The 288,358-nt window shown below is 44.3% G+C and overlaps 1 long non-coding RNA gene across 1 annotated transcript; it reads right to left on the bottom strand.

The window, feature by feature from the left end:
• Positions 1 to 121,470: 121,470 nt before the first annotated feature.
• On the bottom strand, positions 121,471 to 254,237 carry LOC146019529 (uncharacterized). The gene is made up of 4 exons (XR_014450583.1): positions 254,134 to 254,237; positions 163,190 to 163,366; positions 124,159 to 124,325; positions 121,471 to 121,590 (listed from the first exon to the last, which is right to left on the bottom strand). It is a non-coding gene; the product is annotated as an uncharacterized LOC146019529 (long non-coding RNA).
• Positions 254,238 to 288,358: the final 34,121 nt, after the last annotated feature.

The raw sequence follows: 288,358 nt of genomic DNA, 5'->3' as shown, positions 1-288,358 counted from the left end.
ATTGCTGCTTTGAAGTTGGATATCCCCAGTTCCCTAGGGCCGATTTTCAAAATTCTGGTATCCCTGGAAAAAGGGGATCCTCAGCTTAGGGCCCTTATATACCTGGGGCCCCTGGGCAAGTGCCCATTAAGCCCATACGAAAAGACGTCCCTGGCGTTGCCATCAGTGACAACAGTGGCAAAATGTAATAGCCTCGAGTTAGGCTGTTGTGGACCACCTCAAACACTGTATAAATGGCTTAATGTAACAATAATTCCAATGTGCATATAAAGCCCCTGTTTTTGAACACTACTTTATACGTTGAGTAAAAATCAGTACATTATTCCCTACTGATATCAGTTAACCTTCATTTCTCTTCTACTTCAACTCCACTATCCTTGCATGTTGGTAGTTCTGAAGCAGCTGCTACCTGTCATCAGTACAGGAGAGTTGTGACAGGCCTAACCAGAGTCTGCTGGTGTGCATAGCCAGTGCTAGTGCAGTGTCAGTAATATTATTTAAACAGTGATATATGCCCTACAGTCACCTATAATTCTCTATCAGGATCCTTTTAATGTATAGACTAATTTACTCTACTGAATAGGATTAATCACGGTGCACATTTGCATTAGAGGCCACTTGAAAAGTTGCTATATTGAATAACATTTTTCATTTTTTCATTACAGCAAATCATTTTACATGTCCAGAATTGATTCATGCTAGTTTACATTAAAGACATTAATACTGATTTTCTCAGTTATTGTCCCTCATTTGCATATTGGAATGCACCCAGCATAAGGCAGCTTGCAGAATATATGACTCAAGTGGAAACAGACCTGTCACATCTATTACCCAGCCTGGAACAAGTATACGGAACAAAGACTTTGTCTCTGGCAAGATGGACTCCGGGGAGAACACAAGCTATATGCAGTCTCAAACTGTTAATACATCAAAGTAAGGAACCTGTCAGCATTTTTAGTCATCGCTATGGATTAAAAATCATGAAGTCTTTTGGGGCAATGCATTACTGGCTTTGTATACAGCCCTCAGGACTTGTGTGTGGTTTGTCTACTACCAGGAGCTGAGTTGGGAAACCCCGGCCTGCCTCACTTATTCGCACTGTAATTGTAAGAGGCACCTTGGCTCAGGAAAAGCCACCTGGCACATTTATTAATGGCCATGCTTGCTGTAAGCTCTGCATATTGGCTTGGAGAATACTATAACATATGCTGGTAAAAATGGGTACTCAGATCTGGAGCAAGTCCAGGCTTCAATATACTGGTATAAACATGTGCTGGGCTGCACAGGTCGGGACTCAGGCTCATTTCAGGTGCTGTCCATATTTCATAGCACAATAACTAAGGAAGCATACAGTATGTGATACAACAGATGTAAAATAAATAGCAGTTTGGCACTGAGCTAAAAGAATTATGGTAATGTTGGTGCACTTGCGGTACAGTACTTGAAGTGTAGGTGATCTGGGCTAGTGACAGGAAGATTGCACCATAATGTATACTTTACTTGATTCCTTGCAGACAATCGCACAGTCTATGCAGGGTTTGTTCCAATGGAAAAATAGTGTTGCCGCATTAATGGACTGGGGGCCTAATTCAGCTAACTATCGACAGTGGCAACAGGCAAATCCGCCACGCTCGCCAGCTTTCTATCTGTGATGTGCCCGCAAAATTATGATGGCACATAGCTAAAGTCTGAGCGCTTCACTAAAAAGCTAGACTGCAAAGCCAGATGCAGTCCGGCCATGTTTTAGGTTGCAGGGGCTGCATGTGCTGCCCTCCCCCAAGCAGTCCGAACACACCACTGCCCCATGACTCTTAAAGTGGAGGGAGGATAACGATTTACGCACTTCAGCGTAGTAAGCTGATTTGGGCCACAATCTGGAGATCGGAAGAATTTTGGGGTATCTTTGCACTTTGGGAAAACCATGTTGAACTACAGGTGGGACAGTTTAAAACTGTAGAGATTTAAAATGTATATTGCAATAAAAATGAAATCTGACCAGCATTTGAGGGCTTCATGCAAAAATAGCCAGTATTTACCATGCATGCTAATTATTTTTTAAATATTTGCACTACCAGTTGCATTGGAGCATAGTTTGTCCACATGCAAAATTGATCTTTTCTGAAGGAGACCTGCAAAAAGTGCATCAGCAACATAAAGCACCAGGTCAAGGTAAAGATTGTAAAGGAAGCCGAGGTGGCGAAAAAGACAGGCAGTGGCTCCTGTTACATGTTATCAGGTGGACATACGTCACTGAGGAAGGCAGCCCAGCACATGATGCGCCCAGGAAGGCTGGTAAGTATAGATGTCTTTTTCTTTGTTATCATTTTTTTGTGCGTGGTTTTTTTTAATTGCAATTTTTATTTTCTATACATTGGCTCCTAATGTCATGCACTGTTATCAGTGTGCACTTGCACAGAATGTTTTTCTTTTTAAAACCTTGTTTTGGGATCAAATTTATTGGATACATACTGTAATGTGGAGCTTCATGACTTTTGTGCTGTTTGCATTAAAATTTTGTATATGGTGTTTTTTAGTTAGATTTTTGGATGTTTGTTGGCTCTTTTACTTAAAGTGCTCACACCCTACTGAGCATGCATGGATCTCTGGTAAAATGGTGCGGTGGCCATTTTTCCAGCGTTTATTTATTCACTGATGCTGGCATTGTGGAGTCTGATCACTAAAGCGCTCAGACTCCACTGCGCATGCACAGGTCACCGGAAAATTGACACCACTCCATTTTTTTCGACAGTTCGAATTTCAACAGCACTCTTGTCTCCGCCGCTGGACTCCGGAGGGTAAGCATAAAAAAAATGGGTACAGCTTGTGCAATGTGGGCTCCCCTGGGACTTAGGGGCCTGTGTGCACTACACCCATTTTAAATATGCTATTGCTACTAAGAGAATAACCTAGATCACCAGCAGGATGCAGAAGCTAGCCCTGAAAGGCAACCAACATTCACTTTACATCAGGCTTGCATACCCTCCTGCATTAAGCGGGAGACTCACGATTTTTGCATGAGCCTCCCGCTGCCCCAGAAACCTCCTCATACCTCAGTTTTTGGGATTCCTCCACTGAAATTTGCAGGTCTGAAACTGTGCCTGTATGGGGAAGTCACAGCCGGCCACCATGGGGTTGTGGGTAGCAGTGGCCAAGCTGCTGTGCACACAGATCGGTCTGCTCATCGGGAGCAGAAAGCTGGCAGCCAAGGCTTCCCTGAGGCTGGCCCTGCCCCCATTCTCAGAGTGGGCTCCATGCATCAGGCCAGCTCTTCCTGCTCCTCTGCTTGTGCTGTACTGCACTGCATCCACCCACCCACCACACGGCTGGCTCCCTGCAAGTTCCTTGAGTGAGCAACACAGCCAGGTGAGTGTTATGTGCACTTAGGGAATGGGGGCATAGGCGAATCTAGGGGGTGGTCCGGGGGTGCACAGGACCACCCATTAGCCCCTTTTGTAGCTGAGGGATGGAGCTTTCCAACGAGCCCAGGCCAGTGTCTCTACCCCCCTGGGAACCTGAGATACGACCAGGCAAAGTTGGAACATTTTCCCTATAGGATAACATGGGACCCGCTAATTCCGACCCCCACCCAGTTCAACGGCTGCCAGTTCCCCCTTCAGCATCACTGAAGATCGAGGTTGATCTCAGTCAAACCCAAATTGCTGGGCCTTCAATCTGATACCAGGCTGGATCCATATGTTGGATCCATAGTTCATCCCTTAATTAAATGAATACCCTCGGATGAATCCCATCTGGCCCTGGTGATTTATTTGTTTTGAGTTTGCTTAGCCTCAGTACTATTTCCTTTGGCGTGAAATCCACAATGAGATCTGGCTTATTTGTCCCGTTTGTGGTAAATGTTCGTTCCACAGTCTGCTCTCCCTTAGTAAATACTGATGAGAAGAAATCATTTAACAGTTTTGCTTTTGCCTTGTCCTCACTAGTTCCACTACTATCAGTTAGTGGGCCTACGTTTTCCTTAATTAAACGTTTACTATTTATGTATTTAAAAAACTTCTTTGGGTTGGTTTTGCCTTCAGTGGCTATGCGCTCTTCATATAATCTTTTAGCTGTTTTGATTACCCCTTTACAAGTTTTGTTTGATTCTTTGTATTTTGCGAACGCCTCCTCATTCAAGTTATTTTTATAGAATTTAAATGCTCTTGTTTTATTGTTAATAGCTGACCTTACTTTTTTGTCCAACCATGGTGGCTTTTTTTTATTGAATTTACCTTTATTTACTTTAGGAATGTATTCAATAGTTAGTGAATCAAGCACCTTTTTTAGAGTATCCCACATTTCCTCTGCATTTTTTCCCTCCATAACCGTTTCCCACCCAATTCCTGTTAGGGCTTCCCTGAATAATTCAAAGTTCGCTTTTCTGAAGTTTAGTATTTTTGCAGATCCTTTTTGATGTAATTTACTGAAGTTGATTTCCAGTGAAACCATATTGTGATCACTGTTCCCTAATTGTTCAATTACTTTTGTGTTTGAAACTAAGTCTGTGTTATTTGTTAATACTAAGTCCAAGAGTGCCTCATCACGAGTTGGAGTTTCTACCGTTTGTGTAATAAACTGGTCTTTATGTAAGCTTAAGAAACCATTGCTTCTTGCTGATTTACCTGTTTCGTTTTCCCAATCAATGGCCCTTATTCTGATTGACGCGGACTTTACCGCGTACTTACGGATCGCGTCTTTACGGCGTCTGCGCATGCGTGGAGAACGCTACGCGCATGTGCCACGCCTTGACTCGGTACCAGTTCGGGCAAATCCCGTCCAAAACTGTTCACCGCTATCAGTCGGGAAATAGGGGCGTATTATGGGCGTCATGCGGAATGACACATGGGCGTAGTTTCAAAGTGGGCAAAACGGGGCGGAAACATGGGCGGACACGGGGGAGTACACTTATGTTGGGGGGCGTACATTCGGAAACCACTCCGAATGCACGCGATCAAAAAGGGCAGAAATGTGCGGTGTCCACAAGTGTACTATTGCTTTGCGGACACCACTCGTTCATGCGGTAGGCGAACGTACGCCTAATGACTACAACCATTAACACCTGAACCCAATAGAATCTACTCCTTTACTCATTACTCACTAATAGGCCGCTTGTCAGTGCTTTAATTGAAACCATTGCTGCTTCAAGGAAACCTTACTAGTCCCCCACATATGCTGTACTTGTCAGACACTTTCAAACTGCTAACAATGGACATGACAGAATATTAATACTAGCAATACACATGTGTATTTGACATGTACTCATGAAACCACACATTTTGGGTAAAGTAAACACATTTATTTATATTCATGTCACAGTTAATGCCAGTGTGATGCAATGACCATAAAATAATACATACAAACAATAAACAACATGGCAGGAATGCAGCAAAATAAATAATAATACAAAACAAATATAATTGCACACAGATGGACTCCAGCACCTCCTATGTGTTTGTTATGTGTTTGTATGTGGTTGTTTGGCGTAAATACTCCGCTTACGTGCGGTAGCACCGCTTGGCTCCCGTTCGGATGCGGTATTCCCGAGCATACTCTGTAATACTCTGTAATACCGTGCCGAATCGGAGTGTTTCTCCCGCACACGCATGGTTTGTATGTCGTCCGTAAACACGCCCTGTTCTTAAAGAGTGAGTCCGTCCGAATGCGGAGGACACGTGGGCGTTTCTACGGACGATGGCCGCATGCGGCAAAACACCGTGGCGTGCGGACCGCTCCGTAAGAATGCGGGAATATCCGCACAGATCAGAATAAGGGCCCATGTCGGGTAAATTAAAATCCCCCATAATTAATACCTGACCCTGATTTGATGATTGTTTGATTTGGTTTAAAAGAAGAGACTCTTCCCTTTCGTTTATATTTGGTGGTCTATAGCATACCCCTATTATAATTATTGTTTTTTTTTTATTATTGTCGGTTATCTCTGCCCACACTGTCTCCGAGTTGTCTTCTTGTAGGTCTGTGCTCATATTTTTCTCACATGATGTTAAGTTGTTATTTACATATAGGCACACACCCCCACCCCTTCTATTTCCCCTGTATTTCCTGTAGAGTGTATATCCCTCCATTTTTAATGCCCAGTTATGCGACTCATTACACCATGTTTCTGTAATACCAATGATGTCGTAGTCATCTCTACTGATCACCGTTTCTAGCTCCCCGATTTTACTCACTAAGCTTCTTGCATTAGCCAGTAAGCATTTTAATGTATGTTTATTTTTAGATATGGCTCTAATATTGTGATTAGTTTCACCCCAGGACCCATTTGAATTCTTTACTAGCTTCCTCTTTCCCCTCTCACCTTCAGTAGACTCTCTACAGCCCTCCCCACCATGCACACTGCCTGCCCTATTTATAGTTTTCGGAATTCTTCCTCTGTCCTTCACTCCTTCCCGTATACTAAGATCATTTGTACCTAAGAACTGTAATGAGGTAATGTGACTGTTACAACATAACATTTTATTACATGACATTCCTGATGCACCCTGAGTGTTACCCCCGATTATACCCTTGTTATGTCCCAGGACTTTGTCTGTGTCTCTGTCTCTGTCCCCCCCCCCCCCCCCATCTCCTTCCCCATATGATTCCTGATCCCAGTCCGGCTTCTCTCCCTGATGGTCCCATAATGTCTTGCTGCCCCCACCCCCACCCCCCCGTTGCCTAGTTTAAAATCTCCTCCAACCCTCTAACCATCCTTCCCCCTAGCACCGCAGCCCCCTCCTCATTCAGGTGCAATCCATCACGGCAAAAAAGATGACGCCTGACCGAGAAGTCCGCCCAGTGTTCCATGAACACGAATCCCTCTTTCCTACACCAGTCCTTAAGCCACACATTTACCTCCCTGATCTCCCTCTGCCTCCCTGAGCTAACGCGTGGCACTGGTAATATTTCCGAGACAATTACCCTAGATGTCCTCGCCTTTAATTTCTTACCTAATTCACTATACTCTTTCTTGCGGACATCCCACCTACCATTGACTTTGTCGTTGGTGCCGATGTGCACCAAGACAGCCGGGTTGCTCCCAGCCCCTCCCAACAATCTGTCAACTCGGTCCGCGATGTGCCGTACTCGAGCACCCGGGAGGCAACAGACCATGTGGCGATCGCGGTCCCGATAGCAGATTGCCCTGTCTGTTCTCCTAATGATGGAATCCCCTACCACCACTATCTGCCTTGGTACCTCACTAACTGTCATCCCATTTGAGCTAGAGGGACCGCTCCTCTGGTTGCTAGAGGGAGCAGTCTCTCCCAGCTCCGTCATTTCGTCTCTATCCTCCCCCAAAACTTTGTCCAACCGGGCAAATTTGTTCGGGTGTGATAAATCCGAGATGTCGTTCCTGTCCCTCCTGTCCCTCTTGTTTCCCCTTCTAACCGTGACCCAGCTGGCTGCCTGATCCTCCTCCTCTACCAGTGACCCCAACTGCAACTCCTCCACCATTCTATCTAGGCTTTGCTCAAGATTGTAAATGTCTCTCAGTCGCTGAACGACCCACTCTAGATCAGTGACCTGGGCTTCCAGGGCGGACATTCGCTCACATCTCGTGCAGATGTATTCAAACTGGGACTCTTGCTCCAGGTGCGCATACATCTTGCACGACATGCATGAGTGAGATTCTCAATCTGGGCCCCACCCATTTTATCTACCTCCCTGCGACTAACCCCCTAGTATACAATAGAAAGTTAAATTACAATGCAATTACACTCTACAAGTTAATTTCTATAGAAATATAAGAAAGTTGACACTTATCTGTTCCTGCAGCTGTGTCACACTCCTGGTGTCCTCACACATGATGGGGGAAATTTACTAAAGGAAATTTGTAAAAAAATAGGTGTATTTGTATCCAGAAATACACTTATTTTTGACATTTACTATCCCGAAAATACGGCAATTCGTATTCGTATTGATAGCACATCAATACGAATACGAATTGCCGTATTTTCGGGATAATAAATGTCAAAAATAAGTGTATTTCTAAATACAAATACACCTATTTTTTACAAATTTCCTTTAGTAAATTTCCCCCGATGTGTCTGCAGCAGCGACAGTAGGGCTCTTATCTTGTCCTCTGGTCTCCTGCTGATACTGGCTGTCTTGCAGTCTGCTGACACACCACTCTGTATCTGTCCGCTTCCTCTGTAATTTCTTCCAGTTGCACGTTTTCCTCAGTGGCCCACTCTCAGATCATGCAGCACACTTTACCTGCACTTTTTGGACCCTTTAACAGGTCAGGCACCTGGGCTTCAAGCAAAGAGGAAAAAAAAAAATAACAGAAACAGAAAGGACAGAAGCCTCCTGCAACCTGGTTTAACCCCTTCCTGGATGTAACTCCTTCTTGGATATAACTCTGCACTTATTAAAATGGCACTTGCAAAAATGGCAGTTCAAATTCACAAGTTCAATGTGAAGGGAGGAAAGCAGAACGCAGCTGTCTCCCACCCCACGGGTGGTCATTTCAGATATAGCACCAGCTGAAGAGCCAATCGGAGTTTGCAGCCCAGCAGCCAAGCAATGTGCTCTGATTGGCTGGTGTCTGGTGCTGCATTTGAAATGATCCTCTGATTATGCATCTCATTTCCTGGTTTGTGCAGCAATGACACTGCCAACAAGGGACTCCAGAGAAGTTCGTATTGAACAACATGAGTACAATGTGTGTATGCATGGTCCCAGGTGCCCAGGTAAACTGCACATCTTGCTCCCATCGAGTTGAGTAAAGGAGACTGGTGTTTAGAATGCAGTTGGTCACCGCCTCGCTGTTTGGGGGGAATCCTCACTATCCTGTGACAGCGAGGATTCCCTCGGAATGTTGAATACAGATAGCGGCCGGCGCAGGGGATAAAAAGTGAGGATTGCTGGTTTTCTGCATTCCACACCGTTTATCCCCCGAGGCTGGCCGCTCGCATTGAATACTGCCCAAACAGCGAACATGCGCAAAAATTATGAACATCGGTATTGGCCTGGCAAAAACTCTCTAATGGATGCCCTTTAGCCTACCCCATGCCAGGAATCCAAACACTCAGGGCCCTTTTTTATTTTTCATTTGGGCATCTGGTGGGGCCTCTAAGGCAAGTAGGGCCCTAGGTAAATACGGCCCTACTTAAATTGCTCTTTCATTCGGAAGACCAGCACTGAAAAATGTAGATTTCCAGAGCTTGATGAATAACACAATCACAATGCCTCCAAATCGGGTGTGGAATTAAAAGTCGATATGCAGAATATCAACCAAGGGCTGTATCCTATTATCCGTGATAAAATATCAAGATTGAAAAAAAAAAGTTTTTTCAGACTGTTCCATTAAGATCTGGAGATGAAGAGCAAAAGCTCTCTTGAAAACACACAGGTTCAGTGAAAACTGTATGCTGTGATGATGGATGCATCTGGCCATTCCTGAATGTCAGCATCCTAGATGTATATCACCATAAACTGCATGGAGACAGCAGTATGCACTTTTTCTGTCATTATAACAGGATACATTATTGTGTCGAGAAGGATAAGTGTGAAAACAATCATATGTAACCTATAAATATTATTTAGCCTGATTAATAGGCCTCTTAATGTTCAGGTCCAGAGGTATGTACTAACTACTTACTGGTATATATATATAGATTCAAAATTATTCCAAAATTACTTACCACTAACTGAGGTTCCCGGCGTTGCCCGAGTTTGGTTGTGCAATTAGCATTACTTGAACTTTATCCTTCTTTTGTTTTAAGCTTAACCGCTCACCATGCCCATGGTCTGACCGGCATACACCTGTCTGTGGTGGGCTCTCGAATCTGAGCAAAGTTTTTTTTCCTTAAACCCAATGTCCTCTTCCCCCATGTATATTATGCAACTCTGCCATATCTTGCATCCTTGACCCACTTTGTATTGTCCGGACATCTGTTTGGGCCCCCAGAACCCTGACAATGGCCCTTATTCTGATTGGTGCGGCCGGAGCTGCATATGCGGCTCTGACCGCACCAGGCGAATCCCCGCCTTCCATACGGATCACCACGGCCGTCCGTACGCGGCCATGTGGCGATCCGCATGAATGTGTACGGGGATACGCCTCCTCCATGGTGGGAGCAGCCCCTGCATTCGATGGTCGCCGAACATCGAATGCAGGGCCGCACGCTCCACCAGGTCCCGCAACACAAGACCACACGGACACTTGTCCGTGTGAAATCTTGTATTGGGGCGGGCAGCTGACATCCGGCGATGTCAGATGCCCGCCCTGTACCCACGCGTCATAGCCTCATTAGCATGCGTACGCCCCGCGTTTGCATGGGAACGCCCATGAAACGCGGGGCGTATGCATATGCAAATGAGGCTTCGTAGCCCCTCACGCCCCTATCCACCCCCTTTGCGGCGGACAAAATACGTGTACAGCGATTTCGGCTGCACATGCGCAGAGTGGCCTCTGCACATGCGCAGACCGAAAACATCGGCGGAACGGCCGCATGCGGCCGTTACCGCTTCAATCAGAATAAGGGCCAATGTCATGATTACGGGTATTAGTGGCTGTGTACTTAATGTGGACCCAATCAGTGTCCTCTACCCCCTCTATGTTATGCAACTTTGCAATATTTTGCTTCCCTGACTCACTTTCTTTAGTGGGTGGAACACTTTTTGGCACCTCGGGACCCCCATGTGGGTTCTAGGTGTGTCTTACCACCAGAGTATTTTTTTCCAGATTGTATGTCATATCTGTACCAAGTTTGGTATACATTGCTCCAGGTATTCAAGAGTTACTGAATGCTGAATATCTTGTTTCCCTGATCCACTTTGTCTAGTGGCCAGACCTCTTTTTGGGCCCCCAGGAACCCCATGGGTAGGGTAGGGGTGTCTAACCCCCACAGTATTTTTTTCTAGATTGTAAGTCATATGTGTACCAAGTTTGGTCACGGTGTACATTGCTCCAGGCATTCCAGATCCATATCCTTACCTCAGCTACAAGTGACAGCACAGGACACATTTCAAGTTTTTAAGTGCTAAATCACATATGAAGAATTTTTGTCAACGGACACCTTACTGAAAAATCTGCATAGCGATCCTGCAGTTGCTTGGACTAAAGCTCTGACCATTGATATCGTCTTTCCACATTTACATAAACTAAACATCCCAGAGACCCGGGACCATCAACCACAGCTGCGGCCAAAAACCTCACATCTGACATCAAAGTTCTTTTAGCATCAAAGTAAGTACACACAGCAAAATGTTAGTATTTTGATGCATCATAGGCTTTCTGTTTAGAATTTAATAAAAGCAATACAGTAATAGTGTATTGATCAAAGCATCTGGCTGTGCAGCCGTGCAAAGAATGAGACTGTTTGTTAAACATAAGGCAGAAAAAAAATTAATTCAGCTTGGAGACTGAAAGCTCCCATGATTCCATGGGGCACAGAGGACATTAAAACTTCTGCCAGTCAAGGCTATTTCTTTTTTAGAGGCCCAATTGGTTCCAATTCTACAGATACATTTGTTTGGTAGTTCTTAAGTTTATAATTAGCAATAGATATAACATTTGTGGTAGCAGAGTCCTTTATACAGTAGGTACAGATGAGATGTTACAACAAGGGGAATGGGGAGTTGGAAAAATACCAGCGCACAAGCCTCTCGCACAGTTACAAGGAAGTTACAATAATGGTTGCAGTTTGTCAATCCACAGTAATGATTATCTGGTACCTCAGTATCTATTATTAAGGAGTAGAAGTGCTCCCCAGAGAGTAAGAATTATTAGTACAATTGCAAAGAAAAGGAAAAACATGAGATGTTTCAGTTTTCTGAAACCAATCCCACTTGAACTTCTCAGTGTCAGATCTTATGGGTTTTCGATTCAATATAAGTCTCTGCAGTGGTGATCTGATTCAGATACCATTTCTCTCAGGACCGCTGGGGAGCTGTGTGCTGATAGGGTCTGTGCAGTGCTGAGCTGGACTATCTGTCCAGTGCTGCCTGAGCTGACCTTTCTGCCCACTCCAGTGCTAAGCTGAACTATAGGTCCAGTGCTGACTAAGCTTACCTATCTAATAGTAGACCAAGGGGGCATAGATGTAGCATATCTGGTATTTAGTAATACATTTGACACTGTCCTACTCTGCAGACTGCTAAATAAAATCAAAAGCATGGGCTTGGCCTTGGACTATAAAACAGTTAAATGGATAATAATCTGGTTGCAGGATAGAAAACAAATATTTGTAGTAAATAAAGTGCATTCTGTTGAGGAACTTTACCAGTTAAGTACCCAGGGATCTGTACTTGGACCACTGCTCTCCAATATGTTGGTTACATTGCAAATGGTATTGAAGGGAACGTATGCCTTTTTGCAGCTGACACAAAGATATGTAACATAGTAGATACAACAGGAAGGGTTACAAATGAATTATGATCTAGGTAGACTAGAGGAATACCGGTAATCAAGAACATGGTAGCTAGCACATCCCTCGCATCACTCCCCCCATGTTGTATACCTGCCCCCCTGCCTCCACTGCGACTGTCCCTTGCCAGCATCATGCCCCACTGCCCCGCTTGGGAAGTTGGGGACCACTCAGGAGCCTTCGGGTGTTCATGTATTCCTGAATAGAAGAGCACCTGAACACCCAAGCACACCCGACCCCTCCATCGCTCACCTCCCCGGCAGATCACCAGGCTCCGCCAGAACCAGGGGAGCAGGGACTGCTGCAGAAGGCAGTGGCTGCAGCGGTGCACCTTCTGTGGTCAGTATTACTGGGTATTACTAGGGCAGGACAAACCCACCACTGAAGGGGTTGAGGGTACTATAATGCAAACTACTGAGGAGGAAAGGGATTTAAAAGTCACTATTTCAAGTGACTTAAAGGCAGGAAAGCAATTCAACAAAGAAATGAGAAAGGTAAGACAGATGCTTGGTTGCATAGGGAGGGCAATCAATAGCAGAAACAATGTAATAATAATGCGACTGTATAGATAAAGCCTTATCTTGAACTTTGTCCAGTTTTGGAGGCCTTGTCAAGATGTAATAGGGTGCAATTTTTTTAGACAGCTAAAACAAATCGAACCATATGGCCAGGGACGTGCGGTGAGGTTAGTGGTTGGTGAGGCACTGGCTTGCTTGGACCCAGCGCCAATGGGCTCTGTGAGGAGCGCTGAGTCCGAGTTGCTTCTGCGCTGACAGGCAAGTGTGGGAGCTGCCGCCTGCATAAGCAGCAGCGACTGACAGAGCGGCTCCTGTCTGTCAGTGCAGAAGCAACCCAGACCCAGCGCTCTTCACAAAGCAACCAGATTGAACTTAATATGCGATCTACTGTATCATAATTAGGCCCCATGGTGTCACAGCTATGTTTTCCTACAGGGTCTCCCAGCACATACCCTGAGCCAGCCCCGCCAAGTCTACTGCAGGCAGCAGTAGACCGCCCACAGGCAGCATCTGAGTGATGCCCGGCACAGAGTGGCTGCTACAAGTGTGAATTACTAAATAGCAGAGCCTGGTGGCCACTATGACAGGTAGAAAGGAGATGGCATGGATGGATGGAATCCTGGCAGGCTGCCAGGGGTGACTGTCAGCAGGGATTCTAATTAGCAATGTGGGTGCAGGCTGACTCTGTACTGAGCATGCTAGTGACACTGTGGAATAGGCTGTCATTGTCTGCTTGAAGGGGTACATTGAGGCAGTCTTCTGTCCCTGCTGTGCTATAACCTAATGGCCACATTCTGGAACAGGGTACCTGTCTTAAGTTGCCAGCTCCAGCTGGTCGCCTCTCTCCTTGTGGCTCCTTGTCACAATGCCTGTCCCCTCACTCACCAGAGGTTTTATGTGCAGCTCCACCACCTCCACGGTGTGTTGTTTGCTGCTCCCGCCATCTCCCTCATGGTGGCTGTGTCTGCTCCCCATCCCAGCTGCTCCCCTCTGGTCCCAAGCTCTCTGCCCGCTGGTTTCTCCCAGCAGCGCTCCTCTCTGTCCAAACCAAAAACCCGGCTGCGGCTGCTCCGCTCGCTCCCCTTGTTTCCGGCTCTGTCTTCTCCTCTGGAGCTGAGTGGGGAGGAGGCCACAGGCAGCGACATGAACAATGGCTCCAGCGGGCAATTGCCACGAGAAGAAAGCAGGCAGAGAGGAACCAGCGGGTGGCAGTTTAACTGGTGCCCGGCAACTTGAGCAATTAGCAGACCTCCGCCTGTAAAAACGGCACCTGTTGAGGTGCCTCAGTGTCAGCCATGGACGTGCTTTCTGCCTATATGAATGCACATCCCTGTCACTGAGGCAGATGTGTTTGTCCAATCACATCTGCCTCAGTGACAGGGGCGTACTTTCATATAGGCAGAAAGCACAACCCTGTCACTGAGGAACCTCAACAGGTGCCGTTTCTACAGCTTTTTTGAATGGGCTTTTGCAGTACAGCGCTCCGTCCCACCCGCTGTCCGCATGCTGCTGTTTTGGACCCTTAACATTGTCAGCAGGAGGCACCACTCTTGGTGCCTCCTAAGCCAGTAAAAAAAAAAGGGGGGAGGTAAAAATGTTAATAATTATAAAAAGCATACACTTATGACACATAATATGTGTCATAAGTATTTGTTTTGTAATATTTTATTATTTTGCTCATTAATGACAGGGGAGGCACTGCCTCCCCTGACTGCACGTCCCTGCATATCGCACATGTCACATTTGCAATTTTTTACCTGATAATTGCAAATATAATAAGGTGCAATTTTTTAGACAAAATCAGAATTCGCTTCCGATCTCTGGTGATTTTTTGTAACAGAAATGTGCAATTTTTTTGTTCACATAAATATAAGCATTAGGAAATCATAGTGCAAAGGCAGGAGACACCCGCCATCTTTTCAAGGGGCAGTGCCTACCAATGTCCATTTGGGCCACAAGTGACCACTGGACCGTGATGCTGTACCGCCTAAATTCTGAGAAATGGTAAATGCACTATAAATTACTATTAATTTGTATGCCGAAACGGTAAGGGAGGGTGGGTGGGACTGAAAGAACTTCTGCAAGAGGAAGTACTTCAAACTAAGGTTTGTTCATCTGGAGGCTTGCCACCTAGCAACAGCTAGTGGGAAGACTACCACATACCTTGTGATTGCTCTAAGGAATTGTATTATTTGGGTATTGGAAGATCTCCAATCCTGCTTCACAAAGGTCTGAGAGGATGACCAGGGTGCTGACTGCATAATGGCCTGCAAGGGAAGGCCTCTGGCTGCCGCCGAAGTAACAGCAGCACCTCAAAGGGAGTTACCTTTGAATAGGGACGTGTCAATTCCTGAACTGTGCATGGCAGATACTGTCCAACCCCTTATAGTGGAAGGTCTGGCAGGATGGTAAGGTTTCCGGCATGTGATAAATAAATTTGAAATGTCAGATCTCAACATAGAGGTAAGTGTTAGATAATGAGTTAGGCAAGTGACCAGGCAGAGATCTGGGTCTTCCTGAAGGTGTCTGGATCTTCTCCAAGGTAGTAGGAATTGAACTTGTTTTAGTGTAACTCCTTAAAACTATGTGAAAACCTGCTGGTGTTATGGTCATCCATGGTTTGGAAATGTGGATTAAGCAGAGCTCTGCTCCCCTGGCTGCGAAGGCGAGGGCCAGTAACGCAGCTAGCTTTTTGGAAATACCAAATATATCCATTGGAGATGATATTGTGGCAAGGAAGTCTAGGAAGGGCTTAATGTCCCAAGTTGTGGTAGATCTTGGGCATGGGGGCCTAGACAGGAAAATACCTTTCAGAAGCCTAAGGTATAATTTGTTCTCTGTAAACCTTTTGAATTTAGTGGCCAAAAAGACTAGGGCTCAATTGGATTAGGAATGGGCGCCTGATGACAAATGTGTAGTATGCCAGGAAAGGAACTCCTTGATTATGGCCTGATATCTTGATCTAGGACAGGGCCATACTGGGTGTACTAGGACTATTTGGGGTACCTTGTCCTTTCTTGTTTTTGTAAAGAACTTGTAGTAACATGGCTGGTGGAGGAAAAGCGTAAGGTAATGATAGGTCTTTCCACGAGATGGACATTGCGTCCAGGTGGACGGCTCCCTGCATCCAAATTCTGGACACAAAGGTTGGGACTTGTTTGTTGGATGGTGTCGCAAACAGGTCTATTTGGGGTGTCCCAAAGTTCTCTATGATGGAGAGAAATTTCTCCGGCCTGAGGGCTGCCCGATCCAGGGTGAGTTTGTTCCTTGACAAGGAGTCGGCTAGCTCGTTGAGCTCTCCCGAGAACGTATGTTGCGGACAGAAGGATGGAACGTTCTGTCGCCTAGTTACATATGTCTAGTGCTTCCTGAGATAAGATACAGGAGTGAGTCCACCCCATATCTTAGTGATGTAGACAGCAGTTCTGTTGTCCAAACAGAGTTGTATGGTTATGTGTCTGGATTGTATAGGGACTATAGAGGTTAGAGCTAGTTTTGCGGCTCTCAGTTCTAGGAGATTTATGTGTGCTGGCAAATCTCGATTGGACCATCCCCCCTCATTGCTTTCTCTTGGGTGAATGCCCCCCATCCCGATAGAGATGTGTCTGATATAATCACCACATCTATTTTGGGGTTTAGGAGAGACCTGGGGGGAGGAAGAGATGTCCAGCCACGGATCTCTTTCCGAGCCACTGGTGGCAGAACTATTTTGTCTGTCCATGTCAGACCTTGTCAAAGGAGAGAAGACAGAAGGTTCTGGTATTGTCTGCATAGCAGTTGACCATGAAGAAATCCTGGATCCAGCGCTCTCATCTTCCCTATTATTCTGGCTAAGTCCCTCAGAGTTAGTTGGTGTGACAGGGCATGGGTCACGTATGTATGTAAGGGGTTCCATTTGTCCTGTGGAACGGCTATTGATAAAGAAATCTATTAGAATCCCAGGAAGGTGATGTAGTGGGAAGGGAACAACACTGATTTTTATAGATTTAGGGTAAAACCTATTCTCAAAAGGAGTGCCAGGACAGTATCCCTCTGGACTATGAGTGCCTCCTGTAAGGGATGCAGTACTAGGAGGTCATCCAAATAAATGATACAACGGAAACCTGACTGTCTCAGGTGTATAATTACCACCTTCATCAAGCAGGTAAAGGTATAGGGGCGTTGGATAGGCCAAAGACCATAACGGTCCATTGGTACGTCTGTGGTTGGGGTGGATTTGTATTGTGTGGAAGGCCTCTTTTAAGTCAATTGTAATGTAGTAGTCCTCCTGGGATAGTACAAATGGGATGTCTGCTAGACCCTCCAAGGATAGCAGACGTATATCCTTGTTTAGGGATTTTACATTTAAAACCAGCTCGTAGGAACCATCTTGTTTCTGTACGGGAAAAAGATGACTGACCCAACCTCTTTGGGAAATGTCTGCGGGCTCTATTTTCCCTTGTTAAAGGGCCCAGGATTACACTGTGTCTAAGAGGGGACTAATGTCTATTGTACAGGGATGTACTTGGTGAGGGAATTGCAGAAGAGGAAGAGAAAGACCTTTACCACTTTTAAAAACCACCCGTCTGTGGCAATCTTTTCCCAGGAGGGTAGGGCATGGGAAAAACAAGGAGGAGGTAAAATGACGTCTGGTGGCATGAGACTCACCATATCTTCTGTCTTTTTTAGGACGGAAGCATTGAAAGGACCTGGGCCTCTCGCAACTCACCCTTAAGATCTGAAAAATTATTTTCTGTCCTTATAGCGGAGCTTGACTTTGTCTATAAAGTCAGGGCCAAAAAGGTCTGAGTCAACCAGATTAGGGACATCTACCAGTTTGGGCGCTATGTATGTTAAACCCATGGTCGCTAGACAGCGAGTCCTGTGGGCGTTTGATATGAAATGAAGTAGAATTTTTTCCCTATCATGAGTGTGGACCTGCTGACCGACTTTAATAGGGCCAATATTTAGGCTAATAGGGAGTCTAGGGACCCTGCCGTTAAACCCCTCTTACTCTGCTTTGTCTAAAACAAATAGCAAAGGGCCAGCTGCATCTGCTACCTTAAACTGCACTGAGCTGGGGACTTTGTCCTGAGCTGACTAGTCCCTGTGTGTGCACGGTACTGTGCATGCTGCCTGTCAGGGGCAGGGAATAATTGCCGGCCATGGGCAGGTGAGTGTGTTCTAGACAGGACCTCCAAGGTATTCCTAGCACAGGCAATACCTGGAATGGAGACTTTATTGCCTGAACAGGCATCTCTGTGTGAAACATTGTGTTTCTTATTGTTGGCACATTTTACTCATTATCTTGCAGGAGGAGAAGGAGACTCTGGCTCTGGACTGTGACTGCATTCCCTCAGTGTATGCCCTGTTGCCATCCTACCTGGCAGGGCTAATGTGCCATTTCTTCCTTAACATTATTTCCTCCTCAGATGAGGAGGAGTCATTAATAACTTCAGCTCTCTTATATTAAGAGGGCTGCTTCCCCGGGCTGGGAGAAGGGGACTGCATAAGAGTGTCTGTGGCTGAAACAGACACAGAGTCCTCCATCTCAGTGTTGAGGTAAAATCTGAGTGCAGGGAGGCGGTACCAAGTCTTTTATACTGTGCTCGCCCGTGCTCATGACCAGCATGCATGTGCGCGCGCCCGGGTGCGCGCCTACACAGTGCTTATGGAGCCTGCTGGCCTGTCCCCTGCTCCCTGGCTGTGTAAAGGTACAGTATGTGAAATTCTTCACAGCGAAAGATGGGAGGCTTGCACCTAACCCACTAGCTGTTGCTAGGTGGCAAGTCTCCCGACAAACAAAAACTGTGGCAAGACATTCTGGGATGTTTAGTTTTGCAATAGCTGGAGATCCATAGTTTGGCCGGGCCAGCTGTACGCCATTGCCTGGCAGAGGAAGAGCATCAGCACTATGATGACATAGTTTGGTAGGCTGTCTGTGAGACTTCTCCACATGATAGACATAAAGACAATTAACAGATGAAAGAATTTACTGTGGGGCATCTGTGTTAAAGAAGGTGCAGCTAAGGGCCAGACAAAAGAAAGATCTTTTCAAGATGTTACTGTGATTTGCAACTCTGCCTGATTCAGGAAAATTAAAATGACAGAACAAAATCTGACATTTAATGAAAAGAGCTAGGTGCGATGGAGTATGATAACGTTCCTCTCCACCTTTTATATCTATTTTATGTCCATGGTCCATTTTTTGGAGTGCGGTAATTCTACATTGTACTCATAAATCACTTTTCTGCCTGTATGTGGAATGCAATCTTGTTTCCATTTAGCAATATTGTACATCAGATGGTCAGGTTTTTGTAAATTCAATTTTTACTGTAATATCTTTGTTATCTGCTAGTGCTGATGGTGAAAGCATAAATAGGATCTGTCTACCAATTGGAAAGCCATTGTACATTCTGTGTTCATTTCTGATTGATGCATTGAAAGCAATTGTTCATTATAAGTTTAAAGTTGCAGTTCTGAATGTGCCATCTTTTTTAGCATTGAATTCCTCACCTTTAAACACACTCAGGTAAGGGGAATGCGTAATCCCAGTAAATTTTTATTAATCCAATCCACCTTTTATTCTATGATGATTATTAACCCTCTGCACAGTTGACAGAAAAGGGACTTTTATTCTCAATATTAAAATAACGACTGACTTCCATTCTAATGTTACTATGTTATGGGATCTTATAATAATCTAACTGGACTAATTTGCTTTAAACTGTAGTTTATCTTATTTTTTAAATTCCTTTTTTCCAATAGACAGGGATGAATTTCTCACTAGGCCAGTGAGCCACGGGCCTAGCGGCGGCACCTATTATGGGCGGCAGGCTTCCTGTGACCATGGTCAAGCAGCGCGGTTCCCTGTGCCCATTTTCCCTGTGTCTCATCCCCTTGACCTGCTGCTGCCGCCAATGGAGACCCAGCCAGCAGCCGGGCCACTGCAATGCCAATGAGTAGATTAAAATTTTGTGCATATGGGTGGCCTGATTTCTTGAGCAGCTCTCACCACTGTTTTCCTGCCAATAGATTGTAAGTTGTGACCAGAACCATCTTACTTCTGTCTGTCTGTCTGTTGATATGGAGGTGCTAAATACTGTAAATTAAGTAATAAAATAAAGATAATTGTGGAGTCTACTCACAGCTGGTACAACCACTTGAGGAATATATGTGATTTGCATGGTACCAGGGTTTTGGGGGATCCAAGAACATTGAATTAATGGTAATAATGGGCCTGATTCAGACCTGAGTGCGGGGCTGTTAAAAGGCAGAGCCCTATGATCACTTAGTCGCCGCCCATGTGCAAGGTCTGCGAGTGTCATCACCCACCTCGCAAAAATCAGCAAATCCATTAGCAGTCACTCACCATCGAGAGATTGCCCCAGTGTGTGCAGTCGCTGAGTAGCCAGATACTTACAGTGATGAAACTGGCTGATCGGGGCCAGAGATGACATCAGAGGTCCTCCCTGAAAATGGCTGGGTCGTCTACATTTTTCATCGACACTCCGTTCAAACTACCGGGTGCCACCCCCTGTCGTCAATCACCCTGCATATGGACATCGCAAGGAGTACTCGTGCATGTGCACTCTGAACTGTGCGCATGCGTACTAGTTCAATAATCAATCGTGATGCATATTTGCAGCAGAGCATGAGGGTCTGATTGAGCCCATTGTCCCCACACTGAGCAAAAGCCAACTATTGTTCTTCCATATTGGCGATGACCTGGGAGTGTGGTGCTGGGCTATTCATTTATTATTATGCTCAATGCCACCCCCGGCAGGCCTTGTTACCTGGGGACCACATCTTCCTTTAGGTATTAGGTTAAATGAAACATTATACAGATGTCGCCACATTTATTGTTGCCACGTCAAACTCTACGTGCGATAAAATTCACTCCTGTGGCTCATAAAAAAGCATTTAGTGGCGATCTTACAGCGTGGGGATATTGTGCGGCAGATGCGATTTTGGTGTGCCAAACAAGCATGAACAACTGTATTACAGCAACAATAAACGCGGCAACATCTGTATATATATATATATATATATATATATATATATATATATATATTTGTTGCATTATACTGCACAGGACAATGGTGTAATTTCTACAGTGAATTGCTGTTAATACTCTGGTACATTATCATGCATGCACTAGAAGTGTTTTCTATATACTGTATTTATGAAGGCGCCCAGCCCATGTACTCTAGCCGCTATGCATTGGCCCCTACCACTGCATTCAACTGGTGGGCCCTTACTGCCCCAGTCTGACACCACACACAAGGACGAGTAATGGTATCCCAATAGGACTGACCAGTATCACTGAATACAAATTGATTTCAGTAGACATTTTGCCATAGTATTAGCATAAGTGGGAAGTATTCACAATCATAAGCAGCTTGCAATTGTTATACAGTAATCATCTGTTTGCATTTTGCATCAGGGTTGGATTGCCTTATTCCCTACTATGCCCAAAACAGTAGTAGTGCCCAGTACACCCCATTATGCCTCAAGCAGTAATAGTACCCATTGCACCCAAGATTATGCCCCATAAACCAGACAAAAATACATTTTTAATCAAACCTTGAGATTTTCTTGGTACCCAAAAAAGTTTGCTAGAACAAAAAAGAGAACTGCACAGTTCAGAAATGTCATGGTGCTGCCAGCCCATGCTCCTGGGCACACACTCATCTGCCACCTGTTGTAGCAGCACTCAGGTCAATAGGGAGGAGCTTTGCATGACACCTAGCACACCTGCGGACAGCCAGATCAGCCTTATAGGCTATTTGCCCTTTTGGTAAAAGCCAGCCAAATGTGAGGCTATGGAGCAGTGTCTCTGTGTGTGAGGCTATGGAGCAGTGTTCTGTGTGTGAGGCTATGGAGCAGTGTCTCTGTGTGTGAGGCTATGGAGCATTGTATCTGTGTGTGAGGCTATGGAGCATTGTATCTGTGTGTGAGGCTATGGAGCAGTGTCTCTGTGTGTGAGGCTATGGAGCAGTGTCTCTGTGTGTGAGGCTATGAAGCATTGTATCTGTGTGTGAGGCTATGGAGCAGTGTCTCTGTGTGTGAGGCTATGGAGCAGTGTCTCTGTGTGTGAGGCTATGGAGCAGTGTCTCATGTGTGAGGCTATGGAGCAGTGTCTCTGTGTGTGAGGCTATGGAGCAGTGTATCTGAGTGTGAGGCTATGGAGCAGTGTCTCTGTGTGTGAGGCTATGGAGCAGTGTCTCTGTGTGTGAGGCTATGGAGCAGTGTATCTGTGTGTGAGGCTATCGAGCAGTGTCTCTGTGTGTGAGGCTATGGAGCATTGTATCTGTGTGTGAGGCTATGGAGCAGTGTCTCTGTGTGTGAGGCTATGGAGCAGTGTCTCTGTGTGTGAGGCTATGGAGCATTGTATCTGTGTGTGAGGCTATGGAGCATTGTATCTGTGTGTGAGGCTATGGAGCAGTGTCTCTGTGTGTGAGGCTATGGAGCAGTGTCTCTGTGTGTGAGGCTATGAAGCATTGTATCTGTGTGTGAGGCTATGGAGCAGTGTCTCTGTGTGTGAGGCTATGGAGCAGTGTCTCTGTGTGTGAGGCTATGGAGCAGTGTCTCATGTGTGAGGCTATGGAGCAGTGTCTCTGTGTGTGAGGCTATGGAGCAGTGTATCTGAGTGTGAGGCTATGGAGCAGTGTCTCTGTGTGTGAGGCTATGGAGCAGTGTCTCTGTGTGTGAGGCTATGGAGCAGTGTATCTGTGTGTGAGGCTATCGAGCAGTGTCTCTGTGTGTGAGGCTATGGAGCATTGTATCTGTGTGTGAGGCTATGGAGCAGTGTCTCTGTGTGTGAGGCTATGGAGCAGTGTCTCTGTGTGTGAGGCTATGGAGCAGTGTCTCTGTGTGTGAGGCTATGGAGCAGTGTCTCTGTGTGTGAGGCTATGGAGCAGTGTTCTGTGTGTGAGGCTATGGAGCAGTGTCTCTGTGTGTGAGGCTATGGAGCATTGTATCTGTGTGTGAGGCTATGGAGCATTGTATCTGTGTGTGAGGCTATGGAGCAGTGTCTCTGTGTGTGAGGCTATGGAGCAGTGTCTCTGTGTGTGAGGCTATGAAGCATTGTATCTGTGTGTGAGGCTATGGAGCAGTGTCTCTGTGTGTGAGGCTATGGAGCAGTGTCTCTGTGTGTGAGGCTATGGAGCAGTGTCTCATGTGTGAGGCTATGGAGCAGTGTCTCTGTGTGTGAGGCTATGGAGCAGTGTATCTGAGTGTGAGGCTATGGAGCAGTGTCTCTGTGTGTGAGGCTATGGAGCAGTGTCTCTGTGTGTGAGGCTATGGAGCAGTGTATCTGTGTGTGAGGCTATCGAGCAGTGTCTCTGTGTGTGAGGCTATGGAGCATTGTATCTGTGTGTGAGGCTATGGAGCAGTGTCTCTGTGTGTGAGGCTATGGAGCAGTGTCTCTGTGTGTGAGGCTATGGAGCAGTGTCTCTGTGTGTGAGGCTATGGAGCAGTGTATCTGAGTGTGAGGCTATGGAGCAGTGTCTCATGTGTGAGGCTATGGAGCAGTGTCTCTGTGTTTGAGGCTATGGAGCAGTGTATCTGAGTGTGAGGCTATGGAGCAGTGTCTCTGTGTGTGAGGCTATAATGGCAAAGAGAGTTTCAAGGGTGAAACAGTAAATTAAATTATTGCTCGGATTATAACTGCCCTGGTCCTTAGTGTTATGATACCCAATGATTTCCTTACTTGTATTTTTTGAATAGTATGTGGCAGTTCAAGTTATCCATAAGCACTTCTTGGAGCATAGCCCAATGTGAAACCATGGGCACATAAGGTATTATGGTAAGTAAAACGTTACTTAGTTTTTGTTTGTATCTCTGTACATAAAACAATGCATTAATCAAGAGTATACTGTGGAGATGAAGAAGAAGAAAATGAATCACCCTCAAAGAATGTATGACCAGAACCTTGCACCAAAGCAAAACATCTTGCTCTGGTACCTTACACATTTTTTTTCCTTCAAAATAAAGAATACAGTATATGGTATATTCTTAATCATTTTCAAACTCCCATGATTAACCTGCTCCAAGAGGTCTCTCTTTTTAGCACCTATTTTACATTCATGTTTCTCAATTACATAAGTAAATCAGGTAACTTCCAACTGGCACTTTACCACATTTTTAAGCTTCAGGGATATCTGAAAAAAAATCAATGCCCTCAGCAATTTTGAGTAATAATGTATTATTGACTAAGGTTTAGCTACATTGTTCTAATAACGTTTTATTGATATTTGTGGTTGAGATATTGTTGTTTTTCACATTTTACACGTCTGTTCGGGGATTTTGTAATCAAGAAAATTCAATACACCTGTGATATGTTTCATAAAATAGTACTTTTGTGGCAAATGAAGCACAAAATTGGATTTTCTCTCCCATATGTGGTTAATGTGTGTTTATTAATGATGTCTTTCTCATGGAGTTAAGTGAACTTTGCCTATATTCTTGCAATGATACCTGTGAATTTAGTAGTAGAAAGAATTTTAATATTATCAGTGACCTTCATTTGAACACAGCTCCGGCACAGTCACTAAACTGCCACGTAAACAATGTTTGGTCAAATTTCTCAAACATTGAATATTTTTACCAAAATAGCTCAGTAATAAATATCTAGCAACATGCCACAATGAAGGTATATTTGCATTGATGAACGTGTGAGGATTACTAACGAGACGGAAAAAAAATTATGCCTCTACATAACCTGACCCTCTCCAGGAGGGACATAATGCTCTGTTCCTGGACTTTCCTCTTAATTTTGAATTGCTATCCCCTGTTTTGAACAGGTGAATTTATAAGACAGGTTTTTCACCACAGGTGACCAGAAATGAAGAGGGAAGTCCAGGAACAGCGCAGTGTGTCCCTCTTGGAGAGGTTCATGTTGGGAGGTATGCCTCTAAAGTGGCCTTAGACAGAGACATATATACAGTAGGAGATATAATGGAAGTACATTGCTCTAAAGAAACATGCACTGACAAAATAGGCAAATTTGCCTATACTATACTTTGCTATGGACCATCATCATCATCATCATCAGTGTGCAACAAATAAATCTCAAAACGGTTTGCAGTTAAAATCCCGGCGGTCGGGATCCTGGCGTTCAGAATCCCGACGCCGGAATCCCGACCGCCGAAATCCTGACACATTCTCCCTCCACGACACCCCTGGAGGGAGAATAAATTAGTGTGCCAAGCGTAGTGAGGCACCGGGTCCGCTGCGTGGCGAGCGCAGCGAGCCCGCAAGGGGGGGCGATTCACGTTCCCCCCTTGTCAGCATTTCGGCTGTCGGATTCCGGCGTCGGGATTCTGAACGCCGGGATCCCGACCGCCGGGATTCAGTACTGAATCCCTCAAAACAGGTGTATTCCCAATAACTTCCAGCGCTGTATGACCTGCATTTCTATGAATATAGCAGTAATATAAATCACATTGTAGGCATGTATGCTCTGTTGTAAATTAGATGAAAAGCATAACATTTCAAAGTAGTGCTTTGCAAAGTAGTGATAGCAGGCTGCATATAGACCTGATGATAATCACCTTCCAAAATGAAATCATTGCTCACATCAGAGGCTCTGTGTAGATGACAACATATGTGTTCACTGTTCCGTTAATGTAGACACCTGTGGCCAAGTCCCAGTCTGAAACCCAATTCCCTATGTGGACCCTGCAGCCACCAATGAGGAATGATCAGGACCACGGCAGGAAAAGGTGGTTATCCCCCAATGCGGAGGACAGTTCATCAGGGAAGTGTACAGGTTAAAAAATGAATACAATACAATAAAGGTACTGTAATGCAGTAATCATCTGTGAGGGTTGAGTATATATGTATATAAAATACCCACTGAGCAGTTCCAGACATATGAACAGATGTTTCATACACAGAGCTTTAAAAGAAACATTTTTATTTTATTTACTCTTAACCTCTCTTAAACTAAATAGCTATTATATGTTTTAGGACTTTTTGCTTTATGTGCAGGTTTTATTATATTTGATATCAACAGTCTTAAGACATTAAGTGAAAAAGAGAATTAGCAACGTCCTAATTGCAATAACATAATTACAGCTATAGATTACTACAGAGTAAGTGGATATTGATACTAATCAGCCTTTAATTAGGAGCAGGATGCCTAAGAGAGATATAGTATTCAGCACCTGCTATATCATTCTCAATAACAATTAGCAAACTGTTTCCATTTTATCACCATTTCTTTCCTCGCTGCCAGCTTTCCATGCATGACTGTTCTTTATGATTAATAACGTTATGGGGTTTTAAGTAAATGTTGAGTTACTCATCTTACTTGCATCTATCTATCATTGGTCTATGATTTATAATCACACTAAAATCTCTCTGGATCATTTTTGTTATTTTACTGATGGCTGCTGACAGTGAGAAAAGGATGTGGCACCATGTGAATGCTGTTACGGTACTTGTGTATTATTAGGGTGCCCATTACGTAGTTTACGTAGTGGTGTATTGAGAATACCAATACAGCACTATGCTGGCTGCGTAAACTACGTAAGTGGCTCTGAAGCCCTAAAAATACACAATGCTTAATATCCCCACTATCCACGTCATACCCCCATTATCCACGTCATACCCCCATTATCCACGTCGGCATGGAGTTGATTTTATAAAGTGTTGCAAGCGCAATGAGCCACTGAGCCCGAAGCGAGCCATGTTTCGGGCTCGGAGGCTCGCTGTGCTCGCCACGCTTTATAAAATCAACTCAACGCTGACGTGGATACTGGGGGTATGACGTGGATAGTGGGGGTATGACATGGATAGTAGGGGTACTCTATACTTACCCTCCTCCGGCCCGGGCACCACGTCGATCCCCGCTGACTCCCCACGATCCACGGTGACTCCCAGGGAGTCGCATTCAGTCCCCCTGCTTCGGCACTCGCCATGGACGCTGTGAGTAATTATTGTAGTGCTGCTGGGGGAGCAGGGAAACCATGTGATGCCCTGCCAGCTGCACTACGCTGAATTACGTACAGCGTACGCTGCGAATGCCGGAGCAGGGGGACTAAATGCGACTGCCGAGGAGTGAACGTGGATCGCGGGGAGTCAGCGGGGATCGATGCGGTGCCCCGGGCAGGAGGAGAGTAGTATATACCACACCACCCTCCTGGCTCCTGTATTATCACGGCGCTGGCTACGCTGACAATGTAGCTTAGCCTATGTTGAAAATGTATGCGTAGCCTGGCACACTGATAATACACAAGTACCGCTGTTACTAATGCACTGTCATAAGTACATATGCAGAGCAGGGTATCGGTCATTGGGTCGACCAAAATTAGGTCAACATGCATTGGGTTAACCACTGAAGGTCGACATGGCTTAGGTTGACTCATGAAATTGGTCAAAATCGACATGGATGGAAGGTCAACATCAGAATTAGGCTGACAGTGGCTAGGTCGACAGTCAAAATGTCGATATGGGGTTTTCATTGAGGGGGGGCTTGAATGTCGACATAGACACCGGCTATGCTCGGCACACTATTCCATTCTCGCTCCACACCCTATTGGATGGAAGGGGAAGAAATGCCTCTTGTCGGCACATGCCATATAAAAAAAAAGTCCAGTTGCTGTTGGCTATCACACAGTCTGACAAGCAGCAGCATCGGTAGCTAGAAGCTCCTCTCGCTCTTCTGTTATAGCGTCAGCGAGCATGGCCAGCAAAGGGTTTTATTGCTGGGACATCAGCTAGTCACTTATTACCAGGCTTATATAAAATCAGGCTACCAACTGAATTTTAATTGTTCAGTCATTTTTATTTTTTTATTTTTCTTACAATTGTTTATTTGAATTTATTATATATTCCAATTTTTATTTGAATTTATTATATATTCCAATTTTTGTTGTTTAATCACCTATAACAGTTTTTAATATTTACAAGTGCATAATCTTTTTATTATATAAAATACATCCATTCTCAAAGCGTGTCCTGTATTATTGTGGTCAACGTGGTATAGGACTATTTACCAACCATTTGACAGCGCAGTGTACTGTATACCATTCTTTTTACAATGTTTTGTCTCACGGAGCCCAGCAAGCTCTTTACACTTGCAGCAGCCAATTGGGTTACCATTATGATTACATTTTATTGTTATCAGCTATTTAAACAGTGCCAGGTTTCCTAAGAGTGTGATATCACCACCCAAATAGAGTTTGTGTTTTTTTATCATGAGGAAATGCCTTCTATTCTTAAGACCACATCCCCTTCACAGGAACATGGGTGGCTGGGCCACCCGGGAGTCCCTCGGATGCAAACCTCAATGTTGGAAGTTATGCACATTAAGTATGTGGAACATAGTTACATAGTTACATGGTTACATAGTAGTTACATACCTGTAGTAGGTGAGGCTGAATAAAGACTTGCATCCATCTAGTTCAACCTATGTTTATAGTAGCTTATCCCTTGTTGTATAGTATGTTCTGATATTTTAAAGACAGGTTACTGTATGTTACTTATTCGTACCCATGGATGTTTTTAACCAATAAATGTTTATCCAACCTTATTTTAAATGTATATTTATAGTGTTTGCCAACACCACTTCTCCAGGAAGAGAGTTCCAAAGTTTGTCTGCTCTGACTGTAAAGAAACTTTTTCTTCTAGACGAACAAAATCTTTTTTCTTCATTACTTCTTCATTACAGGCATTACTTATTTCAAAATGTAATGTGATTGCTTGCTAAGAGCTATATTTCTACTCAAGTTTACCCTAAAACTAGGTCATGCAGCCAGCACAAGGTCTGACCACTAAGAGAGACGAGAAAAAGAATATCTTCAGTGGAAACAGGAGATAAAATACAGTATATAGGGTAAAATTGTTTATAAATTTAAATTCTACCTATATAATAGTACATTATATATGATAACCTGTCTCTGAGGGCTACCTTATATAGGTAAGACCAAGAGTCCAGTGAAAACCTGCATGTTAGGACATACAGTATGAGAAATATCAAGATAAGGCTGCTAACCATAGTGATGCAAGTGCTCTTAAATGTATGGGGTTAGAACGTGTTTGTCTTTATAAAAGGGGGGGGGAGGGACAAACGACCAATCAAGAGAGAAACCTACTGGATCATTACCCTAGATCAGTGGTTCCCAAATTGTGTGCCTTGGATCCCTGGGGTGCCATGGAGCACTTGCAGGGGTATCTTGGTTTGGTGGTCCAGAATCCATTCATATTCTTTATTGTCAATGTAAAAGGCGAAATCAGTGCTTGTGGCTTCCAATTATAAAATATGTGGATAAACAGAAATTAATCCTGTTCCTCACAATATAACTGGACCAAAAGAGGACAAATAAGCACAACTTAATGTTTTCTGAAATTGTTTTCTAATATTGTTTTCTGAAATTCTCGGGAACAAACTTTGCACCTGGGGTGTCGTGAAAAATATTCTGATATTTTAGGGTGCCATGATTCAAAAATGTTTGGGAACCACTGCCTTAGATACTTTGATTCTAAAGGGGTTTAATGTAAAATATGAATTCACTGCATTTATATATGATGCTTAGATATTTTCCTCCTGTAATTAACACGATCAACTATTTTTGGGTAAGAGAGATCCCTGTTTAGTAACAAGTTTTTTTATAGACAATCATTTTTGCTAATAATTTGCATAATTAGTTAGATCACCTCTACCTCTGTATTAATAAGGTTTCCATCATGTAAAGGGTTTAGGGTCAGATGTATCAAGCTTCAAAAAGTGGAGAGTGATAAACAATTATCCAATCAGCTCCTACAGTACCTGTCATTTTTAAACCCAGCCTGTAACATGGCAGTTAGGAGTTGATTGGCTGGCTGCTTATCACTCTCCACTTTATCACTTTTTGAAGCTTGATACATCTGGCCCTTGGAAACAGCTGTAATACTTCAGAGTACAGAGAAGCGTGCAGATGCGTGCCCCTATATAATTTATTATACACAGTATAGAACAGGTGCAGAGCCAGCATTAATACTGCAGAGTACAGTGCAGTGGATAAACGACTTAAACATTCTTGACGTACACGCGGTCGTCAACTCGTATCTCTGCTGCTGTAGATACTGCAGGATACGAGTTGACGACTGCGTGTACGTCCAGAACGCTTAAGTCGTTTATCCGGGAGAACCTAAGAAGAGACTGTGGGTCCCGTGAGTGTATCTACGTATGCAGTTTGCCAGTGGTTTATATCTATATCTTGTTCTAACCAGCCCACACCAGAGGATCACCTCGGTACGGGCACTACCGTTTGCAAAAGCTTTTTAAAAATCTAAATACACGATTTTAATAAAACAATATTACACTATCCTGCGCCCCCTCTATTATTGTTGTAGATGTATATATATATTTCTTGAGGCGGCACTCTAACGGCAAGGTTTCGAAAACAAGTTATTCAGTGAAATGACTCTGGTGCCTTCCATACAAGCAGGTTTGGATACTCTGCTAATAGAAAAAACAGCACCAAAGGCTGATGTATTATCCAACATTTCAAGGCTGTCCGGCCTTTTTATCTTGTGTTTAGTTATTTCTAGATCAGATCTGGAATAACCATGTTCAATGCACTTCAAAACCATGATATCAAGAGCTTTCTCCAACTCGCTCGGCTCACTAGTTATTGTGTATGCCCGCAGCATCTGCAAGAATGGAAGACCATTTTTCAGTGGTGTAGGATGATTACTCATAGCCAGCAACATATTGTTGCGGTCTGTTGCTTTAGAATAAAGAGATGTCAAGAAATGACTGTCAACAATTTTGATATCCACATCAAGGTATTGAACCTGTATGGAATGAATTGAGAAAGTCAATTTAACAGGGGACACTGAATCATTATGCCTATTAATGAGATCCGTTAATGTCTGGGACCCTCCTGACCAACAAATGAGGAGGTCATCAATATATCTGGTGTATAAAATTAACGATCAGCAAAAAATTATTATTTCTCTATAATAAACATAAAAGCATTTGCTAGCGACGGGGCCACAGAGGGACCCCATCGCACAACCATGCAGTTGTAAATAATATTTCCCATTGAAAAGAAAATAATTGCGTTTTAAAATGAGATTAAGTAACTGTAGGAAGAATTGGAGGTACTTATGTATTATCTGGGCTCCCATGTTAAATGCACCCCATTTTTTCATACCCCTACTATCCAACTACGCATGGAGTTGATTTTATATAGTGTGGCGAGCGTATCGAGCCACCGTGCCCGAAGCGTGGCGAGCGGACGCGGTCTCATAAGACAAACGGGAGCCCAGATATTACATAAGTACCGAATTGGATATCTGGACCCTGTAATGACGGACTGTACAGCTGCTATACCTGCATCATGAGGGATGCAGGTATATAAACTAGTCACATCTATAGTACCCAGGACGCAGTCTGTGGGCACTGTTGATATCGTTGACAGTTTAGCTAGTAAGGAGTTGTTGTCTTTGAGATAAGTACTCTCTGCTTGGATGCAAGGCTGCAAAAAAAAGTCTAGATAAATAGAAACACACTGGTATAATGACCCTCGTGCCGATATATTCGGCCGTCCTGGGGGTTTTGTGGAATTTTTATGAATCTTAGGCAAAGAGTTTAATAATGGAGTTATCGGGTGTTGTGTAGAAAGAACATCTTTGGTAAGAATATCAATAATGGAGGAAGAACATGCAGTATGTAAGATTTTATCCAATTAAATTTTGTATTGTACAGTAGGGTCTTTTGGTAACAAAGCATAAGTCTCAGTGACACCAAGCTGCTGATCCAATTCGGCGACATATTCACTTGTATTCAAAATGACTATGCCGCCGCCTTTATCAGCTGGACGCATAACGATACTAGGATCGTCACTAAGGGCCTTATTCGAGTTCAATCTTTCTGACAAAATCCTTCTTAGATGGACAAAACCATGTGCACTGCAGGGGGGCAGATGTAACTTGTGCAGATCTAATTAGATTTGGGTGGGGTTTTACTTTAAAGTGAGATCTATATTGCAGTGTAAAAATAAAGCAGTCAGTATTTACCCTGCACAGAAACAAAATAACTCACCCAAATCTATTTCTATCTGCACATGTTACATCTGCCCCCCTGCAGTGCACATGGTTTTGTCCATCTAAGAAGGATTTTGTCAGAAAGAGTGAACTCGAATAAGGCCCTAAGTGTTTTAACGGCTTTCCACTTGGAAGCACTAAAGTTAGAATGTCCAGTTGACGGTTGAGATAATGTATTATTAATGTCCTGTACCAAGAGTCTGCCAAACGTTTTTATAGACGGATTGAGTGATATTGGGTCGAACTTAGATTTTATTCTCAATTTGTCTGGAAACATTGGAGATTGTGTCAACACTTGTCTGTTTGTCTTGGAAATATTCCTGTAGTTTGAGTTGACGTATAAGTCTAAGCTGCTCCACTTTAACCATAAACGTATCAGGCTTGTTCGTGGGCACAAATTTTAACCCTTTAGATAGGTCTTGGACCTCAAACTTATTATGATTTCTGGAAGAAAGATTAAACACTACTTCCTTTGTTGGCGGATGGGCTGGTAGTGGGTCTTTACCCCTCGCCCTCTTGTTCTGCCCCTCTGCCTCATATACTTTCTCCGGAATTCACAGAATGGTCTCAGGCACCTGCTCCTAAAGGGAGTGATTGCTGGGTACCCAGTTCAGATTCCCTTTCACAGGCAGATGATACTTCAGCACCCGATGACTCAGTGTCCAAACATATTCTATTGAACCGTGTTCGGGGACGTCTCCTAAATGGACGTATATTGGATTGTTCACCCCCGGTCAACCAAGGACATACTAAATGTTTTTCGTAATCTAAGTTGACACTTATTTTTCTTGTAAATCACAAGATGTTTTTTATACTTATCAACCTGTGAAGCCAATTTCTCCAACAAATTGGTAGACAAATCTGACACTAGAGTTGTTTATGAGTTTGTTCAAACTCAGAGAGTTTGTTGCGTACAGAGGAAATTTCCCTGGTGACGTCCTCAAAGACGGCCACCTTGAAGTCAAAAGAACATTTATTAAGAATGGACGTCCAGGTCTTACTAAAAGGGATGTTGTAGTGACCTATCGTTGGTACATTTTTTTACCCTAAATCCCCTAGGGATTTTTTCTCACTTACATAGTCGGAGAGGGTGACACCATGATAATATAGATCAGTCTCTTTTCTTTTTAAATTAGCCCATTCATGGTACAGTTGTATGTGGCCCGGTGCCAAATGTGCAGCAACGTCCTCCTTCAATAAGACTCTCTCGTAATCTGTGTCAGAGTAGCTGAATATAGAGCCTAAAGTAAGCTCAACTCGTGTTTGCGATGTCATAACAGCATCCACATGTGATGACTCATTAAGCATGTGTACTGGGCCTCACAGGCGGATCTTGCCTCTGATGTATGCATGTTCCCACAAGCTGGGGAGGTTAGGTGGCTAGGAGTACGGGGCATGAGGTGGTGTGCGCTGCAGGCTCAGCTGATGCGGGCCGTGAAGCAGTTTGGGTTCCCGGAGGTCATTATATTCCACTTAGGCGGGAATGACCTTGGCGAGGATCCACTCTGGAGCTGCGCTCCGTGATTATCAGGGACCTCCACATCATTGCCCAATTTTTGCAATCTTGATCGTTAGTGTGGTCCTCCATGATCTCAAGGAGAGTTTGGAGGAACGCTAGATTGCGCCCCCGCCTGGAGCGTTCACATAAGAAGGTGAACGCTGCAGTTGAGAGATACCTGCTAGGTAAGGCGGGGGTGTCATTCACCATGACGCCATCGACTTCCAGTGTCCAGAGCTGTACAGGAGCGATGGCATTCATTTGAGCACAGAGGGTGTGGCTCTGTTTTTAGGCGACATTTTTTCATGTTTATCTTCAAGGTGCTGAGCGTTATTAGTGGTGGCGGTGGCTGCGGCCTAGGGCCTGGCTGTGGCGATAAAGAACGGTCATTCTTTAAGAACTCTGTGTGTAGGTAGTGGGGTGCACTCTCCCTCGACATCGATTGTCATGGGCCATGCTTCTGTCCGGGGGATGGCCGTCACCACCAGGCCGGGTGGCTGACCAGGGAGAGTGATCACCAGCGATGTATGTATGCATAGTGATCTTTAACCCCACCTTTCCTATAGTGACCGTTCTTTAGTGCCGCCACCATTTATAGTCATAGTTTTAGTTGTCAAAATAAATTTGACATTCTTTTGAAACGCCAGCACTTTGTGTCCGTGTCTTATTTTAGGTTAAGTTATTTAAGTTTAGAGTTAAGGTTGTGTTTAGGTTTGTCAACAGACAAGGTGTAAACCAGGAGGATACCCAATGGTGAGTTTAAGAAACACAGAGGGCTGATTAAGCCTGAAGGGGCATAAACTACTGAGGGTTCTTCACAGGTTACACAGTGCTGTTGGTCACATGTATATTAATGAGGATGGGCACAAGGCCTATCAGAGCAGGGGGAGGGTTCTAGACAGGGTAGGAAGGGATCACGAGTTATAGTGACAAACTCTCTGTCTGAAGAAGCCCCACCCACCCTGCCCTCTTTCTCTTCTTCTCCTGCAGCGGTAAAGAACGGTCATTCTTTAAGAACTCTGTGTGTGTGTAGGTAGTGGGGTGCACTCTCCCTCGACATCGATTGTCATGGGCCATGCTTCTGTCCGGGGAATGGCCGTCACCACCAGGCCGGGTGGCTGACCAGGGAGAGTGATCTGCAGCGATGTGTGTATGTATGCATAGTGATCTTTAACCCCACCTTTCCTATAGTGACCGTTCTTTAGTGCCGCCACCATTTATAGTCATAGTTTTAGTTGTCAAAATAAATTTGACATTCTTTTGAAACGCCAGCACTTTGTGTCCGTGTCTTATTTTAGGTTAAGTTATTTAAGTTTAGAGTTAAGGTTGTGTTTAGGTTTGTCAACAGACAAGGTGTAAACCGGGAGGATACCCGATGGTGAGTTTATAGATGTTTACAGACATAATGTATTTCCGCAGGCAATGGAATTAGGACAGTTGTCAGAATGTCCATGCCTGCCTCAAAACTGGAATTAATAAGAATTAGTTGTCTGTCATGCAAACTAGCTGGTGGTTGTAATGGTAACAATAGTATTTTAATTCAAGTCATTTGTCTAGGAAGAAACAAGCATTAGGATAATGTGTCACTGTCAACACAAACAATACATATACTGCATATACATCTTTTAGTGTATTTTAATTGGTTTACATTTTCTTTCAGCCTCGGAATTAAAAAGCAATGAAACATAAAAAGTGACACATTATTTTACAACACAGCCTAATACCATTAGCTGTTTCATATTTTGGTGTTTTCTGATCATTAACCCTTTTGCTGCCTGTACCCTTAGCCAAGTTATACTCTTAATGAAAAAAACAAACTGTCTCCCACCCAAAACCATGTCTCCTATCACCTGACAAATGTCTTGGTTTCTGGTGCAGGAATCATCTGCCAAAGCTCACTCTACATTCAGCAAAGTGTGGCCCCTGAGCCCCTTTATCAGCGGCCCGGACTTGATGGGTCATGTGCCACTGATAAGGGGATTTGGGAGCAGTCCTGTGTACTGTATGCAGAGTAAGCATTGGCAGCAACTGTTCCATATGACGGCTAGAAACCGCAACGACTTATACCCGATTTACTTAAATTTTGCTGGCATTACCCTATCGAAGCTTATGGGCTTCTTTCCACATTCTGCCTTAAGAGGGATCCAATTGTTTCCCACCCAGCACCAGCCACGGCTGCTGTGTCTTCGTAGAAGGACTCCCAGGCCAAAACACACAATTGCTGTGATTGCAAAGACAGCTCTTATCAGGAAAGCGTTCCTGTTTGTTACTAGTTGCATATGTAAGTACATATATGTACTACACTTGCTATACAAGGTATTGTGTTAGACACCGTGAATTCCCAGCAGCCTCGCCATCTGATCAAGAGGTAAGGAGCAGGTCACATGACCAGTGTGTTTCACGGAGAGGACAGTAAAAGTGGGAAGGGTGTGGCAGTTAGTCGGTACAGAGCTACACAGGGCCCAATTTATACTAGGCATGGAGAAGACAGTAGGAGGATGAGGTTGGGGCTCTTTTGGCTGTCTGGATGCATCAGGACAGGCCTGGCCGGAATGGTGCAATGTAGTGGAGAAAAACAAATAATGTTGTTTCTAAGGTCAACCAGACCCTAAATCCCCCTCCGCATGTCCCCTCTGTATAGACCTGCACATTGTAGCATTACAACACAAGACAGCAGAGGGGTTTCTGGGTACTTAGAAAGCTTTGAGTGTGCACCACTATTGGAAGATTCCCTAATTTGTCATAGTTCTTTAATATCTTAAAGAAAAAAACCAGGAAATTATTAAATTGTCCCATTGAGATGACAATGTTTAAGATAGATCATTCAGAAGTTCAGAATTATGTCCATATGCTTTTGTAGAACTCATTCTATGACATAACATGTAATGGTTTTTTTGCACAAAAATTGGTGCATTTTTAAAATTTGATCAGCTTATTAAAAAAATAAACTGTTAACTGGATGCATTGACTGGTACAATATACTAGGATAAGTGGCTTCGGCAGAAGAACTTGCTGCTTCCATCCCTCTTTGTTTGACATTGGCCTTTCTGAGCTTAGGACAATAATTCATTCACTGACGAGGCTCTAATTAATGATATTGGAGGATTTGCTTCAACAGCTTTTGTTGTGGAGATAAAAAATAGATGGCTTTACCTGCAGGTGGCAGAATGATGGTTTTAAAATTACCTTTTTTATGATATGCTGTTTTTTTCACTTAGTGAAATAATTGACCAGTCGTTGATAAAACAGAACAAAGCATTTGAACTAAAGACTTGCCTAACGGGCATTCTCTTTTGCCAGCCAAGGTTGGTGCAATTCATGTACATCTTTTCACTAAAGAATAAGGGCAGACTGGTAATGAGACACTAAAAACTTTTAAAGGGCTTATTAATTCAGACTTTTAAGTACTCAAAAGATAATTTAATATTCCACTCAATTGTTTCTTTTCAAATGCTGTAGAGACAGTTTGAGCTGCTAATTCATCTTCATTATGGAATATTTGGACAGCTAAAACAAAAGTTCTTTGTTAGTTTTTTGTCGGCACGGAACAAATCAGTACGCCTTGTAGAATCTCCAAGAAGAAAAATATAATTGGTTTGTCGAGCTTAACAAAGAAACAGATCAACAAAGCTATTTCATATTTTGCGCACGAGTTTTGTAGTGCATCATATCTCCTATTACCTTATGCACGATCACAGCGACCGGAGTGGCCTTATCTTTTTCAAGGTTCTTATAAAAATCACATTATGGGTGGGCTTTTCTTGGATCAATCATAAAATATTTTCTTGACTTGTTGTCTTTTGTCATTAGTCTATGACTTGAGGAATATCTTAAAAACAAATAAGAAAATAAGGTTCATGATATGAAAGAAAAAATAGATGATGTAGAAAATGATTTCACTGAAGTTTCACCGAAACTCAGTCCCACCAAAAAACGTAGTCAGTAGGTCAGGGGGTCATATTTCCCTATATAGGCATACTTGACCACTTCCTGGCAAATAGTGTGTGCGTGTATTTGTGTTCATGTGTTTGCCTTTAATTTGCTTTCCCTTTGCTTGATCTTTATCAACTGTCTATTATTCCTTTTTAACAATAAGGGAGAATTACTGTAGACATATAACAGCAGACCTTCTATCCGTCCTTATTTTTGGGGGGACAGTACCACTTATTGGCTCCGTCCTGCTATGCCATCAATGGGCAAGTGTGTCTTATTGGGAGTGGGAGGAGTAGAGGGCTGAGTGCAAGGTTGAGAAATCTCCCTCTCACCTGATTTGCATGCATTTGTAAACTAGAAAGAGGGACTGGGGCCCGCTCAGCAGCTTGGTAAGTGCTTAGCATAACCCCAGCATGGCAAAAAATGTCATGATGAAAGGCTAAGCCCCCCCCCCATACTGTGAGGCCACACCCACAGACCACAAAGTCATGCCCCTCTTTTGTTTGGGTCTCTGGAATCTCCCCAAGCCTCATCGCATACCTCCCAACTCTCACACTTTTGTGTTATAGTCCCGTTTGTCTTGTGGTGGGAGGGGAAATTGGATATGCATGCATGGGAGAGTGTCTTTCCAAAAGCGCCACCAGTAGTTGTCTTTCACCAAATAGCCAAGTAATAAATTTCATTTATAAACTTTCCATGAGATATATATTATGAATCCTTCTCCAATAATATATAACTTTAAGGTACTTATGTAATATCTGGGCTCCCGTTTTTCTTGTGAGACCGCGTCCCCTCGCGGGGCTCGCTGCGCTCGCCACGCTTCGGGCACGGTGGCTCGCTGCGCTCGCCACACTATATAAAATCAACTCCATGCGTAGTTGGATAGTAGGGGTATGAAAAAATGGGGTGCATTTAACATGGGAGCCCAGATAATACATAAGTACCAACTTTAATTCTGAAAATAACTCCAAAGAAAGAGATAATAGTGAAACATTGTTTAGACACCATAAATCTTTTTATATTTTCAATTTTCCACTCACATTTCCTCTAGAAAAGTAAAGCATAAAGATCCACTTTAAAAATGTATAACCTTGATTTTTCTTCCCTTTAGAGCAGGGGTGTCAAATTCAAATTCATCGGGGGCCGCATCAGCAGTTTGGTCACCCTCAAAGGGTCGGTTGTATCTGTAGGACTATGTGTCCACTCTTTATTATCATAAATTATTGTCACTGCATTCAATTATTACTGTTTTTTGTAATAATGTAAGTAATAACTAGCAGGGAGATTGGCTGGGGGCCTGGGACAGGGCACAGTGACGTGACGTCAGATCGCCCAGCAGGTGACCTGGGCCTCTGGGTTCGCAGGACTCTCGCTAGAGTTCTGGACTGGTGGTGACAGTGGGACAGATAATGATAATGACCCTGGACACAGGCAGCCGCACTGCAGATTTGTGGGCTCAGGCTGCGGCTGTGTGCTGCTGGCCTGGCTCTCTGCCTGCCCGGCCACGGACTCTGGACTGGACAGACTGGTCTGGACAACAAGAGACAATACAACTGTGCCCACCCCACTGCCGAACTTACAGTAAATATACTGAACCAACTGATGCCACTGCTGCGCAGCGCGGCACCACAGGCAGGAGGAAGCTCACCGCCGGGCTGAAGTCTAAGTCCGACAGGCAGCCGCAGCAGCATGCACGTCACGGTGTCAGTGGCACTACTGTCAGGCGGGCGTGTGTCACACATGGCAGCGCCGTAGCCGCTGCCCGCAGGAGGAGCCGGGGAGGAGTCGGGCACGTTACACAGTGACACTAACAAGTCTGTGTCCACTGTCCTGCCTCCCTCCTACTCCCAGCGAGCGCCGCGGCAGAGTGACTATGTCACCTGGCTTCCTCACGTTGTTAGGTATGTCTCTCAGTCTCAAGTCGTCATGTGAGTGTCACTGAATGTGATGTGACACTCACACTGTGATGGCTTCCCGCAGTAATGTAATCGGCGCCAGGCGGGGGTGGGTGGCGGCAGCTGCGCGGGCCACATGACGAGGTCTGGCGGGCCGGATTTGGCCCACGGGCCTTGTGTTTGACACCCATGCTTTAGAGGATCAGCATATGTCAGGGCACTAGAAAGAGCTCAAACATAAAAGGACATAGTGCAATATTGTTTGCAAATAAAAAACAAATTTATTCCAAGAATGCACTCACATGAAATAAAACATTAAAAGCATATCACCAAATTTTTTTGGTAAAGAAGATGCCCAAGAGGTATCCACCACGCTGGACCGATATCCTAGGTTGTTATTGAGGCAGTAAGTCAGGTTTCAGTCCCGGAAACTATCCCCTGTAGTTATGCCTGGTTCGGAATACCCACCGCAGTTAGAGTCCTCAAAAACGGACTAGTAGCTTAAGCGCTTTTGGTCTCTAAAAGATCTTTATCAGAAGCATAAGTCCTTGCCTCCAGAGCAGGCTTTATATACCCTATTGATGAGGTCCAAATTCCCGCCAAAAAAGGCGGAACTCACTTCAAAAAGGAAGTGTGTCTCCTAATTCATCTGCCCCTTCCGCCAGAAATCCAAGTGCTGGCGGAAGTCTTCAGCGTACCTTCCACATGCGTTGTTCATGTCTGGAGCTGATGAACGGAAGTTGGTAAATATTCCTCATGAGTCCCGAGATGCCGGAGACTCGTTCAACCGGAAGTCGTCAGCCGCCAGGAAGTGACTAGTAGCCGGAACATGAAGATGTCTAAGCTTGCGTGTCACTCCGGACTTGTGTGTCGCTGAGCAGGAAGTGGGACATTATATGCGTTCCACGATACAGAGCTTCGTGCATATACACATGACATAGAAAATACACATAAAAAACATATGTTATAGAAAAGGAGGGGAAATTGGAGTCCACTGCCTGTTTCTGCTCTGCTTAACACAATATCTGTTACTAGACTAGACTAGAGGGACAGGGGGCATGGCCAGTAGCTCACCGGGTGCTGGCCATGCCCCCAGAGGTGAAACGGGAAAAGGGGGCATTGTGATTGCAGCCATTCCCGTGTAGCCACACTCTTTTTTTCCTGACTGACTCTTTTTTCATGACTGAGCAGCCTGTCCAAAAGTTGGTAAGTATGCTCATAGGCCCTAAATATGATACATACCTAAAGGTGCCCATACACGTACCAATTACCCGGTACTTTTTGTGCTAAAATAGCATCGTTGTGCATATGTTGTGCATGGGATGCGATGCTATTTTAGCACAAAAAGTACCGGGTAATTGGTACGTTTAGAGTACGTGTAAATACTGTATTCTGTAACAAAAACAGTCTACATTCATAAGTACAGCATGTACAGTTTGTTTTTTGAGATACATCCAACTCAAAATGCTGCATTGTTTCTGTGTAGGTGTGTAGTGCATACACGCTGCTATGAGGGCATGCTTTCCGTGCTGTACTAGCACGGATCACATTGCATTGCATTGCATGTGCATCCGTTGTGCATGCAATGTGATGCAATTTGATGAAACCTAAGTACAAAAAGTATGCGCAAGCACATACTTTTTGTACTTAGGTTTCATCAAATTGCATCGCATTGCATGCACAACGGATGCACATGCAATGCAATGCAATGTGATCCGTGCTAGTACAGCACGCCCTCATAGCAGCGTGTATGGGCTGCTTTACCCTATCAGTTGTGGCTTGTACCTTATTGTGCGAGGGGGACTGCCTCTGGCCACAGTGGGGGTACTGCGATTCAGGCACCCCCTCCCCCTGTCGCCGCTGCCGCTGCTTCCTCTTGTCCCGTCCCCTGCGCCTGTGCTGTGATGACAGGCGTTGGGACTGTATAAACATGTGTACTGCGCATGCAGCCAGCATCTATAGGTGGTGTGGGCAACAGCCCATAGAAGCAATCTTGGTCCTGGCACCTGTTCAATGCAAATAACAGGAACCGGGACCAGCGTGTGCACAGTGCCGATCAGAGCCGGCCCTAGCCTAAATGACACCATAGGCAAGATTTTGGCTGGTGCCCCCTAGCACCGCCACTAGTTCCGCCTCTGACCCTGCTCCCCTTTCCCAGCACCATCAACCCTCATCATAGCAGTCATCATTGTGGTGTTCCTACCCACAATATTTTAACAGTGCACACATTTGGTACGCAGCCCAAACAGGGGTGCGTTCTTGCTGCGAAGGGGCATGGCCACACAATACTACTCCCAATTCAAATTATGCCACACAGTAGTGCAACTTTATTCACATTATATCATGCAATGGTGTCCCTTATTCACGTTACATCACACAGTAGTACCACTTTACCTTATGTACATTACTCCTGACATTATTCACATTATACCCTTAGAAAAAAATCCTGAGAAAATATTGTATTTTAAGCGCCTCCATGGCCACAATCCAGCACAAAGCAGTGTGTGCTGGGCAGAGGAGAAGAGCTGCAGCTGCTGCTGTCACTTAAGGGGAGGGGGCCCGGGGCCCCCACTGGGCCCTTCCATCAGACTTTGGCCTGGGTAATTTGTACCCCCTACCAGTGGCGTAACTATGGAGGGTGCAGCTGCTATGGGGCCCGGCCACTGGGGGGCCCCAAAGCCCAGTCCCCCACTGCACCGCACTTCCATAGTTGCGCCAGTAGTTATAGGGGATAATAAGAGGGAGGGGGTATCGCCGGGACCCTGAACAGGCTGAACTCACTGTGACTGTGCCCAGCCGGAGCCTAGTGGAGACAGGACAGGGGACGGGAGACACTCGTGAGAGGATGGTGACATCATCATCTCACGACAGCAGGAATCTATGCAGCGGCGGCCGCGCGGGAGCAGCAGCAGAGAGATCCCTGCTTCAAGTGCCTGCTCTCAGCACCCACTCCTTGCGTGCCTCTCCCCAGCTTAGCCGGTCCTGTAATCCAGCGGAGGTCCCCCTGACTGCGGCTCAGGGGAAGGTGCATGCACCCCCGGCACTCACCTGCACTGCAAGGACCCAGGACCTGCTGACGCCAGTCCCGGCCACAGAACAAGAAATCCGATAAAGCAGTGAGTAAATTAAAGAACGAAAAATGCAACACTGTTACAGCCAGCGTTTCACCTCTGTTCTCACCATCTTGTCCCTGCCCTCTCTGTAGTTACTCCTGCCCTCCATCCTGACCCCACGGAGCTGTCATGTCCCCTCTGTCCTGTTCTTGCTGACATGTCCCTGTCCCATCTGACCTCATGCTGTCACTCCTCTCTCTCCTGTTTTTATCCTTTCTGTCCCTTTCCTGTCCCCCCTGTCCTGGTGCTGTCACTCATTTCTCCTGTCCTTATCCTCTCTGTACTTTCCTGTCACCACTGTACTGTCTTCTCTGTCCCTGTCCTGTCCCCTCTGTCCTGGTGCTGTCACTCATTTCTCCTGTCCTTATCCTCTCTGTACTTTCCTGTCACCACTGTAGTGTTCCTGACACTCCTCTCTCCTGTTCCCTTGATCCTTTATCTTCTCCTTCTGTCCTGGTCTTGACACCTCTGTTGTAGCCCTGTTATGTGTTACAGGATACATATAATAACCCAGTGATGGTTGGCAGGGCTCCGTAACTGCCATAACCCTATCCCCCTTACCCTAATCCCTGCCCCTGCAGCCTGACCATATCCCTCCCTAATAGTGCCTTAACCTAACCCCATCACCCCCTAGCCTAACACACACCCCACCTTCCCACAGCCTAACACTAACTTCCCCCTCCATAGCCTAACCCTGTCCTGCCTTGTCTTTTGTCCTGTCACCAATGTCATGTCCCTGCCACCCCTGTTCATTACAGTATGTCCTGGTCCAGTCATATCTGTCCTTACCTTCTCCCTGTCAGCTCTATCCTGACTCTGTCACATCTGTCCTGACAATTTCACTTCTTTCCTGCTGTCCCCTCTCTCCTGTTCCCACTGTCATTTCCCTGTCCTGTCACCCATCTCTCTTGCCTTCCTGTTCTGTGGTGTCCCTGTCACCTCTGTCTGGTTTTGTCACCTCTGTGTTGGCCCTTTCCTTTTCACCTCTTTCCTGGTTCTGTTACATTTTATTCCTACGAGTCCCAATCTGTGTGTAATTATTTTTCAACACTGAGTGCCAATGAGGAGGGGGGGCCCATTCAAGATTTTGCTATGGGGCCCACTAAGTTCTAGTTACGCCCCTGCCCCCTACCCCTTTCTCTCGGCACCCCTGATAATACCACACAGTAATGCCCCTTACACATGACCCACATTATTAATGCCCTTATAACCATAATGCCCCTTACACATTGTGCCAACCTTTATTAATGCCCTTCATACACATAATGACACACATAATGCCCCTTACACATATGTTGCACATTATTAATGCTCTTATACACAGGACACACATAATGCCTGTTACACATGTCGCGCATTATTAATGCATTCATACACGGCACACATAATGCCCCTTACACATATGCTGCACATTATTAATGCCCTTGTACACATGACACACATAATGCCCATTACACATATGTCACATTATTAATGCATTTATACATGACACACATAATGCCTGTTACACATATCGCACATTATTAATGCATTCATACACGGCACACATATGCCCCTTACACATATGCCGAACACTATTGCACAACCAACCCACCCGCAGACAGCACTCGCACAGCCGCTAACACTGTGACCTCTGCCTCTGCTTGGATACAGATGTTTCCTCATACATCTTGCCTCAATAGGCCATGCAGCTCCTGGCCAGTTCTGCTAACGTTGGGTGCCTTTTTTGCTGAAAATTCATCTCATTTGCATTGTTATGTGACCGTGACACACAAGGAGCTTCCACTTATTAAAATGATATGTAGCATGCCTATATTCTGTGTGCGACTGTGGCTGTACCTGCATACGGAATGCTATGTTACAGTGATTTCCATGAATACACTATTTCATATGCAGATACAGCCTCACTCACACACAGAATATAGGCATGCTGCATATCATTTTAATCAGCAGAGGCTGCTGGTGCCCCTAGGCATTCCAAATGCACTAGGCAGTTGCCTAGTTTGCCTATGCCTAAGGCCGGCTCTGGTGCCGATATAGGTACTGCGCAAGCGCAATCGCCGTTTTTGCACGGCAGCCCGCACAAAGACATCCCGGAGGGAAGTAACACCTCCCAATGAGACTGCCTTTGTGACTGGGAGATCGGACTTCCAATTGGAAGTCACTGGCAGTCACAGTGAAGCCAGTGCCGTCTCACAGACTGCATCTGGCTTCACTACAGTGGCAGATTTTACCTGGGGGGGGGGGGCTGTACATGATACAAACATAATGAAATGTAATACAGGGGGAGAGTGATTCAAAGCTTGGAGAGAGGTTAAATGCAGAAAGATACAGTATCAACCAATCAGCTTCTGACTGGAGCTTTATCTGTCTTCATTTTACTTCTCTCCAAGGTTTGAGAAATCTTCTCCATAATAAAAAGAGAATAGTGTAATAATAATAACAGGGTTATTAAACAATGCAAAAGTCTTATTTCCATGCACGTAAGAAGTACAAACATCTCATACTGTGTTGGAATAAGGGGAAAAGTTAATATCGTAAAGGATATTTTAGTTAGTATGCACAATCCACAATTCCTTTGAGATACATCTAATGCTGAATAGCTGTCATGGAGGTGTACCCATGAGAGTAAGAATTATGTTTGGAACAGAAGAGAAAAAAAGCACTCTCTTTTTCCTGGGGCACTCTTATATGGAAAAAAAATGTATAAAAAGTAATCTAATCTATACACATTCGGGCACAAAACATGGCAGATTCTTAAATAGTTTGTCAGGTACCGGGGACAGATCGCTTTAGTGAGTTGTATTAATTCTTAACTTTTAATCTTATTTGTTAACAAACCTGTCCGACAAAGTAACCTTGACAAGTGGTGGGCAGGCTTATACTATTGGCCAATACTATGCCAAGAACCTCATATATTATATACAGATGGATCCAGCGCAGGGAATCGGCAGATTCCCTTAGCTGGCGCAGGCTGGCAGAAAGGCACTCCATCTGATGGGGAAGCGTGCCCCCTTCAGCATGGCGGTTCGGAGTGCTTTACCTGCCCACCTCAGCTTCAGGGAGGCGGGTAGGGATCGAGAGGGAGGGTTCGTGTGAGCTGGGGGCAGCTTGGGGGGGGGGGGCAGTGGAGGAACTGCAGAGGACGGCGGAGGGCTCAGATGGAACATGCGCGCGAGCATCTCCTGCGTGCATGCCCACTTCCTTCAGCTGGCTCCATCTATGTAAAAATGCAAATGGTGTATGGTGCACCTGCTATGATGTTCCTATGTATATGTAAATATACAAGGCGCATGTACTGTAATTTCCGTTGACAGGCACAAAAAAATTATGCCTACAAATGACAGACAAAGATCTATAAAGTTTCCATGAACAACTCTTCATTACTTTGTTACTTATATGTACAGTAACTGACAATGGTTATGGTATAGCGGATCAATGCTGTCTAGATTGACCATTTTATGGTCGACCACCCTTAGTCGCAGCTGGGTATGTCGACATAGGTTGACGTGGACACTGTATAAGTCTACAGTGTCTAAGTCTATGTCCTTTTGGATAGTAAAGTATAAACCAGGTCGGCCTGCACCAAAAAAGTGAAAAACTCTTGTTGACCATGTGACCGTCAATCATGCTCCCATCGATCTAATGCTTGCATCTTTCGTTACTTTTGATGAGGTCAACTATCTTTAAGCATCTAGACGTGTTTGACTAAGCATGGTCGAACAAAACATGGTCGATCTAGACATCGTAGACCCGTCGACCGGATTTGACTGACTATAACCATTTGCATTATTTATTTTAACACCCCAGAAAGAAAAGGGCCTGTGTGAACTGGATGACCTGAATTATTATGTGCGGATAATACTACAGTTCATCCAGTTCAATTTACTTTTAATATCAGTCCATTACCTCAATGTACAAGTCAGTTTAGAATGTGGATTCCTTACCACAGAACTTTACTGCAAGCCTAATGACTGTAATACGGTCTTACTGTACATACAGCCAGCTTTCATCCTGCCAAGCTAAAATTTTCTCTTCCCTACTCACAGTTTCTGCGAGCCATCAGGGTATGTTCCAGCAGAGACATGGCGATTCAGCATATTGATAGAATGCTTGAGAATTTTGCACAGCGAGGTTATGACATGACCCAATTAACATTGGCAAAATCCAGGGCATTATGCTCTACGAGGGAACCCCATGAAAAAGAAGACCCTTTCCAAACACATACCATGGGATAACCACTATAATGTGGCCAGTAGCCAGATTAATTCTATCTCTAAACAATTATGGCCCATTGTGAGTACAGACCCTGATCTTAACCTCACTAATACCATGGCGATGCCTTGTTACAGTCGAGGCAGAAACATCAGGGATATGGTTGTTAAAACCGATATCACTGGTATGCGTTCAGCTCAGTCAGAGCAAAACATCTTCTTACAATTACAGAAAGGTTGTTTTCGGTGTATGAACTGTGTGGTATGCTGTGCATTAACAACAGGGAAAGATTTCCCCCATCCACATACGGGACAGAGGATCCCCATTAAACCAGGTGACATGTACGACCAAATTCATCGTATATCTCATCACATGCCCGTGTGGACTGGGTTATGTGGGAAAAACTGACCGCACACTTAGGGAATGCATAGCGGGCCTCAAATCAGCCATTCGTGCTGGGGTGGCCAGATGCCACAGTGACCAACCAGTGGCAAGTAATTTTTTGCTCAAGGGTCACGGCATCTCTATGCTGAAATACATTATAATTGACCATGAACCAGCACGGTTACGCAGAGGTGACCGGTCACTATGACTTCTCCAAACAGAGACACACTGGATTCATAGACTGGGGACACTGGCCCCTAAAGGCCTTAATGAAACAGTTTTTTGTAATTTTATATGTATTTGGTAGTGTCATTTCAGATATGCTTGCCATCCCATCTTGTTAATGCAGGGGCCCTTATAATCTGACTAAGGCTAATTATTTGTATATATCATGACCTTTATTGCAAGGAGTGTTAATTACATTGTTTTGCATTATTTCTCTATATGTTTTAGCAATATTGACTATGTGCAGCAATTTTTCAGCGATCACAAGCTTTAGCCGCATTGCCACTCTGTAATAGCATTTATGTTCATAGAGTGTATAGCGCAGTGTGCCACATTGTACTTTTGCTATTGCGAGCTCTGTCTCCCTTCGAACTTTGTATATACTTCATTTGTTTATGTCTGTCTCCACAGTAACCGACAGCTGATGATGTCAGTTCCTGTCCGGAGGCTGGTGGGCGGACGCACATGGTGATGGTGGTGTTAAAGGTATGTCTGTTTGTTTTATTTATTGTTCTGATGACAATGTGATAATATATATTGAAAACGTTTGATACTGAACTGCGTTCTTGACTATTTATTTATCCGAGTGCTGCTGTGACCTGTCATGGGTCTCTCAGAGGGCACCCGAGCCAGAATTTGCTCTAAATGTGTGCTGCCCTCTGGACTACATTATATACACCAAACATAGAGAACGAAGAAGGACACTCAACAATTTGTAGCATAGAAAATGTCTTTAGAGACACATGTGGACTTGGTTACAAACTGTATAGAAAAGATACAGACAGGAACACGCTCCTTTTTGCGACTAGCCATCACTTGGAGAAGTTGAAGGAGGGCCTGCCAATTTCACAATTATTGTGGGTTTTGCGAAATAATTCTGACGTTGAATCAGCAAATCAACAAATTGTGGAGATGACCAACCGTTTCCTTGAGCGAGGCTAACAGAAATCGGTGGTAAACAGATGTCTAGAGAAGGCGAGACTTTGCTACAGTGAAAATACGATACAAGCCCCATTTGATCGCTCACGTATGATTTACACCACGACGTATAATGTAGCCTCACATAGGCTACAACAGTCGGTGAAACGCCATTGGCCTCTGATCACGAGAGATCCAGTGTTGGATTCAATCAGTAAGACTCCACCAATGATCTTGTATAAATGGGGTCCTAATTTAAAACAGCTCTTAATGAGGCGGACTTTACAACCTACAAAATCTATTGGCACTTGGATGCCCACAGCACGGAAAGGATGTTTCCGGAGCACTGATTGCATCACGTGCCGCTCAATGATGGTGGGATCAAGCTTTGCTCATCCACACACTGGTCGGATGATACCAATACGCCACACTATCGTGTTTGTCTAAATAAATACATCATATACCTGTTGATATGTCCATGTAGTCTCTACTACATAGGGCTGACTAAAATAACTTTTCGTGAAAGATTGGCTAACCAGCGGTATTCTATACGGGAGGCCTTCGATAATAACACATCTGATAAACCGGTACCACGCCCTTTTTTTGTACATGGCCATTCCATCGCAAGTCTCAAAAGCATGATCATATACCGGTACCGGAAAGGAGTGGGGACAGAGAGAAACTCCTGAAACAGAGGGAGTTAAAATGGATACAACAATTGGACACTTGTTCCCCGAGGGGACTCAATGAACATGCATCCTTCCATGTTTTTCTATAGACGGTTGTTTGGCTATCTAAATGGTTCACAAAAAACTTTTTTTTCCTTTTTTGGAAGAGCAGACAAAAGGAAGCTGGTTTCCCTTAATTTAAATGATTTTTTTCTATGCACTGTTTGTTGTATTTGTATTTTAGTTTATTATATTCTGGGTTGATCTAGACATATAAAGTCCGCTGGTATCCAGCCGGCATAGGGGCACCCCATGACACAGGGTCACATTTCCGATACCAATTATCTTCCTATAGTATTAGTTTGACAGCATTGCGTTCCAGCTCTATGGAACGCAAGCTTTAGGTATCAGTGACCGGACCGGAAGGTGATCAGTGTCAGTTACGGGCTTGCGGACACTGCAGGATGGGAGACAGGGCGCCATGGGAGTGCCGGAATACACGCCCCTGGTTGTGAGTATGACTCGGGCTCGCTGAATGGATGAAACTTGTCTATTTCTGTGCCTCATTTGCCTACTGATGTAGGATAGTCCGTGTTTTAGTCTCCAGTGAGGGTTTGGAACGTACGCCAGACTTTGTTATAAAGTGTATATAGGGGCATTATTACTTGTTCCCGATTTCTGCATTAATGGTGGTTTTGAATAAATCACATTTTTATGAGCATTTGAGAGTACTTTTAATAGAATTGCATTATGTGATCCCTCATTGGTTTACGCAGTGTGCTTCCTGTGCTTGCTGGTATATATAGCAGACCATGGACCATTTGGGATTAGGTCTCTAGAGGAGTAGGATCTCATTTGTATGACCTGATGTCTTGAAAAAGGTCTGATTTCCAGACCGAAACGTCGACAACCTGCAATATGTTACAATACATTTTTTAATTTTCTATGCTACAAATTGGCAAGTGCCCTCCTTCGTTCTCTCTCTCTCTCTCTCTCTCTCTCTCTCTCTCTCTCTCTCTCTCTCTCTCTCTCTCTCTCTCTCTCTCTCTCTCTATATATATATATATATATATATATATATATATATAGATACAGAAGTACCACCACACTCGCCATTCCTAGGAATGGGGTGCAAACAGCACCCACATCCCAGGGTGGGGTGCGGTGGCCTGTGACCACACACTAGTAAATACAAACACAGGGGGCCCAGCACTCACTACAACAAACTAACTCACCTTAACGTTCAAATAATCAATAAATAAATAATGGGGTTTTAGTTCATGAATTGATCAATGCATTTAAGCTTGCAGCCCATCGCCAAGGGACCCCATTTCACTGCAAGTCCTACACTAACTGGTTTTCTTGGGAACCTGGCACCTGCTTGCACATCATAGCTAAAATGAACATGTTTTTTTTTTTTTTTCTCTGGGTTAATGCTCAACTGCCAAGTAACATGGCTTTTATAAGGTGAGACAATCCCAAACACAGCACCTGAATTAGTATTAAAGGGGCAGCTGTCACAGGTTTCAGGTAAATGAGCTTATCAAGGGTGCATGAGAAAGCTATGATCACAGTAACAGAGGTTAATTAAAAATCAACCCAAATATATAGATACAGAAGTACCACCACACTCGCCATTCCTAGGAATGGGGTGCAAACAGCACCCACATCCCAGGGTGGGGTGCGGTGGCCTGTGACCACACACTAGTAAATACAAACACAGGGGGCCCAGCACTCACTACAACAAACTAACTCACCTTAACATTCAAATAATCAATAAATAAATAATGGGGTTTTAGTTCATGAATTGATCAATGCATTTAAGCTTGCAGCCCATCGCCAAGGGACCCCATTTCACTGCAAGTCCTACACTAACTGGTTTTCTTGGGAACCTGGCTCCTGCTTGCACATCATATATATATATATATATATATATATATATATATATATCTTTTGCTCCACAACCAAGTCCGAAAAATTGGAAGAACCAGCACCAGACTGTAATTTTATAATCCAAGTATAGAAGAAAAACTTTATGCAAAGATCTTCATAACAGTGGCAACAAAGCAGTTTATCAGCACTATTTTAGTCCACACACCTGGTCACTGACCACACGCCTGGTCACTGTGGCGAGAGCAGCCGGCCACCAAGCCCGAAGCGTGGCGAGCGCAGCGAGCCCCGCGAGGGGGACGCGGAATACATGTAAAGTAATACACGTACCCTTGTGGTGCTCGCCACGCTTGCTACGCTCGCCACGCTTAAGGCTCAGTGGCTCACTGTCCTTGTCACACTATTTAAAAACATCTCCACGCCGACGTGGATAGTGGGGGTATGAAAAGGTCAGAGGACGTGTTCCGCCGCCGCTCGCCACGCTTCGGGGTGATGTGGAGAGTGGTGCTGTTTTAGGTGTTTTACCATATGAACTACTGAGATCGCATCTCACATCTCATCTCACATGCGATGTGCGATGCGATTTCACTCAGGGTGCAGTGAATAAATTAACTAAATTAACTACTGAGATCGCATCACACACATCGCAAGGCACAAAAAGCCATGTGATGCGATGTGCGTTGCGATTTCACTACGCAGAATAGCCCACTAAGCAAATAGCTTAGTGGGCATCCTTCTAGGAAACAAGTACCTTACTTTCATTGCCCAGGGGGCATTTTACGTTCATTGCCCAGGGGGCATTTTATGTTCATTGCCCAGGGGGATTTTACGTTCATTGCCCAGCGTGTCTGCGCACGGGGGAGTAGATGTGGCTGGAATAGCTGACACGCTGCTCTGAGTTGAGCAGCCACATCCAGTCCCCTGCCAAACAGACACCTCTTCTGTTGAGAGCGGCTGTCATATTAGCATCCTGTCCCCCACCTGCTTTTAGCAGCAGACTGACACTGGACTTACACAGCGGCAGGATGACATGCAGCTTTTGAAATAATACAAACCACTAGTGAATGGCTGCCTGGTGGCCACTGGGTCCCCGTGGCCGGCCCAGGGATGTGCGATGAGGTAAATGGATGAGGTGTCCCTGGCAAGTACCAGAGTCAGATTTGTACATAATTTATGAGCCATAGGGTACATGCCGGTATAATATACATGATCAGCAGTATACACTGCTGGAGATTCACTGAGTTTTGATAAGAGATGTGCAGTAAAGGTAGCCAGGTGAGGCACTGCCTCACCTGCCATAGACTTTTTACTCCAGAGTTTTGACTATAAAAATGATTAGAATAATAAAAATAAGATTTTTTTTATAAATTATTTGTATTTTTGACATACTTTATCAATTCGAAATGTCAGCATATACACTAGTATGACAGGAAAGGCTCTGCCTCACCTGCCTCACCCCACTGCACGCCACTTGTGGTCACTACAGTGATTGTCTCACAGCCGGCAGCACAGCACATCGTTGCCAGTGTGAATGTACATTAATGGGGACAATTTGTTGGTACATGTAGCTCCCGCTGCATACCGACACTGACATGAGCCGGTGCTGCTGTGGAAGGCATCTTCCAGCCTTCCACAGCAGCACCGGCCCATGTCAGTGTGTGTAAGCGGTGGCCGGGAGCCTTCCGCAGTCAGTGAGTGTAGTGTGTGTAAGCGGTGCCTGTGGGATTTGCGTGTCCCAGCTCCTGACTGTCTGTCCCCAGGCAGCTCCCTGCACTGAAGTAAGAGGCCCCCCAATCCAGAGTCCCTGCGGCGCCATGGCCACAAAAATTCTTGTTTGGGGGGAGGGGTAATTAATTGCCAGCTGCCCGCAGCAATCGATTGCCAGGCGGCTGGGTGCAGGGATGAGTGGCCCGGCGGATGAGTGGGGCTGACTTTGGGGCCCCTCTGATCGTCAGGGCCCGAGTCAGTTGTCCCCTTTGACCCCCCCCCGTCGCCGGTCCTGAATGCAGTGTCACATGGATAAAGGTATTTTTGGTTCCCAGATATTCAATTTGAACATATAAGTGGGAATAATTTCAAAGTAAAAAAATAAATGACAGTTAAAAATTTTTTTTTTTTTATTACAAAGTCCGGATAGTGTTATATTATATGGGTGCATGGAGCTTACCTTTCCCAAACAATGAAGAAGAAGCAACTATATTCTCATCTTTATTTATTTTTCGACTATGTATGACTCACTAGATTAGATGGTTAAGGCCACGTCTGGAAATTCTGTATATGTCAGAGCCCAGGAGAATTAAAGGATTCGGTTTTAGACAAATTTGCATATTCTGCATAACATTGTTCATATTTGCATGTCAATTGTTGACACAGACATTTGCACTCCTTCGCTTCTTGCATTTACAAAGTGAATTCTGGTTATCACCTACCATTTCTGGCGCAGTTAACCCACTTTTCATTGCTGGATTGTCACCTCTTTCTTGTACAAACATGAGCTGCGCACATTGTATAATTATGAGAAATAGTCTATACAGCTTGTTCGGAGGTATCGCTTCATGCTGCTTCATCAACTAATTGCTGTTTTGCATTTCCTCACAGCTGGATTGGGGAAAGATTTTAAATTCTCATACATATTATTAGATGGATGCAGATTTCATTATAAAGTTGGAATGAAACTTATAATAAAAATAATAGACAATTTATTGGGTGAGCATGACCTAAAAGCATTTTTTAGTGTTAGATATCTATCTGTGCATATGTGGTCGGGCTAGCTGCTGTACCAAACGGTTGAACCACCCGTAATGGATATTGTAATACTGTATTAGGTGTAGGTAATGAGCTCCATCATATGTTAATGTTAACTCACTTTACTTGGTTTGTACAGATAATTTACACTAATCTGCTACAAACATAAATATATTTGGGTATCAACATAAAGCATAAAACCTTATATGATATATGGGGGTCCTGGAGGCGTAAGGTATTCCTCAGTAGTCCGTAACTAAGGAGTGTCTCAGTTCGTTAGTCCAGCAAAAGGGTCCTGCTTTGCAAGTTTGTGAGGCTGAGTACCGTAGGTGAAATGGATTAAACAGAATGCGGCATCCCACATGTCTGTGACTCTCTGGGTGTACTTGATAATTCCAATAAAAGAGTGGGAATAGTTCCTGAATGGCTGGGTTTGGTTAAACAGATGGCAAGAGTATAGTTCGCGGGAATCCGGACCTCCCTGTTTTTTGCCGGCACTATCACTGTGGTGCTCCTGGTTTGCGCCCCAAGCCTCATGACAGTTGCACTGTCACAGGCAGTCTGGTGATGTTGGTGTGTAGAGCATGTGGCTTGAGCCCGATTATTAATTTATTTATTAACAGTTTCTTATATAGCACACACATATTCCGGTCACTGTCCACCACACGCTCTCCCACCTACGGATCCCACTTTACTTACCCACCTTGACCTGTTCTGTCTCCCCATGCGGCTTTGATCTCTCCTTCCCGTCAAGCTTCGGCTGCAGCCTCCTCCTGATCGTCCAAGCTTCCGGGTCACGTGTCCATGGTGTCATCTGGTCTGGGGTCTTTTTTGTGCTTATCACTTTGAGCTGTGAATTCTTTTATTATGAGCAGGTAAATAATGGTACAATTTCCAAATCCAGAACAAGGTCGAAAGTCATCATTTCACTGTTGGATTCTCACAAGACTCGATCTCTATATACTGTTAGTCCTGGTGGTCGTGCCATCTTTATTCTGGCTGTGTCTGTGTTGTCTCTGCAAATGGAGACAGAATATGTGACGCAAATGTACAGTAGGTGAAAACCTGGGATCCAGTAACCATCAAGCAGTGTAGTTCAGAATGAAGACAGAGACCGACTCATCACACACAAAAACAAAGGTGTTAGATTTTAGGAAGGCTGATTTTTTAGAGATGGAAAACTCTGTAAGAGATTCTTTAGCAGATTGGAGGAACTTCAAATGAGTGCAGGAGAAGTGGGAAAAATGAAAAAGTGCAATGCAAAAAGCAACAGAACTCTGGCCCTTATTCTGATCGTTTCGGAAACGGCCGCATGCGGCCGTTCCGCCGATGTTTTCGCTCTGGCATGTGCAGAGGGCACTCTGCGCATGTGCAGGCGAAATCGCCGCACACTTCTTTTGACCGCCGCAAAGGGGGCGGATAGGGGCGTGAGGGGCTACTTAGCCTCATTTCCCTATGCATACGCCCCGCGTTTCATGGGCGTTCCCATGCAAACGCGGGGCGTATGCATGGTAATGAGGCCATGACGCGCGTGTAGGGGGCGGGCAGCTGACATCGCCGGATGTCAGCTGCCCGCCCCAATACAAGATTTCACACGGACAAGTGTCCGTGTGGTCTTGTGTTGCGGGACCTGGTGGAGCGTGCGGCCCTGCATTCGATGTTCGGCGACCATCGAATGCAGGGGCAGCTCCCAAGGTGGAGGAGGCGTATCCCCGTCCACTTTCATACGGATCGCCACATATCCGCGTACGGACGGAGGTGGCGATCCGTACGCAAGGCGGGGATTCGTCTGTGCGGTCGGAGCCGCATATGCGGCTCCGGCCGCACCGATCAGAATAAGGGCCTTTGTGTCAAAATAGTTAGGAAAAACACAAGGAAAAGGAAGCGAGTGTGGTTTCCTACAGATGTAGCAAGCAATGCGAAAGCAAAAAGTTGGCCTTTAGTAAATATAAGCAGATGCAGCATAATGAAGACAAAGACGTATACAGTATCTAGTTAGATAAAAGGAGGCTAAGAAGGTAATCAGATGTGCAAAAGCACAAGCTGGGGAGAAAATGGCCCAGTCAGTGGGTAAAGGGGGGGGACGACTTTTTTAGATATATCAGTGAAAGAAGGAAAAACAAAAAGTGGAATAATAGGACTAAAGACAGAGAGTGGAATTCTTCTTGAGGGAGTAATAGCATATCATATAATAATTATTTCTGCTCAGAAATAGGCGGAAGGGGCCACAGAGGGGAAAGGGGCCACAGTTAAGTTGCAAGTATATTCTGAAAAATGAGGAGAAACAAGTACATTTACAGAGGAGAAAGTCCTAACAGAACTTTCAAAACTGAAAGTGGATAAATCAATGGGGCCAGATGGGATACCTCCAAAGATACTAAAAGAGCTTAAATGGGATCTGATAAAACCATTATCAGAATTATTCACTAGATACTGGAGGACTGGAAAATAGCAAATATAGCACAAAAGTGGAAGCAAAGAAGAGGTAAGCAACTACCAACCAGTGAGCCTTACATCAGAAGTAGGGAAATTGATGGAAACACTCTTAAAACAAAGAGTTGTAGAATATCTCAAAACCAGCAACTTACAGGATCCTAAACAGCATGGGTTTACTGGCAGAGATCATGTCAAACAAATCTTATTGACTTTTTTGAGAGGGAGACTAAAGTATATAAATGAAGGGGGGCTGTAGATGTAGCTTATCTAAACTTAGGTAAGGCTTTTGATACTGTCCCACATTGCAGTCTGCTTTGGGGTAACATGTTTATAAAAGGGGCAGACTAGATGGGCCAAGTGGTTCTTATCTGCCGTCAAATTCTATGTTTCTATGCTGTGGGGCCTACTGTGACAAGAGGCTGCTGTGACAAGGGTCAGTATGACAAGGGTCTGCTGTGACAAGGGGCGGTGTGACAAGTGGCTTCTGGCAAGGGGCTCACGAGGGCCTGCTTTCTTTTAATTATACTGCCAAGTGTGCCGTATAATTCATGGGATGCTGCCAAGTGTGCCATCAAATTAATGGGGTGCTGCCAAGTGTGTCGTATAATTAATGGGGTGCTGCCAATTGTTCCATAAGATTAATGAGGTGCTCTCAAGTGTGCTGTATAATTCATATGGTGCTGCCAATACTTGGCAGCCAAGTGTACCTTATAATTCATGAGGTGCTGCTAAGTGTCCCGTCAGTGGCGGAACTAGCGAGTCCTGGGCCCAGGTGCAAAAAAATGCTTTGGGCCCCCTCCCCAAACACACAAAAATGCACTATATATATATATATATCTATATATATATATACACATACACATACACACACCACATCACATCACTGTACAGAGTAATAATGGCTTTATTTACTATATAAAATATATAACTATATTCCTGTGCCCCCTCTCATATTACTGCTTACTGTGTGGGGGGGGGTAGCTAGGGACTTGTGGCTATGACTTGAGGTGGGGTGGTGCGGCAGTGGGCATCGTGGGGAATAGCAGCAGTGACTTGGGGAGTGGAAGCGGGCAGCAGGGGACGCGGTTGTGCCCTGTGTGACGGGGGCCCGTGGGCTGGCGGCAGCAAGTGACCCGTGGGTTACCTGCTGTAACCGTGCGTTCAGTTTTCCTCCTCAGCAGTGTCACTGTCCGATGCCTCTTCCTGCTGCGTGCTGCTGAATAGTGGCTACTGGCTATGTTACACGCAGCAGCAGCCAGTTCGGGGGCGGGGTGGAGGGAGGCGGCGGTCGGCTGTGTCCGTGTACTGGGGTGAGCGCCCGGAGTAGACCAATCCCGGGCAGGAATGGATGCACACGTGCAGACAGGGTGCTGCTGCAGCTGCATCCATTCCATGTATGCCCCAGTGTCCAGACAGTTCACTATACCACGCCATCGACAACCCTGCACCGCCCGCTCACCCTCCTTCCCCCACACACGGTGACGGAGCACAAGTGAAAAAAAAAAAAGTTCACATCATGTCATGCCGGGCAGACGGCGGCATCGGGCCCCTTTAACCTCTCTGGCCCCGGTGCACTGCACCGTCTGCACCGGCGGTAGTTCCGCCCCTGTGTCCCGTATAATTCACGGGGTGCTTCCTAGTATGCCGAAAAATTCATGGGGTGCTGCCAATTGTACAGTATAATTTCATGTGTGCCGTATCATTCCACACATTGATGTGGGTGAGGAAACGTGCCTACAGTGTATGTAGAGCCTGTTTGTGTAGCGTGAGATCATTGGCAGCTTGTCCCAAACAAACCAATCATTTCAGCCACAAGTGTGGCAGCCCCTGTCACTGAAATAATTGTGCATGTCCTGTTTATACCAAATAAGAGTGGGTGGTAGGATAATTCCATCTTACAAGTCTTTTTTTTGCATTACAGTATGTCCACTTTGGAGCATTTTGTTTACGGAATTTAGCTGATCCTGTCTGCCACTGCAGTGCCACTTCTAGATGTGCCACGTGTTTGCTCTGAGGTGTTCAGAATAGGCTGAAAATGACTGTAAATTAATGTTATTGAGTTTAATAATACTGTAGGAACAAAAAAGATCCCCACCTACTGTGATTTTAGCTATTTTAATGATTTAAAAAAATACAGATCCAAAACTAAAACTCGAAACCCAAAAAGTTTCCGGTGGACAACTCTTCCTGGAACACATAAAAGCCTGAGCTACACTGAGTTGCTCATTTTATTGTACTTTTATTGCAGTTCTTTTAGCTATTATGTCTTTTATTACTTGGTAAAAGGTTAAATACAATACAGGAATCTCATTAAACAACCCTAAAATCATTGCACATTGACATTATAATAGTCATGTAAACATATGATTTTCGTCAATAAGATAATCTTATAAAAAGGTCATTAATTCCGAGAGCTTGCAATAAGCTTATAATAATCCTTTCTAAATTAAATTAATAAAGTCAATAATAAATGATGGGCATTAGAAATTAAATTATATTACTTGAAACAGGTGTTTTTCTGAAGCCTACTCAGTTGTGCTGAACTGGTACAGTATACAGTAGAGCACAGACCCCAGTTGAGTTACAATAGTACACCAAATTACTGTACCTGTATACTTATTTTACTTTACTTTTTTTTAAAAATAGGGGGAAAACTGTTTAGAGTTTTAGGGTTCCCCCTTTTTTCCAAAAATCAGCCCCAGATGTAACCAGCTTGTTGAGAAGAGGGGGTGGGGTTATGATGCCATAGCAGGGAGAAACCCAGCTTGGGAACAAGCCCCAAACTGGTCAGCCCAGGGATGGAATTCTCCCCTCAAAAGGAACTTGCTGCTTACGCAAGATCACGGCAGTTTATAATTTTGATATCCATTTCATGCTACATGGAATGAAGAGGATCTAATCCCAGCATTTTATAAGTAATATATTGGCAAGCGAAAGATGTGTGAGGGTGTGTTTATTTACAAAGGGGAAATATGGGCCTTTATTCTGGTTGACATGCAAAGTTGCAAAATTTGCAGCTTTACGTGCCATTTATGCACCGCCCGCAAAAACGCTCTCCCCGCTCGCACCCTGAATTGAGGTTTATGCGCATGCGCAATTGCGAAACATCACTCCCCTGTGCAAAGGGGAGCGATGCAATCAGAATAACCCCATGGTGTGTTACGTGCATGTGTATTATGTATATTTGTATTGTGTATTATGTATATTTTTCCCTACTAGTATGTCTTCTGTTTTGTATTTGATTGTCCTGATGTGTATTATCCCTTTATTTTTGCCTTCATGATTTACTAATAGCTATGTTTTATTATTTATTAATACGTTTTGTACTCCCGTCAAGTAAAGACTTTCCTTTTTTTGCTGCTTAACATACACCACATAGAAAGCATCGCCTAGGTAGGAAAGCTTGTTATTATCTTTCTATACATATTTAGGGGTGATTCTGATTTACTTGCAATAATGCGTGTTCGGCCATGTCCCAATGTTTTGGGGACTGCGTATGAGCATGGTCTATTATGCGCATGTGCAGCTCCATTTTGTGATTGACTTCGGCGACTTGCATAGTCTTTAAGCCATTCGCAAGAATCTGGGTGGGCTGGGAGTGGATGGCGGCCGGGACGGGAATCACCCATGGGAATGTCCAGCATTTTATGGGCATTCCCATGGGTATGTGGGTGGGCTGATGCCTGCCGGGGGTGAGCCACTGATGTCCCAGAATGTCAGCCCCCCCCACCCCTTCCTCGTCCCGGCGCTCATAAATAAAAGTCAGTTTCCACTTTTAATGTCTCAATTTAGTGCCATCATCCAGTTCAGGGTTGCCGGTACTTGTAGGCCACCTTTAAAAGGAGGCGGGCTAAATTATGCAAATCACATGATTTACTATTACTACCCCCTCCACGAAGAGCCATGAATCACGGCATTTACAGGAATGGGGAGGGGCTTAATTGGGGGTAATAAAGACAGCAAAGCTGCAGAGAATCTCCTCTACGGTTCTTTTTCTTTATTTTGTAAATGCAGCACTAGATGGCCAGAAACTCCTGTAATGCACAAACAGTTACTGAATAAGTGCCCACTATCAAATCTCATGGTGGCTTACAGCCAGGAAGCTGTCTGGATTGCCAAGCTCAGGGAATGCTGGTGGCACAGAGGTTAACATTGCAAAACCTCCAAAAAAGGTACAGTTTGCGGGTATGGTATTGCTGCCCCCCACAGTCCTACTTGTAGGATATGAGTTTGTACTGTAGAGTGTAAGTTCCACTAGGGCAGGGGCTCATGTGAATGACAAATAAATCAATGCACAGTCCTGTTTAGTATGTGTGAATTAATAAAGTGTAAAAAAAAAAAGGCAATCCGGTGCAGTTGTGTTCTGTCAAAATTAATGATTAAAATAAAAAAAAATTCAGATCCAAAACCAAATCCCGCAAGTGTGGTTTTGGCAAAACCAAACCAATCTTGGAAATAACATTCATTTATGTTTCAAATATGATGGTGTGCATTTTGTAAGTTGTAAGTTATTAACTCAAAAGTGATATTGGGATGTTTGAGTATTGCAGTCCACAGGTAAAAGTTATAACAAATAGCGTACATGATGTTTCATCACAAATTGATACATTAATCATGTTTTATAATATAATTAGAAATAAGGAAAAACACAAGGGGTGACATTCTATGGGATGCGGTAAAATCCGCATGTTTTTTATCGCACCTATTCGCACTTTTGAAAATCGCAAGATTGGGCCGTTTTTCGCATATTTAATGAGATGCGAAAAACAGGCCAAATAGTGCGAATAGGTGCTATTTGATGCGATATCTTTAGTCCTGAAAATGTGCGATTTTCAGGTCTGAAAATCACATATTTGCAGGAAATCGCAAGTTAAAAAAAAAAAAAAAACCTGCGCGGGTTCCCCCGCCAGAGCATAACCAGCCCCGGGCTCATTGAGCCGGTGCTGGTGACATAAAATCACGGTCCCCGACAAATAGTGGTCCCCTTCATTTAATGAAACCAGCACCAGGCTCAAGTTCCGGCGCTGGTTCCCAAAATACGGGGGACAAAATGACTAGGGGTCCCCCGCATTTCAAGAACCAGCACCAGACCCAACCAGCCAGCAGGGTAATGCCACAGCCAGGGGACACTTATTATATAAGGTCCCGCGGCCAAAGCATTATCCCCCTGGCTGGTCAGCATGGGCAGGGGTCCTGGGGAAGTGGGGACCCACCCAAAGAAGGGGTCCCCCCCCTCCAGGACTTACCAGCCCATGCTGAAAGTCCGGGGCTGTCCCCGATGCCCCTGGGCGGTGGGCATCGGGCTGATGAAAAGTGTAAAAAAAATAATAAAAACTATTGTCTTATACTGTAGAACTATGAGTCCCAGCAAGCCTACCCCGCATGCTGGGACTTGGAGAACCACAAGTCCCAGCATGCGGGGCATTAAAAGGCCCGCTGGCACTTGTAGTTCCACAGTACAAGAAATAGTTAAATAAAACACACACTGACACCCAGAAAAACAAACGTTTAATACATCCACAGCCCACACATACTGATACTTACCTACCTTGAGCCCGTGGGTCGGTCCCTGGATCTGAGGTCCGGGGCTTCAGGGCAGAAGAGTCCGGTTCCGGGGCCTTGGTCCTGGTTCTGGGGCTCCAGGGCAGAAGAGTCCGGTTCCGGGGCCTTGGTCCTGGTTCCGGGGCTCCTGGGCTGAAGATTCCGGGGTCCTGGATCCGTAGTAATCCTAAGGGGTACCTGAGGAAGGAAATCCTACTCACCTGGTCCCCGGCGACTGCCCCGGCATCTTCAGCTCCAGACGCGCTGCTCCCGGCTGGTACACACTCACGGACTGGAGAGACGCAAAGATGTTCATCTTCCACGCCTCTCCTCAGACTGATTCTATTGGCCGCCTAGCGGCCAATCAGGAGCCGACTTTCTCCATGTACTAATTGGTAAGATTCTGATGACCAATGGAAACTCAGAGATGAATGTTTAAGGCAAGAATGATCTTTCTGCTTAATGAAATGGAAGGGCCATGGTAAATACTGTATCTGAAATATCTGCTGTGTTCCCTCCTTGTTACATCCTCAATTTCAGTAAATCATGTGTTTTCAGGGGATATCGCGAACATGTTCTTTAATATCTTCCTGATGGAGGAAAAAAGAGGATCAGAAAATAAGTAGTATGTAACAATAAAATGATAAACCTGTTCCACACCCAAATGTTAAAGCTAAATAGAAGTCAAAACTTTCTCTTTGATTATACAATATTTACATTTGAAAAATACCCAACAGAGTTATTTAGCATGTAATCCTCTCCTGATTGAGCTCAGCGGTGTTCCTGAGTATAATTAATGCCTTAAGCAATACTGAATGACTTTGAAAAATTGCTTTACTAGTGAAGTAGGAGAGAAAGAAGTGATCCGGACCCAATATCCTGAGGTTTGTGCTTTTCTCCCACTGGCCTTGTGGTGACAGTACAGTCAATACACCATGTGGAAAGGCTCTGTCAAAGATATTATTAGCTGACTGATATTGAAATTTATTTTTTCTAGTATAAGTAATAACATACTGCTTTTATTATTTTTTTTTTTCAAAATGCCTTTGCAGAAATAAAAATAGAAAATTACATTATAATAGTAATCATCTCTATGAAAATGTAACCATTCTAGTTGTGATAGAGAAAGTATTAGTTAAGAATAGTGTAAGGGTCAGAATAAGCAGCTCCTATAATCTGTTCCCATGGTATTTGTTAAAATCAGTAAAAGAAGATCAACCTAACAGAAATAAAGACCTTCACATGATCATACAGCTATAAAGACTTAATCCAGCTTTTGATGCTGCTTCAGAGTCTCCTTGCACTTGCAGTCTTTGGATATATTTAAGGCTGATGCATTTCCTTTATCACAGTTCCACAAATCACCTCTTGATCTGCATATTGAGGCTTTGTGTCCCACTTTGCGACATTTGTAGTACTTACTGTGTACTTGGATCTCTTTGGTTTTGTATCTTTGGTAATTAAGGCAGAACTTCCATCAGTTGTCTCCAGAGTTATGGCCTTCCAGATCTGCAGCAGTTGGGTCCAGACAATTTAGTTCAAGATTAAAGCAAATTCTAGAAAGTCAAATTATAAAGTCATGTTCTTCAGCATTGCCATAGTAATCTCATCATAATCATTGTGAAATTGCCATTTTTTTAATATAATTAGTTACATAGTTACATAGTTGATGAAGTTGAATAAGGACACCAGTCCATCATTTTCAACCTATATCTGCTGCGGTCCCTATGTTATATTTGTAAATTACACAGATTAAGCAACCCTCAATCTGTTTCACTCCAAAAACACCTCATGACCCAACATGGCAGTACTATTGCTCTCTGGGTCCACTACTACACATAACTACTACATAACAAATGTAGCACTACCCTTACTCAATTTTGTTCAATACAAAAAGCACTTCAAGTTAATCCTTCTCATTAGATCTTTAACTTCACAAAGTTTGTAAAGCTGTCTACATATCATGGCTTATAGAGAATACACGGTTATTTAAAGCAAAACTTATTGTTCAAATGGCTCATACAACATCATCTGCATTTGAGTTGTTGCCATTGTTCCCAGGATCAATTGTTACTTTCTATAATGTTTCAGTCTTTAGTTGCATCTCCATAGAAAACTTTAATGTTTTGGACTTAATTCATCATCGTGTTTTGGTTTTACGAAACACCCTCATTCTTTTGTTTTGGATCTGGATCTGGAAAAAAATTATGATAAAAACTGCTAGAATCATATAATTTGAGCCTGTTTTATACCTACAGTATTATTAACCTTAAAACAAGAATTTCCGGAAATATCAAGTCAGTTATGATCACTTAACAGCTGTGGGGCTTTAGCATCAAACGGGTAGGCACAGGTGAGGATTTGGCACAGACTTAGACAGTGACATCACGGCTTGGGTCCAAAACAGGGCTTGCCTGAGTTTTATTGCAGCACTCAGAGCAAGAAACTAGAAACAGCCTTTACACTTCAGGCAAAACAGAAAATAAAAACCTGCTCGTCTGAGCTCTAACTAAACAGAATAAACGTCCCTCTCTATACCAGGGCCACACTATGTGACACTGGACACACACAGCAGATATAGATCAAGTAATGCAGTACTTACAGCCTTGTCTCTCTCTAGCAGCAGCTTACTGCCTCCAACACCCAGGGAGAGAGAGAGAGCTCTATGGAGAGGGCTGACTCCTTTTTAAAGAATCAGGTGTTCTCCTGATTACCAGCCCAGGACAGAACACCCTTTGTAAGCCGGAGCTTACCACACAGATTGAAATAGCCTGCAGTCTATAGGCCATAAGACAGGATTCTAGGGGAAAAGTACCTGCCGTCTATGACTTTCCCTGCCACTGTCTTACATACCCTCCCCCTCTGTTCGAACCTGTGGGGTCGGACACTGTCTGCCAACTGGCAGTATGTTCGGGATAGGGCATCGGCATTACCCTGAAGCCTTCCTGCTCTGTGTTCCACTGTAAATTTGAAATTTTGCAAATTGAGAAACCATCTCATGACCCTTGCATTTCTCTCTTTGGCTTGGTACATCCATGTAAGTGGGGAGTGGTCAGTGATTAATCTAAAGGAGCGTCCTAAGAGATAGTACTTTAGGGATTCAAGGGCCCACTTGATTGCTAAGCACTCCCGCTCGACTATACTGTAGTTTCTCTCCGTAGGTGTGAGCTTCCTGCTCAAATATGTTACCGGGTGTTCCTCTCCACCAACTTCTTGGGAGAGGACAGCACCTAGTCCCACATCAGAAGCATCAGTCTGTACGACAAACTCTTTTTTAAAATCTGGAGTGATCAGGACTGGTTGATTACAAAGGGCCACTTTTAATTCTTGGAATGCCCTTTCAGCCTCTGGGTTCCAGCTGACCATAACTGCCCTACCTCCTTTGGTAAGATCGGTTAGGGGCGCTGCCATGGTTGCAAACTGGGGAATGAACCTACGGTAATACCCCAGAATTCCCAAAAAAGCCCTGACTTGTTTTTTTGTCGAAGGACGAGGCCAGTCTTGGATAGCCTCCACTTTATTTATTTGTGGCTTTATTATACCTCTCCCGATAACATACCCCAGGTCTAACATTTTCTGGACCTCCCCAGATATGGCCTGTCTACGCGCTTCTGGTACTCTATAGGGTTTTAAGCGTACCCGAACTCCAGGTTCGGTGACAATGTCATGTTTTATGGCTGTGGTGCGCCCTGGAAGTTCTGAGAACACATCATAATTCCTTTGTACTAACTCTTTAGTTTTCTGCTTCTGGGATTTGGACAGGGTCTCTGACACCCGCACCTCTGGGCTATCACTAGAGGGGGCACTTACAGCTGTCAGAGTCTCTCTGTCTTTCCAGGGTTTAATTAAGTTCACATGGTACAACTGTTCTGGCTTCCGTTTACCTGGTTGATACACTTTATAATTTACACTTCCCACTTTTTTATCTACCCGATACAGTAGATCCTGGTTAATGGCCATATATGGGAACTCTTTGTCAGCATTGGGGTATTGGGGCTCACCATTTATGACTTTAGGATTTTCCCTAGCTCTTAATAAGGTGGGATCTCTAAGTTGAGCAGTCCCAAAATTATCACGTGACATCTCTAGCTCAGGCATGTCACACGCTTCTTCCTGCTACTCAGCTTCACCTGCAAGAACAGCTAGGGGAAAACGGTCAGATTCAATAGTGGTCACCCCTACCGTTTGAACCTCAGTATCCTGATCAAAAGGCTCAGGACTAATCACAGGGCACACATTCTCATTATTAACAGCATTTCTAGTGCAGTGTACATTCTGTTTCCACAAGTCCCAGAACAATGGGAAGTCTCTTCCCAGGATCACACTATGCATCAGGGTCTCTACCACGCCCACTTCATGGGACACAGTTCCACAAGTACTCTTTAGCTGGACTAAAGCTGTGGGATACTCCTTGGTGTCCCCATGTATGCAGAAGACCCCTATGTAACGTCCTGTGAGTGTCCCAGGGTCTACCAAGCTGGCATGGATGAGAGTAACTAAACTCCCAGAGTCCAGTAGAGCCCTCCCGGGATAACCATCCACCTTTACATGACATATTTGCTGTCCAGTTTCTGACACAGTCTCAGCAGAGAAAACAGAACGTGCATATAAAGAGCTTCGCCAGGCTGTATCACACTCCATTGGCTCAGAAGTAAGGGGGCAATTGGCAGCAATATGCCCAGGTCCATGACAACGCCAACACTGTATGCGGCCCCAGTCTTTTTGCGACCCAGGTTTGGACCCTACTGTCCCTTGGGAACGCCTCTCCACTGTTTGTTCCCCATCTAGGCCACCTCCCTTTACAACATTATTCACCCCTCTAGTAAACGGAACAGTCTTACCAGATGATCCGGCCGCTTTGCTGTTCTTGAGGGTGGAATGTCCAGGAGGCACTTCTTGGAGTAGATTTTCAGTAGCTCTGTACCTCTCAACCAAGTTGACAAGCCCCTCGGCATCATTAGGGTCGCCCTGACCGACCCAGCGCTGAACCTTTGGAGGTAAGGAACAACGATACTTGTCCAGCACGACTCTCTCCACGATCTGCGCTGGTGTAGACTCCTCTGGCTGTAGCCATTTCCTTACCAGGTGGACCAGGTCATACATTTGGGACCGCGCAGGTAACTGTTCAGAAAAAGTCCAGTTATGCACCTTCCGGGCACGCACACTCATGTTTACGCCTAAGCGAGCAAGGATCTCTCCCTTGAGTTTCGCGTAGTCCTTAGCATCCTGCTCACTCAGATCAAAATACGCCTTTTGTGGTTCTCCAGTTATAAAAGGTGCTACCACACCTGCCCATTGATCCACGGGTAACTGTTCACGCTCTGCTACACGTTCAAACACCGCAAGAAAGGCCTCTACATCATCCGTGAGAGTCATCTTTTGCAGAGATTTCTGTACTGCAGCCCGTGTGGTTGGAAGCAAGGGTTGGGGTGTTTGCACACTCTGCGCCACACTCTTAGCCACATTCTGTATTTGCTCTTGTAATTGCAGATTAATTTGCTGCTGTTCCTTTAAGGCTAGTCTGTTGGATTCAAGCAGCAAAACATTGGTTTCAGCCTGGGCACGCATGGCCTCCTCATGCACCTTTTGCTGACATGCGTTTGCCTGCACCAAGTGTTTTAAAAGGTCCTCCATTTTAACAGTCTCCTGTTGCAGTGTTACAGCAGCCTTTAGCCAGGACATGCAAGTATCAGTGCACTCCAGACACTCACTTGTGGCTGGTTGCCTTTAGCAACAACTTCCAGCTTGCTGTAGCAAAAGTCCTATAGTTCGATGTATGTCTCTTTAAGTGAGATGCTTGCTCGCATTCTCCACCATATGTGGGGCTTTAGCATCAAACGGGTAGGCACAGGTGAGGATTTGGCACAGACTTAGACAGTGACATCACGGCTTGGGTCCAAAACAGGGCTTGCCTGAGTTTTATTGCAGCACTCAGAGCAAGAAACTAGAAACAGCCTTTACACTTCAGGCAAAACAGAAAATAAAAACCTGCTCGTCTGAGCTCTAACTAAACAGAATAAACGTCCCTCTCTATACCAGGGCCACACTATGTGACACTGGACACACACAGCAGATATAGATCAAGTAATGCAGTACTTACAGCCTTGTCTCTCTCTAGCAGCAGCTTACTGCCTCCAACACCCAGGGAGAGAGAGAGAGCTCTATGGAGAGGGCTGACTCCTTTTTAAAGAATCAGGTGTTCTCCTGATTACCAGCCCAGGACAGAACACCCTTTGTAAGCCGGAGCTTACCACACAGATTGAAATAGCCTGCAGTCTATAGGCCATAAGACAGGATTCTAGGGGAAAAGTACCTGCCGTCTATGACTTTCCCTGCCACTGTCTTACACAGCTCACAATATTGTTCACTCCTATTGGACAATGTATATCTAAACTAAGCAAAGGAGTTGTGGCACAAACACACTGTAGTTTAAAAGAATATACAGATGTGTCCTCTTACATCTATCGTCCAATCACCATGTAGTTCCTTACAAACTGCACTCTGTTGTGTCACTTCTTGGCATTTTAAGTTGCCTAATGCTTTTATTATAGCTGCTGATTGCCTGAAGGGACTTTTACTCTGATAAAACCAGCAATGTCCAGCAATAAACTCATTGTAGCACACAAGGAGTTAACCAAACACCAAAATCCAATTAGCAGGCTGCAGCACCCATCTGGTGGATAGCGTATAGTTATGGCAGGTGGCACTTTGACAGGACTTGCTTCATCCAGCAGCTGCTTGGGGTCCAGGATAGTCAATCCCATAATGAATACAACAAAAGAAAAAATGGGTAGCAGCACTAAAATAATTTATCCTTATAAAAACAGTTGGACTGATTTCACAATATAAACATTTAATAAAGAATATAAAAAATACATATAAGTGGCCAATGCATAAAACCACAATAGACCACAAATGTAGATATACTGTAAGTTAAAAACAGATATATTTGCCTAAATTGTTCTCTGTTTGTGAGAGTAGGACTGTCCATTTCTAAGAATGCCCCAGAGAATATATGTAGGTGACAAATTTGGTATGTTATGTTTCATTACCGTCCACCATATGTATGAACCGTTGCTCCCAGTTACCTCCTATTCCAGTTGTGCAGGCTATTTTGCAGACTTGACTTTGAGTCTTGATTACCATGGAGGGAACACTTTCAGCACAAGGGACCAAACAGGATGGTGGAGAATTCCTTTCCAGTTGGAATTGGAACTTTTGTAAATTGTGTCGTCTGGAGTTGGTTCGGGTCAGACCTGGGTCCAAACAAACTGTAGGCAGCAGGCTACTAATGCATTTTTAAATGGCTTTATCAAAGGTAGCTATACATATGTAGCGTCGCTCATTCAATCCTGGCGCCCGCCAGATCCCTTTCACTGTCGAGCACTGGCAAGAGGGACTGGGACGCGCGTGCATCTCACTCGCACGCAAGACCCAGTATCACGGCGGCTGGGCAGCATCTCCCTGCCCATCTCTGCTTCAGGGAGACGCTGCCCAGTTTGGGGGGTATAATTCTATGGGTGCCCCCATGTGTCCCGTATCAGTTCATGGGTGTCCGCTTGTGTGCTGTGCCCCCACGTGTCCCTTGTCAGTCCAGGGGTGCCCACATGTGTGCCGTATAAATCCATGGGAGCCCCCATGTGTCCCGTATCAGTCCAGGTGTGCCCACATGTGTGCCGTATAATACCATGGGTGCCCCCATGTGTCCGGTATCTGAAAAAAAAAATCAGAACCCAAAACCCATAAACCAAAACGTTGAGGGTGTGTTTTGGCAAAACCCAGAGGAACCCAAAACCTGAAGGTAATCAGAACCCAAAATGCAAAAAGTGGCTGGTGCACATCCCTATTAGAAACCAGCAGAAATAGGTTTTAAAGTGAGTCGAAATGTGTATAACATAATATCAAAAGGGAGGGAGGGAATTTGAGATGACCATTTGGTTAGTTCCAGTAATTAAGTCTCTGGATCTAGTTTTGGGCGAATATGGGCATAAATAATTAAAATAGAATAAATAGTAGTGCGGATGAGTGAATCAAAAGGATATACCAAACTTTGGTCTTGTAATTTGGAAATAACAGATTGTAAGTATTGTTTAGCTTGGAAAAATGAAAACCTATGTTGTGGCAGAAGTTTATATTTTGTCATTTAGACACAGATTTCCAGAGGAACGCCAAGCCACAGAGGGAGAGGAGGCTTTGCCTCCCTGAAAGTCTAAATTGCCGACCAGAGGGAGGGACAGGGAATGGAAATATGGTAAATTGAGGAATTTCCTCGCTATTCTCCAAACATGTATAGTTGAGGAAAGAAGCGGATTATTAAATTAGGTACTGTAGATGTTAAAGATGAAGATCGGCTATACAATAAAGCTATAGGGGAGTACAAAGTTGAGATTCTAATGCTACTGTACATCTGTATAGACACTAGTATTTCTTATCCAATCTATCACGAATCTGAGAATGCATGCTAGATTATAGTGCTTAATATTAGGCAGGTTAACTCCTCCACCTTGGGTTGTCTGCATAGCCTTTTATTATTCCAAATAGAGGTAGAAAGTGTAGAGTTGAATAGCGACAGATCCAATTTAGTGAGTATGAGTGGGGTCATCTCTAAGATACATAAACGTTTAAGGAAGCTAGCCATTTTATACAAATTACAGTGTCCCAATAAATTAAGTGATAAATGCCGCCAGTCTGAATTTTACGTATAACTAGGGTAATATTAAATTAATACAAATTAGAGGGATGAGGTGGAATAGCAATGCCTAAATAGATTATATAAGTATTGGCCCATTTAAAGGGAAAGGATCCATCCCATCCTGTTTTAACCTGCTCAAACACAGCTAAAGCTTCTGACATAAAAATTAATGGGGAAATCAGCAAAGGAAGAGAACTGGTTAATAGTGTAAATTAGAAAAGGGACAGAACAATGAGGATTAGATGTATAAAGAAGCAGATCATCGGCAAACGCTACAACATGTAGCTCCCGACTACCTATTTTAATACCCTGATATCCTCTTAGTAATATAATATAACGTATGAAGAGTTCCAGTGCCAGTTTGAATAATAAGGTGGAAAGGGGGCACTCCTGTCTAGTACCGCTTTAGAGAAGAAAGGAGGGGAAGGGACATTGTTTACAATGACTTGTGCAACCGGTTCAGTGTAGAGAGTATGTACTAAGTTGCGAAATGTTTCACCAAAATTTTGATAAGGGAGTACCTTGGTCAGGTGACTCATTGCAATCTTATCAAAGGCTTTTTCTGCATCCAAATTGATAAGAATATTGTTTTTGGCCTGGTAGACCGGGTCTGAGTTATCACAGCAATAACAGCCCTAATGCCCTGTACCGATTGTCTGCCTTTGACAAAGCCAAGCTGAGCAGGCGAAATCAAGTAGCTGCAACCTATTTGCCATCAGTTTGGTCAGGATTTAAAAGCCCTGATTAGAAAGCGATATTAGAGGGTATGATCCCACCATACAGGGATCTTTGCCAGCTTTTGCTAACACAATAACTTTGGCTTCATTAAACCGAAGTGTGAGGATTTTTTGGAGGTAAGTATATGATTATAAATTCTTGTCAGTGAGGATTAATTCAGTACCTAGCAATTTGTAAAATTCAGCACCATAGCCACCCAGACTTTTACCATTTGTCAAAGATTTAATACAGTAGTTATAAGTACCTCTTCTTCAGTAAAAGGAGCATCTAGTTTGTCCCTTTCCTCCTGTGTGAGTCAGGCAGGTGAGCTCTAGGAATGAGTTACCCTGCTCCACATTGTCGGAGCCTCCCGTGCATAAGGAGCTATAGAAGTGCATGAATTCTGGGCAAATGGCTGTAGGACTTGATATTATGGTATCAGAGTGCTGTTTGGGGTACTCTTTACCTATCACGGCGCCCATCGCGGGCATCGCGGGTACATTTATGTCTGGCCGCGACCGACGCGATGCCCGCGATTTCCCATTGAAACCCATGTTAAACATGGAAATCGCGTCGGTCGCGTCGCGGCCGGCCATAAATGTACCCGCGATGCCCGCGACGCGATGCACCCGATTTCTCATAGCAATCAATGTTAAATGGCCCGACCGACGCGATTTTACTATTAAATGCCTCAATGGACCCGATGTGGCCATAGGAAACAATGTTAAATGGGCCACAGAGGCCAAATAGGCAACCTTGACTGGGAAATGGCCCCCCCAATTGTTACCGCCACCCCACGATCAACGTCAACCCGAAGCGTGGCGAGCGCAGCGAGCCCGCGAGGGGCGGCGGTACGCGTCCTCCGACCTTTTCATGCCCTACTATCCACGTCGGCGTGGAGTTGAGAATAGAATAGTGTGGCGAGCGCAGCGAGCCACCGAGCCCGAAGCGTGGCGAGCGCAGAGAGCCCCGCGAGGGGACGCGGATACCTTCACAGGTAAACGCGTCCCCTCGCGGGCTTCACAGGTGTCCGCGTCGCCACGGACACCTGTGAAGCCCGCGAGGGGACGCGTATAACTGTGAAGGTATCCGCGTCCCCTCGCGGGGCTCGCTGCGCTCGCCACGCTTCGGGCTCGGTGGCTCGCTGCGCTCGCCACACTATTCTATTCTCAACTCCTCGCCGACGTGGATAGTAGGGCATGAAAAGGTCGGAGGACGCGTACCGCGTCCCCTCGCGGGGCTCGCTGCGCTCGCCACGCCATGAAAATCGTGTCCATCGGGCCTTTTAACATTGATTCCTATGGCAAATCGTGGGCATCGCGTCGCGGCCATCGTGTGCACATTTATGGCCGGCCGCGACGCGACCGACGCGATGTCCATGTTTAACATGGTTTTCAATGGGAAATCGTGGACATCGCGTCGGTCGCGTCGTGTCCGGGCATCTTTAGCCCGCATACGACGCGACCGACGCGATTTTTTACCTCACGATGCCCACGATCAAGATCGTGGGCGCCATGCTAGGTAAAGAGTACCCTGTTTGGCATTGACCCTGGGTTTGGGGGCCTCTAACAAGATTGGCTAATAATCTACCTGAGTTATTTCCCCTTCTATGAAACTTATTACGTTGGTAATCGTATCGTGTTTGATTATGTTCTGTGAGGAAAATATCATATACTTGTTTGGCAGATAGATAAGCCTCTCTGTGTGTTGGACTGTCATGGTGCTTGTAAGTATGGCAGGCTGATGTGAGTGAGCTACTCAATTCTTGTAAACGGGAGGTGAATTTTTTGCATTTAAAGTGTATATAGGATATAATATGGCCTATAAGCACAGTTTTGGAGGCAATCCAATAAAGTGGCAAATTGTCTTCCTGGTCAAAGATATCAGTGGTGTAATTACGCCATGTGTAGCAAAGATGGGAGAGAAAGTGGCTAAGATAGAACAGAAAGTGCCAAGTTTTAGTAAAATTTTTGGATTTGGTTAGTTGAATGGATAGAACTATAAGGGCATGATCAGAGATAATAATATTTTCGATCGAGGTGCAGATAATCTTGGGGAAAATAAATTTAGATATACAAAAATAGTCAATACAAGAGTAAGAAGAATGTGGGTGAGAATAAAAGGATGTGTTGGGTGAGTTAGGAGCATACAAATTAATAAAGGTACATGTAACATTGTCAATAAGTCTAGTAAGATATATCTCCCATCTGGATCTAAAAATTTCCTGCAAATATAATATCGAATGTTTTTATGAAAAAGTATGGCAACACCTCTAGTTTTGTTTTACACATTCTCCTATCCAAGGAGCCTTTAAACTAGATGTAAGGTCATCTACCTAATGGGTTTCCTGTAGGATAGTAATGTGAGGGGGTAAACTGTTGAGATCCAAAACTATTTTCTTTGGCTTAATAGGATGATTAAGGCCATCAATGTTCCAGGAGACTATATTAAAGGTGAGTAATGGAGTATCTCCCCTATTGTGTGTTTGAGAGGGAGTATGGTCAGTCATACTAACTAATTCCCAATGTTGGGATCAAATTCAATAGTACAAGTAGAGGACCCACCCCTGTCCCAGCAAGCAGGGGAAGAGTATCCCACAGTGGATTGAAGCTCCGGGTCCAGGGCCAGGCAAAAACTTACATAAAACTTACCATACAAGAAACTGAAACAATATGTGAACACAATTTATAGCATACATGTAAAATATGCTCAACAATCCCACAGTTTGAATTCAAGGGAAAGAAAAGAATGTCACTGTGTGGTGCACTTAGCAAGAGGTTTTAATAAAATGTAACTTTTATTTGAAAAACATAGTTAAAATGTAGCAAAGTATTGACATACATAAGGACAAACATATAAGACACAAACAATGTGAATTTAAAAAGGATATAAAATCCTCACACGGAAGGGCCTCACTGTGTTGCTTTCCCCTAAATGACAATACTAGTTTAATTAACCCTCAGTGGGAGCGTTATTCTATTGACTGTATGTTAACTAATTGTAAGGTTTAATTGTGCCTCAGCATTGTATGTTCTCCTTTGGTTCTGTGGACAATTTAATTCTCACTTGCATATTATACCCAATAATCCCGAACGTCGGGAACTCGTCCGGCACCCTTAATTCCAACCCAGTTCCGATGGCTGCCAGTTAGCCCACTGGCATCAAAGAAGCTTGTCGTTGATCTCATTCAATTCCAAATCACTGAGCCTTCAATATGATACCAGGCTGGTTCATATCGGTCAATTGGATTCCAGAGATATTGTGGATAAACCAATCTTTTTATTTTTTAAATGTAATTTCATGGCTGTTCAATTTATTTGAGGGCAGATTACTCTGGAACCAAACGTTCCAGTTTCACTGGACCAAAATCATTCAAAGCCCACTCAAAAGTTCTTCAATATGATACTTGTCTTATGTAAATGAGTCAGTTGGTTTCGAAGATATAACCGGTTAAAAAGATAACTGGTTAAATGGGGGGAGGGGTGGTTTTCTCTCCCCCTCACACCAGAAAATGCAGGGACTAGGCTAGTGTAAAAGGGGCCAACCTGGAAATGCTTTTTCTGGTGTGAAAGGGGTATTATTTCAAATAGCCGGGACCTGAAGTGCTTTGAATACAGCCAGGCTCTGCCACTGTCAGTGGCTATCACTTCTGCCTGGCGGCGGCTGTCCCCCATTTACCGTGAGCATGTATTCCCCCTTGGAAATGAGCATGCAATCCCACATGGCAACGAGCATGGAACCTCTGGCAATAAGCATGGAACCCTTGGCAATGAGCATGTAGATAAGCAGCACTTATGTAGCATAATTTTTAATAGGCATTATGGTGTAGTATAATGGGGTCTAGTATTTTGTTGCATAATGTGTAGAAGTTGTATATGGTGTGGTACACTACACTCAAGGACACGCCCCCTGTTGAGTGGCCACACCCCTTTTCCGGATCGCACCTTTGGCGCACATACAACTACACCCTTCACTTTTGTCGCCATGGTGGGCCTGCATACTTTAAATGTCAGGGCCTATTTTTAATTCCATTCCCACACTCTCTCTGCCGATCTCTTAGCATGTACACTGGCACCACCAACACCGCCCCTCCCCCTACCAACCCCTCTTTTATCATGGTGCCCCCCCCCATCATTTTATCCTGGATCCGCCCCTGGCTAATACAGATCAAAATACATTTTAATGGGGAAGGGAACAGGGGGGCCACACATTGTGTGTGTATCAATCAACTTATAGCATACATATAAAATATGCTCAACAATCCCACATTATGGCCCACAGTTGTAGAGATGAGACTAAACAACAGCAAATATCAGTAAAGTAGAGACAGTCAAATGTCTGGATGTGAGAAGTGGGTCATCGAAGAACAATAGCTTTCAATTCTCAAAAACTTGAAGCCAGGCTGGATATAGTAGAGAGAACTTGACCATTTTGAGCCCAACATGGGCTTCTTGAATACCCACCACCCGCAGGTATCCATACGCGTTTCGTCGAAGTGACTTCTTCAAGGGAAGTCACTTTGACGAAACGCGTTGGTCTACCTACCTCCTATCACTCCAAAAGTTAAGAATCTTTTTATATATATCTTTTTAGCATTTTTTTCTATATCTAACTTTTTTATATGCAAAACTTTTTATATATATATATAAAAAAAAAACTTTTTTTATATATATATCCTTACCCCATTTCCTACCTATACACTGTTTTTTACACCTGTATACCTCGAATACCAGTTTTTACCAGTTTTTACTGTGTAATTATATGTCCATTGGTATACAATTGTCTTTATACCTTTATATTGTTTTATTGTCATCCTATTAAATATTTCATTTTTTATCCAAATTATCTTATTTACAATAATTAGTCGCCGACATCTTTTTACATTTCTACCTATTAACCCGTGAGTGACATACCATCACTTACTTAAAGATTGGCTGACACCCTCTATATTATAAGGGAATATTATTGTTTGAACAATACACATCCAGCACAAGTGGCGCCCCCTATCCAAAACAAACAGATATATATATATCTATATATATATATATATATATATAGATATATATATATATCTATATATAAATATATATATATACAGAAAGTCTTGGATGAAAGCACACCTTTAAAAGTGGTTAGAGGCTCCGGTGCCTTCCAGTTCACCGCAAGGTGAATGTAATAGCAGAGGGATATATATATATATATATATATATATATATATATATATATAGAAGTCGGAAGAAGCAGGCAGCAGCACTTAATAGGGATTTTTCAGTAAATATATTGTGAAAAGCAATGTCACTAATCTCAGTGACACCCGTGTTTGACCTGTGCGACGGCGTCTCTCCGTGCTGTGTATCTCCGGCTCCCGGTACCCGTGATCCTGCGGCACATACCAGCATCTTCGGCTCTCTTGGTTTCTGGACTGCCTGAGGTCATCAGTGTAGCAGCTTGCCCCGTGTATTTATTTCACACCATGTGGTAACCAGCCCATAGTTTGTATATGGTACGAGCACTTGCTTTTAATTACTGTTTGGAGTACGTTTGTATGTCTCCATATTAAAACCCTTTTACCTGCACCATGGAGCGCACCTTTCTCCTTTTTGTTCCTAGATATTTTCATCCTGACCATGGATGTTTTAATTTGGAAAGGGAGCTGCAGTCTATCATATGTGACTTTGGTGTTTTATTTGCTATATAATAAAAGCCTCTCTTTTGGTTTGAAAGAGTACGGCAGGACTACCTCTTGGACTTACATCTGAGCTCTGTTCACACATACGGTTTTTACATATATATTTATATAGATATATATAGATCTATCTATCTATCTATCTATCTATCTATCTATCTATCTATCTATCTATCTATCTATCTATCTATCTATATATATAGATATATACATATATAAACACGCACATACATCCAATTGCTGGTTAAATGAAGATGTTCCAACTGAATCCAATGAGAAAGCTATCACCAATTGCTTGCCCTGTATTTAATGTTCATATAAAGGTTAATCCTCATTCATTGGCCAATAAAACATGATGACCTGGCTCTAGGAGCCATGAGGCATGGGTTGTAAAAGTCTCTGCATCTACCAGTATTGCGGGCTGATACACTGGCTGTATGGCACCAAATGTACTGCAAAGTGTGTGATAAACTATGAAAACCAAGTAATGTTAATTCCCTCAGCTGGTGATGGTTAGGATTCAATGTGTTTTTTTTTCTTTGAGTGCTACAAAGAAATAAAGATCATTTGACACTTGGGGTTTTCACAATCAATCTGATGCAATCAAGAACAACATATTCTCTATAGCTGTGTACACACGGTGCAATATTGCTGGCAATATGGTCGCTGAGCAACCATATTGCCAATGATTTGTTTGTGCTGCAGCAATAAATCCCCGGGTGCATGCTCCCACGTTCAGCCTCCTAATGGTCGCTGGTCGCAAAACATCCATTCACAGCCAGTGCTTGTGAACACATGCTGCGAACGGTGGGCTGGAGTACCACCATTCACAAGGCAGGGTTTGGTTGACTTGGAAGGATGCGAATTCGCATCCGAGCAAATCGACCAGAATAACCCCCTTTGTTCTCATAAAAGTCCATCTCCTTACTTGGCTCAATGATACTGGTCTGTTAACTTTCTAATTACTTTCAAAGGTAACACTTTGTATTCTACTGGAGAATTAAATCGAACTTACATGGCAACATAGGTAACTATATTTGAATGTTGTGTGTATTACATTTTTATTTAAATCAGTGTTTGTGTTTTATTGGGACATTGGTTCTGTTGTAGAGCTACAAGACCCAGCGTTCCCATTAATGCCCTGCATGCTAGGACTTGTGGTTCATCAAGTCCCTGCATGTGGGGGAAACTTGCTGGGACTTCTTGTTCGACAACAAAACCCAATGTTTATCGTTCAATTTTTACATTTTACTGGCATCAGCCCTGTGCCCACTGCCCAGGGGCATCGGGGACAGCCGCAGGCTGAACAGCCACATCTGTCATGTTTTGGCCAGGGGAGCTTGTGTCAAAACCACTGGCTGTTTGAGCACGGTGCTGGTTTACAAAGTACAGGGAACCTCTAGTCCTTTTGTCCCCCTTATTTAAGGAACCAGGGCCGGAACAAGCGCCCGGTGCTGGTTTAAGAAATACTGGGGGACCCCAGCTGTTTTTACCCTTTATTTCTGGAACCAGGACCGTCTCGAAGAGCCTGTTGCCAGTTATTGCCGGGCAGGGGAACGCACACAGTTTTCTCAAAATTGTTTATTTATTTCATTTTTTACACTGGAAAGCATTGCATGGATCTCACTGCCCCATGCAGGGTTCAGCCCAATACACCTGTAAAATGAGGAGTATTTTCCAGGCGTACTTTCTGCTGAATTACCATTTGTATACAACCTGATAAATTTGGATTCCCAATTGGAGTGTTATGGTGAAATATGTTGGTGTTCTTTCGATTCATAAACATAAATACAAATCTATATACCGATCATAAAACAGAAAACACAAACGTATTTCAGGCTACTGTAAGTAAAATAGCAAAAGCTAATGTAAGGCTGTATATGACATTGAATGCCTTCATACTCATTAGAGCTTAATAAATGTCCCCCGCTGTCATGCCTTAGTAGGGACAATTGGGGACCAATAAGTATTTTTACTGGAAACATGGGACACCTGTTTATTTTTTCCTGATTTTGATGAAATTCTATTTCTTTTCATTGGAAACCATACAGGGTTCACTGGGAACAATTACAGTATCTGTAGATGTTGTTTATTCTTATTGCTTCTTGATCGATCTGGAATTAGCCTGACTGAGAAAATATACCTGTAGTCACATGACCAGTTGGCAAGACAAGACAGCTTTGTTCCAATGAATGTTTGTCACTTACCATGTGTGGGGCCTTATGGCCCAAAGTCTAAAGATAATCTCTGACATCTTTGATAAAAAAGGACAGAGACATTTGTTTCTCAATATGGCCATCACATTGACCGAATGCCTGGAGTGCCAGACCCTTCTGGGACAATATATTCTGAGCCAGAGATTAACTTCAGAGGTTATGATCATTATGGTAAGATGCAAAGCACACAGCATACCGAGTCTCAGAGAGTCTGCCCCGCCACATGCTGAATCGCCCCCCCCCCCCCCCCTACACACACACACACTCACCGTGCCACATCCCCTTGCAACCATGATGAGAAACTTATTATAACCTCTGCCTATTTTACCAGTCCCTGGAGGGAAATCTGCATAGATTTCATTTTACAGCTGTGATGGGTATGTATTGCAGCATTTGTCTTGTCTGAGATTGGGTGCATGCACCTGAGAACAGGGCATAGCATTGCCATAATGCGTGTGCGTGTGCCTATGCGTACCTACATGCTCATTGCTAGGGGGTTCTTGCTTGATGCTGGGGCTTCATGCTCATTGCCAAGAAGGAATACATGATCATTGCCAAAGGGGAGTGAAATTGCTCATTGTTAAGGGGGAGGCAATTGCTCGTTGCTAAAGGGGAGGGAATTGCTCATTACCAAGGTGGAGAGACAATTTAAAGCAATGACAGTCGGGCAGAGAGAGCTGTGTGATACCCGGCTCTATAGTCAAAGCAAGTCTGCCGCTATTTTCAACTCTCCCGCTGGACCGCGAGCCAATAAGAGCTTGCAGTCCAGTGGGAGAGTTGAAAATAGCGGCGCTCCTGCAAAGGTGTGGGGTCATAACAATGACATGGGAAGGGGGTCACTAGGCAGGAGAAGAGGGTACTCTGGGCTTAATTAGAGTGGACACTGTGACTGGACTGGCTAGGGCTAGGGAGGGGGTCTTGCTGAGGGGGCAGTTAGCTGATTGTAGTAGGGAACTGGGAATAACCTGGGCAGGTAGGGTGGGAGACAGGGGGGGGGGGTGTCATTAAGATAGTCAGGGACACTGTAAATTGGGGGCACTGGGCGCATTATGCCGGCAGCAGTCACACACAGAGTAGACAGAGTGTCGTTGTTGTCAGTCTCACCCTCAGCACGGCAGTGAAAGAAGTGAGCAGCCGCGCAGGGTCCTTCACACAGCGGGTCACACAAGAACAGCGTGGCTCTCTGTCCACGGCGTCTACTCTCCCTGCTTCTGAGTTTCTCCTGCAACCGGTCTTCCCAGGGACTACAGCACCTGCGCAATCTGCCATACACACAGAGGGGCGGGATTACAATATCGCTTCTGGTGTGTGCAGAAGCAGCAGTCTAAGGGCGGGATGTACTAACGGGAAAATGCGGTAAACACCCGTTTTACCGCATTTCCCTATGTATTAAAACCCCGCCGCCCCGTAAACGCATTGTAGGGTATCGACCACATCACAGGTATCGCGGGGGTCTCAGTCACCGCAACCCAATGCTAGCTGCATATGTTAGTACATATGCGGCAGCATCGCGGCGGCTGCCAGGCGAAGGGCGGCAATGTGTATTAATACATCCCGCCCTAAGACTGGTGAAAGGGGGAAGATGGCAGTGTCCTCTGCCACCACAGCCGCTGCCCGGACAGTCGGCGCTGGAGAGCTGCTTTGCAGCTGGGACATGGGTGAGGCCAAGCGCAGAGTGTGGCAGCATCTTCGCCCACACACCCCCTCCCGGCAGCATCTCCGCCCCCCCTTCCAACAGCATCTAAACCAGCACCCCTCCCTCCAGCATCTCCCCCTGCACCCACCCCCCCTCCTGGCAGCTTCCCCACCCAGACCACTCCCTCCCGGCAGCATCACCGCACACACCCCCCCTACCGCCAGCATCTCCACCCCCCCAGCATCTCCACCCACACCCCCCCCCCCAGCATCTCCACCCGCACCCCCCTATATCCCACCAGCATCTCCGCACATACCCCCCGGCAGCATCTCCACCCTCAAACCCCCCCCCCCCACCATCTCCCGACAGCATCTCTGCCCACACCCCCACCCGCCATGTCTCCAGCCCAGCAGTTCCAGATCTGGTTCCACACCCATGTCCAGGTCACTGTGTTCCAAGGTGGAAGGGTCGCTGGGTTCTCTGTGTCTGCTGCTTACCTGCATGCTGCTGGGGCTGAGATCCAACTCTGGAAGTCAGCATGTAAACCCTGACAGAGCATGTACTGTAACTCCATGGCAACGAGCATGTTAACCCCTGGCAAAGCATGTAACCCATGGCAGAGCATATAACTCCATGGGAATGAGAATGTTACCCCTGGCAGAGAATGTTAACCCCTCGCAGAGCATGTAACTCCGGGCAGAGCATGTAATCCCATGGCAACAAGCATGTTAACCCCTGGCATAAAGCACGAAGCTCACAGCAACAATCATTTAGGTAAGCGGAACTTATGTGGCATAAAATATGTGGTATTATATGTAGTAGGCATTACAGTGTTTTGCATAATATTTTATGGTGCATGGAATAACATGTAATGGGCATTACGGTATGTGGTAAAATATGTAATAGGTATTACGGTGTATGGCATAATGTGTACTGGGCACTATGGTGTGTGGCATAACGTTTAATGGGCATTATGGTATGTAGTATAATATGTAATGGGTGTGTGACATGTGTAATAGGCTTTATGGCGTAAATTTTTGGTGCACGCTTTTGGCGAGCACTATCCCCGTCTTTTAGCAGTGGCAGAACAACAGGTCTGCAGATGTCGCAATGGCTTGGGGGAGGCAGCACTGGCAGAGTGTGCGGGGAGCTCTGTCCGTAGGGGCCCCGGGAAATTGTTTTACCAGGGCACATGATTTCTCTTGGTGGCTCTGGTCCCGGACTCCCACTCCCAGCGGCAGCATGAGATTACGAGATTACGATCCAGGAGCACGGGACATGTAGCACTGTGAATACAGCCAGGCAGCCCCCAGCTCTCTATCTGCCTGGCTGCATATTACAGTCCTTCCCGGCGGTGGCTCTTCATGTTAGGGTGGTGGTGGTGGTGGGGGGGGTGTCAGAAATGAGAGGGGGGATTTGAAATAGCCAGGAGTAGGGGACTGCAGCGCTGTGCATACAGCCGGGAAGCCTTTGGCTCTCTGCCCACTGTCAGTGCATACAGTTCTTCCCTGAGGCAGTCGCTGTCCCCCATCACTGGGAGCATACTGTATATTCCCCCTTGGCAACAAGCATTTTCCATGTGGCATTATGTGACTTTTGGCTCACTCTGTGTGGTATTATGTGAATTTGGGCTCATTCTGTTTGGCATCAGGTGTAAGGGGCAAGTATAATGGGGTCTACTATTTGGTTTCATAATGTGTAGAAAAGGTATATGGTGTGGTACACTACACTCAAGGACATGCCCCCTTTTGGTTAGCCACACCCCCAAAAGGGAGCGCTCACTGCTACATCCTTCACTTTTGAAACCAAGGTGGGCCTGTGTACTTTAAAGTCCAGGGTCTATGTATAATACAATCCCCCTTCTCTATGCTGTCCTCCACTCTCTCTCTCACTCTCTCTTTGAGCGGGCACACTGGCACCCCCCCATCCCCTCCCTCTCATGATGCCCCCCCCCCCCCCTGTCATTTTCTCCTGGATCCGCCCCTGTATAACCACCACTGTGTAGAGTAGAAGCTGACTAGGCATGAGGATAATAGGTACTTATGTAGTATCTGGGCGCCCGATTTAGAAATCGGGTCGGATCGGGCACATCGCATCGCATCGCATGCGACCAAATCGGATGCGATGCGATGCGATGGACCCGATTTTTCCATAGGATTTAATGTTAAAATGGTCAGAGTCCATTTTAACATAGAATTCAATGGGAAAAAGGGGTCCTGTTCCTTGCCCCACTATCCAAGTGGGAATGGAGTTGGATATAAACCTGTGGCGAGCGTAGCCCACCGAGCCCGAAGCGTGGCGAGCCCCGCGAGGGGACACAGAATACCGTTCGCTCGCCACGCTTCGGGCTCGGTGGCTCGCTACGCTCGCCACAGGTTTATATCCAACTCCATGCCCACTTGGATAGTAGGGGTATGAAAAAGACCCCTTTTTCCCATTGAATTCCATGTTAAAATGGACTCAGTCCATTTTAACATGGAATCCTATGGGAAAATCGGGTCATCGCATCGCATCGCATGCGATATGGTCGCATGCGATGCGATGCGATATCGCATCGCACTGATTGTATGCCTTAAGTTAAGGCATACAATCAAAAAATCGGGCGCCCAGATACTACATAAGTACCGGATAATATAGAATCTTGGTTGTTCCTGATTGGCTGTGTGTGACAGCCTTTGTTACTAGGCAGGTTAGATGTTCTTGGTTTGTTGTGTCAATCATTAATTTGAGCCAATTAGAGGCTCATGGCATGCAATTTGTTGTTTGAAGTATTTAAGTAGAAGCTTTTTTTTTTGGGGGGGGGGGTTTGTTGGTTGTCGGCAGACGCCGCCGCTGTGTAGGGTGACAGTGGTGACTGCAGTGGGTGTAGGGAGGGTATCGGCAGCAGCCAGCAAGGGGCTGGGGGGCGGCGGACATGGGCCCTTATTCTGATCGGTGCGGATATATCCACGTGCGTTCGGGCCGCCGATGTTTTGTGTCTGCGCATGTGCAGAGGCGTCTCTGCGCATGTGCGAGCGGGGCGTACGGCCAAATCCCGCATGATATGTGAACACTCCGAACAGGGGGTGGAGAGGGGCGTGAAGGGCTATTTGGGCTCATTACCATATGCATACGCCCCGCGTTTCATGGGAGTTCCCATGAAAACGCTGGGCGTACGTACAGTATGTTACTATGTACATCCTTGCTGGCGGGTCACCAGAACGTATGCGCTGGCGACCCGCCAGCAGCCTCGCCAGCGAGGAGACTGAGACGCACGTGCGTCTCACGCGCACGCGCGTCTCAGTCTCCGTCGCTAGCGCGACGGAAACCCTGTCCGTCTCCACCTCAGGGAGACGGACAGGGTTAGGGGGGGTTAGGGGGGGGTGCGGGCAGGCGGCGGGGACCCCGGGTTACCGCGGCAAGCCGGCGGGGACCCGGGGAACTGATGGAAGCGCCGTCGGAAGGGGACGCGCGCGCCCTCTCGTGCGCGTACGTCCCCTTCTCACCATCGCCATGGCGCTGGCGGGGGATGGCGGCTGGCGACGCCAGCGCCATCCCCTGCAAAGATGGGACCTGACCCATCTGTATGGTAATGCGGCCGTGACGCACGTGTAGGGGGAGGACATATGACATCGCCGGATGTCAGCTGCCCGCTCAGATCCCTGCTTTTGCATGGAAAAATGCCCGTGTGGTCTGAGGTTGCGGGTGCTGGTGGAGCACTCGGTCCTGCATTCGATGGTCTGCGACCATCGAATGATGGGGGAGGTTCCCTTAGATGGAGGAGGCGTATTCCGTGAAAAATACACGTGCGGTCCGTTCGGCCAGCTTCTTACCGCATACGGACGGAGTTGGCGATCCGTACGGAAGGCGGGGTTTCGCACGCACGGTCCTGGCCGCATAATCGGCTCTGGCCGCACCGATCAGAATAAGGGCCATGGTGACTGGCTGTGCCTCTCTGCACAGCCACCACCACGCGTCACTGCACAAGATCATTGTAGGAAACCAGGGCCGCCGACAGGGGGGTGCCCTGAGTACAGCTGTCCCAGGCCCCAGGCTCTGGAGGGGCCCTGGCAGCTGACCACAGCCCCCCGCACCCGTACCAAGCCTCCAGCCTCCCTCACCCGGTGCCGGCGGCCAGGCATGCACAATACACAGTGCAGCCTGCAGAGCGCCGAGCCTAGGACACAGAGGGGCTCGACGCTCTGCAGGCTGCACTGTGCAGTGTGCACTCCAGACCTGACAGGGGAAACTGAAGGAGCCGGAGGACGTTGCCGCGACATGATGGTAAGAAATGGGGATGGGGAAGTGGATGGCGGGGTGCTGGCAGGTGGGGGCGCGCGCGTGCGGTGTGTGTGCGGCCAGAGGTATGGCACTGTGCTGCTGGGGGCCCGGACTGTAGCCCAGTCCCGGGCCCCAATATTTCTAGTGGCGGCCCTGTAGGGCACATAGGGCAGGATGTAATAAACAAAAAATGCTGTTAAAACCCCATTGTATCAGGGCTTTGCTGCTGTAGTCGTGACGTATGTGAAGTGTGTAGAATCAATGTAGTATAGTTTTACAGGTTTCACCAGGAACATGCCAGTGTGTTTTCAACATAATACACTTATATCTCTGTATACTCTCAGTATTAACCTGAAAATCTTCTCTACCCAGAAATCTCAGCACTAATATGCCAACACAATGCTTCTTATCGTTGCTGCCACAGTTAAATTCTGCAATGAAATCTCAGGACCAACATGTGTTATGCAGGATCACAGCTCAGAGAGTGAATACCGAGCAATCAATAAGCACAGTACTGCATCAGGCAGCTGGTGTGATGGAAATCAATCAAATGTTCTGCATAAGGTCAACATACATTAGGTCGACCACTAAAGGTACAGTATACAGGGCTTAGGTTGACACATGAAATACTGTAGGTAGACAATGGGAAGGTCGACATCAAAAGGTGGACAGGAGTTTTTCAAATTTTACACATATTTGTAATCACTTCCAGTGGTATCAAGATGTTAACATTATAGGTAGAACTTGCCCAATAAACCCTAACCTATTGTATATATGCCATGTTTTACTGCTACACCAAGCAACCATACTCACAATACCACAAATAAATGGAAGGGAGGGTTGAAAAACTGGTACACAGGGGTAAATGTATGAAGCTTGGAGAAGTGGAAACTATCCCCATAAAGAAGGTTATGTGCAAGCTGATAATGCTCCAGCCAATTAGCTACTAACTGACAATTTACATATTGGAGCTGATTGGCTGGTGCATTATCACCTTGCACATAACATTCTTTATGGGGATACTTACCACTTCTCCAAGCTTCATACATTTACCCCCCAGATTCCAAACTGCTAGCTTTATCTTTTCATACTCCACACATCCTGGCATATCCAAACCCCTATGCCTATCAACTCCAATAGCTAACTACTGTAGTTTAACCCCTTCAGTGGTGGGTTTTTCTGGGGCAGGAGTACTTAAATAGGACAGGTTTTTCCTGTCCCAGAAAAACCATCCATTGATGGGTTAGAGGAGTCCCAGCGATCCCCTCCCCTCCTGTGACCCCCCCCCCAGCCCCTCCGCTGCAGCGGTCTTCAGCAGAGCTCCCCTGCCGCTGCGGCCACTGCCAATCATAGCAGCACACTAGCCGGTAGCAGGCTCAGGGAGGCTCGGGAGGACTCCTGTACACCCGAGCGGTCCTGAGTCCCCCGAGCTGTGCCGGACATCCCCGAGCCTGCCCCCATCTCTCCCAAAGTAATGGCGGCGGCAGGGGAGCTCCGGCAAACGATCGCCAGAACGAAGGTATGGGGGGGGGGGGGCACAACAGTGGAGGTGGGGAGGGAGCGGCCTAGTGGGGGTCGCTGCTGAGGCGATGCACTAGTGGTGCACACCTGCAGGCACCACTGGCGTACACCTGTAGATTTGTGGCATGCCCGGAAATTTTCCAGGAATGCCCGCTGCGACACCGCAGCTTCGCCTGGAAAATTTCCGGGACTGCCACGGAAGGGGTTAATGCCTTCACCACAATGATTGATGGCCTAGCCATGTATAACATAGCAAAATGATTAGGAATAGTACAAAATGCTTCTGGTGGTCAAGTGGTGACTTACCTGGTCCGAAAGGTCTGATAGCTCTGGTGGTGGCTTCCGGCTGCAATGGAGTGTTCTTGTAGTAAGTAACAGCCTTAAACCTAGCCCTTATCCTTTTCTTAAGTCCTTAACCCTAACGCTCCCCTCCGACAGCATAAAATTCCCTCCTGTCTTACAGCCTAACCCTTATTAGCTTTAGAACAGGTGCCGGGAACCTCAGGCCCAGAGGACGTATGCAGCCCCCGTAGCTGGTCTGAGTGGCCCGCCAAACCAGCCCAGCGGCTTTGCAGCGAGTCAGGTACAGGGGAATTCTCGCGAAAGGGTCAGTAGTTCTCGTGAGATTCCTCTTAATCAACAGCAGCTGGAGACTGTCAGTCCTATTCAGCGGCAGCTGCCGGAGCGTGGGATGACTGCAGCAGGACAATTTGTAAGAGAAATTTTTACATATGGCCCCTGAAGGATTTTTTCCCCATACAAAAGGCCCTTGGCACAAAAAAGGTCCCTCACCCCTGCTTTAGAATATGAAAAAGCCTTACTATACAGGTATGTACTCTTATTAGCTTTAGAATATGAGAAAGCCTAATACGGCCTACACACATGCCAATATTAAGACATTTTCTAAGCGATTTTGCTTAGTTTGGCAAAGTCGCTTAGCAAATGCCCTCACATCGGTGTATGTGTGGGGGCTATATCGGCATCCGTGCGCGTCCCCGCGCGTCTTTATCGCTGGCCGAGATTGATGGACAGTGTCCATCAATCTCGGCATCGGCAGTGTTCTCCCACCGGAGAACACTGGCGCTGTCTGCTCGCTTAGCATACAGAGCTGACAGCTCGCTCTGTGTGTGGGCTGTCAGCTCTGTGTGCTAGGCGATAGCGGCGCAGCACAGCCTGACCTAGCATAGCTAGGTAGCCTTACACACATCGGCATGTGTGTAGGGCCCATTACTATACAGTATGTACTCTTATTAGCTTTAGCATACTGCATGTGAAAATGAATGACAAATTTGAAGTGTTCATTAGTTTTGTTATAATGGTTTTGTATTGTTAGAATTAGTTGCAGAAACCACAGCAGCACAGACAATTGCATAAAATAATCTATTATTGGAAGATTTCTGTCAAAGAGAAATTGGCTCCCATGTAGATCATCTCCTTAGTTTTAGAAAAAAACATCACCAGGCATCTTGTAAGCCTGTGGATAGAACATCATTATCTTATTTGAGAGTTGCTCAAGTACAGGTATAATGCCAGCTGATGCATATATATAATGTATGTTATAACAAACCTCTGTCTCGGGCATTGAAATAAGCATGTGATGTCATACTGTAGATATTCTAGAGGAGACAGGCGGTATCTAGCAGGAGGTCTTCTAATTGGGAAGTCAAGCTCTATTTTAAAACCTGTCGGATATTTTTACTGTTGAATTTTTAAACACTCTGCTTAACATTATTTAATGACATTTTTCTTCAACAGTTTTGAAACTTATGGGTATATTTACTATTGTGCAGGTTTCCACATGTGGAGATCCGATTCAGCTATTATCTTCTAGAACAGGCATGTCCAAAGTCCGGCCCGGGGGCCAATTGCGGCCCGTGCTGTCACTTCAAGTGGCCCGCAGCCGCCAGCCTGAAGCTGGCAGAGCATCAGATGTGGAACGCACAGCACAGGACACTAAAGGTGGGTACCCGGCGAGCGGGTCCCCACCTTTAGTGCAGCAGTGAGGATGTGCTGGCCACCACATTTAGATGTGTTTTTTGCGTCTTTCGGGTGAGTATGCGTCCAACTCCTGCTGCTACAATCGTATATATATCACCCTCCTCCGCAATCAAAGTGACAGCAGTGTGCGGGGGGGGGGCAGCAAGGAGGAAGCTTGTTCCAGTAACATGTAGAGCGGAGGAGGGCGCAGGGGTACTTGTTTCCTAGCACGGTCACACCGATCTCCATCGGGGTGGTCGTGTCGGAAAAATTGCGTCGGTCGCATCGCATGCGATGCGACCGACGCGACCGACCTGATTTTTTAATTGAATCAAATGTGAATAGGGTCCCTGGGACCCGATTTTACATTGGATTAAATGTAAAATATTCCCTAAACCCCCGATTTAACACCGTAAACCCGCAGACCACGATTGACGTGAACCCGAAGCGTGGCAAGCGCAGCGAGCCCGCGAGGGGCAGCGGTGCGCGTCCTCCGACCTTTTCATTCCCCTACTATCCACGTCGGCGTGGAGTTAAGAATATAAAGCATAGCGAGCCCCGCGTGGGGACGCGTATAACTTCACAGGTATACGCGTCCCCTCGCGGGGCACGCTGCGCTCGCCACGCTTCGGGCTCGGTGGCTCGCTGCGCTCGCCACACTTTATATTCTCAACTCCACGCCGACGTGGATAGTAGGGGAATGAAAAGGTCGGAGGACGCGCACCGCCGCCCCACGCTTCGGGTTCACGTCAATCGTGGGGTGACGACGGGGACATATATAATGTGAAATGGGTCATATTGGCCCATTTCACATTTTTTACTATGTGAGATGGACTTATCAAGTCCATCTCACCTTGTGCCATTATAATGGCACAAGACCGACGCGATGCTCCTGATTTCAATGTTAAAAAATGTTAAAAAATATTTTAACATTGAAGCCTATGGGCAGTTATTATTCTTGAAACAAAAATTGCTACAAATGGTGTATTATGAGTGGAAATACACTAGAATAGACCCTCGAAATGGGACTCGATCATTTTATGGTAAATGGCAATTACTTATTAATACACTTGATATAGATACTAAGCAACATTTTAAAGCCATATCAATACCATCTAATGAGTGATATACCCTAATAAGTAACTGTCATAAAGGTGTATACCATATTATAATTCTCTTACCTCTTACCCTTTCTTTAGAAATATCTTAGATTTGATTATTTTCTTTTGGAAACTGATATAATGGGCGAGATTTATTGTGTTTACCGTTTTTCTCAAAATGCGATTTTAACTCAAATCGCCATATATCGCCATTTTTTTAAATCACATTTTGTTCCAGAAATCGCGTATTGAATGGCTGGCGTAAAGCCGCCTGAAAAGTGCGATAGATGGCGATAGATGGCGATAAGGTGCGAATTGAGTCGATGTAATACGCCATAAAAGTGCGATTTCCGGGTTAGGTCATGTGCGTATTTGCGGCCAACCGGAATGCGATTTACACCAATACACCTGATCAGCCCATACAACATGCTAACCTATTGGCCCACCTTAGTCCCTTGCAATACGCATCACACCCCCTATATAAAGGGGTGCAGACGCCATTTTACCCTTTGAAAGGGAGTAAGGAGTTTGAGATGGAGAGGAGCAGTGATAAGGTGCAGACATAGGCGAATCTAGAATTATGGTAATGGGTGGTCCCAGATGTAGACACAATAGCATGGGAACCTTTGCGCGGCGTAGGGAAGGAGGCGTGGCATCACAAAAAGGGGTGTGTCATTACACTTTAGACCATACACAGTAATGCCTATTACACATTTTAGCAAACTCCGTAATACCCATTACACATAAAGCCACACGCCGTAATGCCAATTACACATAAGGCCACACACCATAATGCCCATTACACATTGTGCCACACATCATGATGCCCATTACATACATATCAAACTGTAATGCCCATTACATATTTGCCACATAAGTGCTGCTTACCTACGTGCTCATTGCTAGGGAGTTCTTGCTTGATGGCACCATAGTACCCATTACACATGATGCCACACACCATAGTACCCATTACACATGATGCCGCACACCATAGTACCCATTACACATGATGCCGCACACCATAGTACCCATTACACATGATGCCGCACACCATAGTACCCATTACACATGATGCCGCACACCATAGTACCCATTACACATGATGCCGCACACCATAGTACCCATTATACATGATGCCGCACATGATTAAAGGGGGGGCGGGCTGAGGTGAAAGCGTGGAGAATAATTGGAGCGGAAACTGCAGGGGTGACAGTCATTGACAGCTGGGCAGAGAGCAGGGGGCTGCCCGGCTGTATTCAGAGCACTGCAGGTCACGGCTGTTTGAAATAATACCCCTCTCACAATAGAAAATGCAGGGATTTTCCCGGGAATATGGTCCCAGGATCAGGCAGGGACATTCCCAGGCTGACCCCTTATACACCAGCCTAGTCCCTGCATTTTATGGTATGAGGGGGAGAGACAAACACTCCCCTCTTCCTACCCCCCTTTAACCAACCAGCTATATCTTCGGAACCAACTGACCCATTTACATGAGACCAGTATCATATTGAAGAACTTTTGAGTTGGCTTTGAATGATTTTGGTCCCGTGAAACTGGGCTGTTTGGTTCCAGAGAAATCTGCCCTCAAAAAACATAAATAGTCATGAAATTACATTTAAGAAATGAAAAAAAAAAAAAAAAAAACGGTTTAACCTCAATATCCCTGGAACCAATTAACCCATATGGATCCAGCCTGGTATCAGATTGAAGGCCCAGCGATTTGGGTTCGATTGAGATCAACCTCGAGCTTCAGTGATGCTGAAGGGGGAACTGGCAGCCATTGAATTGGGTGGGGGTCGGAATTAGTGGGTCCCATGTTATTCTATAGGGAAAATGTTCCAGCTTTGCCTGGCTGTATCTCCGGTTCCCAGGGGGCTAGAGACACGGGGCTGGGCTCGTTGGAAAGCCCCTTCCCTCAGCTACAAAATGGGCTAATGGGTGATCCTGTGCACCCCCGGACCACCCCCTAGATTCGCCTATGGGTGCAGAGGAGGCAGAGGGACAGCCAGCTTGGGCCCAAATACCCCAACCTCTGGGAGAGGTAGGGGAGTGAGAGGCAGCACTGCCAGAGGCAGGACAGGGAGAGCCAGCATGCTCCCAGCAAGAGCTGCGCCAGGGAGAGGCCACATGGTGGAAGCTGAGCAGGTGGCTATGGAGGATGAGGAGGAAGCAGGCACAAGCCAGGTGTCCTCACAGGAGGAACAGAGTGCCAGGCACACAGAGGAGGAGCTGCAAGAGGGGGATTTCTCAGAGGTGGACTGGCCTGTGCAGGAGGCAGATGAAGCAGACTTGGAGGTGCTGGGGGAAGAACCAGGACAGGAGGAGGAGGAAGAGGGTGAGGCTGAAAATGTGGAGGAGGATGATGCAGCTCGTACAGCTAGTGGGAGGAAAGTCAGGTTCTCTTATGAGGAGAATATGGCCCTGGTGCGTGCACTCTTGCCCCTGTATGACCGCCTACTTGGTCCTCACCATCACCGCACAAGTGTGGCAAGGAAGAAGGGGATGTGGGACAATATCACCTCCACGGTAAATGCAGTTAGCACACACAAGAGGAGTGTGCGCAACGTCAAAAAGCGATACAATGACATCAAGCGCCTCCTCAAAGCCAAGCTTGCCCTGGAGAAGAAAGAGGCCTGTCGCACAGGAGGTGGCCCTAGGCAGGAAGTTCGCTTTAAGGCCTATGAGAGGCTGCTACGCCGAATCATCCCACCGGAGGTGCTTCCTGGCATCCACATTGCCAACACAGACAGGCCCCCCACTCCACCGCCAACTGGTAAGTGTCCACACATGTCAACTACACATTTTGCTATGTCATGTGCGCATGCTATTTTGGTGGTATGCTTTATGTGTCCAAAAGATTGCTGTGTGTGGAACTACATATCCCAGCAAAAGCACATTTTGCTACCTTGCATTGCTAAATAATGGACTGTGCATTTTGCTGGGTTATGTAGTTCCACAGATCCAATTATTGTGTGCTGTCCTAATCACTGTAGGGCTGCAGTGTACTTGATTGTTAATCCATATCAATCCTCTGGGTAGTTGGAAAAGCACTTTACATTCACTTTTACAGGTCTAATCTGCTGGTCTTTCCTGTTATTTGCAAGTGGATTAAAATATTGTTCACAGTCATAATACTGAAATAACCACTTCAGTTCAAAGTTATCACATTCCTTATGTAATCATATCAGAGTAAAAAAGTTTGATTTTGGTAAAGTTTTTATCAGCATATTTGAAAAAGTGACAGTTAGGTGCAAATGATCATTATGGAAAATGTCTTCTTCTTTCAAACAGCTCCATCTCTGGAGTCCCAGCCTGCTGTTGAGCAACATCAGCCACATCCGATTGTTCACACTGTCCAGTCTGCAGGTGAGATATCATAGTGTTACACAAACACATTGCACATTTCACACATGCCTGTCCCCACCACAGTAGCCCGTGCCAATGCATAATGCATGAGCAACACCTAACCATTCCAACTAAGGTAACATGACCCACCTTACCCCAATCTGCATAGCATACTTACCACTCTTTTCTCATTTGTAGGTCCATCACAACTGATGCCTGAACCTACGGATCCCATGCAAAATATGGACGACATGAGTGAAATCATCCTTGAGACGGTGCCATCGTTGGAACCTGCACAAAACCAAGCACACCCAGTCTATGAAACTAGCTCAAAGGTTTATTGGTCCGTTTACCATTATTCAAATAATCAATCCTGTGGCCGTGAGACTTAAACTTCCCAAGTCACTGAGAATTCCCAATGTCTTTCATGTATCACTCCTCACACCACTGGTCATTAATAAATTCTCCAATACTAGGCAACCTCCGTTACCCGTTGTGGTAGAAGACCACGAAGAATACGAGGTCAATCAGATTGTGGATTCCAAGATTTCCAGAGGGGAGGTTCACTTTCTTGTTGACTGGAAAGGGTTCGGTCCAGAAGAGCTTTCTTGGGTCAAATCTTCTGAGATTCATGCCCCTCAGTTATTACAAGAATTCCGTCGCAAATATCCCACCAAGCCATTCTTAGGGTGTTCGGTGCCCACCTCTGGAGAAGGGGGTAATGTCACAGCCTCCCGGACCGCGGGCGCCACTTACCGGGTCCGGGGGCGAGTGTGGTGCAGGCAGCGGCGGCAGGGGATCAGCGGTCGGCGGGTGATCCGGGGCGACGCTGGGAGGGCGTCCTGCCCAGATAATTTTCTCCCCGTCAGCAGCAGCACACAGGCTGCAGCGCAGATGGGAGTCACAGCCCGGCGTCTTCCGGCCAAGCGGGAGCGCGCTCACTAGGGGCGCGCGCGCCGCGCTCCTGTAGATTTAAAGGCACAGGCAGGAAATGCAAGGGTGTCCTGCAGGGATATAAGGAGGTCCCTGACAGGTTCACCTTGCCAGAGTATAGGCTCACATTACCTTGCTCCAGCGTTCTACTGCTTGTTACCAGTGTATTGACCCTGCTATTCCTGACCACTCTCCGCTCAATCCTTGTGTACCATAACCGTGATTCCAGTGTATCGACCCGTGCTATTCCCGACCACTCTCCGCTCAATCCTTGTGTACCGTAACCGTGATTCCAGTGTACTGACCCGGCCTGACCTTGACCACCCGTTTGCCTGACCTCTGACACTGTTGCCTCAATTGGACCCGACCCGGCTTGGCTTGACTACTCTCTGCGGCATTCCTCTGTGCTGTACTACCGGTCTGGTACCGACCAGTTATCGGCCACGTCCATATTCACCCTACACTTACGCTCATAAGGGGAACCTATCCAGGGGGCCGCGACCGACGTGTCGGGAGCCGCAGAAGCCCAAATCCCAATTGGAGGGGTCACTGGCAGAAAACCCCCAGCACGGTTAGACTCCGCGCCCCTGTGATAGGTCAAGCCAATTCCCGAGCAGAAGTGTACCCCGTGTCGTGACACGGGGGAGACTTTTTATACAAGTCACCCCGGCCAAAGCTTTAACCCCCTGAATGGTCAGCCTGGGCAGGGATTATGGGGAAGTGGGGACCCCCCAATGAAGGTACCCCCCTCCAGAATTTACCTGCCCAGACTGAAGCCTTGGGCTGTCCCTGGTGGCCCTGGGGTGGTGGCCACCAGGCTGATTAAATGTGTAAAACAATATAAAACAACTATTGGGTTTTGCTGTGGAACTATGAGTCCCAGCAAGCCTGGTCCACATACTGGAACTTGGACAACCACAAGTTCCAGCATGCAGCCCATTAATGGGCTTGCTGGGACTCTTAGTTCCAAAGCAGAACCAATTGGCCGCTAGGTGTTTTAAAAATTATAAGGGAACCCCCTATTTCAATTGTTCCCTGATTTGTTTTAAAACCAGGACTGGCTCTTTGAGCCTGGGGCTGGTTATGGCTGTTGCGGGGGGGACCCCACGTGGTTTTACACTGCAGCCTACACGGATCTGACTGATATGGCTACTAAATATGAATTTGAATTTGTATCAGCCAGAATACGATTGGCTATGCCATCTACCAAATACTGGTCCACCCCCCCCATACCTTCCCCCTCTTACCTTCCCGGGCAGCAGCAGCGGCATACACCTAGAGCATGAGCATGTCACTGACAGTGTGAGAGCTCATGCCGAACCTGCTGTCAGCACAGCACATGCTGTAGGTGTGTGCTGCTGCTGAGTTGGGGGGATGGGGGGGGGGGGGGGTGATGAACGACTTTAGAGAGTTTTTTCACCCACCTTAAACATTTTGGGGCGTGGCCTAATCACAGAAGATGGCCATGCCTCCCGGGATTAGGCCACACCTCTGAAATTTTACCGGGGCCGGGCATACCTCTCGGCTGCCCTGCATGGCGAGCGAAGCTCAGGAATGGACAGTGACACCAAAAAAAAATGAAAAACTCATGTTGACTTTCTATTGTCAACCTAGACATTTTTCTCCTGAAATAATAAGGAATATCAAATAGTGATTGATATTTTTTTGAGATGTGCGATTTGGTTCTTTAGAAATTGTAACCCATCTGAATTTGAGGATCTGAATGAACATGCTGGATGTACAGTACTGTAACAACATAAATTCATATAGAGGAGCTGTAGACACTTCAGTTTCATATTTATCTCAGTTCCCCTCCTCATGTCATAAACTACCACATGTAGCCATGGCCATAGGGAGGGGTATGTGAATAGTGTTGTCTCCCTGAGAACAGAGCTGTGGGGGTTGTACCATCACTTCAATACTGTGCCTGCATCTGGCTAGCAAGGTGCCTGGAATAGAATCCTTAAGTAGTGCGGTTGTAGTATGCAGAGCAAATTATGCTTCGGGCATACCACATGCAGTATGAGTAGCCGCCTGTAGCATTCACATACCTCTACACTTTCCCAAGGTCAGCAGTCCTACCCACTACTAGAGATGTTAGGTATGAGGCTGCCACATCGCAGAAATGGCAAACAAAGGAACAAAGCAAAGACCACGAGCACTATAAAATGTCCTGCTGCTGCTTGTCCCTAAATTATAGTTCAACTGTGTAAACTACTGTATAGAGAAAAGACACTAAGAAATATTGGGTGAGATTTCATAGGATGAGAGATTCAGAAAGTGAGAGATTTGGTAAGAAATCTCCAGTTTTTTTAAAGCGGCAATCATTTACACTTCAAAATCAAACTAGTTTTGCAGTGTAAATGATTGCCACTTTAAAAAAAACTGGAATTTTCTTACCAAATCTCTCACTTTCTGAATCTCTCATCCTATTAAATCTCACCCATTGTTTTTAAGGACCTCTCACAGCACAGGACCCTTGGATTCAGAGCAAACTAGGGGCGAAATGTAATAGGGTGCGATTTTTAGACATGTGCGATTTTTGGTCAAAAACGGCTGAAATCGCACATTTTCCGAAAATCGCACATTTAATAGGTTGAAAATCGCGGCAAAAAATCGCACTTTTTACCGCGAAATCGCACTTTTAGAAGTGCGATTTTTAGTCACATTTCAAATCGCATCCAGATGTTTTCCCATTATAAAGTATACAACTCGCAAATGTAATAGGGTGCGATTTTTGGTAAATGTTACCAAAAATCGCAAAAAAAATAGACCAGGTTCTGACAGGCGAATTTCACAGAACCATGCACAGATCAATGAGATCTGTGCATGGTCCTGTTAATAAAAATGTGTAAAAGTGTTTTTATTAAAAAAAAACGGCGTGGGGTCCCCCCTCCTAAGCATAACCAGCCCCGGGCTCATTGAGCCGGACCTGGTTCCAAAAATACGGGGGGACAAAAAGCATGGGGGTCCCCCGTATTTCTGAAACCAGCCCCGGACTCTTGGACCGGTCCTGGTTCCAAAAATACGGGGGACAAAAAATCTGGGGGTCCCCCGTATTTTGAAACCAGCACCGGGCTCCAACAGCCCACGGTGTCATGCCACAGCCGGGGGACACTTTTTATACAAGGTCCCCCGGCCAAAACATGAGCACCGTGGCTGGTCAGCCTTGGATGGGGTACCTGGAGGAGTGGGGACCCCCCCAATAAAGGGGTCCCCCCCCCAGGCTTCACCCGTCCAGGGCTGAAGCCCGGGGCTGTCACCGGCGTCCGTGGCCAGTGGACGCCGGCCTGATAGGGTTAAATCGATCATACGTTACATTGCTTTATATCGGAGAACTACAAGTGCCAGCATACCTCCACCGCATGCTGGGACTTGGAGAACCACAAGTCCCAGCATGCGGGGCATTAATGGGCCCGCTGGGACTTGTAGTCCACCTGTAAAAAGAATGTTTATAAAAAACACACACAGAGAGAAGTAAAAGTTTATTACACACACACACCTCACTTTTACACCAGCGTTACTTACCATTCCTGGATCCAGCGCTGGTCTGGCTGCTTCACAGCCGGCTCCCCCCGCACTGACAGGCAGCGGGGAGAACCGGCTTTCTCTGTTGCCTCTAACAGCTTCTGTAGCGCTGTTCCAGCGCTACAGAGGCTGAGAGCGCGATTGGCCGATACATCTCCATGGAGACGCATAGCTCAGTCCTGATTGGCTGAGTTATGCGTCTCCATGGAGACGCATAGCTCAGCCAAACGCGCTCTCAGCCTCTGTAGCACTGAGTCCCCCAAACCGGGACTTAGCCCCGCCTACCAGCCAATGATGGTCCAGCATGGGGGTTTTCCTGGACCATCATTGGCTGGTAGGCGGGGCTAAGTCCTGGTCTGGGGGCGGAGCCCCAGATGTAAACAGAACACCAGAGGACGGTGATCGTGGGGAAAATGCTGCAGGGCTCCCGGGGAAGCGCTGAAGACGTCTGTGGTGAGTATGATTTCTCTCCACAGCCTCCCCTCTGGATTCTACTGGACAAGGGGACCGAAGCTTCGTGTCAACATAGGTGAGTATGGATGAATGGGCTTGGTGTGTATTAAAGTTGTACTGTCTGTGTGTGTGTGTGTGTTTTTATTTAACTATTTGTAGTACTGTGGGACTACTAGTCCCAGCGGGCCCTTTATTGCCCCACATGCTGGGACTTGTGGTTCTCCAAGTCCCTGCATGTGGTGCAGGCTTGCTGGGACTCATAGTTCCACAGCAATACACAATAGGATTTTATCTATTTTTTTACACCATTAAACAGCTCGATGCCCACAGCCCAGGGGCATCGAGGACAGCCCCGGGCTTCAGCATGGGCAGGTAAGTTCTGGAGGGGGGGGACCCCTTCTTTGGGGGGGTCCCCACTCCCCCAGGGCCCCTGCCCATGCTGACCAGTCAGAGGGCTGAATGCTTTGGCCGGGGGGACTTGTATAAAAAGTCCCCCCGGCTGTGGCATTACCCTGCTGGCTGGTTGGGCCCGGTGCTGGTTCTTGAAATACGGGGGACCCCCAGTCATTTTGTCCCCCGTATTTTGGGAACCAGGACCGGCCCTTGAGCCTGGTGCTGATTTTATAAAATCATGGAAACCCCAACTTGATTGTTCCTTTGATTTTATGAAACCAGGACCGGCTTTTTGAGCCCGGGGCTGGTTATGCTCAGGAGGGGGGACCCCACGCCGTTTTAAAAAAAAAAAATTTTTTACCCAAACTCGCATATATGAAAATGCGCACATTTTCATGACTGAAAATCGTCCGAAATCGCGGCAAATCACATTTTTTGCCGCTAATTCGCATCTCATTGCATATGCGAATTCGCGGCAAAAAACACGATTTTTAAAGGTGCGATTTCTGGCGAGTTTGGAACTCGTCCAAAAATCGCACCCTATTACATTTCGCCCTAGATGTTCACATATAGTTCATTATAGTGTCCAAAAAGCAGAACAGTCCGGTCTTCTTAAAAAGATCCACACAAATTTTATTAAAAAAAAAAACATGAAAAAACTTTGACATACAATCAAGATAAAAAGATTATTCCTTCTCACAGACAAATATCACTGCACCGTAAACAAGCAGAAAAAAAAGTTTTAGATGTAGCAAACCAGACCAAAAACAGAGAAAGGAAACTTTGCAGTTTATACAGTTGTGTTTAAGTCATCCATCATTTCATAGCTTTAACATATATATTCTATTCCCGATCCTCAGCGCTACATCCATGACCTCCGCCAGACACCTTAGTGAGCATCTATTTTTGTGTTTATCTAGGGGATTTCTGATACTTATTTCCTAGCACGGCGCCCGCAATTTTGGTTGTATTGATCGGGTCATCACATGCCAACCAAATCGCATGCGATGCGATCTACGCGATCTACGCGATTTTTACATTGGAATCAATGTAAAATGGTCCCTGAGACCCCATTTTATATTGATTTCAATGTAAACAGCCCCAAAACCCCCCATTTTAATAGCAACCCCCCCCCCCCCTGATGGGTAAAATGGCCCTCCATTGTTAATGCCACCCCACTATTGACGCCAACCCGAAGCATGGCGAGCGCAGCAAGCCCGCAAGGGGCGGCGGTACGCTTCCTCCGACCTTTTCATACCCCCTCTCTTTTACCGGCAAATAAACTGGTGATTGACAGAAAATTGAGTCCATCGCGTCAATCGCATGCCTTAAGTACCTTAAACTTAAGGCATGCGATCAACCCGACGGGCGCCGTTCTAGGAAATAAGTACCAGATTTCTTATAATCCTTTATTAATTTATATTAAACTTTAATCACCATTCCGTGTCCCTTTATTTTTCTAACGTGCTTTGTGCTGTTTACCGTGTTATGTAGTCTATTTATATAAATAGTTTCTTCTTCCTTCTTTTTTTTTTCCTATTAAGGAGAAAATTAGTGCTAGGGAATCAATTCTTAGTGAAATTCAAAAGTGAATAAGTTTTTACCTAAATATCTATTTCAGGAGTTCTACAACTACAGCCTACTTCTCTTCCCCCCCTACTATTTGCAGGCGGGTGTCATCATGCAGCCCCTAGCTCAGGCGTACCTAACTCACAACAGTTATACATACAGTTGTACCTAAACAATATACATTTCCCATCTTTTGCTTTGTTTCCTTCCCGCCCACCTCCTTCTCCCCTCGACCCCCCTCCCCATCTTAGGCTAACACTTATTTTCCTGTATATATGATTTTATATCATTATCTTTATCCAGTAGTCAGTTTTCATTCTAACTAATTTCGCCATTTGTTCCATATTAGATGGAATTTATTTTCCGTTGCCCTTGTCACATGTACATATCTTTCATGAGCAATAGTCTCATCAACCAGTGCCGACCACATAGCCAACTCTGGCCGTTCTCTTGCCATCCATTTTCTGGGGAAGCATATCTTGGCCAGTGTGCACAGATTGATGAGAAGTTGTCTCTCATTTTTGTCCAACAGACCATCCTCTACTATCAATAGGGTACAGGCTTTGGGTGTGCAGCTATTTAGAGGGATACCCTTTGATATTATTACAGATGGAGCCGGGCTCCCTCTTGTAGGCAAATCGCCAGATTGTCTCTGCTGGCGATCCGCCAGCAGCGAGGCGCTCCATCTGACTGAGACGCGCGTGTGTCTCACACGCATGCGTGTCTCAGTTTCCGGACGGCGGGGTGACGGGAACCCTGTCCATCTCCGCTTCATGGAGACGGACAGGGTTAGGGGTGGCGGTGGGGGGGGTGCGGGGAGGCGGTGGGGACCCCGGGTGACCGCCGGCAAGCCGGCAGGGACCCAGGGGAAGCGCCGTCGCAGATCAGATCATCCCCTGCAAAGACCAGGCCAGCTCCATCTGTATGTCGATAACCTTTGACCAAAATCCGGCCACGTTCGGGCACATCCATAGCAAATGCCAGAACGTTCCAGAAGAGTCACCGCACTTAGGGCAAATTGCATTGGCTCTGCCCCCAAATTTATACATGCGTTCCGGTGTCATATAGATCCTATGTAACAAATACAGTTGGGTCTGTTGGAACCTGACTTGATTGGTAGCTACTTTTACATTGGTCATGGCTTTACTCCATCCCTCCTCTGATATACGGCCCACATCCTTTTCCCATATAACTTTTATGTTAATTAGTCCATCTCTCTGGTGAATTTGAGTTAGGGCTTTATAGCAGAATGAAATTTCATCTCTTGCAGGAATTCTTTTTATAATTTTTTTTTTTCCATTGATTCCATTAAAATCTGGTTTCCCATCCTCAAATTGCTTCTTCAGACCATGTCGCAGTTGGATGTATCTAAACAAAAATGTATTGGGAAGTGAATACTCTATTTGCAATGCCTGAAATGAACATATTCTTCCATCAGCATATATTTGTCCTATTTGTCTTATGCCTCTTACACCCCAGATTTTTCACACTTGTAGTTCTTTTAGCTCTCTTAGGGGTGTGCATTGTGCAATGGTGTTTCCGGGTCTATCCCCTGGCTTCCCAGTAACGCGTCAATCTGTCTCCATATTATAATACCCTGTCTAAGTATTGGTGTCCATTTACGCTTCAAATTGCCACTTAGGAGTAATTGTATGGGGGTATGCCCTGGTGACACCAATTCCACTAATTCATAAATCAAGTCATATCGCCCATCCCTTCTGTACCCAGTTCTTAATATGAGTTAGATGGGTTGAAAGATAATATAACCAGAAATATGGCAAGGCCAGCCCTCCCTCCACTTTACGTTTGGTCTTTTACTGCCCCAAATCAATGAAGATATTAAGCCATCTTTTAGTTGAAAAATTCTTGGGGGAGGTAAAGTGGTGAGTGCTTAAGTATATACACTATTTTAGGTTGGATAATCATTTTGATTAAGTTGACCTGTCCTGTCAGAGTCAGAGGCAATTTGCCCCATGGTCCGATCCTGGATTTTATATAGTCCATTTGAGGCATTAGATTGAGTGACTCGAACCTAGCTATTTCCCTTGAGACCCATATGCCCAAGTATTGAAACTCATCCACCCATTTTAAAGGGGTATGAGCTATCCGTCCCATGTCAAGATAATCACTATACATGATTTGGCCGAGTTGATCTTAATGCCTGAATGACTTCCCAAAACTATTAATTATATCCAGGGCTTCTGGTATTACCCTTTATTGGTCCTGAATAAAAAGCAAAATGTTGTCGGCATAAAGTGTAATACGGTCTTCCTTTGCCCCAATTTTTAGGCCCTGTGTTACCGCGCTACCTCTAATTAAGCAGGCCAGTGGTCCTATAGCTATTGCAATTAGCCCCAGTGACAATGGGCACCCTTGTCTTGTACCCCTCTCTATGCTGAATCTAGGTGAGATAAAGCCATTAAAGGAAACCCTTGCCACTAAGACATGTATAGCATCTTAATCCACTTAATAAAGTTTGGTCCTATCCCTGCCAATTCCAAAGCTTCCCATAACACCCCCCCCCCCCAACTGTTTTTTAATGGGACTGTGACTGCTGTCCGTACCACACTCTTTGTTAATGCAAGGTAAAAAAAAAAATGTAAAATTATAAAAGTTTACATTTTTTTTTAACTTTTCTTATTCTTATTGCACCCTACTGTGTATACAGTACTGTGACTGCTGTCCATATTCCACTGTGTACAATATATGGTACTGTGAATGCTGTATGTACCCCCACTTTGTATACAGATCCCCCTGGGGCAAGGAGTGTACCTAATATACAGTAAAAACAGAGGATTGCTGTGAGTCTCATGGTACCAACTACAAAAAAGAAGGGTGTGTGTGTGTGTGTATAATATACAATGAAAAGGTACTTCAATTCAAATGATTAATCCATCTTGCAGAAGATGTTTTTTCTCTCCCTCCAATATAGCAGGAATAACAGGCATAACAGGCAAGTGTTCTTCATAAAGCTTGTCTGCTGAAGGAAGTCTGAAATGCTTCAAAATGTCCTGGTAGATGGACTTATTAAAGCACGATGGATCAACACCAGCAGATGACATTTCTTCCCAAATCAAAAAAGACTGTGGAAACTTCACACTGGACTTCAAGTGTCTTGGATTGTGTGCCTCTCCATTCTTTCTCCAGACTCTGGGACCTTGGTTCCCAAATGAGATGCAAAATTTACTCTCATGAGAAAAGAGGACCATTGCGCAACAGACCAGTTCTTTTTTTCTTTAGCCCAGGTAATACGCTTCTGACATTGTTTCTTGTTCAGGAGCAGCTTGGCAAGAGGAATACAACATTTGAAGTCCATGTCAAGGATCTGTTTGCACTCCAGCAACTGTGAGATCAGTGCAGTCTGGTGGGAACTAAAGGCTGAGAGCCACATCGTGCAGACTCAGCAGCTGCATGGAGAAGGTTCAGTGGCAGCAGCAAAAAAGCAGTAATCTGAGCTGTCTCAAATTAACTGTAAGATGTTGAATTTTACAGTGGACGGAACCTTTTTTAAATGATTTTCATGGAGGAGGAAGGGGCTCTCTGTTAGTTAAGTTTTGTGGCCCCCCCTTTAAAAAATGTATGTTATTAGGAAAAAAAATTATATTTTTTATATGCTGTTATGCGGGGGGTGTGTGTGTGTTATGTGTATATGTATATATATATATATATATATATAGGCACTCACCAGCACTGTAAGGTGCAACATGAGTCTTTATTCCATGGGTCAGCAGGGCAACATCATATAAGTTGACGTTTCGGTCCATGCAGGGACCTTTGTCAAGACATATCACCAGATATGCACAGCAGCAGGCAGAAAATATCATATTCCGCTTGCTGCTGTGTATATCTGGTGATATGTCTTGACAAAGGTCCCTGCATGGACCAAAATGTAGACTTATTTGATGTTGCCCTGCTGACCCATGGAATAAAGACTTTTTGTTGCACCTTACAGTGCCGGTGAGTGCCTATTTCCGTGAATATATATACCTGGGATTGCCAATCCTTTAAAGTAGAGCACCACCTGGTTGTCACCTATATTGGACTGAGTGCGGCTCTATGTTCTATATGCAATATATATATATATATATATATATATATATATATATATATATATATATATATATATATATATATATATATATATAACTTTATGGGAGACGCACACCAGTCTCATATACGGCGAGTGTCAGGTCAAATAAAATTGTATAGTCCTATACCACAGGCATTCCAGCCAATGATACAACCAGCACCTCCAATGAATGCAAATGTCAGCTTTTAAACTTTAACACATTTATTGTGAGCACACAAGGCCATGAGCTATGATACTTATCCAAGGGCAGCAATCGATCAACATCATATTTGGATTCTATAGCAGCTCTTTCAAAACCATGGGGTCATGCTGTACCCTGACGGGCTGTTTCGGCATCTCCACACCTTTCTCAAAGGGTACTCATTTTTGTTGTTTTGTACTCATATTTGTGTCATGAAGAAGAACCATATTAAAGGTTCGAAACATTAACTACTTACCTGCTGTCTAGTGATCATTTCATTGAGTAATGCCGGCTGGTTATATATATATATATATATATATATATATATATATATATATATATATATATATATATATATATATATATATATATATATATATATATATATTATGCTGTTATGTGGTGCTGTCACTCTTTCTCACCCTGCTGTCAATTTCTCTGTCCCTGAATTTTAGCTAATACCGTGTGGCATTATGTGAATTTTGGCTCATACCATTGGGCATTCTGTGAATTGTGGCTCATGCTGTGTGGCATTATGTGAATCTTAGATCATGCCGTGTGGCATTATGTCAATTTTGGCTCATACCGTGTGGCATAATGTGAATTGTGGCTCATATTGTGTGAAATAATGTGTATGGGGTATATTACACTTGGAGGGGAATACTTGTTTGCAGATGGGGAAACGCTGGTAGATCACTAATAAATAAGTGTGCAGAAAGTAGATCCTGGGTCACAAAAGTCTGTCTCCCCCTGATTTAAAGGCTTAGCGACCTTTGCAGGTGTTTCGGTTTAATTAGCCGTTTAGAGTGTCACACTTTGAGCCTAAAATTTTGAACCTTTTTACAATTCTCTAATTTACTAAGATTTTGGATTTGGGGCTAACAAATAAAGGCTTGAAATATCTCACTTTGCATGTAATGAGTTTATAATATATTAGTTTCACCTTATAAGTTAAATTACTGAAATAAATTAACGTTTGCAGTATATTCAAATTTATTGAGTTTCACCTGTATTTAGCCCACATGCCATGACATTTAACATAACTAAATACATGGACATGACCCCACTTCAACCACATCTATGCCCATCACTGTATATATTTGCTCTGTATTGTATCACAAAGCTGCATAGAATTCATAGTATGAATTACAGGACAGACAAAGTTTTGTGTGTAGGATTACTGCATCAGATAGTAAATTTCATTGATAAAATAGAAATGGGAAATATCTGTAAATTTCTAGCTTTAGACAAGTTGTTTTATTCTCATAAAAGTCTATTTTCCAACTACAAACTACAGTACTTCCCTCTCTGTATTTTTACTTCTAGCTAAACACGCTGTGCAACAGACCGTTTGTGAAGGCGGAAGACGGAGGCTGTTAGAGACAGGTCCCTCTAGGCAGTTTTGATTTGATAAATGCGCCAGTTCCTGGTTCACGTTTAATAATGTTCTTCCCTGAAGGTTCTTCTTTACAACACTTTATTTTTGTCTGGTAACCTTTGGCCTTTTACAGATCTCTGGATTTGTTGTTTAAAGTCATGTCTTAACTGACACTTGTTTTCTGTCTAGAACATTCGTTACTTTCTGCTTTATCTCTTCCGTGCTATTTTCATTTTCATTGTGTTATCTTTTTACTGAAGATGAACTGAGGACTGATTGCTGCACACAGTTGAGTTTTCTTTTGAATGACCTACTCTAAATGATAAAGGTAGTCATTTTGTGATCCGAATCCATTTCAAGAGAATTTAGAGGCCCATTTACTAACATTTTTACCAAAATAATGTGAAATATGGTGTTTTCACACCCTTTTCTCATTATTTCAGTGCTACCAGAGAGTACTAAAAGGCTTTTGGAGCAGTTTTTTGGGAAAAACTGCTGCAAACCCTTCAATTTGCATTTTTTTTAGCAGACCGCATTTACTATACTTATGTCTGGCCAATTTACAAAGAGGTGAAAAAATTTGGCCCTGTGATGATAATGCCAGCTATGACACGGCTCAGATGTGAATTCTGGGCTTGTGCATAGCTTTCTTTGCTCCTAGGGAGAGATAGCTGTGAGGGGACAGTGCCAGGGTAATCAACTGTGTGTGTCCAATGGACACTCAGGCTGATCACAGTGTAAAGAAATGAAAAAAGAAAAATCATCCTCAACTCCCCAGGCTCCAGGGATAAGCGGTCCGTTGAGGGCTGCCGGTATCCGGGCCTCATGCTGCACTGTGACCCCCAGTGCAGTAAAGCAGTGGTTCCCAAACTGTGGGCCGTGGTTCCCAAACTGTGTGCAGTGGCACCCTGGAGTGCCTTGGAATACTTTCAGGGGTGCCGTGGGTTGGTGGTCCAGGACCAATGCAAATTATTTATGGTCAATGTAACAGGCAAAACCAGTTCTTGTGACTTCCAGTTATAAAAAATGCAGATAAACAGAATTGAATCATGTTCCTCACCACATATCTGGACCTGAGGATGGCATACGAGCACAGCTTATGTAATATTATGTAATATTTTCTTTCTGAAATTCTCTGTAACAAACATTTGGCCTAGGGGTGTCATGAAAAATATTCTGATACTCTAGTGTGCCATGATTTTAAAAAGTTTGGGAACCACTGCAGTAAAGTGATGCTGCAAAATGGCTTCATACTTTACAGACAAAATGGCTTCTTACTTTACAGCACCAGGGGTCACAAATGAGAGAAGCCCCGAAGATGGGCAGCGATGCAGGAGCCGATCCCCTGGGGTCGGTGAGTATACCAGCGGTGGATGAGGGGTCATAACATGGGGAGGGGGTCATCGTAAGGAGGAGGGGTTGCCGGCAGCAGTGGTAGTGGCAATGGCGGCACATCATGACAGTATGATGATCACCAGCTGACCACATGGTTGGCCAAACATCATAGGTATTACAATTGCATTACTATTTTTCACCCAATTATGCAATTTTTTGTATTTTTATATATATTCGGGAGACACAAGACATATTTTATCTGTACACATAATCCTGCATCACCTTCATTCAAGAAAGTGTTAAACATATGGATACCTCTTTCTTGTTATGATTGCATTTGGAGATCTGCTTGAAGGTACAGCAGAATCTTATTATTTTAATTAGATCACAATTGCTAATTAATATAATTAATTTAAATCTGTATGGTATTTTAGGCATCTAATTGGCATTAAATAGAATTTCTAGGACATGCTAATTATATATTATTTGACATTTTAACTCAAGCCTCTGTTTGCTCCTATTAATTGATATCTAATTAGCATACTCTATTTGTTAAAAGAAAGTAAAAAATCCAATTGGAAATGTAATTTGATCACTTTAATTAGGTGATTTATTTCTTTGGAGTTATTTAATTATTAGGGTAAGAAAAGCAGTGTTATTAGATTTATATAAATTTTAGATTGACTGATTTTGTAATTTAATATAACTTATAACTACAATAATTCTTAAACCAGTTTCCCAAACAAGAATGTTAAAACAAATGATAACCCCTGAAACAACGTATGACATTTTATAGAACGATGATCATGCTGTCACATTTTATTAGAAAAATAAGTGTGTCAATAAAACCCCCTCACTAGAGGGATCATGCTGATATTAGGTCAAATAATGTACCTGCATTTTCAGACATTACAGCCTTGAGTTGCCGAAAAAGTACACAGGCCAGACTGAGCTTTTGTCTATATAATTTATCCAACAGCTACTGTACAGTAAGGCACATGTTCACTATACAGTAGTTTCGAGCCCTGATTACTTAAAATTCTAGAAAAAAAGGAAAAACTTACAGTAGGAGACCACTTTAATGCAAATTTAATTTTCTATAACAGGAGATAGCATGGACAACTATTTGAATTGAATTACTATTGTATAAAACATTTACAAATGCTATGCATTATTTGTTTTTAGCAGTGGAGCAACTAGATATTTGTAGGCCCCATAACAAAAGTTTGTAAGAGTCCCTATGTACCACCAAATGGTAAAAAAAGTATATACATGTAAAAATGGAGCCACTCTCATTAGACCGGCTCCTGGGATTCTATCACCAAAAATAACTAACACGTACGGCGGTGCGCGTCCTCTGACCTTTTCATTCCCCTACTATCCACGTCAGCGTGGAGTTGAGAATATATAGTGTGGCGAACGCAGCGAGCCACCGAGCCCGAAGCGTGGCAAGCGTAGCGAGCCCAGCGTGGGGACGCGTATAACTTCACAGGTATACGCGTCCCCTCGCTGGGCTCGCTGCGCTCGCCACGCTTCGGGCTCGGTGGCTCGCTGCGCTCGCCACACTATATATTCTCAACTCCACGCCGACGTGGATAGTAGGGGAATGAAAAGGTCGGAGGACGCGCACCGCCGCCCCTCGCGGGCTCGCTGCGCTCGCCACGCTTTGGGTTGGCGTCTATCGTGGGGTGACGACGGGGCCATATATAATGTGAAATGGGTCATATTGGCCCATTTCACATCTTTTACTATGTGAGATGGACTTAATCAAGTCCATCTCATCTTGTGCCATTATAATGGCACAAGACCGACGCGATGCTCCCGATTTCAATTTTAAAAAATATTTTAACATTGAAGTCTATATCAAAATCGGGGGCATCGCGTCGGTCGCGTCGGGACCAATGTTAATGGTCCCGACCGACGCGATGCCCCCGATTTTTCCTTTGCCGGCAAAATGGACCTGTTTTCAAAGGAAATCGGGTCCATCGCGGGGATCGTGTACCTTAACTTAAATGTACATGATCCCAAAGAATGTGGCCATGCTAGGAAACAAGTACCAAGTTATGTAGAAGCCACGCTGATAGCACTCACAAACACAGGTCAACAATTGAGCCTGATAAGACTGAACTCCAACCGAATGAAGCGCAAGGAAAACTTGACAATCGCTCCATACCACACTGCAATACCTTTACATTTGCCAGGGACCACTGCACCAGCCCATAACAACCGGCCGTAGAATCTGTCAAATATATGGAGGGCAAGGTAAACCTACTGCATGGAGCCATAACATGCAACAGGCAAAATAAAAATGTGACAATGCATCTGCAACTAAATTAATAATATTATTAAATCAAGCTGACCACAAATGCTGATAATGACCCCCACGCAACGCAAAACAAAATGCCTCAATAGCCACAAAGCCAATAGGGAAGTAGATTGCCAAATGGTAAAGATATGCACCACCCAAAAATTAACAAAACAAAAATACACTATGTGCTGAATAGCAAACACTTCACCATTATGGTTCTACAGCCACAATGATTGGCAAAAGCTCAAACAGTAACATATTACTAGTGAAACCCAGTCTCTCAGCCAAGGCATCTCCCATACTGCTGACCCTGCCGGCAACCAATGCTCTTAGGACACAGTCTGCAACCCCACGCTGTCGACCCCGGCCTTTACTCTGAGTAGTCCAATACTAAAAATAGTATTAACAATGTGGCATTATTAACACATACAGTATTGTAATGTCAGAATATGTGTTGTCTGTAGCCACAGATCAGTCGTTGTTTTAATACTCGTTATTTTGTTTGTAATGATTATACCTTTTTATGTGTGTTACCCAAAGAAAAAAAATCTATCACTATTTTGTGACATTGTAAAATAATGAAAATATTGACATTTTCTATCCAGCAACTCAATAGCAGAGCTCTTCATTTATTTTCTATTTGCAGTAATGTCCTGTGATTTATATATGTGAGAGAAATTCCGATATTGGCCAATATCTTAGCTTCCAGACTTTTTCACCATGAAACTCTCATTCATACTAAATGTTATCACAATTTTATGCATCTAAGATCCTATACTTGAATAAGGGGAAGAGAAAGGGGATTATTATGTCCCAAGCCTTGAGTGCACAATATCACCTCTGGCGCAATCAATGCTTCCTGCTTCAGGTTAACTTAATCATCATATACTGACTTTAAATAACTGCTAGGCTGACGTATCTTGATTACCCCTGGATACAGCAGAAACCGTCTCACCTATACTCTGATACCTGTGACGCTCTCGGGGTCCGCTCAACTGTGCATTCACTGACACTTTTCACATGCACAGGCAGCAGCCACTCCCTTAGCAACCAAAAAACTCGGGTTTTTTTACAATCTTTCCTATTCTACTACCTACTGATACTTTGGTGAAATTCATTAGTCAATTACTGTTCTTTACAGGGAGCATCATTGTATAACTTTATTTAATATTTACTCTCAACCGAGAATATATACGGATAGTGGAGGCGTTCTCTTGTCTGACAGGATCACTTAGTAGTATATTATATACCGTTACTTGAATTTAGAGGCACTTTCCTCTCGCAATCCACAGACATAGAGAAAATATAAAAATCTATTATATTTCACTACTTTCTCTTATATACATATTGTTATAAGTGTTATTTGTTTGTCTTTGTCTTTTTGTCCTTGTCTGACCCAATTATAGGGTCATGTTTTAACTAATAAAATTTAGTCTTAACAGTTACTATTTCTTAGAAGGCTGTGCCCCACCCGGGAGACTTCTTAGATATCCTCTCTTGGATATCTCACTCTTTTGACATAAGCACTGTCCATACCCAAACAAATAGTCCCACAGAAATGCGCACCGGCAGATTTGCACAAATTTGCAAATTAGCGTGTGGCGTAGTTAGATTTCTGTAGCGAGTGGTAGCAAAGGGTAAAAATAGGGTCTTTCACTGTGGTGCGCTCCATCACAATGGGGGCATGAGCGCATCAAATATAAAACAAACAATGGTAATGTATAAAACCGTTGATATAAATAGTTAATAAAAAATAAAACAAATGTATACAAAATAAATAATGATAATCAGATTTAAAATGTAAAAATAGTATGGGCTTAGAGTAGCTGTGGAGGAATAAAATCACTAAGTGTCACGATCTGCCGTCTGAGGATGCTCACCTCCGCTCCCGGTCCCGGATCACACTATCCTGGGGTCCGGGCAGCGGGCTGTGGTTCTCCATCAGCATCCTCCATGGCGGCGTCCTGTCTCCTCTCTGGGCATGCGCAGGGCCTGACGCCATCATCCAGACTCTCTCCCTGTGTCTGCGGCAATTGTGTCTCCTGTATGGAGGCAGCCATATTGTTGGAGTCCATTCAGCCTGCCCAATTATGATGTCATTGCAGGGCTTCCAACCACTGCTCAGCTCAGCGCATATATCCCTGCAGGCTGGATCCACAAATCAGTCAGTACAATGTCGTCCATTAGATAGCAGCTCACAGCTCTTCTTAGGCAATTACTGCAGTAGCTCATCCTGCTGCAGCCTGACTTCCCAGGTGTCTTGCTATAGGCACCACCCTTATTGACTTTGCTGGTCGTCCACTGTCCAGGAATATTATTGCTCACAGACTCACTACTACTGTCACGGAAACCTAGGCCAACGTTAGGCATTCACCCCAAAGGTGGGTGTCTGGTGTTGCCGTACATACGGTGGTCCTCACCTCAACCTCCAGTGATCCCGGCATTTATACCTGCAGCGACCTTACTCCGCAGTCATCCAATCTTCAATTATCCAATCAACAATCCTCCAATCTTCAATCATATAATCATCCAACCTTCAATCATCCAATCAACAATCATCCAATCTTCAATCATCCAATCTTCAATCATCCAATCATCCAATCTTCGTCTTCTTCAGGTTAATTCTTTCAACGGAATAATGTGCCCACTAACCCCGAGACCCTCGCTCCCCACGTGACCTACTAATCTATGCGGCACAGCTACATTAAAGAACCCAGCTTCTGCTTCTCTTCAGTGACTTCCACACAAGATCCTCAAAACGTGACACTAAGCATACAGTAGAATATGGATTATATGTAAAAAATGCTAATTAAATTCACAGTATTGTAAGAAAAGGTTAAAGCAAACAAAGAGCATTTCCCCTCTATAGGGCATCACTTCCACCCTGCTTCCACTGTACAATTTGGGGGAGTGCGCATGTGCATACTGTAAGTCTTTATGTGTAAAAGAGCCCATTCAGTTCTCCCAGTCAGATATAGTGAGATGTCCGGTTTCAAGTTTATCATAGACGCAGATGTGACGGCTTCCAGTTTCCATAGCAACACATTTTCAGTGGGTGCCATTTTTTTGAAGACTAAATAGGAGACACTTTTTCCTTAATATTAATGGTATATAGCTTACTTGTTCTTCAATTGTACCTTAGTTTAAATGAGGTTTCTTAGCAGGGCCTCATTCTCATACATCCAGTAGAAGTGGGAAAAATAAAAAGGCATCAGATAAGTGCACAAATTTGTTTAGTGCATAATTACTTTTATGCACTTTAAAAAAACGCAGTATGAAACAATCCACAAATATTTATGACTATATAAATACACTAAGGTGGTAATTACTATTCCATCCACTATTGGTAAATGATGGTGTACTGTACTCACATATATGAGTAGGCCCGGAGTTTATGTCGATATAGAACTTAGTCACATCTCAGCGTATGTTACAGCACCTAGGTATTCCCACCCCATTTATATCCCGGTGCAACACTGTTTAGCTTCCAAGATTAAATGTGGTTGGGCATGTCCAGTGAGGTACGGCAGTAGGTACTGTTAAGGTATGCACAGGATGTATACCTGACTTGCTACCAGCCTAATATTATTTTTTTCATTATAGGCACTATTTATGATATCATTAACTTTCAGATATTCCTTAGGAAATTGTGGTGGTAGTATTTATTGCAATCTTACATCCTAGGCTGTAAGCTTATCCACCTGATCTTCCTGGGTGGTCTTCCATCCAGTTCCGAGCAGGTCTTTAGCATGTCCAACCTAGACAGAGTTATGTTCACGGATAACATTTATAGGTCTATCCCTAGAATCGGAAGGTATATAAAAGTATGATAAAAAAAGCTTGCGGTTTAAGGGAAAGGGGTTATTTTGTAGCTCTCATTAAAACGCCTTCTGGATGAAGCATATTTAGATCAAATATCCAGTACATCACTCTTTGTGATAATAGATTTGACAAATCTCTGCCTCTTTCACCCAGTGCAACTAATTTGATATCTTTGAACCTTAGTTACTCTGGCTCGGATTCATGATGTGTAGAAAAGTGTCTAGAGACCGCCTGTGTCTGTCCTTTGTTCTTAATGGTTCTTATTTGTTCTTGTAACCTAAGTTTTAGTGGTCTTTTAGTCTTTCCACTTGCATTCTAATGGATGTAATTGACATCCTAACATGTAGATAGGGTTTCCACCTTATCCCTTTAATTCTGGACACATAATAATTACACAGGTTCTGTGGCTGGTTGATATCAAGACTCATCTCATCTGGTATAATTATTATGTGCCCAGAATTAAAGGGATCAGATGGTAACCCTACATGTAGATGACTGATTGTGTATTGCAGTTGATGAACTGTTTCATCCTAAATTCTTTTGTGTTTTGTTGTTGAAGGTCTTTCTGTTTGGATATAAATACCAGCAAATGGTACACCGTCCACTTAATACCTACCCAAGCATTTTGGGATGGACGTTTTCTGCATTTGTTTTTCTTTAAGCAAGGTGGACTGGGAGCCAGTCAATCTTTGAGATTCTTGGACTTTCTAAAATCCTTCTGTGACACGCTTTCAGATAATGAATATAGAGAAAACATTTCAGACTAAGTGCACAAAAAAACTACAGAGTAACTTAGATTGCAGCTAAATAGATTGCACCTTAAGGAGACCAGAGACTTTTTGAATCTCCTCAGTTCCATACATTGGAAGGAAGGCTATTAGCTACGGCCAACATTAGTTCCCTCTACACCACAGGTCTTCAACCTGTGGCCCTCCAGATGTTGTGGAACTACATGTCCCAGCATGCCCTGAGGTTTTTTGGCATGCTCTTATAGGAAAAAATGTGGCAATGCATGTTGGAACATGTAGTTTCACAACATCTGGAGGGCCACAGGTTGAAGACCCATGCTCTACACCATCAATGACCATAAGTATGGTGTAGAATGGGTAAAATATTCTTTAGAACAGACCAACATTTCATCTGGTCTGCAAAATGTCCTGATAGAGGGAATTCAGTTTATTCATATGAATATTTTTTGCCTTTTTAAGGATTATTACTTTCTGCCAAAAAAACGGTACTGCAATGGGAACCTGATTCGCACTGAGCTATACTACTTTTTTCAAGGGTCTGTGGGAATCCGAAAGTACAACCCATTCAGAGTGATCTGGTGTTCTATGCCAGGTATATAGATATTACATATGCTATACATATATAATTATAATATAATTAGATATTGTATATGATATACATATTCTTTATTTGGAAGGGAGGATGAGAACTATTAGATTCTGTATATATTTAAACAACAATACTAAAATATTATATTAACATTTAACCCTTTGAGTGCCAAGTGAATTTGTCAAAAATTGTATTCATCATAATGACCTGTAACGTTTACCTTATATAGTAAATATTTTTTTAAACTTGTTTTTTAAACTTATATAACAAATGTAAGCGAAGCTGGCATTATTAGCAGATATTTTGTGCATCTCTAACAGAGATGTTGGCACGCAAAGGGTTAATATAGAGGACTCCATCAATTTTCTTGTTTATGTGAACAATTATACCATCTACAGTATTATATAAATTACAACAAACCTACTGATTCCGGGTCTTATATCCTCTTTTCCATCTGTCACCATATTAACTGACTATATGTGATACCGACAGGCCGATTTAAGAGGCTTCAAAGAAACTGTTGGACACCATTGTGTTCCCCACCACTCCACCTTGACAAAGGCCCTGAAACGTTGGTTGTATTTTTGCATTGAAAAAGTTCCTCTCAGTGCAGCAGTTTCTTTGCATCTACAAATTCCCTCGGTGAGGGCACCAGGGTCAGTCAACCCTATTTGGGGGAGTGCAAGGCTGCCACCCTTGTCATATATATATATATATATATATATATATATATATATATATATATATATATATATATATATATGAAAGAGAATTCAGCGCCAGGATAATTTCTGCACAGAAGGGTACTTTTACAAAACAAATGTGGTCATGAGAAAAATTACTAATTCTATGACGGTATATATAAAAAACACACTTCCCACTAGTAATGGGTGTCAGCACGAGACCAAAGCCAGACGTTGGTGGACCGTCTGTGTGGAAGGGAAATTTTTGGAAACTATATTTATGGAACTCGGCGATCTGTGTTATTTAATAGTATTGGACGAATCCAGGAATACTTTCAAAAAATGTCAGAAATTTCTTTTCAAATGAAGGTTAGCACAGTAAATGGTAACAGAAAAAAAAGGGGGGAGGGATGGTACTTATTATATATGGTACTAAAATTATGTCTGCACAGTAATATAAAATACAATTAAATGCTCTAAAAACACACACAAAAAAAAATCGTTCAGGCTCTGTATAAAAGTATTTGCCAACAGGATCAAGCAATGATAAAAAACAGGAATGTTACATAGAGTGAATAAAGTATAAAAATCGCTTAGCTGGGTAAGGAGACAGGATTAAAAGCTGCCCGACATGTTTCGTCTAACAGATCTACATTATATGTGGCACAAGTGAAATAATTTAAAACAGTGAAAATGAAAATGCATTGCTGGACAAACCACCAATAAATGCTTACTTGCTTTTATCCATTTGATTGATTTTCTATATGTAAAGCCACCTAGTGGTACACTTAGCGCACCCCTATTCTTTTCTTCTATCCTTATCCGACCTGTACCTTTACTAGCAGCGAGGTATTATAGAGGTGCTGCTTGTCTAAGCGCAATATTGGGGCCACAACCTTCTTCCTATATATATATATATATATATATATATATATATATATATATATATATATATATATATATGTATATATATATATATATATATATCACAACAAATGATCCGGTACTCCACTCAATTCCAATTAAAGGGGGGTGCCTTGGCTGGTCAAATATACGCTGGTTGTAGAGATAAAGATCCCTCTGCCCGGCACTCACATACATCAAAGAAAGGCGACCTCACACAGGTCTAAACGGCAACGTTTCGGGAATTTTATTGTATTCCCTTCGTCAGGACAACACTACAGCATCGAAACAAACAACATTAAATACACTTACCCCTCCACCATAACGAGCGCTCCCCGCCGCGCCGTTCCCTGGAGTCGCGATGACGTCATTTTCCTCCGCCCGCCTGACGTCTCACGTCGGCTACCAAGGTACTGGGCGCCGCTTGAGGCGCTATGTCCAAATCACCCTAAGTGACATGTAAAAACAAACAGTGAAAACAAATCAATGAATAACAAAAATAACAACAAACCAGCCATCGTATCTAACGCCACAATGAGTATTAACTCGCAATAGTGGCTGCTTAAATAATATGGTCAGAATGCAAGCGCAAAGGGACCCATTAAAGATCCTACAGTAGGGGCAAGAACCAATATTCAAACAAGCTCCTAAACTGGGATATAAAGTCCACTAGTGCGATCTGAACCATATCTGTCAGAGTCAGGATGCTGAAAGCATGTAGAGACTTACACCTAACTTACAATTACAGGAGCTATATCTCTCCGGGGCTAAATATGGACAGCAATCTAACAGCAATTAAGACTAACTAAAAAAATTTTTAGCAGAGAGATACAGGACGCGCAAGAACAGGAGACAAAAAGAAAGGCAGGAAACCTCTGGTCCCCAAAGCCGATGGTGAATATCAACAAAATAATGTCCAATGATCACAGAAAACATTTCAAGGACATGAGCTCATTAAGGCCCAATGGGTGGACTGTCTGCAGGGTGTGCATCCATTTGGCCTCCTTTTGTAGCAGGGTCTTGTTTCTGTCTCCTCCCCTGTAGTTGGGGGGGACCCAGTCTATCATTTTATATTTTAGGGAGGCCATGGAATGGCCCAATTCCCTAAAATGTCTGGCCACCGGTTGTTCAGATCCTCGTCCCTCGAGGGCTTGTCTGATGCTGGAACGGTGCATGCCCATTCGCTCTTTAAAAGTCCTGGAGGTCTTCCCTATGTATAGTAGCCCACAGGGGCATCGAATGAAATATATCACAAAAGAAGAGCTGCATGTCAAGGGGTAATTGATTTTATAGCGTTTCCCGGACCTTGGGTGCACGAAGCTATCTCCGGTTTCAAGATAGCCACAGGTGGTGCATCCCAGGCATTTGAAGTTGCCGGGTTTACGTGAAAGAAAGTTGGTTGTAGTTTTATTTTTAAACTTAGTGAGATCATTTTTGACAATTTTATCCTTTATATTTGCTCCTCTTCTGTAGCCTGGGACCAGCCTAGAGTCTTTGAACATAGGCAAAAGTGGATCATTGGTCACACTCGGCCAAAGATCCTTCGCAGTTTTGGTGATGTGCCCGGACCCTGTGGTAAACTCCATCGGCCATATAGTTTTTCTTACAGCCTCATCGTCTCTCTTGGGATGGAGTGCTTCGTCTCTGGAAATGGCCAGCGCTCTTCTCTTTTCTTTTTGTAAATCACGTGCCGAGTATCCCCTCTGGAGAAATTTTGTCACCAAGTTGTCTATTTGGATCTCAGCATCTCTTCTGTTGCTGCACAAGCGGATCATGCGCAGGAACTGGGAAAACGGGAGACCACGCTTGAGCGCTGCTGGATGGTGACTTGAGGCGCTCAAATATGTGTTCCTGTCGACATCCTTCTGGTAAACAGAGGTAGTAATAGTGTTGTTCTCTAGGGTCACTAGAACATCCAGATAGTGTATGCTGGTATCACTGTACTCTGACGTGAACTTAATGTGGGCATCTCGCGTGTTGATGTTTAAGAGGAGTGTTTTCAAATTGTCCTCGGTGCCACTCCAGAATATGCAGATGTCGTCAATGTACCGGCAGTAAAAAGTGAGAAAGGGTGCGCAAACAGGATCATCGAAAAACACTGACTTCTCCACCAAAAACATAAATGCGTTGGCGAAGCTCGGTGCCACCGAGGAACCCATAGCACACCCTTGTTTCTGCCTAAACAGCGAGCCATTGAAGGTGAAGTAGTTCCTTGTTAAAGTTAAGGATAATAACTGTATAAACAGATCGACATCTGGGCCCTTGTAGTGTTCATTCAACTGGAGCAGTGATCTTGTTGCTTCCAGGCCCCGCTGGTGGGGAGTTAGAGGGACAATTGTGTGATGCATCGGTGTATGAGAAACTCTCCTCAGACCCCACGAGACAATACCAAAAAGAACTTTCAGACATTCTGGAATTGGCCGTAACCAAGAAACTCATATCTACTAAAATCAAAGATGGTATCATTGTACAACATCCTAAAATCCCACTGATTTATTGTCTTCCAAAGCTGCATAAAAATCCGGTCAAACCCCCTGGCAGGCCAATTATAGCTGCCAGAGAATCAGTCTACTACATAGTGTCGCAGTTTCTGGATCACTACCTGCAGCCAGTTATTCAAATGCAGAGTACTTTTCTCAAGGACACTACAACGTTCATTCAAAAGATGATAGCTCTCTCGCCCCTGCTAAACAAAAATCTGATGGCCACAATAGACGTGGTGAGCTTGTATACAAGCATCCCCCACCAGCGGGGCCTGGAAGCAACAAGATCACTGCTCCAGTTGAATGAACACTACAAGGGCCCAGATGTCGATCTGTTTATACAGTTATTATCCTTAACTTTAACAAGGAACTACCGTCTTTCCCCGATAATTAGACCTACCCCGATAATAAGCCCTACCCCAGATTTTGGACGCTGGTCCAAAATAAGCCCTCCCCCGAAATTAAGCCCTATCATTTTCCCCATGTAATTTGATGTACCTCATATGTGTAGCCCCCGCTCAGCCCCCGCTGACTCCCGCTGACCCCCGCTGACCCCCGCTGACCCCTGCTGCCCTCCGCTCACCTCCTCTCACAGAGTTTTCTTGTGTAGCCACTGCGATTCTCTCCTGGGGCACTCCCCCGTCTGCCCAGCCTCAGCGTCTCTGGCTAGCCGCTCCTCATGCAGCAATCCTTCCAGCCTGCACCTCCCCTCCTGGTTCTTGTAATGTAGATGAAGTTCAAGGTCCCGTACAGCCGCTCAGCTCCCCTCCCGTAGCGCCTCTCCGGCTTCTCCACTATCTGGACAGCTGTGGCTGCCGCACGTCACTGCTGTGCGCCCCGCGTCCTCACTCCGTCAGCCGGCTTACACTGCCGCCAGCCACACGATAAAACAGCCCAGCTCAGTCCTGCACTCTCCGAGCATCAAACGGCAAGTATTCTCAGCCTTTGGCTCCCTCCAACACTCTCCGGCTAGGGCATTTGCTTTTTTTTTATCAGGATGTATTCCAGGGAGCTCCCATACCACGCTTCCCTACACCCGCTCTGCCGTGGTCACGCCCCCCTTCCTGGGGCATTTTGTAAAGGCACAGTGGGGCATGTACGGTAACATGGAGCATCTATTAAAATAAGCCCTCCCCCGAAAATAAGACCTATGGTCTTTTTTGAGGGAAAAAAAAAAATAAGACAGTGTCTTATTATCGGGGAAACACGGTACTTCACCTTCAATGGCTCGCTGTTTAGGCAGAAACAAGGGTGTGCTATGGGTTCCTCGGTGGCACCGAGCTTCGCCAACGCATTTATGTTTTTGGTGGAGAAGTCAGTGTTTTTCGATGATCCTGTTTGCGCACCCTTTCTCACTTTTTACTGCCGGTACATTGACGACATCTGCATATTCTGGAGTGGCACCGAGGACAATTTGAAAACACTCCTCTTAAACATCAACACGCGAGATGCCCACATTAAGTTCACGTCAGAGTACAGTGATACCAGCATACACTATCTGGATGTTCTAGTGACCCTAGAGAACAACACTATTACTACCTCTGTTTACCAGAAGGATGTCGACAGGAACACGTATTTGAGCGCCTCAAGTCACCATCCAGCAGCGCTCAAGCGTGGTCTCCCGTTTTCCCAGTTCCTGCGCATGATCCGCTTGTGCAGCAACAGAAGAGATGCTGAGATCCAAATAGACAACTTGGTGACAAAATTTCTCCAGAGGGGATACTCGGCACGTGATTTACAAAAAGAAAAGAGAAGAGCGCTGGCCATTTCCAGAGACGAAGCACTCCATCCCAAGAGAGACGATGAGGCTGTAAGAAAAACTATATGGCCGATGGAGTTTACCACAGGGTCCGGGCACATCACCAAAACTGCGAAGGATCTTTGGCCGAGTGTGACCAATGATCCACTTTTGCCTATGTTCAAAGACTCTAGGCTGGTCCCAGGCTACAGAAGAGGAGCAAATATAAAGGATAAAATTGTCAAAAATGATCTCACTAAGTTTAAAAATAAAACTACAACCAATTTTCTTTCACGTAAACCCGGCAACTTCAAATGCCTGGGATGCACCACCTGTGGCTATCTTGAAACCGGAGATAGCTTTGTGCACCCAAGGTCCGGGAAACGCTATAAAATCAATTACCCCTTGACATGCAGCTCTTCTTTTGTGATATATTTCATTCGATGCCCCTGTGGGCTACTATACATAGGGAAGACCTCCAGGACTTTTAAAGAGCGAATGGGCATGCACCGTTCCAGCATCAGACAAGCCCTCGAGGGACGAGGATCTGAACAACCGGTGGCCAGACATTTTAGGGAATTGGGCCATTCCATGGCCTCCCTAAAATATAAAATGATAGACTGGGTCCCCCCCAACTACAGGGGAGGAGACAGAAACAAGACCCTGCTACAAAAGGAGGCCAAATGGATGCACACCCTGCAGACAGTCCACCCATTGGGCCTTAATGAGCTCATGTCCTTGAAATGTTTTCTGTGATCATTGGACATTATTTTGTTGATATTCACCATCGGCTTTGGGGACCAGAGGTTTCCTGCCTTTCTTTTTGTCTCCTGTTCTTGCGCGTCCTGTATCTCTCTGCTAAAAAATTTTTTAGTTAGTCTTAATTGCTGTTAGATTGCTGTCCATATTTAGCCCCGGAGAGATATAGCTCCTGTAATTGTAAGTTAGGTGTAAGTCTCTACATGCTTTCAGCATCCTGACTCTGACAGATATGGTTCAGATCGCACTAGTGGACTTTATATCCCAGTTTAGGAGCTTGTTTGAATATTGGTTCTTGCCCCTACTGTAGGATCTTTAATGGGTCCCTTTGCGCTTGCATTCTGACCATATTATTTAAGCAGCCACTATTGCGAGTTAATACTCATTGTGGCGTTAGATACGATGGCTGGTTTGTTGTTATTTTTGTTATTCATTGATTTGTTTTCACTGTTTGTTTTTACATGTCACTTAGGGTGATTTGGACATAGCGCCTCAAGCGGCGCCCAGTACCTTGGTAGCCGACGTGAGACGTCAGGCGGGCGGAGGAAAATGACGTCATCGCGACTCCAGGGAACGGCGCGGCGGGGAGCGCTCGTTATGGTGGAGGGGTAAGTGTATTTAATGTTGTTTGTTTCGATGCTGTAGTGTTGTCCTGACGAAGGGAATACAATAAAATTCCCGAAACGTTGCCGTTTAGACCTGTGTAAGGTCGCCTTTCTTTGATGTATGTGAGTGCCGGGCAGAGGGATCATTATCTCTACAACCAGCGTATGTATATATATATATATATATATATATATATATATATATAAAATCCAACTGGTGGGAGGCACTCAAATGAACTCACTCAGGGCAAATGTAGCAAAAGCATGTGTATTTTGCGCCAAGTGCTTTCGGGGCTCCCCCTGTCCTCAGGGCACACAGGAGAAAGACAAGTGCAACAATAACTTACCCCTCTATGTTCCCCCTGGTATTCCCCACAGGTCCTCCTCCGCTGCCTGGCGCCGCCATCCGTCCCACCGGAAGCGCACAGACCCGCACTTCTGGAAACGCGGCTGTCCCAGCCAGAAGCTCCAAATCTTAGCTCCAGCTGCATCATCCTGCATTCCACCTGCAGTGCTCATCCACCATCCTCCCGCGAGCAGACAGTGATCCCTTATGACCAGCCAGTGGAACAACCTGTTGGACACACCAAATATAAAAATGACATAACATACAAATATAAAATAGATGCCCGGAGTGTTCAGATATCACCGCACAGAAACACGTGTGCAGGTACATCCAACCCTCCAGTGTTAACAACATACTATACCATAAACCAAACACAGAAACAAATGTGAAAAAAATCAAGATATCATTAAACATAAAAATAAATAAATAAGAATGAACATAAAAAATGACAATCAAATACATTTTAACATTTTATCTCAAGCCTACTGTATATAGAAGGAGTGCATTCTTGCACTTTATGGTCTGTTCCCAGGGCTCTACTGAGAAGATCTACATTGCCTTAATCCATTGACCTAATACATTCATATTGCAGGCTCCCTGTCCCTACATAATCAAATTAAACTATTCCAATTGATTTTCTCATTCAGTCCCCCAGGACTGGTCGTTCCCAGGTGGACAATCCACTGTGATTCTTTTAAATGTAAAACTTTAGCCAGATCCAATGGGATAATCTTCGAGTTATCCTTTTTGGATGAACTGAGTAATTCCGATCTATTCTTCTGCATTATCTTCTGTTTGGCCTGCACCAATTCTTGTTCATCGTATCCGGGTTTGGAATTTTTCTACCAAACTATCCAAGCTAGATGATTATTCCTCCCTATCACTGGTGATTCGGGCTGCCCAAACCATCTGTGACAGGGGCAAAACCCTTTTTAGGGCTGGAGGGTGGTAGCTGGATGACCGCCACAATGTGTTGTGGTTGGTGAGTTTGTTGTATACTTTGGTATTAATTTTACCATCCTTAACTTGTACCAAAACATCCAGGAAATTTAAACTTTCTTGATGATGGGCATAAGTGATCTTGATAAACGGACTGCTGGCATTGATTCTAGTCATGAGTTGCACAAGACGCTCCTCCCCAACTGTCCACAACAGGAACACATCGTCAATGTATCCAGTGTACATCAACATGTGCCCCCTAGTGGACGGGTCAGAGAAGAATAAATCAAATTCAATGGGAAACAAATATATATTTGCATAGGAGGGTGCCACGGAAGAACCTATGGCACACCCCCTATTCTGGACATAAAAGTCCCCATTGAAAAGAAAATAATTTTGACTTAGAATGAACTCAAGAAGACTCAAAAATAACTTATGGTCGAAGACACAATTTTCCAAATTCTCTGACAGGAATTTATTCATCGCCAGAAGTCCCCCCTCGTGGGGGATAGAGGTGTACAGACTACACACATCAAGGCTGCAGAGGAGAGTTCCTGGTGGAATTGCATCAATCTCCTGTAATTTCTTTAAGAACGATGTTGTGTCCTTAAGGAAGGTGGATTGTTGTAGGACCAATGGCTGCATTATGCTATCCAAGAGTTGTGACGTCGGCTGGAGTAACGATTCCATAGCCAAAGCAATAGGCCTCCCTGGTGGTCTAGAAGGATCCTTATGAAGTTTGGGCAGGGTATAAAGGACCAGAACCTTGGGGTGTTGTACACGGATTACTTTCAAAACTTTCAATGGTATTTTACCCTCTCTGTGGGCCTTGTCAAGAACATCAAATAGCTCCTGTTGGCATAGAGCTGTTGGATCTCGTGCAAGTTTACTATACACCTCTCGGTCCTGTAGTTGATGTAATACTTCTGCTCGATAGTCTTCTACCCTTTGAATCACAATCGCCCCGCCTTTATCCGTGGGGCGTATTATGATAGTCTCATCTGATGGTTGGCACAAAGCTCAAACCCAGATTGAGCACTTTCTTCTTATCTAAGGATAATACTCTGTCTGATAAATAAAATATTAGATCTTCAACTTGGTCGCCGCCACTGCTGCTGCTTTTCTTACTTGTCTGACTTCTCTTGTTCTGGCCCCATCTGCAGATGGCTGAGCGCATTTTGTATTCATGTGTCCTCCTAAAGGGATCGTACCAGGGCCACTCCCTTCATCGGTTTCAGAAATAACAAAATCGCTGTCACTACTCGTTTGATTAGGGCCTGATTGTACGCCCTCCTTGTGCCAAGGTCTATGATTTATATGTGTAGATCGATCATGTTGGGGCGGTTGCTCCCATACAGCCATCTATATGCAAGATTTTCTTCATTATCCTGGTCAACTGCCATTTTTTGGGTTTTCAAATTTGTGCCAATCTCTTTGATATTGCGCACATTTCTTTTCTAGCTGTTGTATCCCTTTAAGTTGGTTTTCATGGCTCAATGCATCTTCATGCACAGACTGGAATGATGTTTGGATCTGGTTACCGACAATTCCCTATTAGCTTCTTCTACAAAAAGAATCATTAGGTCAAACGCACATTAGTTTAATATTGCGACCCATTTACGGATGAAATCTGGGTTCATTCTCCCAATTGTTGGGGTATTCCGGACCCAGAATCCCCGTGGGATCTTGAAATAATTTGAAAGGGATATACTGTGCAATTTTAAATCGATCTCACGGGGGGGTTGCGGGTGGCACTCTCACGAAACTACCACACGGATTAGTTAAGTCAACGTTTCAGACGTCACTCCTTTATCAATACAAGAACACAGAATACAGTGCATCCACATACTTACATACCCGATAAAACATCTTCTCCACCAATGCGGACATCACAGGAGGCGTGCACTCGCTCTCCTCACTCTTTCGGGTTTCCCCGTACATCCGGCATAGACGTTGTGTGTGCATCCGCACGTCATCCTCCACGGCGTGTGTTGATGTTGCTAGGCAACCACCCCTGTGAGTCACTGTAATGAGAAGAAGATGTAATGAACATACAAGTGAGAAATAAATATCAAAGTTACAGTAAACAGTGAATGTGTGCCAACATGGAAGCAATAATTACTGTAGCATGATCTAAATCACAAAAAATATATTCAAAGAGAATTGTTCATTGAGACCTTGAGGTCTCATGGTTTCAAGTTTGTAAATCCAGTACATTTGTAACTGGAGCAATTTTTTGGCCCGATCCCCTCTTCGAGGGTCCTGGGGAACATGATCAATTATGACATAATGTAGGCTGGCCAGACTATGTTTTTCAGTGGCAAAATGCCTGGCCACAGGCTGGTCATTCTCTTTTTGATTGATGGCCGCTCTGATGGAAGAGTGCTGCAAAGCGATACTTTCCTGGAATGTCCTGATAGTCTTACCCACATAGCATTTGCCAAATAGGCATTTTATCAAGTACACCACATTGGTGCTGTTACAGATCACTGCATGTTTATTATTAAATTTGATACCAGAGAGTGGGTGTAAAAAAAATCTTAGTGTTGGTCATTCCAATTTACATCCAGTACAGGTGTAACAACCCCCTGCTTTTACCCGGGTGTTGGGGGGAAGTCTTCTGGAGACATCAGTGCACACTACCCAGTCTCTTAAATTCCGACTCCTCTTATAGCAGGACATAAAAGAGGTATTCTTTAATTTGATGAGATCCCTGTCTTGTTGTATCACTGGCCAGAGGTTCCTCGAAACAGTTGTGATAATCCTGTCTGCATCATTAAAGTCTCTACCCAACCTATTCTTTCCTTTGTTAGATTGGGGTCTCTGATTTTACTGAGCAATGATTCTCTTGATAAGGAATCCACTTTTCTTCGTGCAATATAAAGTAATTCATTATTATAGCCTTGACAGTTGGGTGGGTAATAGGTCAGAGTCATTGGTGATATGTTTCACTCTGATGTATTGAGACAATGGTAGACCTCTTATTAGGGCCGGAGGGTGATGACTTTGTGCACACAAAAGCGTATTTCAATCCATGGCTTTTGAAAAGATGGACGTCACTATCTGATGATGACAATCATTGTTTACTGTAACTTTGATATTTATTTCTCACTTGTATGTTCATTACATCTTCTTCTCGTTACAGCAACTCACAGGGGCGGTTGCCTAGCTACACCAACACACGCCGGGGAGGATGACGCGCGGATGCACACACAACGTCTATGCCGGGAAACCCGGAAGAGTGAGGGGAGAGAGTGCACGCCTCCTGTGATGTTCGCATTGTTGGAGAAGATGTTTTATCGGGGATGAAAGTACTTTATGTGGATGCACTGTATTCTGTGTTCTTGTCTTGATAAAGTAGTGACGTTCCGAAACCATATATATATATATAGGTGGCCTTTCTCAAGACAGGTCATCAGCAGACATCCTCACAGCTCAAGATCCTGACTCTTGAGCTGTGAGGTGTGTGGGTGTAATGAGAATAATGGACACTACTGTATGGTGTAATGTGAACTTGTATTATTATGTGGTCACGGCCCTTCCCAATGAAGCCACGCCCCTAAATGTGTGATGTGCGACTTCATTGCGCACTGGCCCTATCTTGGTTATCTCTTTGTCAAAGAGCACCAAAATGTTTAGTTATGGCATTGTGTGTGTCATGGCCTGACAGCAGGCCGCAGGCTGGAGGCGGGTGCGGATATTCACTTCACCGGGCGCATTGGTCCTTTGGCCTTCCAGGTGCTCGGCCGATAGGGTCCGGTGGGCTAGCGTTTCTAGTGGGGTCCTAGTCTCCGGCGGGTCCAGCGATGGCTCCGTTGTTGGCTCTGTTTTCGGCTCCCGGGACTGGGTGCTGTCATCTTGCCTGCGTCACGTGACCGGCAGATGGGGTCTCCCTTATCCCCTCTTTTGGAGCGCACAGCCTATCCCTGCACTGCTGGGGAAATAAATCCCAGCAGCCTGAGTGCCTCTGAGGTGGTGCAACTTCTAAGTTGTAAGTTCAGTAGGAAGCACTGTTCTGTTTCTGCTTCTTATACTACCAGTGCTTGCGCAGTACCTGTAATTTGGTCCAACTCCTGTGAACTGATCCATCTGTTTCCAGTGACTCCTGCCTCTGCCTGTGTCAGAACCCTCAACTTATCACCTCTGCTATCCAGTCCCATACCGGCCACTGTACCAGCTTCGGTCGTCCTGTCTTTGCGGTTCCAGTGCCAGTATCCTCTGTTTACCAAGTCGGTCCTCTGAGTTCTCCTGCTACCTAAGTTCCATTACCCTGAAGCCAAGTAGGCCTTTTGAGTTATCCATTTATATTCATTTATGTATCCAATACTCACGGCCAGATAGTTTATGCGTAGGTCCTACATCCTACCCGCTAAGCTTCCAGCACCATAAGTGCAGCCTGTCCCGGGACTTCAGCCTGACACAGATCCTCAATCACCACCCAGTGTGTCACTGTGTTTGTGGGTGAACAGTTGGTAATAGAAAGAGAACTTCATACTACTGTGCATAGATAAGTAGTGGATAATGGGAGACTTTGCTTTGTGCAAAGAGAGGTGCTTTTGCTGCCAAAATGTAATTTAATGTGATCATGAGGGTGCAAACTAATTAGAGGAGCACAAGTCTAACCCTGTAGCTATGTCACTGCATACAGTATATGGACATGATCTTCTCTTCTTTTTCATGTTTACTACATATTAGTCATGTAAGAAAGTCATTATTTGTGGGCGCTTTGTTGGATAATAACTACTGTGGGATCCCAGTTGGCTAATGAACAATATATATGAATAGAAGTCTCAGGTGAGGGCAAAAGTTGGTTATTAATCGTTATGCGATCATGTAGATAACTTATAGAGGCCCTGTACTGCATCTGTAACAAGAATACTGTAGGTGCACTGTTCTCAAAACTGGTTTGAAGTTGAACTGATCCTCAGTATTTCAAATGGTAGTTGTTCAGGGAATTTCTTTGTCCTTTTCTCCCCATAATTTTTTTCTGCAATAAACATGCTTTGCTGCTTGCCTAGGTGCTAGGAAATTTACAGCTCTTTTGCCTTTTTCTTTTTATGTTGCTTCACATACAGTAGTTTCTTTTCATTCAATTTATTGTAGTTTTTTCCCCTAGAAATTGTGAATCCCTGTATTGCTTTTGTGGACTGACATATTGTATATCACAAATGTATTCTCCTGTTGGCTAATTTCGAAAATAGAATTCTTGGAAGATGCTAGAATTGCATTGTTTGTATATTAGTGATTGTCAGACAGAGGTTGTTTTATAAGTCTGTCTATAATTATTCTAAAGGTGTGTACACACGATGCAATGTGGAGGCTGCTGATAGCGATTTAATATTGGCGGCTGTCGGTTGCAGGCATTGACAGGCAGCTGGGGCGGGATAGCAGGAAGGTGTGGGTGGGGGGGGGGGAATGCTGAATTGGCCCTTGTTCTGAGATAGCAAAAATGACACTGGTTTGCAGGAATCTATGACCTGCAAACTGGATTTGTTCTAGGGAATAGGATTGCCACCTAGCAACAGCAGGGGCGTTAGGCAGCAAGTCTCTCAAAATTTGCTGAGGGAGAGTAAAGTTAAAGAAATTTCACTGTCCTCTCCCTGCACAGCTCCAGCTCCAGCAGTGGGTGTGTATGCATGCGCATGCACCTCCACCGCTGATTCGATTTTTTAGAACTTCACCGTGACAAACCTGTCCCTAAAGCATATAGGAAGGCAGTGTGACCTTCTAGCTTAGTTACTCCTGGATCCATCACTGGAAAGAAACACAAACCACCAGTACCTTGAAACCAGGAATGATTTATTAAACTGAAAACAGGCAGCCCTTTCAAGTAACTGGGCTATTGAGATAGATCCAAAAACTTAATGTTGTAAGTAGTAGTAGTAGTAGAAATGAAACTTGAAACAGGTAGAGTCAGGTAGAACATCGGGCTTAACGCTTCTGTTTCTTATTAGTAGCTGCTTGCAGCTTCTTTTGGTCCCTCGGTGCGCCTTAGGGAATGAAAGAGGGTAATATCAATATCCAGCAGATTTCTAAGAGGAAACAACAGAGCTAGCAATATTTGGTGCAAACGAAGGGTGGGAATGTCTTTAGCAGTTGCTCTAGTTGCAGATGCTCCACATAGGGAATGGCTTTAGAATTGGTATGTATTTATGCCCGCTTGCCTCATAGAGGCTACTATTCATCCTCTGATGGTGGAGGATTTAGCGGGGCAATAAGGTGATAAAGAGATGGGTGATATTGTCTCTAACTGGTGTCTTTAAGGTAAGGTAAGCTGTTAAGCATAAAGGCACACATATATTAGACTCTGTGGGATCTTCTATGATATTGAATTCCACTATTGGGGTATTGAAAGAAGAGGTTTTTGTATGCCCATTAAGGATGATATGGTATCCCGTTGGGGTGCGTGACAAGTTTGTTTTCTGTTAGATTAGGGATCATAATGGCCAAAGCGAAGCCATATGACCTTATGGTAGCTGTAGTCCTGATTGGTATTTGGATGCTAGAAAATCTAGGGCTAAGTGAAGTGGTGAACCCAGAGTAGGTGAAATTTGTTGGAATCTTCAGAGATTGAATTAATTAATGATCGCACAGTATCTGGATCTAGTGTGGGGTCTTAAGGAAGCATTAATTAGTGCTTGGGTGGGAGATGCTAGGGCAAGGTCAGATAGCAACCCAGTAATATTGCCATCAACATACACTGGGGAAGAGACTCCATTATATCTGGAGTTCCCTGGAAACATTCCCTGGATAGTCCTATCCATCGTTGGTTGACTATTGGAAACCCCACTCCGGATGATCAAACAGGCTATGTGGGGTACCCGGTCTTCCGTAATTTTCTGAAGGACTTTCAGGAGGAGGGCTGGGAAAGGGAAGGCATATGGGGGAAAGACATCACATCCATCCTTCACACCCCTTCCATCCATATCCTGGATATGAAGCATGGAGTTTGGGCATTTGTGGGGTTGGCGAAGAGGTCTATTTATAGGTTTCCGAAGGAATCTATTATTTTTTAAAAAGTTGGCTTTTTAATGCCACTGAGTCTAAGAATTTATTTTCGCAAGCTAACAATCCGCTAGCTCATTTAGTTGACCTGGGATGTAGGATGCAATAAGGATTATATCCCTTTTAGTTGCCCATTCCAAAATCTCTAGGGCTTCTCTTCAGAGGGAAATGGATTTTGTGCCTCCCATTCTGTTTACCCCACTGTCGTATTGTCTAAGCATAGCTGTATGCGAGTTTTTATTTATGTGTTTGGGAACTAGGGCTTTTAAAGCTAGTTTCAGTGCCCGTAATTCTAAAATGTTTATAAACAATTGCGCTTTTTCAGCCAACAAAACTCCCTTCACTGCTCTTTCTTGTGAGAAGCCTCCCCATCTTGCTAGAGACGTGTCTGTAGTTATTGTCATTGATGGTGGGGGTCTATGAGAGGGCGAGGAAGAGGAATAGGAAGACTGTTCCATTGGGACAGTTCTGTCTTCAGTCTCCTGAACAGGAATATCATATCTGTCCAATTATATTGCACACTTACTTTTGTCTGTCTTTTTTTACTTTTTTCCTGTGAAAAAAAGGGCTCTCTGAGGTGGGGGATTACCCTGTATTCTGCTGAGGACATTTCCTTACCTCAGAAGAGGAGAGGGAGTGAGGCTGTGCCATTTTGTGGGTTCTTTTTTCCCCCATACTCCCAGCCATGTAGGACAAAGACAGAGACACTGTCATCCATGCCAGCGCTTATAGAAAAATCTGATCAGCGCTGTGCCCGTGCACATGACGTGGTATGCGCACCTCCAGGCACCGCTGGCAGGCCCGGCAACAGGGCGGGTCAAAAGGGACAGCTGACCGGGGCCCCAACGATCTGAGGGGCCCCAAGGTCAGTCACCATCCTTCCCTCTGCCTGGTCCCCCGCCACTCTGCTGCCTGGTCCCCCGTCACTCAGACGCCGGCTCTGCCGACTTCCAGCTCTCTGACACCCTGCTGCTCAGGTGCTTAGCCTCACTGCTGCCCAGGCGCCAGATGCACCCCCACCAATCAGACATCCGGCAGCCGATGAAGAGATCAAGGCCGCTGCTGTTTGCCCAATGGGTGAGTGCACTGCATTAATTTGCAGGCTGATCCTATGTGCAGTGTGATGTCTGACCCCGCCCCCGGACTATAGTTATTCGGCCCGCTGTCCTGAAGCACGCTGCTTCTAACTGCCCAGCCCCAGACTAGCAGTGCAGCAGCAGTAGTCTGTCCTCCTTCCCTGATGGTACATTTCTGGGCTCCTCCTTACTTAACATCTCAGCAGCCATGGTGACTGGGTTCCTCAGAGACAAAATCACTTTTACAGCCACCAGAGCTCATCATAGGCTGGACATTAAATGGTAGAGGTGCACCCAGAACTCGGCTGCCCCCAGCTCCCTTTCCTCTGCCTGACCTGCCCATCTCCTGACCCTACAAGCAGAGAGAAGGAGGTTCCTGCCTTCCACGGAACCTCACTTGGAAACACCACCCTCAGCCACGGAATGCAAAGTAAGTTTAGTTATCCCTACTCCCATCCTCCCTCTCTGCTCTGCACCACTACTCCCATCCTCTATCCCTGTTCCGCACCACTACTCCCATCCTCCCTCTCTGCTCCACACCACTACTCCCATCCTCTATCCCTGCTCTGCACCACTACTCCCATCCTCCCTCCCTGTTCCACTTCACTACTCCCATCCTCCCTCTCTGATCCACACCACTACTCCCATCCTCTATCCCTGCTCTGCACCACTACTCCCATCCTCCCTCCCTGCTCCACTCCACTACTCCCATCCTCCCTCCCTGCTCCGCTCCACTACTCCCATCCTCTATCCCTGCTCCGCACCACTACTGTGCTTGATGAGAAGGGGGCCCCCAGAGATATCCGTGTATGGGGCCCCAAGATTTCTATTGCCGGCCCTGACCGCTGGAGCTGTGCAGTGAGAGGACAGTGAAATTTTGGTACTTGTGTATTATCACAGCGCCCGTTAAATAGTTTACGTACTGTCCTATTCAGTGTAGTGTCCCTTCAGCACGGCGGCAGCAGTTAAGTAGTCAGTGTAGTGTCCCTCCAGCATAGTGTAAGTGCATTATTTGTGTAGTACGACTGTGACTGTATGTACGTCCCCCCAATAAGCGGAATAGCGGAACAGCGACTGTGACTGTGTGTATGTTCACTTCCAAGCGGAGCTAGCAGAGCTTTACGCAGTCAGCGTAGTCAGTTAGAATGCTTACGCAGTAAGCGAAGTCAGTCAGAGGTGAAGGTGAAGTGACACGGACTGCAGCTGTATTTCTGAAGCTCTTTGTTAAAATTAATTTGGAATGGCTGCTTAACCACTGACAATATTTAACCTGCCGCAGACAGAGGAGGAGGTCTCCATGCGGCACATTGGTTTCACGGCTGTTGCATCATGTTTCTGACCCTACTGCATTTTATTTTTTCGTGGGCAGAGGAGCTTGCAAGCATTTCATTTTGTGAGGGAAACCTGAAGTTAACAAACAAAACCACCATTTTGTATAACAATTTGATGCGTGAGGCCTGCACCCTTGATTTGATGTCTCAGCCCTAACGCCGGATTAGCGGACCCAGAAAAATTGTAGAGGTGGACAAAAGTCTATTTGTCCAGCGCAAGAATCATGACGGATGTGTCCTACATGATTAACACTGCCATGTATAATAGACCTTATTCTGGTTCACGCACGGAAGGCAAATTGCTTCTCAAATGGACAAAACCATGTGCACTGCAGGTGGGGCAGATGTAAAGTGCAGAGAAAGTTAGATGTGGGTGGGTTATTTTGTTTCTGTGCAGGGAAAATACTGGCTGTTTTATTTTTAAATTGTAATATACATCTCAGTTTGAAACAAAACCCCACCAAAATCTAACTCTCTCTGCACATGTTACATCTGCCCCACCTGCAGGGCACATGGTTTTGTCCATTTGAGAAGTAATTTGCCTCTGCGAGTGAACCAGAATAAGGGCCAATGTGTGTTTTGTGTCAGCATTTTTATTGTTAAAGAATTTACATACTGTATAAGACTTCTTTCTGGTAATCTATATAATAAGTTGAAGAGTGAGTTTGTGTGTGCGTGTCTGTTGCCGTTTTTGGGAAATTTCACTTCGAAATGAAAAAACACCAAGGTTTGCCTTAATTGATGATCTGGAAAAAAGATCGTCGATCTGGGAAACCGAAGACAAAGGAACACAACTGATTTCATTGCTGTCATTGAGTATGAATGCAAACACATTCGAACATTATGGTGGAGGCTTTCAACAATTGGGAATAATTGTTGGGGAAATACATAGACCACACATCACACACACGTACACATTTGTACACACAAACACACATCACACACAGTACACCATATATACGTATCACACCTCATTCACTTACACATTGGACAGATACACACAACACACACACATACATAACACACCACAAGCAGTACAACACACACCCAAAAACATTATAACACACACAAACACAGAGAACACACACACTTATACCCCTTTGACAACAAAATCCCGGATCCAACCCGGCCTTTGGAACACAGATCCAAGCCAGGTCGGATCCGGGATTTGCACCGTTTACACTGTGGTGCCTACCTGCAGTGTAGACGGAGGTGACGGTTGAAGATTACATCATAAAAATAAAATACAATTAAAGAATATTGAATGCGCCTGAACACTGCAGCCCTTGATTTATCCAAGAGACTCCTTAGATCCCAAACAATAGCAATACACAAATTGGAAAATCATAGGCGCTGTGTACACAGCGCCTATGATTTTCCAATTTGTGTATTGAAGATTACATCATCTCCAAGCGCTGGGAATGCGGTCACCCCTGACGAGACCGCTGATCCTCGTCCTGGGGGCAATCCCAGCACTAAGGTAAGCTGCTGGGCTGCCCCCAGCCCCCGTGCACCCCCCCCCCAGCCCATGTCCATGAGGTGAACATTCACATCCTCCCTGCTTCCGCTGCTGTCTGCAGAGTACAGAAGACAGCAGCGGAGGCTGTGTGCGACCCCCACCCAACCTCCATACTGACCGCAGGACGCTGCGGTCCGGAGGTTGGGCTTCCCCCCATTGATGTAAACAGGAGCCGGGTCAGATGAATGTGACAGGTAGCAGGTGGAAGGAATGTGACATGTAGTGTGACATAGAGGTGCATGTCCCTGCATCACCCCACCATCTCTGTCCCTGCATCACCCCGCTATTTCTGTCCCTGTGTCACCCCACCGTCTCTGTCCATGTGTCACCCTGCCATGTGGCAAAATGTGAATTTTGGATTCAATCCGGGTGGCATAATGTGAATTTTTGCTCAATCCATGTGTCATAATGTGAATTTTGGCTCAGTCCGGGAGGCATGATGTGAATTTGGGTTTATTCCAGGTGGCATGATGTGAGTTTGGGCTCAATCTGGATAGCATGATATGAATTTTGCCTCAATCCATGTTGCATAACGTGAATTTTGGCTCAATTTATGTAGCATAACATGAATTTTGGCTCTTTCAGTTTTGTATAACATGAATTTGGCTCAATATGGGTGATATAATTTCAATTTTGGCTAATGTTTTTGCTCAGTATGTGTCGCATAAGGGGAATTTGGGCTCTTTTTGCTTGGCATAATGTTAAAGGGGCAAGTGTAAGGGGGTCAACTACTTTTTTGCATAATGTGTATAAGGGGCATATGGCATGGTACACTGCACTCAAGGGCATGCCCCCATTTGAGTGGCGGAACCCTCTTTTTCTGGAGTGTACACATAACTTCAGCCTTCAATTTCCCATACCCTCACTTCAAAATCTCCACCTCGACCACTGCACATATATATATATATATATATATATATATATACAGTATATATGTAGCGCACCTCACACACTTACACATTGGACAGATACACACAACACACCACACACAGTAGACACACCCACATACACTGCAACACACACAAAAACAGTACACCACACACAAATAAAAAAATGCATCATAGGGGCTGAATCTCAGGAGTGAATGTGGAATTCATCAACATACACCAGCTATCAAGTCAGGAGTGGTGCATTTCAAACAACAATAAAACTCCTGATTTCATTGCTGGCATTGATTATCAATGCAAACACATTCTAACATTATGGTGGAGGTTTTTTACAAATTACAATCTTAGACCTCTGGCACAGCATAAGATGACATTTTACAGCAATTCTGGAAATTAAAAAAAAAAAAAAAAGGTTTTCCCGGACAACGCCGGGCGGGTCAGCTAGTGTACTATATAGGTAAATTAGGCAGCATTACAAAACATTTTATATGTACTGTATACAGCACAGAAATATCGAATTTGACATCAGACCACTTGACCCATGTAGTCTACCCATGTACTGTACACAATGTTAACCTTCCCGAATCCCGACATATGACGTACATTTACGTCATATGTCGGTTGCGGGGGAATCAAGCCAGCTCACGGAGTGAGCTGGCTTGAAAGAGAGCAGGTATTGGCTGTATATTACAGCCAGGTCCCTGCTCTCACGGCCACGAGCGGCGAGTTCGCCGATCGTGGCCGTTTAACCCTTTAAGCACCGCGGGCAAAGCGACCGCAGTGCTTAAATAGCTGATCGGAGGGGGGGCGCCCCCCTCCGGTGCCGATCGGGGCCCCCCGCAGCGAGATCGGAGGGTGCCGATCGGTTGCCATGGTAGCCAGGGGTCTAATGTAGACCCCTGTGCTGGCCGTGTCTGCATACCTATCATATCCTGCCTGAGGCAGGATGTAATAGGAAGTGCATAAAATCACTACGTTCAGCCATAGAGCTCTATGGCTGAACCTAGTACAGGCGATCGCGCCCCCTAGTGGTCAAGTACACTAGGGGGCCTTGTAGTAAAAGTAAAAAAAAAAAAATAATAAAGTTTAAAAATAAAAAAATAAATAAAAAAATATTAAAAGTTCAAATCACCCCCCTTTCCCCATTTCCCAAATAAAAATAAATAAAAAATAAAAAAATAAACATATTTGGTATCGCCGCGTTCCTAAAAGTCCGATCTATTAAAATATAACATTAGTTATCCCGCACGGTTAAAGGCGTAAACGGAAAATAATCCCCAACGCCAAAACTACGTTTTTTGGTCGCATCGCCTACCCAAAAAAAAATAGCTAAAAGAGATCAGAAAGTCGCCCATATCCCATAATGGTATTAATTAAAAAGTACACTTCAGCCCGCAAAAAATGAGCCCTCACCCAGGTCCGTAGGTGGAAAAATAAAAAAGTTATAAGCCGCAGAACATGGCGACGCGACGCAAATTCGAAAAACCGTAACATTTTCTATTTTTTTTTTTAGTGGTAAAATGTAACGAAAACTATATGTTTGGTATCACCGGAATCGTAACGACCCATAGAATAAAGATAACCCATCATTGTAAACGAAATATGAACTTCAAAAAAACCGTAACCAGCGCAAAATTGTGGAATGGCGTTTTTGTTTTTTTTTTACCCCACATTGAATTATTTCCTGATTCCCCAGAATATTATACGGTATAGTAAATGGTACCATTACAAAGTACAACTTGTCCCGCAAAAAAAAAGCCCTCATGTGTCTATATAGCCGGAAAATTAAAAAAGTTACGCTTATTTGAACGCAAGGAGGAAAAAAAAAAAATTACCATAAAAGGCAATGTCGGGAAGGGGTTAATTAAATGCCACATTTTTTTTTTTTTTTTTTTTTTTATTTTCGTCTTAGCCAAGATCTTAGTCAGTGGATCTCAGATAACATTTAAGTCTAATTTTAGTCAATGGTTTTGCAGTTTATGGACACTGTAATGGAATTTGCTGAACATCATTTCTTTATCATTCCCTTGAATACTTTGTATACCTTTCACTATGTATGTGTTTAGTAGTCTAGGTATCAAACAAGTGCAACACGAATGCTATTTCCTTCCCAGCAGGTAATTTATTTTCTGCAAATATCAATTCAAGAATGCAATCGTATTTTAATTAAAAACGTTAATTTAAATAATTAAAGAATACAATAAATCACTACAAAAATACAACCTGCCTGATACAAGTAAGCAGTAGTAGTAGTAGTAGTACAGTGCTAGTCTACTGCAAAAAATAAAGCTGTAAGGATGCATATTATAATATGTAGCTACCTTATTTAGCAGACGTTAATTAATAGCTAGCAACATAAACTGACTGGGTGATTCTCATTACAAAGAGTTGTTGCGCAGCTGCAGCACAAATATGTATATTTAGGGCCAGAGAAGATGGGTAAAACTGCATAAAATATGTTATTATTAATTAAAGAATCCAATAAATCAATCACTCCAAAAATACAACCTGGAGGTGTCCAAATGAAAATGATACAGCATTTTTGTCTTAGCAATTTTCAGCTTGACGACATTGACATGGACTGATATTTAGTCACCATTTTTTTATAAGAAATTCATATTTTCATTATCGTTACATTTTAGTCACAGAAAAAACTATGTCGACAAATAGTTTTAGTCTAAATTTTCATAGATAAAATTAACCCATTGAGTGCCAAGTTAATTTGACAAAATCAGTGTGAAAATTGGCAAGCAAACATTTTTAATCATCTTAAGGACCTGTAATGTTTACCTTATACACTGCTCAAAAGAATGACATAACACATCCTAGATCTGAATTAATGAAATATTCTTATAAAATACTTTGTTCTTTACATAGTTGAATGTGCTGACAACAAAATCACACAAAAATTATTAATGGACATCAAATTTATTAACTCATGGCGGCCTGGATTTGGAGTCACACTCATAATTAAAGTGGAAAAACACACTAAAGGCTGATCCAACTTTGATGTAATGTCCTTAAAACAAGTCATAATGAGGCTCAGTAGTGTGTGTGGCCTCCACGTGCCTGTATGACCTCCCTACAATGCCTGGGCATACTCCTGATAAGGTGACGGATGGTCTCCTTAGGGATCTCCTCCCAAAACATGGACTAAAGCATCTGCAAACTCCTGGACAGTCTGTGTCGTTGGTGGATGGAGCGTGACATGATGTCCCAGATGTGCTCAACTGGATTCAGATCTGGGGAACGGGAGGGCCAGTCCATAGCATCAATGCCTTCATCATGCAGGAACTGCTGACACACTCCAGCCACATCAGGTCTAGCATTGTCTTGCATTAGGAGGAACCCAGGGCCAACCACACCAGCATATGGACTCACACAGGGTCTGAGGAACTCATCTTGATACATAATGGCAGTCAGGCTACCTCTGGCAAGCACATGGAGGGCAGTGCCACCCTACACCATTACTGACCCACTGCCAAACCGGTCATGCCGGAGGATGTTGCAGGAATCAGAACGTTCCCTTGCTGTCTCCAGACTCTGTCACGTCTGTCACATGTGCTCAGTTAAACCTGCTTTCATCCGTGAAGAGCACAGGGCGAATTTGCCAATCTTGGTGTTCTCTGGCAAATGCCAAACGTCCTGCATGATGTTGGGCTGTAAGCCCAACCCCCACCTGTGGATGTCGGGCCCTCATACCACCCTCATGGAGTCTGTTTCTGACCATTTGAGTAGGCACATGCACATTTGTGGCCTGCTGGAGGTCATTTTGCAGGGCTCTGGCAGTGCTCCTCCTGTTCCTCCTTGCACAAAAGTGGAGGTAGCGGTCCTGCTGCTGGATTATTGCCCTCCTATGACCTCCTCCACATCTCCTGATGTACTAGCCTGTCTCCTGGTAGTGCCTCCATGCTCTGAACACTACGCTGACAGACACAGCAAACCGTCTTGCCACAGCTCGCACTGATGTGCTATCCTGCATGAGCTGCACTACTTGAGCTGCACTACCTGAGCCACTTTTATGGGTTGTAGACTCTGTCTCATGCAGTGGCGTAACTATAGCTCCGCAGCCCCCGCGGTGGCGGGGAGGCGCAGAAAAAGTGTGGGCGCCGGGGGTCTGCGGGGCTATAGTTACCCGCTGCTGTCTCTGCCGGTACCTGCCTGCCGTGCCGTCATGGTCCCGGCCATCTCTCCCAGCGCTGGCTCCAGTCCTGCTGCTATAATGAAAACTGACACTTAGAAAATGGCTGCCCCCATACTGCAGACAGTTTTTTGTCTGCAGTATGGGGGCAGCCATTTTCTAAGAGTCACATTTCATTATAGCAGTAGGAGCTGGCGCGCCGGGAGACAGGGGACCGTGACCGCAGATGCGACCGGGCAGCAGGTAAGGGCATGGGTGGGGGGGCTGAGGGGAGTGGGGGCGCCCAAAAATTTGCGGCAGGGGGGGCGCAAAATCGGTAGTTACGCCACTGGTCTCATGCTACCACTAGAGTGAAAGCACCGCCAGCTTTGAATGGTGACCAAAACATCAGCCACAAAGCATATGAGCTGAGAAGTGGTCTGTGGTCACCACCTGCAGATCAACTCCTTTATTGGGGGTGTCATGCTAAATTCCTATAATTTCCATCTGTTGTCTATTCCATTTGCACAACAGCATGCGAAATTGATTGTCAATTGTGGCCAGTTTGATTTCACAGAAGTGTGATTAACTTGGAGTTACTTTGTGTTGTTTAAGTGTTTCCTTTATTTTTTATTAAATATAATATTTTTTTACACAACATTTTTTATTTGAATTTATATAACAAATGTGAGTGATGCTGGCATTTTTAGCCGATATTTTGCATATCTTTCACAGAGATGTTGGCACTCAAAAGGTTAACACTGACTGTACATACACAAACTTATACATTAGGATTAATTGTTGTGTTGGTAGCAAATTAACCTATTTAATTTGTGGGAGGAAACACAGAAACCCAATACAAATTTCACATAGTTAGGGTCATGGTGGGAAATGAACCCATGACCTCAGTGCTGTGATGCAGAAATGTTAAGCACTTCACATCTGTACTGCTCCATCTACCCTTACATTTTATATACATAATGACATGTACAAAATATGCAACAACTTATGGCCGGATACAGATACTGCACGTCACACAAAGCCAGGCTAAAGGTAGAACACAGGGCCTACAGTACCCCCCCTCCCCCCCTCTGTCAGAGTAGCCCTCCATCCTTATCACAATCACATAACTGTTATTGTTCGGGTGTGAGCCCACAGCCATGACCGCTTTTTAGGACAGCCACTGCGAACCCTACTCTGCCTCTTACTTCCAAGAAATGGAGAACCACATCCGGCGCTGTATTCCAGTAACCTTTTTTTCAATGAATATTTAAATGTTGGGGAGAGGTGAAGTCATCATCCCACAATCCTCACTCAGCTCTCTCCAAATAACACTGACCTTTTAACAAGGCCCTATTTTAAAATCAAAGTTTTCTTTTGTAGAGAATAAATCTCCCGGCTCCTCCGACTTTAGGATAACACGTGTTCCCTTTTGCAAGATGGGCCCTATTTTCATACAAAGCTTTCTTTTCCTCTCAAATTTTATGGGTCAGTACCTCTATACATCACACTTCTATACACTACATCAATACATCACGGCCCCTTGGGGCAATAACTCACCTCACAAAGAGGTCCAAAATTCTCCAAAACATTTATTTGTACTTCCTCTTGAATCAGGGTACAAATTCCTCAGAGTCATCCATCCATGAAAAAGCAGGTTTTAATCCAAATAAGTGTACAAAAATACAGTGTATCAGGTAAAGCAAAAATGTATAAAAAAAAAACAGATAAAAAACTAGCAGCACATAAACAGCCAGAGTCTTCCACCGCCACTCCAAATCCAGATGGGAATGGTGATGTACCAGATGGAAAAAGGTAAAGATCTCCAGCAGATCTGTTTTGGGCTGTATTAGCTCTTTTTCAAGGCACCTATACAGATGGAGCACCTCTCACTCTTGCCCCGCCAGTGCCAGAATCTGTCCACTGGCGATTGCCGGCGGAGAGGCGCTCCATCTGACTGAGACGCGCGTGCGTCTCAGTCACACGCACTATCACACGCACGTGCGACTCAGTTTCCCGTTAGCTAGGGGACGGGAACCCTGTCCGTCTCCGCTTCAGGGAGACAGACAGACAGGGTTAGGGAGGAGGGGTCGCAAGGCGGCGGGGACCCGGGGCGACCCTCGGTGAGGCGGCGGGGACCCGGGGGGAGCCCAGCTGTAAGGCGACGCGCACGCATCTCGTGTGCGTGCGTCCCCTTATGGGGGCTGGCGGGGATGGAGGCTGGCGAATCTTCCACCATCCCCTGCAAAGACGAGACCCGCTGCATATGTACCTTAAAGAAGGGCTAATACACAATGCCGCTGTAAGGTAGAACTGGGTGTATGAACCCGGTTGCTGTGACCTCTATGGTCCTGCTGGCCTCCTGTGGGCTAAGGCTTCACCAATAACAGCCTCATTTGTGGGGCTGAATTAAGTCCGGCCCCAGACCGGTGCCGCCTGGTCTTTAGTGTGACAAGGTGGCCCGCAGGAGATAGACCACACGGCAAAAAGGGTGAGCTGGTGATCACAACCAGTCTACCAAATGCAAAGAAATATACCCCATGGGTGCAACAATGCACTAAGGTGGTAAATAACAAACAAACCCGTGAATACTCGCACAGGGAAGGAATGACCCCTAACTGGACAAACCTGACCCCCAGTGCGAGCTGCTGCAACAATGCAGATGGTACAGTCAAATATAAATAAAATGAGAGCTGCAGGGAGAACCCCTGACTTATCTGAGAAGATGAAGACAGACAAGCCCAGGGGTTCTGTAACAGACAGACAGGTAGACTGACGGGCTGACAGACAGGCAAGCAGGATTGGAGCACTGGAACCAGGAACAGACTAGCTGATACTCTGGAAGCACACAGGACACTGTTACAATGGCTAAGACCGGGAACACTATGGAGCAGGAACCTAGATGAAACAGACTTGCACTGAGGAGTAGGATTTATAACAAGCAGTGTCTGCATGCTGAGAACGTAACTATATAACCTTGCATGCAGCCACACCCAAAAAGCAGGGTATGCATGAAACCCAGGGAGCTGGATCAGCAAAACCTGGAGTACTGATCCAGGGGAAACATACAAACTGCAAACAGAATATATAAACTGCACATTTACAACGCTGGAGGCAGATCGTAACAGCCTCTTCCAGGATCACGTGGTAACACATTACCGGAGGATGAAATGACACAGATAGACACACTGATTTTGGGTATCTTTAGCAGGGTGGAACTATATGGATACAGAGGGTAAGTCCTACTATACATATATGCTGAGTGTTAGTCTGTGGGACTGTGTTTGGGGCGCGGGGCTCTTTGGGCTGCTGTTGCTGGGCTGCTCCATGGCATCATATCGTACACTTTCCATCACCCCTTTAGTTTGTTTAGTATATATGTAACACCCTTCACATTTATTATTACCTCTTACTTAGGTAAGTCTTATCACATATAATTTCCCCCTATCCCTTTACTATCACTTTAATTTCACACTAATGTGATGCCATGGGGTGGTTCTGCTGGGCTTGCCTGGGGGGTCCCGTGCCCTGGACCTGTCTCAGAGTAGTGTTAGGGACTTGTCCTATTGAGGTAACCTGGACGCGGTGGATAAGCCGATAATAATGGCCATCATTATGCTAATAACCTCAGAAATGCAATATAGCAAAGATATTAAAAGGTCTAGCATTTATATTTAGTGTGCACCTGCAAACTCCTCCTCCTGCTTGCTGCACTACAGGTCTCAGCAGGTAGCACCTCATATGTCCAGGGTGTGCAGTTTAGGGCCCCTCCCCCTGGAACTATATGGAGTCACATGGTTAGACATGTGACTGGAATACCTTCACCTAGTACCAACAGAGATGCCAGCGGGACTAAGATGCCTGTTTATACGGCGCAACACAGTTTAGGGGAGATTGGTGCCTGGCGGGGGAGAGCCGGGTAAGTAAGGCGGCAGACTGTTAAGTCTGATTGTGGCATCATTAGGAGAATATCTATAATTCCAACTCATTTATATTATGTGAAATTTATGTAATGTGACCCACCGGCACCTCCCTCATGAATAAAATAAATTTATTTACCTAGATGTGCATGTTTGTTTTGGAATCATTGTATGCATATAAGCTTTTATATTATAAAAATAAAGAATTTAATAGACTAATATGACTGCCTCCATTATATTGATATACGTTTTTACATGATGGTTGTACACAGGTGAACCAGGTCACCAATTAAGATAAGTGGTATATATAGGAGTCCTTTACCTATTTTAATCATTCGCTCCTGAGGAAGCCGGAAACATACTGATCCGGAGAAACGCGTTGAGTACTTGCATTTGGGATCCACTTACCTACCAACGATCCTTTCATCTCCTGAGTAGATAGAGCACCACCTGAGACTGGAAAAAGGTTTATTTACCGCTGGAATACCTAGCCAGATCCCTAAGAGATACACCAGAGAACCAGTGGTCGCCATCAGGACAGCTCTTGAAATTATAGAGCAAAAATCCATACTACAGCTGTTTATCTACAACTAGAGGAATACTGTATCTGTCTAATTTCCAACATCCAGCAACCATCAGTGGATCATTTTTAATTGGTATTTAGAAACATTTTCCTTTAAATTTTATAGAATATTCCGTGACATTTGACTTTTAAACCTGAAATCCATATACCACTAGATGTCACACAAGTGACACTTACTCCTATCCTTTATTTTACTTTTTGTATGTATTATGTTGTATATTTTCTTCAGTTATTATATTGATTAACCCCTTCCCGACGGGGCGTTTTTTGTTAACTTTTCTTTTTTTTTTCCTCCTCGCGTTCAAATAAGCGTAACTTTTTTAATTTTCCGGCTATATAGACACATGAGGGCTTTTTTTTTGCGGGACAAGTTGTACTTTTTAATGGTACCATTTACTATACCGTATAATATTCTGGGGAATCAGGAAATAATTCAATGTGGTGTAAAAAGGAAAAAAAACGCAATTCCACAATTTTGCGCTGGTTACGGTTTTTTTGGAGTTCATAGTTCGTTTAAAATGATGGATTATCTTTATTCTATGGGTCGTTACGATTCCGGTGATACCAAACTTATATAGTTTTCGTTACGTTTTACCACTAAAAAAAATATAGAAAATTTTACGGTTTTTCTAATTTGCGTCGCGTCGCCATGTTCTGCGGCTTATAACTTTTTTATTTTTCCACCTACGGACTTGGGGGGGGTCATTTTTTGGGGTAGGCGATGCGACCAAAAAACGTAGTTTTGGCGTTGGGAATTTTTTTCCGTTTACGCCTTTAACCGTGCGGGATAACTAATGTTATATTTTAATAGATCGGACTTTTAGGAACGCGGCGATACCAAATATGTTTATTTTTTTTATTTTTTATTTATTTTTATTTGTGAAATGGGGAAAGGGGGGTGATTTGAACTTTTAATTTTTTTTTTTTTTTTTACTTTTTTTTTTTTTTTTTACTTTTACTACAAGGCCCCCTAGTGTACTTGACCACTAGGGGGCGAGATCGCCTGTACTAGGTTCAGCCATAGAGCTCTATGGCTGAACATAGTGATTTTCAGCACTTCCTATTACATCCTGCCTCAGGCAGGATGTAATAGGAATGCTAACATGGCCAGCACAGGGGTCTACATTAGACCCCTGGCTGCCATGGCAACCGATCGGCACCCTCCGATCTCGCCGCGGGGGGCCCCGATCGGTGCCGGAGGGGGGCGCCCCCCCTCCGATCAGCTATTAAAGCACTGCGGGCGCTTTGCCCGCGGTGCTTAAAGGGTTAAACGGCCACGATCGGCGAACTCGCCGCTCGTGGCCGTGAGAGCAGGTACCTGGCTGTAATATACAGCCATTACCTGCTCTCTTTCAAGCCAGCTCACTCCGTGAGCTGGCTTGATTCCCCCGCAACCATCATATGACGTACATGTACGTCATATGTCGGGAAGGGGTTTATATATTTATCTTAAGTAGAGTTAATAAATATTATTTATTGTACTACCGTCTGAACTTAAAACATTCAGCCAGCGCTGGCATACTGTGTTTATTCTCAGGAACAAGCTGACAGAGGACGGGCAGATAGCTCAGACAGACGCTATCACTGGCAGGGCTGTGCTTGACTAGCTCCCTTAAAAAAGGCATTGTGTCCCATCCCCAAGGGAGCAGCCCGCCCAGCCCCTAGCGCTGATAAACAGCTGTGAATGGGCGTGCTGGCCTGGTTTCCCTGCATTGCTCGGCGCCGCCATCACCTCGCATCCTCGGTTGCCACAGGAGCCTCTGGCACAAGACGCACCTGGCCTCTCCATCTCCCAGCATCCCTTGTTGGTGAGCAACCAGTCTAGGAGACACTGCTGTAGGGTGGACAAGATGCCAGGAGCCACACCTGTGCGCCCATAGTCTGCATGTAGCAATAACTAGCTGGTTCCTGTCCCAGTATGTAAGTAGTACAGAGGCTGCTGCTATTCATGCATATGACAAGATAGATGATACTGTATAGTAGGTTTTACTTTTCTATTTGTTTTTTAAGATTTTCTAACTTGTCTTTGTCCATAACAAGAACAGTTTATAAAATAACTGTCTTTTACTTTGTCAATTACTGTGGGTGGAGTTAAAAACAGTACCCAGGCAGTATTAAACTATTAGTTTAAATATAACATAAGCTACACATCCCAACCTGGCCCATTCCATGAGGCACAAAATAATTTCTACTTAGTCATCCCTTAATTTATGATTGCCATCATCTGTGTTGAAATTCCTTTATTACAAATGACATAGTTCAACACAGGTGACGCAAATCATATATTAAGAGGAAAGTCCTGATAGAGAGCAATTTGTCCCTCATGGAATTAGTCTTGTTGGGAGGTATGCGATAACAATATACACCCCCCCTTCCCCCTGGACCTGCTTGACTTAAATGCCCCGTGCACCCCCCCCCCCCCCCTAGTGCGTGTAGTGGTTGTTCCCTAGCGGTAACAGGCATGTGCCTCTTAGAACACATACAAATATGGTTTGTCTTATTTATGTGTTATGTGAGTGTTGGTGAAATATGTTGGATAAACACTTGACCTCAAGGTGTGTACATGCGATTCTCTTTCAATTTGATCCCAATTTGATCGGGATCTAATTGAACAGCAAGCAAAATACATTTGATTTTGACTATATAGTACAGATTTGTACTATAAAGTCTTGTTTGAACAGTCTATTTGCCTATTTGATCCCAATCTAATGGGGACGTGCATCAGGATCGAATACAGCTGTACATTTGCGATTCAGACTAACTACAGTATATAGTCCAAATCAGATAGAAAATGACCTTGAATGGCACCGTGTGTACACCTTATTAGAAATAGGAGACTATACACATAGGGCCTTATTTTGGTTTGTTCACTTCCCCGCACATTTACACGGGGGGAGGGGGTGATGTTTCCCTTTTGCTCATGCACATTTCTGCACATCTGCATACGCTGAGTGTGAAAGGGCACGCCGTTTGCACCTACCAGTGCAGACGGGGGCATGGGGAGGTAGCGAAGGGACATTCCCACGAGAACGCCCAGCATTTCATGGGTTTTCCCATGAAAATGCGGGGCATTCCCATGGAAATTAGGCAGGGGACATGCAAAGCTAAGACATCAGAGTGTCTTAGTTTTGTGTGTACTTTCCAAATCATTTGATGGTCAGTGACCATCAAATGATTTGGCCTGAACACCAAAGGCTGCAAATTTATGCAAAGCATCCATTTGCAGCCATGCGGGCAACTCGAGGAGCGAGGAGGGGCAGGCTGCTGTGCGAACAGCGTTTTATCTACACGCAATTCACAGCATTGCGTGTGGACCAAAATAAGGTCCACAGACCATACATGGATAAAGAAACTTCAGTAGGGCTGATATAAGTTTTGATGTTGCAACCGATGGTGGAAGTACACACTGATAAGTATTTCCAATTGTGAGTCAGGTCAAGCAGACTATCTTGAGACATCATTTTTGGATCTAAATCTATTTTTATATTGATTTTGTATCCTGATGGCACGCAGCCGCAGCTCCGCCGCTAACTGATACCACCATCATTGTCTGTGCCAGTACTGTTGACACAAAAGTTCTGTGACTTTATTTTAAAAGATCATTTCTTCTCTGCGTGTTGAACAGCAGTAATAGAAAATATACAGACATAATTTAGAAAGATCAGCAAATATTTGGATTGTACCTTACACTATTCTTAAAGAGCAAAAAGGGAGGCTGGTTCCTTGCTCTAGCCAAATTAGGGAAACTTAGGATAAGAGCATTGAAACTGAGGTGGTTATTCAGACCTGATCACTAGGCTTTCAATTAGGTAATCACCACCCAGTCAGAGTGAAATCTCACCCTGTGAAAGCCTGCAAATTGCCCAAGTCCGGACAAACACACATACAGTAAAAAAAAATATTTGGCTGGTGGTGAGTGCACGGGTGGGGCACGGGGTCTGAAGGATGGTGGTATCAGTTAGCGGCAGAGCTGCGGCTGCGTGTCATCAGTGCAGCCAGCAGACAGTTCACCTGTGGAGCTCTGCATGCAATTTCATGGGAGTATTATTTCATCATCCCGCAAGTCTGCGTCTGCAGCTGCAGCAGCCAGCTCCTAGACCAGATGCACATAGGGACGGGGACGGTCTTGATGCCTTCTGTGTGAGTAAATTTTTCTGCCTGGATTAATATATATATATATATATTAGGTAGGGGGTTGTGAACTTTCCTGTGCTGTAAGGGTAGCTGCACTTCTATATACCTCGCTGTTAATAGAGGTATGAAACAGAAATAGATGAAAAAAAAAGATATAGAGGTGCGCTAGGTAGAAGTTTCACCCAAAGTATATACGTGTTGGTAAAACAATATATATATATATATATATATATATATATATATATATATATATATATATATACATCCATCCGTTTTGGATAGCACTCTCCACCTTTTAAGCACACCAGCCGGGGTGTCAGTCCAGAAGCCCTAATCCAATAGGTGCTTCAGATAATATGGCAAGACAGTTCGAAAACAGACGCACTCACCGGTCTTCTTTTTCTCTGCACTTTTAATCACAACGTGAATAATTCATCAAAACATGACAGTGGGTATGGTCAACGTTTCGGTCCCTCCAAGACCTTTGTCAAGACCCCTTCTCCTGTCTCCATTAGCGTGCAAACCATGTAACAAAACACCTGCCTTATATGCCAGCAACAGGACACCCCCCCTTTCCAATCAGGAAGTAATCCAGAATGCAATTTAACATCTAGCACCACCATTGGTGCCACTCAATACATACAATACATGATCATTGATTGGGTCCCCCCACTGGAGAGAGGGGGTGACCGGGGACTTTTATTGCTGAGAAAGGAAGCAAAGTGGATACAGAACTTGGACACTATTGCCCCGAGAGGGCTTAATGAGTATAACTCACTTAGTGTTTTTTTGATCAGCTTGTTGATCATTACTGAGTATAGGGTAGTGTACCATAGCGCCTGGTCATGTCTGATTTACTATCAGATTTTATATATATAGTTTTTCAAAAAAATACAAAAAATAAGTAACTGTTTTTAATGTGTGTATATGTTTGTATTGTTGTTTTGTAGGTAATATGTAATGCCTGCCCGCTATGCCAGTAAGGGATTATTTGATTGGAATTCTGGGCACTAAATAGTGCCCTTTAGGATGTAAGGGTTGACTGCTTGTGTGAAACGCATATATGCGCTCCATAGCAAACGAGTATTCACTTCCGCGTTATGGATGTGAAAAAAGCTTAATAAAGTTTTTTGGCTATTGGAATGGTTAACGCCCAGTGTGTGGGCGGAAGCGCGACGCTAGTATAGCCCAGATACCATTGACACGCATAGGGGGGTAATGGAACGCAAACCGCCAGCGTGGAGGAAGGCGGAAGTGAGTGATATCTATGACTTCCGGCCTGTGAGACGCAGCGCGGCAAGTGGAACGCACGCCGCAGCTGCACTTCACTATAGTCCAGAGAAGACGCGGCGGTAGTGACGGAGTTAAACACTTCCGGTCACTGACCCGCATGATCGTGACACGCACGCCGGCGCTAACAAGGGGAATAAGGTGAGCATGTTGCGGGGGGCACAGGCGGTCACCCCTGATGTATACAAACCAGCTGGGAATTGTATATATGTATTGAGTGGCACCAATGGTGGTGCTAGATGTTAAATTGCATTCTGGATTACTTCCTGATTGGAAAGGGGGTGTGTCCTGTTGCTGGCATATAAGGCAGGTGTTTTGTTACATGGTTTGCACGCTGATGGAGACAGGAGAAGGGGTCTTGACAAAGGTCTTGGAGGGACCGAAACGTTGACCATACCCACTGTCATGTTTTGATGAATTATTCACGTTGTGATTAAAAGTGCAGAGAAAAAGAAGACCGGTGAGTGCGTCTGTTTTCGAACTGTCTTGCCATATATATATATATATAAATTTTATTTTATACAACAATATAAAAACAATTGATGTTCACACAATATTTACATCACAATTAGTCCAGGTGTTCGATACCACTTTTAACTAGTGTTTTCCAGGGTTTTATAAAGGTATATGTCGCACATTTGAAAATTCTAAAAACTGTGAGGAATATTGCACACCTCAATCTACGCTCTCACCGGCCCTAATACAGTTTTTTTCACCAAACTGTGGGGGTTATTCTAGTTCACTCTTTCTGACAAAATACTTCTTAGATGGACAAAACCATGTGCACTGCAGGGAGGCAGATGTAAAATGTGCAGAGAGAATTAGATTTGGGTGAGTTATTTTGTTTCTGTGCAGGGTAAATACTTACTGCTTTAATTTTACACTGCAATATAGATCTCATTTTGAAGTTAAACCCCACCTAAATCTAATTCTCTCTGCACAAGTAACATCTGCCCCCCTGCAGTGCACATGGTTTTGTCCATCTAAGAAGGATTTTGTCAGAAAGAGTGAACTAGAATAAGACCCTGTATGTTCAGTTACAGGAATGGGCCGAAGGCCATATTATACTGAGAGGGGATTTTAATACAACTGTAAATCAGAGACTGTATGAGTCAGGTAATATCACTAATAATAACCCCCCCGCTGGCAATAGCATTAATAATGGACTCCTTACATCTGGTTGATCCATGGAGATATCAACACCGGGTAGATAAGGAGTTTACATTCTACTTCCACCCACATCATATGTCTTCCAGAATTGATTTCTGGTTGATACCAACGACCTTATTAGTCAGAGTAATACAAACAAAAATAGAGAATATAGTAATTTCAGATCATGCCCCCACGTGGTTCACTCTAGCACTCCCCTCTCCTAAACCCTACCCATTTAATTGGAGATTTCCCCACTTACTTTAGAGTCCTCAGAATTTAAAATATTCTTAGAACAACAATTTTTAAACTATACGGAAGATAATAAACAACATATAGAAGACATAAATCTGTTCTGGGCCACATCCAGGGCCGGCGCCACCACTAGGCAAATCTAGGCATTTGCCTAGGGCGCCGGCCACTGGAGGGCGGCATTTTGTGCCGCCCGGGTACCTGTCCTACGGTGCTGTGTATTTAAATCTGGCGGCGGAGGCAGCGGGGGTCCCTGCAGTCCATTAGAAATCACGAGCGCTATCCGCCGGGCTATGCGGAAGCGCTTCTAGTGTGAAAACTCTGGCAGCACGGCGCACGCTGATCTCAGCCAATCAGCGTGCTGCCAGTGTTTTCACACTAGAAGCGCTTCCGCATAGCCCGGCGGATAGCGCTCGTGATTTCTAATGGACTGCAGGGACCCCCGCTGCCTCCGCCGGCCAGATTTAAATACACAGCGCCGCAGGACAGGTACCCCCCCCCCCCCCCCGGCACCGGGGCGCCCCCACCCCGACTCGCCTGGGGCGCTCCGGTGCCTTGCACCGGCCCTGGCCACATCCAAACCATTCCTTAGGGGGCATATTATCGCATACGTTGCAGCTAAATGTAAACAACTAAATAAGAGGTTTGAAGAACTCAGCAGAGAGGTCTCCATTGCATATTCCGGTATGCTTGGAGATAATACAACAGAAACCCACAAAGCATACACAGAAATAAAAACAATGTACGGTGCACTCTGTACGGAGAAAGCACAATACAACTTAGACTGTGAAAAAAAATCTATATTTTAGAGGGGGAAATAAGGCAGGTAAAATACTGGCCTATTTAATAAGAAGTAAGCGCCCAATAACGCATATACCGAAATTAGTAGTAGGGCCACAATAATTAAATACGGACACTGAAATTGCTAATGCCTTTCTCAGATATTACTCCCAACTGTACAAAGCACCAGCTGACAACCCTCTAATGGGAAGGATTTCATAAAAAAAGCTAATGTTCCAAAATTAACAAACTCAGAAAATATAGATCTGGCGAGGCCCATCTAAGAGCAGGAAATCAGGGATATTACCTAGGGGCAAAACACCCGGCCCTGATGGGCTGAGTGCGGAATATTATAAAATCCTGACTCCCCATCTGATACCCCATCTCCAGTCATTATCTAACGCTATATTAGAGGGAGAGCAACCATACAAAGATGTCAATAAGGCAAGAATTATTATATTGCCTAAAGCAGGTAACGATACCACCTTAATAGCATCCTACCTTCCTATCTCTCTACTGAATCAAGATCTTAAAATATTAACGTCTATTATGGCAAATCGATTGCAATCAGTATTGCCCAAACTCCTTCATACTCAATCAGGGTTTTTACGTGGCAGGTCGTCAGTACACAATATATGCCAAGCAATTGCAGCTATGGTGCAAGCAGAGAGTAATTCTGAGGGGACACCAGCACTGAGAGCCTGCGATGCAGATAAGGCCTTTGACTGGGTGTCATGGTTACATCTCAGAATGTTACATGCTCAAAATCTAGGAATAGGGTTCATTACTTTTTTTTCGTAAACTATATTCTTTACCTACAGCCTTTATAACATTTAATGGTATGAACACAACATAGCATATAGTGATTAACTGCTACTTAATCACTATATGCTAGGCTGTTAGGCCTTCTGGCTGTGTAGTCTTCTAGATGTGAAGTATTGTAGTGTAAAGTATGCAAACTATATTAATATAACATCGGAGATATACAGGAGATGAACAGGAGGGAAACAGGAGGACAGAGAACACTTCATCCTCCACTGAAACTCCAGCAACCAACATACTGCAGTGAGTTTCCTGATCCAGCATCACCTACAGTCTGCACAACCTGGACACTGAACTCCATACTGAACTGAATGCTGTCAGGCACTCCCTCTGTCTCACTTATACACAAACTATACTTCCTTTAGGCTCTCCACGCTTCCAGCACATCACCTTCTCACTGCTCATTCCAGGCCACTCCAACCTCATTCTATATCACTACTCTGAATAACTTTATACCAAAATATGGCTCCTCAATCCGGTCCCATACCAGTCCTCACTGTAAGGTCTCACCCCCTCTCAACTTCCACAGCTCTCACACGCACCGACAATCCACACAACCTAAATTCTATCTCACCTGTCCCCTCCCTTCCTTTCTGCTGTGCTCTCTGGAATGCTAGATCAATCTGCAACAAGCTCCCAACTATCCACAACCTCTTCATTTCCCACTTTTTTAACCTTCTCCCCATCACGGAAACCTGGCTCTCCACCTCTGACACTACCTCCCCTGCTGCCCTCTCTTATTGAGGCCTCTCCTTCACCCACTCGGTCAGACCCGATGGCCGCCAGGGTGGAGGAGTGGGCATCCTCCTCTCCTGCAACTGCACCTTCTGAGTCATTCCACCTGAGCCCTCCATCACATTCTCCACCTTTGAGGTACACACTATCCGCCTCATCTACCCCATTCACCTCCTTGTGGCTGTAATCTACCGCCCCCTGGCCCCTGCTTCCTTGATAATTTTGCTGCGTGGCTTCCACACTTTCTTGCCTCTGACCTCCCCTCTATCATCCTCAGTGACTTTAACATTCCTATTGACATCAATAATGCTGCCTCCTCTAATCTTCTTAACCTTATCACCTCCTTTGGACCTCCACCCCCACATAATCTCGGACACTCCCTTGACCTAGTCTTCACCCACCGTTGTAATCTCTCTGATTTCTCTAATTCTTCTTCCCCACTATCTGACCACAATCTGCTCTCTTTCACCCTCTCATTCTCCCTTCTCCCAGACCCACAGTCACCAGATATAACCTTGGGTTTCTTGACCCTACTGTCCTGTCTTCCCTGGAGACTTTCCTCTCTCCTCTTTCCACTATGACCTTCCCCAACCAGGCTGCCTCTTTCTATTACTCTTCTCTCACCTCTGCTCTCGACTCTGTAGCCCCCCCTCCACACTGTCCCCCTCCGACGCTCTAAACCCCAACCCTGGCACAACAAAATAACACGATTCTTGCAAAAATGTGCACGCTCTGCTGAAGGCCTCTGGAGGAAATCTCATTCTCTGGCAGACTTCCTCCATTTCAAGTTTATTCTCTCCTCTTACAGCGCTGCTCTCTCCTCTGCCAAACAATATTTTTTCAAATATCTCATCTCTTCTCATTCCTCCAATCCCTGCCGTCTCTTTGAAACTTTCAACACTCTACTTCGCCCTGCACCACCCCTTCTTCCTTCATCCCTCACTGCCAATGACTTTGCCTCCTTTTTCCTCTCTAAAATTGAGATAATCTGACATGATATCTCCTCCCATACCCCCTCTGCTGCCCACCCACCCCAGTCATCCTCCCCTCCCAACTACCCAACTCTGTCATCCTTCTGCCCTACTACAGCTGAGGAAGTCTGCTCCCTCATCTCATCCTCTCCTGTCCCTTGGAACCTCTCCCCTCCCAACTCCTCATGTCCCTCTCCCCCACTGGCTGCTCCCACCTTGCTCACCTCTTTAACCTATCTCTTTCTACTGGCATCTTTCTATCACCCTTCAAACATGCTCTGGTCTCACCTATTCTTAAAAAAAAAAAAAAAACCTGGACCCTTTATCTCCCACAAGCTACTGTCCTATCTCTCTTCTCCTATTTGCCTCTGAAATACTAGAACAGCTGGTTTACAGGTGTCTCACCAGCTACCTGTCTGACCACTCCATCCTTGATCCCCTTCAATCTGGCTTTCGCCCACTTCACTCCACTGAGACTGCCCTAGTGAAAGTCACCTGCTGTCAGCCAAATCCAAGGATCACTTCTCCCTGCTTATCCTTTTGGACTTATCTGTTGCCTTTGATACTGTGGATCACCCTCTCCTCCTCCACACACTCCTAAACATTGGCCTCTCTGGCACGGTCTTCAACTGGTTTTCCTCTTACCTCTCCAACCGTTCCTTCTCAGTCTCTGCCTCTGGCTCCACCTCACCACATTCCATCCTTCCTGTCGGGGTCCCTCAGGGTTCCGTCCTTGGCCCCCTTCTGTTCTACCTGTACACCTCTGGGTGCACTCATTAACTCCTTTGGCTTCCAATATCACCTCTATTCTTCTATTCTGATGACACCCAAATCTACCTCTCCTCTCCTGATCTGTCCCCCACTGTTTTCTCTCAGGTTTCCAACTGCCTCTCTGCCATCTCCTCCTGGATGTCCGAGCAATTTCTGAAGCTGAATATGGACAAAACCGAACAACACCATCATCTCCCCCGTTCCCCAACTCTGCTGCCATCATCTCTCCCGTTCCCCACCTCTCACTCTCGACTCCTCCCTCTTCTTTGCACCCCACATCCAAGCCCTTGCCCATTCTTGCCAGTTCCAGTTATGCAACATTGCTCGCATCAGGCCCTTTCTCTCACAGAGTGCAACTAAGCTTAGCATCCACTCACTGGTCATCTCACAGCTTGACTACTGTAATGCTCTCCTCACCGGCCTCACTCGATCCCAACTGGCTCCTCTCCAATATGTCCTCAACTCTGCAGCCAGGCTTATCTTCCCCTCCCGCCTCTCTAATTCTGCCACTTCCCTTCAACAAAATCTGCACTGGCTTCCATTCCCCTACAGAATCCTCTTCAAACACCTCACACTCACATACAGGGCCATCTCTAATTCCATTGCTCCATATATCTCTAACCTCATCTCCATTCATACACCCTCCCACCCTCTACGGTCAGCCGACGACTGTGGTCTCTCCTCCACCCTGATCACTGCTTCCCATGCTAGAGTACAGGACTTTGCCCGTGCTGCACCCCTTCAAGGGAACGCACTCCCTCGCTCCATTAGAGTCTCCCCGACCTTGCAAAGCTTCAAACGGGCACTGAAAACTCACGTATTCATCAAAGTGTACCCTTCCACTGTATAAACTAGTCCTGCATAAACTAGCTGGTTCACCGACCCCTTGCCTGATTATATCTTGCTATCTAGCCACCACCCACTTGCTTGCACCTCTTGTAATCTATTATAAAGGGAAAAGGGAAGGGGGATAGACCAGTGCACAAGTATGGTTGGTTTAGAGCAGTGAAGAAAATATGTATGGATCCACAGTATGTTGAATATAAATACAAGTAAAAAGGACTTGTTTGTAATAATAGGTGTGGAGGTGCTCCCTAGAGAGTAATAATGGGTTATTTGGAAAAAAGAAGGAAAGACTCTCTTTTTGTCGGGGCACTCTTTGTCAAAATAGTATTTGTAAAACGTATGTCAAGTATAGATCAGATATATTAAGGGGGGACTTGATGGGTTTCTCAAATATGCATGATATGAAAAATTGTAGTAAGACGTGTTAAGAAGAGTCAAGGGAATAATCCCTGATATGACAAATGATATCACTAAAATTAATCTTTATTATAATATTTTAAAATTAGTACTAGACATGGACACACAGAAAAACAGAAAACATATAAAGAAAGATACGTGTACCCAATAATAAACAGAGGCTACAGCCTGTACTGGTTTGTACCAAGAGGCTACAGTGTATACCATATGTATGAAACAAAACTAATTTCCTGTTTAGATAATTGTATCAAAAGTTGCAATTGGTCTCTCTATGAAAGGTATAGTTAAACTGTAAAGTATCCTTTAGGATAGTAGCATGCAGTAACAGGCTAGTAGCAGTCAAGAGTCACAAATCATCAGCAAAAGAGTATAGGTATAGGTAGTATCTTTCAGGTTAATAAATTATCACAGTGAATATCTCGTATGTAGCTTCAAGCGAAAATATAGGTAGTAGATATAGAAGTGGAGATTTAAACAACAAGGAAATTATGGTTTAATAAAAGGTCCCCTCCTTAAGTTTGCAGGAGTAAGAAAAAAGGGAAAGAAATGAGCGAAGAAAAGAAAAAAGAGACCCCACAAGTTTCCCTGGTGTCAGTGCGCCAACTTTATATACCTATAGTGTGGCAATGAGTGCAGCTATTCACAGCCAGGTCTCCCTAGTCGTTACCAGCCACACTCCGCCACACCAGCTTCCACTAAGTGTAATTAGTGGGCTTTTACAGGTATTGTGGGACGTCGACCTTGATCCCTATTATCCTTGAGGTGGCTGCTGCCCAGCTCTGTATACCTATGACAAGGTTAGGGGTTCAAAGGTTTCCTTCAGTGGGGTCACCCCCTCTGTGTACTCAGGAGGCCCTGGTTTTGTCAGCTTCCGTCAGCATAAAGATATGCTGAGGGGCTTTTGTAGGTATTGCGGGTGAGCGGACCTCAAATCGCCTAGGATAAAATTGGAGATGGAAAGAGTGGTGGTTGCTGTCCAATATATTTATACCTATGACAGGGTTATGGGTGCCATTGGTTTCCTACCAGAGGGGTCACCCCCGCTGTGTACTAAGATGGCCCAAATTTATGTCGGCTTCCGTCAGTGTCTTCTAACACTGAGGGGCTTTAAAGGTATAATGGGCAAGCACACCCCCTAACTTGTGGGTATGAGGTCAGAATAGTTCATACACAAGGTTTGAAGGTAAGAGAGTAACAGTGTTCTAAATAAGAGTACTGACATATGCTTTAGGGCATATGGTGAGCAGAAACAAATTTAAGCTTATATATCAGTATGGAGCTCTGCTGTTATACCAAAAATAGGGGAGAGAGGCGACAAGAGGGAAGAGAGAGGGAGAGTCAGAAAAAAGTAAGAAAAAAGAGAAAAGAAGAAGGAGGAAGATAAGACAAAGGGAAGAAAATAGGGAAGAAGATGACAGGAGGGAGGAGACCGTGAATACCTCCTTGTTCACCCCGGGGGTCAGATCCAGGACCTCGCCCGAGTATGCGCCGCTGTCAGGCTGGAGGATCAGCGTCTGATGCGCTGGCCGTTTAGCAGGGGATTACACCGGCTGGGACCTGTTGTGCCTCCTGTATGTCTCTGCTCACGCTGGAGGGTAAGCAGATGATGCACCGGCCGCTCACGGAAGGTTGAGACGGCTGGGACCTATGGTGCCTCCGTGTGTCTCGAGCTTGATTGCCGCGTGTGCTACAGGAGCTGTCAGCCGGTAACCGCGAGCACTCTCTCCCGCCCGCTGTCTGATGCTGGAAGGGGAGGGGAGTGTGAGCCACGGGCTAGAGGTGTCCTGGCGTAGCGGCGCTGCTAAGCAGCGTAAGATGTAAAAGGTTTAGCAGCGTATATTGCTGTCTGCTTCCAGTGATGTCAGCGGTATGGGATCTGACCGGGGGATATCAAAGGGGACGTCCTTGGCAATCCAGGTGTCCCAGAGCGCTGCTGTCAGCGTATAGGGTGACCACAGGTGACCACAGACGATCGTTTCGCCGATAGGCTTTCTCAATGTGTGTCACACATTGAGAAAGCCTATCGGCGAAACGATCGTCTGTGGTCACCTGTGGTCACCCTATACGCTGACAGCAGCGCTCTGGGACACCTGGATTGCCAAGGACGTCCCCTTTGATATCCCCCGGTCAGATCCCATACCGCTGACATCACTGGAAGCAGACAGCAATATACGCTGCTAAACCTTTTACATCTTACGCTGCTTAGCAGCGCCGCTACGCCAGGACACCTCTAGCCCGTGGCTCACACTCCCCTCCCCTTCCAGCATCAGACAGCGGGCGGGAGAGAGTGCTCGCGGTTACCGGCTGACAGCTCCTGTAGCACACGCGGCAATCAAGCTCGAGACACACGGAGGCACCATAGGTCCCAGCCGTCTCAACCTTCCGTGAGCGGCCGGTGCATCATCTGCTTACCCTCCAGCGTGAGCAGAGACATACAGGAGGCACAACAGGTCCCAGCCGGTGTAATCCCCTGCTAAACGGCCAGCGCATCAGACGCTGATCCTCCAGCCTGACAGCGGCGCATACTCGGGCGAGGTCCTGGATCTGACCCCCGGGGTGAACAAGGAGGTATTCACGGTCTCCTCCCTCCTGTCATCTTCTTCCCTATTTTCTTCCCTTTGTCTTATCTTCCTCCTTCTTCTTTTCTCTTTTTTCTTACTTTTTTCTGACTCTCCCTCTCTCTTCCCTCTTGTCGCCTCTCTCCCCTATTTTTGGTATAACAGCAGAGCTCCATACTGATATATAAGCTTAAATTTGTTTCTGCTCACCATATGCCCTAAAGCATATGTCAGTACTCTTATTTAGAACACTGTTACTCTCTTACCTTCAAACCTTGTGTATGAACTATTCTGACCTCATACCCACAAGTTAGGGGGTGTGCTTGCCCATTATACCTTTAAAGCCCCTCAGTGTTAGAAGACACTGACGGAAGCCGACATAAATTTGGGCCATCTTAGTACACAGCGGGGGTGACCCCTCTGGTAGGAAACCAATGGCACCCATAACCCTGTCATAGGTATAAATATATTGGACAGCAACCACCACTCTTTCCATCTCCAATTTTATCCTAGGCGATTTGAGGTCCGCTCACCCGCAATACCTACAAAAGCCCCTCAGCATATCTTTATGCTGACGGAAGCTGACAAAACCAGGGCCTCCTGAGTACACAGAGGGGGTGACCCCACTGAAGGAAACCTTTGAACCCCTAACCTTGTCATAGGTATACAGAGCTGGGCAGCAGCCACCTCAAGGATAATAGGGATCAAGGTCGACGTCCCACAATACCTGTAAAAGCCCACTAATTACACTTAGTGGAAGCTGGTGTGGCGGAGTGTGGCTGGTAACGACTAGGGAGACCTGGCTGTGAATAGCTGCACTCATTGCCACACTATAGGTATATAAAGTTGGCGCACTGACACCAGGGAAACTTGTGGGGTCTCTTTTTTCTTTTCTTCGCTCATTTCTTTCCCTTTTTTCTTACTCCTGCAAACTTAAGGAGGGGACCTTTTATTAAACCATAATTTCCTTGTTGTTTAAATCTCCACTTCTATATCTACTACCTATATTTTCGCTTGAAGCTACATACGAGATATTCACTGTGATAATTTATTAACCTGAAAGATACTACCTATACCTATACTCTTTTGCTGATGATTTGTGACTCTTGACTGCTACTAGCCTGTTACTGCATGCTACTATCCTAAAGGATACTTTACAGTTTAACTATACCTTTCATAGAGAGACCAATTGCAACTTTTGATACAATTATCTAAACAGGAAATTAGTTTTGTTTCATACATATGGTATACACTGTAGCCTCTTGGTACAAACCAGTACAGGCTGTAGCCTCTGTTTATTATTGGGTACACGTATCTTTCTTTATATGTTTTCTGTTTTTCTGTGTGTCCATGTCTAGTACTAATTTTAAAATATTATAATAAAGATTAATTTTAGTGATATCATTTGTCATATCAGGGATTATTCCCTTGACTCTTCTTAACACGTCTTACTACAATTTTTCATATCATGCATATTTGAGAAACCCATCAAGTCCCCCCTTAATATATCTGATCTATACTTGACATACGTTTTACAAATACTATTTTGACAAAGAGTGCCCCGACAAAAAGAGAGTCTTTCCTTCTTTTTTCCAAATAACCTCTTGTAATCTGTCTGTCTTCCCTGCCTACTAGATTGTAAGATCCTTCGAGCAGGGTCCTCTTCCATCTTGTTGTTGGGCATTATGGGACATATACATAAACCCTTCAGAGAACAGATATTCACAAGGACAAAGCATAGTCATACTTTAGCTAAAATAGCAGCAGCAACATGCAAGACAATTTTGTCACAATGGATACATTCAAATACTTTAACAATAACTTTATTAATCCCTAGAATAACATAACACACTTGTTCCAGATGGACTGGATATAAATTACTAAAAACAAAGATAAAAATGCCCAAATCTTTTTCAATATATGGTTGCCACATGTTAAAACCTTGGCTCCTCAGATTAAAAATACACTGAGGAAAACAGTATCAGTGACAGTATGGTATGATAGTACTTGTAAAGTGATATGTAATGTGAATTTTAATGGGGATATATATATATATATATATATATATATATATATATATTCAATGAAAGGATATATATAAAAAGAGAAATAATCACACTTACAATTCATATAACATAAACCTAATTATCTATATAATAAGTTGAAGAGTGTGTGTGCGTGTGTGTGTGTGCGTGTCTGTTGCATTGCGGACACACCGTGGCACTCAGAGCCGCCAAATTTGGCAACAAGATACCTGTGGACCTGGTGGTGTGCATGTCAAAGCCGTTTTGGGGAAATTTCACTTAGAAATGTAAAAAACACCAAGGTTCAATTTGCCTTATTTAATGATCTGGAAAAAAAATCTAAGATCTGGGAAACCGAAGACAAAGGAACAAAACAACATCTGAGTTCATTGCTGTCATTTACTCTGAATGCAAACACATTCTAGCATTATGGTGAAGGCTTTCAATTGGGAATAATTGGAGAAATACATAAACCACACATCACACACACACACACACGTACAGATGGGTCAGGTCCCATCCTGGCTGGCGGGTCGCCAGAACGTCCGCGCTGGCGACCCGCCAGCAGCCGCGCCAGCGAATACACTGAGACGCACGCGCGTCTCAGTCTCCGTCGCCAGCGCAACGGAAACCCTGTCCGTCTCCGCCTCAGGGAGACGGACAGGGTTAGGGGGGGTTAGGGGGGATGCGGGCAGGCGGCGGGGACCCCGGATTACCGCCGGCAAGCCGGCGGGGACCCAGGGGAACGGATGGAAGCGCCGTCGGAAGGGGCGTCCCCTTCTCGCCATGGCGCTGGCGGGGGATGGCGGCTGGCGACGCCAGCGCCATCCCCTGCCAAGATGGGACCTGACCCATCTGTACACATTGTACACACACCACACACACATCACACAGACAGTACACCATATACGCACACACAGCACACTACACACACACACACACACACACATATACCATACTTGCCTACCTGACCCTCTCCATGTGGAAGAAAATGCTCTGGCTTTCCCTGGTAATGTATGATTGCCAGCACCTGTGGGGAGCTAGGTAAAGGTGTTTCACCACAGGTGCTGGCAATCATACTTTACCAGGGAAGTCCAGGAACAGAGCATTTTCTCCCGCGTGGAGAGGGTCAGGTAGGCAAGTATGTCATATACTGTATACGTAGCACACCACACACTTACACATTGGACAGATACACACAACACACACACACATACATAACACACCACAAGAAGTACAACACACACCCATATACACTGCAACACAACCAAAAACAGTACAACACACACAAACACAAAGAACATACACACACTTATACCCCTTTTACACCAAAAAACCCGGATCCGACAAGGCATTTGGAACACAGATCCAAGCAAAACCGGATTCGGGATTTGCACCGTTTACACTGGTGCCTACCTGCAGTTTAGACGGAGGTGGGGCTTGAAGATGACATCATCTCCAAGTGCTGGGACCGTGATCACCCCTGCCAGGACCGCCGATCATCGCCCTGGGGGCAAGCCCAGCACCAAAGTAAGCTGCTGGGCTGCCCCCAGCCCCCGTGCATGAATGGATGCCGCACACAGACATCCATTCACCTCCTCCCTGACCCCTGACTCTGCTGCTGTCTGCAGAGTACATCAGACAGCAGCAGAGGCTGTGTGTGACCCCCATCCAACCTCCATACTGACCACAGGATTCTGCGGTCTATAGGTTGGGCTTCCCCCATTGATGTAAACAGGTTGCATGTGACAGGTAGCAGGTGGGATAAATGTGACATGTAGTGTGACATAGAGGTGCATGTCCCTGCGTCACCCCGCCATCTCTGTCCCTGCGTCACCCCACCATCTCTGTCCCTGCGTCACCCCGCCATCTCTGTCCCTGCGTCACCCCACCATGTCTGTCCCTGCGTCACCCCACCATCTCTGTCCCTGCGTCACTCCGCCATCTCTGTCCCTGCGAAACCCCGCCATCTCTGTCCCTGCGTCACCCAGCCATCTCTGTCCCTGAATCGCCCTGCCATCTCTGTGCCTGCGTCACCCCGCCATCTCTTTCCCTGCGTCACCCAGCCATCTCTGTCCCTGAATCGCCCTGCCATCTCTGTCCCTGCATCACCCCGCCATCTCTGCCCCTGTATCACCCTACCGTCTCTGTCCATGCATCACCCTGCCATGTGGCATAATGTGAATTTTGGCTCAATCCAGGTGGCAAATTAGGTGCTAAATCTCAGGAGTGGATGTGGAATTCATCTACACACACAAGCTATCAAGTCAGGAGTGGTGCGTTTCAAAATAAAACACCACCCCTGATTTAATTGCTGGCATTGAGTATCAATGCAAACACATTCTAACATTATGGTGGAGGTTTTAATAAATTACAATCTTGAGCCATAAACGCAGCTTAAGACAACATTTGACAGCAATTTTGGGAAAAGAAAAAAAAGGTTGTCCCGGGCAACGCCGGGCGGGTCAGCTAGTATAAGATATTTATAAGAATATACAAATATATTTAAACTTTGATTGGGCCCATGAATTGGTAATTTGCTTATATCACTGCATATATATGAATATACAAATGTTCTCTTGATAAAGAAAGCTCAGTCTGAACTCCAGCTATAAATTAAAACAAGGTATCATAGTTCCATGTAACAGGTGGAATTATTGGAAACACTTCTTGTACTGATTAAGATTGTAATCTCATAGGTTATTGAAATATGAAACCGCTTGCACCCGCAGTGGTGTCGGTCCATGGCAACCACGGCGGGGAGTCCTGCATTGATGACCCCTCTCCGGTCAGCGAACTTACAGAGGAAAAATGTGATGTTACCCACTGGTGCGTCTCTCACCTGCGCTGCCGTTCAATCCCTTCTGGCTGGCGGCAAGGTTATCTCTTGCACTGCGGATGTGGAAGTGGCTAGGAGGAATGATTTATTTAGACACATTTCAGTGTCCATGTCGACTGTGTAGAAATTCGGGATGAAAAAAGGGTGAAAAACCCCATGTCGACCTTTTGACTATCGACCTAATGTTTGTGTCGACCTAATGACCCTGTCTACCTAACACATGTTGACCTGTTGGCAGGTGTCTTGGGACCTACTGTAGGGTAAATGATTTCCTTGATGTAAAAATAAAACTTGTTCTCAGCAAAAAACTTGTGAATTACCCATATTTTCTGGTTATGTCCATAATTTGTGATCTAAGACTTAGGGGCAGATTTATTAAGCTTGGAGAAGAGATAAACTGGAGATAAAGCGGAGAAAAGGTAAAAGGAGATAAAGCACCAGCCAATCAGCTGTCTTTGAAAAAGACAGTTGGGAGTTGATTGGCTGGTGCTTTATCTCCTTTTACCTTTTCTCAGCGTTATCTCCAGTTTATCTCTTCCCCAAGCTTAATAAATCTGCCCCTTAGAGTAAGATCTACAAAGGTTTCTCTCTGAGCAAGACACAATGTAGAATTGTGGCTATGAAATCTAAATAACAGCCATGTACTCTCTGTAGTTTTGAAGAATACTATGTTATTTTTGCATATTAGAGAACCTCTAAACAGGTTTCATTTGTCAGAGTACATCAGTTACTTTGTTTAACTGCTCCCATTGCCTCCCCATATTGCAGGCTAAGTATGCAGAACATTTGCAAGATTGCGGTCTTCACATTGTGCATAAAAATCTATCAACATAAAACAATTTTAGCAGTTGCTGCTCACGCTCAGGGCTGGAGTATTGAAGGATAGTTGGATTCCAATCTGAAAACAATCCACTTGATCACACGACTTGCTCTGTTTATTTTATTCCCACAATGAAAAGGCTCCTGCAGACAGCCATTAAAACCTGATTGCCTTTTTTGCTGAAGCAAGAAATGCATTTTGGATATTATTCCGGAGCTGTGAACAGAAAAACCATAACATTAGAATAATGTGCTCAGGATAGCACGTGGTGCCTAGTGTGATTGCAGGTTGTCTTTCCGATAATGCATTTATACAGTAGTAGCTGTTTCTAGGATCACAGCTTGTACCCAGCCTTTGGAAAGACTCTCAAACGGGAAACTGGAGTAACAGTGTGAGTCTGTAGTGAGAAGTATCCTGTAAAGTATTTGAAGATTTAATCCACGTAACTTGAATACAGCAAAGTAAAAACTATTTGAAGCTGTCAGTGCTCTTATATTTAGGCCCTTATTCAGATCAGATCGCAGTACAAATTTGTTCTCAAAATGGACGAAACCATGTGCACTGCAAGTGGGGCTGATGTAACATGTATAGAGAGAGTTATATTTGTGTGAGTTATTTTGTTTCTGTGCAGGGCAAATACTGGCTGCATTCTCTTTACATTCTCTTTACACTGCAATTTAGATTTCAGTTTCAACACACCCCACCCAACTTTAACTCTCTGACCACCTACAGTGCACAGGATTTTGCCCATTATGAGAACAAATTTGTACTGCAATCAGATCTGAATAAGGGCCTTAGTTCATGGTGGAAATTGCAGATTATATTATTTGACTCCTCAATAAAGTGCCTTGTAATGGTCCATTGAGATGCTTCATGAGCACAAAATATGGGTTTAGGGATATGCCTGTGGTGCCCAAACTGAGTGGTGAATTTACTAAAATGGGAGTTTGAATGAAGATGGGCTATAACTAATAGCAACCAATCAGATTCTGTTTTTTATTTAGCATCTTCAAGAAGATAATAGATACCATCTGATTGGTTGCTACAGGCAACATCCCATCTTCCATAGAACTCTCATCTTAGTTAATTTACCCCTGAGAGCCATGAGACTTGCAAGGGTGCTTCAGGTTGGTGGTCCATGACCAAATTAAATTGTTTATGGTCAAAGTGACAGTCAAAACCAGTGCTGGTAGCTGTCAATTGTAAAACATATAGACAATCATAGACACAACTGTACACCATCACATTCCTGACTACAAGGATAACAAATAAAACCTTTTATCTTTGAGGTGTCATGAACAAAATTCTGATACTCTGGGGTGCCATTATTCAAAAAGGTTTGGGAACACTGAGATACGCAGCATGGTTATGGTATATTTCATTTACAATGTCTAGTTCTGCAGTCATATGGTCGACCACTATTGGACGACAGGGTCAAAAGGTCAATGGGATCAAAAGGTCAAAGGGTTCAAAAGGTCGACATGGTCAATAGGTCGACGTGGAAAAGGTCGACATGAGTTTCAATTTTGGGGTGTCTATGTTGACATGGTATGGACACCGTCTAAGTGTACTGCGTCTGCTCGCCATGCTTCGAACACAGTGACTTCTTGCGCTCAGCACACTATTATATTCTCTCTCCACAACGTAGTGGATGGTAGGGTATGACATACCGCTTGTCGGCACATGTCGGCAAAAAAACCCTCATGTCAACCTTTTGACCCTGTTGCCCTTTTGACTGTCGGCCTTTTGACCCTGTCAATCTTTTGACCCTGTCACTGTAAATCTATTGACTGCATACTGTACCTGCAGCATAAACAGGTGGGCCACAGAACACTTTAGCTATGATAACAGTGTAAACGTATATGTACAGTATGTTGCAGTATTAGGTCATTGAGTAATACTCATTTTTAAATATTTACATTACTTAGGGCCTTATTCTAGTTCACTCTTTCTGACAAATCCCTTCTTAGATGGACAAAACCATGTGCACTGCAGGTGGGGCAGATGTAACATGTGCAGAGAGAATTAGATTTGGGTGGAGTTTTACTTCAAAGTGAGATCTATATTGCAGTGTAAAAATAAAGCAGCCAGTATTTACCCTGCACAGAAACAAAATAACTCACCCAAATCTACTTCTCTCTGCACATTTTACATCTGCCCCCCTGCAGTGCACGTGGTTTTGTCCATCTAAGAAGGAATTTGTCAGAAAGAGTGAACCAAAATAACCCCCTTAATTTTTTCAGGACAGTCCTGATGTAGCCACAGACAAAGAGGTCTGGGTCCATATTTGCCACAGTTACTCTTTTTTCATACAGCCTTAAATTTTAGCAGTCAAAAGGGTCCCGACCTGAGAGAGTAGTGCAGCGTCACCCATAAATGAGCATGGTTTCATGGACAAGAAGTATGGCCGTGCAAAAATGGTGTGTGGCTGTGGCAATCATGTGTCATCGAGTAACCCTTTGAGTGCCAACATTGCTGTGAGCGATCCTCAAAATATCTGCTAAAAATATCAGCGACTGTTCTTTTAGTATAAACACAAATACAGCCAAGTCAATTCATTAAAGTTCCGGTAAACATTGCGCCAAAAAAAAAGGTACAGTCACTGTGAGCGGTGCATTTTTAACCGATATTTTGAGGATCTCTCACAGCAACGTTGGCACTCGAAGGGTTAAAAAATAAACCTTTTTTCAAATCGCCCAATTGTTAAAGTTCGGTGCTACATTAACAGTGCTCAGTTGTTATAAGTATAGCTGATCTTTTGATTTGCAACATGTTGTTACAGATGAGGAATTCTCCATCGCTAGCACTTATTAAACATTTATGAGGCAGTATTTTATACAAGATCATTAACTCCTATGAACTGAGATGTCTTCATCAATTGTCTCAGGGCAGCTTCCATGTCAGCTGGTATTTTACTATGAAATAATGTACTGCATATTCCTTCATAATGTACTGCAATACTGTGACCTTTTTAGGGAAAATCAAACACAACAGGGCATTCATTTGTAAATATTTTGAGTCTCAGATGTCACTGCTTGCTTAGAAGTGGGATCAGCAGCATATGAGACCTCATTGTCCATTTTGCAGTCTGTTTGCTGTTAATGAGCTGAGTGGCTGACCTCAGTAAGGAAGTTTGGGAAGGTCTGTGTGGTACATTACATGGGTGCGTGCCAGGAATAGACTGTGCAGATATTTTATGTGACTGTGCTTTTCAAAGAATGGTTGAATAGATTTTCTTGGCTCTTTATATAACTTGAATACAGGTTTAACATTTTGAAAATGGTGTAACAATATATATATATATATATATATATATATATATATATATATATATTTTTTTTTTTTACCTAGACTAGTAGCACCAGGATGGCATTAACAGAACAACAAAAATTGTGACGTGCTTTAGAAGCATATTAGTTATCAGTAATTAATGTAGTCCTGATAATTTCTTAGCCCCACTTCTGGGCTATTGCTACAGAATATTGCATATTAAATTCAATTTAAAGAATAACTTACACATTTTTGTCCCTAATTTGTTTTGGTCCATACGTAAAGAATGTATTAAATATTAAAGTAAAGTATTATATTAATGTGACTTTAGTAGTTATTATACAACTGGTAGGACACACTTATTTGGCAAAACAACCGCACAAATGGATGCCTTACATGCCCACTTAAAAGCTGATAAATGGAACCCAGAAGAGGGATTTACACTACTAAACTCTTCAGTACTTAACACGATAGACCAGGGTTGGCCTAACCAGTCCTCGAGATCTACCAACGGTCCACATTTTTCAAATCACCCTGCTGGTACACAGCTGTAGTCATTACTAACTGTCACATTTTCAAACACGCTGCATTCATTCCTACTATAGATCCACAGGTTGCCTGAAAAACATGAACTTTTGGTAGATCTTCATTATAGGTTTGGCCACCGTTGCTCTAGACCAGGGGTGGCCAAACCGGTCCTCGAGATCTACCAACGGTCCACGTTTTGCAGGTTACCTAGCTGGTGCACAGCTGTAGTCATTACTAACTGTCACATTTTAACACCTGCTGCATTCCTTCCTACTATAGATCCACAGGTTGCCTGGAAAACATGCACCGTTGGTAGATCTTGAGGACCGGTTTGGCCACCCCTGCTCTAGACTATCAATAAGTCGATCATTATCTGCTGTTGTCTTTTATATTATACATTCACAACCACTTGGGTCACACATGTTCTATATATAGATTTTAACTAAAGATGAGTGGTCTGGATTCTAAGGAATCCAAACTGCTCCGAACACTGCTCCCGATTCTTTAAAGACTGCATTTCGCGTATTCTGCATCATTTCTCCCACGCTTCCAAACAGCGCACATCCTGCCGGATTTTGTGCTGGGTGTTTTGCTTGGTCACTCTTGTGCTGGGTCACTCACTCTTGTGCTGGGTCACTCACTCTTTGCTCTTGTTTATTGTTTGTGTGCACTGCACCCCAATACACCATAGTGAGATACTGTCAAAAGTTCCGTGTGTAATTGTTCTAACCTGCACGCAGTGTTGGACAAGCTGCGTCCTCAAAAAAATAAAAAAGATAGATTTTGCTCTTGTTTATTGTTTGTGTGCACTGCACCCCAATACACCATAGTGAGATACTTTTAGAAGTTCCGTGTGTGATTGTTCTAACCTCCAAGCAGTGTTGGACAAGCTGCGTCCTTAAAAAACATATATAGGTACATATGTAATATCTGGACTCACCACGCTTCGAGCACGGTGGCTCGCTGCGCTCGCCACACTATATAAAATCAACTCCATGCGTAGTTGGATAGTAGGGGTATGAAAAAATGGGGTGCATTTAACATGGGAGTCCAGATAATACATAAGTACCCATATATATATATATATATATATATATATATATACATATATATATATATATATATATATATATATATATATATATATATATATAGAATAGTGGGTTTGCAGGACGGCACTCCACGGTTATTAGTACATGCCGGTGCCAGGTCTGTATTGAAGAAATGCAGTACACTTACCCCCCCCGTAGAAGGATGAAGACCAGCACTCAGGCGTAATTCAGGTGAAGAAAGTTTGAAGTTTATTCCATGTGCAAAAGAAAGCAACAATGGCTGTCCCGACAGCCGTTTCAACTGGGCTTTAGCTAAAGCCCAGTTGAAACGGCTGTCAGGACAGCCATTGTTGCTTTCTTTTGCACATGGAATAAACTTCATTTTTCTTCACCTGAATTACGCCTGAGTGCTGGTCTTCATCCTTCTACGGGGGGGGGGGGGGGGGGGGGGGAAGGGGGGGTGTAAGTGTACTGCATATCTTCATTACAGACCTGGCACCGGCATGTATCAATAACTGTGGAGTGCCGTCATGCAAACCCACTATTCTATATATATATATATATATATATATATATATATATATATATATATGCGAGGGGGGTTTAGCGGCACTCCAAGCTCCTTGGCAGAATGTACAGATGAAATACAATAATGCGGTGCCCGTCCTGGGTCAGCGCTAGGCTGGCGATATACACAGGGGGGGTTTGCGGCGGCACTCGCGAAGAAAAAAGATACCACACCAGGCGGATAACTTCACCAACGTTTCGAGGCTGGTTGCCTCTTTATCAAGGTGCTCACAAAAACTTCAAACAAGTGTACAAGTGAAAAATAAACAGTTTAAATACCTGATCCGATCCTGTCGGAGCTCACGGCGCGGTCCAGCGTCTCCGGCGTCTAATGGTGACGTCACGCGAGTTGCGTCCCGGCCGGGAGCCCGAGGGGCGGATACCACATCTGCAAAACAACGGACAAAGAAAAAAGTGTAAACTTTATGGACAGTAGCGATCTGTCTATTGTACTAATGCTGTGCTGTAATAAGAGTGTTATTTAAACACAATAAAGTGCTGGATGTGCGTTGCCAACTTGCCACTAATAAATCCAATATGGCGACGCAATTAAAGTGACGGTGCATCAATTGAGAAAGCATAAAAAAACATGAAAAACTGCACAGTGACAGGGTACAAAATACATAAAACAAACAGTTAAAAACACAACAAGTCTGAAAAATACTATCCACGGGATAAAAAGATCCACTATTAGAAAATGATGTCTATTGGGCATCTTACCCTATGAAGGAACTATCTAGATGCCTATTGGGACCTGTCAGATCAACGGAGGAAGTACCGTGGGTGTTTGAATGCCTCGTCAGAGATTAGTGCTACCTTTACAAGAAATGGGTTGTCATTACAAAAAATGGGATAAGCCAGCCTGTTCGTTTAGACCCCTGGGTGCCAGGGTGTCCAACCGATGTATCCAGCGGCTTTCTAACTGCAGGAGCCGCAAAGATCTGTCACCCCCTCTGGATAGTGGGGGGACATGATCAATAATGCGGTACCTTAGGGTGTTCAAATTGTGGCGGGCCTCTGCAAAGTGCCTAGCGACCGGTTGATCGCTATGGCCCAAGGAAATGGCGGTTTTAATGGCCGAACGATGAGCTGTGGCCCTCTCCTTAAAAGTGCGGTCAGTTTTCCCCACGTAGTGAAGGCCACAGGGGCAACTGATAAGGTAGATGACCGATTTGGTGTTACATCCCACTCTATGTTTAATTTTAAACTTTTTCCCTGAGTAGGGGTGATGGAATGAGTCCCCAGGAATCATATGACCACAGGTGATGCATCCACAACACCTGTAGCACCCTAGTTTGGGAGTACCCAAGAAAGTGGGAGCTTTGGGGAGGGGGAATACCACATCATTGCGCACCAAATAATCCTTCAAGTTCTTCCCCCGTGTGTACGAATTCATGACCCTTTTGTTGCGCAGCGCTGGTAGGCTGGCATCTGATGTCAAAATGGGCCAATGTGAATTCACCACCTTTTTGATTTGTTGGCTAGCTGGAGTGAATTTATTTACCCAAATGATTTTGTCATCCATTTGGCGTTCCTCGGTCCGGGGGGCCAGGGCCTCCTCCCTGGTCATATCAAGCACCCTCTTTTTGGTGGCTTCAAGTTCACTAATTAAGTATCCCCTCTCCACAAATTTACTACACATTTTTGTGAGAGAATTTTCAAGATCTTCTTGTTTGCTGCAGATGCGGCGAGCCCGCAGCATCTGTGAAAAAGGGAGTCCTTTTTTGAGGGGTGTGGGGTGAAAGCTGTGGGCCAGAAGGGTGTTATTCCTGTCTGTCGGTTTGGTGTAGAGGGTGGTCACAATGGTCCCGGCTTGGATGCTGATGTCAACATCTAGATATTGCACTGACTCTTTACTCAGTACATATGTTAATTTTACCGGGGAATCGGATGCATTGTGCTTCAAAATGGCTCTACGCCAACTCTTACATGTGTGGAGTAGAGCAACGGCTGTTCACTAAAAACGAACAAGTTAAAGATTATCTAGTTGTATATCTCAGATACATAGATGATCTCCTGATACTGTGGTTGGGTGATCAATGTGTTCTGGAGAATCTCATTTTGAAGCACAATGCATCCGATTCCCCGGTAAAATTAACATATGTACTGAGTAAAGAGTCAGTGCAATATCTAGATGTTGACATCAGCATCCAAGCCGGGACCATTGTGATCACCCTCTACACCAAACCGACAGACAGGAATAACACCCTTCTGGCCCACAGCTTTCACCCCACACCCCTCAAAAAAGGACTCCCTTTTTCACAGATGCTGCGGGCTCGCCGCATCTGCAGCAAACAAGAAGATCTTGAAAATTCTCTCACAAAAATGTGTAGTAAATTTGTGGAGAGGGGATACTTAATTAGTGAACTTGAAGCCACCAAAAAGAGGGTGCTTGATATGACCAGGGAGGAGGCCCTGGCCCCCCGGACCGAGGAACGCCAAATGGATGACAAAATCATTTGGGTAAATAAATTCACTCCAGCTAGCCAACAAATCAAAAAGGTGGTGAATTCACATTGGCCCATTTTGACATCAGATGCCAGCCTACCAGCGCTGCGCAACAAAAGGGTCATGAATTCGTACACACGGGGGAAGAACTTGAAGGATTATTTGGTGCGCAATGATGTGGTATTCCCCCTCCCCAAAGCTCCCACTTTCTTGGGTACTCCCAAACTAGGGTGCTACAGGTGTTGTGGATGCATCACCTGTGGTCATATGATTCCTGGGGACTCATTCCATCACCCCTACTCAGGGAAAAAGTTTAAAATTAAACATAGAGTGGGATGTAACACCAAATCGGTCATCTACCTTATCAGTTGCCCCTGTGGCCTTCACTACGTGGGGAAAACTGACCGCACTTTTAAGGAGAGGGCCACAGCTCATCGTTCGGCCATTAAAACCGCCATTTCCTTGGGCCATAGCGATCAACCGGTCGCTAGGCACTTTGCAGAGGCCCGCCACAATTTGAACACCCTAAGGTACCGCATTATTGATCATGTCCCCCCACTATCCAGAGGGGGTGACAGATCTTTGCGGCTCCTGCAGTTAGAAAGCCGCTGGATACATCGGTTGGACACCCTGGCACCCAGGGGTCTAAACGAACAGGCTGGCTTATCCCATTTTTTGTAATGACAACCCATTTCTTGTAAAGGTAGCACTAATCTCTGACGAGGCATTCAAACACCCACGGTACTTCCTCCGTTGATCTGACAGGTCCCAGTAGGCATCTAGATAGTTCCTTCATAGGGTAAGATGCCCAATAGACATCATTTTCTAATAGTGGATCTTTTTATCCCGTGGATAGTATTTTTCAGACTTGTTGTGTTTTTAACTGTTTGTTTTATGTATTTTGTACCCTGTCACTGTGCAGTTTTTCATGTTTTTTTATGCTTTCTCAATTGATGCACCGTCACTTTAATTGCGTCGCCATATTGGATTTATTAGTGGCAAGTTGGCAACGCACATCCAGCACTTTATTGTGTTTAAATAACACTCTTATTACAGCACAGCATTAGTACAATAGACAGATCGCTACTGTCCATAAAGTTTACACTTTTTTCTTTGTCCGTTGTTTTGCAGATGTGGTATCCGCCCCTCGGGCTCCCGGCCGGGACGCAACTCGCGTGACGTCACCATTAGACGCCGGAGACGCTGGACCGCGCCGTGAGCTCCGACAGGATCGGATCAGGTATTTAAACTGTTTATTTTTCACTTGTACACTTGTTTGAAGTTTTTGTGAGCACCTTGATAAAGAGGCAACCAGCCTCGAAACGTTGGTGAAGTTATCCGCCTGGTGTGGTTTCTTTTTTCTTCGCGAGTGCCGCCGCAAACCCCCCCTGTGTATATATATATATATATATATATATATACACACAGTATATATATTTTGCTCTTGCTTATTGTTTGAGTGCACTGCACCCCAATACACCATAGTGATATACTGTAAGAAGTTTCGTGGGGGATTTTCCTGCCTCCACGCAGTGTTTGACAAGCTGCGTCCTTAAAAAAAAAATATATATATATTTTGCTCTTGTTTATTTACATTGTTTTTGTGCACTGCACTGCACTCTAGGACTCCATAGTGGTTTGAAATACTCTGTCAAAACAGTGTGTGATTGTTCTGCCTCCACACAGTGTTGGACAAGCTGCTTCCTTCTTCCAATAATAAAAAAAAAAAAATATTATGCGCTATTTTGAGCATCGCTCCTTTTATTGTGGGGGCCTAAATGAACCAGTAATTTTCGTTTGGCAGTCCCTCTGACTGAAATGATTGGTTTGTTCAAGTGTGCAATGTGCATGTCCTTGTTTTATAAGTTAAGGGTGGGCCCAGGGACAATTCCATCTTGCATCACCATTCATTAATCCCACTGCTGTGAGGCAGATACAGTATGTAACAAACTACCATCTGTTTGTGCCGAGGCTCTGTCGCCTAGTATAATATTAATAACCAGCCAGGTTGCTGCAGACCTTGGCCTAAATTGAATGAAAACAACACTGTAAGCTTTAAAGTGGTCAAAATTGTCTGGAAACGTCTGGAAATTAATTTTATTGAGGATAATATTACCACCATGTTACTACCTGTCCCAACTATTCTCCATTGGATCCAGAAGTTTGAGTTAAAGCACACATTTCAGATGGTGATTTATAGAACATTGGGCACATGCAGTATACACAGAAGGATAACAGATAATTCTGAGGATGCTCCCAGCAGCTGTTCAGACTGCAGGGTACATCTGGAATGCTTCAAGTGGCACTGCTGCAATACTGGATGCAGGGTGCAGTTACAGGCAAGCAAGGGTTCGTGACTAGCAATCACTGATACACCTTTCAGATCGCACCAGGTTCATGCTGGTTTGTTGCCGGTTTGACCCAATAATAGGTGCGATCTGAAGGGGCTTACTGGGTCCAGCAACCAGTAAAAAAAGCAGGGTTCTTACTGGTTCTTTGCCGGGTTGCTGTGCATTGTGAACGGGTTGACTAAATCGATCGACCCATTTCCCTTTTACACTGATGGAGGAGGAAGTGATTGGAGCAGTGCCAGCTGCAAGCACTGCCTCCTCCCCCGCCCCCTCGCATGACATCAGTAAACCAGCAATATTGCCGAGTCGCTGAAGAGAATTAAGAGAGCAAAATATAGGATCGCTTTGGGACTGACCCATTTCAAAGTACCGTGCGACCCTACATATTGCGATGTGGAAGCAATATACCATTTTGGCCATTTTGCTAACAACTCTGCATCAGTCTTAATTAATTATTGTGTGTTAAATTATATGTATTTTCAACTCCTTGAATCAATGTTGGATGCAAACTGTTACCCCTCTCACATCACAAAGCTAGTTTGGAGTTTGGACCCGATAACTTGATCCCGGATGTAACACACCTCGACCCAGTTCAACACGTCAGCAACCCAGCAATAACTCGGGTCTGAGGTGCAGTGTGAAAGGGGTATGTGTCTCTTTGTTGACCTTTAAATCCCTACTATAGTATAACTGGTGTTTAAAAAAGCAACAACAATTAAAAAAAGAAAATAAGGTAATTATGTAAAAGTATGTGCGTGCGTGAGTGTCTGTGTGTAAGTGTGTGTGTGTGTGTTTGGTAATGTGGTAGACGGGGTTAATAGTCTATTTGCTAATTTCTTCTGCAGTGTGGAATAAACATTATGAGAATTAGTTTTTTATCAGACTGAATCACTTCAAATTACTTCAAATAGGACTCATTTCAAAGAAGATCAAAACAATTAACCTATATCATTTATAGAAATAATTTTCCCAAAAAATATGATTCATAATTAAAGAATTTTAGATTCAGGCATTTCTGCATTAGTTGTCTGCAAACATAATTTGTCTTTCGATAGTTAATTGAGAGTCCCCTGGGAGACGGCATCTCGTCTCGAGTTTGAGCACTTCATCGATAGTCATAATAAATCTGATAGTCCTATCAAGCTTACTTATAATATTGATGAGCATACTGTCAATTATTTAGATGTGGCGGTGACATTACAGGACGGACGGTTCCATACTACTCTTTTTCAAAAGAGTACTGATAGGAACACTATCTTGCACTCAGCCAGTTTTCACCCCAGACCACTAAAAGAAGGTCTTCCTTTTTCGCAGTTCCTGCGGGCCCGCAGGATCTGCAGTTCTGATGAACAGGCTAATATTCAAATTGATGCCATGCTAACTAGGTTCTCCGACAGGGGCTATGACCTTGAGTTATTAAATGCTGCCAAACATTGCGTTATGTTGATCCCTTGTCAACAACTTTTGTCCAACACCAAGAGACCTATTGCAGAAGCCCCCCGCCTGCCATGGGTGAACCACTATAACACCGCTAGTGTTGGCATTAATAAAATTTGTAAAAAGTTATGGCCCATTGTCCAGTCTGACCCTGACCTTGGGATTAATTCCACCCGCATTATGCCTTGTTATACTAGGGGCCGCAATATCCGTGATTGGGTCATGAAGGCTGACATAGCCCGTGACTCTCCTGCGGCTACAGCAGCCCCTACATTGGGCAAGCATAAAGGTTGTTATAGGTGCCTGAATTGTACAACTTGCCGCTCATTGGTGGTGGGTGACAGTTTTTGTCACCCATACAGTGGCAAACGTTACAGTATCAGACACCGTGTGTCATGTCAGACTCCTTACATAGTCTATATGATTACCTGTCCGTGCGGACTCAGTTACATAGGTAAGACTGATTGTACACTACGTGTCCGCATGGCTGCTCATAGGCATGCTATTCGTACGGCACTCTCCACCGGGCATAGTGATCAACCGGTCTCCAGACATTTTCTGGAGGCTGGACACAATTTGTCTGTACTTAAATATATTATTATTGATCACATACCGGCCGATATACGTGGAGGTGACCGGTCTTTAAAATTATTGCAATGCGAGTCAAGGTGGATATTTCGTTTAAACACCTTGTCCCCTTATGGTTTAAACGAATATCTTGGTCTTCATGCATTTTTGTAAAATTTATTGGTACTTGTTTCCTAGCACGGCCACACCGATTTACATCGGGGTGGTTGTGTCGGAAAAATCGGGTCGATCGCATCGCATGCGATTTGGTCGCATGCGATGCGATCGACGCGACCGACCGATTTTTTTTTTTAATGAAATGTAAATCGGGTCCCTGGGACCCGATTTTACATTGGATTCAATGTAAAATATTCCCAACCCCCCAAATTTAACGGCGTACACCCCACCCCACGATAGACGGCAACCCGAAGCGTGGCGAGCGCAGCGAGCCCGCGAGGGGCGGCGGTGCGCGTCCTCCGACCTTTTCATTCCCCTACTATCCACGTCGGCGTGGAGTTGAGAATAGAATAGTGTGGCGAGCGCAGCGAGCCACCGAGCCCGAAGCGTGGCGAGCGCAGCGAGCCCCGCGAGGGGACGCGTATACCTGTGAAGTTATACGCGTCCCCTCGCGGGGCACGCTGCGCTCGCCACGCTTCGGGCTCGGTGGCTCGCTGCGCTCGCCACACTATTCTATTCTCAAATCCACACCGACGTGGATAGTAGGGGAATGAAAAGGTCGGAGGACGCGCACCGCCGCCCCTCGCGGGCTCGCTGCGCGCGCCACGCTTCGGGTTGCCGTCTAACGTGGGGTGACGACGGGGACATCTATAATGTGAAATGGGTCATATTGGCCCATTTCACATTTTTCACATTTTTTCACTATTTCAATGTTAAAAAATATTTTAACATTGAAGCCTATGTAAAAATCGGGGGCATCGCGTCGGGACCATTGTTAATGGTCCCGACCGACGCGATGCCCCCGATATTTTGTCCTAGCCGGCCAAATGGACCTGATTTCAAAGGAAATCGGGTCCATCGTATGGATCGTGTACCTTAACTTAAAGGTACACGATCCATACGATTGTGGCCGTGCTAGGAAACAAGTACCAATTTATTTGTTATATAAAGTTCTCTTATGTATACTTTTTCATATTTGTTGTATGCTTTTTTACATTATAGCTTTTATGCCGCTAGAATGTATCTAGTGATCTATCAATGTGACATTATGTCACCTATTGTTCAAGCATATTTATATTTCTTATATGCATAGCTGTTCTGATGTCAATTGCCGGAATCCTTGTTTTTAATTACACGGCGTGCGGTTACCATGGCCACAGTTCAGGTGTGTGAGTGATGTCAGTTGCTGGTGTCCTCCTCCCTGCGGTGGGCCGGGTTACCTGTATCACGTGTCTTATGGTGGGGATATAAGGTATGCTTGTTTGATGTGTTTTCATTGCCTGAAGACGATGTGGTGAATAAAACATCGAAACGTTGCAGTAAGCAGAGCCTACTTTGACTGATTTATTTGCTGGTGTGCCGCCTACAAGATTGTATATATATATATATATATATATATATATATATATATATATATATATATATATATATGCAGGCAATGGACCGGCACTTCCAACGAAGATAAAGATGATATATATATATATATATATATATATATATATATATATATATATACACACACACAAACACACAGGGGACCCAGCACTCACTACAACAAACTAACTCACCTTAACATTCAAATAATCAATAAATAAATAATGGGGTTTTAGTTCATGAATTGATCAATGCATTTAAGCTTGCAGCCCATCGCCAAGGGACCCCATTTCACTGCAAGTCCTACACTAACAACTAATTTTCACAGGCCAATGCACCCCATCCTGGGAAGTGGGTGCTGTTTGCACCCCATTCTTAGGAATGGTGAGTGTGTTGGTACTTCTGTATCTATATATTTGGGTTGATTTTTAATTAACCTCGGTTACAGCACTGATTGGGCAGCTGGACATGATGACAATTTTTTTTTTAAATAGAGGTTACCCAGAAAAGGGTAAAATAGAGGTTACCCAGAACAGGTCCTAGCCCCAGCCAGAGAAGGGCAGAACTAACACCTACAAGACATGCCCAAACAGCCGCTAAAAGAGAAAATTTTCCCATGGGTGAATGCCCATAATCCCAACACTAAACATACCACCAAAACAGCCAAAGAGTTATGGCCGATCATAACCAGTGATCCTGACCTCAAATCATTAAAAAACTCCCGCCTTATGCCCAGTTACACCAGAGGCAAGAGCATCAGGGATTATCTAGTAAAGACTAACATCAGTGAGGCTAAGCCCAATACTAGAAATTTTTTATCCTGAAAAAAGAGCTGCTTCAAGTGCTTGGGCTGCACTACGTGCAATTACATGGCCACAGGGGACTTTATTAGTCATCCTGCCACCGGAAAAAAATTCCCCATCAATTGGTCCCTGACATCTAGCACGAAATACGTTATCTATGTTATTATATGCCCCTGCGGGCTATACTACATAGGTAAGACAGATTGTGCCTTTAAGACCCGCATGGCCCAGCACAGATTAGCCATCAGGACAGCCTTGCAAAGTGGCACAGGGGATCAGCCTGTTGCAAGGCACTTTGCTGAGGCCAGGCTTGGGATGGCCACCTTGAAACACAAAATTATAGACCATGTACCCTTGTCCCCTAGGGGCGGGGACCGGTCAAAAAGACTACTTCAATTAGATTTCAGATGGATTTTCCGTCTGGACACTCTACGCCCCAAAGGGTTAAATGATTCATTGGGTCTTATAAATTTTGTGTAGCTCCACTATTAATACATTCCATCTCCAGAAACTATATACCCCATCAGGCAAAGTTTCCTTTAGATAACTATATAAACTGCACACATGTATGTGTGAGGTTTACCTAAGCGCTGGAATTGAGCCAGCAGAATGGCGGAAGGTAACTTTTATCCAGTTTTTTATAGCCAGCTATGGTATTTTTAACATGTTTGCACATTTTTATACACCCCATACACACCCCTTGTTAGCACAGTTTGGTTATTGTTTATAGCAATGTTGCACTTTATGATCTCTAATGTTATAGAGATCCCTCTTGTACACAATGTTTATCACTTAGCAACTAACCAGGGATTGTGTATGTTTCCCCAGTTGCCATGACAGCGCCGCCGGGCTCGCTGACGCTGACCAGGACCAGAAATGGAAGTGGAGAGACGCGAGCTGCGGGCAGCGTTGCCGTGGAGGAGGAGAGTGATCTGTCCCTGACGGTAAGACACTATTTAAATGATTATTGTAACACTTGATCTTTATCCTGACGAAGGGGAGCACGTCCCCGAAACAAAGATGTATCTTTGTGTACCGAATACACTGTTTTTCTGATTACAAGACTCTGAGTGACGCCCATTCATTGCTGTGTGTATATATATATATATATATATATATATATATATATATATATATATATATATATACAAAACATCAATGAAAGGCAACTAATATACATTGAGCTAACCAGTACGGAGCAAACATGTCACACTTTTTTGTAATGCAAAAAAGAAATCAGACAACATTTTTGAAAAATATCCAAAACCAAATCCGCACAGTTATTTGGCAAATCCAAATCTGAAGTCTGCCAACAAATCAGAGCCAAATCCAGATCCTGCAAGAATGGTCCAGGCCACATCTCTACTAAATACTAAGTCTTGGAGAAAGATCAAAATGAAAGAGAAAAAGTACAAACAAACCAGCTCCTAATTGTCATATTTATTCAAACACAACCTGGTAACATGGCAGTTGGGAGTTGATTGGCTGGTACTTTATCACCCTCAAAGGCTTAATAAATACAGTTTGAATCCTGTAAAATAACAGTTAGGAGCTGATTCATTGGTAGTTTATGTCTTTCCACTTTATCTCGCCCAGGCTTATTAAATCTTCCCCACACAGATTCAAGGTACAAACAAATCTGACGAACTGCTTCCCAAGTGATTGTTAATGATATTGTTGAAACTCCCAGGCGAGCTATATTGTGCATACACACTGAACGATATTGGTAACAATATTGTTATGTGATGTCATGAGGTTCCCATGTAGTCGTTAAATATAGTAAAATTAAGGGACATGTACAGATGACGAGCAGGTCATTTATGTCCCGTAGGTGTGTATCCACCATGGGGGTTTTTCAGGTTCATTCGCTCGGATGCAAATTTGCATCCTTGTGATTCAACCAGATCCCGTGTTGCAAATGGTGGTACGCCGGCCCACCATTCGCATGGCACGTATGTTTCACCTAAACATCCATTCACATGCCACTGAGATGTCCTAAAACAGAGAGGGATCACATCCATTTTCTCACAGGCTCCACTTTGCAGTCAATGGATTTGCTTCATCTAAAGATGCCATTACCCCATTTAGACAACATACGCAAACTTTCGATATGCAGATTTTGTTAAATACTGTCCCCTTGGTTATCGAAAGGGACGGCTGCTGTGAGGGTTGGTTGTGAGGATTTGCTGCCATAAAGCAATATATCTTGCTTTCTGTATTGTTATTGTTACATTGAGGGGTTACTTACTTATGCCCATAAACATGCAGAAACTGCATTGCCATATATTTAAATGGCAGGGTTGATATACTATAGGCATATATTCATTACTTATAAAAGCTGTAAAAGTATAATTAAATTCACAAAACAAGGTGTATCTAAGGTAAGAGAGCATAACTTAAATCTGAAGAACAGCTTCTCACATCTCTCGATGCTGTGCTGTATTTATTTTTCATTAATACAAGTTGTTTCATATGATTATCTGCCTTTAGTACTGATTTTAAAATCTACAATATCATCCTTCTGCAGCCACTGGAGATCATGACCTATGTTCAAACAACCATCATCTCCTGCATCACCTCTGAGGCCATTCATCACCGTCCCAGAATGGATGACACATACTGTGAGCTCCCACCCATACATACCCCTGGAGGACCTGCACTGAACTGCGCTACGGGGCATCCTCATATATAGCAACCTTCAGGTCACTCATATAGAGACAGCAGCACTGAAAAGTCCTGAAATAGATCTCTGTCAGAAGATCAATAAAATACAAGGAACTTGATGTAAGGTGAAATCTGTCTATGAACCGAGAAAGACCTTCAGTATGTTATTGAAGACTTAGCCAGTTATTAAATTATTTAATGTACAGTAAATATCTTTTCTGTTTACATTATAAAAGATAAGATAACAGCTAATTATTCCCTTTTGCATTACATAAGGAGGTGCAGCATGCAAAACTTGTATATGAAGTATTCTTAAAAGAGAAATGTATTATAATTATTGTCATTTCTGGCAGTGACTAAAACCATTGTTGAGGAGAGCACTTTTTTCTGTCTCCTTGATGGAACTGATCCAGTACCATAGTGACAGATATGCATTGACATCCCATGAACAACCTCTTACCTTATGTGCTGCTGTACATGCACAGCTTTACCGTGTGTCTTTCTCTCCTTCCTCCATAAGACTAGAACACAGGCTTAGGGCGGGATGGATTCCCAGGTAGTCCCTGGTGATTTCTGACCCCATCCACTTTTTAGGTGGGTGGGGTGTGCCAAAAACTTTTAATGTCACCGAGAAATCTGGAGCAGTCAATGGGTGGGATGTACTAAAGGGAAAATGCGGCAATACAGGGGTTTTACCGCATTTTCCTATATACCATTACCAGTCCGCCCAGTCTCCGCCAGGCTTCTATCGCTGCCCGCCGTCCGCGTGACCCCCCCTAAATCATATATATATATATATATATATATATATATATACATTACAATTTTAACTGCAGCCCACCTCAAGAATTTTCTGGACTGCTAACTGTATGGAGGACCCGGAGGGAGGATGGCTGGAAGTTGGAGAATTAACTATATTTGCAGTCTCAGTCAGTCTCTCTCACACTGACTGACTGAGTGCAGGGAGGTTCGCGCTGCTCAGCTCAGCTGCTTTCCCCGCCCATTGGATACACAGCAACCAATAGGCTGTGTGTATACAGCAGCCAATGGGCGCCGGCAGCAGTGAGCCAGAGCAATTCAGCTCACCCAGCGGCAGAGCCGGACGCGCAGGGGGACCGTCGGACCAAGGAGATAGCCGGTGATGTACTGTGTATGGCACAGTGGGTGGGCAGCAGCGGGTGACGGGCGGCGCTGCCGCCGACATATGATGAATCATATCGGCGGCGGTGCCGCTTGTCACTTGCCACTGCCCAGCTGCTCTGCCATGCTGCTATTTAAAAAAAATTCCGTCCCTACCTGCAATTACTTAATTTTGTCTGAACCTGTATTGTAAACCTGCTTCATTATCTCCGTGTTGATTTGCATCATGTGTTTGACTTCATTGATAAACCAATCCTTCATTAAGCTGTTCATCATAAGGACTGAATTACACACACTGCTGACACCTATCAACAGTATAGGTTCTGCCAATAGATTACTGCCCACTATAATGTGAATAACTACTGTACATCTCAAGCAATACAGAATCAAAGGAACTTATATAAAATTGGAACAAGTACACCTGGACGTGTGTGGACGGATTGAACTAGAGTCATCAATGAAAACCATTGCTTCATAATGATCATAGATGACGGATATATGGATGACACACATATGCATCCACAAACCCAAAACCGGATTTCGGACCTGTTCAGAAATGGATGCAGATTGTAGTTATGCTAATTCTGCAGAAGGTATCTTGTGTAAACAGATGCCTCCTGTTGGCTTTTCTGATCAGTAGCATCAAATCATCTGCGTGAACATCAGTGTTCTGTGGGCGCTTCCAGAAAGCGGCTGCACATGCACACAAAACAAGCGGCTGCACATGCACACAAAACCCTATGCACATGCGCAGTTGCAAACAATCAGTCCCCCATATGAACGCATGGGGGACCGAATGATTTAGAATAACCTCCTATGTATGGTTATTGGATGTCTTTGCTATGTTGACAATGCTACAAACGTGATTAATAACCAGCTAAGTCCCAAGGCAGTTAGAGGCTTAAATTTGGCAAATATTCCGTGGGGCTGTTATAAAATGCTGCTCATATGTAGCACTAAGCATATCATATCATTATTATTTTTATAACAAGCAACTGGAGAATTGATTTATGAGTAAAACCAACTGAGTACAATCTCCCACTGGGTTTTTGGGATATCAGAAATGACGACAAGGGTTGTGGGATACAACCCCCAGGGACTTCGTAGATATGGCAGTTCACACCCATCAGCACATTATTGCTGCTGTAGTTCAATCCCTATACAGCACTTTAATGATTCTTAGATTATGAATGAGGAAGTGATATTAAGTGAGATTAAATGAGCGTGGAGGGTAATGAATGAACTGAACAGGAACACAGCCATATTGATCAGGAAGTAAGATGAATTCTCTGTTCTTTGTGGAGAAATTAATTTTCAACTAAAACATCACAAATAAAAAGGTTTTGTATATTGGTCATCTCAGGTTAGCCCCATGACTTTTAAATTACAGCAACCAACTAATTGTGTTACCAATGTCTTAATTATTTGAACTGCAAAAGAGTAAGTTAAATACCTGCAACGAAGGATGTGCCACAGGTGGAGGTATAAATACTGTAGCAAGCCCTTGACACAGCAGCAGGGTCTGTTTGGTGTGTTCGCCTGGCCAGGAAACAACTTTGCTGCACACATGAATGAAACAAAGAAACAGAATTTGACATCAAATAAGAACCACTTGGCCCATCAAGTCTGGTTGTGGATCATATTGTAGACAGTAAGTGGGTAAACTCCAAAAGGTTAACATGCACAAGGTCAAGATGGTAAAAAGATCAACCCTAGAAAAAGGTTGACATGGAAATGATCAATGCATGAAAATGTTTCTCTGCATGTGGACCCACTATTAGTGAACCACGCAACCAATAATGGAGTTCATTCACTCAGGAACACGTTGACAGGGAAGGAACCGCACAACTCATCTGAAATTGTTATATGCATCTATCCAAGAAGTCCACAGTGCGAGTAAAAAGTTGATCATTATATTGGTTGAAGCAGAGACAATTGCAGATGTAGCCAGGTTTATCGTTGCCGCACCAATTGCCATGTGTGACTCCCGTGGGAAATGGCGTGATCCTGTTGCCATGCACGTGCATCTAATTTGCTGCTGCGGCTCATAGAAATACATTGAATGCCAATATTGCAGAGTGGCAATTCTGCACTGCACATGCAAATTTGTCATGACATACGGCGGTGGCCGCTGCAGCACCTGGGCTGCTGCACTGACCATATAGTGCATTGGGGTACTTCTTAGCACATACAAACATGCATGTTATTATGTATGGAACATATATGCTGGCTGACTCCCCTGGAAATCATGTGTGCTGAATGTATTTGGTGCTGTGTGTCACCCAGGAATCAGCATAAGGTTTCACACACTCCTAAACCTACTTCCTGACTCCTGTAAAAAGAGCCAATGGGAGTCTGGGGGTGGGCATAGAGTGTTTGAAGCCTTATGCTGATTTTAAGGCACAGCATGGTTCCGACATACTGAGGGCATATAATCATTGAGGGAACCTTCAAGCACATACAGATGTAGTGCCTCTCAGCTAAGTGGTTTCTTCCTTCACTATGTGGTTGATGCTTCATCCGAAGGTCTGCAGCCACCACTCTATGGGCCTTATTCTGGTTGGTGCGGCCGGGCCGTACGCGTACGTCCCGGGGTTTTTAATGATCTGCGCATGCGTACATTCGCTAATGCGCAGGCGCGAACACTCCACAACGCTTACGGATGGGTCTCTACGTGCGAAAAAACCTGTACGCGAGTGTACGGGCATTGAGGGCGGCATAGGGGCGTGATGAGGGGAGCGGCTGAAATAATGAGGGAAAATGGGCGTAAATATGGGCGTACACGGGGGTGTGCACCAAAAATGAGCGGTGCTACTACCGCACGATCGACTAAAGCACCGTTCATTTCGGACACAAAACAGGCGGCCGCCAACCGCCATCTCAAACCACCCCTACAGATACCGCATGCCAGCGTGCGCCTGGGTTAGCTAATTTACGCTGATTACTACCAAACACATACACCTGAATGTAATAAGCAATGCTGCAGTCTATTAAGTCCAAACCATTATTTCACTGCCTGCAAGCCACACACAGCACGCAAACACATTGGAAGCTTCTCTTTCTATACTTCTCTACATTTAAAGGTTTGTTTAATTTAAGGTAAGAATCTTTTTAAGACCTGCTTATATATGCTAAGGTAGGTATTTGTTAAACAGTTATACACATTCACTACGTGCTTTCATAGACTTTACACAGTAGCACACTCAATCTACACAAGTCGACATGTGTCAACGTGTTCACTCTAATACAAACATAGGTTTTGTATTTATGATACAATAACATAAACCACATCTAACACCTACAGAGGATGTTTCAGCAATGTTTCAAGCCCATGGCCACTATTTTGCACATTAATTAATTCAATCAATTAATTAATTTTCATAATTATAGTTGAAAGGCAAGATTTGCAGGTCCATATATGTGAAGGGTATGTCAGCGTACACGGACGTACGCTCACTCTCACGAGCGGTGACATAAGCTGACTTTTCTATTGAAAACAATAGGGACCCGTCCGTGCAAGCTGGCGTACGCTCAGATAGCCGCAAGAAGTCGGTTGGAAGACGGACGAGAGACGTCCGTAAACGGTGGTGTACGCTCAATTGTACGCCAGTTGTCGGAGTGTAAGGGCTGGCCCATTCGTGTACGTTGGCGTACGCTCAATTGTACGCCACTCCCCTTTGCCGATGTTTCTGGCCGTACGAATGCGGCTGAGTTGTGGGTGGACTTAACCCCAACGGCCGCGTACGGATAGCGTACGTTAATAGCGAACGTACGCACGTTTGGCCGCTACGATCAGAATAACCTCCTATGGGAGCATATGACAAGCAACCATTCGCTCCCAATCACTGGATATGAACAAAAAGATTGTTCAGATAAATGTGTTAAATCAAATGTAACCAATTTGTATGAATGACCATTGTCTGTTTTTCAGTGTTTGTCAGCAAATGGTCAGTTGTATACTTCCCAACATTACCAATTCCAGCAGGTACAAAATGCTCTGTTCCTGAACGTGCCCCTTATTTTCTAAATGCCATCCCCTGAGGGCAATCAGAACTTTAGAGGGAAGTCCAGGAACAGAACAATGTGTCCACCCTGGAATGGGTCACGTTGGGCAGTAGATGGATGTCAACAAGTACACGGTCTATAGTGACAAAAGGTCAACATGTACTAGGTTGACATTGACAAAAGGCCAATACAAACAAAAGGTTGACATGGCAATGGTTGATACATGAAGAGGTGGATATGAATTTTTTACAATTTTTTCTTCTTTTTTTTTGGACTTTTTCATACTTGAACTCTAATTGTGAAGGGTAATGTGTGCCATGTGAAGTGGTAGAGGAGCGAGGCACCTGGCCTTGCTAGGGTATACACAATAATTGGGGTTCCATGTGCTCGAGTGTCAATGTTGACGCAAAAAAAAGTAAAAAACTCATGTCAAAGTGTCCATGTGTCTACCTTTTCCATGTTTACTTTTTTGGTGTCGGCCTATTGTGTATCGAGCTAGGCACTGTCTATCCTTTGATTCACACTCACATCCATGTATGAACAGCTGTAATTACCAATAATGATCAGAGGTTTTACTGGATATTCCTGTACTGTAGTTCAATTTCTACTTAATTTTCCACAAATCTCATAAATCTTACAGTATATCTAATACTATTCCCTAAGTATATGTATGAAAAGCTTTAATACAATTTTTTTAGAAATTAGTAATCATTAGGCTTTTCTGTAACATTTATCTTAAAATATTGGTCCCTATTTTATTGTTATAATAATGAGAATATTTGTAAATGTCAGGTATGGCGGTACTTGTTCTCTGTTTTAAATGTTGTGTAAAGCATTTCTGCAACATTACACAAATAAATCACATTATAATTGGGTAACTTCTCCTTTTATTTAAAACCAACTTGACTCACAAATACCACTATAAAAGTAATTACAGGCTATTCCTGTCAGGAAAGACATTCTATAGGATTGAAACATTTTACAAGGATTAACACGTATATGATCTGCATTACTAAACTTCAATATCATTAAATTTAATTTTAGAAACATCTTGATTTTAGCAAGTCTATATTCTTAGGGGTACAGTCAAATTTAATTTGTTTAGAATACAAATTTGCTGTGTGAATACCCTGCTTTTGATTCATTGGGCGGTATTTATGAGCCTGATTCGCCAGGTTTTTATGGCGAATTTGTGCTGTTTGGCGAATTTTTGACTAAAACGGTGAATCACCCTATTCAATGACCAGATGGCGAATACATTTGAAGGTTTTTTCGCCATGATTCACCGAGTAGCAATCGCTATCTTTTTATGGTGAAGTGGAATGTGAACTTTTTTGTTTTTTACATTTGGTGTAAAAAAAATCAGGAATTTTATTCTGAGGAGGGGCATGCTATTTTTATTCATGTGCTTACAGCACATGAATATATATTTAATAAAAATTTTTTTTTTTTTTTTTTTTTTACACAGCAGCCAGCAGGGGGTGTCGGAGCCGAGCCACTCATTAGATATTCATATATTCACTGCACCCGATCGTTACATACTGTATGCACGATCGGGTGTAGTGAATATACCCGGTCCCCTGCTGGCACCCCCGGGGGGGCAGCCTGTGCTGCCTGGCACCCGGGGAGCCCACCTCCCCCCCACATACGCTCTGGGGCAGGCAGAGAGACTTCCATCTCCCTGCCTGCCACCGTCCTCAGGCTCCCTGCGGCATTCGCCGCAGGAGCTCATATTCGCCGGTCAGGGGCAGCGAGCCCCTGACTCGTTGAATACCGGAGCCGGCGAGGCTCCGGAACGTGGCGAATGTGCAGCGAATCCTAAACAGGATTCGCTGCACCTCGCCGGTATTCACATTGAATACCGCCCATTGCGTTTTGTGCAATATGGGAAAACATTCCCATTAGTCAGCTGCAGTGTGGCAAGAGCGGACCTCGTACTCAGGAACTGGTAGTGCCACAGATTACAGTTCTTAAGGAGCGTACACACGGTGCGATTTTGGCAGTCATTTTGACTAGATAGTCAAAATCGCCTAGAAGGTTAGCCAAAATCGCACAGTTTTAAACATGCAGCCGACCATGATGTGTGGACCCGCTAAGTCAGAATCTCCTAGAAAAATAGACTCTGCAGGCAAGGCAATTTTGACTACATCATAGATTATCATAGTGAACATAGACAAAATTGCAAGTGCATCTAGTCAAAGTTGCTTAGTCAAGATCAGCCACTAGCAAAAATTGCACCATGTGTACACGCATTTACACTCATGTGCCTCAATCTTCCCAGTATGCCTCCCTGCCTGTCTCTGTGGATCCCACATTGGACCCTGAAATATCTAGCGTATACTGGCCAATACTTCCTTGGAGAAAACTGTGATGACCAAGATTTCTCAGTTTCACATTGAGCTCTCTCTGCTCCTACAGAGCCAAGGCTCATAAACACAATGGAGGTTGCCGGTGCTCCTATTTCTGGGAGGTTTTCTGCTTTTGCATCTTAGATGGAGGCTTTCCCCTTAGGAAATCTTTGATTTTTGTCTGTCTCCATGAGAATGCTGAATATTCCCAGAGGTGAATCTGGAAAAATGATGAAGTAGCGACAATATTGTGTGGCATGACATGAATAAGGTTTACTACTGTGTTGCATAAGGTTATGCTATTGTGTGGCCTAATTTGGAATAGGGGTACTATTGTGTGACCATATTAATTCCTTGTGAGACCAATCTCCCTTTATAAAGTATGGGATGTAGGTCACAAATATATCGTTTGCAGGGGTGGTGTTCGGAAAACCCTAGCACCGGCCAGGGCTCCATCTAATGGATGGGGAAATTAGTTCCACCGCATCTCCAGGACTACTTTGTTCCCTGGTCAGGGGGAGAGTCTGGCCAGACAGGTGGATAATTCCCAGTAGTTTATGCAAGACTGGGATTGAAAAAAAGCCTCTGCTGTTTGCAGATAAATCATTTGGCAGAACTTGACTGTTGTGCAACTCCATCATCAATACAATGACAAAAATCACATGACAAATGGCGTTTTATATCACAAGGCATTGAGCTGGATCATTTCTGTCCTCATTGCTGCTGGTTATAGTCCGTTTGAAATAATTTGGGGTTCCACACACTATACTATTGGACCAAATGCCTGAAGTTGTATGCACTGTCTTAGCATATGCTGAGCATAAGAATAACCACAGTATAGATTTTTGATAATAAAGAACATTCTGTGATCTATTATTTACACTTTATGTTCTTCATATAATATATTACAAAGAAAAAATTGCATTATATTCTGTGCCTGATATAGAAACCATCTGCTATGTAACCACCAAGAAACATATAATTTCTAATATAATAATGTTAGAGATGTCACTTTCTGCCCCTTTCACAGATTATTTTTGTCTTCATTTGATTTCATATTATTTCATTTATTGGTAGAATAGTGACATTTTCATACGGTTGAATTCATATATTGAGATATTTATATCATTGCAACTGCTGCTTAGTTACAAGAATTAGTTTTACTTTTCAAATAGCCATACCTAACCTAGATATAGGAATATATACAGTATGTATTATTTAGTAAAGATTCTTCTAGATCTATTCTAGACCTTGCATAGAATTTTGACAATGTTTGACAGCTTACCATGCACCTTTCAGAAGCATGGTCAACTGTCCCTTTTGTCCTATTGTGTGTCACAATTGAATACCCATTTTTCACAAACACCTGGGTCCAACCTGGATAATTGAACATGGTTTAAAATCATGTAACATCCATATCACAGTGGCTTGAAAGCCCATTCATAGCACAAGCTGGAGTACCACTTTGCTCCGCTAGGGAGCTTGTTGCATATCTGCACACCTAATATTTTATTTCATTCAATAGTTTCAAAGACTTCAATTTATATTTGATTAGTGGTGGGGGTGCTGTTCCTCACAGTCAAGTGTACAATAGTTCTAGGACGAAGAGAAAAGGGCTGTTTGGTGGGGAACGCACTAATTTTCCGTAAATTAGTGCGTTCCCCACCAAACAGCCCTTTTCTCTTCATCCTAGAACTATAGCACAAGCTGAACCTGGCGGGCAGGGCCATAACTAGGCTTTTTGGAGCCCTGTTCCAGGAAGAAAACTGGCGCCCACCTCCCATTTTTGGAAAGCAGCCATCAGACACAGAAGCCGCATGACAAAACAGATCCCAGAGGGGGGGGGGGGGAATAATATATATGTATATATATATACCTATTTATACATATGTATAGATACAGTGGTTGAAGTGGGCCGGTATGCAGCGTAATGGCATACAGGCACTTCAATTTGTACTGTCCCAGAAGTCCTCCCTGACCTCAGGAAGAAAGGAAGCAACTGGCATCCCAGCAGCAGCTCTCACCACCGGCCGGGTACGTTCCTTCTTTCCCACAGTGTGCACCTGCTCTCTAACTCAGCCGACTTTCAACTGTCTCGTGGCCGGCACTGTCTTTCCACAAGCTGTCAATCAGTGAAATCCAATCAGGCTAAAGCCGCGTTGAGGTTCTGTAATGGTGCCACATGCAAAGGAAATCACACAGCAGCACTCGGTACGGTCCTGACTCTTTACTTTGCATTGGGGATCAATTGAGGAGCCGGGCAACAAGGTGGCTTCCCTTTTGACATGCAGGGGGGCAGGGGATGATAACTGTATTGCGCTTGGGGAGGAAAGGGGAAAATGTACTGGGGGTTGGGGGAAAGTGTTCTGTGCTTGGGGGGAAGGGGAAAGTGCACTGTGCTTAGAGGGGAGGCTTGATTTGGAAAGGGCTGTTTCCGGGATTAGAAACCGACTGGTTGTGGGAGTGGAAGAGACAGCCAATTGGAGCTCTTGAGCCACTAGCCAATCAGGAACATCCGATACTGACTGGCTGCCAGTCCACTGCAGATTTGAAATGATGGTCATAGACAGACTGGATGCAGGGGAGGGAGGGCACATAGGCTAGATCTGCACCACAACAGCTGTAGCCATCCACAGCTGCCTCCTATTCATCACCAGCACCTACCACACCCACCTTCTCTACACTACCATTGACAACAACTGCCTCCTCCTCCACAACACATATTTTGCTGCCAACCACTGCCTCCTTCACATGATCTCTGATGACCACAGCATCCTTCATACCACCACTGCAGACCACCACTGCCTCTGCACCACTGATGCTTATTAGGTCATCTTATCCTGCTACTTTTTTTGTCCCTACTGTATGTCCTTGCTGTCCCTTTATCTGTCCTTGTCCCAGTTGTAACTCTGTCTCTATGTCCTTGCTGTAACTCTCTCTGTCCCTTCTGTCAAATTATCTCTGCCCTATATCCTTGCTGTCAGTCTCTCTGTCCCTGCTGTCACTATCTTTGTACCTCTGCCATCCTCTGTGTCATAATGTCTCTCTCTTGGTCACTCTGTCCCTGCTCTCTCTATGTCCCTATGTCCCTCTCTATGTCCCAATGCACCTCTCTCTGTCCCTGCTGTCACACTGTCTGTCCCTATGTCCTTGCTGTCACTCTCTCTGCCCCTTCTGTCAGTCACTCTGTCACTATGTCCCTTCTGTCACTCTTTCTGTCACTATGGGCCTTATTTTAGTTCACTCTTTCTGCCAAAATCCTTCTTAGATGGACAAAACCATGTGCACTGCAGGGGGCAGATGTAAAATGTGCAAAGCGAAATCAATTTGGCTGTTATTTTGTTTCTGTGCAGGGAAAATACTGGCTGCTTTATTTTTACACTGCAATATATCTCACTTTGAAGTAAAACCCCACCCAAATCTAATTCTCTCTGCACAAGTTACATCTGCCCCCACCTGCAGTGCACATGGTTTTGTCCATCTAAGAAGGATTTTGTCAGAATAAGTGAACTAGAATAAGGCCCTATGTCCCTGCTGTCTTTCTGTCTATGTCTTTCTGTCGCTGAACTTTGGCTCATTCGGTGTGAATTTTGATCATAATGTGTGGTTTTGTGTGAATTTTGGTTCCTACTGTGTGGCATTATGTGAATATTGTCTCATATTTTGTGGCATAAATAAATGTCTCTGTCCATATGAATTTTGGCTCTTTCCGTGTGGCATAATGTGAATTTTAGCTTAATCCTTGTGGCATAATGTATAAGGTGCACTAGAACTAGATAGTATAAGGGTTTGCGGTGTACAATATGTATAAGGGGTATATAGTGTGGTACTCTTAAGGACATGACCTCTTTTGAGTGGCCACCCCCTTTTTTCAGAGCACATGCAACGAAGGCATGAGCATAATAGTAGGCTTCGCTTTTCCATACCCCACTTTAAAATTTTCACTTTGAACACTGTGTATACTGTATATTATATTATACACACACATTAATTTTAGAACACTGCAGAAAGAAAATGTTTCTTAAAAGGACTATCATATTACTAACCATACATCATCCACCTGTAACAGATGTTTATATGCTCCTGCTTGCATAATTGGTGAAAAGATTTGAGATTTCCTCGATGCTGGTTTCCCACAACATAACAGGCGATACTTCTGCCACTGCTGATTCATTGTCATATGTCAGAAACAATTTGAAAATTAGTCAGGTTTATGGGCAGCTGGAATGTGGGTTTTATTTTAATTTATTACAGAACAACATGAAATCCAAACCTCCTTAATATAGTCCCATAAATATGATCAGGAGTAATTGCACAAGGAGTAGTTAATGGTTAGTTCATCATATTATATTCATTACGTATCTACCATTTGATATCTCTGCTGACTCCGAAGAGAGATCAAATTATACTGTAACTCAGAGAGATTGTATTTTGTAATGCTGCATCTGAGGAAGAGGCATCCTGCGATATATTGCTCTTGATTGCATCTCATATAAAAATAGAGCAAAAGGTCAATATTTCAAGTGGCATGAATACACCCATAAGCAAAATAGAAATATATTACCCTGCTTCCTATTTTCTCCAAGCAGATTGCCCCAGAGATGTACCAAGACTCCGTAAATGAGCTGTTTAATAAATGTGACCACCAGTGTGACGCTATGAATAGATTTAATATGGAGAATAGATTGCCAATGGCTCTGGCTGGCAACAAAGACATACTAAGGACGGAAGCTATGACACAAGAGACATATGATTGCGGTTTGAAGAATATGTTTGATACACACTGTGCTGCTTGGAATCTTGGATACATAGATGCTGCTGCTGCTTTAAAATCCTAGCAAACAATTAACTCCCGACTTAGCAAATGAGCAGTATATGGAGCGGTGGTATTAATTAAATTCACTGTATGTACAGTATATACATTACATATACAATTTGCAGATTGCAGCCCTGCACAAAAATTATTCAGGCCTGGTTGCTTACCCAGTGAAGCTTATTATCTATTTTAATGCTTTGGAATGAAATATGTTTTCTTACTCTTAGGGGGGTAATTCAATTAGCTTTGAGCTTTTGCACTTCAGGCTATTCAAATTACAGCCTACAGTATATTTTTTTCACCCATTAAAATATCTGTTGCACTCACTAAATTAACTGATATTGATAAACAGTGGAGATTTAGTTCATGAATTAATCAATGCATTTAAGCCTGCAGCCCCCTGCACTATTGCTTAAAATGATTACAATATACATAGCTATCACATTAACGTTTGATTCCAGGCATGCTATCTGATCTAAAGCTCACAGCAGACTGTGCTTTTAAAGGTGAGCAGTTACCAACACACCTGTCACTAATCACCTAGGGAACTGGTTAACATAAGCTATGAAATAAAGGTTAAACATGGTGCATGAGAGAATGTGACCACAATAAGACGAATTTAAAAAAATAATCTAATAAACAATATACACTAAACATCGGCACTCACCATCAGCTGATGTCACTAGCCTATACACAGTGATCCCACACACTATGGGGTTGACATCTTTCCGCAAGTTGTTATTGCGCAAATTGTCGGCTGACAGCAAGTACGTAGACTTCCTGGTATCATTATTGGAACTGATCTTGACACAAAATTAATTTATGTTTGATGGTCATTTTTTTCTGAAGACGAGGGGATGTGCCATGGGCTCATCAGTCGCCCCCTGATATGCAAATATTTTTATGTTCGACATCGAGGAAGATTTATTTTTTTCTGATCCCCTTGTGTCTTCTAAAATCATTTTGTTTACCAGGCACATTGATGATTTATGTATAGTTTGGAGTGGACCCTTTTTTACCACTCATTTCTTTGCTTGAAGCCCATAATACATCAACAAGTACCGTTAAATTTACCTTCATATTTAGTGAAGACACTATTGAATTTTTGTATGTCAAGATCAGTTTGCAAAATGGACAGATAAGTACCTCTGTTTATAACAAAGAAACTGATCGCAACACGTTTCTTCACTGGCACATTTGCTATCCCAGATGCTGAGAATTATGAGAATCACCAGTGACCTGGGAATGACATCAGAACAAATTGATGTGCTTATTAGTAAATTCTTGGAACGTGGTTATAAGATGGATAATCTACGTACGTCTAAACAAAAGGTCTTGTCTATGAACCGTGCTGATTTCTTGAAATCAAACACTAAACAGAAATCCAGAAAAACATTACTTTGGGTTACGTAATACAATGCTGCCTCGCCTAAGGTGTATAACATTTCTAAAAAGTTATGGCCGATAGTAAGGTCGGACAAAGATTTGGGTCTGCAAGATACCGATCTTATGGCCTGCTATTCTAGATCAAAAAATCTGCGCAATATCCTTGTCAAAATGGATATCACTGGGAAAGGCAAACCACCCACCAAAATTTTTTTAGCTGTCAAAATACCTGGTTGCTTCAGATGTGGCTGCACCACATGTAAATTTTTGATTCAGGGAGATGGATTTAATCATCCACATAATGGTAATAAGCTTTATATTAAGCATCATTTTACCTGTGAGAGCTCATATGTCAATTATCAAATTATCTGCCCCTGCAGTCTCACGTATGTGGGTAAGACTCAGAGAAAGTTCAAGGAAAGGATGGCGGGTCATCGATCCTCTATCAGACAGGCCATAAATAGTGGTAAGAGTGATCAACCGGTGGCCCGCCACTTCCTTGAACTAAAGCATAGTCTCTCTAGTCTTAGATATCGTATGATCGATTTTGTACCCCTTTAAGTCAAGGTGGTGATCGTGGAGCAGCCTTACTTAGGAAAGAAACGAGGTGGATACACAAGCTTCAGTGTATATATCTTAAAGGCCTGAATGAGACATTACCATTGTCTTGTTTAATTAATCGGTAGCTGGATCATCAATTTACACCTCCAGTGCAATATGCTTTGTTCTCATTCCTTTAAAGTAACTGCAATGCAATGTTAATATCAAGTGATCTTATCTTGTATGTGTATTATGTGAGCTTAATACGGTATCATTTGTCATTTATCTTTTAGATGTTTTGTTTACTATTTTGCACAGGTTTCTATGGTGATGGTTTGCGGTGTGATGGCGTCACGGCGCTTCTGGGTGACATGGGATGTCACTGGAGGGCGCGTAATGATGACGCTTGTCTCCCGTGGCCCGTGACCGGACATGCTCTCCCGGCTGGGCTGCTACATTTCTGGGTGTGGGGATATAAGGGGCCTTATTCTAGTTCACTCTTTCTGACAAAATCCTTCTTAGATGGACAAAACCATTTGCACTGCAGGGGGGCAGATGTAAAATGTGCAGAGAGAATTAGATTTGAGTGAGTTATTTTGTTTCTGTGCAGGGTAAATACTGGCTGCTTTATTTTTACACTGCAATATAGATCTCATTTTGAAGTAAAACCCCACCCAAATCTAATTCTCTCTGCACAAGTAACATCTGCCCCACCTGCAGTGCACATGGTTTTGTCCATCTAAGAAGGAATTTGTCAGAAAGAGTGAACCAAAATAACCCCCAAGGTGAGATAGGCTTTTTGTATATTGTTATTCTCCTGACGAAAATCTGATGTGATTGAAACGTTGAGAAATTCACGCCGTGTTCGTGTCATTATTTGAAAGTGCTGAGAGTGCCACCACTACATGTACACTGTACACTCTATATATACACACACATGCACAGTGTGTGTGCGTGTGTATGTGTGTACTGCCTATGATTAATCTTTTCATATATGATGCCATCTCTGGATGATAAGTACACTGCTGCTTTGCTTCTGTATTGAATAAGTTGTCTATTTGCATTTAAAGTGGTGGTGGGTGTCTGGATGTCTATACATGGAGTGTAATGGCATTTAAATTATTTGAGACTAAGAATTGATTAATCCGGCACCCTAAGTGGGGCGTGGCCTTGAGGGAACTAGGCCCCTCCAATTTTTGTATGATTCCGGCTCTTTGTCTTATCATATAATATTTTTTTGCTCATTGCCTCTGATTGGTTGGCCACCCCTGTGTTAGGGAATAGACAAATTGGTGGTTCTGTTGTACAGCTAAATAGCCCGGAGGTCCTGCTAGCCACATTCTGCCCTGCTGGTGTACACATTCAGTATGGAGCTGCATTACAATCTGATTGCAGGTCAAAGAAACAGCTTGGGGCACCGGTCAGCCAAAATCTGACCTGCTGCCCTGGCTAGCACTGAGCTGCATTACCCTTTTCTGCAGTAAACTGCCAGTGTTATTTCTTACTCCATTAAAGGTACTGGTACATAACCATGGCAGTGGCTTTTTCTATCTGCTTTAATCTCATATGGGACACTATGGGGTAAAATGACTAAAATCGGAGTTCTAATGAAGATGGGATGTCATAGCAACCAACCAGATGTTATCTATTAACTTCCAAAAGGTGCTAAAAAAATAAGAAGTGGAATCTGATTGGTTGCCATGAGCAACGTCCCATCTTCAAAAGAAATCCCATCTTAGTAAATTTACTTAAGGGGGGTATTCAATGTTTTGAAACACAAGGACAGGCACCAGTAATAGCACAGCAGTCCCACCAAGTTCCAAGTCCAGAAGGGAAGCTATATAATACATAAGTGCCTCAGAGGGTTATGCTTGTAGAATTTAAATATGATAGGCTTTCCTATCCTTTCTTGCGCTGGTGAAGGGACTTTTCTAATTCTTTTTATCACTTTGTCTATTTCAAGGCAATAAAGGACTGCCCTTAGATTAGTCTCTATCTGGCTGCTGGATGTGCATTTGTATGATATTTCTCTTTTTTGTTCACTCATTTTTGGGATAAGCTATCTAGTCTTTTACAACCATCCCTGCCTTTTTTTTTGGTCATTTGGAATAAACCCATGCTGAGATTTTGGGGGTAATTTAATAAGATGGGAGTTCTATTTCACATGGGATGTTGCTATGGGCAATCAATCAGATACTACCTATTATCTTCTAGAGGGTGCTTAATGAATAAATAGTAGATTCTGATTGGTTGCCCATAGCAACATCCTATGTGAAATAGATCTCCCATCTTAGTAAATCTGATCCTTGAAAAAGGCGGATGTGACCGCCGAAACATGTTGGATGAGAAGTGAGTGCTTTTGCTTTTAATCTATTTTACGTTCTTGTTTTTATATGCCTTCATCTGATTTGTGGCTATTGGCCAATTGGCCGCACTTCTGTTTGATTGCATCATTGAATCTGATATTAAATATCTTTTACTGGGACCAGCTCCTCCCTTTCTTTTTGTCTGACATACTTACATGTGAGGTAAACAGCCCATTGTCTATTGAGGGAAGCTGGCTCGCTAAAGAAACTGCTACATACTTATATCATCACTGTCACAAGTGAGTACGGTATGCAGCTATTGTGGTAAATTGATTTTTCATCTGCATAAGGTGACCCTATACAAAGTTACTTCCACTCTTACAAAGAAACCCAGATATGCTTTCATCTCATATTGACCCAGTGAGTACAGTACGCATTTGGAGACTTCATCATTGGTATATGAACATATCTGATTCACATTGGTGATCCTTTAAAGATTGTAAAGATACCTTTATTCACTTGTGCACTCCCATTGAATTGTGGGTTTTGGTACGAGTCCTTGGATTTCACCCTTTTATAACACCACATTGTTTTATTCATATATTGTGCCACTTACACCAATTATTTAACTTTTATTATTTTATTTTATTTTATTATTTTTTTTTTTCACATTTTTTATCATCACATGACTTCAGTGACACAAGTTCAGCGCCAACACATCTGCTTTTGTTCCAGTACATATTCGCAACCAATTTGCAATAATGAGGAACATCAACTGCTCAAGCATGTATATGGCTAGGTGGACTGAATGTAAAAAGGACATGATTGCGCTTTGGCCACCTGTTACCTCCGACAAACAGTCACTTCCTGTCAATCACTAGGAATGTGATCGCAAATGCACATTTACACATGCGCAATGTGACTGCAGTACATGCACATTATGTTGATAATCGAACAAATGCGGAAACAACAGCAGATTGTACAACTCTGAATTAGGTGCAATATACAAATACAATGCAAATGGGAACTGGTAGATTATGCTACCTCATGTTTATTTGCATACAAGTTTGCTTAATTTATCTGTAGCCATAAACCTGTAACAGAAGCATATTTAGAGTGTATTGTTACCTACATACTGTACACCAGAGTCATTGTATTGCCGGAAACAATGGAATTAATGAGGATTGCCTCATGCCCTAGTGATGTCACTAATTATATTCAGAGGGACCACATTAACTGTCTAACAGTATGGAACTTCCAGCCCACATAATGCCCTGGAAGGAAATGTGAATGCATAAGGGACCTCAATGTCATCCATAAATCTGAAAGCAGGCTCAGAACTGTTGTGTTCACAGGATTAGGAAGGATTCTGTCAACACCCTAGAAGCGTAAAAAATCATTCCATCTATCACCTCAGAAACATTTCACAAAGGAAAGGTCATTTCATGGATGATTTAACCACCAAGCTAGCGTGGCCCAGTACAAGTCACCTCTGCTTAACCCTCTCACTGCTGATTAACATGAGAGATTATCCCTGCGCAAATGTCTGCAAGCTACTGGACTCTTACAATGCTCTAATATATTCTTTACATAATAGACACTTGAATCACTTGTCAGTTGTTGGTTCACAATAAATTTATATACAAGTAAAGCTCAATTACTCTCAACAAATTAAATCTGCGCACCTACATCACTCAGTTGGTTTAGAGTTGCAAGTGTAGCCACATGGCGTACATGGAAATAACTGCAGAATTCGGACATATTCAGAATTGGCTGTTGCCCCCATCCATTCGCTTGTTAAAGTGTCCATCACTGGTAACAGCATGCATTTTCCTCAGCCTTATTCTGTTCCTGGTGCATGACAGCTCCCTGAAATCAAACATTGCAAACATATTCATAGCACCAACTCCACTTACATGCCTATGGCACAGGCATTTTCACCTGTTACTAGCGGTGCCATCTTCCAAATGATATATTCAGCAATAATATTTGCTTGTGCAAAAGATTGTAAGGAGCCTAGTGAAATACCTGGGCTTACTCCATCGTTCCAAATAAAGCAAGATGGCACAGCTCAGTGGCGTAACAGTGGAGGTACGTATGGTCTCTGCAGATTCCAATGAGTCTGGCCGTCCATATAGATTCTGCTGAAAATTCCCTGCCAAAAATGGGCATCACCTTGGAAAAGACAGTTGCTATATGTCCTATGGACAGATGGATAGATGCTAGAGGTCCTACTGGGTAGCTTACAGTATATTACTACCCGGAAATTACAAATTCTCTTTAGTGATGTATATATATATATATACTGTATATGTGTTGCCCCTGGAATATATATATATATTGTCCCTGGCAATGAGTATGTAAAGCCATGGCAACGAGCATGTAACTCCTGTCAATGAACATGGAACCCCTGTCAACAAGCAATTAGGTACAAAGAAATATATCCCCCACCCCTACCGCTAGAGGATCGGTAGGGGCCCCAATACATTGCTATGCCCAGGGGTCTACACTGCTGTTATATATATATGTGTGTGTGTATATATATATATATATATATATATATATATATATATATATACATATAATTATTATTATTTATATACATTTGGTCTATGTATAGTACTTTAACTGACCCGGCATATACTGGGTCACCTAAGTGTCCATCTCCGTGCTTTGCTCCGCCCCTCTGGAAACCCCCTTCTGAAAATCCTGCGTTTGCCACTAACCCTGACTCATGTCACACCCCATGGAGTGATATTAATGTTCCCATTCACAGTAGATCGCCAGGACTGTGGTTTATGCAGACTACATTACATACATTTTAAAGAAATGCAATATTTGCCATCCTTCTACTGGGATCATGACTGTCTTCCTATAAATAACCATACAAATATTTTGCATAAAAAAAAAAAAAATATTTAACTACTGTACATATCTACTGACCAATAGTAAAAGAAACAATAGAGGCTCCAAAGCTACAATGAAAAAAAAATCAGTAAAGTGGATGATAGTTATTAGATCTTAACCCTTTGAGTGACAATTTAATTAGAAAATATGTTTGAAAAGGTTTACCTTTATATAGGAAATAAAAATCTTTTTTTTAACACATTTTTTATTTGAATTTATATAACATATACTGAGTTACACTGGAAGTTTAAGGATACAAATAAGGATTGTAAAGATCTCTACCGATGTATTGGTACTCAAAGGGCTAAGGCCCCCATCCACTAGAGCAGAGGTCCTCAAACTATTTTGCTCTGGGACCCCATCAGACAATAAAAATAGTTACAGGACCCCAGCAAGTTGATCACAGAAGGTCATCACATCACGTGTATTCAGCTGACAGCACAGGCATGGCAGAATTGTGGAGGCACACAATGATGGGAGGAGTCTAAAATAACAGACAATTCAACAGACTTTTCAGACTCCTCGAATCACTAACTGAGATTTGAGAAGTCATCAGCCTGATGGTCAGCAACATGGAGTCACGACCCCATGCTGAGAAGGTCGGGACCCACTTTGGGGTAAGGACCCACAGTTTGAGAACTGCTGCACTAGAGCAAGAGTGTGTGAGGTCCTTTTGCATATCATGTATCATATGCGATCACAGTTATAGCTGCGACTGTTCCGAGGAGCACAGCTACTTGACTTGGCCCGGCGTCAGAGGGAAATGATATGCAATGTGACACTTTTCATCCGATTCCAAAAGCTCAGACTCGGATAAAAATCAGCCATCTGTCAAAAGAAGCATTTGTGTAATGTGCTGTAGATGCTCAGGGGTTGAGTCACAAGTAATGCAGATGTTTACGAAAATAGATGTTTTTTGCAACATGCATCTAAATCACACAAGGCTCATGTGTCCCTTGGTGTCAGCGTATAAAGACACAGAAATTAATAGGCCGCACTTACTCTGGAACGTTTGGCATTCTAGGCGGTGACTGGGAGGGAACTAAATAGAACTACAAACATAATCCATCTGATGGATGTGTTATAGGAATATTGCAGGCATATGTCAGGAGTGGTTGCAAACTCAGACACTTAGGTGGTGATTCTGATTGACTCGCTAAGCAGCGAAAATTTGCTACTTAGCAAGCCATGTAATGCCGCCCGCACGAATGCCCGCCCCCTGCCGCCTTTTCCCCTCGCAACCATGCTAGGGGTTGTGTAACGAAGACTCATGCCGCCGCTGCAGGAGAAATCATTTGATGGTCGCCAACCATTGAGTGATTTCTCCTGGCTTCTCAAATAAAAGACAGTCTCAACTGACTTTTATTTGCAGGCACCAGGAGGAAGACAGAGTGGGCGACTGACGTCATGTGACATCAGCCGCCCGCCCCAGCAGGCATTGGCCTTTTCATGAGGGTACATATAAAACACTGGGCATTCCCAGTCACATGTGAGTTTCAAGACTATACTATATCAGCCTGAAACCCAACTAACTGCAACGACCAATCAGAGCATACTATAATCACTATAATCAGAGTCCTATAAAGCTATTCCGGAAATCCTTGTCAAAGCACCAGTGTCTTGTTGTATCCAGATTAGCTGCATCTCTTCAGTGAGCTCCTGTGGTTAGTGCAAGTTACCATCTACCTGCACCGCTTGGCTCCATTCAGTTACAGCTGTCTCCAGTATTCACCTCCTGTGATTTCTTAATTGATTGTCAGCATTGGCATCTGCACACTCCTGCTGCATTGCTTCTTTCACCAAACATCCAGGCACTTTGGGATCCTCTTCATCTGGTACTCCCATCAGTACCCAGCTCCGATACCTCATCGTACATGGTCAACTTTAGAAACTGAGTGCATCACTATCTACCAGCATTGAGTGCTGACATCACTATTAACATTCTTCAGATCCAACTGCCACCTGTTGCACAGTTTCAGCTGAGTGCTGATACTCACAGTTGGTTCCAGCCAACCCTTATACTTACCGTTGGTTCCAGCTAACCTTGATACCATCAGTTCCAGCTGCCCCTGATATTCACCATCTGTTTTAGCCAACGCAATAAATTACTACACTTTCTGTGGTATTCATTTTGGTATTTGTGTAGTTTCACAATGGCATACTGTCCCTGTCAGTATCGCAGCCAGCGTAGCCAGCGTCCCTGTCAGCATCAGCGTTGTGTTCCCGCAACCAGCGTAATCAGGTAGACAGCGTACTCAGCATAGTCAACGTAGTCAGCGTCCCTGTCAGCATCAGCGTTGTTTTTCCGCAGCCAGCGTAGTGCCATAGTCAGCTTGTATATGCGAATGTGTGTAAGTTTGCGCCTAACCGGAGCTTACGCAGTTAGCGTAGTCAGTCAGCATTATGCAGTTAGCGTAGTCAGTCAGCATTGTGTCACCGCTTATTACATTGTGTGGGTTATGGCTGCCGAACCATTGACCATTTTCAACCTGCCACAGATGGAGGAGGAGTCGGAGGAGTTTTTCTAATGCCACCACTTGCTGCCGGAGACACAGACCTGTGTCAACGGGCATCCTATAAGGCTCAATGTAAATGAGCGTATGTGGTGCTGCCACATAAGAAGCAATGGGAAGAAGGTCAGTCTCCGGGCTGCACAATGGTTTCGCAGATGTCACCTGACGTTTCTGACCCTTCTGCGGTTCATATTTTCATGGGTGGAGGAGCTGACAAGCATTCAGTTTTGTAAACGCCACCTCAAGATTTCTAACACAACCACCTTTATACATAACAATCGAATATAATGTACCCTCGATTTGATGTCCCAGCCCCAATGCCGGATTAGCAGACCTGGCAAAATCGTGTAGGTGGTCGAAAGTCTGTTTGTCCAGTGTAAGAGCCTTGTTGGACGCGTCCTACCACAGCAGTCGCTCTTCGTTGGGATATCGCGTGAGACCGGTGAATGATTCATCACACCAGTGGCCAGCCATGATGCCAGGACCCCGATGTCTGCCATCCAGACACACATCGAGCCAGGTACCACCATCTATTCAGACTGTTGGCATGTGTACAATGGGGAAGAACTTGAGCAGGCTGGGTACCACCACCTGCACGTCAACCACCGTTATAACTTCGTGAACCCAGACATTGGGGTCCATACCCAGAACATCAAGAGGCTCTGAAACTCCTGCAAGTGGAGGAAATAGAGGCAGAGGGGCACTGCACGCCAATACCTGGACTCATACTTGCAGGAATTCATGTGGCACAAAACCCTTGGGGCGGAGGACGGTTTCCTGTGCATATTACATGCACTGACTTTTGTCCCAACTGCCGACAAAGTATATTAGGAGACAGAGTAGGGATTGTCACGATTGTGGTGCACCATAGAAAAATAACTGTTAGACTTTAAAATATACCTTTTATTAGGTTCATTTAAAACTGCGAAATATACAAACTAACATATAACATGAAACAGTGAATTACAGTGATGGTTAAAAACTGCGCGTGCGGTATTGACATGCAATACCTCCCGGTGTCAACGGGCATCCTATAAGGCTCAATGTAAATGAGCGTATGTGGTGCTGCCACATAAGAAGCAATGGGAAGAAGGTCAGTCTCCGGGCTGCACAATGGTTTCGCAGATGTCACCTGACGTTTCTGACCCTTCTGCGGTTCATATTTTCATGGGTGGAGGAGCTGACAAGCATTCAGTTTTGTAAACGCCACTTCAAGATTTCTAACACAACCACCTTTATACATAACAATCGAATATAATGTACCCTCGATTTGATGTCCCAGCCCCAATGCCGGATTAGCAGACCTGGCAAAATCGTGTAGGTGGTCGAAAGTCTGTTTGTCCAGTGTAAGAGCCTTGTTGGACGCGTCCTACCACAGCAGTCGCTCTTCGTTGGGATATCGCGTGAGACCGGTGAATGATTCATCACACCAGTGGCCAGCCATGATGCCAGGACCCCGATGTCTGCCATCCAGACACACATCGAGCCAGGTACCACCATCTATTCAGACTGTTGGCATGTGTACAATGGGGAAGAACTTGAGCAGGCTGGGTACCACCACCTGCACGTCAACCACCGTTATAACTTCGTGAACCCAGACATTGGGGTCCATACCCAGAACATCAAGAGGCTCTGAAACTCCTGCAAGTGGAGGAAATAGAGGCAGAGGGGCACTGCACGCCAATACCTGGACTCATACTTGCAGGAATTCATGTGGCACAAAACCCTTGGGGCGGAGGACGGTTTCCTGTGCATATTACATGCACTGACTTTTGTCCCAACTGCCGACAAAGCAGCTGCTGCAGAGGATGACGCAGCTGCATCTACATCAGCTGCATCAACACCAGCTGCATCTGAAGGGGGTTCTGTCAGGGAAGAATAAATGTTTTTGACCTTTCTGGGACTTGCTGTTCTACGCTTTTATTTAACATTGATCATTGTTTTTCTTCTTTCTTCTTTATGTCATTAAAATCTATTTGACAGTTAACACGTGTCATCATTATTGCCTCAGATGGATGACATGACAGGTGTGAATGTGTTTCTGAAACACCCCCACTATCCATGTCAGCCTGAAGCGCGTTGAGTGTAGCGAGCCCTGCAAGGGGACGCAGTACTTGTCCTCCTGACCTGTTCATACCCCCACTATCCATGTCAGTGTGGAGTTGATCGTATATAGTGTGGCGAGCGCAGCGAACCACCGAGCCCGAGGCATGGCGAGTGCACGTGGAAAACGAGCCCGAAGCATGGTAAGCGCAGCAAGGGGACGTGGATTACTTGACGTGTATTCAGCGTGCGCTCACCACTCTTCGGCCTTATTTTCGCTCACCACTCTTCGGCCTTATTTTCTGTGCATGCTTGCCATGCATCAGGCTTGGTGGCTCACTTTATAAAAGCAACCCCACGCCGACGTGGATTGTGGGGGTATGAACAGGTCAGTAGGACGCATACCACGTCTCCTCACGTGGCTCGCCACGCTTTTTCTGCTGACGTGGATATTCGGGGTTTGAAATGGAGGCATTTGCCAGTATGTAACATGGAGCACTGGCAAATGCATCCTTTATTGTCCATGAGACGCACTTGCAACCGCACCCCCCCTTTGTGCACGAGACGCTCGCGCGACCAAATCCCTAACCCTGACCGTATTACTGAAGCGGACACGGGCAGAGTTGCCGTACCCTCTCACACAATTTACTGAGACGAACTTGCACATGAGACGCTCATGTGTCCCAGGCAGATGGAGCGCTTCTCTGCCAGCATCCGCATGATCGCTTCTCCACCGTCGACCGTCAGCGTAGGAGATCTGGTGGTTACTGGCACTCACTAGGCTTGCCAGGGACGCCGGGGACAGAGCTGCAGATCATGGGGACAGTACAGTGACTACGCTGCCTGACGGGGACACTATGCTGACTACGCAGGGCTGCCGCGTGGACACTACACTGACTATGCTAACAAAGTAGTGTAGCATGCCACTGTGAAACTACACAAGTTCCTTAATTTTTACCCATTATTGTTTATATAGTTGAACTCTTATTGCTAGACAAGCCTTCGTTTATTAGTCACCGTTATTTGTGAATACTTGTGTATGTTGAAATTAAATTAAACCTCCCTTGTTAAGTTTTACTCCAGCCTCAGTGTTTCAGACTGATCAGAGCCAGACACAATCCTCAGACGTGACTATCACATTACTCCACAAATGTGGGCACGAAGCTTGAAGCATGAAGGGAGTAGAAACAAGGGAGCCTGTCCTGAAGAAGAAGAAGCTTTATCAAGCTCTACAGTACCTGCTGCTGTCCACTTTCACAGCCTGAGCTGGCCTTAGGCTTGACATGCATGCCCCTGGGCATTCCAAATGCACTAGTCATTTGCCTAGTTTTCCTATGCCTAGGGATGGCTCTGCCATTAGAGGTGTGTGGCATCCCAGACATTAACTGAGCTGCAGACACTGCAGGGGATAATTTAGTGAAACATTTTATAATAGCTATGCAGCCTTGTCAGTGAGTGGGGGAGTTTATGACCCAAACCAGTTGTACCAGTTTTTCCAGATCCTGGCACATGTAAGGGGATCGAACAGGAAGTGAGGTTTTTTTTAGGACAGGAAGTTTGAGATCAAAGGACACAGAACAGGCTCTAGTGTTTGTCTTGTGTCTTGTTCAGATTTAAGCAGCAGTTATAGGTAAGGGATAGTCAGTCCCTGATGGGTAGAACAAAGAAACAGACATTTTTAACTGCGCTTGTTGAGGAAATGACTACAACATTTAATTAATACACATTTATTGGATAACACAGCACATCCTGTGGCTAGGGTACCCCTAAAGGTGGGGATCCCCTTTGTTTTCTCCACTGCTGCCTCATGCTGCTGTCCTCTTGCACTACGAATCTGGATATATTTTGCTCTTCTTAGCAGCACCCACACAATGCCAGGGACTGTGGAGGCTGTCCACGGTCCTAGTCCCAGGTCTGGCTTCTCTCTTCTAGACACATTTCTAAGAAACAGAAAATATTAACTGCACTTGTTGAGGAAATTACTACAACATTTAATTAATACACATTTATTGGATAAGTATATTCACAATTGATTCATGAAAAACACAATGCACATTAAAAATACTAAAACATTAACATCAGTCCGCAAGAGTGGTAAGCATCCCAAAAACTTGAGTGTCCAAGGATATACAAACATCTTCATGGGGACTACTTCAACTGCGACCCACAGTAGTGGTATCTATCCCCAAACTTGTGAGTGTCCCCAAGTGTCCCCCTTCCCAACCAGTAAGCTAACTGGAGTCCAATAGGAACAAGATCCACTTTATGAACAATCAGTAGGGTGCAACTACATAGATTTCCTCTCCATCCCTCTACAGTGGAAACCTAAAACTTAATTATCCCTATATATATTTTTCATTAAGGCTAGCACCCAGCTATTATGCTATTTTTAATGTTTTAGTATTTTTAATGTGCATTGTGTTTTTCATGAATCAATTGTGAATATACTTATCCAATAAATGTGTATTAATTAAATGTTGTAGTCATTTCCTCAGCAAGCGCAGTTAAAATTTACTGTATCTTAGAAATGTGTCTAGAAGAGAGAAGCCAGACCTGGGACTAGGACCGAGGACAACCTCCACAGTCCCTGGCATCGTGTGGGTGCTGCTAAGAAGAGCAAAAGATATCCAGTGCAAGAGGACAGCAGCATGAGGCAGCAGTGGAGAAAACAAGGGGGATCCCCACCTTTAGGGGTACCTTAGCCACAGGATGTGTTGTGTGAATATTGGGAGAGGACGGTCTGGGTGAGTGGTAGGAAACCACATCAAAGGCCCCCAGTGATGTGTCCAGGATAGACTGCAAAAATCCTCCAGTGAATCGGATGAAAGGCAAAACTGCACTGCTGTAATCTGATGTAACCTATATGAAGATTGTACTGGAGAGAGGAGAATAAGGATTGATATGTGATTGCTGTGACAACCCTGTCTGAACTTGTAAATAAACTGCTTGTTGTTTGTGACAAGATTGTCTGCTGTTACCCTTTTTTAACTCAGCTCCCTTACCCAGCATGGCCTGGGTATCATATGTGCACAGTTAAATTAGCAAACATTGGCAACCACGATAGTTGCCAATTTGTGCAGCCGAGCAGTGATGCCTGATTTCATCACCTCATGGTGAACTGAATTCCCTCTTTAAGCATAAGTTTCTGCATGATCATTTCCTAGGCTTTTGGACAATCTCTGATGCCCAGCCTTCCATATATATATATATCCTTTATGTCATGAAAGCCACTATCTAGGAGTGTGGCAGTGAAAGGAAATTAAATTCTCAGATTTAAATAATGTAACATTTGTTTACTGTATGTAAAACAACATTATTGTTTAAAAGTAAAATGTCCAAGTTCATTATTTCAATCATAAATCACACTTCAGTCATTGATATATACACACTAAAGGATCATTTGACAGATACACTTCTGTTTAATTGGATGGTCTTAGATAAACATTGGCTAAGCGTTTGCTGCAAAAGTAATCATATGAAAATGTCTGCTGTAGTATCTCAAGGGGTATGGAAATGACAATAGTTAATTGCTTTATACAATAAAACAACAAAACCTTCTTCTCCACGTAAAATTGAGCTGGATCCATCTTTATCCTTTTCTAAAAACCAAGCTTGCTCTTTGGGAGAATTGCAGTTGACTTGAGACCATTTTTAATTAAAGTGATTACAGCTCAGAATTCATCAAAGCAACACATCGTTACGCTACGTGTACTTTACCACGCTTCACAAGCCTCATTGCATCTAACTGCTGTGGTGATTATTTTATTCCTCTGTGGGCTGCTAAATGGCAGAAAAGGGGTAAATATTCAAGACGGTGTTGATGTATTTACAAGACACCATATAATGATATGCCGAAAGCTAATAGACTCTGTGTTATATGTACATTTTGTCTAACAGAAACATGCATTTGTGAAGAATACCACTGTGTATAGGCAATGTGGGCTGCTGACAATTGCAAATGATAGTCTGGTTTATAGATGTAATAAACTTACGCCCGTATTGTGATTACACAATTTACAACAATTCTGCCAACTGAAGAATACAGAGCTACAAGGAAAATGCTGTAACTGGCACCTGAAGGGTTTTAGAACCATTAGAATATAAATATACATTAAATTCAAAACATTCCTTTGAATTGCAGTTTTAGGCAGCTTGTGGTGAACATAGCATTTTGTAAGTTATAAAAGAAAAAAATTTAAAGTTACTGAACTACAGTAGTTGGATCAAGAAAACAGAGTAAATCATTTGCTCCCAAAACACTGTAAAACCAATTTGTATGCACGACAATTGAGCAAATGATGATTATCATTTGCTCCTATAAATTTACAGATTTTTGTTCCAACCAGATAGATTGGACAGATATATCTGTAGATGAGTACTCAGTTAACAGTGTTATGTTGTGTACACACCTATAGATTTATCGAAATTAGTGAAAAAGTCAAACGCAATGAGAGAGACTTGATGGAAAATAAAAAGAAAAATTACATGAGGGATGTCAATGACTTCAAGGAGGGAAAACAACCCCAGATAACAAGGAAAGTAAAAACCTTTTTTAAACCCACCCCAAATAAAGAAAGAAATTTGCACCAAGATCCCCAATTGAGTAGGAGGACCAATTTTGAGAATAGGGGAACAAAGGAGAAACAAATATTAGAAATCAATGGAAACCCAAAGACCAATATGGAGACTATACCTGTAAAGAACCCCTACGCAATTATCGGAAACACAATGAAATTCTAGTAGATTAAGATACAGACAGAAATACAAGGGTCAGGGACAAAATGCCTCTGACCTGAGAGCGCTTGGTATGTTATGCTTCCTTAAAGCAGCTGCTTAGATGGGGTGGGTCGGTCCCCAAAGAAACACAAAAATGAGATCAAAACTACAGAAAGCAGCGCTGGGAATTAATGATGGGTGAATCAATGCATTTAAAAAATACAAATGTAATAAAAAGTACAAATCGAATAAAGAACATTCACAATAAAATGACATGCATAAAACACTGGTATAAATATGAAAGGTGGAGGATTAATCATCCAGATCTCACGTGGTTAAGATTGTCCACAGTCAGGGTTGTTGTGACCTGCAATGTCCACACACTCTTTAGTCCCAATTTGTAGAGGAAATCCCAGGGAAACACAGCAATGAGGGAGTGGCTGGTGTTGGAGCCTACCTTCTACCTCACCGTATTTTGTATCCACATTTGGAGATGCGTGGCTGAGAAGTTTCCAAAAAAGTTTTGGAAATACTTAAATATTCATATTTTGAAATACAACTTGATAGTAAATGCCAAAATCACATTGGAGTAATGTAAAACTCAACAGGTATTCTTTTGATGGCATATTAACTGTATTTTTGTAAAAATACGAATATGACAGGTTGTTACGATTGTAAAATACAAAATACTAATGTTATTTAAAATTTCACTTTTTAGTTATCTAATGAAATCCAGATGTTCTGTAGAAAACAACAGGATATGTTACGTAATGGTCCTTCCAGAATAATCTTTGGAAATAAACCTTCACACACATTGAAACTAAGTCATAAGACCGACTGCAATAAATGCCAAATATACAAATAAACATGATTTCTGCCAATAGAATACGCAGCTAGAATACCATACTTGGACTTAGAAAATACTGGTTATGACGTATTATTAGGAGTGTCTGCCCGAATCATCATGTTATAAAACTAGCCACAACTGCACCCAGGTTCAGGTTGTTGTATGGTGGTCGTGGGTGTCACACAAGGAGAGGAGCAGAGATGAAGGGGCAGGAATGGGAAGATGTCTTGTCATGTGGTATTGTATTACATTACATTCTTGTGTATGATGAAGAAATAAATAATTATCTCTTTTAAAATGCTTCTGGTAAATGTCCTTCTTGCATGAGCACGGCGATAGCACTATGTTGTAAACTATGACCATTTCACATTAGTAAATTACAAAAATACGAATACGTGCCCAAATACAACTGAATAGGAATATGCCAATTCCTACAGTACCTTATTTTGCTTAGTAAATTTTCCTATGTGTCTAAGGGGGGGGGGGGGGGGGGGGGGGCATGATCTTGTAGAGAACCTGGTTTTATGGTCCCTATACATTAATTACATTCTTTTCATCTGGAAAGGAGAACAGGACTACTTGGATACATTTTGCGCACATCTAAATCATAACAACAAAAACATACAACTCAATTTCTTTCAAAGTCAGGAATCAGTTAACTTCTTAGATCTTTAAATTTTTGTTGAAAATTAACAATAGAACACTAAAACATACGTCAAACTGCTAGATTTAAATTCTTTTATTCCTTTTAGTAGTAATCAGCATATAAATTGGCTTACATCGGTTCCTAATAGCCAATCCATAGAATTTGGAAAAACTGTTCAAGATTAGAATACTACAGTATGTGATCCAAGGAGGAACACTTAAACAACAGTTTCTAGCTAAGGGATATGAGATACTGTACAGAAGATTGAGAAACTGCAAAGAAATTTATCATTAAACAATTCATCACAATCAATAGTAAAAATGTGGTATAGCTCCTACAATGTTCCTGTGATAAACAGTATATTGGGAGAACATCTAGAAAACAAAGTGTGTCAGCACATTTAAAAAAAGTTCATAACAGCGACCTCAAACACTTACTCTGTTCTGTGGCCTTAAGATGATTAAAAACAATTGGAGGAAAAATAATATAGAAGAAACCCTTGCCAAAACAGAAATAGAACCATTTTCACCTTCGGCACATTATATCCAGGCGGATTGAATTTGGATTTCGAGGTCAAGTGATTTATTAGAGAGGTCATATAATTCCTCTCTTCTATATGTTTTTCCATTTTTTTTCTTTCTCAAAGTGTCTCTCAGAGTTTATAGGGTTTATAGGGGGTATTCAATCTGTGGGTCACGGCTGTTGAGCTGGCTCGAAAGCTGTGACCCAGTCCCATTCTCGGTCAGCTCAACTGAGAACAAGCAGGTGGGATTCAATGTCCCACCTGCTGCGGTGCGAGAAGGGGGCATGGCTGTGAGAAGTGACCAGGAATAGTCGAGCTGCAGCCGTGAGCTTGGCAATTCCCAGCCATTTTCAGCAGAACGAGCCCGACTGCTTGTGAAGTCTGACTCGTTCTGCGAGATCCCCTGCTCAATGCTGTCAAGGAAGACAGCATTGAATAGGGCCCGACGGCCATCTCCCTAAGACTATCTTCTCCTAAAATAAAAAAATGGTATAATTCCATATGTAAATACAAATTTTATGTATTATGTCTGTTTTATCTATTGGTAGAAGTATGTTTCATAAGAGTTACGAGTGAAAGATGTTTCCACAAGTTTTAATGAATGTAAGCCAATTGTGAGCATCATCTTCTATCCACACTAAGGGTGACCCTCTACAGTACGATTAATCTCTTTCCCATTTTGGATGATACAGCATATCCATGGGACTATTGTTGACTTGACAAAAAAAACTATCACACTATGATTTGAATTTTATCTGTCTTTTATATTATGTATATAAGAAAAACAAAGAATATCTTCATCAAAAACAACAGTACAGTTCCGGTTGTGGACTTTTATCACACTGTTTATCCATTGGTATTTCAATACCATTGTAAGTAGAGTACTATCTATTATTGATATTGTTCTATAGATAATTGTGAGCGCCACCGTATTCTTTCTTATCTTTTTTGTTTCATTACACTTACAGATTTATCTGCCCAATCTACAGTATCTGGTGGGAGCAAAAATCTGGCAATGTACAGTATGGGAGAATATGAGACTCAACCACTTGCTGCCATATGCTGGAAAACAAACAATAGTAATTCAGATAAATTGGTTAAAGTACTTTGACTTATCAAATTAAATCGAACAATCATTTTTATCCATCCCCTTGTGTTTTTGGTAGCTATTGTCATTTTCTCCCATACATTTCAAGATTTTTGTTCCCACCAGACAGATTGGTATACCCAGCTTTAGTGTTATCTTGTTCCTCTCATTTCAATTTTATTATACTATGGGAATGATGAAAGTTAGTCCAATATAGTTTTATACAATTCTGTCCATGTGACAAAGTGAAGTGTCCTCTGGGCATTGGCATATGGCACAAAGGGCAGTTTTCAATGCTCTTTTGTGAGCTGAGACAGCGAGCAGTGCTCATTGCTCGCCGCCACAGCTTGCGGTCGGTATTCAATTGACCCCCCTGCACACGCCATTTCCACCTTGTTGGGTTTTTACAGTGAGGTGGAAATGGCGTGTATGGCCGCCAAAACAGCAAGGCTAGCGGCTAAATACAGCGGTCTCCCTGCATTAGCCCCAAATCTCGCCATTTGGGGGGAAAAAATAAATTAAAAAAATAAAATAAAAGAGGGTATGGGTAAAAACCAGACCAGGACAAGACCCCAGGACCGCCGGACCGGACACCAAAATCTGCAGTCCGGAGCTTGTAGCGTCCGGTCTGGGAGGTGTCCTGTCCGGGGGTGTCCTGCCCGGGGGGCTGCCTGTGACACCTGTCACCAGGGAGTGGAGGAAGGGGAGAATAAAGCCTCCCTGTATGGTCCGGGCTTGTAGCAAAAACCGGACGGTCCGGATCACACGGGGAGGCTGCAATCTCCACTTCCCCATGTCCCTGATGATAGCTATCACAGGGACCCCCCTGGACAAGACACCCCCGGACAGGACACCCCCCGGACCGGACACTACAAGCCCCGGACTGCAGATTTTGAAGTCCGGGGTTTAGTCCTGGTCCGGTTTTTACATAGTCCCTATAAAAGATGGTCACAGGTGTTACCTTGCAATCAGAGAGGATGAGTCTTTTAAAGGTATAACTTCTTTATGTAGAACTGGGTAACAGGATCAATGTAACATGACAAAACATAAGCATTCAGTAACAGCTTATTAAACTTTATATGTCTGCCACATGTGCTTCTTCCTTCAATCCATCAGACAACAAGAAAAAAGGAAGCATCAAAGAGATACAGGAATACAACAGCAAACACACAATACATATCAACAGTATGTCGCCATCTGCTGTCCCTCCAATGTACACGCATATCTATATGCATTTGAATGAATCCCAAAGTCTGTTGCATACAGGTATATTCCAATAAGGAACAGACTGCCTCAGATAACAGACTCATCTGTGTGTGTTTTGCAGTGCTGTTATGAGACTGTTGGAGTTTGATTTAGAGCAACAAATTAACTTTAAATTTATTGTTAAACCTGGAAAAATTAAAATGAATTCTGAGAGCTGTAAGTACAAGCTTCCGAGGGTAAAGCTACAAAAAAACAGCAGTTTACAAGTGAGTGAAACATTTCCTGAGGGAAGAGAAAGTGTTACTGACAATGGGCCCGATGTATCAAGCTTCAAAAAGTGATAAAGTGGAGAGTAATTTTTCAAACACAGGCTTGACATAACAGTTAGGAGCTGATTGGCTGGCTATTATCATTTTCCATTTTATCACTTTTTGAAGCTTGATACGTCTTGCCCAATGAGAGATCATGACTGCAGCAACCAGCAGAACTAAAGAAATCAGTGCAAAAGTTCATCAAAGTGTGCGTAAAAACCATCAACTGACTGACAGGAGTATAGCAGAGTCAAAGAACATCAACCAAGTTACCGATTTGGAAGTAATGGAAAGACTGCATGAAAAAGTTTTGCCAATATCTTATGAATCTTGCATCATGGCAATGCACCTGATCACACGGCCATGTCTCTTGTACACTGATCATAGAACATGTGGTAATGTCTGCTGAATTGCAATATAGAGGGGAAGAATGGGTCCTTTTAATGAGACATAAAAGACAGCGATAGTGCTGGTACACAACTACTTTCAGTGCAGTCACTCCATGCTTTACACTGTGTTTTAGGCACTTACAGATGGGGCAGGTACCATCTTTGCAGGGGATGGCGATGGCGACACCAGCCGCCATCCCCCACCAGAGCCATCTCTATAGCGAGAAGGGGACGCGCGTGTACGAGAGGCGCGCGCGTCCCCTTCCGACGGTGCTTCCAGCGCTTCCCCTGGGTCACCGCCGGCTTGTCGGCGGTCACCCCGGGTCCCCGCCGCCTGCCCAAACCCCCCCCTAACCCTGTCTGTCTCCCTGAAGCGGATACGGACAGGGTTCCCGTCGCCCCGCCAATGGAGATTGAGACGCGCATGCGCGTGAGACGCACGCGCGTCTCAGTCAGATTGTGAGGCAGGCTGCTGGCGGATCGCGATTCGCCAGCAAAGAAGAGGCCTGCCCCATCTTTTATCTTGCTCTATACCTTTCTCTGCCATATGAAAATCTAGGACTTACAGTAAGTAAATTCAGGCAGACTTGCCTACTTTTGAATTTACTTTTCAGGGAGAGTGTGAAGGTGACACCTAAAAGCACGGTCATGTAATGCAATGTCTGAGAGGCGTGTCATAAAATGACTTACATCCAAATGTAGATGGCCCCAAAGCAGTTAGTAAGATCTACTGTTACGTGTCAGGGCTTTTTCATATATTGTGTTTTACAACAATGGTTTCATATAAGTGGCCATGAGAAACCTTTTTTAAATGCATGCAGCGGTGTAGCTAGGTGCCATGGTGCCCGGAGCAAGGGCATATTTTGTGCCCCCCCTACCCCGGTAATGAATTAGGGGCGTGGCTAACATGTGTTTGCATGTTACATTTGAAAAGAAAAAACTTAAAAAATAAGACACTATATAAGACGCTGTAACGGAATCTGCTGCGCTATATAAGACGCTGTAACGGAATCTGCTGCACTATATAAGAAACTGTAACGGAATCTGCTGTGCTATATAAGACACTGTAACAGAATCTGCTGCGCTAAATAAGACGGTGTAACGGAATCTGCTGCGCTATATAAGACACTGTACGGAATCTGCTGCGCTATATAAGACACTGTACTGGTAGCTTCTGCGCTATATAAGACACTGTAACGGAATCTGCTGCGCTATATAAGACACTGTAACGGAATCTGCTGTGCTATATAAGACACTGTAACGGAATCTGCTGCGCTATATAAGACACTGTGACGGAATCTGCTGCGCTATATAAGACGCTGTAACGGAATCTGCTGCGCTATATAAGACGCCGTAACGGTATCTGCTGCGCTATATAAGACGCCGGAACGGAATCTGCTGCGCTATATAAGGCGCCGGAACGGTATCTGCTGCGCTATATAAGACACTGTAACGGAATCTGCTGCGCTATATAAGACACTGTAACGGAATCTGCTGCGCTATATAAGACACTGTAACGGAATCTGCTGCGCTATATAAGACACTGTAACGGAATCTGCTGCGCTATATAAGACACTGTAACGGAATCTGCTGCGCTATATAAGACACTGTAACGGAATCTACTGCGCTATATAAGACGCTTTAACGGAATCTGCTGCGCTATATAACATGCTGACATCTGTAAATAAATAAATATATATACAGCACAGCAGGGCAGCAGCAGATGCCAGAGAGATTCACTCCCCCCCCCCTCCTCCCCTCCCCCAGGACCCACGAATCCCCAAGTGTATTATTAATCTTATTACATCATTAATTAGATGTAAAAAAAAAAAATCCACCTTGAATAATGATAGCAGGGCGGCAGCAGAAACTATCCACACCAGCGCTTGGGATGGCTGTGGCTGATGACGGAGGAGGGAGTGAGAGGCAGGCGACTGTGGGAGGAATCCGAGTGCTGCTGCGCTGCCCGGAAGCCGGTCCGAGCAGCAGCAGCAGCACGATTTAAATTGGAGTGAGTCACCAAGCGTCAGGGACCGGGCAGGGGGCAGGAGCAGTGGCGTAACTATAAATTTTGCTCCCCCCTGCTAAAAGTTTGTGGCGCCCCCCACATAGCATATATATTATATATATATATATATATATATATATATATATACACACACATACACACACACACAAACACAGCAAGAAGTAGTAAAGCACTCAGCAGATCTATACAAATGCCTGAATTAAAACATGTGCAGCAATCGACTTACATTTCAAAGCCCACACACCCCTTTATTAACTCTGTCAAAAGGGATAACATACAAACTCCACACAACAAAAGTAGGCTGAGGGTAGTAGGGACAGTGTTTGGGGGAGCAGTACTGTAAGCACAGCAAGGCAATAAGGGGGACAAAGCAAAGGGAGGGTGAGAGAGCCAGGGGCAGACACAGCTGTATATATTATTTATTTATAATAGCAAGGGTAATGTGTTGGGGGCTGCAGCAGTTACTGTGTCGATGGAAAGGGGGACATGGTGGCAGTGGTGACATGGGAAGGGGGGAAAAGCGGCGGCTGTTGCAGCAGTGCAGTACTGGGCAGGGGCGGATCCAGAAAAAAATGCTCCTGGCAGCAGAGCTGGCTTAGCCTCAACTCATACCTCCAGCACCCGGCAGATACCAAGGCTTCCACTCCTCCATCTGGCAGCTTCTTCCCCTCTTCGCAGCTCTGGCATCCAGCAGCAGTTATGTCCCCAGCAGGCAGCACCCCGCAGATTCATCCTCCGTCAGCAGAGTAGCAGCAGCTCCGCCCACCTTCTCCTTCTGGTAGCAGCAGGCTCCATCCCCTGGTGACACAAATCCACCCCTGGTACACGGTAGTACAGTGCGCACTGAAGGGGAGACGCAGGTGGATGCCTCCCCGTGTACCGGAGTACCACTTTACCAACATCGATCGGGAGACAGGGGAGTGCAGGCAATCATTTTTTTTTAATGACAGATACCCTGTCATGGCCGCGCCCGCGCCGACAAGCGCGGGAGGCGGCCGTGCACAATAAGCACCAGCCGCCGGGCAGGGCAACCGCCGGCGCACGCTTTCTTCTGCAGGGTTGATTTTTGCGGAGAGGGGGCGGGCCGGCGGCGCCATCCGACCAATCGGCGCCCGGAGCAGGAGCTCCGGTGGCTCCGCCCTCCCTACGCCTCTGAATGCATGTAGTCATACAGTAGGCATAGGTGTGCGCAGCACATTTTATTAGGGGGTGCACTGTCAAAACGGTGTGCCTAGCACCACCTATTGGGAATGTCTAACACCGCCATTGGGTCTGTCTAACACCGCCAATCAGGCGTGCACTCACTACAATATAAAATGTCTCTCAGCCACACCATTATAACCTGCCTATTTCAGTTTTAATCTTCTAATTAATCTGTGTAACAGTATGTGCAAATAAAGTCAAAATCATATCTGGATGACACAGATATTTTGTGATATGACAATGGTGTAATACAATTAATAATGCAAAACACACATGATTGATGGGCGATTATTTTAATGGAATACAGGTCTAAAAAGCAAAAGTCTTTTGGTAAAAGGTATTGCTGGTATTACTATCAGCAATAAGTGTGGGGGTGGGGGCACAGCATTAGGGGGTGCCTGTGCACCCTTAACACTCAATGTGCGCACGCCTAAGACAGTAGGTACAGTATCATTGTGCCTTAGAACCAAATGGGGGGCCAAATGGGAAATGTCGGTGATGATTCCATATACAGGTTGAGTATTCCTTATCCAAAATTCTTGGGACAAGGAGAATTTTGGATAGTGTATTATTCCGTATTTCGGAATATTTTAATATTTCAATGATGTATTTTGAAGTATCTTGCATTTATTCTGCATAAACACAACCACATGAAATACACACAAATATATTTTATTTTTTGTATAAAACAAGGTTTCAAAACATGAAACAAAGTTTGCATACTATGTCAGGCACTGAATGCCAAGCAATCAATGTCTTGCACATATTTAGTGCCAGTTACATATCATGTCCAGTAGTGCCAGTTACATATCATGTCCTCAGTAGTGTCAGTTACATATCATGTCCAGTAGTGCCAGTTGCATATCATGTCCTCAGTAGTGCCAGTTACATATCATGTCCTCAGTAGTGCCAGTTACATATCATGTCCAGTAGTGCCAGTTACATATCATGTCCTCAGTAGTGCCAGTTACATATAATGTCCTCAGTAGTGCTGTTACATATCATGTCCTCAGTAGTGCTGTTACATATCATGTCCTCAGTAGTGCCAGTTACATATCATGTCCAGTAGTGCCAGTTACATATCATGTCCTCAGTAGTGCTGTTACATATCATGTCCTCAGTAGTGCCTGTCACTTTCCTCCCCGCCGATGCCTCCTGTACTCCCTGGAGCCCGGGCCATCTCCTCTGCTGCTGCAGTTACAGCCACCAGGGAAGTGTTTTATTGCCACCACACTCTCTGCCTGCCTGGGGTGGGGGAATGCTGCCTGTAGCACCAGGTCCCACATCAGAGCACCAGACAACTTGCTCCTCCTCTAATGAACTTTCATATATAGCACCTTGATCGCCTGACCCCGAGCACCCCCTAACTATGTTATTTATAGGCACTCGGTGGACTTATCTCAAGGCTCAAGGAGTTTACCTCGCTCAGCATTGCTTCAACATTTCAGTTTTTTTTTGTAAGAACCCGTCATCAGGAAAATATACATGATAGGTTATTCTTACTAAATAAACCCAAATGTTGAAGCAATGCTGAGTGAGGTAAATTCCTTGATATAAGTCCGCTGAGTTACCAACTGGCTGTCTTATTAATTTCTCTAGGGCACCACGGCATTACTGACATTTATGGGAGTAGCGACTACAATGAATACTATGTGTGTGTAATATATATATATATATATATATATATATATATATATATATATATATATATATATATATATATATATATATATATATATAGTAAAAAGAGCGGAGTCACTCACCAGTCTTGAATTGGTGCAATGTTTTTTAATCAGGCAGCATGGAAGGAAGGGATCAATGTTTTGGTCCGCCGCTGGGACCTTTGTCAAGATCTTGACAAAGGTCCCAGAGGCGAAAAGCGAAACGTTGATTCCTTCCCTGCTGAATGATTAAAAATCTTGCACCAATCATCCACATCATTAGTGCCAGATCAAAAAAATTATGTAGCTTAATAACAAATGCAACAATCCAAAGATATTGCAAGTGAATGAGGACCAGCACATCCATTTAACATAATTAATGCAATTTATTGAAATAGGAAAAGGAAGGTTATGATACTCATCTACGAACAGAAGCCATTACAGCACAGGTACAACGTAAGTGGTAGCAGCAATTTCAAACGGTAGGGCCAATCAACACCCTGACAGGCCGTTTCGGTGCTCATGCAGCTTTTTCAAAGGGTATCAAATAATAATGTTTGTACGCATATGAAACATACCAGCATCACTAGCGTATTTGTGGTACCCCCACACAGTTATTCAGAGATTGAAAGGGTTAGTGTTCACTTGTGCTGTCAAGGAGGGCTTTAGGACCCAGCATTGCCTGCAGGGGCAAGGGGACTGGAAGGAGAGTGTGCTGGGACAGGAAGTCTGTGTGAGGAGGAAGCTTGCTGATGCTGCTGCTCTGAGGAGCTGGGAAGAGAGTAAAGGCAGTGCTGAAAGCTGTATTTGGAGCAAGTCTTGGACCCTGAGCTGTGTAAAGTTGCAACAAAGGATGCAAGAGGTGTGAGTCAAGTCCCAGAGACTGAAGTGCAGCATCAGGTACAGAAACTGGGAGCAGCAGAGGCTTGTGTGGGCACCAAAGGGGAGCAATGATACTTCTCTTACAACTGCAGCCCTGTATAAGACAGTATATAGCTTCAGCAGAGAGAGTGCCTATCCAGGCAAGCACATACCCATCTTTATCTACAGCAGCTGCATACAGAACCCCAGCAGTGAGAGGTCACCCTGCTACCACAGTAACTAACACAGACTACAGTACTACTAACAGAAGCCAGCAAGCCTCAGAGTGGTGAGTCATGGACTGTATGACATTGTGCTATACTGGCATCACCTATAGACACTTGTTTGCTACATGACTTTGGCTTCATTTATTTGCTGGAACCCATGACTGTCCTGTCCAGTTTATCAGCACCTGAAAGGAACTATAATACTGTCCCTGTTACACCCCTGTGGCTGGATCCCGTATTGCAGGAGCCATTTATTGTTATAGACAGCAGTTCTCCAAGCCGTTTGCAAAGGATTCTTTTATGTTTAAAATGCACCTACGTAATCAATTGGGCCCCGACGTAATCGTACGATGAAGACTTAGAGACACTGTTCCTGGATGCAGGAATACAGGGGCTTAACACCAATTCATACTGTTGACAGTTAAATGTTATTCTATATTGGATCAAATATTGTGTTGTAGAGTATTGCTCATATGATAATAGTTTTCACATAAAATGCAAAGTAATTTTTGAATATTTACAGTATTAGCAAAGAATTGAATTGGTTCCTATTTTAGTGAACAGCTTGCTTGTAGCATCCAACAATCAGTATTCACCAAATTGCAATTGTCTATAATAAATCTGTTCTCTGCGGAGGAAACTGTTTAACATACCCCTTGTCTCACCTGATCTTCCTTACCTCTCTGAAGAGTGGAGAGAATCTGAACCAGGCCCGGAAACCCAGGTAATGAGGTAAAGCCACACAGTTGCCATTTCATACCACTCGTGGGTATCACACTTGGCGTCACTACGAGCAGGATTCAGAGTCCAAAGTAAGGAGATTGAAAACTCAAGGGTGGATGTCGACAGATCAACCCGCATCAGTAGAGCCATCTGGCAGCAAAGCAGGAACGGCAAGCCCAGCAATGGCGCAAATGAACCCAATTACACTCATTTATCACTTCGGGGCACCATGGCTCCCAATGTACAGCGGAGATGTTCATTGCAATAAAGGGACGTCTTTTACCAAATTCAAAACTGGTATGAACTCAATGTTTCTTCTGTTTCCCTTGAGCAACCAACAGCAAGTAGAGATATTAATAGGACAATTAAAAGGATTGGCACTGCGGGAAGTTACGTCATGGCCATTGAAAGAGAAGCAAAACGTGGACCAAGTACTGACAAAATTGGCCATCACATTTGAGATGCAGAAGTTATTGGAACTAAAAATGAAATTCTACGCTTGTAAGCAAAGACCGGGAGAATCCCTTCGCGAATATGCCCTAACTCTACAAGAAGCCTTGCATGCAATACAGGCCATAGATGCAGAAGAGGTCAAGAATACAGATGAAGCATTAGTAACCCAGCTCATTGAAGGGGCTAATGGAGAAGGGACCCGGACCCATTTGCGAATGCTGAGGATGCAACTCCCAAAACAAACCTTTCGTGACTTCAAAGAAGCAGCAATCAAGGTGATAGGCACTGTCACAGATCGGGACATGGACTCTCTGAACATGCCAAAATTTCATAACTATACACATCCACTTGGAGATAATCACTCAAACCCTAATCCAACGCTAAAGGGGAAGGTCACCATATTGCAGAGTGTGCAGATGCCATCCACAGATCCTCTACAGATACTTGAAAGGCAGCTGGAAGATTTGATGGTGTGGATGGCTGAGATGAGAAAAGAGATGTGCAACATATCAAAGTCCAAAATACCTAGTCATAGGAAACAAAGGTGGAGAACAAGAAGGAGGAAAATGCCTATTGACCGGTGGGAACCACCTCAAAGCCAAGCCTCGGGGAGAAAAGGAGGAGCAGTTCCAGGTCCTGAAGAATGGCAGGATAGCTATGGCAGACAATGCCATATAGGTGCAGATGAGTTATCTGCCATATTAGATAATGATCCTCCAGTCCGCACAAAGAAAATCTGGGGAAAAGTTGTCTGGTTTCACATGCAACGTGGATATGGATTCATCAATTGTGTTGATACAAAGCAGGATATTTTTGTTCATTACACAGCTATCCAGAAGAACAACCCAAGAAAATATTATCAAAGCCTCAAGACTGGGGAGAATGTAGAATTTGATGTCATCGAAGGAGAAAAAGGTCTCCAGGCAGAAAATGTCACTGGTCCTGGTGGTGCTCCAGTTCAAGGCAGCAGATATGCAGCAAAAAGAAAGTGTTATTGGAGCTACCCACGTCACAGAGGTCCTACGCATCACTACAGTCAAAAATACCATTCCCAGAAAGATAACATGTATCTGAAAGAGGCAGAAAATGTGTCAGGATACAATAATTGGAGACCATATGGATGCAGTCAACAGTATTCTCATGCCCAATCACAAAATGAGCTAATTAAAAGTATGGCCAATCCAGAAGAACCAATTAGATATATGCAACAGAACCTGCAAGACACTGTCAGACCACAACTTCCTCAAGAGCTACCATCTGAATGCGGAACTTTTACAACTCCTATCCTTGCATGAGGACATGCAACCTTTAAGTGGTGTAGGATGTGGTACCCCCACACAGTTATTCAGAGATTGAAAGGGTTAGTGTTCACTTGTGCTGTCAAGGAGGGCTTTAGGACCCAGCATTGCCTGCAGGGGCAAGGGGACTGGAAGGAGAGTGTGCTGGGACAGGAAGTCTGTGTGAGGAGGAAGCTTGCTGATGCTGCTGCTCTGAGGAGCTGGGAAGAGAGTAAAGGCAGTGCTGAAAGCTGTATTTGGAGCAAGTCTTGGACCCTGAGCTGTGTAAAGTTGCAACAAAGGATGCAAGAGGTGTGAGTCAAGTCCCAGAGACTGAAGTGCAGCATCAGGTACAGAAACTGGGAGCAGCAGAGGCTTGTGTGGGCACCAAAGGGGAGCAATGATACTTCTCTTACAACTGCAGCCCTGTATAAGACAGTATATAGCTTCAGCAGAGAGAGTGCCTATCCAGGCAAGCACATACCCATCTTTATCTACAGCAGCTGCATACAGAACCCCAGCAGTGAGAGGTCACCCTGCTACCACAGTAACTAACACAGACTACAGTACTACTAACAGAAGCCAGCAAGCCTCAGAGTGGTGAGTCATGGACTGTATGACATTGTGCTATACTGGCATCACCTATAGACACTTGTTTGCTACATGACTTTGGCTTCATTTATTTGCTGGAACCCATGACTGTCCTGTCCAGTTTATCAGCACCTGAAAGGAACTATAATACTGTCCCTGTTACACCCCTGTGGCTGGATCCCCTATTGCAGGAGCCATTTATTGTTATAGACAGCAGTTCTCCAAGCCGTTTGCAAAGGATTCTTTTATGTTTAAAATGCACCTACGTAATCAATTGGGCCCCGACGTAATCGTACGATGAAGACTTAGAGACACTGTTCCTGGATGCAGGAATACAGGGGCTTAACACCAATTCATACTGTTGACAGTTAAATGTTATTCTATATTGGATCAAATATTGTGTTGTAGAGTATTGCTCATATGATAATAGTTTTCACATAAAATGCAAAGTAATTTTTGAATATTTACAGTATTAGCAAAGAATTGAATTGGTTCCTATTTTAGTGAACAGCTTGCTTGTAGCATCCAACAATCAGTATTCACCAAATTGCAATTGTCTATAATAAATCTGTTCTCTGCGGAGGAAACTGTTTAACATACCCCTTGTCTCACCTGATCTTCCTTACCTCTCTGAAGAGTGGAGAGAATCTGAACCAGGCCCGGAAACCCAGGTAATGAGGTAAAGCCACACAGTTGCCATTTCATACCACTCGTGGGTATCACATATTGTTCCATCCACCCTTATTCTAACTTATCAATATCTCAATGTATCGTATGAATATATAACATACTATATATCAGCAGCTGTTCATGTTGTGTAGCCTTTCCTATCCTAACACCATGCATCATTCATACACCACTGATCTGATATTCTGCAGCTGATACTCAGACCCTGATCCCATGTACACATGAAAGAGTGCAGGATACATGACATTTCCTGGTAGGGATTCAGCATACATGCTCGAAGCACAATCGCACGGGAAAACTGACATCCTGGAAACAAAAATATTAATGAACCTTTCACAAAAGATTCATTTCTGTCATTTCACAGATCAAGATCTTGCAGCAGAAATAAATGCATTGGGGACTTCCATCTTCCTTCCCCATTTGTATCTCATTACCGGCAGCCTAGAGAGTTGTGTTTGTGTCTAAACAGCTGAAAATGTTTCCCTGGTCTCAAAATGAAATGTTCCTGCCGCCTACCATTTCTCTCATTGATTGGAGCTAAATATTCTCATTTTGAACAGTTTTTGATGGAGCCAACCCTAGTTCAGATGAATACTGTTCTCTGAGCACAAACCCTGCAATTCTGTAACAGCCAAATTGCTCTCTAGAAGAGATATATAGCTCTGAAATAGAGGCATTAGTTTTGCCATCTAAATAAGTTTACACATGATCAATTCTCCTCCTGGAAGACAAATAGACCACGTCAGAGTCGGCAGGCAGGACTGCTTTTTAGTTTTTTATTTTGCCTATAATTTACACAGCAGAGATATTATACAGCAGACTTTAGTTGGTCCAAAATGGAGGATACCGTTATACCAAAATGGAGGATACCTTTATAACAAAATGGAGGATTCTGTATCTCTGCCTTATGAAATGTTTGGATCATTATAAAATATGTCTTCAATAAGTATTCTGCAGATTAGAATGCATGAACCTGAAGTTTATGAGGACTGTATTTCCATTACATGCTGCCGAAGGACATTGGGGTTTATTTACTAAAATGATAGTTCTATTTCAGATAAGATAATGCTGATGGCAACCAATCAGAATCTACTTATTATTTATTTAGCACCTTCTAGAAAATAATAGATAGAATCTGATTGGTTGCCCATAGAAACATTCCATCTGAAATCAGAACTTCCACCTTAGTAAATAAACCTCATTGTTAGTGGAGTATATACTGTAGAAACACAAAAGCACATGATCAGCAATGTCTAAAGGATGTGCCAGGCAACACTGCAGCAGAGATCCTGGCTGCAGCAAGGCATTCTAGTCAGTGTAGTCACCCTACTAGCCACAGTGCCACCTCCAGAACACTGCACTCTGGGCAAGATGTACTAACCCTTGAAAAGTGATAAAATGAAGAGTGATAAACCACCAACCAACCAGCTCCTACCTGTCATTTTTTAAACCTAGCCTGTAACATGGCAGTTGAGAGCTGATTGGCTGATGGTTTAACAATCTTTATTTTTTCACTTTTGACGCTTAGTAAATCTGGCCCTCTGTGTGAAGGCACTGCTCACAAACCATTTGTTTATTTGCAGATTATGTCCTGCTCACTTTTGTTGACCCAGTGACATCTCTATATCATTTGCATAGGACTTCAGATTAATGTAAAAGAATACCTTCACAGTCTCCTCTATGGGATTTCTAGTCAGTGGTGTAGCTAGGTGCCACGGCGCCCGGAGCAAGGGCATGTTTCGCGCCCCACCCCCCAATTTGTAGTAGGTGAGGCTCCTGCGCAGTGAATACTAGGCGCGGCCCAACATTATACCACACACACCGTAATGACCATTGCACATTTTACCAAACTCTGTAATACCAATTACACATAAAGCCACATGACGTAATGCCAAATACAAATAAGGCCACACATGATGCCCATTGCATACTATATAAAAAACCGTAATGCCCATTACATACTATATAACATACCCTTATGCCCATGACATACTACATAACAGTGGGCACAAAGTAACACATAGCAAAGGTGGGCATAGGGGAGCACATGGCACAGAAGAGTGCAGAGTAACACATAGATCAGGTAGGCACAGAATAACACAGGGGCACAGTTACACAGGAGCACAGAGTAATACAGGGGGCACAGAGTAATACAGGGGGCACAGTGTAACACAAGGACACAGAGTCACACTGGGCATTATGGGGGGTGGGAGCTCGTTCCCCACTAACTCTGCTGCTGCTGGTGGCATTACCCGGGCACAGAGAGAGGAGGGAGAGGGTGGGCACAGTACCTGCTGCTGCTGGTGGTGGTCGGCTGCTGGGTGACACTGGGAGGCAGGCAGCTCAGCTGTGACTGTGGGCGCTGAGCGGGGCACATACACTGCAGCCAGGTAGCCCCTCATCCAGATCCAGGCTCCCCCCGTGGATCACTGATAGGGCTTGCACCGGGCCTGAATGCACTGCCTGCTCCCTGCTATGTCCGGGTTGGGAGACGTGCTGCTATTTTCAATTCACGTTTCCCGCTGGACTGCTAGCCAATAGGTGCTCGTGGTCCAGCAGCCACCAGTTGACTGGCTGCTGGACCGCAACCGCCTATTGGCTAGCGCGGTCCAGCAGGAGACGTGGATTGAAAATAGAACGGGAACGGAAGGGGGTGCAGCCAGAGGAGCGGGCGAGCTGGCAGTGCTGGCACGGCTCAAGCGCCATGTTATCATCCGGTGCCCAGAGCTGGTGCTCCACCGGCTCCGCCCTCACTACGCCTCTGCTTCTAGTATCTGATTGGTAGCCCATAGCAACATCCAATGTGAAATATAGCTCTAAGTCGGAACTCGGAATTCAAAAGCGAAAAGTGTATTCTAGTAATATATGAGCAGATGTATTAAGCCTTAACAAGAGATAAATGCAAGGGTGATAAAGAAAGATAAACTTACAGCCAATCAGCTCCTTACTGACTTTTTTTTTAAAACAGTCTGTATCATGGCAGTTAGGATGTGATTGGCTGGATGTTTATCTCTCTTTATCACACTTGCATTTATCTCTTGTTAAGGCTTAATACATCTGCCCCATAAATACATAACTACTGTTACAGTGCTCCATTGTTCTTATCATACTGTAGATAGAGAAATGTGCATTTGTCTCAAATCTGAAAACCAACAATTGGACTAATGTGTGAAACTAGCTAAGCCCGCTCAAAGCAAAAGCTTCGAAAGCTAGTCCTGATTGCCTCTGTATTTCTGTATACAATTCTGTATATATTTTCTGTATTCTGTATGTATTTCTGTGATTGCCTCTGTGTTTCTGTATGTACTCTATATAAGAGAAAGAGATGTTTCGATTACAACAGACACTAAAAATGTATATATATATATATATATATATATATATATATTTGCATAAAATTGTGTGAGGTTAAGTTATTTTTGGAATAGAACAGATTATTTGCAGAAGAGGCAGACGCAGCAGGGATTGGATGTTCTCACCAACACTCTGCTGGATACTGTCTACTAAGGAAAGAAGAGGGCACTCTCTTGAAAAAGCTATAAGAGCGAAACGCGTTGGTGATTGGACCCCCCAATCAGTCTCCATATTGTGACCGGACCAGCTTCCAGAGCAACCCAGCAGCCGTAAGAATTGGGACATTAGACCATCAGTACACCAGGTTGAGCCCTATTACAACCGGCGCTCCCTGGGCTGGAGGATGCCATTTCTCTTACTAAGTCCGATATACATTATCGGCCTCATTCAATTGGGACTCTATATAGGAAGCATATCTAGGAACGGACGCAGGACATTGCTCCATTGGAAAACTGGGTGACTAACCTTGCTCTATTCAAAATACCAGTACCAGCATTTTATATATGGAATGTTCTTATCATTACCAATTTTATACTGTATGTAGTATTTTATTAAAATAGTTTTTTTCATTTTTCACCTGTTGCATGTTATTAGATAAAGCGCGGTTTCACATCCCCTTCCTTACTGTATTTCAGTTTGTTTGGGCTTGACCCCCAAACCCACGAAACCGCAGCTTAAAGCAAAGCTACTCATTTCCAGGCGCCCTCTTAGGACACCTAGTGTCCTAAAATATCTCTTCCAGCTGGGCAACCTTATTTTCCTTTTTCTGTCCTACAGTGGCTAGGTGTCTAAATGACTCATTATTTGTTCTACTAATGCCGGCTGTGGAGCCTCTTCAGTGCTGCGGGCCTTGGTGCAATGCGCCAGCTGCAATGCAGGTAATTCTGCCCCTGGTTGTATGATGTTGTGTGAGCAATAAGGTAATCAGCTTAACAAGGAAGATCTGTATTTTATGGGGTTAAATGAGGGTCAGATGCCATCCGATATAATTTACAAAAAACAATTGCCAGCCCATCACCAAGTTCAAGGTCTTGGATGTATGCCAATTGCCAGCTCATTAATAAACTCAAGTTATCGAAACTCCCCTCTACCCAGTAGGGTATAATCAGCCTAAAGGGTTGTACACATGGTGCGATTGCCTTGCTATTCAATCAAATTAGGATCGAATTACACAGCAAGCAAAACACATTACATTTTTACTATTAGGTATAGAGAGGAGGAGAGACAGCATTGGGGAGAGAGAGGAGGAGAGACAGCATCACAAGAAAGAGGAGAAGAGACTGCATTATGGAGAGAAAGGAGCAGAGACAGTGTTGGGGGAGGAGAAGAAAACACCAGAGAGAGGGCGAGATTCTCTATTACAGAAATGCAGGGATTTTACCGCATTTCTGTATTCTCTAACCTCCCTCCGCAGTGTCACAGCTGCGGAGGGAATCGCCAGCAAAAGCTGGCGGTTCCCTGCAGAAGCCTATGGGCTTCTTACTGCAGCGGTGTGTGAGTGATCCGTCACGGATCCCTCCCAGCATGCCCTGCGGCTGGCGCGTCAGTCTGCGCATACGAAGACGGACTCCCGGGTCATAGACCCGGAAGTCCAGCAACGGCGCCGCATTGCAAGGGACAGCTCTTACCGCAAGAGCTGTCCCTTGCGTTAATGACCGCATATTTTAGAGAATATGCGGTCATTAGAAATGCGGTGGCCGGCGAAGAGGGCTGCTTAGAGAATCCCGCCCAGAGAGAGAGAGAGAGAGAGAGACAGGGTTGGGGGAGAGTGAGAGTAATAAAATATAAAATACACAATTGTGCATGATAAAACATATCAAGATTTTTTTTAAAATTATAATTATAAAACGTAATATCCTTTGTTTATGTGGTCTCTGAAATATTCACTTGGTGCTACCCCCTTACATAGCCTTACACTGTGGGGATGAAAGAGGGTTTGCCTCTTGCAAACAGTGGTTGGGGCCTCTAACACTGGCCCTTATTCAGATCTGATCGCAGTACATATATGTTCTCAAATTGGGCAAAACCATGTGCACTGCAGGTGGGGCAGATGTAACATGTATAGAGAGCGTTAGATCTGTGTGAGCTATTTTGTTTCTGTGCATAGTAAATACTGGCTATGTGGTGGCCGGTGCACGAAGGGAACGGGTTCCCCTTACCTTACTACCTCGGTGGTGATTCAGGTTCATCCGTTCTTCTGTCTTCCGGTGGCTGAAGGAGGGACACCTCAATGAAAGGGGACAACGTTCTGCGGTACAACTCAAATTTATTAGGAAATAAAGGCAGCTTGTGCCCACTGACCCTTGCTTCCACAGCAGTACTCGGGGATTACGGTACGTTCAGTAAACAGTAACAGTGACAAACATTTGTCCTAACACTCAGCACCTATCACGGGGAACAATAGACTGCAATAATGGTTGAAGGATTAGTCTCATTACATATTAGACGTAGATAGCTTACCCAGTATACACCCGTACCCACTATGACACTACAGACTCCAGGTGTTACTGGTACCGTGGCAATACTCGGGGTAAAACACCCCCGCTTTGAGACTACTATAGGGTTGACGAGTCGACACGGTACCGTCAGCACGGGAGGCTACCTTTTACATATTTTTTACTCACATGGTACATGAACAATACACAACAGAGATACTTTAAAGTACTAAATTGGTTAACCGGTGCACCAGTACGATCAACTAATTGAGGTGACGTCACCCTTGGGGGGCCCAGTCTCGGTCTACCTGTGCACAGGGGAGGGCGTGAAGTCCACGCAAGTGCCCGTATGGCGATAGAGACGAAATCCTTTAAGTAGACGGGAACTTTAACAAACGAGCAACTGTAGATAGCCCATAAACAGGGATTTCCTTACTGGCCAAGATAAACGTTCCTGAGTTGGCCACAAGGTGGTGCTGTCCTCTTTAACTAATGCGCAGACAGCAAGGGGGTCCGTGGCTACTGGAGGGGTCCCAACCTAGGTGGGGAAACTGAGGGCATCAGGGTGCCTGAGGCGCTACCATTCTGGGGGTTAGATCCTAGTGGCTGCAGGTCGGGAGAGTTGCGCCTGGGGATAATGGCCGCCTGTATACGGGCCTGGGGGCGAGTACCTGCTGGCTGGATACGGTTGCAGGCTCCTGCCCGTCTCGAGCGGTGTCCCGGCTCTCCACGCTGTCAGGATACCCGCTGGGCCTTGTCCGCTTCACCGGGGCTCACTAGTGGGGGCGCTGCAGTCACAGCGTTGCCCCACTCAGCAGCTCCTCCGGCTCTTTCCCCTTTTGTTCACGCCGGCGGTACTGTCGCTGCGGCATTCAGTCTCCTGCGCTGCGGCTCTGGGGAGACGCGTCACTGCCCCCGTCTCCGCTTCTCCCTTCCAGGGGTCGGCGGGGGTCACGCTGCTGCGTGCTGCGGCTTCGGTGCCCTCTCTCTAGGGCTGCGGCGAATCTCCCGACGCCGTCTCCCACGTGGAGGTCGGCGGGGGTCACGCTCCTGCACACTCCTCGCCTCACTAGACACCGCGCTCCCCTTCCGTCCGTCCTCCTTCCTGTCTCCCTCCGCCAATCACCTCCAAGCGCGCGAAGTCCTGGGGGAATGTTAACCCCTTGCGCACTGAAGGAGGGTTGTGTGGCCAGCAGGAAGCTGGGGCACCACATTCACCCCCGCTTGAACGGATGCGTGTCCCCGCGCATCGTAACACAATAACTAATTGTCCCTTGGCCCCAATCACGTATTTACAACAGTTATGATAACAGTGCCTTACATTTCACAGTACGTACACAGTAGGTTGTTGACAAAACATTTAATCCTGGTACCGCCGGGGAAGTGTACCCCGAGTACTCCTTTCGGAGCGCCTTAGCTCAGGCTCGGGGGCCACCTCCTCGGCCGTGCGTAATTCAACTGGCGGCCTAGGCTGGGTCTGCCGTGGCATAATGGACCAGCCTACCGTCATTAATAGCTCGAGAGGGTCAGTGGGCAGCGGAGGCGAGAGGACCGTTTCACTCTTCGGCTCTTCATCCCCACCATCCTTTGGTGCTTCTTTTAGCTTCTGGTCCTGTCTTAGGCGGAGCCTACGCTGACTTCTATGGGCCGATGCTGGAGGGGCGCCGTCGAGTTCCGCGGTCTGGCCACCCGCCACTATTAACATGCATTCAACTGCGCTCGAGTTCAGTCCCCGTTTTGAGTTCACTTCGGTATGTGGCCGCTTCCTCTTCATTGGTTCGCTTTGTACTTGAACCTGTGAACTCTGTTGGCCACATCCGTACGCTTTCCCGTTACTTCTTCCTACCCCATCTTCTGTTCCTTCGGGGTACACACCACTCCGTTGGGGCGGATCCTGCGGGGGGTAGTACCGTGGATGACTTCTGTGGCTCGGGTAATTCCAACGGCGCTCCCTTCTTGTGGCATATCGGGTGCCTCTGACTGGAACGCCACCAGGGCCAGTGACGTCGGCTGCCCGGAGGCCCTTTCTTCCCCTGATGATGTCGAACTCCACCAGCTCCCCGGCTTCGAGACTTCTGTAAAAATCTCTCGCATTCTTCTTTGGGATAGCTGTGAAGTGGACGAAGACATCCCTTTCTGTATCAGCACAATTAATAAACCCGTATCCCCGTCGTACATGGAACCAGACCACCCTTCCCTGGTTCTTTACGCGGGCTGAAGGGTAACGATCCGATGTGGCAGGTGGTTCGCTCGCACTTATATAGTATTGTCTGCCACAGCAAGCCTGCCCATCTTCTGGGGCTGGACCTAAGCTTCTCGTGCTCCCCGAGGTTCGGCCCTCGACCTCGGGGTGTTGGGGTTTAAATCTTCGTCCCGGTTGCCGTCTCTCTCTGTGCTTCCGGCCTCCTGGCTTCGGTAGTACGTCGGGCGTCCCTGCCCATCCAACCGGTCGGGAGGCTGCCGGCCATACTCTCGGGGTGGTTCCCACCTGCTTCGGGCCGGACTTCGTCTTTCGGTTCTCCATCTTGGTTCTGCATAGCTCGGTGCCGGTGCCCTTGCCATCCGACGCATTTCTCTCTGCATCTCCGCCATCCCAACGGCCAGTTCCTCCATTTGTTTCTGGAGCGTCTGCATCGCATCTCCGTCGGGCTGCTGGCCACCTTGCACCGCCAAGCCTTGGGTCCGTTTTACTCCGTCAGTGGAACTGGCTGTGGCCCCGGTCGAGTTTGCTCCTTCTTTGAAGCCGATCAGTTCTGGATACTCCTCTTCCCTATTTTTAGGGTTACCAATGATAGCGAGGGCCGCCGTCTTGAAGTCCCGGAAGGTCTTGCCAGGTATCTGCGACCTCAGCAGCCGTAATTGGACCTTGACATTTTCTTGGGCCACCCCTTCGACGAATTGAACTGTTAAGGCCTCGTCAGCGTTTCGCACCTCCTCCGGGTCCACGGCCTGGATGGCCTTTAGCGTCTCCTGTAGGCTCAGGGCGTAGTCCCGTAGGGACTCATTTGGCTGTTGCTTGCGAGCATACAATTTCATCTTCAGCTCAGGGATGGTTTTCGTTTCAAATGTCATGAAGATTTTCTTTAGCATGTCTGTCGCACTTTTTCTATCTTCCGCTGACCATGAGGCCACTTCTCTGCGCGCCGATCCAGTCAGCTGCCCCATCAGCATTTCCACCTTCTGCCGTTCGCTAGGCTTATACATCCGGAACGTGGATTCTATGTTGTTCCTGAAGTCCACAAATGGGGTTTTCTGTAGCTGGTCATCGTCTCCGCTATAGGTCAGGAGCCACGGGGCTCCGAAATAGTACGGTAGGGTGATGGCCGCGGCCGGTGTCGCATCTTCTGCGTCTTGAACGCCCTGTTCTTGATTCTGTGGGTTTGGCGGCTGTGCCGCCCCTCCGCCTTGTTGCTGTTCCATTTTTCACTGGGTTGTCGCTCTCCTTGTTAACACGGATCCTGTTCGGTTTGACGCCAAAAGATATGTGGTGGCCGGTGCACGAAGGGAACGGGTTCCCCTTACCTTACTACCTCGGTGGTGATTCAGGTTCATCCGTTCTTCTGTCTTCCGGTGGCTGAAGGAGGGACACCTCAATGAAAGGGGACAACGTTCTGCGGTACAACTCAAATTTATTAGGAAATAAAGGCAGCTTGTGCCCACTGACCCTTGCTTCCACAGCAGTACTCGGGGATTACGGTACGTTCAGTAAACAGTAACAGTGACAAACATTTGTCCTAACACTCAGCACCTATCACGGGGAACAATAGACTGCAATAATGGTTGAAGGATTAGTCTCATTACATATTAGACGTAGATAGCTTACCCAGTATACACCCGTACCCACTATGACACTACAGACTCCAGGTGTTACTGGTACCGTGGCAATACTCGGGGTAAAACACCCCCGCTTTGAGACTACTATAGGGTTGACGAGTCGACACGGTACCGTCAGCACGGGAGGCTACCTTTTACATATTTTTTACTCACATGGTACATGAACAATACACAACAGAGATACTTTAAAGTACTAAATTGGTTAACCGGTGCACCAGTACGATCAACTAATTGAGGTGACGTCACCCTTGGGGGGCCCAGTCTCGGTCTACCTGTGCACAGGGGAGGGCGTGAAGTCCACGCAAGTGCCCGTATGGCGATAGAGACGAAATCCTTTAAGTAGACGGGAACTTTAACAAACGAGCAACTGTAGATAGCCCATAAACAGGGATTTCCTTACTGGCCAAGATAAACGTTCCTGAGTTGGCCACAAGGTGGTGCTGTCCTCTTTAACTAATGCGCAGACAGCAAGGGGGTCCGTGGCTACTGGAGGGGTCCCAACCTAGGTGGGGAAACTGAGGGCATCAGGGTGCCTGAGGCGCTACCATTCTGGGGGTTAGATCCTAGTGGCTGCAGGTTGGGAGAGTTGCGCCTGGGGATAATGGCCGCCTGTATACGGGCCTGGGGGCGAGTACCTGCTGGCTGGATACGGTTGCAGGCTCCTGCCCGTCTCGAGCGGTGTCCCGGCTCTCCACGCTGTCAGGATACCCGCTGGGCCTTGTCCGCTTCACCGGGGCTCACTAGTGGGGGCGCTGCAGTCACAGCGTTGCCCCACTCAGCAGCTCCTCCGGCTCTTTCCCCTTTTGTTCACGCCGGCGGTACTGTCGCTGCGGCGTTCAGTCTCCTGCGCTGCGGCTCTGGGGAGACGCGTCACTGCCCCCGTCTCCGCTTCTCCCTTCCAGGGGTCGGCGGGGGTCACGCTGCTGCGTGCTGCGGCTTCGGTGCCCTCTCTCTAGGGCTGCGGCGAATCTCCCGACGCCGTCTCCCACGTGGAGGTCGGCGGGGGTCACGCTCCTGCACACTCCTCGCCTCACTAGACACCGCGCTCCCCTTCCGTCCGTCCTCCTTCCTGTCTCCCTCCGCCAATCACCTCCAAGCGCGCGAAGTCCTGGGGGAATGTTAACCCCTTGCGCACTGAAGGAGGGTTGTGTGGCCAGCAGGAAGCTGGGGCACCACAGCTTCATTATTTTTACACTGCAATTTAGATTTCAGTTTCAACACACCCCACCCAAATTTAACTCTCTCTCTCACCCATCCGTCACCCGTTTCCTAACAGCTTCTCTAGGAGGCCCCACTTCTCCTTCACCACCTAATCCTTCTCAGCCACCACCATCCCATCAGTGCTTACCTGCCCGCCGATCGTTCCACACCGGAGGGGGACAGGCCAGTACCTGAGTATGTCTCCCTGACAAGACCACTCTGTGCTCAGACTCCTGCCTGGGACAGCTTTTTTTCCCCAAGGGGCCAGGACATGGAGCATAACTCCGCCCTGAAACCCGTGAAGCCTGTGAAACATTAATGGTCATCCATTGCATCGTTATACACTCATATCATTATACACTATCGATTCGAGTTGCACTTTTGTCATTAATGGAAAAGCCAATGATGGCAATCTCTACTGTGTCAGTGCTTCTGGAATTGCTGTGACAATGAAAAACAAATAGTCAGCAGTTCAGGGGGTTGCTGACTTGCTACTCCTCTGATCAGGTGTTGGTACCACTATTAGGGGTGGGGGGGGAGGGGACAAGCTGTGCCCTGCCCCCTATTTTAAAACCTCCAATGTATTTTAAATAAGCTGCTACTGTGTGACATCAAGGATTTGTAATGGTTCCCTCACCGAAAATCCTTACATATTGGTTAAGTAGCGGCTAACATAACTGGCATAGCTGTGGCCCCAAAGATGAGGAAGTACCAAGATGATGCTACTGTTTGTAATGTGAATAAGGGACACTAATATGTGATGTACTGTTAATAAAGGACACTGGGCGGGATGTATCAATACTCGCATTTCTGTAGTGAAGTGTTGTTCTTTTTTTCGTGCCTCTTTCGCTGCCGTTTTGCGGAGATTTCCGGGTTATGTATTATTTTATTCTCCTTTCCCTAGGTCCGTGGTAACGCCGACCTCCGTCGGAATCTGTTCGGGTTTTTTTTGCGCATGCGCAATGAAGTGTATTTTTCCTCTCATGCGCAGATCTATTAAATTTGTTTTTTCTATGCACTGGACTAGGGGCAGCAGACATTAGAGGAACTTTCCAAACACACAGCCAGCATAGCACTATTTAGCATGATTATAGCATGATTACCTGAATGCTATACATAGCGCTATATATCGCTATGCTGGCGGTGTATATATGGGTGATGTGTTTGTGAAGTTCCTCTAATGCCTGCTGGCCAAAAGTCCCTGCCGCTGATGCTTGTGTAATGTTTTTTATATGTATATCGCCTGCAATACTAGGCAAATATTTCCGAGGCATAGCTGAGCGCTGCGAATGTTAATACATTAGACAGCGCGTCAGCTTACATACAAATCAATGACAGTAACTACCGCGCCGGAAACGCTGTGATAGTACAAGCCGGCGGAGTTTTTTTTCTAACAGCAATGCAAAACTTTATTAATACATCATGAGAAGGCACTGCGGATGCGTAAACGGGAAGTCAGCGATGCGGTAAGCGTTGATACATCCCGGCCACTATCCTTTGGATAAAATGTCAATAAGGTCTCACTTCTGTGTGGCATAATTTCAATTGGGGGTATTATTGTGTTTGTGTGGCCATGACCCTTGTTTTTCGGGGGTTGGTGCACCATTATTACTCCTGCTGCTAAATGCATGTTGTTTTTTTGTATGATTACAGTAGATACCTAAGTTATCAGTGTATTCCAGTGTAAAAGGATGTCGACATAGTGCCTTTAAACCAACTGAATCCATCCCCTCAGTCACCAGGCCCTAACACAACATTTAGTTGGACAACAATGATGGAAGAGTAAATACTGGCTTCATTATTTTTACACTGCAATTTAGATTTCAGTTTCAACACACTCCACCCAAATGTAACTCTCTCTCTCACCCATCCGTCACCCGTTTCCTAACAGCTTCTCTAGGAGGCCCCACTTCTCCTTCACCACCTAATCCTTCTCAGCCACCACCATCCCATCAGTGCTTACCTGCCCGCCGATCGTTCCACACTGGAGGGGGACAGGCCAGTACCTGAGTATGTCTCCCTGACAAGACCACTCTGTGCTCAGACTCCTGCCTGGGACAGCTTTTTTTCCCCAAGGGGCCAGGACATGGAGCATAACTCCGCCCTGAAACCCGTGAAGCCTGTGAAACATTAATGGTCATCCATTGCATCGTTATACACTCATATCATTATACACTATCGATGCAGAGTTGTACTTTTGTCATTAATGGCAAAGGCAATGATGGCAATCTCTACTGTGTCAGTGCTTCTGGAATTGCTGTGACAATGAAAAACAAATAGTCAGCAGTTCAAGGGGTTGCTGACTTGCTACTCTGCTGATCAGGTGTTGGTACCACTATTAGGGGTGAGGGGGGGGGGGACAAGCTGGGCCCTGCCCCCTATTTTAAAACCTCCAATGTATTTTAAATAAGCTGCTACTGTGTGACATCAAGGATTTGTAATGGTTCCCTCACCGAAAATCCTTACATATTGGTTAAGTAGCGGCTAACATAACTGGCATAGCTGTGGCCTCAAAGATGAGGAAATACCAAGATGATGCTACTGTTTGTAATGTAAATAAGGGACACTAACATGTTATGTACTGATAATAAAGGACACTGGACGGGATGTATCAATACTCGCATTTCTGTAGTGAAGTGTTGTTCTTTTTTTCGTGCCTCTTTCGCTGCCGTTTTGCGGAGATTTCCGGGTTATGTATTATTTTTTTCTCCTTTCCCTAGGTCCGTGGTAACGCCGACCTCCGTCGGAATCTGTTCGGGTTTTTTTTTGCGCCTGCGCAATGAAGTGTATTTTTCCTCTCATGCGCAGATCTATTAAATTTGTTTTTTTCTATGCACTGGACTAGGGGCAGCAGACATTAGAGGAACTTTCCAAACACACAGCCAGCATAGCATTATTTAGCATGATGATAGCATGATTACCTGAATGCTATACATAGCGCTATATAGCGCTATGCTGGCGGTGTATATATGGGTGATGTGTTTGTGAAGTTCCTCTAATGCCTGCTGGCCAAAAGCCCCTGCCGCTGATGCTTGTGTAATGTTTTTTATATGTTTATCGCCTGCAATACTAGGCAAATATTTCCGAGGCATAGCTGAGCGCTGCGAATGTTAATACATTACACAGCGCGTCAGCTTACCTACAAATCAATGACAATAACTACCGCGCCGGAAACGCCGCGATAGTACAAGCCGGCGGGGTTTTTTTTCTAACAGCAATGCAAAACTTTATTAATACATCATGAGAAGGCACTGCGGATGCGTAAACGGGAAGTCAGCGATGCGGTAAGCGTTGATACATCCCGGCCACTATCCTTTGGATAAAATGTCAATAAGGTCTCACTTCTGTGTGGCATAATTTCAATTGGGGGTATTATTGTGTGGCCATGACCCTTGTTTTTTGGGGGTTGGTGCACCATTATTACTCCTGCTGATAAATGCATGTTGGTTTTTTGTATGATTACAGTAAATACCTAAGTTATCAGTGTATTCCAGTGTAAAAGGATGTCGACATAGTGCCTTTAGACCAACTGAATCCATCCCCTCAGTCACCAGGCCCTAACACAACATTTAGTTGGACAACAATGATGGAAGAGAGAAAGAGGGAGAAAGAGAGAGAAGGAGGAGAGAGAGAGAGATAGAGAGAGAGGAAGGAGAGAGAGAGAGAGGAAGGAGAGAGAGAGAGGAAGGAGAGAGAGAGAGAGAGGAAGGAGAGAGAGAGGAAGGAGAGAGAGAGAGAGAGAGAGGAAGGAGAGAGAGAGAGAGGGAGGAGAGAGAGAGAGGAAGGAGAGAGAGGAAGGAGAGACAGAAAGAGGAAGGAGAGAGAGAGAGAGGAAGGAGAGAGAGAAAGGAAGAAGAGAGAGAGGAAGGAGAGAGAGAGAGAGGGAAGAGAGAGAGAGAGGGGAAGGAGAGAGAGAGGAAGGAGAGACAGAAAGAGGATGGCGAGAGAGAGAGAGAGAGAGAGAGAGAATGGTTTGTGAATTTTCTTTCTGAAACACCATTTGAATATGAGCTTGTGCCTTCATTGGAAAACATTTACTTCCTCGCTGCAGATTTCATACAAACCCCCAAGTGTTAATATATTCAATACAGTGACTATATGACTTTATAATAACGATCCACATTCACAGCAAGACAATATCTTTCCTGCATTTAAGAAATATGCTTTGATATCTTTCTGTATATTCTAGGTTGTATTCAGTTGTCATTTAGGAAAAACGTCTCTGGTGCTTTCAGCTATCTTTAATTTATCAGCAAAATGTAAATAGCACGGTATGTCTGAGAATATCTCAGTCATGTCATTGCTGGATAGATCTAGGAGCTGATAATGCGTGTGATGAATCAAATCATGCGGAGATGCTTAAATGGTTTAACAGTTTCAATCATAGAGCCTTTCTTTGCTTTTGTAGTTAAATCAATTTGTGTGGGGAAAGTTGTCTCATTGGTATATGTGACCTGCGCTCTTAACCTCTCCCGCACATAGCAAATGATTTTGAATAAATCAGCTCTTGAACTTTGCTGGAATACACTAATTATAAAATGGACAAGATGCCGGATAGTTTATTGCTAATACAGAGCACTGGAGAATATTAGCTAATGCTGAAGTATTGTCCTCGACACCTCACTGCCCACATACTTATCTGTTTATTAAGTTGACCACTGGAACTGATCTTTTAGAAGTTAATGACTGGGAAAGTTGCAAACATCTGCAATACATTTTCATCAATATACCTTCAGAATATTGGAAATTAATTACTCATATTACAAATGAAGGAGGAAAGCAATATAGCAAAGTTGACACTTATGCCCCTTTCCCACTGCAGCTCTTAAACGATAAAATTCCGTTTTTTTTAGCCTTTTTAAAGGGCTAGAGCTGCAGTGGGAAAGCTCCAGGTTGCTTTACCTGGGTAACAAATACCGGTATTTGTTAACCGGGTAAAAAGCAGTGTTTTACCTGTGTAAGAGCCGTATTTTTTGGCAATGGGAAAGGGCTTTAAACGGTATTTAGAAATAATAATAAAGGTTAAGAACATGATTGGTGCATGTGATGTTACAGTCACCACATACAGGAAGTAATCACGAGCAGACAGCACAAGGAAGAGCAAGGAAGAGCAACACATTTTTAGTTTTTTTGTGCTGTATCCTGCGCTACCATGCCAAGTTGGACAGAGGAGGAGATTAGGGAACTCCTCAGAATTTGGGGGGAGGATGAAATAATGCGGCAGATGACTGGCACAGTAAAAGATGCTGCCATATACAAAAATATATGCACTATGATGGCAGCATCAGGCTTTGTCAAAAACAACACTCAAACACAGCATAACTGCAGAAACAACCATGAACTCAGCAGAGACATGTGCTTGGTCTGCCATTATTGTAGCACTGAGCAGACCACTCCATACCCCCTCCTTTTGTGCTCTAAAAACGTCATCAGTGTGGGCCTGTGGGTCAATTTTTAATGACAGGCAAGGTTTACTATGTGTTTAAACATGTTGCTTTGTGGTTTACACGGGTAAGTGTGAATGGGACAAAAACTGCTTTTAAACGGTAATTTACCGTTTAAAAGCTGCAGTGGGAAAGGGTCTTTGTGGCTCTTACCCGGGTAAAGAACCGTTTAAAAAAAAAACGGGTCTTTACCCGGGTAGGCAGTGGGAAAGCAGCATTAGTAAGAATGAACAAATCTAGTTGTTATACTGTCATATTTATGATTTATTTATTTGGTATTTATTTATTTAGATATTTTTATAGCACACACATATTCTGCCAGTGGCGTAGCCAGTACCGCAGACAGTTTCAAAGAACAGTCTGCTTAATGGGGCGGCCATTTTATCGTGGTCCGTCTCCGTAGCATTGATTGAAGCCAGGAGGGGAGCCGGGACGCGCGGACAGGTAAGCCTGCGGTGGATGGGGGGCGGGGGGATTACTATAGCACCGCAGCCCCCCCGGCGCCCCCATATGCACAGCGCCCCCCCCCCCCCGCGACCGCGGGGGCTGAGGTGCTATAGTTCCGCCACTGTATTCTGCCTCAGATAACAGAAAATATTTTAGTCATTAACATCCGTTTCTATCCAGGCAAAGCAATGCATTTGGGGCCCAGCTACAACTATTCACAGAAAAACATGTAAACAAATAAAACATTTCATGCCACCTCTCTCACGTGCTTCCATACAGTGAATGGCTGTCAGCACTGATTAGTGGATATCCTCAGTCATTCACCAATCAGCATGCTGACAGTCATTAACTGTTTGACTGCAGGTTGAGAGGTAGGTAGAGAATTCTGGATTCTGATTCGTAGATAATTCCAGCCATCCACCAATCAGCATGCTAAAAGCAATTCACTGTCTAGCTGCAGGTTGGGAAGCAGGAAGAGAATGCTGCCTGGTCACGCTGTGCGTGATTCACAATTAGAGTGACCAGGCAGCATTCTCTACCTGCTTCCCAAGAGGCTCAGGAGGCAGATGCCCACAACCCAATCTACCCCAGCTCGAAGGTCCCTAGAATTGGGAGGCCCTTGGGCAGGTGCCCATAGAGACCATATTTTCTTTTTATAACAAAAACAGACATTACCATATTTTATGATGGCCCTTCATGTATGCATGCTCCCGCTGTCCAATAACTTGTATGGGGACGCTGGAGGCTGTGACTGAATGCAGCATATTGCAGTGCCACTACCAAACGCTGCTGAATGCTGCAAAGCTGGACATATCTATATTGCAAAAAATGTTGCTAGCAGCCAAATAACCTACAAATATGTGTGGGAGAAAACTGAATCACTCAAAGGAGTCCATGCATACACACACTGTGCAGAACATATGAGAACATACAAAATTCACGTAGATGGATAATGGCTAGGAATTGAACATGATCTAATGTAAGTGCTGTAAGGCAGTAATGTAAACTATTAAATCATAAATAGGGAACCACACTGTTGCTGCCCAGTTCAACCAACAGCCAATGATGTAACTAGATATTTGTAGGCCTCATAGTAAACATTTGTACCACCCAATGGTGAAAAATGTATATAGCACATGCTACTGACAGGGAAGATCGTCTCCTTCCAGCTATGGGCCCCATAACAGCTGCACTCCCTGCACCTATGGTAGTTACACCCTAGCCATCTATAATCAACATCTATAATGGAGGTGGTCAAGCTCCATATAATCCGATATACTGCATAGAGCTACAGTGTTGGAATGAACTGTTACTTAAATGTGATGATGAGCAGCACAAAAATATGTACACATTCAAATGGTATAATTAATAAAACTAATACAATGGTACAATTTATTATTTTAATATATACTGTAACATCACATATAATAAAAGGCTAATGCTGCTTTTTCCCTGTATGGGGAGAAATTAAGTGATGTGCACACTGGTGGCCACTAGATGGTGCCTGAGGGAGCAGATACAGGGGGAGATTCTCTAAGAATCTCCGCCCCCCTTCGCCTCTCTTCGCATTTATAATTATCGCATATGTTCTAACATATGCGATAATTATAGCAAAGGACAGCTCTTGCGTTAAGAGCTGTCCTTTGCAGTGAGAGTCGCCGGGTCCCAGCAGGTCCCGGCGGCTCCCCCTCACTCACACACCCGGCGCTGCTGCTGCTGCACCGGGCTCTCCTCCTCCCTGCACCCGGCAGAGGATCAGTGCAGGGAGGAGGTCACAGGTCCGGGCAGCACAGCTCTGTGCTGCCCGGACACAGGTGAGGGGGGAGTGGGCGATGCGGGGCGGCGGGGGTCCGTACGGGGCAGCGGGGGGTCGTTGCAGGGCGGCGGTGGGATGCGGTAGAAGCCCATTGGCTTCTATGGGGCATCGCCAGATTTTTCTGGCGATGCCCCCCGCCGCGGTAACCCGGCAGGGGATGCTTACAGCATCCCAAAATGTGGTAAAAATCCCGGAAACGGGGTTTTTACCGCATTTTTAGCTTAGAGAATCTCCCCCCAAGTGTTTCATCTTTGGGGCGCACCGACACTGACATTACAGTTATGTTAAATAAAAAATGGTTTGTGAACAGGTGCGCACAACACACATGCAGCTTATCAACAGTTTAAGGTGACATCCAATAATCACCCAATATAAACAAATAGCACAACAAGTGAAAAAACTGAAGAATTAGCGCTTGTGGTGTTCTCAATTAGAACTCAGTTCATGTGAAGGTAATCACAAAGAGTTAATGTCACCAAAAGCAGGTATCCATGAATCAATGGGATAATTCCTGGTAGGGTCCTCAAATAGTCAGGTCCTCAATGGTGGTTATAGTATGAAATGACACAATAAAAGAAATATAGTGCAGACCTTCTTAGACAAATCAATTTAATATAGATGTGCACTTACAATTTCTATGCTTCATAAAAGCATGTAGATAAAAGTCGCTCAAGGCAAGACTGCGGTCCAACAGATGGTTCAGGGGCACAGAACTCACACCAGGTCCGGATACTGGGAGAAGTGGAAGCCCAGGAATAACCACAGCCAAGTCCGTTTGTAGCGATTTAAACAGTGAGACACGCCAAATGCATTTCGGACCTAACAGGTCCTTCCTCAGCAGCGTGTCACATAATGCCCTTCCAGTTCCTTATATACCGTGTCCGATTTGGACCAAACAGCGATGCTTCCGCCTTGCGGCGCAATAAAAGATGGCCGTGCGTTCCATCTCGGAACAGCTCGTGCGTTCCATACGCACTCAGGTTCTATTGGTAATACGAGGGGGGTACTTCCGCCCTCAGATAGACGGGACATGGCCGTGCGGTTCACCAGTAACAACTGGTGCGTTCCAACGCACGTTCCACTGTGTATAGAGAATATAAACATTTGTGCAACAGTGGGTGCAATAATTTAGCATAAAAAAACAGGGAACTGGAGGGTAAAAACATAAACATAAATAAACTGTGTAATTTCAAAAACAATGTCATTTCATAAAAACTCGGAGAGATGGTCAGAGAATTGCTAAAAAAACTTAAAAAATGAATTGTAGCAGCATAAGTAATATATTATAGCAGCCACAAAATATCAAGTTTCTCGCAGTATCATAAATATTGTATTATAATGAAGATATTTTTAGCAGCAATCAGAAATAAGTAATAATGATAAAAATATTTTTGTTAAAAAATATTAAAAAATATTAAAAATATTAAAAGTATTTTTAAAGATGTTAAAAAGCAGTAAATAACAGGTCGGACTAAGACAAGAAATGTTTCAATTCAAATTCCCCGTTTAACCCCTCGGGAACAAGGGTGTTCAAACGGTAAATCCACTTCATTTCTGCTTGTGCCAGCCTTTTGTCTAGGTCCCTTGTACGCCATCTAGGGGTAATTAATTGGATTCCCCAAAAATGTATCAGGTTACACTCTTTGGACTGGTGTTGATTCTTAAAGTGCTCAGACAGCGTATGGGTAGTAAGGCCCTTTCGAATGTTATAGACATGTTCGGCAAGCCTAACCTTTAATGGGCGACTACATGCTTTTATGAAGCATAGAAATTGTAAGTGCACATCTATATTAAATTGATTTGTCTAAGAAGGTCTGCACTATATTTCTTTTATTGTGTCATTTCATACTATAACCACCATTGAGGACCTGACTATTTGAGGACCCTACCAGGAATTATCCCATTGATTCATGGATACCTGCTTTTGGTGACATTAACTCTTTGTGATTACCTTCACATGAACTGAGTTCTAATTGAGAACACCACAAGCGCTAATTCTTCAGTTTTTTCACTTGTTGTGCTATTACAGTTATGTTGTTACGTTACTGTTATAGCAGTGAAGTAATGCTAGTCCAGATTAGCCATTTCCCATCCAGGAAATTTACCAGTCACTCCTTTGAAGATGTTACTGTAAATAATGACAGTTCTTAAGCAAGATAACTTGCAATCCTTTTGGCTGTGGATTATCAGTGCATTGTGATGTAATGCAGAGAATATCGCTATGACCACCATATAATGCAGAAGAAAATCAGTGATCACAAAATAATGCAGAAAAGTCATCTTTATGGCCATATAATGCAAATAGAATCAAAGTGATTGTGATATACTCAAGAGAGCATCCCACCGACTGCCACATACTGCAATAAACAACACCATGATCATAATATGATACAATTTAGAGAACATAACACTGACCATCAGACAATACAGCGAGTAAAGACCCCCCCATACACTAGTCCAACCTGTCCTAAGGACAAGTTGAACCTGATTTCTCTTAATGTGCCCATACAATTGCACCGTATGATGCGATGCGCGGTCCCACGGGCATCTCATTGCACAGTACAAAAAGTACTGCACATACTTTTTGTACTGTTTTCAAATCGCATCACATCGCATGCAAATCGCATGCGATCCGATGCGATGCAATATAGTTCAAAACGCACAGGAAAAATCTCACTGTGTATGGGCACCTTAAATCTCCCCCGGCAGCTCCCCAGGAGAGATCATATACAATTTGGCACTTGATATGCCATTATTTACATGTGATAAATGTATCGCATGTATCTGCCAGTGAGCTTGGAGCAGGGGGCAGGAAAATTATTATGATATATCATGGGTGCTAAATAGCAACCGCCATGTGCTGCTGACAGCTCCATCTATGACTGAACATATTTGCAGCCCGCCCAACCTCCGACTACAAACCTATGTGCATGGGACAGTTCATCGAATCGAATGTCAGCCCAATATGCCGGAATAACCATACAGTAATGCAGAGAAAATCACTGGACTGTACATAGTGACTGTATATAAAACAGAAAACATCACAGCAACTTTCATATGATGTAGAAAACATCCAAATAACTTCCATGTTACACAGAAAGCATCACTTTGACTTACAGAACAGTGTCACACATCGAATCGCAGCTCTGTCACCCATGCGGGAATTATCATTTGCATATTTAACGGACTGCGAAATGGGCTTAAAGTGGTCCTGGAGAGATGGTGGAACTCATTTCCCCTGGCACTGACCCCCCCCCCCCCCACCCCAGCCCATTAGGTGGAGCCTGGACCAGTGTTTTTACACTCTCTGTAAACTATAAATGTGTGCCCCACCTCCCAGTGCGGATGTACATGCCTTGCGAATGGTGGGCCAGCATACCATCATTCGCAAGATGGGATCTGGTTCACTGAACCAGAATTACCCCCAATGTCCATAGTAGTGCTGCTTATACACATCTGTCTGTGTTACTCTAGCAGCTCACTGTCCATGTCCCTCAGCAATCACATGCCCTGTGTCCCTCCAGCAGCTTCCCCACCTCTGTGTCCCTTCAGCCCCCTCTCACCCTTTCTTCAGCACAGAGCCTGCTCCTCTTAGTGGCACTTCTTCACTTCAGGGGCGGTGATAGTATGACATCACATAAGCCGTGCCGGAAGAAGAAGCCGCTGGGACCAAGCTTTTCTGTTGGAATTACTGTTCCTTTGTTAGAGGTGGAACTAAGTTCCCCCTACCATTAGAGGTGGTGGAACTCAGTTCCACCCAGTTTCCCCTCACTTTAACCCCTGGATGCGAATAAGCTGCAAAAAAGTGTGATAAAGTGCGAAGAGATGCGGTGTTGTGCGATATTATGACACATAAAAGTGCGATCTATTCCGCCGGTCATGTGCGAGTTTTGGACCAAACGGAATGCGAATTACAACACTGCCTTGGCATGCCAAAGAACCCCCTAACCTATTGGCCCTCCTAAGTCCCCTACATTATGCATCACACCCCCTATATAAAGGGGCACAGATGCCATTTTGACCTTTGAAAGAGAGTAATGAGAATGGAGAGGAGAGGAGGTATTGCAGTGAGCGGAGTGAAGTGTGAAAGGGGAGTTGGGTGAGGCAGCAGGGGGCCAGTCACACCCAGCACTACCAGAGGAGCCAGGGGGAGAGGCAGCAGAGGTATGCTGAGAGGCAGCAGTGCCAGAGGGAGAGGCAGCAGTGTGGCAGGCAGCATGACCACAGCAAGGCTAGCACAGGCCCTGGAGGAGCAGGCCCAGCAGGAGGAGGACCCTCTGGCATCCCCATCCCATTCTCTCACCCAGGATGTGTTCATCACCCAGACAGAGGAGGAGGGCCACATCTCAGAGGTCGACTGGGGTGAGGAGATGGAGGTGAGGAGGAGGAGCGGGAGACTGGCCTGGAGGAGGAGGCGGACATGGCCATGGAGGAGCTGGAGGTGGAGGGAGATACTGTGCGCACCCAAAGTGGCTGGAAGGTCCGATTTGCATATGAAGAGAATGCAACATCAGTCAGGGCCATTATCCCTGTATATGAACGGCTGCTGGGGAAACACCATAATAGGTCCACTGCACAGCGTAAGAGGGCCATGTGGCTGTCCATTACTCAGGCAGTCAACGCAGTCAGCAACCATAAGCGCAGTGTCAAAAATGTCAAGAAGCGCTTCAACGACATCAAGAGGCACCTGAAGGCCAAAATGGCCACTGAGGTAAAAGAGGCTACCCGCACTGGGGGAGGAACTTCAAAACACATCTCATACCACATATGAGAAAACGCTGAAGAGGATTATTCCACCAGAGGTCCTTCCTGGCCTCCATGTGGCGGATACCGATAGACCACCAACGCCACCCACTGCATAGTTGCCCCCCCCCCCCCGTAAGGGTCCAAATCATCTCTCACCTGCTCATATAAGTCCAACAGGTTAATGCGGTTCAGCCGAAATATCCCCACAACCTGTTGATCCGAGAGGGAGTCCAGGTACAGCCTAGCACGATACCTACGTGAAGCACGCAGTAGGCAGGGTACCTGGATCTGGTGCGCAGCTTCCTCCCTCCTCCTGCGCAGCTCCTTCAAATGGGTATAATCACATACAGCCAACTCCAAACCACTCTACAAAATCTCCATGTCTAAAACCCTCACAGGTGTCCTTAACGATGTTGGGGTATATGTAGGGGAGTTTATGAGTAAAAATGAGGACACCAGTGAGCAAATGAACCATTTGTGCACTTGACCAAAGTTAGTTCTGGGCCAATTTGCCCATTAGAACCTGGTCTGAAAAAAGTGCGATTTATAGACACCTCAAAAGTGCGATTTCCGTTTGCGCATGCCATTAAATAAGCGATTTGTATACTTTTCTGTGCGAAAACATCTGGATGCTGAATAAATGCGAATTTTTTTGTGCACTTTTAGAAAGTGCGATTTATCGCACACAAAAAATGCGAAAACCGGCCCGTTGTGCATTTTTCATGGGCGATTTGTGAAAAAAATGCGAAAAAGCCATTTTGTTTCCTATTTATCGCCAAAAAACACAAATCTAACTCCATTAAATGTCACCCCATTTCTCAAGTATATTCTATAAATAAGTACTAAAATCTGATTTGTTACTATGGAGAAAATCTCCATTTGTCCTGTTTACAGGGAATGATAAAACCCCTCCATATCGGTGCTTCAATATTCTCCCCATAGAACAGGTGCTTGAGAAGAGGCAATGAGACCACTCCTATTGCTGCTTAGATCATTATTAAAATCTCCCATACAATTACAGAACCTCTGATTTCTTTCTGATAAGTATGGGTTTAAAGAGTTCTTATAAATTATAGCTTGAAAACATATCATCTTATACTATATTACGTACATAATTTCCAAGTGTTTAACTGAGCAGTATAATGAGCTCACATCAGAGGGGAAATTGCAGTTATTTTTGATAATTGCACATAAGATTTTCTATAAAAACAAAGTTCTCCTTCACCGACTACATATCATTAAAGTAAATCTAAAATACATACAAAATGAAATCTACGATCCCCTTAAAAATTATGTGTTCTTTATTAACATAAACCAACTGTATGACAATGGGGTATATTGCAGTGCTAATTACTACCAACTGTATGACAACACAATGGGGTATATTGCTGTACTGATTATTAATAATTTAATTAACATTCCTTTATAGCCAGAATCACCGATATGTGGTGACTTTGAAAAGCCACTGCTTATTAAATATACTACGTTGAATTGTAATACTTCGTAGGCCATGTACACATCAGGCTGACCGGCAATCCAGCCAACGAGAAGATGTCGCATACATCCTGTGTGAGCACATTTTGTCATACAGCAAATTGTATTGATATCACTCTAGTGTATGCCCAGCCATAGGGGGTTATCAATATGTGCCGGTATTTCCCGACAGGGGAAATATCAATACTCACTTATTCAATTCTGCCATTAACGACAGCATTTAAGGGTGTCAGATCCAACTTTTTCTAATGTCAGATCTGTTTTTTCGGAAACGGCTGTGGATTGCTGATTTACAGATGTTTTTTGTCAATCTGCGGCTGTTTTCGTCGTTCCACGGACTTTCCGGCACTTGACAGCCATAACATTGAATTCCAACTCTAGAGTTATTGTCGGATCAAACGAAAATGGCCAGAAATGCCGACTATCAGCGTATTCAAACAAACGAATCCCATATTGAATACCCCCTGTAGTACACTTATAAATAACTGATTGTTTAGGAACATGTGATTAGCATGGCAACCAGTCACCTGACATATATAGGGAGCAGAGAGGCTTGATGATATTACAGTCTCCAGGAAGAAACAGAACAGAAAACACATGGAAACATGACATCAACTCTATGATGAATATAAGTAAAAGACACAACATACATATGTATTAAACCTTCTAAATAGGGGACAAATGGAGAAGATGCTCAAAGCAGACAATCATCTTCTAGCTAGCAATAATCAAATACATTGTATAGAATGATTGGAAAAGCTGAATGGTTTTTATGGGCAACTTCTTTACTTGTTCATTTCTCCTCTGTTTAGAAAGTTTGATACATTACTCCCAGTTATTTGATGTATTTGTAGATGCTTATTTGTTAGAATTTCAGCAGCATTTCTCATGCATTTGGTCTTAAAACCCTTATTACTTACTGAACACTAAAACATGTTGCATGCTTCACCACATTCTACATTGATAAATCAGAAAAACAACAGTCTAGCAACTTGACAATTTAAAATGTATACTGTAAGTAGGTTCATTGTACAATCAGTGCACTAGTAAGGCAGTGTGACCAGAGAATAGGACACAAAGAGAATATAAAAATGCATCTTGTGTGCTACATGCATAGATGGTATTTGGACGCTGGGTAAACGGCATTTAGATTGACCTTAGTTGACTCGGCTGAGTTAGACACATCGGCAGCCTTTAGAACGTCCGTAATGCTAATTAGACACTGGCGGCAATCGGTGGGACCATGGTCGATGGACACATGGATGACAGTGTGCTGAGAAGAGCGGGGCAGGTACCGTGCCTGGAGCTTGGCGAGCACAGCAAGCCATGTGGGTCCATGTGACGTTAGGCACCGAAAAATCCTGAAAAAGTCCAGTCGACCATGTGTCCATTGACCATGGTCCTGCAAGTTATCTGCCGGAGTCTAAATAGCGTTACTGACAGTGCCACTATATCGACCGCTGGGTTTCTTTACGCATCTAACTCAGCCAGGTCTAATAAGGGTGGTTGACCATACCACAACCGGGATAGATATAGGGGAATATTGTATTACACACGGGCTATCTTCGGCAGCTTGGATAGCATTTTCCACCTATTATGGTAATATAGGCTGATTCTGCTCTACGTCTATAGGCTTCAAGCAAAATCAGCCACTGCCAGAGCACAGAATGCCTGATTGATGTACACAAATGCATTCACAGCTGCAAATGTATAAGCAGCATCTGAGTATAAGCAGCAGCTGTGCAAAGATATGCTAATGTGTAGGACATAATAAGTGACACTGATCTGCTGCTTGCATACAAAGACGCAACCATTAGACACGCATCGGGTTACCATGCCATTCCAAAATATGACCACTGGAAAAAAGATGCTGGAACCATTGTAACTGCATAAAAGTTTGCAGTCACAAACTGTGACATGCCCCAGAGACACACCTGCATTTTATGCGCTGCTGTACATACTCCATGTTGATGTTTACAGGGAGGCTCATTCCTTAAACAAGATGCCCACTAAACCTATTACCTCACATGCATTGCACCATCTTGGCACTGTGTAAGAGTACCGCTGGGTTAGATGGATATTTTCCAATAATATATAGATGTCAGCTATCTGCCTGCTTCCTGCACAGGGCGCTCGGAGATCGGAGACACCATAGAGGTGTCTCTGATCTATGAGAGCTGGAGAAGTCAATCAATGGTTGCCGACCATCAACTGATTTCTCCACGGCTGCGAATGGATGATTATGCAAATTATCCATTTGCAGCTGTGCAGGGATTGCGGCGTGCGAGGGGAGGGTGGCTGACACGTGGGTAGCGTCTGGTGGGCTCGCAAGGCTGTGGATTTTGCAGTCAACCAGAATAAGGTCCATAGTGTCAAGACATCTGCTGGTATTTACTTTACATTTGAGTAGAGCTCCAACAAATGGTCACCTCTCTGTAAATCATCTCTGATTGCCATCGAAAGACCACTGTGGCACATGCACAGTGGCAAAAGATTGTGCCACTACATACAAAATAAATATTGTGTACATCTCTGAATCAGGCCTAGTAGTGGCTGCAATGGGTTATTGAATTTGCCCCATACCGCATAGTATATATACTTTCACTCAATATAAAAATGAAGAACAGCATTTTGGAAGGAAGCCAAATGCTGTAAATTTCTTCAAGTGGGAGGAAATTAACCTTTTCGTGATTTTCTGGTTGAGCAAATTCCAATTAAGATCTGCATTATCTGAGCTATGTTTAAGAATAAAAATCAGTTTCAGGTGTGTCATTAGTGATTTTAATTAGATTGCCCCATTAACAGTCTGTGTGTCTTTCATGAGCTGGAAACTTTTAATTCCAGTTTGTTAGTTCTGTTACAGCATTCTGAATTTGCTATCACTCCAACCAACATCCTCCAGCCCTGTATCCCCGAGCTCAGCAGAGGGAGGCAGAGATGAAGCCAAATGGATCTCAGTGCTCTATCTGTCTCCAATATTCTGCATAAGCTGATGTCTGCTTCATATGTTTTCCTGCTATGTAATGGCCAGCTGAACACAAAGGTCTTTTATGAGATTTTCCCAGAGCTTAGCAATGAGCAGGTATCTGCCACACTTTACATCTCAATGTTTGATTTGATGTGAATGCAAAAGTGATTGAAAAACAAAAAACAAGAGCAATGTCCTATGATAATGTGCTATCGGAACTATGCAAAATGTGCAAATATTTCATAGTTCTTTTTTTCCTTAAAGTGGTCTTCTAGCTATTTGCACATATGATCACTTGTCTCATCTGAATACTGTAAATATTGTCAATGACCAGCAGTGATATACCCTGGCTATAATGATGCCCTGATTCAGAGGTGGATGCTGCTGCATCATTATGCTTATCCAGTAGCACTCTGTATGTTTTAGGATGCATCAATGGAGGCAACATCAGTTGCACCATCAAATATTGCACGAACACTATGGAGGTGAAAATTCTCCATCTGAACCTTGTGTTACAGATCACATATGTTAGTGCATATGCGATAAGTAAGAATGCGGTAGCTGGCGGAGGGGGGCCGCGGATGTTAGTACATCCTGCCCTGTCTCAGATACCTATCCAAGGCAAAACCTTGAGATTCAACTGTCGGATGTGGCCAGCACCCCAAGCAGGGGGGACGCCCTGCCGCTCACCTGCTCACGAGGGGGGGGGGGGGGGGGGGTAATGCGGTGTCCGCCCCTGAGTCCAGTGGGGGTGAAGCAGCCGCGATCGTGGCCGTTGCTAAGTGTTGGGGAGAACTTGGAAGTGGCCGATGCCGCCGTTGCTAAGTCCAGGGGGGGGGGGGCAGAGGGATGCGCCCACTGCTGCAGAGTCTGGGGGGAATGCGGACGCTGCTGCCCAGTCCAGGGGGGTTTGAAGTGGCCGCGGGCATTGCAGAGTGGTGGTGGGAGCTTGAAGCGGCGGCCGCCGCTGAGTCCGGGGGGGAGGGGGTAATGCCACCGAGTTGGGCGGGGGATGGGGGCTGCCCAGTCCGGGGAAGGGGGATGCGACGGCCGCTGAGTCTGGGGGGTGGGAGGGGGGATTTGGTGTGGGGCACCGCTCACCAGTCTCCAAGTGGGGGGGAGAGCTGCTTCCATGCCGCCCTCCAGTGGCAAATGCCTAAGGCTGCCTAGTGGTGGCGCCGGCCCTGGATGTAGCAGTTTTGCCTTTATTGCCAAATTCAAGTCTGACTGCAGGGGCTAAAGTGTGTGTGTTTGGGCCTTATTCTTCTAGTTCACTCTTTCTGACAAATTCCTTCTTAGATGGACAAAACCATGTACACTGCAGGGGGGCAGATGTAACATGTGCAGAGATAATTAGATTTGGGTGAGTTATTTCGTTTCTGTGCAGGGTAAATAGTGACTGCTTTATTTTTACACTGCAATATAGATCTCACTTTGAAGTAAAACCCAGGGGCGGATCTCGGGATGAGGGCGCCCCTAGGCACAGCAATAACGTCCCCCCCCTCCCCCGCCTAATGGTATCATTTTTATTGATTACTTATAAGCACTCATTTGATAATAGCCAAAATAATTATTAAAAAAATCCACTATATGTGGCATGTTCTTTTATTATGAATACATATTACTAATGAGGACAGTTTACAAGGGCAGTATCTGCATGTCCTGTCCATTTACACTCTATTTAAGATGGAACATAGTACAGTACAGTGGATATTTTGCAGTTATTGGTACATTTTGGGCTGACAGTACTATCACAGGCATCAAAGTGCCGCCCCCAAACATGTGCCGCCTCTAGGCACGTGCCTCTCGTGCCTAATGGGAAATTCGGCTCTGGCAAAACCCCACCCAAATCAAACTCTCTCGCACAAGTAATATCTGCCCACTGAAGTGCACATGGTTTTGTCCATCTTAGAAGGAATTTGTCAGAAAGAGTGAACTAGAATAAGGCCCTTTGTGTGTGTATGTGGTGGTGGTGGTGGTGGTGGGGGGTAAACAAGGTGGATCTGAGTTTTTCCAGAAGTAATGGTAGTTCCACCCAGGGCCACTGAGAGGTACACCGGGTCCTGGTAAAATGGGGGGAGGGAGTGACCTAATTGCAGGGTGGGGCCACATCACACAATTAGGCCACACCCCAAAAATGTTTAGGGGGGGGTGAAGAAACACTCTACAGTTGAGGGTGGAGTGTTACTTTCGCCCTTCCCCTCAGCAGCAGCAGCAGCACACACCTACAGCATGTGCTGACAGTAGGCTCAGCATGAGCTCTCACACTGTCAGCGAGACGCTCATGCTGAGCCTGCTGTCAGCACAGCACATGCTGTAGGTGTGTGCTGCCTGGGAGGAATGGAGGGGGAAGGGGAGGGTGGACCAGGACCCCTGCCGGGCCCCTACAGCAAGCCCGGGCCCGAGTAAATAGTACTCTCGGCAGCCCTGCCCCCCACAATAGGGGAGGGATGGGGGGGGGGCTGTGCAGCTCTGTCTCTGTGGGTTAAGCCATGGTACCCTTGGCCTGATTCCTGCACTGGAGGCTTCTGGATACAGGAAGAGAACCTTGGTTACAACTGCGCACCTTAGTGGAGTTTCCTCATTCTAGGTCTGGACATCAGAAGTCCATCATCAAATTACATCTGTGCTTCCGGTATGTGGTCCTTGGGTCGACATTGCCTAGGCTGACATTCATTAGGTTGACCAAGATAAGTTTTTCATGTTCTTTCTGTAAAAAAAGATGGTTTCTCATACTTTACCATGCAAATCCTTCTTAGATGGACAAAACCATGTGCACTGCAGGTGGGGTAGATGTTTCTTGTGCAGAGAGATTTAGATTTGGGTGGGGGTTTACTTCAAAGTGAGATCTATATTGCAGTGTAGAAATAAAGCAGCCAGTATTTACCCTGCACAGAAACAAAATAACTCACCCAAATCTAATTCTCTCTGCACATTTTACATCTGCCCCACCTGCAGTGCACATGGTTTTGCTCATCTAAGAAGGATTTTGTCAGAAACAGTGAACTAGAATAAGGCCCAATTTGTAGTGTTAATAACGGAGATGGTGCTTACATTATGCCAGGTCACATTACTTCACATGTATTCCACGTCCCCTTGCCACGCTTCGGGCTCGGTGGCTCGCTACTCTCCCCACACTATATAAAATCAACTCCACACCGACGTGGATAGTGGGGGTATGAAAAGGTCGGAGGACGTGTACCGCCACCCCTCGCGGGCTCGCTGCGCTCACCACGCTTCGGGTAGGCGTTGATAGTACGGGTGGCGTGGGGGTGCTTTTAACATTGTAAGCACCTATTACGGTGCTTATACAATTTTTTATCTTATAGGGGGCACATTTAACATTGAAAACACCCATTAGGGTGCTTATACAGTTTAAAATTGTATACCATTGTATATGCCATACAATGGCATACAATTCGCAATTGTATATGCCATACAATGGCATAAAATTTAAATTTGTTCAATGGCATACAATTCGATGGTATACAATTTATAACATTGTATCGCATTGCATCGCATACCATCGTATGCCTTTATGGTATGCGATGCGATGGGCGCCGTTCTAGGAAACAAGTACCGTTATGTGTACATGTGCTGGCAGTTAATATGGGGGAGATGTAAGAAACCTTTCATAGAGAAACAGGGGTCAATTTACTAAGATGTGGGTTTTGTTGAAGATGGTTAATTATTTATTTAGCAGCTTCTAGAAAATAATAGATTCAGATTGGTTGCCCATAGCAACATCCCATCTTCAGCAGACCTCCCTTCTTAGTAAATTTACACCACTTTGGAGAAGTTGTCCCTAGCAACCAGTCAGCTTCTGTCACTTCTATATTATAGTTGATAAAGGACAGATAGAAGCTGATTTAATATTATGGGTAACGTCTCTCTTGAAGCCTTGATACATCTCCCCCATGAGAGACCAGGGAAGGTCAGTCGGGCAGTTGGATGGCCCAGTCTGCTCTCTGGTGCAGCTGTTATTTTAGTCAGTTAGGTTTTGATGCTTTTGTGCTGACATGTAAAACATTAGGGGCATATTTATTAATGCATACCCTCCAACATGACCCATTCCATTAGGTACAAAATGCTCTGTTCCTGGACTTCCCTGCCAGTGGCAGTTACAGATGTGAGCCTGCAGCACAGTCCAATATTCAAAAAGGGGAGCCACACCAGCTGCCATCCCAAACATCACTGAGAGTTGATATGACTCCCCCTCTTTGAATATTGGACTGTGCTGCAGGCTCACATCTGTAACTGTCACTGGCAGGGAAGTCCAGGAACAGAGCATTTTGTACCTAATGGGATGGGTCATGTTGGAGGGTATGTTAATGATTACAGAATGATTACAGTAATAACCATTTTTATCACTGCTATTTCCCAGTAGGATCCAGATTTTGATTGGTTTATACAAGAAATCTTATGATTCAATTTTTTTCAAACAGGCACAAAATGGCCCACACACTGTGATGTCATCATTGTCCTTCTATATAAGCTCCTTCCCAACCAGCTTTCACTCACACCTTGGCTATAAAGAAAGGTGATAGGATCAGTCTTCGGATGGACCCAAAGCTACATAAAGAACAACCCATCTGTGCCCGTGTGGCACCACTCCTAGGCCACCAAGTGCACATGGAGCCAACTGTAAAGCGTGTGGAGCCCCCTGTGAATCCTGTGGAGCCATTACATCAATCAATGGGGCGCTTCTATGGAGCTACACCACGCAACCGTATACTGCATCACAAATTATCTGTAGAGCCTTCATCTCGGGTCTTTCTACCACCTTTGAAGTGTGTGCAGCCCGTTGTGACATATGTGCAGCCCCTTGTGAGGCCTGTGGAGCCCCCTGTAAAGCATGTAAAGCACATGGAGCCCCCTGTGAGATGTCTGAAGCCTCCTGATAAACCTGTGGAGCTCTCTGTGAGGTGCATGAAGCCCCCTGTGAGGGGTGTGGAGCCTCCTGTGAGGTGCATGAAGCCCCCTGAGAAGGGTGCGGATCCCCCTGTGAGGTGCCTGAAGCCCCCTGCAAAGGGTGTGGAGCCTCCTGTAAGGTGCATGGATCTCCCTTTGAGGGTTGTGGAGCCTCCTGTGAGGTGCATGAAGCCTCCTGTGAGGGGTGTGGAGCCTCCTGTGAGGTGCATGAAGCCCCCTCTGAAGGGTGTGGAGCCCCCTGTGAAGCCGGCAGAGCCCGCTGTGATGCCTTTTGAGCCATTATACCACTTCAGCAAGCGTGTCCATGGCCGTATACCACGGGATGCTATCCCACTTCCATCTTGTACCCGTATACAGCTCCTCAACATTCCTTCACTGCCCTCTCCACCCATCCACCCACCCCCACTAAGAGTTTCTCATATTCTCCGTGCCATCTTCCCCAAGTCACAGAAAGTGATCTGTCCATCTTGTAGAAGACATCTGTAACACCCTGGGGTGTCATGGTCACTGGATTAGGAAATAACATTAGGTAAGTAGAGAGGGGCGCCTGCCCATAGATTAGTTATGTAAAAATGTATTAATATGAATAAGAATACATGTTCAGGGCCACCAAGAGGGGAGGAACAGTTACTAATTACCCGGGACCGGGCTTGCTGGATGGGTTTGGTGGGGGCCCTGGTCCAACCTCCCCCCCCCCATACCTTCCCCCTCAATCCCCCCCAGGCAGCAGCAGCACACAGCATGTGCTGTGCTGACAGTGAGATGCTGAGCCTGCTGTCAGCACAACACATGCTGTAGGTGTGTGCTGCTGCTGCTGCTGAGGTGTGTGTGTGTATGTGGAACAGAGGCTGGGGGCTGCATGCAGCACTCACGGATACTTTTAGCACATCCGTCTGGCTTGTATCAGCGTCTCCCGGCAATCATGCTCCGTCCGTCTCCCAGTCCTGCAGCTACTGGTGGCCTAACTGACGCAACCAACAGTAGCTGCAGGACTGGGAGACGGACGGTATCCGTGAGTGCTGCATGCAGCCCCCAGCCTCTGTTCCAGCATTGCCAGTGTGGATTAATAGTTATGTCATGTGGTATATAGTCCACCAGAGATTAATTTTATGGTACGTGTGCCGTACATTTCGATATATGTTTTTATGTATTAAAATGTTTTACTTGAGATACTGCACTTGCACTATTGGGTGCCCCTTGTCTTACATTTGTTGCATATATATATATATATATATATATATATATATATATATATATATATATATATATATATATATATATATATATATATAGAATATTTGTAAGGAGGGCACTCACCAATTCGCAGTTAAAACTTCATATTTATTCAAACCTTTAAAATATTGAACATCAGGTGGTTGTCAACGTTTCGGTCCGCATTTCAGACCTTCTTCAAGACAGACAAATGCAGCAAGAGATCTTACTCCAATAGAGACCTAATTGTTACTGGTTCCATGGTGAACTTATATACCCACCCACTCAGGAAGTGTCTTATTTAGACCAATGAACAGTCATTCAACCAAATTATGCTAAAATCTTTCAAAAGCAAGCTTGCTCCAAAACTATCCCCAATAGGTATCAAGTAACTACATCTCCAAAAATCATACCAGTCCATCTTAACATGTTAAATGGCTAACTAGCGTTGGTACATCGAGTGGAAAATTCTGGCGTGCGTTCCAAATCGCTGGAACGCACCGCCATTTTGTTTCCATATTTCCTTCACCAGAACACGTCTGTGTACACTGATATCTCTAATTTACCCATAATCAAGAATCAGGCGCATAACTCGATCCACTTACTATATCATTAATAGGTACAAAAACGGGGGCAGCGGTGTGTCCCCGCAAGTTTGATCAGACGATCGCGTCACCCGGAAATGACGCTAGTATGCTCAAAACGGAAGCCGCCTGTACTTTGTGTACAGCGGTCTCCCAGCAACCTACTCGGCCTGAACTTCCCATCCCCAATGTGCATAGCGGTAACTATGCAACGGGCTAACCCAGCCCTGTTGTGTTCCATAGTCGCATCATCAAAGAGCGACACCAGTAAACAGTAAATAGCCACGCTGAAGCAAAACGTTGCCTAGCAACAGTCGATACGCAATTATGGAAGGCAATGAATCTATAATGATATTACTGGTACCTGATTGTGTTATCCTGAGAAATATATATCAACAATGTCAAAAGCTTTTGACACTGTAATTTTGACAACTTTAAATACATGATTATGGAAGGCAATGAATCTATTATAGTATTATAGGTTCCTAATTGTGTTATCATGAGAAATGCACATAAACAATGTCTAACGATGTTATTCTATGGCATGGGTATATGGTTCACCATGGTCCCAGCTGCATATATACAAAACAGTTCAATAAAGACATACACTATACAAAGACATTTAAAAAGACAAAAAAAGGTCACCCCATGGGTATATTTACCCATAGAATGAAAAAAATGTTCAAGAGAGCAAAAAAAACTTTATTATTTTGCTCTCCCTGCTCCATTGTATCCACCTACAAAAAAGGGGAAGGGGGGGATCAATTCAAAGAATATAAAGAATATATAAAAAATGATGAAAAAAACATTTCTTAGAAAAAATTCTTATGCGAAGAGCCTTTTAGTGTCCAGCCTATAAGGCATGAGTGTCCAGAGCCACTGGATGTGGCAACTTCCTCGTCACACTTCAAATGCCATCCCAGTTTACAGAAATACACTGTAGGGTAAATGTTCATTGAGTCCCTTCGGGGAACAAGTATCAAGACGCTGTATCCATTTTAACTCCCTTTGTTTCAGGAGCTTCTCCCTATCGCCCCCACGTCCTGGGGCAGGAATATGGTCGATGATCATACTCTTCAAACTTGCCACTGAGTGACCCTTTATAAAAAAATGGCGGGCTACTGGCTTGTCTGAACCTTTCTTCTCGAATGCCTCCCTAATTGACCGTCTGTGGTTGGCCATTCTTTCACGAAAAGTCCTCGTTGTGAGACCAACGTAGTAGAACCCGCACGGGCATAGTAAGAAATATACAATATATGTGGACTGGCAGGAAACTCTGTGCTGTATCGTAATTCTCTGGTTGGTATGCGGATGTGCAAATGTTGATCCAACCATCATAGATCTGCACGTTATACAATCCGCACAGCGGAAGCAACCCTTCTTGCCCGTTTGGATCCAATTTTTCGTTTCTCGAGCCGGTATCATTGTGGGTCTCATCAGCATCTGCTTAAGATTTGGACCTCTTTTATATGAGATCATAGGTGGTATTTTGCTGATCGCACCCAATGCTGGATCCCTTATGATAATAGGCTTGATTTTTGGATTGATTTTTTCAACCTTTGGCCCTTATTCTGATCGGTGCGGATATTCCCGCATTCTTACGGAGCGGTCCGCACGCCACGGTGTTTTGCCGCATGCGGCCATCGTCCGTAGAAACGCCCACGTGTCCTCCGCATTCGGACGGACTCACTCTTTAAGAACAGGGCGTGTTTACGGACGACATACAAACCATGCGTGTGCGGGAGAAACACTCCGATTCTGCACGGTATTACAGAGTATTACAGAGTATGCTCGGAAATACCGCATCCGAACGGGAGCCAAGCGGTGCTACCGCCCGTAAGCGGAGTATTTACGCCAAACAACCCACTATGAAGTATCTTCTGCAATACATCACATGACCCACTTATTCAATTACCTATCCTCATAAAAAACAGCTTATTTGGAATTGGAATCAATGTGTGTGGTTTCATGAGTACATGTCTAATACACATGTGTATTGATAGTATTAAGATTCAGTCATGTCCATTGTTAGCAGTTTTTAAGTGTGGGACAAGTACAGCATATGTGGGGGATTACTAAGGTTTCCTTGAAGCAGCAATGGTTTCAATTAAAGCACTGACAAGCGGCCTATTAGTGAGTAATGAGTAAAGGAGTAGATTCTATTGGGTTCAGGTGTTAATGGTTGTAGTCATTAGGCGTACGTTCGCCTACCGCATGAACGAGTGGTGTCCGCAAAGCAATAGTACACTTGTGGACACCGCACATTTCTGCCCTTTTTGCTCGCGTGCATTCGGAGTGGTTTCCGAATGTACGCCCCCCAACATAAGTGTACTCCCCCGTGTCCGCCCATGTTTCCGACACCGTTTTGCCCACTTTGAAACTACGCCCATGTGTCATTCCGCATGACGCCCATAATACGCCCCTATTTCCCGACTGATAGCGGTGAACAGTTTTGGACGGGATTTGGCCGAACTGGTACCGAGTCAAGGCGTGGCACATGCGCGTAGCGTTCTCCACGCATGCGCAGACGCCGTAAAGACGCGATCCGTAAGTACGCGGTAAAGTCCGCGTCAATCAGAATAAGGGCCATGTGAGGCTGTATTGTAGGTGGTAGAATAAATCATTCTTTTCTCATCGAAGGGAGCTTTCTTGGTGTTATCATAGAATCTCTCTCTTGCTTTGAGAGATATGATAATATGGTCTTGAAAAAGTTCCCGGTTGCCAAGGGAACGAAACGCGTCGACGTCACTTCCGCCCCAGAGCCAAATTCCTTCCTGAGGTCACGAGGTCGTTTACACGGAGCCGGCTTACTATACGGACTGCCGCTACTAACAACTCCGTAAGCTCTATTCAGCGCATCAGCGCCTACGGCTGCCTGCACCTGCCGCCTACTCGGCGTCCTCCCCTGCTACCCTATATTGGATACAAAGCACGGACGCCATTACATCGTGAGCACCGGGTTGAGCTTCCGTGACATCGGGCTCCCCGCCCCTCCGCTACTATTCATCAAGGAGGGTGAGCATATTGCAAAGGAGATTTACCTGACTACTTGACTTCACCTCTCTGGCATTTGCATTAGCGCTAACAAGTTATCCACAGCTTTCTCCTGCGATATAGTGCTCTGGCTTGTACTTTCCTTTGCTTATCTTGCTATTAACAAATTGGCTGCCGCAAGCTGCATACTAACATCAACCTTGTTATTCTCCACTGTATCGACCCAATACATGACCCACTCTGGAATTGGCTATTTCGACACCATTCATTCAAGTGTCTCTTATATGAATTTATATGGTATCTGCCTATTATTTTATTAATTGTGTATTTTTTTATACTATATATATATTTTCATTGTTACTGTATATGTCTTTGTATGAGCTCTTTTTTATTATGACATTTTCTTACATATAAAATTAACAGCGTTAATTAAACTGTGCCCTGGTGTCCTTCTGTTCAGTACGGTTCATGAGGTATATTTTTGTCCCCAGCAGCGCTAGTGCATAACCCCACTTTCTTGCTATTTTCTTAGTGAGCCACTAGCAGACTCACTTGCACCAGCTGCAGCTGAGCACAGGTTATTTACAACACTTAGTTTTATAATTGATTAAATTTTTCTATTATAGCGCCGGGCTCTGTGGATTGTAGAGGACCCTTAAAAGTCCATCCTACACCCACAGATTTGTCCTTCTCCTTAGACCTGATTAAACTGCCATGAATTTTCAGCTGCCAGTGTTCAGTTAGACTCCACCCTGCCAGAGTGAAAGCCGGCCTTGCGAATGAATGTGTATGCTGTGTGGATGGATCAGGGCCGGCGCCACCACTAGGCAAATCTAGGCATTTGCCTAGGGCGCCGGCCACTGGAGGGCAGCATTGTGTCCCCCGTGCCGCGGGGGTACCTGTCCTGCGGGGCTGTGTATTTAAAGCTGGCAGCGGAGGCAGCGAGGGGTCCCTGCAGTCAATAAGAAATAACGAGCGCTATCCGCCGGGCTATGTGGAAGCGCTTCTGTTGTGAAAACACTGTCCGCACGCTGATTGGCTGAGATTCAGCCAATCAGCGTGCGCCGTGCGGCCAGTGTTTTCACAACAGAAGCGCTTCCGCATAGCCTGGCGGATAGCGCTCGTTGACTGCAGGGACCCCTCTCTGCCACTGCCGCCAGCTTTAAATACACAGCGCCGCAGGACAGGTACCCCCCCTCCCCGGGCACCGGGGCGCCCCCACCCCGACTCGCCTGGGGCGCTCCGGTGCCTTGCACCGGCCCTGGGATGGATGTGTAGGGCTAGCGAAGTAATCATATCCGAGTAAAAATGTTCCAATCCCATCACAATCCTCCTACCATCGTATGATTTTTTTAAACTGGGACCCAGTCATCGCAAGTGACAATGGACTTACTCACCGGCTGCGATGAATACAGGTATATCGTGGTCGGTGCAGATGTCATACACCCTCCGCTAAAATGCTTGGGACGCCTGCATTTTCCCTGATACTCCCAGTGTTTTGGTTCGGGCACGCCTGTAGGGGCCGGACTGAGGCAAAGCCTAGGGGTAGGCTCCCCTGACAGGGTTTGTAGGGAGCTGATTAGCGGGGTAGTTATAGAAGGGGTGTCAAAGGAGAGGGTCATAGTGGGAGGGGCTTAACGGGGTGTTGGAGGGGTTTATAAGCAGGGTTCAGGCGGGAAAAGGGGACACTGGGAGATTTCTACAGCAGCTCCCACCCACCCTCCCTGTTTTTATAAGGTTTCAGGTAGAAAATTGTTATAGTATATCCTTTTTGTCACAGTGGCCTGTGCGGAGGGGGGTCCTCGAGGTTAGTGGCATTGAGGCTTAATTATGTGACGGGGAGGGCCCCATGAGGGGGCTGGACTCCCCTGGGTGAGGTTAAGTAATGAGCACTGGGTGTTGACAATTGGTGCCCCCGAGCCAATCGCTATCGGCTGGGGGTAAGAACTCCTGGAAGTGCTTGAACGTGTGGATAGGTTTATTGGGGCCTCGGGGACCACCTCCGTTGAGAATGTTTTTGGTTATTGTTAAACTTGTATTGTTTCAATAAAGATGGCCGCTGTGGCCAATTTTATCCAACAGGAGTGTTTGTGTCATTTTGGGTAAGTGGGGTCAAAGAAGTATGGGTCACAGCGATTAGACAATACCCTGTCATGTGTTTTCCTTAACACTCCCATGAAACGTCTGGTTACAATCTCCAGGCGTCTACTTCTTTTTAGTCATCTTGTGAAGGCTAGCGAAGGAAAAAAGTGGAAGTATTTATTTACGTCCGTATGCATGCACAGTGTATCGATAATCGGCCACTGTATGAAATAAGGCCTGAATCAGGCCCTATAGAGTCAGAATGTGTCCCACATAAACTTTATCTTCAGTAGAATTACCCTGGAATATCGTCACATCTTATTTATTTCCCCTTTCTCTCTGCAGATATAGGAGACATAATGGAGGCACTCAGAGGAGCTGCTCTGGGGAATCCTGACCATGTACTACAGATGTGACATACAGATGTGGTCACGGCAGTGACAGGAGGCTTAAGGGGGACAGACCAGAGATGTGAGAACACAGCAGAAGTGCCGTTTCCTTACAGTACTTCCAGAAATACCTCTTTATTTTAATAAACATTTTCTGGTTTTCACCTGGGCTGCCACTGGGTTTAGCTGTAGCATCATTTATGCTGTAAGGTAGTGTGAGAGGGCATTGGTGGTGTATGCTAGTGGAATGTATTGTGTATAAATTGGCATTTTGTTTTAAGTCTTTGCTTCCTGTTCTCCAAAGTGGTTGCCAGCACCACCTGGCTTTCCTACAGATTGACTCCTCTGCAATTTTCCTACCAGTATATTCTGAGTGTGGGAAGAAACTGGAGTACCCAGAGGGAACCCACACAAGCACAGGGAGAATATACAAACTCCACACAGTTAGGGACACTGCGAGAAGTGAGAATAGTGTACCCTACACAGTACATGTTTATGGATATTAGAGCAAAGCCATTCTCAGACCAGTATATAGGATTGTACATAGTCACATTGCTCCCTGTAATATAATCCTGTAAATTACAATGGGAAGGGCTATATTCCATGTATTATCGCACTGAAATAGGCTAGAGCAGGCATTCCCAACCTCTGTCCTCAAGGTTCATCAACAGTGCAGGTTTTAGTGATATCCAGGCTTTAGCATACCTCCCAACTGTCACGATTTTGGAGGGACAGTCCCGATTTTCGGGTCCTGTCCCGCTGTCCCACCCGCGGCAGGCATTGTCCCGCTGCGGGGGGGTGACAGTTGGGAGACCCCCAATCTAGTAGAATAGACGCTGTGCGCATGCGCACAGCGTCTATTCTCGTATGAAAATGAGGTCGCGGCTAATTAGCATAAGCCGCGCCCTCATTTACATACGCCCCGCCCCCTTTTCGGCCGCTCGCGCGGCTTCGCCGCGCGAGTGTCCCTATTTCATGAAGACAGAAGTTGGGAGGTATGCTTTAGCACAGATGGTTAAATCAAAATAACTCAGGTACTAATTACGTCACCTGTGCTCAGGCTTGGATATCCATAGAACCTGCACTGTTGGTGGGCCTTGTGGAGTGAGGTTGGGAATGTCTTTGCTAGAGATAGATCAGCTGTTATTATTAGAAATGAGCGGGTCCGGATCTCCGGGATCCGACAGATCCGAATATCGCGATCCGAGTCTGGATCCGAGCCGGCTCGGGAGTTCCCGCCTAAATTCCGGACCGAAAACGAGGCAAAACGTCATCATCGCGCTGTCGGATTCTCGCGGGATCTGGATTCTATATAAGACGCACGTGCGCCCCGCCATCTTTACTCCAGCATAGGAGAGGGAAGAGGGTGGTTGTGCTCTGTGCTGTGTGCTGTGCTATAATAATAATATATTATTTTGCTGCTGCTCACTCGATTAGGGTCTGCAGGGGCTGCTGTACACAAGTCCAGTGTACAGGGGCTAAAGTGGCCAGTGTACAAGGGGCTGTACAGGGGCTGTGTTCAGTGTGACAGGGCTTGTGTCCAGTGTGACAGGGCCTGTGTACAGTGTGACAGGATCTGTGTCCAGTGTACAGGGTTTGTGTCCAGTGTACAGGAGTTGTGTCCAGTGTACAGGGGCTGTGTCCAGTGTACAGGGGCTGTGTACAGGGGCTGTGTCCAGTGTACAGGGGTTGTGTCCAGTGTACAGGAGCTGTGTCCAGTGTCCAGGGGCTGTGTCCAGGGGCAGTGTCCAGTGTACAGGGGCTGTGTACAGGGGTTGTGTCCAGTGTGACAGGGCCTGTGTCCAGTGTGACAGGGGCTGTGTCCAGTGTACAGGGGCTGTGTACAGGGGTTGTGTCCAATGTACAGGGGCTGTGTCCAGTGTACAGGGGCTGTTTACATGAGTTGTGTCCAGTGTCCAGGGGCTGTGTCCAGGGGCAGTGTCCAGTGTAACGGCTGTGTCCAGTGTACAGGAGCTGTGTCCAGAGGCTGTGTCCATTGTCCAGGGGCTGTGTCCAGTGTGACTGCTGTGTCCAGTGTACAGGAGCTGTGTCCAAAAGCTGTGTCCATTGTCCAGGGTCTGTGTCCAGTGTCCAGGGGCAGTGTCCAGGGGCTGTGTCCAGGGGCAGTGTCCAGTGTGACAGCTGTGTCCAGTGTACAGGAGCTGTGTCCAGGGGCAGTGTCCAGGGGCTGTGTCCAGGGGCAGTGTCCAGTGTGACTGCTGTGTCCAGTGTACAGGAGCTGTGTCCAAAAGCTGTGTCCATTGTCCAGGGTCTGTGTCCAGTGTCCAGGGGCTGTGTCCAGGGGCAGTGTCCAGTGTGACGGCTGTGTCCAGTGTACAGGAGCTGTGTCCAGAGGCTGTGTCCATTGTCCAGGGGCTGTGTCCAGTGTACAGGAGCTGTGTCCAGAGGCTGTGTCCATTGTCCAGGGGTTGTGTCCAGTGTCCAGGGGCAGTGTCCAGGGGCAGTGTCCAAGGGGCTGTGTCCAGTGTGACAGGCTGTGTCCAGTGTTAAGTAAGAAAAATAAATAAAAGTAACACCCTCCAGGTGCCGGCGCCCTAGGCAAATGCCTAGAGCTGCCTAGTGGTGGCGCCGGCCCTGGTCACTGCAGCAATCATCTCTATGTCCCTGTATAGCAGCTTATTTAATACATGTATCTCAGAGGAGCAAGGTTTTATTATGTTGAATGCTAAATACAATATGTAGTTGTATTGTTTAGTAGTAGATTAGCATATAATAATTACATTAGCCATTACTTTAAGATCCATTGGGCAATTGCTTTGCCTGGTGTCACCTTACCAGGGCAGTGCCAGGCACACACTGGCATAGAATGTATACAGAGTTTTCCAGCAACAACTGCCACAGCAGATGGTTCTGGAATAAAGCATGCTTGCCTACCTGACCCTCTCCATGAGGGACACATTGCTCTGCTCCTGAACTTCACTGCTAATATATGATTGCCATCACCTGTGGTGAAACACCTTTCTTATCAATTTACCTAACTCCCCACAGGTGATAGCAATCCTATGTTACCAGGGAAGTCCAGGAACAGAGCATTTTCTCCCTGAAGGAGAGGGTCAGGTAGGCAACCATGGATTAAAAGGTCAACACAGAAAGGTTGACGGTGACAAAAAAATCTCAACACAAGGCAAATGTCGACATAGAAATGATTGAGATTGACATGAGTTTTTCATGTTTTTGGAGTCAATATCAACATCTGAAAATGTAGACTCTGATTAAGCCTGGTCCTATGGGGACATATGTTAAAGCATACTCATAATAGCATATGCGCATTTCCAGAGCTTCTGCACGTGCGCTTTTGGGCCACTTGCATAGTTGCTGTAGCGCTCGCATGCAGGGGGCGTTCACATGCAAATGCCCTGTGTTTCCTGGGAATACTCACAAAAATGCTGGGTGTGCCCAGGAAAATGCTGGGCATCCCCATGTGATCACAGGCGGGCACCCACCCCATTTTTGGTCATTCTAGGTCAGTCCAGAGTGATTTAGATTTGCTAGCAGGGGAAAAATCATTCGCAACGCGGCGGGGATGTGCGGACCATGGCGGAGGTGGGCGTTTGTGCGGGTGGCATTAGAATGCTTGCTAATCAGAGAATTTTTGCTAATTGGCAAGTCAGAGATACAGTACCCCTTTAGTGTAGTGCGTACCCTCGCATGGCTTGTTTCAGTCACCATGCTTATGGCCACTTTACAGTTCACAAAGTCCTCGTGTATATAATATAGTTTGAAAATTTTTAAAATTATGAAAAAATAATAAAAAACTTGTGTGGAGCTTTTCATGTGTCAACCACGTTGGCATTTAGTTTGTGTCAACATTATGCCAATGCCGACCTAGTAAAATGTTGATATTGTGCATGTCGAGCTTTTGGTGTCGACCTATTGACTGTCTATCTAGACACTGCCGACCTATAATCCGTATGCCTACCAGGTCAGTGGGTCACCTGTGGGTCATGACTACTGAATACAGAGCATACGATTTTATGTAACCAAGACAATCGGGCACAGACTGAAGTACAGACCAGCAAGTGCACGGTATTCAAACAGGCATTGTTTAATCTTGGTTGTGTCTCTGGTTCCTTGACCCTCACCAGGGCCACGAGAGGTATGCCGGGCCCACCTCCTGTAAATAGGCCACCCCCCCAAAATGTTTAAGGTGGTGAATAAACACTCTACATTAGTAGGGACAGTGCAACCAGTAAACCCTATACAAAAAATCACTTATTCCCCAAAATGGTGTAAACATTGTTACTAGTCACTGTTTTATTTTACAGGTACCGCTCAGCAATTTCTTACATTAACCCCCTTCTTTCTCACTCATTTATTTATTCTAAATTCACTTAGTGCTCTTTTTTTTAGCACACTAAGTAGCACTATGTGGCAGACCCAGCGGCAGCTTGGGGGAGCGGTGCTAGTGGGGTCTGTGGTGGGTGCCGCTGGCTGAACTGACAGTCAGTGGGAGTCCGAAGCCGGGGTCTGCGTCTTGTTGGTGCCCGGAGCTGAAAACCATGGTCTGCCTCTTAAGGGAGGCCGGAGCTGAGGCAGCGGTTGCTGGCTATGCTGAGGGGCACACTGCACAGTCCTAGAGGTGCAGTAGTGTGAGAGGGGAAGTATCCAGGATAGCACACACCTGGTGTGTGTGTGAGCTGTTCCTTATCTAGAGAGTGCGAAGAGCCTGCCTGTCAGTGATCACAACACTCACCTGTCAGGCTCGAACAGCCCGGAGGGAGCGCACCACTGCCTGAAGAGTCAAGAATTGGATCTGGGCCTGTGGGGGATCACTTTCAACCCTGCAAGGGCTGCGCTCACCCAGCATGGGGGAGAGACCTCCGCTTTGGCATGTGGAGCTCATGGGGATGTTCATCTGTTTTAACCGGTGGTGAGTAATCTGCTTTATAGTATATAGTGGCACTTCCTATGCAATGTTTTATCATTTTTATGTGTGTGTGTGTGTGTGTGTGTGTGGGGGGGGGGGTGTAGATGGCAAGATGTCAGATGTATGTATGTAAAAGTAAGTAAAAATTATTCCACTAATAAGAATAAAGAATCTATTTGAGATTACCAAAATATATTACGTTTAGTCTGGCTCTGCTACTGGGCATCAGTGGCGTAACTACTGTAAGGCAGCCCCAGCAGCCGCTTGGGGGAGCAAGCAGCAGCAGGGTCTGTGTGGGCGCCGGCACCTGCTCGACGCACTGACATGCTGCTGCCTGCCGCTGCCCACTGACTGAGCACTGAAGGCGAGTCAGCCGCAGCGTGGGTGGGGCTATGGAAGAGATGACAAATTCCCCCACTGATTCAATTGACTGTACACAGAGCTGGCATTTGGCTACTGTGTACAGGATGGGCAGGCGGATGGGCGTGCTAGGGCAGCCTGGGATGCTTCGGAGCCAATGGAAGGGCACCACACACTTTTTGGCAGGGGCGAGAAAAATCTATAGTTACGCCACTGCTGGGCATGGCAGCATTTTTGCAGCAGAGGCATGGGTTGCAGCTGCAACAGTGGCCTCTTCTCACCCCTCATTCAGTGCAACAGTTTTAAAGATTACATATGTTTTCATGGGCTTAACTTGCATTCAAAGTTTGTCATTAATGCATAATTTTAGCACAGGTTTAACTTTTGGGAGTATCATAATTAGACGACAGTAAGTCGTAACAATAAAACAATAAACTTTTTTTTTTTTTTTACCACAGACAGTTGTTTATACACACCCAGGAATCCGGTAAATAAACACAGATGTTTGTGCAATGTTCCTAAGCGCGTGCAGCAGCTGGTACCAGTTGGTAATAGTTAGCGCTTCAGTTCCTCTCATTTACAAATGGGCATGGCTTGCATCTTGGATTTGCTCCTAAATCTTAGTACTTTGCATACATAATAACATTTGTAGTAATCTTGTTGGACAATCATTTATACAACCAACTACAGTATATCATTTGTCAGTGTGTTGGAAAATGTTTTAGGCAGATATTCATGGCAAATGCCTTAAAAAAAATCATGATTTTTATTGAAGGTAAAATTGTATCTATTTATCAACAACATTTCAATTTACCTTGTTTCAATGTCAAACTGATTTTTAAAGTGGATTGAAACTCCCCTGCAGTGCGTATATACATGATATGCTGGGGAGGGTACACCTGGCCAAATGAGAATGTGCCACATTTGAATGATACCCTATACCTTCACAAATCCAATCCTGGGACACCCATTTTAGCTGCTGCTGCATATAATGGCCAATCATAATAAATTCAGAAATGTGTCAAAAAGCTATTTATTCTTCGGAATAAGGAACATTCTTACAATTTTATTTGCAGACTTAATGAGCAAGATGTAATGCCGCCCATAGAATTCATGGGCGGGATGTAATGTCACCCAAGATCGGCGGCTGTGCGTAATTTGGACGTTTTAGAAAGGGGCAATCACTTACAAAGCAAGATCATGCCTTTTAAATGATTGCCCCTTTAAAAAACCTCTGTGTTCAGCCGGCATCCGGCATGGCTGCTGATCATGGGCGGCATTACATCCTGCCCATAGGCATTTCTATATTGGGTGCAATGTATACGATGCACATGGGCTCCTAAGAACAGGGGGGCCCACTTTGCACACACTGCACCCATGTTTTAATACTTACCATTCCGGAGATATGTGCCAGTAGCGAAATTAGTCTCCAGAACATTGCGGGGGTCATGTTTCCGGAGACTTCCACATACACAATGGCCAGAGTGTACTGAACTGTGGCGAGAAGCCCACCCAGAGCCCGCCCAGAGTGTAATATTAGTACCACAGCAGTTAGTGCAAAACAACTAGTAATTTAATATACTGTGCATACTAAATTGTGATTTTTTTAACTGTGTTTTACTGTAAATAAATACGTTTTTTCCATTTATTTGAATGTCTACTCATTTCAAAGGGGTTTATAGTGTGGATACAAAGAAAAAACGGTTAATTATGTATTATCTGGACTCCCATGTTAAATGCACCCCATTTTTTCATACCCCTACTATCCAACTACGCATGATTGATTTTATATAGTGTGGCGAGCGCAGCGAGCCACCGTGCCCGAAGCGTGGTGAGCGCAGCGTGCCCCGCGAGGGGACTCGGTCTCATAAGAAAAACGGGAGTCCAGATATTACATAAGTACCGAAAAAACATATAATGCGCTGGAAACAATATATATCTGAATTTATGCAAATATTTAATAGACTAAAAAAAATTATTTAAATACACCTATAGTATATAACACTGGCCAGTGATAAAAAAACACAATTTCATAAAAACACAATTAGTTGCAGACAAAATCCAGTGTGGTTAATTCAACACCAATTGGGTATGGATGTTCTATTCATCCCATATATAGGTGGGGAGGGTTAGTGGCTCCCTTATATATTCGATTTTGCCTGGCCAGACACAATGAAAAATATGAAGAAAAAATATATATATAAAATAAGTAAAAATATATATTTAGTACCCCTCTCTTAGATTGGAAATGAAGAGAGGGGGAGAGAAAAAAAAAATTAAATATAAAAGTCCAAAGGGAGAGATCTCCCTGTACCTGCTGTATGTGTATATGCAGTTTATTGGGGCTGTGTTGCAGCAGTCTTTTAAAAGTTCCTGGAAATCCAGGCTCCGGGTTAGATTGCAAGTGGTGTGGTTACCAAACCCAGGAGATTTACTGTAGGTAACAGGGCTCTTGTCTCTCTGGCACTCCGGAGATGAGGTTGCTCAGTCAGAATTAGCAGTATGACGCGTTTTCCCGCCTCCTTAGGGGTTCGGCGGCTTCTTCAGATAGTGACTCATGGTCATTAAGTGCCAGATGCACTAAGCTTCAAAAGGGATAAAATGGAGAGTGATAACCAGCCAGCCAATCAGCTCCTACCTGCCATGTCACAGACACTGGGCCAGATTCTCTAAGCTTCAAAAGTGATAAAATAGAGAGTGATAAACAGCCAGCCAATCAGCTCCTGCATGACATTTTTCAAACACAGTCTGTGACATGGCAGAATGGAGCTGATTGGCTGGCTGTTTATCACTCTCTATTTTATCACTTTTGAAGCTTAGAGAATCTAGTCTAGTGTTTGAAAAATGTCAGACAGGAGCTGATTGGTTGGTTGTTTATCACTCTCCATTTTATCACTCTCCATTTTATCACTCTTATGCTAGACAGTGTCCTCTGAGAAATTTATCTCACCACACATTTCTGCAGCCTAGTACATACCCACAGAAGCTTATAGTTCAGGGCAGCTGATAATTTGTTATTCGGTAGACGGTTATAGATAACAGATATACTACCCCTCAAAATGGGATTATAGAGAAATAGATATTAGAGGAGTCTAGTGATCTAGTGGTAAGGTGGTTGGAAAGAAATTCTACATAATGGGCCTGATTCAGACATGATCGCACAGCTGCTAATTTTCAGCAGCCAGCGATCTGGTAAACGCCACCCTGTTAGAGAGAAATCCCACCTGCAAATTAATGTACTCGCCATCCTAATATTTCCAAAACCATTCATAAGATGCTCATTCATCTAATGAATTCCCCACTGGGCACCACTGATCACAGGCTCGGAGTAGCCCAGGACTTACTCAACGGCTGCGATGAAATCAGCCTAATAGAGGCCGGAGCTGATATCACACACCCTCCTTTAAAATGCTTGGGCACGCCTGCGTTTGTCCTAGTTACACCTGCATTTATTCTGACTCAACCATTAAGCAGCCGTTACTACCCCCAGATGCCAGCTTTTCGTCATTCACCTTTGCAAATAGCATGTGCATTGCGCCCAGAGGCATGCACAGTCTACCGATAATCACACAGCAGCAATTAGGTCTGAATCAGGCACAATGTTTTAGTTAGAGATTTTCCAACTACCTTAAATGAGTATCCCAGTAAAAAAGAATAGATAGCTGGAAACATTCAAAGGTTCTAAACATTTGGTGGCTTTAGTCCATAAGTGTGTAATCTATATGTATTATAAAATTGACACCTTCAATGGGCTTAGAAGAGTTAGAGCAGTCGGCATGGAAACTGCATCTCAATAAGCACTATCCTACTGGGTCAGGAAATCATTAGTTTTTGCTTATTAGAAGATCCAACTTTATCAATTTAAAAAGGGAAGATTTTTCTGTATAAAGAAAGGCATAAGGCGCCTATTGAATTATCATGATTGACATTTACCTTAACTTAACTTAACTTCCAAATTACCCCCTAGAAATGAATCACACGGACGCCTTAATCTAAAATAATCACACGGACAAAAACTGCATACGTTTAAAGGTCGACAATATTCATTAAGTGGTATGACCCTATTAAAAGGGATGGCCAGGAAAGCACTTGGAGACCAGCTCATGTCAAAACATGTTAGTAAGGGCAGTGACTACAACGCCCCAACTTATAACCAGGGCGATGAACTGCCCCCATTGAATTTAAGGCACAGCCCGCACTGTGACAGTCTTACCGCCCCTCCTATGGCATGGCGAGGACACTTCAAGGAAATTAACAACGTCCCCCCTTGGGGGCAGGACTCACCAGCCGTCCTGGCAGAGGGGGGCAATACTGCACAGTGACCACCTGTACCTCAAAATTGACCACTGGTCGAGAGCACCTTTCCCTCAATTATTAATTAATTTTGTAAAGCCAAATTAGGTGAAGGCCGAAAGGCCAGGTAGCATTTGAAAATGCAAGGGAGGGAGGGTGGGAATCCAGACTCAAAGAGGAAGCAGCATCATCTGACTCCCCTTTATATACCCCTGCATAAGCTACCACCCCTTTTCTACCTAATTGGCTACTGTAACTATCAATCACATGCACTTCTATGGGTAATGAACTATTCAACAACTTTATTAGGACAATCACAAAATTCACAGGCTCTTAAATGCCCTCGTGCCTTTACAGCCCTCACTTAATCGAACAACCAGTGATGTAAACCCACAGATATTTTGGGGGAAATATAATAGGGTAAGTGAGAGATTTGGTAAGAAATCTCCAGGTTTTTTAATGCAGCAATAATTTATACTGCAAGCCCAGTTTTCCTGCTTTGCTCACAATGATTCGGGCACGGTGCCTCGCTACACTCCGCACACTATTTGTTCTCCCTCCACGCCCTAGTCAGTCTGAAAAAATATCCTTTATAAAACTGTGTCAACCTTTTTCATGTGGACCTTTGGCATGTCTGCCTAAAGTCCCTGTCGACAGCATAGCCCCACCATCACTGACATCTTCAGCAAGGGTGTATGCACCAGCTGTTGCCCGCTATGTTCCACTGAGTACCCTTTGGCTAATCTGTACTCAGCATAATATAGTGTGGCCCTCTGCTATGCTCCAGCATCCATGACCAAGAGTTTAAAAAACGACTTCAAGAATTTACATTTTTGCTCAAAAAAAGAAAAAACAAGAATAAATAAATGTAAATTTTGATTGGAAAGAGGCATTTTTTGTTTTGTTTTGTCTCTCTGACTATAGTGGAATTAGGTAACGTGGAGCCTTCAGTAAATATTCCATGAAGGGGAGTATAATATGACTATAAATACACTAAGTGTTATAAAAGATTAATGAACATAACAATATTGACCTGGATAACCTACAGTATACTAGTATTCTGAAAAATTAAGCATCTTTTGAAAAAGGGACACACTGTAATTAGCTCCTCATTAATCTAGTGCAGAAACATATATGTAGGATGAGTCCATACTCCCAAGGACAAAGGGTTCAGTTTCTAAATCATTTATCTTTCATTTGTTTTAAGATCATTTGCATGGACAATACACAGCATCCATCTGGGTTTTAAATAAACCAAGGTTAAAAAAAAATACTTTTAATATTATTAAGGTAGTAATTTGATTTGCAGACAGGCTACCAAACCGCAGCCCATGTAAGGAAATTGGGTAGGTGACACGGCATAATGGCTGTAAATGGGATTTGGTATTCCCTGAAAATGACTGAGGTGTCTGATAATGATCCTTTCATTAGGGTATGGTGAAAAGTGCATGAGGTAAACGCTGTATGCCACTAATACGCTACATCGGTGGGTGGCAGATGTTATCTAGATAAATGGGAAAAAAGTGTTGTTGGCCCAACTGTGCTTTAATTCTGTTATCTGCTTTAGGGCGGATCAGTAGGTCTGGCAAGGGATCCGATACGAAATCCCGGTGGTCGGGATCCCGGCGGTCGGAATCCCGACACTGGAATCCCGACCGCCGAAATCCCAACATGGGGGGGACGTGGATCGCCCCCCCCTTGCGGGCTCGCTACGCTCGCCACGCTATTTTATTCTCCCTCTATGGGTGTCGTGGACACCCACGGAGGGAGAAAGTTTCGGGATTTCGGCGGTCGGGATTCCAGTGTCGGGATTCTGAACGCCGGGATCCCGACCGCCGGCAAATTGACCGCATCCCCTGGCAAGTGTGTGGACAGATTCAGATGTGACAGCAGATGTTCTCTGTGGATACAGTTTCCCTGGGTATGGGTCATAGGGTTAACTCAATTAAGGTCAACATATATTGGGTGGACTAATGAAGGTCGGCAGGGCTTAGGTTGACACCTGAAATAGATCAACTTTGCTAAGGTCGACAGGGTTGGAAGGTCGACACAAGCAGTAGGTTAACAATTGTTAGGTCGATAGTCAAAAGTTTGACATGAGTTTTTCACTGTTTTTTTTTTGGGGGGGGGGGGCACCGCCTAAATGTGCCGTGTCCCTCCTGTACGCCCTTCATGCTTTGTGCACATTGCCTCTCTGTGCTCGGCACACTATTGTATTCTCCCACCACGCCGTAGTGGATGGTAGGGTGTGAAATACCGCCTGTCGGCACATGTCGGCTCAAAAGAAATGTGAAAAGTTATTTCAACCTTTTGACTGTCGACCCTCCAATTGTTGACTTAATTCAGGTGTCGACCTAAGCCCTGTCGACCTTCAGTGGTCAACCCAATGTATGTCAACCTTAACTGAGTCTACCTAGTGACCTTATCCAGTTTCCCTTGGGTTTATATGCAAATAAATGTGTCTGAAAAATACAATTGCCTTAGGATACATTACTTTCCCTTTTAACTCTTCTTCATCTTAGAATGTGACAGTGTACACTAGGACCCCAGAATATATAGAGTACCGTTGAAGGGCTGGAGTGATCAAAAACAATAATTTGGCTAATTTGCATTAATAAGCTAATTTCTTCATCAGTACTGGAATAAATGCACAGCAGACTCAATATTCACATAAAATCCCTATTTACTGCATGTCACATGGAGGAAATGTCATGTACTGTATGATTGCTCTATACTGTATATTGCCTGGCAGCCATACACAGCTTTAAAATTAAATGATCAGCATTAAAATATAAATAATCAGCATTTCTGCTCTCATTAAGCCGCTGTATTCATGATCTAATTGGGAGCAGTTTCCAGTTTATATTAAAGTCAATTAAAACACTTATATTACCAAATCATCTGCGAGAAAGACGTTCCCATTGGGAGCAATTTCTAAATCTAACCATTACAGCAATAGATTTCTTAAAACAGAAGGTACTTACATATGTCTGCAATAAAATAGCATGCCTCACAAAACTGAAAAATGATGGATTTAATCCTTATGTAAGGAAACTGTAGGATATATAAGTCTCAGCATATAACAGTAACTGTGGAATATGTTGCCACAATTACAGCAGACAATTACAAGATGGATCCAGCAACAGTGTCTGTGTGTCACAGCAAACAGATTGTATTTTCCCTCTAAACACTTTTGTCTTTTCATTCTTTTGACAGGTGTCACTTTAATTGGAGAGAGTGCTACATTTGAAGAGTTTTATGTAATGAAGCTCCTGTGTCTTCTGCTTATCCAATTCAAAGAAGCTAGTTGAGGGACCAAGAGGGATATTGAATGAACAGCTGTATAAAAATGCCCCAGGCTGAAATCCCTAAAGGTGCTGATAAAATGTGTTAAATCTACTATGAAATAATATGGAAGAAATACATATAATGGTACTAATGTATTTGCAGCGCGCCCACTAAGCAAATAGCTTAGTGGGCGATTCTGAGTAAGAAAATCGCAATTGCATCGCATGCGCTTTTTTGCATGCGATGTGATTTTCCTACGTAATGTATTCACTACTCTCTGGCCTTGGGCGGAACATGTCCTCCTGATCTTTTCATCCCCCCACTATCCACGTCGGTGTGGAGTTGACTTTATACAGTGTGGCGAGCGCAGCGAGCCCCGTGATGGGACGCGAATTACATTACATGTATTCCACTGCGCTCGCCACGCTTTGGGCTCGGTGGCTCACTGCGCTCGTCACACTATATAAAATCAACTCCACGCAGATGTGGATAGTGGGGGTATGAAAAGGTTGGGAGGACGCGTTCTGCCACCCATCGCCACGCTTCCGGGGGGCGTGGATAGTGGGGGGGGTACCTAAATACCATTGTATGTAATACAAGTGTATAGTACATTCAATGGCATCGCACCCTATAAAATCGCATGTGATTTTATGTGCGGTGCGATCCGATGCGATCTTATCGCATGCAAAAAAATCACATGCGATACGATTTCCCTACGGTGCCATACGTATGTTAATTGGGCGCCCTGATAATACATAAGTACCCATATAATTACTTAAAAATGAAAACAAACACCTTCACCATCCCATTCTCAGTGATAACTTGTGTAAATCAGTTGTAAATAATTACAGAGGTGTGAGTGCCTGAAAAAGCTCCAAAAGCTGTATATGAGTAGAGAGGAACGTCCATAAATTGCATCTGAGTACCTCTATTACATCCTTGACAACTTTTGGAGGGTCCAGGGTTATACCATTTGATTTAAGAAAAGTAATTGGTAAGCAATGGTAGTATGGCATAACAGTTCAATGACATAAAACATTTCTACTTTTTTATTACCACCACAAATAGATAAGATGTGCGGACAGTGACACCCGAATACATGATGTAATATTTACAAGCTGACTGCAATGAACACCTGGGGCCAAATGTAATAAAGTGTGAGAATAAGAAACTGAGAGATTTTGGGGGAGTTTTCCCCTTTTTTAAAGCGGCAATCAATCTTCCATAATCTCTCACTTTCTGATTCTCATGCCTTATTACATTTGGCCCCGTATATCTAAAGGAATATTACCTAAGCACAGCTACAGTACTTTATAATGTGGGTAGAACCATAATAAAGACTACTAAATAGTTCATTAATTCACGAGGAGCAAGAATAAAAAAACAGTACTATAGAATGCAAAATCAGTCTGAAACTTTACTGGACTAACCAGGTTCACAGTCCATAAAACCATCCATGTTGTGGCCCCTTCAGGTGGGGTCAGTCATGTTTTATTGTAGGTGGATTAGGTAGGGTGCTGTGGCTCAGAGTAGCCGAAATGGCATACTGTATAGGTGTATTACTTCTGTCCACTCTCTTCGAACAATGCATAGCTGATGACACCATGCCAATGGTCATACATATTACCCATTAGTCAGGATACATTTGTACAGTATATATGAAGGTGAGGTGGGAACATTCATCATATACCATATAAAGCCAAATGACCACCAGTGCATGCAATAAGAACTTTGGTTAATGGGCAATGGCCGTTGCCTTCCCTGTTTATTACCGTGTAACGCTTTACCCCAATGCATATGATAGTTGTATTGGTGTCGCTGCAATAGTGTAATTGTGGTTTGAGTTTTTAACTACATCATGGTTCCAGCTGTCCCTTTTCTGTTCTCATAGGGCTCATTAGGGTTCTGTCATCAATAAAGATGATCTTTTTACCTCAATACTTAGTTGTCTGTAAAGGTTTTGCTGCTGCAGTAAATTTGATTCACAAGCCAAAAACCATTGTCAGTCATTTAGGCATTCAAGAAAATTTCACTCATATTAGTACTTTAATAAACAGATATTTTTGCTTGTATTCTCTTTCATCTGAGCAGATGGTAATGCATGAAATGAATCTTTATGCTGCCCACTGGTGACTTATTCCCAGTATTATTAGATTGTCACAGATGGGTCTTTGGGGAGAATGTGCAATTTGTGATTTTAGATATTTGTTTATTTTATCACAAATTAGCTATATTTCACATAAGAAAGAGTAAAGTTAAATAAATGTAGACCTAATATTAATTTATAGACAAAGATATAGAGAGCGCTAAATAGTGACCACCACTTTCATGTGAAAATTTAACACAGTTGGTGTATTATATAAAATGTATTTAAAACATATCAAAAATGTAAATTCATATCACACAAAGATTGGACAGCCTGGTTCTGTTAAGATGACAAAAATTATGACACGTTTCGTCATAAAATGACTTCATCAGGGGAATGACATCAGAATTATCGAATGAGGGACTGAGATAAATTTGTTCTTCACTTTTTAATATCTTTATATGAAAAGATCAAACAAGTGCAAGCAATAGAAGCAACGACGTAGTGTTTGTAGACCAGAGTCAGCTGTCTATGTCCCAAATGTCCAAAGTCTAAATGTAGCAATATTAATAATATTAATTTAGTTTGCAAACTAAAATAATTTACTTGCATACAAATATACTAGATGTAATAGCTTCTGGTGCCTTTTCCAACTACTGTATATCTACATGTGATTTGCAGCATATGAGTAAGTGTCTTATACAATAACCAGATCATCTATTCGGTAACCTAGAGTCTTTCCTAGTGCCCTGTGCGCTCTGAGAGTCTCAAATTACCATAACTCATTTAATGTTTTTTTTAGGTGCTTCTGATTGACTATACTATATACAGTATTAAAAATCAGAGGAAAAAAAAAGAAATAGTACAATTCGCACAGTGTGTGTCTACAGCTTGCGATGCCGATGCGTGCCCCTGTGGGATTGACATTACAAGTAAAAATAGACTGTGCAGGCAAGCCAATTTTGACTATATTGTATACAGCCTATTGTCCTATTATAGTCAAAAGCGTGCATAGTCAAAAGCTCAAGTAAATATTGTCAGAATTGTATGTTTCTGGGCTCTGGGGTGCATAAGGGATATTGCATAGTCAATATCGTACATAGACAAAATCTTACCATGTGTATGCACTACAGAAAATAAAGAAGGAAAGGTGCCCAAACCATTAGGTCGCCTAGTTAATGTAAATTAGTACCTCCTTTCCCATTGAATAACGAAGAATTGCAGATCAAGCTCCTTGAGCTGTCAGCGCTGCCCGATTCAATCTTATAGGGTAACCCCACACTGTTTCTGATGTTATTTTTCAATGCCAGCTTGGATAACCACCTGGGAGCAGGTATTGTTTTTTAACAGTTTAGCTTGCAGATGTAAATAGATGATTTTCCAAATACCTGTATACATTGCTCCAAGCCAATAAAGAAAAACCAGGCTAGACGTTTGTAAAAGAGAGAATAGTGTAATGAAAGTTAAGGAAACGTAATGGAGCACAAAAAGTTTATGAAAGTGTTATGAACTTTATCCTTTTTTTCTACAAAGAGATTTTTTTGTATACTTACCTGATATCTATGATAATGCTGCCTACTCATTCACCAGAAACCATTTAATATCTCTCATCGTTCCAGACTGAACAAAGTAGGCGTAGCCCTAAAACATGCCTGACCTGCCACTTGCCACCAGGAATTCTGGATTTCCTGACATAATTTGAAATGTTAGAGACCATCGGGCTTGTCAGGATGTCTTCATTTTTCTAAATTAGCCAACTCAAAAAAGCTACTATAAAAATGAAATAAGTAACATTTTGCTGCAATATGCCTGTTAGCTATAATGTAATTATACATTCTTTGTTTCTCTAGAGTAACATATAACGTACTATAAGTCAACCGGAAAACAATACTTATTAATAAAAATTTCCCAGCTGGATGGCATTGAAACTAGGAGACCCGGTGACATTTTAGTAACGGTGATTTATAAAGTACAAGTTTGAAGTCATTGCACCCAAATGTTCCACATCTCTTATTGATTCTGACCGCTGAATGTTTTATGACAAGCAGCTACCTCACATGAATTTTGATCAGAAGATCAATAAGCCGCTTAAGATGTCATGTGGTGTCTGTGTGATTGACAGCACTTTTTCAGCTGCAAAGCTAGTAGTTTTTTAAGTGAATCCATAGAACGGCTATAAGTAAATAATTTTAAAAAAAGCACCTCTCCTACATCCCCCTGGTTTAATGCGTCGTCATTTGGAATGTCCTGCTGTTGCAGCATTTTCAGTAACTTAAAAAAGATTTAAAGCATAAATAAATCATAATAAAAAGTACTGCTGCTAGGAGCTGAGATATAGAGGTTATTGCAATCCCCTTTAGAAGGAATATGGAGATTCATTCACTACGTGTACTTTATATGATACAGATTGTATTCTACAAATGGTTTAGCCGTGTTTGGGCCTAGAAATATGGAGGCTTTAGGTAGAATATAAGGCAGGATTCAGGGAAAATAGGGAAATTGTATGAGATGGACATGTGTAGTGATTTTCCATCACATTATACTGTGATAGAGTATGTTACCTTCTTATTAAATGCATACAAATGGACAGACAGCAGTATCTCAGTTATTTCTATGTGATTTGACAATCAACATTTTCAAATCTGTTTTGAAAAACATACACTAAGCCTTGAAATGGGGTGTATTATGTATGCAAATCCAGGGCTGCTACCAGAAATTGTGGGGCCCGGGGCTGACAAAATAGTCAGGGCTCCCCACTGTGTAAGCAAGGGAAACAGAAACACGCTTCTTTTTCAAGGTTACAGGACGTTGAAAATGAATCGTAAAGCTTTGACACAATGGCTTAACCATCGTTATTTGTGATGAGTGCCGCCGCTCATGGGCCGCCGCTCATGCCCAGTCTATGATCAGTGAGCCGCAATGCTGCCTGCCATGGAGGGCACCACATTATTGCTTCACAAATGTTGGAATGAGTGTCTGTGTGTGTGTGTATATATATATATATATATATATATATATATATATATATATATGTGTAGGTCTAAAAATTTAATGTGACCACCTTTCTTTCTTCAGACCGGTGAGTGCCACTGTATTGTTTTCCATTATTGATACTGCATTGGGAGTGCCATGGTCAACTATTGGCAATTAAGGAGGAGTGCCAGAGTCATATATATATATACATATATATATATATATATATATATATATATAGATTGCAGGCTTTGTTCAGCACTCCGGACAAGAGGGTAATCACCACGGTGCCTTCCACGTAATAGTATAGCCGAGGTTTCTTATACAAATGTATGTACAAGGAAGAGGCGGCACTCACTTGGGTTTGAAAAAGTGCTTTTAGATATTCAAATTTCAATGCATATGACAACGTTTCAAGACATTTACAGTCTTTTCATCTATTGCTACTATGAAATTACCTGATGAAAAGACTGTAAATGTCTTGAAACGTTGTCATATGCATTGAAATTTGAATATCTAAAAGCACTTTTTCAAACCCAAGTGAGTGCCGCCTCTTCCTTGTACATACATTTGTATAAGAAACCTCTGCTATAAATATATATATATATATATATATATATATATATATATATATATACACACACATACATATATATATATATATATATATATATATACACACAGTATATAGGTTTGTAGAAACGGCCCAGCAGTCTCCCTTGATGGTAACTGCGATCCCAGTGCCCTCTGGAGGAATAGATAAATAGAACAGATGGAGGCACTCTGAGGGACTTCTTCAAGGAAAGACATGTGGTGCAGATGCACACTCCATATTATTAATCAAAATCAATCAATAATAGAGGTTCTTGGTATATTCATTGGCCAAGAAATATTTGCCCACCAACCAGCTTCACGGTAACCTCATTTCTGGTGGGTCCCTAATACTAAAAAGGCCAGCATAAGCCAGTCACCCCAGGGCAGCACACAAGTGAAAAACTAAGCTATAAATGTGTGTTAATAAGAAAGAAGCAGGAGCTAGAGGTTCAAAAGTGTAGTGCTAAAAAGTATATTAGTGAAAATAAATAGTGCTAAATAAATGTTAGGGTGTGCCACCCTGAAAGCAACTCGGTTACACCAACCCAAGGGGAGCCGCGCCCCAAATCCATCTCCAAGACTAGCAATTACTGTAATTTTTTAGGTCTTACCTTCATTGTGCCCTTTTTGGGGTTCCGCGCCCCAGATTCTTAGTATTAGGGACCCACCAGAAATGAGGTTACCGTGAAGCTGGTTGGTGGGCAAATATTTCTTGGCCAATGAATATACCAAGAACCTCTATTATTGATTGATTTTGATTAATAATATGGAGTGTGCATCTGCACCACATGTCTTTCTTTGCAGAACTACAAGTCCCAGCATGATAGCACCTCATGTAAATCGGGTGTGCATTCTAAGATCCCCCCCCCCCCCCATAGGACTTCTTCAAGGGTCAATATTTTAAAGCAATAAGCTACAAAAACCAATGTTTTGGGGCTACAATGTCCCAAACAATAGCAACTAGACATACCACCACCAAGGGTATCTACTCACTTTCTAACTTGACTATCCACCCACTCGGCTGATAATACTGCCCTCAGTAGGGTGATACAGCCGGTGCTAGGGGGTTCGGTGTCCCCCCGACAAGGACAAAATCCCGACAAGGTAAAAATCCTGACATTTAAAATCCCGACAAGGTCAAAATCCCGACATTTAAAATCCCGACAAGGTCAAAATACCGACATATAGAATGTACAGGTGAAACAGTCAACATGACTTTCCGTCGACAGGACGCAAGGTCGACATGGGTTTTTTCATTGTTTTTTGACCTGACATGTGCCGACAGGCTGTATTTCATGCCCTACCATCCACTAGGGCATGGTGGGAGTATAAAATATTGTGCCGAGCGCAGTGAGGCACCGTGCCCAAAGCATTGCGAGAGGCTGCGGTTCACTTCCAACTATGTCCATGTCGACATTGTCGACATTCAGGTAAAAAACTGTGAAAAACCCCATGTCGACCTCGCGACCTGTCGACGGAAAGTCATGTTGACTGTTTCACCTGTACATTCTATATGTCTGTATTTTGACCATGTCAGGATTTTAAATGTCGGGATTTTGTCCATGTCAGGATTTTGTCCATGTCGGGATTTTGTCCTGGTCGGTATTATGACCCATTCGGGATTTTGACCGTCGGCATTTCATACCGAATTCGTATAAAATGTACTCTATGTTTATTTACTCCAACCAAAACAATGGTATGAGTACCCACATATTAATACACACTGGTGTATTTATATTGGTTATCCCTCTACAGCACCATAGTCTGGATTAATTTAAAGGTTATATGACTATTACTCTATTTAAATTATAGCACACATAAGTCTGTATTACCACTGTTATCAATCAATATGAAAGTATACTGCATTATTCGATTTTAACCATGAACATATGGATTTATAGAAATGTATACATATATGAACATACAGTATATTCATTTCTCCCATAACTATATAAATACTGCAGTATAAATCATAGTCTCTGTGTAGCCATTTTGTATTATCTTTGTGCACATTGAATACTCCTGGTTTGTAGTGATTTTTCGTGTTGCTTTCAACGTTTTCAAAATTGTTGTTGACTGTGGTTACTCTGTATTTTTGCTAGACACAAAATCGTTAAGCTAGCAATTGGACAGAATGAATATACCAAGAACCTCTATTATTGATTGATTTTGATTAATAATATGGAGTGTGGATCTGCACCACATGTCTTTCTTTGCAGAACTACAAGTCCCAGCATGATAGCACCTCATGTAAATCGGGTGTGCATTCTAAGATCCCCCCCCCCCCCCCATAGGACTTCTTCAAGGGTCAATATTTTAAAGCAATAAGCTACAAAAACCAATGTTTTGGGGCTACAATGTCCCAAACAATAGCAACTAGACATACCACCACCAAGGGTATCTACTCACTTTCTAACTTGACTATCCACCCACTCGGCTGATAATACTGCCCTCAGTTGGGTGATACAGCCGGTGCTAGGGGGTTCGGTGTCCCCCCGACAAGGACAAAATCCCGACAAGGTAAAAATCCTGACATTTAAAATCCCGACAAGGTCAAAATCCCGACATTTAAAATCCCGACAAGGTCAAAATACCGACATATAGAATGTACAGGTGAAACAGTCAACATGACTTTCCGTCGACAGGACGCAAGGTCGACATGGGTTTTTTCATTGTTTTTTGACCTGACATGTGCCGACAGGCTGTATTTCATGCCCTACCATCCACTAGGGCATGGTGGGAGTATAAAATATGGTACTTATGTATTATCTGGGCTCCCATGTTAAATGCACCCCATTTTTTCATACCCCTACTATCCAACTACGCATGGAGTTGATTTTATATAGTGTGGCGAGCGCAGCGAGCCACCGTGCCTGAAGCGTGGCGAGCGCAGCGAGCCCCGCGAGGGGACACGGTCTCATAAAAAAAACGGGAGTCCAGATATTACATAAGTACCTAAAATATTGTGCCGAGCGCAGTGAGGCACCGTGCCCAAAGCATTGCGAGAGGCTGCGGTTCACTTCCAACTATGTCCATGTCGACATTGTCGACATTCAGGTAAAAAACTGTGAAAAACCCCATGTCGACCTCGCGACCTGTCGACGGAAAGTCATGTTGACTGTTTCACCTGTACATTCTATATGTCTGTATTTTGACCATGTCAGGATTTTAAATGTCGGGATTTTGTCCATGTCAGGATTTTGTCCATGTCGGGATTTTGTCTTGGTCGGTATTATGACCCATTCGGGATTTTGACCGTCGGCATTTCATACCGAATTCGTATAAAATGTACTCTATGTTTATTTACTCCAACCAAAACAATGGTATGAGTACCCACATATTAATACACACTGGTGTATTTATATTGGTTATCCCTCTACAGCACCATAGTCTGGATTAATTTAAAGGTTATATGACTATTACTCTATTTAAATTATAGCACACATAAGTCTGTATTACCACTGTTATCAATCAATATGAAAGTATACTGCATTATTCGATTTTAACCATGAACATATGGATTTATAGAAATGTATACATATATGAACATACAGTATATTCATTTCTCCCATAACTATATAAATACTGCAGTATAAATCATAGTCTCTGTGTAGCCATTTTGTATTATCTTTGTGCACATTGAATACTCCTGGTTTGTAGTGATTTTTCGTGTTGCTTTCAACGTTTTCAAAATTGTTGTTGACTGTGGTTACTCTGTATTTTTGCTAGACACAAAATCGTTAAGCTAGCAATTGGACAGAATGAATATACCAAGAACCTCTATTATTGATTGATTTTGATTAATAATATGGAGTGTGGATCTGCACCACATGTCTTTCTTTGCAGAACTACAAGTCCCAGCATGATAGCACCTCATGTAAATCGGGTGTGCATTCTAAGATCCCCCCCCCCCCCATAGGACTTCTTCAAGGGTCAATATTTTAAAGCAATAAGCTACAAAAACCAATGTTTTGGGGCTACAATGTCCCAAACAATAGCAACTAGACATACCACCACCAAGGGTATCTACTCACTTTCTAACTTGACTATCCACCCACTCGGCTGATAATACTGCCCTCAGTTGGGTGATACAGCCGGTGCTAGGGGGTTCGGTGTCCCCCCGACAAGGACAAAATCCCGACAAGGTAAAAATCCTGACATTTAAAATCCCGACAAGGTCAAAATCCCGACATTTAAAATCCCGACAAGGTCAAAATACCGACATATAGAATGTACAGGTGAAACAGTCAACATGACTTTCCGTCGACAGGACGCAAGGTCGACATGGGTTTTTTCATTGTTTTTTGACCTGACATGTGCCGACAGGCTGTATTTCATGCCCTACCATCCACTAGGGCATGGTGGGAGTATAAAATATGGTACTTATGTATTATCTGGGCTCCCATGTTAAATGCACCCCATTTTTTCATACCCCTACTATCCAACTACGCATGGAGTTGATTTTATATAGTGTGGCGAGCGCAGCGAGCCACCGTGCCTGAAGCGTGGCGAGCGCAGCGAGCCCCGCGAGGGGACACGGTCTCATAAAAAAAACGGGAGTCCAGATATTACATAAGTACCTAAAATATTGTGCCGAGCGCAGTGAGGCACCGTGCCCAAAGCATTGCGAGAGGCTGCGGTTCACTTCCAACTATGTCCATGTCGACATTGTCGACATTCAGGTAAAAAACTGTGAAAAACCCCATGTCGACCTCGCGACCTGTCGACGGAAAGTCATGTTGACTGTTTCACCTGTACATTCTATATGTCTGTATTTTGACCATGTCAGGATTTTAAATGTCGGGATTTTGTCCATGTCAGGATTTTGTCCATGTCGGGATTTTGTCTTGGTCGGTATTATGACCCATTCGGGATTTTGACCGTCGGCATTTCATACCGAATTCGTATAAAATGTACTCTATGTTTATTTACTCCAACCAAAACAATGGTATGAGTACCCACATATTAATACACACTGGTGTATTTATATTGGTTATCCCTCTACAGCACCATAGTCTGGATTAATTTAAAGGTTATATGACTATTACTCTATTTAAATTATAGCACACATAAGTCTGTATTACCACTGTTATCAATCAATATGAAAGTATACTGCATTATTCGATTTTAACCATGAACATATGGATTTATAGAAATGTATACATATATGAACATACAGTATATTCATTTCTCCCATAACTATATAAATACTGCAGTATAAATCATAGTCTCTGTGTAGCCATTTTGTATTATCTTTGTGCACATTGAATACTCCTGGTTTGTAGTGATTTTTCGTGTTGCTTTCAGCATTTTCAAAATTGTTGCTGACTGTGGTTACTCTGTATTTTTGCTAGACACAAAATCGTTAAGCTAGCAATTGGACAGATTCCGCATAAAATATAATAGATATTTGCATTCGCTATAAGTCTTATGGCCTCCATAGACTAGTCCGACTAGTCCTAAGGGCAAGTCAGATCAGTTTGCCCCTTGAGCACCCCTGGCAGCTCCCTGGGATGCTCGCTTACAATTTTGCACTTGATTTATTGCATGTAAAGAACTCCCGGGGAACTGGCAGCGACGGGAGGCAGGCAGTGGGGTCCTAGCAGTGTCAGGCAGCACGTATCGGCATTTGCCGGATAGCAGAGTGGAAAGTGGCTACTGAACTTGAAAAAATATTTTGAAAACACTGGCCGGCCGGTTATTGGCTGAGCCAATCAGCGTCCGACCAGTCTATTCAAAATATTTTTCAAAATACAGTAGTCGTTTCCTGCTCCGCCACCCGGTAAATACCACTACCAGCTCGCCGCCCCACTTGGACTCCGCTGCCCGAACCCCACTGCTACACATAGGTGTGTGCCAGTGGTGCTTCACCGCTGGCACACACCTACGAATCGGACCCAACACATCGTGGCTGTTAAAAAGCACCTGCAATGAGCCACTAATAGGTCCGATCTGACAGATTGAACCTGCAGCAGGTTCAAGCTGTAGGTTCTGACCAGTTTGTAAGAATATTCACTAGGAATATTCAGGCGCTTTAACAATGAGCTGTTTCTACAATATAAGCTGCTGCCAGTGTGTGAGGGTAGTCACTCCTCACTAGTGTAAAAAGGAAGAAA

Source organism: Crinia signifera, chromosome 7, assembly GCF_055691185.1.
Source record: "Crinia signifera chromosome 7, ASM5569118v1, whole genome shotgun sequence".
Taxonomy (NCBI): domain Eukaryota; kingdom Metazoa; phylum Chordata; class Amphibia; order Anura; family Myobatrachidae; genus Crinia; species Crinia signifera.
The sequence above is the reverse complement of the archived record's forward strand: the minus strand, read 5'-3'. Positions and strand labels throughout refer to the sequence as shown.